The sequence below is a fragment of the Malaclemys terrapin genome, chromosome 11, assembly GCF_027887155.1.
Source record: "Malaclemys terrapin pileata isolate rMalTer1 chromosome 11, rMalTer1.hap1, whole genome shotgun sequence".
NCBI lineage: Eukaryota > Metazoa > Chordata > Testudines > Emydidae > Malaclemys > Malaclemys terrapin.
The window spans coordinates 50,184,637-50,472,994 of record NC_071515.1 but is presented as its reverse complement, the minus strand read 5'-3'; the positions used below and the strand labels follow the sequence as shown (position 1 = coordinate 50,472,994).

At 40.8% G+C, this 288,358-nt stretch overlaps 2 protein-coding genes, 1 long non-coding RNA gene and 2 other non-coding genes across 14 annotated transcripts; 2 read left to right on the top strand and 3 right to left on the bottom strand.

Annotated features, from left to right (window-relative positions):
• Positions 1-104,102: 104,102 nt before the first annotated feature.
• On the bottom strand, positions 104,103-111,419 carry NR4A2 (nuclear receptor subfamily 4 group A member 2). Of its 5 annotated transcripts, none has more exons than XM_054044853.1 (8): positions 111,203-111,419; positions 109,416-109,537; positions 108,106-108,971; positions 107,184-107,313; positions 106,659-106,822; positions 105,731-105,933; positions 105,335-105,513; positions 104,103-105,216 (listed from the first exon to the last, which is right to left on the bottom strand). In XM_054044853.1, exons 3-8 carry the CDS (start codon positions 108,967-108,969, stop codon positions 104,960-104,962), a joined length of 1,797 nt encoding a protein of 598 aa, XP_053900828.1. In that variant the 5' UTR covers positions 108,970-108,971; positions 109,416-109,537; positions 111,203-111,419; the 3' UTR covers positions 104,103-104,959. The 5 variants fall into 5 exon arrangements, with proteins under 5 accessions (XP_053900828.1, XP_053900831.1, XP_053900829.1 ...); XM_054044856.1 differs by having other exon boundaries at positions 108,106-108,793; positions 111,203-111,418; XM_054044854.1 differs by lacking the exon at positions 111,203-111,419 and having other exon boundaries at positions 109,416-109,682.
• A 4,146-nt stretch (positions 111,420-115,565) lies between these two features.
• Positions 115,566-122,049, bottom strand: LOC128845039 (uncharacterized). 2 transcript variants are annotated; one of them, XR_008446604.1, is made up of 4 exons: positions 121,584-122,049; positions 117,015-117,094; positions 116,677-116,732; positions 115,566-116,094 (listed from the first exon to the last, which is right to left on the bottom strand). It is a non-coding gene; the product is annotated as an uncharacterized LOC128845039 (long non-coding RNA). The 2 variants fall into 2 exon arrangements; XR_008446605.1 differs by lacking the exon at positions 116,677-116,732 and having other exon boundaries at positions 121,584-122,041.
• Positions 122,050-153,231: 31,182 nt separating this feature from the next.
• TRNAA-CGC (transfer RNA alanine (anticodon CGC)) lies at positions 153,232-153,303 on the top strand. Its single transcript has one exon. It is a non-coding gene; the product is annotated as a tRNA-Ala (tRNA).
• A 304-nt stretch (positions 153,304-153,607) lies between these two features.
• Positions 153,608-153,678, bottom strand: TRNAG-GCC (transfer RNA glycine (anticodon GCC)). The gene has a single exon. It is a non-coding gene; the product is annotated as a tRNA-Gly (tRNA).
• A 13,968-nt stretch (positions 153,679-167,646) lies between these two features.
• GPD2 (glycerol-3-phosphate dehydrogenase 2) lies at positions 167,647-287,280 on the top strand. Of its 5 annotated transcripts, none has more exons than XM_054044106.1 (18): positions 167,647-167,804; positions 168,399-168,503; positions 194,350-194,459; positions 207,361-207,532; positions 224,423-224,547; positions 225,511-225,608; positions 226,629-226,792; positions 251,518-251,682; positions 252,480-252,624; positions 264,491-264,684; positions 271,200-271,334; positions 271,538-271,713; positions 272,282-272,413; positions 272,875-273,033; positions 278,175-278,287; positions 278,386-278,464; positions 278,576-278,674; positions 284,193-287,280. In XM_054044106.1, exons 3-18 carry the CDS (start codon positions 194,358-194,360, stop codon positions 284,316-284,318), a joined length of 2,184 nt encoding a protein of 727 aa, XP_053900081.1. In that variant the 5' UTR covers positions 167,647-167,804; positions 168,399-168,503; positions 194,350-194,357; the 3' UTR covers positions 284,319-287,280. The 5 variants fall into 5 exon arrangements, with proteins under 5 accessions (XP_053900081.1, XP_053900082.1, XP_053900085.1 ...); XM_054044109.1 differs by lacking the exon at positions 167,647-167,804 and adding an exon at positions 167,945-167,960; XM_054044107.1 differs by lacking the exon at positions 168,399-168,503.
• Positions 287,281-288,358: the final 1,078 nt, after the last annotated feature.

The following is a 288,358-nucleotide window of genomic DNA, read 5'->3' as shown; positions in this document are numbered from 1 at the left end:
CAGTGCCATGAATTTAACAAAGTTTAGGTATTTCAGATTAGAGAGGGTCTAGGCAACTAAATTCCAAAGCCAAGAGCCCCTCATGGGGAACACAGCACTAGCAACTCTCTCCTTTAGGCCAAGAGCCTCCCCTGATCACTGGGTCTCTCAAGAACAAAGATTGATCCCAAGACATTGTAGATCAAAACCAATATCTTCAACTCTATGCAGAAACCATCAGGTAGCCAATAGAGATCACAAGGCACTGGTATCATGTGCTCACTTCAGGAAGCTCTTCTTACCAAACAACCTGCTGCATTCTGCACCATCTTGTTTTTTCAAATGGATTTAAGGTACAATGCACTGCAATAATCTAGTTTTGAAGTGTCAAAGGCATTGGGTCATAATAGCAAGGCATACGTCTTAAAGAAACAGGCACATGTCCTGGTCAGACATAGATGAAAGAAAGCCATTCTGGTCACTCCGGCTATACAATCATTTAATAGAAGTTGTATATCCAATAGTACCCAATACTGAGAACTCTAGTAACAAACAGAGTATATACACTCTTAATTACAGCAGTATCTATAATTATCGCCATGTTGTCTGGTTCCTTCCCCAATTCTACCCCTTTCACTCCTAGCACAAGTCAGAGCAACCTCAGAGTTCAAGCAGCAATGATTTAGAGCTGGGTATAAATTCCTCTCTGCTAGGGGAGTCATCAGCTGCCACTTTGACAGCCTTAAGTCATCTTTTCACCATCCTGACCAGCCCAAAAAGGAGTTCCCGTAGGACAGGATTTGGTCCTCAACGGAGCTGGTCAGGAATGTTTCAACTTGGGCGTTTTTAAGTCTGAAAACGCTAAGTCATCAAAACTGAAACTGTGAAAGGATCAGTTTTGATAAATCTCCTGTTTTGAAAATTTCAAATGTCTCATTTTGACCCTTTCTTTGGGTAGAGGGGGGTCTGTTTTTCAGGTCAAAACATATTTATTTTGAAATTCAAGTTAATTTATAAGAAAAAAGGTTTAAAAAAATCAAAAGGTCAAAATTAAAAGAAAATATTTTGAAATCTAAGTGAAACATTTTGATTGACCTGATTTGAACATTTTTTTCATATTTTCAGTTCACAAAAGTTTTTCAGATTTCCAACTTTTCACTGATTCAGGGCTAGAAAATTCTTTGAAGTCTCAAAAATTCTCATGGGATGAGAAACTATCTCCTGCTAAGCTCTAGTTATCAGCCTATTGAAAACACCATAGTCCAACCGCTCATCACTAAACCTCCCAATGGCTCCATTCATTGACTGACTAAAAGAGGAAAAAAATGGTACTCTGCAGTATCTCATAAGATGGATCTTTAAGGGCAGAAAGGCAGCTGCCCCTAACTACCCTCTGAAATTTCCTCAAGACAGGAAAATTATGCCACTGAAGGACAATTGCCTACTCCCATTAGGGTTTACAGCCAAGACAACAATATGGAAGACAGCTGAAAAATCTAACAATATCACCCTGGAGTTCCAGTCTTTATCCATCACCAGGAGAACAGCAATTACAAGAACAACCAGTGCAGTCTCTGTGCCATATCCAGCATGATAAAGGGTCAAAGAAACCTGAAGCATGCAGATACTCTGGGAACTCTCATATCATGGCCTTGTTAATAATAATCTTAACCAAAAATGGAAGATAGGTACTGGAGGATAGCTGGCCAGATTGTCACATCAAGTAATGTTTTTCAGGAGTGATGGCCACAAAAAGGCTTTATCAAATACAGCATCTTCCTAAGGAAGGCTTTGATGATCACCAACTGCAAAAGAACACAGGTCTTCCCAGCTGGCCTTTACCAACCAGGAAGGACATAGACACAAAACATGGGTTGTGACATGCTGTATTCCCAACAACTCCAATACCAGGGGGAAAAAAGTTCACTGGAAAAAAAAGTGATAATGCAACATCACGTGTGAAGTTCATAATGTGAAACTTGTTGTCAAGACAATACTACAAGGTTCTTAGACAATCCATTGAAGAAGCTCCTAAGATGCCTAAGAACTAAATCGTCTCCCAACTTGAACAACAGCTTTAACGCTGCAAAAACTTACTATCTGCTTAACTTTCCATACTGAGTAGTGCCACTGACTTCAATGGAATTACTCAACTGTTTAAAGTTAAGCACATGTGAAAGTGTGAAGTCGCCTTCCCTAACCCTTTCTCACCTTACAATATGCATACAGAAGCCTTTTGTTTATTCCATGTGTGCATTCCAGAACATTCTTTATTACTCAGACAACTTACCCATGTATGCATATGCAGGCAGCTTTCTTTAGCTGCGCACTTTATAAACAGACAGGGAAAGATCTGGGGAAAATGTACAATGTATGCACAGCAGGTGATTTTAAAAGTCTCATAACTCTGTTGAATCGAAAATAAATTTCACCAGAACACTGAAAGGCACTCAATGATGGTTATTTCATGGCAAATATCAACTTTTTACCCCATCTATTTTGGCTTAGGAGCTTTACCAAAAGAAAATGTTTGCAAGAATTTTTTTTTAAATAAAAAGGACAAATTAAAAAATACATACATTTTGGCCAAAGACCAAGAGCCTGGAAAGTTTTAGCCCTAAAGATGAAAGTTTCAACAATGTTATGAGTGACTGGAAACAGATGTTGGAATGGAAAATGGAATATTCAACCTCCATTCTAGCAATCACTGCCACTCATGCTAAATATTACCAGCAAAGTGCATTTAGAATAATGTTGTTTGCCAAATGGTATTGCCGCCTTCCTTGATTATGAAAAAACATTTTTATTACAGAGGAAAACACATGAATAAATTCCCCAGTCCTTCACCATTCTCATATGCATCTTTACAAGATGGGTTTGATCACAGCTTAAAGGTGAAAATTTTGTAGGAGCCATTTTTCAAATATCAACAGCACATCACAGACACAGAATAGACAACGTGGGGAAGAAATTCTGCTACCCCCTTCAAAGAGCTGTCCTTATATTAACAACATTCTACCATAAAATGGAGGGCTAATGGAAACAAGCCATAAGCAGTTTTAATAACACAATGTTTTAAAGTTTGCATTCAGTACAAATACAGATATTAAAAATAAAAACCTAGAAAGCCAGTAGGCTGACCAGATAGCAGTGTCAACAATTGGGACAGGAGGTGTGGGGTAATAGGTGCCTATAAGAGAAAAAAAATCAGAACTGTCCCTATAAAATCAGGACATCCGGTCACCCTAAAAGCCAGTGAGGTTTTAGCATGAAAAATATTACTTTAAACAAAAACAAAAAACCCAAGGACTCAAATGTGAAGTTACTGGAGTTGTTCCATTTCTTACAGTCTTGAATCAAAATGGATGCTGTTGTGAAGTTATATGATACTTTGCTTCTGCAGAACAAGCAGCAAGAACTAATTCAGCAATTAAGCTACAGAAGACTCCAGAGAAATGAGCTGAAGCATCCAATAAAAGAAACACAGAGCCCTGCAGGTAAGAAAAGCCCATGATAACCAGGATATCACACAATATACACATGTTCATTTTATAAAAAGCATGTATTGAACATACAAATATATATGTATATATACCAACAGCAGCTCTCTAATTAATTCTGTCTGTTAAGCATTATAGAGGGTGATTAGAGGTGTTTTTTGGAGAGCCTATGGGTAAAAATAAAAAGATAAATACCTGAGGCCTTAAAGATGGCTGGCATTTTCTATGTGGGGGAAGGGGAAAAGGGTAATCAGTTAAAGTTCTTTAGAAGCAGCTGCCTCTATTGGAGTTATATGAGCAACTTGTCAACTAAGATCAGCAGTAGAAAAAGCATATAGATGATCAGCTCTGCCCTTACCAACCATTTCAGTGCAGTCAGTGGGTTTAGTATTTAAGGTTTCAGGGGACAAGGGCATAAAGTCATTCAAGCAAAAGACGAAAAAAAGGTACATGTTAAAAGTTTACACAGCTGCAAAGAGATAAACAAGATACCCAGATATTCACTACTAAAGACACAAATTTTATTACTAGCCTAGCAGTAATGTTACATATTTCTGTGCAGGAGACCTAGAGATGAACCCTAATTTAGGCTTGCACTTCCTAAACTGGAAAGGGGTTAAGGGTGCTACAGAAACAGTGCACTTATCCCTCAAAAAGCTGCAGAGCAGGAATCTCCGATAGCAACTAGGGCTGATGGGACTCCTAAAGGGAGTGTAACACAGCTGGCCAGAGGAAAGTCATTGCGGTGTCTTTTGGAGGTAGGAATTTACAAGGAAGAAAACAACTTTTCCTAAAGGCAAATAGGTGTGATTTAGGCTTCCTAAGAGCTGGACTTAATTACCCACTTTGTAGAGCTTCACCTGAAAAGGAGCACTGGGGAACAAACTAGATTGCAATTGTGTTAGGATATGACCTAAAGGAGCCTAGCCAAAAATAAATAATTCTAAGCAGTTATTCTTTGGTTTTGGTCTAGAGCAGATTGTGATAATGCATTAGCCTCTCCCCTCTGAAAAGTGAAAAAACAATTTCGCTCTATTCAGCATGATTGGCAGCCTCTGCTTAGAAGAGGTCCAGGACCAGAGTAGTAAGGCTGATGTAGGTCAGGACTGAGATGAACTGGCAGAACTCTGGGGAACTCATGGGAATGGGGAGAAGGTGGCATTTGTAACATTAGCACTTTCATTCCTACAAGAATTTATCTAACTCACCAGAATGTACAAAGCAAAATAAAGTAATTTTCACTTCAGGCCTGCTCTTATTAAATGTGCGCACCCTCTAGTTCCACTGAAACTATAGGTATTGAGAGCATCCAGAACCTGACTTGGGCTGTGCTCTTAATCATTATCTCTAACCTACGGGGGACATTCACTCATACCCACGCCTCTGCCTTGCTAACTAAGACCCTGATCCTGCAGTTTGATCCAAATGAGTGGACCTCTGTGCCAGCAGAGAACCCCAGTGAAGTCTGTATATTGCTCAGATTACAGGATTGGGGCCTAACCTGGCTATATGCCAAAATACAATGGGGAGTGGGAATAATTCCAAAGGACTGTCAAACCATAAATATTTAATTGTCAAACGCACACAGAAATAATTACAGAAATAAATGTAATGAAGCTATTAATTTGCTTCGCATTTCAATGAAATTCTCCAAAACAAGTCATTACAGCAAACACGTTTACAACTGAAGGAGGGGTTCCTTCCTCAGGCTAAACTACCATCGACTTCATTGAGAGGTTAGCCATAGTAAGGATATTTGGATCAGGCCCAAATAACATCAATAAAACATTGTTTGTATTCGCTTACATGCAGCAAATTGCTCTTTAACCTACATATAAATGATATGAATTATTTAAATTTCTTCCCTACAAAAAGTGGGGTCTGTTTTTCTGAACTACTGCTGCTGCATATTGAAATTTTTGTTCAGATGCTTGTTGCCCAAGGCAGCTGCATCTCTCTCTTTGCTCTTGAAAAGCAGTTTAAAGAAAAGTACATTTGTTTTTCTTACTATTCAGCATGAGCAGTCTCCTTGTATTGGTATGGTTTGAAATATGTCCTCCATTTGGTAAATAAGTCTTGGGAAAACGACTGACCTTTCAAAACAATATTTATAATTTTAGAAATGTAAAACTTAACATTCTTTAGTAATCCAATATTAAAATACATTTAAGTTGATCTATTAAATGCTACGATTCAAAGTTTTTAAAAAATGTGCAATAAAAAAACATTAACAACCTGTGTGGTTTAGAAAAATTCATTTATATTGCAGTTTGCAATGTCATGATGTATTTTAAATAAAAGAGCTACAGACAAAGGTATTGATTTTAGGGACTTAACTAAATAAACAGTATGTAAATTGTGTCTTTTTCTAGAAAATTAGATCAGAACGCACATATTACACTGTCTTTTTCTAAAGGAATGACAGCTATTGAATTTGGCAGACATCGGAATTTGGTTAAAGAGTTAAAGACCTTTGATCTTTGGTTTGCAATTAAATGATACCCCTGTAAAAAGGACAGTACTATAGTAGGCCAGACAGTATTTATTAGACACACAGAAGCAACCTGGAGGCATTATTGCTTCAGGCTTTCAGCAAAACAGCTCTACGTTTTGTTGCGTTTTTTAAATGTAATGTCATGTCATAGGATGATCTAGGTCTGCATTAGGAAACACTTTGGGTGCCTTTCTTGATTTTCACAGAATCCTTTAGTGATGCTGCCTTTCCTAAGCTACAGTGGGACATCATAAGTAATAAAATAACACAACAGGGGATACTTAGGTCATTTATGTACAGTTCTCTCAAAATCTTGCTCAGGGATTATTTTGGAAAGGGAGGGGATAAAGAAGCTGAATCACAATCAAACTGAGTGCTCTGTAAACATTGGGTTACTGTAGCTCCAATTCTAATTGTTCGGATCAGCCTTTTTCTGGTTAATCTATATGGGTGTTAATACACTGGTTTTCCCCACTGTACCCAGGTGCACTGTCCCCACAGCTGTTAAAATGTGTGTTACATTTCACAGTTTACAGGTTAGGGAACAACAACAATGACCACCATTTTAAAAAAGGAAGATTTATTGATAACCTTTCTAACAAAGAAAGCATTGTTCCAAGTTCCTTATTAATTTATGCTCCTGTCTAATTATCACTTATAGCCACCAGAGGAGCTTTGATAAATGTATAATGAAAGCCATGACATAGCAAGCTCAGTGCTAATCTCAGACTATATATTTATAACAACAAAATATGCAAGTTAGGTCTAGTTTAGCTTGCTTCATTCCAGCCCACCAGATCTGATTTTTTTTATTATTATTTTTTTTTTTACTTCTTTGTTATGTCATTCTACAGACAGATCCCAGGCTGTTTCCTGTCACCCACCAGAGCAAACTGCTCAACAGAAAGCACAGTTGGACAGCCCTTAATTAGTGCTACTTGGGATAGTCAGGATGAGAGTCTGTGTCAGCATCTCACTTAGGGCCCAATTCTGCAAGGTGCTGAGTGCCTTTAGCTCCTGCTGAAGTCAATAGCAGTGGCAGGCACTCAGGATGCACTCAGCGCTTTGCATGATTGGGCCCTTTAACAGCAATAGAGCAGTGAGAACCAGATGACAATCTGAAATGCAGGACACCAGCTCTTTTTCACTTTCGTCTACAGTAATACAATGCACGCTGCACGACTGATAATGTTATGAGAAATGTTTGAAATAATGTTCTTTATGTTAAATGGACTCAAATTATTCCATTACATATTACACAGTATTTATTTCTTTAAGTTAGCACAGTGCACATTCACATCCGTACTAAAAAAATGTATTCAACAGTAAAAAAACAAAAAAAGAATGTTGAAATCACCTTTAACTAGTTAAAAATTGAGAACTAAAACATGAGAATATTTTTCAAATTCTTAAAGAAGAAGTCCTTCTTAAAAGCAAGGAAAAACATTTGAAGTATCGGATTGGAAATATAGACAAGAAATATATTACAATAGCTTTTAAAGTAAATAACCGATTATTTGACAAAGAGACAAAATTATATCCTTATTATGTTGATCTGCTATCCGAAATTTGCCAGCAAATGTTTTCTATTATGAATTATGTGAAAACATGTTGAATTTTACATTTAAACTTTTACTCTTTTAACAAACATTATGCTTTCAGTTTAAATTAGTAGGAAATGTCAGCTTATTGTATGAATCAAGTTATATCAGGCATTGTCATGCAAAATAGTACATCACTCACAAACTCCCATGAAAAACTGTGTGCCATATTATGATGATCCAAAACTAGAGTTCATGGAATTGTCCATTGCAAATGATATTCTTTGCAAATTTATTAATATCTGTGAAATGGTCATGTCTGCTCATGATTTGATTATCTGTAAGTAAAGTCAAATAGTTTGGAGAATTTTTAGCTCAAGAATTGTCTGCAAACTCATGACGATTCAATATTCATGGTGTGTGACTAGTCACTAAGTCAGATGGCTTTGCTTCTGCTTCCTGACTGGATTACCCAAAATTTTTGAAACTAAAGAACAAATGATGAATAGTGAATATCAACAGTGAATAATACATTCAAATACAAACTTTCAGAATATTAATTCGCACTAAAACAGGTTAAATTTTCAGATCCACAGACGTTTTCACAACTACCTAGTGATTATACAAGTACTTGCAAACAATGAATAGGACCACACAACAGTAAACCAAACAGGGTGCTTTATTTGTGAATCAAATTTTTCTTATAGTCCACTGGTAAACAAGGTAAGTTACTATTTAGGTGTACAGCTAGTGTAAACTGGAGATTAAGCTTGTTCCTCCACTTTTCTTTTACTCCTATACCATTAGGGCTCGATGCATCTGCTATACAAGTCAGTGGCAAAAATCCCATTTACTGCAGGATCATGTCCTTAAAATCACTGCCCTTACCCCTGTATTGGTTGTTATAGGACAGAATTTTTGGTTTGGGCTACTAAATAGCAAGATTGTTTAATCAATTCTGTAATACTTTCAAATATTGGAACACACTGTTCCCAAGTGCAAACAGATGTGTCAATGTTATATAGTACCCTGTATGTTTAAATGTAGTAAATATTCACAGCTACTATAGAAAGAGGCTGTTGTGTTTTATGCAACAGACATTTTTAGTAACTGTTTTCCTTTTCACTGCAGTTCAGAGGCATGGTGGCTTTCAAGGCTGGTGGCAGTACGGTCTTCTTTATAAGGATGAATGAAGATGAAAAGCAAGACAAATAGAAGTGAATGAGACACTGCTTTATGTGATTCATGATAGCTTGCAGTAAGCCTGCTAGCCTCCGCCTGGCTCCCTTTTCAGAGAATAATGGATAGTTACAATGTGTATAGTGACATTGTCAAACCATCACGAATTGCTGATTATAGTGCTAAATATTGATCTCTGCTTCACATGTGTCAAAATTCTTTCTTCCCTTAATTAGAACTTCCCTAAGCACCATACAAGAACAAACTGAATATATCAGATCTCTGTGAAAGGGAGTGTGATACTAGAATATAATTGTGACCTCTTGTCTTCTTCTTTTCTCTTGAGTTTTGAGATGACTTCAGCTGTCTATCCTGCCCTTCCCCGCACATGTGATAATCATACTCATTTTTCCCAATCTAACCATAGGAAGATTTTTCCAAGGCTATGCTTTTCATCATTTCAAACCACTGGGGCTGCAGTCAGATGGCAGTGAAACTTAAAGTGCCAGAAGGTGCCTTTTTCTATTTGTTTGTTTCATGGTACACTGCACCAGGCAATGACCTGTGGCAACAGTGTCACGCAAAACGGAGACAGGTTCACCCAATCAAAGGGAGGTTTAAAATTAACACAGATCCCTTCATTTCTTCATGCAGGATCAGGGAAGTGCAATTTAATGGGTGTCATAGTCCCCTGATTATCACACTGCAATCACTTTAAAAGAAATAGAAAAAATAGCTTTTGTTAGGGAGATTAGTCCATCTTACTTACATTAAAAGAGAGAGAATTTCCCCTCAGTAGTGTTACAGCCATTATTACTAATTTTATGTTACTGTTCAATTAACTCCAATATTCCTTACAGTATTTATAATATAAAATAATTAAAGTTAGTGATGTATGGTTTCAATTTACTCCACAAAGTGAGCACTTAAATCATTTATCTTAGTTTACCTGTAATGTAGTGGAGATGAAGGGGAGTGAGCAGGAAAGGGGTTGTTTTGTTTTTTCTAAGTCACAACATCATGGTACATTTGCCTTTATTTTGATGTGCTTGATTAAATCAATACTTCATTAAAAGATTTTCAGAAAATGTTAAGACTATGTCAAGCACCTGGGGGGCAGTTCCTGTACTCAGGCCAGTCTCTAATGTTATATAATAATTTCTATACTATACCATTTAATATAGCAAGTTCATGAAATGAAAGTGATGAAGACATGCAAGCCATGGAAATAAGTAGGGTAGGACATGGGAGGTTACTCCACTGGTGTAAGGCTGAGAGGAAATAGTGAATTCTCATGTCTCACCTTTCAATGAAACTTCTGGCAAGAGGTACCATAACAGGTGAATTGCTTTACCTCTTTTATCGTTGTCACCCTCAGTGGACTACGGGTCATATCCTGAAAAGTCAATGGGAATTTTAAACAAGGGCCACTGGATTTGGTTTGGACTTCCTCTGTTCTAATATTCCAAGTCTCTTAATAAATACAGGTCACTCCCAAACCACCAGAATGACTTTCATTAAGGTGATCCATAATCAATGAGATACCAATAGATAGAATATAAATATTATTTGTAGCTTTCCCAAATTGTGACATACAGGTGTAGATACCCATACGTAGGTAGGCAATTGGGATACAGAGGAACTGTCTAGAAGCACAGTCACCTGCTTAAGAAATATTAACTAAGAACAACATACATCCACTATGTCTATACATACAGTTTAAATTTGTTCCAATGTAAATGTTTGATTATAACCATATTATTACCTGATTTAAAACGTATTTCTGTCTGTTCTACAAAAACAAGCATTCACCATAATAATTCTCAGCACTTACATAGCACTTTCAATTTTCAAAGTGTTGTATAAATGTTAACTAAGTAATCTTCACTGCATTCCTAAGAGGTAGATAAGTATTATCATTCCCACCTTGCACATAGGGATGCAGATATAGGAGAGTAATTTGAGAACTAGGCCATACATTCAATCATTATGAGACCTATCAGAGATCGGATTAGAATTTGGGATATCCTAGTCCTTAACTCAGTCCAGTGTGTAAAGTTGACCCACCAGTAAAAATCAATGATTTCTAAGTAAACGTATTGAGTATAGCTGTTCATTGTGGTTATATATAAAGCTCTGCTTTGCCTAATGATCTACCTTATAAACCCATGTAGCTATTATTAATGGGGTAAATAAGATAATTTAGGCTTGACTACCTTTTACTTTACCAGTCCCGTCTCCAGGAGTTTTCAGAACTAAAACTAAATAAGGTATTAATTAGATAAGCATACTAATTCTACACTCAAATTCATGCTCATTTTTCTCGTGTCAAAAATGGCTAGCCATGATGAGGGCAACAACAGTTACATATCCATACACATGCTCTTTTACAACAAAAGTGATTGGAATTTAGACTATGAGATATAATTCTCCTTCTTTAACAATAAGGGCATTTACATACGTAAGGGCTCACTCCTACAGTCTTTCCTTTGGCAAATGATTCTCATCTACATTAACCTACCAGAAAAGTGCCAAGGGATCTTAATGTAAATGGGAATCTGGTACATGGGCGAAATTCCCATTGAAGTCAAAGTAAAGACTGTATATCTGGGCCATAAAAGTATACTAAAGAGCGTGCATTGCTTTCCATAGTGAGAAGTGTTGTACAATACATCTCCCAGGTTTTTAAAAACATTATAAAAGTATATCACCAGAAACTTAGAAAAAACTAATTATTCTTTTATCTACAGAAGATATTCAAAGTAATTCAGCAGAGGCAAATATTGTATGATCAATAAACAGGCTTCTTGTCTTTCATACTTGTGTCCTCATGAATCTTAACCAAAAGAAATAATAATAAGTGACAGATATGGTTTATAGTACTTTTAAATAAGCAAGTGAGCCTCCTAAAGCTACAAGCAACATTCTCTGGATATCAAAAATAATAACTGGTTTTGCAGCAGTGCAGCATGGAAACACAAGGGTATAAGATATACTGTACTTTAAGCTCTGTTTGATGAATCTGAGCACAGTTCCTGGGGGATAGATTACTTTAAACCATGCTCTTTTACTTTCTAATCCTGACTTGATTTGATTTGTACTTTAATACAGCTGCCTGGCAATTCAACAGCAAATAGAGACTATTTATGTAATCATATTGTAAGTAGTGGGACAAGAAGAAACTCTCTAGAACCTTTTTGGAAAATAGTTTGTTGTACTTTTTATTTATTGAACAGCAGGGCTTCGGGCTTTTCAGTGCTCATTATAATTGGTTTTCTGCTTGAACTTTCAAAAACTGTCATGTCAATACTCAAACAGAATTTTTTTGCTTACTATATGGCTGTGGGCTCTATTTTCTCATGTGCTACTTGACAAAGTTCTTGTAATATCTTAGAGGCAAGTTCTAGAGTTTTAGTTGCTATTTAAGAAACTGGAAGTCAGAGTTATTTTATCTTCTGTATTGTTCAGGTTCACCTTCCCACAGTCCTCTACGCCAATATATTGTGATTTAATATACTAAAAGGAAGTTGTCAGTTTGTTTCTTTCCAAGTCTCACCTTTCTATGAGTTGCGGTATTCCAGTGTTGAAGTTTTTGCCATTAAAATAAATATATGGCTCACTACTGAATTTATAACTTCAAGGATTTATACATTTTGGAAGTAAAATGAGTTGAATCTACAGTAAATTGTACAGAGTTCCATGTGACATCAATTAAAGGTCTATTTGCTAGTTTTAAATATTATCTTCAGGCTCCCTAAAATTTTTATTACGTAGTGTCCAAAGTTGGCTTTCTACTATCACATTCTGTCTGACAATTTCTCTAGCTGTGTTAAAGAGCAAACCAAAGCAACCTGAAATCTAGCTGCCGTTACATTTGATTCAAGTGAAATATGGCTGTATTGGTGCTACATTATCAAAATTCAATCCTGTCCTTATCCCATTTTTAGAAACATTAATATTTATGTTTCCAAAGAACTTTGCCCTGCCAAGTTCATTTTCTGACTAAAGACAGATCAGTTGTGTATTATATACTGTAGGATTCTTTGTAATAATTTTCTGTGTGGTTAGAACGGAGAGAATGGAAAATTAATATCAGAATTTAGCGTTCTGCATTGTATTTATTTTATTTTTTATCCTTCATGCTCCTACCGCCATAGAACAAACTCCATCTAAGAACTGTAGGAGAGTATCTTCCACTACATTCCATTATGTGAATATTCGTAACCTGAGGTTAAAGATGCACTGCTAAAAAGATTACATGGAGACCTTGAATAAAATGTTGATTACTTTAATACCTTAAAGACTGAGGAATATTCATATTTGCAGTATAACTACATGGTTTAGTTATGTTTTATTAACTTGGCAAACCACTGAGTATGTTCTATAATTAAAATATGAACAATTTGAAATTTTTTTTCCTTTTAATACTGATATTGTTACCTTAAAAAATCCATGAATAATAAACTGATATAAAATATCTTTTTTCTAACAGCTATAGATGATGGTTATTTTAGGATTAGTATTCTTCTGGTAAGTTTTGTGGATATAGACTTAAAACTAGTTAAACTCATATTTTCTATATATGTTGTACAGTATATATTTGTGGGATCTACTAAAGATGCAGTGCTTCACAAGACAATCTTAATTTGAATGAAAGATGATGTAAGGAAATGTATACACAATTAAGAATATGTATAATTGAAAATCAGTTTGCATGGTCAATGGTGACTAGTCATAAATATTACTGTTGTGAAAACATAGCAAGCAGCAAATTGTTAACACAGTGATAGCTTTTTATATAAGTAGTATTAACTAAGAAATGCTGGTTCTTAATGAAATGTTAGTTCTTACTAAATCCTTTATGTCATAAATGAAGCAGGGTGAAAACATATGTTGAAAACTGTTCTAAAAATCCTATTGCTGAATTTAATATTACTAATCCAAGAAAACAGACAATGAAAGATTTCTGGGGTTTTTAAGGGAAGCCTGTGTAATAAAGGTATAATTTAAACCTTAGAACTTCAGTGAACGGAAAAGAAAAAAATCATATAACAAACAGTGCTTACTTCAAACAATAATAGGGTATGGAGCATTTATAGGAATCTATTATTTACTTAAAATATTTAACTAGGATGGATGTGTATACAGATGTAATTTTGTGTGTATGCATGTTTAACCAGTTTGACACAGACTGATCCTTGAAAAACAGGCCAGGAATTTTGTAGCACAATTGTAATGACCAATAAACTCACCTAAGAACAGGAAATGCTTTAGCTAAAACCCTAGTGAAGTGTCCCTTATCTTCAAAAAGCTTCATTTTTAAACTAGTACACTTTTTATATTAAAAGATATTCAACAGAGAATTGTATCTATAGAATTCTTATTTACCTTTTCCTTTGTTTTTCATTAACCTATGTTCCTTTAAACCTGACTTATGAAAACTTAAAATTGTAATTGATGATGTTTTTTTACTCTCCTCTGTTTCCCCAACTCAACAAACTAACTGAAAATATGGGTTGCAAATCATATTAAATGTGTTAAATTATTATTTTTCTTTTAATAAACTCATTCAAAGATAGGATAGGGTCAAAAGTGGGACAGAATCATGAAAAAGTATAAATCAGCCCAAGTCATGAGACATTCACTGAAAAGAGAAGGTATATAGGTTTCTGTGGCTTTTGGTTCCCAAAACTATATCAAGGCTACTCTTTTAGTCAACTTGGAAATTTATATACTATACACTAACCCTCCTTTAATATCCCCTCTCTCTCTCTCCCTCTTTCCTCTGGGCATTTATTGCTGTTCTTTCTAGTTCAGTAACCAGTGAGCAGAAGGTTCATTAAAACTAATTGAATCGGAAACTTGTCTGCCCTGGGAAATGTTAACTCTTTGTTGTTATCTCTAGGAAATTCCTTTTGTTATGTTCCTTTGAATTAAATTATTGGACTTTAATGTAACAAATAGCACCTTGAAAAATATTTTCACTTCAGATTGTCTAGATACCAACTTTAGGAAGTCCTGTAATTCTGATTTTTACAGCAGATAGAATATTGCTATGTGAGCAAATTTTAGCACAGTTTCCACAAACAGTAAGGATGCTGTCACGTTAACGCTTGGAGTTCTTGATACCATTTATATTGGCTGGAAATAAAAAGAATGCAGTAGGCTTCCATTATAGCTCATTCTAAACTGGTAAAATAGATAATACAACTGCAGGTTAGAGAATCATTACTGGTTTAATAGAAATTACCAGGGAACAGTAAACCCCCCATTTTTATATTAAATATGACTGACTAAATGTCAAAATGAAAAGATTAAAATGATTAGTCTGAATAGTATAGTGAACCTTATGTTAACTCTCTATTTTTAATCATCATTAACAGTGCTTATAAAATAGATTTTAAAAAGGGTTTAGGACACTGTTTTGTGCAACTATTTGCAACTTGAAAATATCGATGAAATAAAACACTTGATAATAGTCACAGTGGTAGATTTTTGACAGCTTGAAAAATCAATTGAAAATAACAGGCAACCCACTGTTGCTAATAAAAGTAAATATTTATGACTGATTTGACTGAGCTTCAATACCAGTCAATCACTTTCTAAAGGATCTTTGCAATTCATTAACCTCTTTTTACTGGTCTTGTCCCTGTTGGTATTAGCCATTAAAAAGAGAATAAGGGAGGGGGGTTTGATTTTTCTGTTCTCATCATTCATAGCTTATTTGCTCATTCCCTCCATTCCCATACATTGCTGCTAAATTGATTGTCTGTTTAGTCATATGAATGATAAAGTAGCTCTGCCAGGAAGATTGAAAGCATCCATTAATTTCTGAAGTAGGTGGGTTTCCCTGATTCAGCTGCAACCTAAACTACTTCACACAGTTTCCTGGTTCATCAGTACCTAAATTCAGACCATAGTGTACTGCTAGTATAAACATCACACTTCCCTTTACAAACTTTTGTGTGTAAAAACACCAGGGAAAATAATCTTTTAAACACTTCTTGGCATCAGTGTAATATTCTTATTCTGTATAATACAGGATGCAAACACAAATATTTGCTGTTTTGATTTTATTTTTAATCACTTAAAATCTACTAGTCACACATTTTAAGTGTTTGATTTCTAAAAAATTATAATGTGTGGTAGAATATTAGAGTATCAGCACATACCCTGTTTCCCCGAAAATAAGACAGTGTCTTATATTAATTTTTGCTCCCAAAGATGCGCTAGGTCTTATTTTCAGGGGATGTCTTATTTTTCAGAAATGAAAAATGCCTTATTATCGGTGGATGCCTTATTATCGGTGGATGCCTTATTATCGGGGGGATGCCTTATATTACAACGAGAGGCAAAACTGTAAGTAGGCCTTATTTTCGGGGAAACAGGGTACACAGTTGATCCATTGAATAATGTAAAATGATGTAACGTCTGATTTATTTGGTTATTAAATCTTATGTGGAGTTGAGCGCAGTTTTTAAGATTTTTACTGATGAACTGTGGTGAAATGAAAGACAAATATTTCAAAAGGTCTGAGTTTCTTTACTCTAGTATTCTCTGCACTGTAAGAGGAACTTTATGGTGTTTTATTTGCCTTGTATATTTATTTTGTTAGTGAATAACAGGTTGAAGAAACACGCAAGACCTGTACAATACATCAGGGCATCTAAATTTAAGTCACTTCTAGGCAGCCTTATATTATATATCTTCAAAGACAAATTTTCACTTTTTAACTCTTTAATTGCCATAACTGATGCACCATCCAGGACAAGATGATGTAGGCTATGTATCCAAGCCAGTTTTTCGGCCTGATATACATGACAGTAATTCTCAAAGACTATCAGAAAATCCAAGAGTTGCTTTAACAAACTACACCTCTACCCTGATATAACACAACCCGATATAACATGAATTCGGATATAACGCGGTAAAACAGCGCTCCAGGGAGGCGGGGCTGCGTGCTCCAGCGGATCAAAGCAAGTTCAATATAACGCAGTTTCACCTATAACACGGTAAGATTTTTTTTGACTCCCGAGGACAGCGTTATATTGGGATAGAGGTGTAGCTGTAGGTCTGGAACACCGCTCTTTCCCTGGACCCACAGATTCAAATTTCCAGAGGCTATACTCCACCCTCAGTCCTTCCAGAGAGATACACAATACATCCACAATTGTAGGTGAAGTTATACCAGCAATGAATTTGACTCACAGTGTTTTAAGGGTTGCACTGTGGTATGCACTGGTGAACACATGGATCTATATCTTTTACTCTCACATAAACAGTTGTGAGAGGGGGAAAATTTACCTGCAAATTTCTATTATTTTTAGCTTCTTGCTGCTTTGCTTGGTAATCCTTTGAGGAAAATAAACTGAATGCTTTATTTAGAGGATGTTGCTTCTAGAACTCATAATGGATGGATGTCCCTGGAAAAATACAATGAAGTCCCTAGAGATCTCCTCTCCAGCACAAAGCAGCATACAATTCCATGAACTTTATTTTATTTGTAAGCTTTTCTATTATGCTTATCACAGTAGCACTTAAGCACTTCAGAAACCATGAATTTACCCTGTGAGGTAGGGAAGTGTGGAATTGATGAGCAGATAATATAAGTAAATTGCACAAAATCAAAGTCATACAGAACCCAGATCACCCAAGTTCAGTGCCTTTACTGCAATACCATTCTTTACCTCTATGCACTTTACTTTCAGCAGGTCAGAGAAGGAAATCTGCCAGAGAGAACATCTGTTAATGATTCATCCAGGCCATTTTTCCTGTTTCTACTCAGGCTTTAACTCAACCATCTTAACACATGTCAAAATCTATACACCCTTGTCTACACTAGACTTACATTAGCTAAGCCCATCTAACAACACTCCTTTAAATCCTTGTCTAGACAAAACCAGAGAGAGGCTGGAAGTGGCTAAAGTGTGGGGCCTGGGAGAGGCGGATTTATCATGAAACACAGGGCCCCCAATGACGTGGCGCCCCCAAATGCAGGACAAATCTCATCTGACAACCTGCCCCCGAGTCCCGGCCAGTGGCGCAGCAGGGCTCAGGCAGACAGATTGCCTGCATGCCATAGCTGGTGGCCCCACGCTGCTCCCGGAAGCGGCCGGCTGCTGGCACGTCTCTGCATGCCCCTGGTGGAGGGGAGGCAGCTCCGTGCGCTGCCCCCACCTCAGACAGCGCACAGAGACCTGCTGCCCCGCAAGGGATGCAGAGAGACATACCAACAGCAATGCAGCAGGGCTAAGTCGGCTCCCTGCCTGCACTGCCTGCCTCCCTCCCTCCACGCCGCTCCCGGAAGTGGCCGGCATGTCCCTGCGGCCCCTGGGGGAGAGGGGGTGTCTCTGCATGTTGCCCCCACCCCAAGCACTGACTCCGCAGCTCCCATTGGCTGGGAACTGTGGCCAATGGGAGCTGCAGGGCAGTGCCTGTGGGCAGCAGTGCACAGACACCTCCTGGGCCCCTCCATCCACCTACAAACCTGTACCAGAGGGGTGTGCTGGTCGCTTTGGGAGCCGTGCCTCCCAAAGTAGGTCTGTAATTGAGTGACCTCCCCGTCACCTCCCTAAAAGTCGCAATTCTCCAACAAAAAAACTTCAAAAACAGACTCCAACGAGAAACTGCAGAACTGGAATTAATTTGCAAATTGGACACCATTAAATTAGGCTTGAATAAAGAGTGGGAGTGGATTATCACTACAAAAGTTTTTTTTTCTCCTGCTGATAATAGCCCACCTTAATTGATTAGTCTTGTTAGAGTTGGTATGGCAACACCCATTTTTTCATTTTCTCTGTGTATACATATCTTCCTACTGTATTTTCCACTGCATGCATCCGATGAAGTGGGTTTTAGTCCACGAAAGCTTATGCCCAAATAAATGTGTTAGTCTCTAAGGTGCCACAAGTACTCGTGTTCTTTTTGCTGATACAGACTAACAGGGCTACCACTCTGAAATCTATAGCCATAGTTTTATATGGCTTTGTTCCTCTACATCCCAAAACAGTGGAGGAGAGATTACTGGAATTATGATGTAACAAAGAGTCCTGTGGCACCTTATAGACTAACAGATGTATTGGAGCATAAGCTTTCGTGGGTGAATTGTTGCTTTTTACAGATCCAGACTAACACGGTTACCCCTCTGATACTGGAATTATGATGTTACCTTATTTCATGAGTTGGCACCTAAGAGCCAAAGTCACCCCTGCTGAGTGTAAATGCATCTCCACTGAAATCAAAAGAGATATGCCAAGAGAGTTCGGTTTAATTTAGCCCTAAATTTAAAGCCCATTGTAAGACTCTAATAAAACATCACATTGAATAAGTGACAATGAGAAATTCCCTGAAATAAAAGTTTAAAATAATTAAAATTACCTGGTAGGTAGCAATTATTTTCCATTTATAAAACATGTCTCTTACTGCATCTTAGAAAGACGTACAGAAGTTTTAAGCAAAAGGGAACATGAACTTAAATAACATTCCCAAACATTCTCAACAATTACATTTAAAAAAAAAAAGTCCCATCACCCTATCAGGCAAAAATCTGTGTAACCTAATGAGCTGTGCACCATGCCCTTGAGCGTCAACTCTCAGGCTGTATCATAATAACTAGAAAGACCAATTCCAGAATGGAGGGTTCCTCCATTGAAAATGTCCTGCCAGAAGACCCCAGACATTTATATCTAGGGAATGCTAGGTGAGTACCCTCAGCTAAGGAGATAGCCCACTTTAAAGCTTTTTGTGTGTTTGAAAGTCAGCTAGTCAGGGACAAGAAACAGTACCATATGATTTACATGACAAATCACACAGCATAACAAATTTTCAGGCCAATAGTCATGATAAATGTTTCACAAGCAATACTTAGGCTGAAATGTTATAAACCACATAAGCCATTCATTGAATAATTCAGAATAAATAGTAAATGATTAATAATAAATTAATAGAAACAGAAGTTTATCTGGGGCTAATCCATGAATAGAAGAGGAAGATACATTTGTCAAATAAATGGTTCACTTCAAGTAGATCATCCAACTCTAATCAACACCTTGAATTGCTCCTGGTAGTGAATAAGGAACTAGTAGAGTCTCTGGAAGACTGGTATAGTATGCTCTCTTCAGCCTGCAGCACTAAATAATCAGATTGCCACATTCTGCACCAAATGACATTTGAGTGGTTTTCTGGCATAGCCCCATGTACAGCACATTATAATAAACCAGTCTGGAGGTGACAAAGGCATGGAGGTTTGTGGCAAGGTACACGTCTGAAAGAAATTATTATACAGTATTGTGCTAAGCATGCGTGTAAAGAGCATCCAGACCAGTGAAGAACCTGAGTTAGAGCTTCATACCTACAATGGGCTAAAATTCAATATTTTTAGTTCATGAGAAATTTTGACATTTTTAAATTTGATTTCATTATGCATTGGAACAAAACCAAATTTTTCAAAGTTTCTTGAGGACCAGAAATCCTGAAAAAAAAAATCATTTCAGAAACACCAAAACACAGAATTTCCAAAACAAAATTTGGTCCCTGGGACATAGTCAAGAATGCCAATTTCCAGCAGCTCTGCCATGCAGATTGCCCCAGGACCCCGTCTTCCCAGGCTAGCTGGCTCCCTTGGCTGCCTGACCTGAAAGCGGTCTTCCATCTACATAGTGATGCCACAATTCAAAATGGAATCCATAGCAGCCTTACTTACCTACCTACTACAGAACATAACTCTGTGGAACCCTGAACCATAACACCCTTGGTATTGATGAGCTACTGCCACCATCATCCTTGGAGATTTCTCTGAAAGTTGCCATCCAAAAGCAATCCCATCCAGTCTTCCAAGCTCCACAGACTAACAAACCTTGTGGTCAATGGTAGCTGCATAGAATCATAGAACTGGAAGGGACCTCGAGAGGTCATCTAGTCCAGTTCCCTGCACTCAAGGCAGGACTAAGTATTATCTAGACCTCCCTGACAGCTGTTTGTCCAACTTGCTTTTAAAAATCCCCAATGATGGAGATTCCACAACTTTCCTAGGCAATTTATTCCAGTGCTTAACCACTCTGAGTTAGGAAGTTTTTCCTAATGTCCAACCTAAATCGCTCTTGCTGCAATTTAAGACCATTGCTTCTTGTCCTATCCTCAGAGGTTAAGAAGAACAATTTTTCTCCCTCCTCCTTGTAACAACCTTTATGTAATTGAAAACAGTTATGTCCCCTCTCAGTCTTCTCTTCTCCAGACTAAACAAACCCAATTTTTTCAATCTTCCCTCATAGGTCATGTTTTCTAGACCTTTAATCATTTGTGTTGCTCTTCCTTGGACTTTCTACAAATTTCTCTCTCTCCTGAAATGTGGCGCCCAGAACCGGACACAATACTCCAGTTGAGGCCTAATCAGCGTGAAGTAGAGTGAAAGAATTACTTCTCATGTCTTGCTTACAGTACTCCTGCTAATACATCCCAGAATGATGTTTGCTCTTTTTTGCAACAGTGTTACACTGCTGACTCATATTTAGTTTGTGATCCACTATGATCCCCAGTCCCCTTTCCGCAGTACTCCTTCCTAGGCAGTCATTTCCCATTTTGTACGTGTGCAACTGATTGTTCCTTCCTAAGTGAAGTACTTTGCATTTGTCCTTATTGAATTTCATCCTATTTACTTCAGATCATTTCTCCAGTTTGTCCAGATCATTTTGAATTTTAATCCTGTCTTCCAAAGCACTTGCAACCCCTCTCTGCTTGGTATCATCCGCAAACTTTATAAGTATACTCTCTATGCCATTATCTAAATCATTGATGAAGATATTGAACAGAACCAGCCTCAGAATCGATCCCTGCAGGACCCCACTCGTTATGCCTTTCCAGCATGACTGTGAACCACTGATAACTATTCTCTGGGAACAATTTTCCAACCAGTTATGCACCCATCTTATAGTAGCTCCATCTAGGTTGTATTTCCCTAGTTTGTTTCTGAGAAGTTCATGCGAGACAGTATCAAAAGCCTTACTAAAGTCAAGATATACCACATCTACTGCTTCCCCCCATCCACAAGGCTTTTTACCCTGACAAAGAAAGCTAACAGGTTGGTTTGACACGATTTGTTCTTGACAAATCCATGCTGTTATTTATCTTATTATCTTCTAGGTGTTTGCAAATTGATTGCTTAATTATTTGCTCCATTATCTTTCCGGGTACAGAAGTTAAGCTGACTGGTCTGTAATTCCCCGGGGGTTATCCTTATTTCCCTTTTTATAGATGGGCACTATATTTGCCCTTTTCCAGTCTTCTGGAATGTCTCCCATCTTCCATGACTTTTCAGTGATAATAGCTAATGGCTCAGAAATCTCCTCAGTTAGCTCCTTGAGTATTCTAGGATGCATTTCATCAGGCCCTGGTGATTTGAAGACATCTAACTTGTCTAAGTAATTTTTGACTTGTTTTTTCCCCTATTTTAGACTCTGAGCTAACCTCATTTTCACTGGCATTCATTATGTTAGACATCCAATCGCCACAAACCTTCTTGGTAAAAACCGAAACAAAGAAGTTATTAAGCACCTCTCCCATTTCCACATTTTCTGTTATTGTCTTTCCCCCCTCATTAACGGGCTACTCTATCCGTGGTCTTCCTCTTGCTTCTAATGCATTTGTAGAATGTTTTCTTGTTTCCTTTTATGTCCCTAGCAAGTTTGATCTCATTTTGTGCCTTGGCTTTTCTAATTTAGTCCCTACATTCTTGTGTTATTTCTTTATATTCATCCTTCATAATTTGACTGAATTTCCATTTTTCTGTAGGACTCTTTTTTGAGTTTTAGATCATTGAAGATCTCCTGGTTAAACCAGGAGACCATCAGCAAACTCAACCACTGTAATATCGGTACTCTACCCAGGCCTAATACAAGGTTTACAAGGTTCAGGAATATCTGAAGATTCTATATCACTCCAAATTTGCTATGCCATCACCTTTTCCTTACCCTTGGTCAAAAATCAAATTTGAGACAGGGTAATAGATAGCAAGATAGTCAACACCAAGACTACTTCTGAACCAAAGGTCTAACTGCTCATTTGAAGGAATCTGACATCCTGTCCTCACCTTAAAAATTATCTGTAAATATTTGTTTTTACAGCCTTTTTCCTCTGTATGATATAGAAAAACACCTGAAAGCTTTTTTTAAGATTTATTTTGAGCTTGTTTTTACCACAGAAATATCAGGAATAGCTCGTCTGACCTTTCTCGGTTAGGCTGAAGAACTTCTAGGTCGTCTCAGGAACATTTAGGTGTGAGATCTAACATCTTAACCGAAAGGATGAGGATGGGAATTTTTAACAAACGCTTCCTTTCTGCAAACTTAACAGTTCAACTTTAGTCACTAGTTAACATGGGGTGGCCAGCCTGGGGCTCCGGAGCCACATGCAGCTCTTCAAAAGTTAATATGCAGCTCCTTGTATAGCACCGACTCTGGGGCTGGAGCTACAGGCGCCAACTTTCCAGTGTGCCAGCTCACTGCTCAACACCTGGCTCTGTCCCCACTCCACCCCTTCCCGCCCCCTCCTCCCTCCGAGCCTGCCATGCCCTCGCTCTTCTCTCCCAGAGCCTCCTGCACGCCACGAAACAGCTGATCAGGAGGTGCGGGGAGGAAGGGGGAGGCGCTGATCGGCGGGGTTGCTGGTGGGGGGGGTGGGGAGGCGCTGGGAGCTGAAAGGGGGCTGCTGACATATTACTGTGGCTCTTTGGCAATGTACATTAGTAAATTCTGGCTCCTTCTCAGGGTCAGGTTGGCCACCCCTGAGTTAACAAAGCAAAACATACGCTTTCAAAACATAACCACGTATTTCAACAGAAAATAGCAACAAAAGTACTGCATCCGTTAAATAGGCAAAATAAAAAACACTCATTAAAGTGCTCTTAACTGTATATAGTATATATGACGTTGTAATCGCTTTTCAAAAAGTATGGTATTAAGTCAGTGTGTTTTAAAAATAATATGTGTAGTATGTGGGAGATACGTTATGCAAAGTAAGAGCAGTCTTAAGCAATATACAGCAAGAAAACTTGCCCTCTTTTTATAACAGAAAAGTTAATACAAGAGAGGTGACACCAGTTGGGGCTGGGTAAGAAAATTAACAAGGGTCCAGTGCCATGAAATTAAATGTGAAGTCATTGCAACCCATACGGCATTGAAGAAGTTTGTTTCCCCTCCTCAAATATTATTCCAAGACAATGCAAGATCGGGAAAGCCCCAGACTTTTACTGCTGTTTGCATCTGGGGGACATGTACACGTGCAGATGTTATGTCAAGACAGAGTTGCTGGCATGTGGGTTCACTCTCTGGGAACGGTGTCAAAATTGCACATGGCTGAGACGCTGGGACATTAGTGAGGTAAAAACTGCCTATGCTGGTGATAACAAATATTGTGTGGTGACTGAAAAGGACCACTTCTGGTATGGACCCATGGCATGTTATTTTAATTGGCCTGTGTTCTGGTTCACATAATAAACAAAGATTTTTATATTTTGTCCCAGTTTTTTCTAATGTAATTAAAATGAAAGCAAAGTTAAAATTACAAAAGGATGCTTTAAAGTCAGAGCAATCTTATAATATGAGATTACACCCTGGTGGGCTATACCATAGAAGGTGAACTTGTACTCCCAGGTTCGTACTTTAAGCCTAATATTAATCGTAGTTCAAATCATTACAACTACTGTGGTCATGAGAATGTGTTCCTGGGTAGCAAACTTAAACAAAGCACAGAAAAATGGGGATATAATGCAAATAAAACAAATGCTAATATAAAAATGAAAAACAAAAGCAGTGGAATGTAGGCCTGGCTTGACAGAAGTAATTGTACAAGAGGAAACCCTCATTTCTTGGGAGACAGAATTAGGGAGGTAAATGGATCAACAGGCTGTAAACAGAATGTCTATACTAGAACTACGATAAGGGGGAACACCCAGAGAACCATTTACAAATGGTTAAAATAAGCCTGGAATCTAAAATGAGGTAAAGAGTAAGTCATGCATGAACACTGCATGCTGTATAGGGATTCCTACAATGTGACCAAGCCAATCCCAAAACGTGTGATGCAATGTATAGCAAATGCAAAGTCATGTGTAAATGTATGTAAAGGAGGAGGTTTGTTTTGTAACTTTGGATGTGTGGTATGCCCTACCTCACCTCCTACGCTTGAGCCTGATTAATTCAGCATAATTTTAATGTATACCAAATAAAGGAACTTGAGTTACGAGACTGGAGTCAAACTGAGTTCTTGGGGAACCCAGTGGAAGCAGTCTTGGGGGAACCCCAACAAACTGTTTTAAACAGTGACTAAAAATCCCTTTTTCCTTCAATTGCTTAACTTTCCTTTGCTTAGCTCTTTCTATGTCATCTTTACACTAGTTAACCAGTCGTCATAAACCAGGTCTGAATTTCTAATGTTAAAAAAAAAGAACAAGCAAAAATAAAGAACAAGAACTTCAAAACTTTCAGGACTTCTTTGATTATATATTATCTATATAAATTATTATAAAGAAGCAAAAAGTGCACAAGCCTGATATTTTTCACTCTATTGTTTGATTTCACAAACTACAAGGGTCCAATTCACAGGTAGTACCAGGACTCCACCATAATGTTTCTGTGGTCAATATTCAGCCAAAGCAGACACAGAGCCTTTGCCCTCCTCCCCAAGATATGGATCTGCTTCCATGACAGTCTGAATCCAAGCAATCTCTTTGGGAAAAATGTGTCACATCAGGAAACTCTGAACAGTGTCAGGCAATGGCAATCCAGATTCAGTAAGCTGTCTGCAGCTCAGCACAGTTCCAGAGGGACAGAGTTTAACAAACACTGTGGCATAATCTATACACTTTATGCCTCTGTTTGGCTTAGAACATGACTGTCACTACAGCTTTCCATCCCATATCTTTGGTCTTTTCAGGTCATCTATATACCATAGTGACCTGGAAGGACAGTGCATGAGGACAGGACATTTAGGCTCTATTTATCCCTTCCAAAAAAAGTTCTGTTGACTGCAAGTTCTTAACTTGATTTCTGTATAGATAAACACAGTACATATTGGCAGGTGTCAATGACAGATATTCAGTGTGGTAATATTTTTTCCAGCAGACTCTTTAATCAGATGGTACAATGCATAATAATGACATTTCAAAAAGTATGAAATACAATGAAAAATATAACATTAGAATAGAGGAGCGTAATTTTTGCAGAGTTCATAATTAACAACAAACATGTCTAGTCCACAAAAAAGCTGCTATAAAACACTAAACTTATTTTTTACTTTTAGGTTTATAAAATAGCATAATTAAAAATCATATACATTTTCACCTTTACTGATCAGGTGCAGAGGAGTTCCAAACAATGTGACCTATATTTGTTCAGCACCATGGAAACCATTTCACTCTATTATCCAAGCACTATTTACATAAAACCAAGGGGGGAAAGGTAAGAGAAAATAAAGTGGCACTGGCAGAAATAACAAAAATAGCATTCATAGTGGAGAGGTGGGCAGGAAACCAAGAGGACTTTAATGAAATTTACTTTCACTGAAGGTATCAGTTCATGAGTTAGCTGAATATATCAAAATGGGATTAAAAAAGACAAGTCATATCTGTGTAAAGTAAGATCTCTCTTTCTGCAATGGCACTTGTATACATTCAAATGCATTTTATCAGAGAAATGAATCTTACTTAAAAAAATAAGGCAACTTGGCCAATGAAGTGGAATGGTACAACAGGCAGCATTTTGATAATTATATTATAGCAGGTAGTCAGTCAGTTTGAAAAGGAAGATGTGCTCAACCCTGGACACAAAATGTTCTGTTTATGTGGTAAACAGAGTTCTTGATAATCATGTTAGTTAAAAAAATTAAAATTGTTTGATCAATATGAATTTTTATCTTGCTAATAGAGTTATACCTATCACTGGCAACAATTCTCTCTATAGAAAACATGGAGCATTGAAAACATTTTGTTGTTAAAATTTCTTCTTGTTATGACCTTGTCAACATTTTCTCTAAATGTTTATTCCCTTTATGGAGAAAAAAGAAAAAAAATGTCCAGGATTTCTATGTCAAAGAATTAAGAAACACAGATACACTGTGACCTTAGAATAAAAACTGAATTTAGCATAAACACTTCCCTATTTGTCAAGCTCATGCAATTGCAGAAACCACATACTCGGTAAAGAAAAAAAACCAAAACTGCCTCATCCAGTTTTTCTGCCTTGAGGCTGAATCAGATACACCTCAGTTTCAATTGTAAGCCTCTCCCAAGATGTGAACTCTTACCAGTGACATCAGCAACCTTGTTTAGGGCAAGTACATTTTCAAAGAATGAGAGTTTAAATCTAATAACATCGCAAACAATTTACAGTTTGAGTGTGGAGAATTGAATGCTTAATAGCATTTAATTAAGGATCCTTTTTTGATGCATTTTTGAGATGTGTAAGGCACTAAGCACCCTTAAATCCCATTGCAACCAAATGTAGCTTAGGGCATTCAACAATTCACAGGATTGGGCTCTTATTGATTTGACAAAAGGCAGGAAGTGCCTGTTATCTGAGGGTCTCAAAGTGCTTTTCAAAAGTGGGTATTAATTAATTCTATCTTAAAGATAGAGAAACAGAGACAGAGAGAGGTTAAAAGATTTCCCTATTTTAGTAGAAATAGGCTGAGCTGCCACAGAATTTTGGGACTAGAATTGGAATTTTGCTTTACAAAATACCTTTCAGCGAAAGGGGTTTGGCCATTCCATTGAAGGGTTGCTTCTGAAACACAATGCTTCCAAGTGCAATGTCAAAGCATAGCACACTAGCTGGATTCAAGGAGGCCAGGATTAGAGCAGTGAATAGCCACAGGAATTAGGTATTTCAATCCCAGTCCATCTCTGTGTTTTACAATTGGCCGGAAGCCATACCATCTTGTACTATGATCCCTTCTGATCTCACAAGCTAAGCAGGGTCAAGCTGTGAAATTTCTTTGACAGGAGACCTCCCATGGAACATTTACCGAATGGACACTACAGGAAGGGATATTGGAGATTCAACAGCTCGCAGTCCTCTCAATGAGTCAATAGTGAACTAATGCCCTACCTTGTGCCCAGGGGACTCAGAGAAGTTGGACATAGTATCCTTCTCAAATCCTATGCGCTGATCCATCATGGTAATTGAAATTCCCATGGCTTTTTCACAACAGCAATGTGTTTATTTGGGTGATCATATTTCCTGATCATATTTCATTCTGTGCTATCTAATTTCTCCCTTTATTTCAATTGAATATAGTGTCTATCATCTTCCTCCTCCTTTTTTTCCCCTATCATAAACTGTTGTGTAGCACTGTAGTGTCAATATGCTTAACAGTTGCCAAATCCCATCCCAAGCATAGCTATCTGTTAAATGGTGGGTAAAGTGATCCTATGCATAGCATGTATATCAATTTATTTTTAAAATGATCTGGAATCCTCCAGAATGAAAGGAACAATAGTAACTTAAATTGTTTTCAATGTACAGCAATTTGAAAATTTTACACTTAATACTTTCTATATCATAGCTATGCTTTCCTAGGTAGTGAACCAAAAAAATTACTCCAGTGAGGTATATATGCTCTAAATTCCGGTATTTGTAAATAGTATTAACAAAACCATTCAATATCCAGAAAAGAGTCAATCATTACTTACGACAGCCTTACTAGAAAAGGATTATCTAACCATGGACACTAATCACTGACAATGCACTCCAATGTGCCTCAAAAGAATTCAAGGAATTTGCATGGAAATGGGAGTTTGATCACCACACCTCCTCCCCCAGCATACCAACAGAGTAAAGGTAAATGGCATCAGCTGTGAAAACAGTTGAGAGTCTGTTACCTAAGGCCGTTTCTTCTGGGTAAGACCCCTTGTTAGCATTTTTGACACACAGGAATACCCCAGCACAGCGGTGCTAAAACAGTCCACAAAGGCACTGATCGGATGAAGGCCCAAAACCTGCTCTCAATGAGGGGAGACCTGATGCAGTCAGAAGGATGGAGATACTGCCGAGAAGAAAAACCTAACAATCGGAGAAGACAGCAACAGACTGCAGGAGTTAGGCACTCAGGTCATATGAAGTGACTATGCAAAAGTAACAAGTGATCTAAGGGAACAGGAGACACTTAAGATCCATCAGACCAGCTCTGTAGAGAGCCTACAGAGATCTTCATAGAACACAGATACAGACAACCATTCAGAGGCCAACCCCACAGGGCTGAAGGAAACTCCACAGAGATAGTTTGCTAGTCTCAGAGACAAGGAGACAAAGATAGGCCACTTCTAGTGCAGTTGCTGTTGAGGAGGACCAAACTATCTCAAAGAATGTGTAACCAGTTGAATCTGTGCCTAAAGGCAAGACTCCAACATGGCTATGCACTAGCAAACTCGGGCCAAAGGGACACAGGCTTGGGAGCTCAATGTGAATTATTTGTTTTTAATATTTACATTAAAATTTTGTAAAACAAAGATGATGCATCGTGATCAGTGGAAATGTAGAATGTAGTCAGAGAGTGAATATTCTCTGGAGCACCTGTTACTGAGGGGATACCAGGAAATCAGGGTTTGTGAGGAGTCAGACTGGAAGCAATGCAGCCACATGGACAGAACAATGCACATGGTTTAATGAAGTTCCATTTGTTCAACCTAACTTGCATTCAGCTTCACTCTGTGCTAATGAAACACAGTCAAATGTAGGAGAACTCAAAACAAAGGACAGCACTGCTGGGAATGTTTTGTTGTCCTAAACTGAAAAAAATATGCTTCTTCAAGCCCTTCAACCAGTCACACTGTGAACAAACAATCACCAAACCTTTACCTTTTCCATTTGTTTGCTGCCCCAAGCATTCATTCTTTCTGCTTATATGGCAGAGCCATCACTCTATGTAAAGATTTCTGAAGGTTCTCCACAAGGAAGATGAAAAAGAAATGTCATATTGTGAAGGAAACTACCTAGGAAGGTTACCACATACTGTACCTTTACCTTCACTCTACTTGAGAAAATGATCATGTGCCATAAAGGTGAGCAGAGAGGAGTGGACTCTCATAGGTTAATTGCAATGCCTTTTAACATACAGGGAATGGTACATGAAATCAGATTCATTCTTGACAACTTTTTTTGTTATAAAAAGGCTTCAGTGGGTATTTTTGAATCACCTCTGAATGTTCCAATCAATAGAAAAAATGAACCGCACTTTGTAAACACTGTGATCATATCAATTGGTATTGTATGTGTAATTAAATTGATTTATCAATTGTCTCCGCATATCCGTAATAGCCATCCAACTAAAATATTTTTGGGGTTTAACCAAGTCCCAAAGTCATAAACCTTCCAGCAACATGAAATCATCATCAAAAATTAAGGATACTTATGTGTGGATACGAGCATATTTCTGAAACCCTTTGCAGAGGTCTTCATAGTTGCAGGCATCATAAAACATCATTTCCATTTACTTGTTCATGGAGAATTGTCAGACACAGATTAACATAATTTGTTGGGGAAGAGTCAACATGGTTTTTATAAAGGGATATCATCCCTCAGTAAGATACTTGAATTCTTTGAGAGGGGTCAACAAGCATGTGGACAAGGGGAAACCAGTGGATATAGTGTACATAGATTTTCAGAAAGCCTTTTACAAGGTCCCTCACCAAAGGCTCTTAAGCAAAGTAAGCTGTCCTGGGATAGGAGGGAAGGTTCTCTTATGGACTGGTAACTGGTTAAAAGATAGGAAACAAAGGATAGGAATAAATGGTCAGTTTTCGGAATGGAGAGAGGGAAATAGTGGTATACTCCAGGGGTCTGTACTGGGACCAGTCCTATCCAACATATTCATAAATTATCTGGAAAAAGGGGTAAACAGTGAGGTGGCAAAATTTGCAGATGATACAAAACTACTCAAGATAGTTCAGTCCAAAGCAGACTGCGAAGAGCTACAAAGGGATCTCAGAAAACTGAGTGACTGGACAACAAAATGGCAGATGAACTTCAATGTTGATAAATGCAAAGTAATGCATATTGGAAAACAACCCCAACCATACATATAAAATGATGGGTTCTAAATTAGGAGATACCACTTGAGGAAATATCATATTGCCTCTCTATAAATCCATGGTATGCCCACATCTTGAATACTGCATGAAGACGTGGTTGCCCCATCTCAAAGGAGATGTATTGGAATTGGAAAAGGTTCAGAAAAGAGCAACAAAAAATTATTAGGGTTATGAAACAGCTTCTGTATAAGGAGAGATAAATATGATAGGGACTTTTCAGCTTGGAAAAGAGACGACTAAGGAAGGATATGATAGAGGTCTATAAAATCATGACTGATGTGGAGAAAGTAAATAAGGAAGTGTTATATACTCCTTCTCAAAACACAAGAACTAAGGGTCACCAAATGAAATTAATAGGCAGATGTAAAACAAACAAAAAGAAGTATTTCTTCACACAACGCAGTTAACCTGTGGAACTATTTGCCAGAGGATGCTGTGAAGGCCAAGACTATAACAATATTAAAAAAAAGAACTAGATAAGTTCATGGAGGATAGGTCCTTCAATGGTTATTAGCCAAGATGGACAGGGATGGTGTCCCTAGCCTGTGTTTGCCAGAAGCTGGGAATGGGCGACAGGGGATGGATCACTTGATGATTCCCTGCTCTGTTCATTCCCTCAGGGACACTCGGCAATGGCCACTGTGGAAAGACAGGATACTGGGCTAAATGGACCTTTGGTCTAACCCAGTATGGCTCTTATGTGAGGAAGAGTACAAGATTCACCTCTTCAAAATCCCTCTAAAAGCTCATATAAACAGACAAAGCAAGTATACAATTCACAGACATTATTTGATACCTATGGAGAAAAGCAGGGGAAAAGGAGAATATACATTAAAAATTCTCTTATTTTTGGTTCACAAAACCTTGGATACTTTTTGCTGCTGGTACCTTCCTGACAAAGATTCAAGCGACCAACAAACAGTGGAAAACAACAGGAATCTGAAGAAAATAATTATGTATTGCATGACTCTTGCAGAAATTGCATCAATTTCTGTTCATTACAAACAGGTGCCAGGTGACTGGCATCAGATTCTTGAAGATCAGACAGAAGAAATAGCATCACACAAAGGTATTCAAGCTAGTCTTCTCCATTCATTAGCAATCACCTACTCAAATAAGTTCAGAATATATCAAACCTTTCCAGGGAACCGAGATTTAAACTGCTGCAGAATGCACAAACTGAAAAATAGACATCCAGGTAACAGAATCTTCAATGCTCATTAAACAACTAGATTCTGACACAGGAGCTTATGGACATAAAAGAGAAAGCACATTCACAAGAACCAATCTTTTACTTTCAATACAAGATGTTTTTCTTTTTCACCTTGTCCTTCAATTGCTCTGTTCTGAGCAAGCGTTGAAAAATCAGAAGTAGAAGAATCTCTCCCCTACTCGTCTTGCCATGTGTGTCTAAAAAATGTATTAAGAGCCCAATCCTGTAGCACATGCTCAGGCAAATCACTCATTGGATTCGATGGGAGTTTCACCTGAATAGGTGTCTACTGTGTCAGATATTAAAGAGATTAATATACGGTTTGGAGAAGAATGTTAAGAACCTCACTGTTTGGAATTCATTTCCCAGGGATCTAAGATCATGTACCATAATTGCTTGAAGGTCTTTCTTCACATCAAACACAATATAGTAGTTTGCATCTGCTTGTGCTTCATGCTAAGAACAAATTCTGCTATGGTCCCCAATAAGAGAGGATTTAGAGAGGAGTGGCGAGGAGGATTTTGAAGTTATGAGTTATTGAGTTCCAGATCCTCAAAATTCCATCCATTCCTTTATTTTATTTTTATGTGGGAATTCAATGTAATTCAAAACACATTAACCCTGCAAGGTCGGAAGCTATCGTAGAGCAGGTTTTAAGGCTCTAGGTATATGTTTTACTACAAACTACATATTTTTTAACTAACTTTCACATTTCATTTAATACAGTTAGTTTACTACATCCCATTTCAGGTGGTCATTTAAGATCCAAAATGATTCTTCTATCCAGACTGGTCAGGTACCCTACTCATCTGTCAATCCTGATGCACAGAATTGATCTTTAGGTGCCCACTTTTGACCACTTCACTACTCAGCATTATTTAAAAACAAAAACCTCCTTTCATACTTTGACGGTGTGTGGGGCATAGTGATCTGCAAAGCCACTTGGAAGCTGTGAGAAGAAAAATATAATCCATTAAGAATACTATAAATTAGTTGTGGGGCACTTGCTTACACTGCATAATGTAGAAAACAGACATTCAATAATGTGACATAAAATATACTGACAGAGTTGCTCTGCATCTATCATGTATGAAATTGCTTTATTAAAAAATAGTACAGATTAAGTAGCATATAGAGACTATACATTATAATTTGCTTGAGGGCTTATGTGATATTTAACTGTTACAAAATATTATGTGCATATAGTTGTATTAAAATGGGAATCAAGGAAGATATTTCTACACATGTGATGATCTTCTTTATAGATATTAACTGCAATAGTGTGATGTGCTGCTTTCACTTACCACCTCCTGTGCTGCCACCTGCCAGCACAGAGCTTTCTCCCTGCATCTCCCCATTTGTGTACAGAGATAGCAGCAGGGGCATTGACAACCTGGAGTGATATCAAGCAACTCTCATGGGTGAATGTATCCTGTTGCTCATAGTTACAAGGCTGCAGCCTGAGGATAAGGCCTTGTCTATATAGTGTAGAGACCATAAACATTTAGATTTTATTCATTTATAGGCATTTCTATGGAAGTCATCACTTGTCAAGCACCCACGGCTGTTGCTTGTGTTCAAAGGGACTCACTATCAAACCTTCACTAAAAACTGCTAACAAATTATCTAATCTAAGCACTAAAGATGGCTCTGGGGAAAGCCCAGAGCATCTCCTGATCAGTCAGCTGGTCTCAGTTACAAGGGCAGAGTACCATGCCCTCTTTTATAGTCTTGCCCAGAAACAGTTCACAGACGCTGAGTGGAGTGGTGACGGGGGGTAGGAAAGGCGCCCGAGAGCTCCAGTGGGCACTGCTCGTTAAGGTTCCATCATCTAAGCTGCACCAGCCCTCAAAGAAGCACCCTTACTGCAAAAGAAGTCCCATTGATTTCACTGAAACTATTAGAAAGTATCAGAACCTGGCCCTGTGATACACTGTTATTCATGACATTCTTCTTATGTCTAACTTAGACACTTGCATAATTCCTTTAACATATGAACAAAGGTATTTCAATGTACTCTATTGTATTTTACAGGAAGTCAAATACATTCAGTTACAAGATTTTTATAAGTAACAGGTCTATATTTCCCAGCCACTCAAAGTGAATACAAGTAATCAAGGGCCTGATTCTGCTCCCTTCCTCATGTTGAGTAGTAATAATATAGAGGGCTGAAACCCACTCAAGTCAATGGCAATCTTTCCCCTGACTTTAATGTGTTTTGGATCGAGACCTATGTGAGTAAGGAGGGCAGAATTGAGCCCAAAACCACAAATCAATTATAATCAGTTTGTGTGTGTGATTACAGAACAGGCCCTTAATCTTAATTAACACATTATTTTTTAAAAAACAATATGTAGATTATTCACACACAGAGCTAATTGTTAGAATTAAAGCCTATCCCACAGATACTGTATTCCCATCATCAGTTGAAATACATCCACCTTTCTTCCAAATTCTAGCAAGAGAGTCAACAAATATACAAAAAGAACAGAAGTACTGGTGGCACCTTAGAGACTAACAAATTTATTTGAGCATAAGCTTTCGTGGGCTACAGCCCACTTCTTCGGATGCATAGAATGGAACATATATTGAGGAGATATATATACACATACAGAGAGCATGAAAAGGTGGGAGTTGTTTTACCAACTCTGAGAGAACAATTAAGTGAGAGGCCTCTCAGAGTTAGTAAGACAACTCCCACCTTTTCATGCTCTCTGCAGGGCCGGCTCTAGACACCAGCAAAACAAGCTGGTGCTTGCGGCGGCACATTTTTAGGGGTGGCATGGCCGGCGCCAGAATGCCGCCCCTAAAAATGTGCCCCAGCCGCCCGAGCTCACCTCCGCTGCTGCTGCCACGGCGCACGAAACAGCTGATTCGCGCGCCGCTACTCGCCCTCCCTCCCAGGCTCTCAAACCTGGGAGGGAGGGGGAGACTCCGAGTGGCCGCGGCACAGCGCCGCTTCTCCCCCTCCCTCCTAGGCTTGAGAGCCTGGGGGGAGGAGGCAGGGCTGGGGATTTGGGGAAGGGGTGGAGTTGAGGCGGGGCTGGGGGTGGGGTAATTAAATAAGGGGGGGCAGCCAAAATTGTATTTGCTTTGGGCAGCAAAAATCCTAGAGCCGGCCCTGGCTCTCTGTATGTGTATATATATCTCCTCAATATATGTTCCATTCTATGCATCCGAAGAAGTGGGCTATAGCCCACAAAAGCTTATGCTCAAATAAATTTGTTAGTCTCTAAGGTGCCACAAGTACTCCTGTTCTTTTTGCGGATACAGACTAACACGGCTGCTACTCTGAAACAAATATACAGTTCACACCAAAAGCTGAAGTTTTAGATGCTGATAAAAATCCACTAAACGTAGATTGGCAATATAATCCCAGCTATTATGATTGATTTGTTAGTTAAATCTGTGTTATAATCAATCACTTAAGAAGCCCTCCAGATAAATAGATATTTTAGTCTGGGTGGTATTTTAGATCACTAATGAAAGACCCAGAGTAATCCCCAAAGAATTATGTAGTCCTGTGCTTACACAACAGGCTTGCATACTGAATCTATTAACAAAATTTAGATATTTAAGCACTGTGTTTTGGATGTCCTGGAATAGTAATTATACCTGATATATAAAGTGTATTTAATTACAGCTAAATTGGAATCTGGATGAATTAGCTACATGTATAAAAAATTATACACATCCTTTTCTCTTTTTGAACAATTTAGCATCAGCTCTAAAGCATAAGGTTTTGTAACAAAAGATGTTACCAGTGAGAAGTTGTGAAGGAACGCCACAAGAATTAGAAAGGGTAGAGCATCAGAGATTTCTTTGGCAACTGCTCCAGGAGTTTTTGCAGATCATCATTTCCCAGATTTGATTCTAAGATCAGATCATGCTCATAGCAGAACATCTAGAACAGCCAAATCTTGTTCTGGTCAGAAGACGGAAAACTCTCCATTTTCCTTTTAAAATAAAGGCACACACACCCCACACTGAATGTACTGCCCAGGAAAGATGCCGCACTGTCAATCAGGCAGAGTGAAGTCCTAGGTTTTCCCATAGCATATGTATACTATGGACAGCACACAGTAAGCTTCTCCACACTGCCCTGCCATGTGCCCTAACTATTCCAGAGTGATAACTGCCTGCCTTTTTTTTTCTAAACACATATAGAGGTTGTCTGCATGTCCATTCCATCCTGACCGTTCTACTGAGACTGCCAACAAGTCTGCCAATTATGCTGATATTTTTGTGTAATGTGGATTCCTGTCAACTAGAATGAAACCATCATCTCCTTCCATGGAGACCACCCAGCTACTTTAATGGCAAAAACAGTGATGGACAAACTAGCCCAAGAAACCCATTAGACAAAATGCAGACCCCTTTTCTGTTAACCAATCATCTGCAAAGACTTTGCTTTTTTACTAATTTGTTCATTATTCACAATTAGACCAAACATTTATGTGAACATATTTTAGCTTGTAGGCAGTGCATAGACAATTTGTTAGTAGCACTGTGAGGTGGTCACCCATAGTGTTATTTCTGCTCCCTGATTACGTAACTCCCTCCCAAAAAGAGCTTTCAAAAGAAACACCTAACAGTTCCACTATGACTATTAATGCAAATATATATTCCTAAGTATTTATAACATGATCTTTCCACTTACGCGCTTGGGAACAAAATGTTTGATTGTATGAAAGTCTATGTATGGTGCTGTGGATGCCTTCAAAAAGAATTTGAGGGCATTAATCAAACGAATATTCACAAATAATTATTTGCAGTGTTCACCTATTATGCCCTAGAAGTTAAAAGTGCCTTATCCCACTGCCCATCTCCCAAGGAATTTCTTCACCAATCTCCCACCCTTTGTAATTTACACTGAAAGTCTTTTCTCAAACATTGCATTTTTAATACAACTAGTGTGGATGGCTTAACAAGTTATAAGCATTAGATCTGAATTACGCAGTGTTCCTGAAGCCACAAGTTGAAATACCAGCAGAGTCATCTCACTCATTCCTTCTTTTGAAATAAATTAATAGAGTTCCATGCAATTTACTATGTAGAGAAAAATTGGATGAAAATTTCAAAACAGACGTTTCATTCTACATGCATATTAAGGACTAGATTCTAAACCCACACCCCCACGAGTGCATGAGGTGTGGGGAAAGAGTGCAGGGAGCCCTCCCTCGTTGCCCCAGCCTCAGTGAGTGTGTATATATTAGCAGCAGCAGTCACCCTAAAAACCACAAAAGGGGCCACACCCAGCCACCATGCATCAGCTGTTGGACAGGACTGGCTCTGAATGGAGAGCATATAAGGTATCCTGTGAATGTCTATCACTAAAAGCATTTTTCACAGTGCTGCTGGAAGAATCCTGCCTGTTTCTCTCTCCACAATACCCCTGGAAACTGCCACTAATGCCCCTCTTTGCAGTGCAACAGTGGCTTCAAACACCACAATGTTTTCAGTGAGGGCACTTTTTGCAAGACCAAGGGTTTTGCCATGTTATCCTTTGCCACAAATGCACAGAGCACTGAGGCAATGATAGTTCTGTGCCTGGCTGCCAAATACTAAAAGAAGAGAACGACATATTTCCCTTCCCCACTTTTCAAAATTATAAACAACTGGATTAACAAAGGGGATGCTCCTGTTAAACAGATTCCAATTCTTGTAGGTCAGTTACAAATCACTGGGTCTCTTTCTAAAGCAAAGTTTCTCCACTATCACTGCAGGTTTAGAAATGCCGGGTATGGAGTGAGATTCTTATCTAATGGGACATTACTATTCAATAAATATTTATTTAATCTTAAGGTTCCTAATATAGTAACGTTTTCTTCCTTGATAAAAGGGTTTCAGACCTATGGCAGATTGATACATCATTCTTATGAGTTTCCAAACAAGGCAAATACAAACACCTGTTGAACTTTTTTTCTGGTTCCAATAGATTGTCGGGCTCTTGTACTAAAGTCAATGACAATTCAAAAACACAAAAAACACACTAGTTTCACCCATCTATGGAGCACATGCAAAAAATCAGCCATTAGAACTAAAAAGTTAGTGATGCCTCTATAGAGAAATAATATTTACATTTTTCATCATTTGATCTATACAATGACAGTTATGGTTTTTGTTTTGTTAAATCTTCCTGCTTAGAAAGACCAAATTCACACCATTTCCTACAGCAAGAAAAATATCCAATGAGGGAATAAGATGATGCACACATAAAAATACTGACCAGCCTTACTTAACTGTAACATTGCTTGAAATATTCCCCCTCCAGATTGACAATGCATTTGGCAGCAACTGGAAGAAAATATAGCATTTCCGATCCTGAAACAGTTTATGGAAATACGTTTCCAGTGAGGAACAACTTCCTCACACAAAGGTGACAAAGAACAATGGTATTGCTTTCTTGGGTCAAATTACTTGGTTTGCAAAATATCGTCTCTACACCTGACTCAGTGGTTACTTGTGTGCATAGCTACCCAAACTATGCAGCGCAATCTGCATGTAGACAGCATGCTTGGCATGAGGAAAAACCTCTGTCCACCCCAGGCATAGAAAAACTGTTCACTCACTCATCAGGGAAAACTCACAGCAGGCAGGTGATTCTAGGAACATTTTAGCTGCACTTCTCACTAACAAATACATTTGTTTACATATTGTGAAATATACAAAAGTTCCTATAGCATGTTGTGTATATTTCAAGCTCTAAAGCAGCACCCATAATATGATTATTCGCCATGGTAAGTGTGTATTTTAAACGTTAAGAAATTATATCACCTGATTTCTGCCAATGGATAGCTACAATTGTCCTGCCATCATAGCTGCACCACTGGAAATACTGACCAAAAATATTTGACTAAGAATTTAAAATGAACCTCTGGGCCTTTTGAGGTTATCCCATCCCTACTTTCTATACATGTGCTCTCTAGATCACCAGCACTCAGATACTACAGTGGTATACATAGTATAAGATTACAGATCAGATTAAAAAGACAAAATAGACTGAGCACATGCATTACAACATAGTCTAATTACAAGATATGATATTATTTGAGAAATATTATGACATGATAGCAAATTTTTTCTATAAGCTTAGATATACTTTTAGGGCCAACTTTAAAAGAGAAATATACGTGAGCCTCACTGCAAATTGTGCATGCATGTGAACAAGGTAGGTATGCCACATGGAAAAGACCCGTTAGACCATCCTGCCAATTTTTCAAATTTAGGTATCTACATTTTGCATACAAGATACGTAGATTCAAACACTGGCACATATGTAAACAATGCAGGTGCCCATACAAACTGGGTAACTGCATTTGTTTGCTCACACAATCATCTATTGTGCACATAGAACTGCATTTCTTTTGCAAGCACAATTATTAGTCAGCACCAACTCCTACATTTTTTGCAAGCTCCTAACATTTGAAAATGTGGCCCTTAGAGACTTATTGTCTAATACTTCTTTGCATATTTACTAAGGGCACATCTACACTACAAATTTAAGTCGACCTATATTAGGTCGACTTACAGCCACCACAGTAATTACTGCTGTGGTTCAAGTCCACACTACCCTCCTTCTGTCGGTGGTGTAGGTCCTCACCAGGAGTGCTTCCACCAACTTAAGAGGGGCAGTGGGAAGGGGCGAGAGCCCAAGCAGCAGCCAGGCTCCCAGCAAGAAGCGACAGGCCAAGAGCCTGGGCAGCAGCCGGGTTTTAAAAATCCCAGTTTTAATCGTTACTGAAACCCCCACATACACCTCTTAGGAAACATGACTGAGAGTCTCTCCCATGGGTTGTCAATGGCACTTTCTATAGGATTTTCATTTGTGAAGTTGAGATGCCTATTTCTGCTGCACGAGAAAAAGTTTTATGCCTGTTCTTTCACCATTACTCTAGCTCAAGTGCAGATTTTCTTTTTTTTGTTTTGTTCTTCAGTTTCCTGCTTAATTTCTTGATTGACCCAAGTTCACTCAATTTCAGTCTCACAGGTTTGTAAATATTAAGGGTCAGGTTGTGCCTCTCTGATATCTGGCCAGACAGGGGAAATAAGGGATAGTAAGGCAGGCAGACAGACAGACAGGACAGAGAGTAGGTGGAACCTTTTATTCCATCCCCTATACCCATTTGAGGCCTGGATAGCTGACCTGACACAAGGAGGGATGCAACATGCATCTTTCAATGGTTGCAGTAACTAACTACCCCTCCTAGAGCAAGATGGGAAAAGAGAAATAATTGCATCAACTCTCAGTTACAACTCCTTCCCAGGGCTGCTCTAGGGCAGTGCAGCTACACACTATCCCTTACTCTGGCTTGAGCCTAAAGACTTAACCTATCCCTAAATAAATAGAAATGAGTTTGCTTATATAAGAGGTGTATACTCAGTCTCTCATAGGTCTAACAAAAAGCCAAAACTAATTCTTCCTTTTACATAATTACTGTTCCCTGGAATACAAGCTAGTAATAAGTTTGCACAGAATAATGAATGTATTTTTTCATTCATGAAAATCAACAGTCTACCATTGCGGTACAGTGCACAATTATCTATCTTTAAAGAGCAATATGATCAGGTTCAGAAACCTCTTCACTAGACTGCAATTGAAAAAATATGTGGAATAAGCAAAAATTAAGCACTTCAACTTTTACTGCCACTGTTCTACTTCCAAAATTACAAAGAAGCAATCTCCCAAAAAGCAAGGTATGAAATGGAAAGTCTATTGAATAAAAACAGGAACACTATTTGCACAAAATCTGCTCAACTGCTGCTTGACCTCCAATATTGCAGCCTGCAAACCTCTTTGCCAATGAAACAATGTTCAAGAGAACCAATCAGGCAATTTTCTGGATGTTCCAAATGCACATATGGACCTACAATTTAAATACCACCCCTATAAATACATGTTTTTCCTTTTATCAAAAACCATGTGAAAGCTTGCCATAGCATACTGAGGGAATGGCATACTATTTCAGTCTACCTAATATTCCATTACCTTAAATACAAATAATTCTTTTAATAGCACACATTATTTGATTTGATTTCCACTTCCTCTCTAGTACATTTAGATTTTAAATGCTCTAGATTGTAACAAAAATGTTATAGTGAAAAATTAATAATGTTAATCCTAAAAACAAAAATATAGTTTTGTAATACTGCTGATGAAGGAAGCCTCTGTACTGCCTATTCTCTTCCTCCATATTCAGTAAGTACCCATGGCAACATAGAGAGAACACTTCACTCTTACCGCAGAGCTGAAAATGGGAAAATCATCTTTTAGCCGCATCAAGCTCTATACTGTCTGCCCATATGTACTAGCAGAACTTCAGAATTCAAATGAAAGATCTTTGGCTCTAAAACTACAGGCTACTATCTCTCATAAGTGAAAGACAGCTTTACTACCTCAAATAGGAGAGAAAAATGGTGTGTACATGCAGATCTACAATATTCCAGGAGAGGGCAGTATTACATATGCACAAGACCCAGAAGTTTTGAAGCAGTTCTGGAGTCTCTTACAAAATCAGGATTATCAGCTTGGTTTCCTGGAAACCATTTTTGACATAGTTTTGATTCTGAAGGAAATGTATCCTTTGCCCCAGTGAGATCGAAGTCCTGCTTCAAATTCCTCATGAAAATCAAAATCGCTTTTATCATTAAAAATTGGGCTTTCCCTTTGCTTTCTTCACAAATCTATGACTAGCTGTAGGAGGTAACTTTGCTACCCATACTCTAGCATGCCTCCTTCTTCATCACTGAGTTATCTTCAGAAAGCACAATCAGAACCACTGAAAGCTACAAATGTGTTACAATTTCTCATTTTATAGGGGGTTAGGATTCCAAGCAAAGAAAACGTTGTGGCATTTTTTCCAGTACTATCAATCTAAAATACAGTCTGCCTTTAAAGAGTCGTCATTAATATCCATACTGAAGCTAGAAGAAAAAATTCTGATAAAACATTTTTTCACTGGGATTTGCTGCTTTGTCGAAGTCAAAATGTTTTGTGGGGATGCTTCAATTTCAACGAAATTCTGACAGAAACCAGGGGAGCCTGCCAGGCAGGTTTCAAGTCCTGGCAGGCTGGCACAGAAATGAAAGTCTGGACACCAGGGCTCCATTCCCATTCACAGAGAATTTCTAAAGTTTTGGTTTTTGTTCTGAACTGGAATATTGAAATCCTATGCCAAATAGAATGACACTTCTCCTCCCAGCTCTAATCTTTACTTCAACAGATAAAGCCTTTCCACTTGCTGAGGAAAAGTCATGGAATTCCTGTGAAGAAGGGGAGTCTCTAGCTGACTTGCTGCTCTTTATTTGCAATTTTGTTCAGCGGCACAACCAATTAAGGCATTGGAGAGAAGGAATGCCATCCCAAATACTTTCCCCTGTGGTGATGTAGTGCCCCTACCTCCAAATTGTGCCTGCTCCCTTTCCCCTTCCCCACAATGAGGCATCACTAAACAAACACTTTTTAATATAGGATGGGATAAAACTGTGCTGTGAGGTCAGCCCTTGCTGGCTATCTTACCATTTTACCAACTCAGTCTTTCCTTACATTGAACAAAATTCACTCTTCCTGGTCCCCCAGTTTTTTTCCTTTGATTGTATTCAAGGTTGTATCAAAGAATTGCTTTTAGAGGCTGGCAGAGATGCATGGGACAAGGAGATACAGGTTACTGCCAGTATAATATTGGCTACACTGATGAATTCTGATGTACTACATAGTGTGTGGTCCTTCACGCACGCAAAATTACTTCCAATAAGAATAAGCATGATAAGAATTCCATTTGCTCTGAGCAAGGCCCAGCAACACATTGCGGAGAGTGACATTGTAGTAGACAATGGTAGCGCCAATGTAGATAGCAAATGCTAATGAGATGGCTGCATCACTTCAATCAGCCCTTCCACTACAATCCCACAATACTACTGCCAGGGTTGTCCCTAGGGGGGTGTGGGGTCCGAGGAAGAAGTGACGGATTCGTCTCTTCCGGGACCAACCGCACCAGCCCATCACACTGGCCCGCGGGGCCCGGAGCAGTCGCCCCAATTAGCCCTACCCCAAGGGACGGCTCTGGCTACTGCCCACCTTTACTGACAGCTTTGACACCTCATATCACTGGATCCATCACGTGCCAAACTGGCACAGAGGGCTGAGTGGTGATTGTGTGGCAGGCGAGCTTGCCCGTAATTGGGTAATTTAAATATTGTGAATTTAAGTATGATTTTTTATATTAAAATACAATGATAAATGGTTTTAAATTAAAAGGAAGACCTTATTATTTTGGGTGGGGAATTATGACCAGCCGCCTCCATTAGAAGAGGTCTAACATGAATAACCTAGGCTTCGATCGGTGATGGTGCCTCAGGGGCAGCAGAGTTCAGGATCAGATTCATTTTCAAAAGACTTGAGTTCTATTTCCCTAGCAAGTCAATCTCACAAGGGCAAACCCCAGGACAGCGTGAAGAAAAACCACAATTTTTAGTATTCTAAAGATTTGCTGCAATACAATTGCTCAAATATTTGAATATACTGGAGACATTATTTCAAAATACCTTCCTGTGAAGCGCCCAGCTGTGTGGTATTTTGATTTTTGAATACTGTTTTGTATGAATATACATATCAAACTAATTTTTAAATTACCACTTGCATCCTTTCATGATAGACACTAAAATTGTTCTGCTGAAGAAAACAAAAAGTTACCAGCTCAAACTAACTAAATGGAACAGTTCCTAAATCTGTTTCTACAATACTGAAATTTATCATTTAAAAATAAGCTTTCAACTCAACTCTCCTACCAAGAGAGAAAAGTCTATATTTGTATTTCTTGTAATGTTCTTATTAAACAATGCATATAATTAGATGACAAAATCAGGGGCTGCCCAGGAGGAATCTGTGGGACTTGGCCATTTTCAGTTTTAGTTCTTCACTGTTCCCGGCTACTGAGAGAGAGTATGAGTGGAGTGGTATGGATGCAACACGAACTTCTAGGAGGAAGAAAGCCACTCATGTTGCTCTTCAGCTGGATCTCAGATTGGTACCAATGGATTTTGGAGGGAGCTTCTTTCGTAACAAGTGCTGTTTAGCTAGAGTGCAGGGAGTCTATCCCGTACAATAATAGTCCGCTTAATTAAGGCAGTTCCGATCAAAACAGCTTACCTGTAAAAGGAGGCTTCAGTGTGACATTCTGGCCAGGAGGTCATACACATAATTGAATAAACTACAATCCTGAAAATTAGGGAAACCTACCACAATGTCTCAGACGTTGAAAATAAAGACATCAACATAAGGTTTGACTTTAAGAGAAAAATATTATGGACTATTAAAAGCATGCAGAAAGCTGTGTGCAATAATAAAGAACATTCAACTTCATGCTAAACAGTAAGGAAGTCTCAACCTTTCTAATTTTATTCAGGAACTAAATTACTAGATTTAAATGCATTATTCCTGCTGCCTTTAGACCTTGTTTTACCTCTATCATAGTCTCATAAGATTTCTTTATCGAGGTTCACGAATTGTCTTTTCAAGTCATTTTTCAAGTAAAAAAATCCATAATTCTCCAAATCTATCAAAACACTATTGTAAAAATCTCTCTCCCAATGACACGACCATATTCTAAAAATCCCCTTCATTAGCTCTCTTCTCCCAAATCAAATCCAAGTTCCTCATTCTCACTCTCAGAGTCCCTATAACCTAGCTTCCTAGCGCCCAACTCTTACCACCTTGTCTGCTCTATTCAGCTGAAGTGCCTAACCTGGAGACACTCTTTTTGCCCCATTTTACACCCACCTCTAAGCTGCCCTCCTCACAACTTATCTGCAACAGTTCATAGCTCTTCTCTAGCTTCTTAAAACCCGCTTCTTCAGGGAGGCTTATATAACCTACAGCCTCATCATTTTTTAATAAACTGTTACCCTCAAGACTCACTAGCCTCCCAAGTGACCTCAACCATATTGTCCTCTGCCTCATCCTTCCTTTTCCTATCCCTCCTTATGTTATTTCCAGCTTAACTTTGAGCACAAGCTCTTCAGGACAGAGCTGTACTATAGCTGTACTATAAAGCACTATACACACTTATGTGGCAATAATTTCCAGTAATATCAATCTAAACTGGAAACGGAAAATGGTTCTTTCCAATTTGGGATCTAAACTGGAAACAAAGGTATAGATAGGTTAAAACCTAATATTTCAAAATTGACAATCCCACTCAGGAAATTCAATAAAGTCCAAACCTGAGGTCTGAGTTCTGGCCATCTCTAGTTTGAATACACTAAAGTTAGATTGAATAAGTGCTTTAGTTTCCAAGAATGCAAGCTGAAAAAATGCACGAATTAATGTGCAATCTTTTCCATTGTAAGCCCCATGAGGTAGTCTATTGTAAAATGCAAGGCTGTTGTTATTGTTTAACAAATAATTGATAATATCATGAGAACGTTTAAATTAAACGAGGAATGGATTAGAAGAAAAATAGATGCGTGGTAACTAAAAGGCCTGTCATTCAGATATCTTCCTACCATGAAAATGTGCTCTTAATCACTAAGCCATGACTGGCTCAGATATGGCCATCCACAAAAATACTAATATCTGATTTCTGAGAATGACATCAAATTCACCCTTACCCTCCCTGGAAAGTCATTCCTGAAAATACCATCTTCTGGAACTGATACTTTCCATATATGATAGACTATCCAGAAGAGTCACAAGAGACTCAAGTCAAAGCACAGACACTCTCTGTATCTGAAGATACCAGAATCTCAACAAGATGGTTAAAGTATCTTACCATTTTAAACTTGGAGTGAGAAACAATAAAAAAATGAGATTATAGAATCTGAAAAGTTTGCATTCCTGTAAAATGTAGAATTTTAAAAAATGCTGAAAGAGAAACCCAGTGAACGTACTCTAAGGTAAAAGTGTAAGTGGCAAATGCTTAAAGTGCAAGTTGAAAATTAGAAAATACTTTTTGGAACTAAGTAGAGAAAATGTAATCATCCTGCCCATGAAAAGCAGTCAATTACAATAAATAGAGTATGAATGCATCTCAGGTGCTTTCTATGCAATACACATACTGAAGCAGAACTAGTGAATTGTTATAATTTGCATGGGAAAATTACAAATGAGACATAAAATATTCTTTTGAAATGCAAGTTATTTTTATTTTAGAATTACCATGATCAATGGTGATCCCCTGCATGCAAATTACCAACCAAGCCAATAATATATCAGGACTACTTACACTGTATGCAGTAAAGAAGAAGTAGTGTCCGTGGCTGCATTTCAGATATAACATTTACTCTGAATTCTATCTGTTATAAGTATTTATAGGAAGAGTAGATTGGCTGCAGTGGAGACCATCCAAAGTATGTAATTGCATCGCAAGCATCTGAGTACAGCAAACTGCATAATGGAGCAGGGATATTAAATACTAATTGATACAGACCGTGACCTCCTCACAACTCCTCCTGCCTTTTTGTGGATATGGCTATCACTAGTGGTGCTTGTGGCATCCTCACTCACCACTGACAGTTTTCTTGGCTAAAAATCCAACAAACAGAACTGGTGACCTCACAGGACTTTAATTTCTCCAAAATGGAGGCCACGCACTCAACATGACTACCTCAAGGAAGAAATAAATATAATGATTGTAAGTTGTTAGAATGGTAACTTTTTGCAACCTAAACAGACAAGTCAACATTCATTTTTTCCTATAATCCATAATGCATGATTCTACTGTATTTCAAGATTGTAGCTCAAACTAGCAGTTCAACAGATGAAATCCCAAAATTCAAGCTTTAGCTAACTGGGAACATGAAACTTAATTGTATCAGTCACACCCACTTAGGGTGACCAGATGTCCCGATTTTATAGGGACAGTCCCAATTTTGGGGTCTTTTTCTTATATAGGCTCCTATTACCCCCAACCCCCTGTCCCAATCTTTCACATTTGCTGTCTGGTCACCCTACACCCACTACACTCTTATGTATTGAATAGTCATTTTTTGGACCATTTTGAACAGAGAAGGTACTGCCTGTGCATTTTATGCAGTGTTCAGAAACAAAAAATCCTGAAGAATTTACCTACTCCTTACTAGTGCTAGTTGAATAATATATTGCAAATAAATATGTGTAGCAAATTTTGGCAACTTCTCCTTGAATAATTATTCACAAATGTTTTTTCATTATTAAATGAAAACTCGTCCTTACGAAGACAAAACTCCCACTGAAGTAAACCAAAGTTACCATGGCATTGACTTTAGGATTTGGCCCCATATGTGTAGATCTTTTCCACTAATGCTGATGAGAATTATCTGTGATTACTGTGAAGATGATAGAGCCCTTACTGCTCAGGAGCTTGTCAAATTTAAAGACTGTTCTGTGAGAACTGACTCAACTGCACAGCCTGCATATGCCAAGGCTGCCACTTCTGAAGTCTTCAAGTTGCCACCTTCATATCCTCAGCTCCTGTCACTACTGTATGTGCTCTGGTTATGGGTCAAGGGAATCACATTGCAGGTCTAGGACATGTGAAGCTGAGAAACATTAGTTTCTGTTTTGCAAAAACTGAATTACTGTTGGAAGACATCACTAAGTATTACCCGCTGCTGTTAACCCAATGAAATTAAAATACAATCAAGATCAGTGAATTTCAGATACATCTTATGTCTGTGACAATGCTGACCATTAAAGTTCCTTGAACGTGTTCACTTGACTTTTTGGGACATTTTCTGCATTTTCTTCTTGGAATTCTAATAATTTTTTCACTTCACCTTTTTTATATATTTTCCTATTTTCTTCATAATTACAGTACATATCATTCTCTGTCCGGTATTCACTCCATAGGACAGAACCTCAGCTGCTATAAATCAGTACAACTCCTTTGGCCCCACAAGTCTTGCTACTTTCTCCAATATTCTAAAATTTTAAACTTTAAATTAAAAAAAAAGTGAAAAAGATAATATTCCAACTTTTCCCAGTGAAAAGATCCACCACTACAAGGCAAACAAGTAGAAAATTATCCCCAAATACTAGCAGCTGCAGGAACAAATCTCACCCAACACTTTCCTCCAGATTTACTTACAACTTCAATTTTTCTCTTTTTCAGATAAGGACGTCTTGTTGTTATATTTATTGATTAATTAGTTTATTTGAATAAAATTTGTCAACCAACTTCCGACTTAAAAACTGAGATCACCCACAAGCAGTATTCTCTTTCCAGAGACAATACACCCAAAACTTATTATTGTGTTGCAACAAATCTTTGAGGCTTAATATCATTCTGGTTGTTGGATTACACTTCAACAATCACCATGTGGTACGGTCATCAGTACTTGAGTATTTTGCATGAACTTTAAACCAGCATATTCTCCCAGTTAGTATATTTATTATTTACTTGATTCATAATCTATTTCTATAGAAGTCTATAGCCTCATTCTTTGTTTGTTTTCTTCACTGAAGTTGCATATAGAAAAGAAGCTTAAAGGACATTTCATCAATAACTCCCAAATCTCTTTCTTGGTGATGAGACTTAACTATTTTTTCCATGTAACACATGTATTTTGTTTTCTGAGGAGAAGTTTCCTCTCTCTGCATATTTATTATTCTACATCTCTCTATCTTGTATTGCATCTACCATGGCTTAATTCAAGTACTTCAGATGCATACATCTTTCTGAAATGATTACATTGTTTAGGAATATTGGGTATGACTACAAATTATCTTCTCAAAACCTGATTTATATATATACATTCATCAAATATATTATAAGTGTAATTTCTACAAACAACAAAGTAACTGTTTAGTACCAACACTAGTCCCCGAAGTACCCTATTGGTAATTTTCCCCCAAGCTTAAGATTTTTCATTTATTCCTACCCTTTAGTTCCTGGCCCTTGCCCAGTTTTTGATCCAGTCTGTCAACTTTCCTCCTACTCTGCAATTCAGCACTTTAGACATTAGCTCCTGATGCAGAACTCTGTTAAATGCTATCTGAAAATCATGGTATAAGATGTTTGCTGCATCTCTACTGTCCAGTCTGGCAGTGATAGCCTCTAAGAATTCTAGGAAATGATTGGGGCATGAGCACCGTTTGCTAAAACTCATACAATAACTACTGTTCCCGCTATATCTTGCATTCATTTGATAACAGTGGATTCTAATAATGAAAAAATTAGGCGATGTTGATTTAAATGCTTTTGTTTTCTGAAGTGCTACCAGACCTCTCAGGCATTCAAGATTTTTCAGCAATTTCTGCACTTTGGGAGAATCAACTTTCATATTACACAGCCATGCGTAAAAGGGTCAGAGAGACAGACCTTTTCTATGCAAACACCCTTTGACTTAGGGTATGGTGTACTGCTCTACAGCCAGAAGGCCATGAGTTCCAAGTTCAGTTCTTCTTCTGTGCTCTTCAAAACCGTTATTGTTGATCAAGGACCTATCCCCCTATGCTAGGAGGAAGGAAAGTATCATTTCCTACACAATCCCATTTTACATATAAGTGAATGGAGAGGTTGCACAAAATCATTTCTGGCAGAACTGGGAATAGAAAGATTCTCAATTGGTTTAAATCAGCCCAGCTCCATTGAGTTCAATGGTGCTAGGCTGCCTTTCACCAGATTCTTTATATGGCCTGGTCTACACTACGGGTTTAGGTCGACTTTAGCAGCGTTAAACCGAATTAAGCCTGGACACGTCCACACAACGAGGCCCTTTCTTTCGAATTAAAGGGCCCTTTAAACCGGTTTCTTTACACCACCTCCGACGAGGGGATTAGTGATAAAACCGGCCTTTGCGGGTCGGAATTGGGGTAGTGTGGACGGAATTCGATGTTATTGGCCTCCGGGAGCTATCCCACAGTGCTTCATTGTGACCGCTCTGGACAGCGCTCTCAACTCAGATGCACTGACCAGGTAGACAGGAAAAGACCCGCGAAGGTTTGAATTTCATTTCCTGTTTGCCCAGCGTGGAGAGCACAGGTGACCACGCAGAGCTCATCAGCACAGGTAACCGTCATGGAGTCCTCCCAGGATCGCAAAAGAGCTCCAGCATGGACCGAACGGGAGGTACGAGATCTGCTCGCCATATGGGGAGATGAAGCAGTGATAGCTGAACTCCGTAGCAGTAAAAGAAATGGAAAAGTATTAGAAAAGATCTCCAAGGCCATGAAGGACCGAGTCCATAACAGGGACACACAGCAGTGCCGCGTGAAAATTAAGGAGCTAAGGCAAGCCTACCACAAAGCCAGAGAAGCAAACGGAAGGTCCGGGGCAGAGCCGCAAACTTGCCGCTACTACGCGGAGCTGCATGCGATCCTAGGGGGTGCAGCCACCACTACCCCAACCGTGTGCTATGACTCTCTCACTGGAGAAACACACAGGGAAGACGGTTCGGGGAACGAGGAAGATGACGATGGAGGTACTGTAGGTAGCTCACAGCAGCAAGGAAGCGGAGAAACCGGTTTCCCCAACAGCCAGGATATGTTTGTGACCCTGGACCTGGAACCAGTAACCCCCGAACTCACCCAAGACCCTCAGGGCACACAGGAGACCTCTGGTGAGTGTAACTTTGTAAATATTTGTAAACATTACAAAAAAAAAAGCAAGCAAGTCTGTTAACGTGTATGGGGATGGAGCGGAAATCCTCCAGGGACATCTCCAGAAAGCTCTCCTGGTTGAAATGGGGTGATTTTATTAAGGGGGACATTCAGAGGCGCCCGTTCCTGCTCTTCTGACCAGAAATGTTCCCCGCTGTTAACCACGCGGTGGGGGGGAGGGGTGAAGTGATCATCCCAGAGAATCGTGTGTGTGTGTGGGGGGGGGTGGTTTACTTGTGTTTGTGCCGCATGTTAACCGGGAAACCGCAGCCCCCTCCTTTTACATTGAAACCCCATTTTAAATGGACAACCCAATTCATCCTTGATATGGGAAATGCGCTGCTGTTTGCAACCTTTCCCGCATGTTAAGAAGGTTAAAAAAGCCAAAACACTGTGGCCTACGATGGCTGCCTGCAAGCCGAAATATGCGACCTTGTAATGAAAGAGTGTACCCATTGTTCCCTAAAATGTGTCTTTTTTAACCACCTCTCCCTTCTCCTCCACCAGCTGCAAATGTTTCTCCTTCGCAGAGGCTCGTGAACATTAGAAAGAGAAAACGTAAGACGAGGGACGAGATGTTCACGGAGCTGCAGATGTCCGCCCAGGCTGATAGAGCACAGCAGAATGCGTGGAGGCAGTCAATGACGGAGATGAGAAAAGCCCAATATGAACGAGAGGAGAGGTGGCGGGCTGAATCGCGGGAAGAACAGAGCAAGTGGCGGGCTGAAGACGATAGGTGGCGTCAGCTTGCAGACAGACGGCAAGAGGCAATGCTCCGTCTGCTGGTTTTAAGATTAAGTTGGATAAGTTTATGGAGGGAATGGTTTAATGATAAAACATAGTAGCCAAGGAAAACCAAGCAATGGTACATGAACAGCATAATGGCCAACAAGGGTCAGGCTAGAGACTCTTGCCTATATGCTAGGGGTATTACTGATCGCCATATTTGGGGTCGGGAAGGAATTTTCCTCCAGGGTAGATTGGCTGAGCCTCTGGAGGTTTTTCGCCTTCCTCCGCAGCATGGGGCAGGGATCACTAGCAGGAGGGTCTCCGCCGATTGAAGTCACTAAAACACAGGATTGGGGACTTCAACGGTAGAGTCCAGGGAAGGGTCTTGCGGCCTGCAGCATGCAGGGGGTCAGACCAGATGATCATAATGGTCCCTTCTGACCTTAATGTCTATGAGTCTATGAGTCTATGATATGCTCGAGCGTATGGTTGAGTTGCAGGAAAGGCAGCAGAAGCAGAGACCGCCGCTACAGCCCCTGTGTAACCAACAGCCCTCCTCCCCAAGTTCCATAGCCTCCTCACCCAGATGCCCAAGAACACGGTGGGGGGGCCTCCGTCCACCCAGTCACTCCACCCCAGATGATCGCCAAAGCATCAGAAGGCTGGCCTTCAATAAGAGTTAAAGTTTTAAAATGCAGTGTGTCCTTTTCCATCCCTCCTCCCCCACCCATCCCAGGCTACCTTGGCAATTATCCCCCTACCTCTGTAAGGAACTAATAAAGAATGCATGAATGTGAAAAAACAATGACTTTATTGCCTCTGCAAGGGGGAGGGGAGGGTGGGGTGGGGTGGTTGGTTTACAGGGAAGTAGAGTGAACCGGGTCGGGGGGGGGGGGGTTGGAGGGTTCATCAAGGAGAAACAAACAGAAGTTTCACACCGTACCCTGGCCAGTCACAAAACTCGTTTTCAAAGCTTCTCTGATGCGCACCGCGCCCTGCTGTGCTCCTCTAACCGCCCTGGTGTCTGGCTGCGCGTAATCAGCGGCCAGGCGAGTTGCCTCAACCTCCCACCCCGCCATAAAGGTCTCCCCCTTACTCTCACAGATATTGTGGAGCGCACAGCAAGCAGCAATAACAATAGGGATATTCTTTTCGCTGAGGTCTGAGCGAGTCAGTAAGCTGCGCCAGCGCGCTTTTAAACGTCCAAATGCACATTCCACCACCATTCGGCACTTGCTCAGCCTGTAGTTGAACAGGTCCTGACTCCTGTCCAGGCTGCCTGTGTACGGCTTCATGAGCCATGGCATTAAGGGGTAGGCTGGGTCCCCAAGGATCACGATAGGCATTTCAACATCCCCAATGGTCACTTTCTGGTCCGGGAAGAAAGTCCCTTCCTCCAGCTTTCGAAACAGAGCAGAGTTCCTGAAGACGCGAGCATCATGTACCTTTCCCGGCCATCCCACGTTGATGTTGGTGAAACGTCCCTTGTGATCCACCAGGGCTTGCAGCAGCATTGAAAAGTACCCCTTGCGGTTTACGTAGTCGGTGGCTTGGTGCCCCGGTGACAAGATAGGGATATGGGTTCCGTCTATGGCCCCGCCACAGTTTGGGAATCCCATTTCAGCAAAACCATCCACTATTGACTGCACGTTGCCCAGAGTCACTACCCTTGCTATCACCAGGTCTTTCATTGCCCTGGCAAATTGGATCACAGCAGCCCCCACCGTAGATTTGCCCACTCCAAATTGATTCCCGACTGACCGGTAGCTGTCTGGCGTTGCAAGCTTCCACAGGGCTATCGCCACTCGCTTCTCAACTGTGAGGGCTGCTCTCATCTTGGTATTCTGGCGCTTCAGGGCAGGGGAAAGCAAGTCACAAAGTTCCATGAAAGTGGCCTTACGCATGCGAAAGTTTCGCAGCCACTGGGAATCGTCCCATACCTGCAGCACGATGCGATCCCACCAGTCTGTGCTTGTTTCCCGGGCCCAGAATCGGCGTTCCACGGTATCAACCTGCCCCAGTGACACCATGATTTCCACATTGCTGGGGCCTGTGCCTTGTGAGAGGTCTATGGCCATGTCAATTTCCTCATCACTCTCGTCGCCGTGCTGCAATCGCCTCCTCGCCTGGTCCGGGTTTCACCTTGGCATGTTCTGGCTCTGCATATACTCCAGGACAATGCGCGTGGTGTTCATAGTGCTCATAATTGCCGCGGTGATCTGAGCGGGCTCCATGATCCCAGTGCTAGCTATGGCGCCTGGTCAGAAAAAAGGCGCGAAAGTAGTATCTGATGGACCAGGAGAAGGAGGGAGGGAGGGAGGGAGGGAGGGAGGGCCGAGTGACGACATGGCGTACAGGTACAGGAACAGGGAGAAACACAAACAACTGTCACACAGAATGGTCCCCCCAAAGATTAAACTGGAAACCCTGGGCTTAGCAGGCCGTTGATTTCACGAAGGGGAAGCAAATGAACACAGAACAAATCTATTTTTTACATTTTAAGGTGGCAGCCGACGCTGCAGCATGAGTGACAGCCATACCAGTACGATGATGATGGGTACCAATCATAATATACCATCATCTGCCAAAAGGCAAGGGGCTGCTGCTGTGTAGCAATGCAGCCCCACGTCTGCCAGCCCCACGTCCGCCAGCACCCAGCATCGCCCTCGGCCTCTTCTGGGTGCTTAGCAGACAATATTGGGCAATTGGCAGAAAATAGTATATTATGACTGGTAACCGTCATCATCGAGACAGTAGCATGTCTGCCCAGGTGGCCATGATTGACAGCCACTCCAGTACGACGACGACTGGTACCAGTCATAATATACCATCGCCTGGAAGGGGCTGGTGCAATGCAGCCCTATGGCTGCCAGCCCCACGGCTATCACTCATGCTACACCGTCTACCGCCAAAAGGCAGTTAGCAGCTGCTGCTGTGTAGCAATGCAGTCCCACGTCTGCCGGCACCCAGAGGACATATGGTGACAGTGAGCTCAGCTGTGCTGAGCAGGCTCCATGTTGTCTGCACAGGTAACCCAGGTAAAAAGGCGCGAATCTATTGTCTGCCGTTGCTGTGACGGGGGAGGGAGGGGTCTGACGACATGTACCCAGAACCGCCCGCGACACTGTTTTGCGTCATCCGGGCATTGGGATCTCAACCCAGAATTCAAAGAAAAGGCGCGAACCGCTTCTCGGCTCGAGCTGTGGCGCAAACGTAGTATCTGACGGCCTAGGGGAAGGAGGGAGGGGGGCCGAGTGACGACATGGCGTACAGGCACAGGGAATTAAAATAAAGAACGGTGGCTGTGCATCAGGGAGAGACACAAACAACTGTCACAGACTGGTCCCCCCCAAAGATTAAACTGAAAACCCTGGGTTTAGCAGGCCGTTGATTTGACGGAGGGAGGGGGAAGCAAATGAATACAGAGAAAATCTATTTTTTACATCTTAAGACGACGGTGCAGCGTGACTGATAGCCCTCGGCATCTTTCTGGGTGCTTGGCAGCAAATACGGGGCGGTGTATGACGATGGTCTTCAGGCCTATTGCACGAGCTGCTGCTCAGGGAAGACTCTGCTAATGTGCGATGACCCGACTTGTAATAGGCCGGCTAACAGTCATAATACACCATTTACTGCCAAAAGGCAAGCCCCACGGCTGCCAGCACCCAGATCGCCGATGAAGGCTACCAGTCTACTGCACCGTCTACCGCCAAAAGGCAGTTAGCAGCTGCTGCTGTGTAGCAATGCAGTCCCACGTCTGCCGGCACCAAGAGGACATATGGTGACGGTGAGCTCAGCTGTGCTGAGCGGGCTCCATGTTGTCTGCACAGGTAACCCAGGTAACCCAGGTAAAAAGGCGCGAATCTATTGTCTGCCGTTGCTGTGACGGGGGAGGGAGGGGCCTGACGACATGTACCCAGAACCGCCCGCGACACTGTTTTGCATCATCCGGGCATTGGGATCTCAACCCAGAATTCCAAGGGGCGGCGGAGACTGCGGGAACTGTGGGATAGCTGTGGGATAGCTACCCATAGTGCAATGCTCCGGAAGTCGACGCTAGCCTCGTACTGTGGACGCGGTCTGCCGACTAGAGCACCTAGAGCATTTTATTGTGTGGACATACACAATCGGCTGTATACAACCGATTTCAATAAAACCGGCTTCTATAAATTCGAACTAATTTCGTAGTGTAGACATACCCTAAGAGAGGCAGGCTTTAATATGACCGGCAAACCCAAGCCTTAATAACATTGCTTGTCCAAATGAATGTGCCAAATGTATGTACTTGGCTACTCTGTCTATAACCACGGCTCTAATTATCAGACAAACCTCTCTTCTAAGGAGCAGTAATAGAATCCGCAAATACTGATCCTCAATATTCTACTGCTCCCTAGCAAATAGCTGTGGACCCGCTGGCAAAGTGTGTGTCACTTTGTCAACCACTGGCTTGTCCACATAAAAGATCTCTTTTAGCTCAAGTGCTAGAGGTCTGTGCTAGGGATCTCAAGGTCCCAATCCAGCTAATAAGCAATGCAAAGGGTCCTTATACAGTAGTTGTGCATCATGGAATTTCTCTTTTTCCAGCTTTCTTCTTAAACAAATGTTTTATTTCATTCACACAGCAACGAAACATTTAACTAATAAATTCTATTTTTAACCAGTCATCTGTCAATTTTGGTGCAACAAGCAACACCACCCAGGTGTTTGACGTTTTGGTCACAGGTCACATTCTGATTGCTTTTCTCACACATTGGAAAGTTGAGAGCTATAAATGCTGCCTTCTCCCAATTCAGGTCTTTGAGAGATAAGTCAAGTTTCAAAAGGCGCATTTCCCCCTCAGATCTCTGATGCTTCTAGGTGCTGAGCTCTCAGCACTGCCATGAAGAGTACATCTCATAAGAGGAGGCTTTTAAGTTTGGATGTTTTGCGCCCTTATTAGAATAAAGCAAGAACTGACATCTCCCAGCAAGACCTTGTATGGCAGCTGGCTAGTGCTGATCATAGAACTGAGTCAGCTGAGTATGCTCAGACAGAATTCTAATAGCTGCACAGAGAAAGGCAGCGCTAAACCACACAGAGATGCAGCATCAAGATTAGTCTAAATGGAAATCACACCTAAGAAACTAAACAATCAAAATAGCAGAAATCTGTCTTTCAATGTTACAAGAGTCCTTCCAGATGAATAGAAGATATTATGGTGGCACCAGTCACAACTCCATGATTAAGGCTGAGTTCCCATTTGCACCTGAAGCAGGGATTCAATGTTGGTTCTGTATGAAGAATACAGCATATCCGCCCCAAACTTATATCACTTACTGTCTCTATGCATCCGAAGAAGTGAGGTTTTTACTCACGAAAGCCTATGCCCAAATAAATCTGTTAGTCTTTAAGGTGCCACCAGACTCCTTGTTGTTTTTGTAGATACAGACTAACACGGCTACCCCCTGATACTTTACTGTTTGGGTATATAATGAATTTGCTGAGAATTTACATGTATATGTTAGTTTAGGAGTTTAAAATTAGTTAAAAACTGGTCCTTTAAGAAATATAGTCTGTCTCAGTCTTTTCTTTGTCTCAAATGATCTTAATAAGGCAACAACAAACTATTCAAATTTCCATAAATTAGAATTTAACAAATCTTTTGCATAGGCTATATTTGAAGAAATTGGGTTATAATTAAAGTAAGTTATTAACCATTGTAGTATCTAATTACTATAATTACATCGACTACAGATGGGTCAGGTCAACAGCTCATTGCGACAGAGGCAACTCAACAAATCAACAGCCTTCCTCCATAGAAGATTTGATTGCAACAATTCTATAGATTGTAACGAATCAGTGCTACAAGAGAGACTAGATGCATGTGTAAAAATTTCTCTTTGGTAAATCACTTGAGCAATTGCTATTGCTCTTTTAAGGTTCAGTGGCTGCATACTAGCTTGGGCAGCAGTGCTTGAAAGGCTCCCCTATGGCACTGCTATCTTGACTCCACAGTGCAGCAGGGCAGCACTGCCATGCGAATTGAGACAGGAGCACAAGGTGAGGTGAGCCCTTAAACCACCGAGCCACTGGGACTCATGGTCTGGGCTCTCCCTACCCTCCTTTCACATAGCACAGGTGTCACTAATACAGCCCTTTAAACCAGTAAATCAAATTAAGTGCCAAATTCACCAGTACACTTTTGTTGCTTTGCACTGCTCTGGCAACGCAAACCATATGTAACTCAAATTAACTAGCCAGTGCACTCTGGCCTGTTTTGTGTTGCTGTGATATACCAGTGAATTTGCTCTTAAAAGTTCAAATTACTAAGAAGTAATTTAAGATTAACACTACAAATCTTCCAATCAGTAGAATATCACAATAGAATTATCTTTGGGTTTCTTGTTTCATGTTCATGTATAAAATACTTAATATAAAAAGACAAGGAAATTCCAGGACAAATAACTACTCTGAAAAGGAGTTAAGGTTGAGAGTCCGTATTAGTAATTTATGGACAAAAAATAAGGATTTATAATTATCCTAATCCCAAACATTACAAACTCAAGAAATTCAGAGTTATGGTTACACTTAAAAGAAATTGAAACATGTTACGGTACAAAAGTACATCGTTTAGGCACCCAAACAACGTTAGTTCTGCCCTATACAGATACTGAGAGAGGAAAAAATATGAAACACCTAATGTGTCTTTAAAAATCAGTTTAATCTAATCTGGGAACACAAACACTAATATGCCTTAATCATAACTACATAATCATGGCATGCAGAGCAGAGAAGTGTTGTACCAGTGGGAGGATGGTAAGAGAAAAGATGGAGAAGGAAACCCAGAGCCAGGCAAGCAGAGTTGGCTCTGTAAAAAGAAGACAGGTTTGTGGCATAGTGGGAATAGCGCAATCCTTTGACCTCTGACTGCCTGACTTGCCATATCATGCTGCATCAGGGTTCAAAGGTTAAGAATATGGTGCAAGAGGGACACACAAAACCTTAGTGTCTATGATCATTCAGTGGCTTAATCCAGCCCAGATATATATAGACACTGTTGATCAGTTGATATTGATGACAAGAACTCAGTCTCTCTGCTATCTTCAGGTAAAATAAGGAGCTTAATTATGCCCAGTTCCTTCTAATTTTGGTTATGTTTAAACATTGAATTTAAAAAAGTAATCAATTATTTTACTGATATGTTGTTACATTCCTGAGTCCTGCACAAATGTCACTTGCTGTGTTATGCAGATTTTCTACCTAAAAGTTTTCTCTGCCCATGAAGCATGTTCTATAGAAAATGTATATCCATCTTGTAAGAGTAGGGTCCATCTAACAGAGGTATTATTAATGTAATCAACAGTCCACCAAAGTGAATATAAGAAAGATAAATGGCCAACAAGAAGAAGAAATGTGAACAAACAGATTATGGTTCAAAAATGCACCTGAGATTGTAAGAGCACACCCAACACAAACACTTCTTCTTTCTGGAGACTTTTTGCATATGAGACCGTTGTAAAGATCATGTTAAAAGAGCATCTTGGCAAACATAGATTTGGATGTCTGCATACGTAGGTAAACCAGATTCAGATCACCATAGAAACATATATGGAAAAATGTGGATAATGAACTACTTCCTGTATTCTTCAAGGGCCAATGGCATATGAGCTTCTACAAGAACTTATCTGTGCCTATACAGTAGGTGCAAACAACAATCAATTTTGTCTATAGTCAGAACTGCACAGAACTGTGTACATGCCCAGGCAGTGGAGACTGTGGTAACCCACGCACTCTTGACAAAGATCATAATGATGAACAAGATGATGATAATGATGTTGACTAGAAATGTCACCAGCACTATTACATTTCAATGGTACCTGTAGAAATTTATTATTAGATTTTGTTTTACCCTTTAGATTTTTGTGATGCTATGAGGTCACAAAGAAATCCAATGTTATGTCTTGAAATAATACACAGAGTCATTAAACTAAAACAAATATAAATATTTCAAAGAGGTCATTTTAACATGTTGTGGTATCCCTGTTTATCCCTGTGGCATGGTAACAGCACCACTTGACAGCTCCACATCATACATCTTCTTAAAGTAGACATAATAAGCTTTCAAATTATGTATGATGTGTGTGTGTATGTAGACAGGGTACATTAAATCAACCAAATCGGTGATATCACCGATTAGGGCTGACAGCAAACAGAGGCTCCAATATCTCTTTACCTGTAGACTTTATGCCGTGTTGCTCCGTTGATCTTGCACTGAAATCAGTGGGCTTATACATTATTTTTTCCCTCCTTTAGCTACTAATTTCAGCTTTTTCAATCTTCTCATTTACCACATTCTTCTTACGTTGTCACTCAGCATGATGTCTGGAACTCTGTTCATACATTTCCTAACAATTACATCAAATTAAATAAAATAAATGATACAGTCGTTGATTTTTCAAATGCCTGCACAGACCACCTGATTCTTATCAGTTGACTACTGGACTGTGTGTTTCATTTTGAAGCAAGGCATGTCTGAAGTGAAAACTGGACACTTGTGCCTGCAGTGCTTGGGCCTGATTCTGATCTCACATTGGCATAAAACAGAACAAACAAAACTAAACTCAGTGGAGTAACAGTTTAAAACTGGTCAAGAAAGCAGACTCAGAACCTAATGGTTTGATAAAATGGTAACTAAAGGAAACCCGGAAAGAGGGAATTACACTTCAGGGTAAGCATTTCTATGAAAATAATGCATGGATCCCAAAGAAATAAATCAAAGTATTTTTCTGTAAGCTACCGGACTCGTATTTTATCCAAATTAATGTAGTTCATGTCCTTCTGATTTTTCTATTAGCACCTCTGAATTTTCAGTAGCACATTTTTGATTAGTCGATTACAATCAAATTTCTCCAATTTATCCTACATTTCTCAAAGTCCGCTAGTCTAAAGACTAATCCTTTTGAGCTACTACCTTTCACACAAACCCTCAGGTGTATTTCAAACATGATGATATGATTACTAGACCCTAGATATTCACCAGCTTCCATCTTATTTATCATACTCGGTTCATTTCCTAGGACTAAGGCCTGATTCATTAAAAATTATATGCCCCATTTAAGCAGGTTTTCTGCATACTTTACTCGGGAAAAAATGTTGAATGCATTTTTCCACATAAAAGTATGTCTTTTTTTATGATTTATTGACCTTTTATACCGTGCATGTAACTGGATGACTCTCAGTCACACACCTAGTGGTGCATAATTCCTGAAGAGGGCAACATTAGGTGATAAAAGGGCATTGCCAAGTCAAACTCAGAACATGCAACTGCTCAAGAGAAACTAAATATCATACTTTTTATTGGACTATTTATGGTATTTAAAAAAAATAACCATAATATTACAGATAATATTCACAAAATGTGGTGGGGGGGTGGGGAGATTTTTTTTGGAAGGGTAAAGTCCCCAGTAAGCTTCACATTCATTTCTGAAAGATCCATAGCCACATATTCCTGGGTCAAATCTGGTCCAGAAACCCAAGCCTATTGGGTCCAATGTATTTTTTGTACAGGCTCAGATTTTCTCAGTACAGTCTGTATAATTGATAGTAACATAATCTCCCTCCCATTAACCTTTTTGGAGAGCTAACTGCTGGTCATCTAGAAACTACCAGAGCGAAAACATGGTGTCTTTTCTTATAAAACTTAGGGTGGAATTTACCCCAGTGCAGGGAGCAAATACAAGGTCCTCCACACCACATAAGTCTTCCACAGAGGGCTTACGTGATGCAGGTGACTTTCCATAGCTTCTGTGCACTGTGGTGAATTTTACTGTTAATGAAGAAAATGTATCATTGTAGAACATCTTATCAACATCCATTTTATAAGACTTTTGCCTTCTTTGCTTTGCTTTCTTTTCTAAAAGAAAAAAATAGTGAAAAAATGATATTTATATGTAGACAGATGGATGGCATGAATTAGAAATATGATAATTTTTAAACAACATTTTGTTGTTGTTTTGGTATTGCAGTGGTCATTAATGTTTTATTCATTGGAAAGGATTTGAATCTTTCCATCCCAGGAAAGTTGGATTTCTAATGGACATTTCATGAATGGTTAAACTTCTGTCAACAAGAATAACTGCTGTGGATGCCTCTGACATGGTACAAAATGCTCATGCTTTTAACCTGTCAGATAACTTCAACTAAGTTATTTCTATTATTAATAATAATGTTATGCATTTGTAATGGTCACCATTAAAATGTCAATATTTTTCAACTGTCACTTGTTACTGTTATTCTGCTTATAGGGAAATAAGAGGAAGTTACTCACCTTGTGCAGTAACAACGGTTCTTCGAGATGTGTCCCCCTACGGGTACTCCACTGTATGTGTGCTTCCATCCCTGCGCTGCTAATTGGAGAATTTCGGTAGCAATGTCCATTCGGCCCACACATGCGCTGCCCCCACCCTTTGTGCCCTGCCATGTGACTAGCCAGAACACGCAGGCGAACCCCCCTCAATTCCTGCTCTACCAGAGTCCTTGACAAGAATCCCAAAGTAGAGGGGAGCACAGTGGGTCGTGAAGCACCTATAGTGACACACACCTCGAAGAACCACGAGGTGAGTAACTTCCTCTTCTTCAAGTAGTGTCCCAATGGGTCTTCACTGTTTGTGACTCCTGAGTAGTATCCCCAGTGGGAGGCTGGGGCTTTGGAGCCAAGTCTGCTATGGATGACAATACTGTGGAGCTGAAGATCGCTTCTGAAGCGGAGTCCCCGGTAATCGCATAATGTTCTATGAAGGTATGTACAGATGCCCAGGTAGCCGCTCTACAGATTTCCAAGATAGGGACATCCTTGAGGAAGATGACAGAGGAGGAAACCAACCTTAACCTTGTGGACTGTGTGCAGATTCTGGATGGAGGTTCTATGTTGTGAACCTGATACAGTTTGAGATCCATTTGGAGAGTTTTTGAGCCGATATCGCTGCGCCCTTAGACCTCTTTGCAATGGAAAGGAAAAGCATAGGAGACTTCCTAAAAGCCTTCATCCTGTCCAAGTAAAAGGCCAGGGGCTCTCCTAACATCTAGCATGTGTAGTATAACCTCCCTGTTACCACAGCGAGGCCTGGGGTAGAAAGTCAGGAAGTGAATCAGTTGGTTTATATGAAAAGATGAGGTCACCTTGAGGATGAACTTTGGGTGAGGTCTGACTGTAACTTTGTCTTGATAGAATTTTGTATATGGGGGATGTGCCATCAGTGCTGCTATTTCCCCATTCTCCTCAGCGAGTGATCTTCATTGACAGGTATGAGAGTGAACAAGTAACCATGGATTCAAGGGGTGATCTAGTTAGGCTTTTTAGTACTAGGTTTAGGGTCCATGTCGGGGTGGGATGTCTGGGTTGAGGAAAAAGGTTTACCACACCTCTGAGGAATCATTTTGTGGTTGGGTGCAAAAGCACTGAGTATCCCTCTACTTGTTGATGGAAGGCTGCTGTAGCCGCTAGGTGAACTCTGAATGGACTGAGAGACAGTCCTGATTTTTTGAGAGTTAGTATACAATCTAAGGCCGTTGGGAGAGTAGCAGATGTCAGGGAAATTTGTCTGGAATTACACCAAACCTGAAACCCGGTCCACTTTTGCAGGTAAGTATGACAGGTAGTTGATTTTCTACTGTGTAGTAACACTTCCTGTACCCTCTCAGAGCAGAATCTTTCTATGTGCTGGAACCACGAAGGAGCCAGGTCTTGAGTCGGAGTATCCACAAATTAGGATGGCGAATGCGTCCTTCATTCTGTGATAGGAAGTATAGAGTGGGTTGGAAAGAGATCAGTGGGCATGTTACCAGTTGTTGCAGGTAAGGGTACCAAGTCTGTCTCGGCCAGGGGGAGCAATCAGTATGACATTTGCTCGCTCTCTCTTTTTATTTTTAGTAGGACTTTTGATAGTAGGGGGAATGGGGGAAAGGCATAGAGAAGGTCCCTGTCCCACAGAAGGAGGAGAGCGTCCTCCAAGGAGTGTTGTCCTATGCCTGCCCTGGAGCAGAAGCATGGGCATTTCTTATTCAGGTAAGTGGCGAACAGGTCTGTGGTTGGTGTCCCCATCACCTGAATAGGTCATGAAGTACTGCTGGGTTTATCTGCCATTCGTGGTCATGAGGGATCTTGCAATGGATACTGTCCACTATCGAGTTTTGTGCTCCTGGAAGGTAGGCCGCTGATAATGTGACATTATGGGAAATGGACCAGTTCCATAGCTTTAGTGCTTCCATGCAAAGAGAGGGAAATCTGGCACCTCCCTGTCGATTTACGTACAGAGGAACCTCAGAGTTACAAACACCGGAGTAACAAATTGACCAGTCAAAAACAAACCTCATTTGGAACTGAAAGCATGCAGTCAGGCAGCAGCAGAGAGGGAAAAAAAAGAAAAAAGAAAATACAGTACAATACTGCGTTAAACAAACTACTAAAAAAATAAAGGGAAATCAGCATTTTTCTTCTGCATAGTAAAGTTTCAAAGCTGTATTAAGTCACTGTTCAATTGTAAACTTTCGAAAGAACCACCATAATGTTTTGTTCAGAATTATGAACATTTCAGAGTTATGAACAACCTCCATTACCTGAGGAGGGGGTGTCATAACTCTGAGGTTCTACTGTAGTACATACTTACTATGCTGTCTGTCATGACTCTTATGTGTGTATCCTTCATTAGTGGGAGGAAGTGGGCGCAGGCATTCCTGACCACTGAGTTCAAGAAGGTTGATGTGAAGAGACATCTACATTGATGACCACTTGCACTGTTACAAGATTGTTGAGATATGCGCCCCATCCTATGAGAGATGTGTCACTGGTGAGTAATAATGGGAAGTTTGCAAGAAAGGGATCCCCATGCAGACATTTGCTGGGTCTTTCCACCAGATCAGGGAGTGTTTGACTTTAGCATGTAGTGCTAGAGGTTTGTCTAGTCTATCTCTGTTCGGCCAGTAGACCGAGCTGAATCACATCTAGAGACATTTCATGTGAAGTCTGGCAGGAGGTATCATGGACACGCCTGCTGCCATATACCCCAGAAGTTGGAGGCAGCATTCACCTGATATGTACTGTCTCTGTGAGTATGGCTAGGGTGTGGAATCTGTACTGTTGCAGGAGTGTCTTTGTCTGTAACGAGCTGAGGTCACTCCCTATGAACTCTAAGCACTGTACAAGGGTGAACATTGATATTTTAATGTTGATCTGTAGACCCAGTTCCGTGAACAAGTCTACAGAAGTTTGGGTAACCTGCTGGGCCTCGACGAAGGAACCGGCTCTGAGGAGACAATAATTCAGGTAGAAATAAATCATGATCCCCTGTGAGCATAGATGAGCCACCACTATGGAGAGGACCTTGGAGAATACAGTCAGAGCCGATGAGAAGCAAAAGGGGAGCACTCTATTGGTAATGGTCCTGGGCCAGGGTAAATCTGAGAAATCAGCTATGGGAAGGTAGGATCAATATGTGAAAATATGCATCCTGCAGGTCAAGGGCCGAAAACCAATCTGTTCCAAAGATGGAATGATCGCTGCTAGTGTGACCATCCTGAATTTTTGAGCTTTGTTCCATTCTCTGAGGTCCAATGTGGGTCTCCAACCTCCCTTCTTCTTGAATAATGAGAGTAAAAACCTTTGCTTTGTAGATGCAGAGGTACCAGTTCTATGGCTCCTAGATGGAGGAAGTGATCTATTTCTTGTTGTAATAAACTCTTGTGAGAAGGGTTCCTGAAAAGGGATGGGGAAGGGTGTTGGGGTAGGGGGGAGGTGAAGTGGATGGAATACCCATTGTGGATGATTTCCAGGACCCATCAGGTGGATGTTATTTATTCCCAGTTGTTGTAGAATGAGACAAGGCGGTACCCAAATGGTGTTATGGGGAGTGGTCTGTCGGTGTTTCGACCAACACGTCAGAACTGATGTTTTGAGCTGGATGGTTGTGATGAGGAAGACTGGAGGCCTGATGGTTTAATGTTAAGTAAATCTGGATTTTTTTCCTTTGAGGCTCATAGTAGCGCTGAGTTGGAAAATGTGGAGTGCAGGATTTATGCTGAATTTGTGGACTACATTTTTTTTGGTCCAGGAGTATAAATTCTTAATGAATGGAGAGTGGTCTGGAGTCTTTGAGATGTCTCTCCATATGCTTAATCTTCTTGGCAAACAATTTGGTGCCTTCGAAGGGAAGGTCCTCCACAGTAGCCTGCACTTCCTTAGGGAAGCCAGATATGTTCAACCAGGACGCTCTCTGCATAAATGGAGATGGACCAGGCCACTGTGTCGGCTGCATCAAGCGCTGATTGGAGCGCTGTCTTGGCCACCAGTTGTCCCTCATTGATAATGGCCAAAAACTGTTCATGGTGTGACTTTGGGAGCTGATCAATAACAGTGTTAAGCTTGGTGTAGTTGACAGTCATACTTTGCAATTCTCAATTGCAGAGTGGAGGAGGAATAGGTCTTTCTCCTGAATAGGTCAAGGTGTTTCCAATCCCTATCACAGGAGGTGGATCTCACTTGGTGTTGGCGACCCCGGGAATTTACGATGTCCATAACAATAGAATTGGGTGGGGGGAGAAATTCCATTTCCCTAGCCAGGACATAATATTTCCTATTGGCCCACTTACCAGTAGGCATGACTGATGCCAGCGTTGACATATAAGCTTGGCCAGGTCCAGAAGGGCCTTGTTGATGGGGAGGGCTATTCTGGAGGAGGAGTGCAAGATGTCCAAGAGCTTAGATGAGTGTCTTTTAACTCCTCAAGAGGTATCTGCAGCATGTCTGCTACCCTGTTAGCCAGATCATGAAATAGCCTGAAATCATCGGCTAAGGAAGGCAGCAGGGGCATCACTGCCTCTTCTTGGGAGATTCATCTCCAAGGCAAAGTGTAAGTTAGACTTCATTTCAAAAAAGTTCCCGGCAATCATATATTTAGTCACAATACAAACAGCATATTTGCCTAACAAACTCTATTGGACACATGGTAATTTTCAATATCTCATAATTTAGCCAAATCTCGATGGATTTTCATGGGGACAGAAAAAGACATCTCTATAACACTAGAATCATCCCTTGACAAATTTGGAGATTCACTGACTACAAGGCCAGAAGGGACCATTGTGATCATCTAGTCAGATCTCCTGTATAACACAGGCCATAGAATATAATTCCTAGAGCAGATTTTTTAGAAAAACATCCAATCTTGACTTAAAATTGTCAGTGGAGGAGAATCCACCATAACTCTTTGTAAATTGTTCCAATGGTTAATCATGCTCATCATTAAAAATGTACACGTTATTTCCAGTCTGAATTTGTCTAGCTTCAACTTCCAACTATTGGATCATGTTATACCTTTGTCAGCTTTTTTGATTGAAGAGCCTATTGTTAAATATTTGTTCCTCATATAAGTACTTATAGTCTGTCACCCTTAATCTTCTCTTTATTAAACAAAATAGATTGAGCTCCTTGAGTCTATCACTATAAGGCGTGTTTTCTAATCCTTTAATCCTTCTCATGGATCTTCTCTGAACCCTCTCTGATTTATCATCATTCTTCTGAATTGTGGCTACCAGAACTGGACACAGCATTCCAGCAGCAGTCACACTAGTGCCAAATCAAAGGTAAAATAACCTCTTTACGTCTACTCAAGATTCCCATTTATGCATCCCAGGACCACATTAGCTCTTTTGGCCACCGTGTCACACTGGGAACTCATGTTCAACTGATTACCCCCCTCGACCTCAATATAATGAAGCACTAGAGTTCTTAAAAATCTAATTCAGAATTTTTTTCATAGTGGGAAGTGTTAAGCAACCTCAATATAGGGGTCAACACCACTCCTCTGGGTTATGTCACACTCAACATAAATATGTATTATTTTTCTTCTTCTCAGCATGAGGAATTACTCAGCTGGTGTAGAACTAGCATAACTAGCTCCTATACCAGCACTTAGCCTGGAATAGAGGGTACATCAGCTCATTGAGAGGGCATGGCTACAGTGCACTGTGCTCCTGCAATCCCCAGCTAGGAGACAGTCATTTGGGAGCTGCTAATGCAGTGTGGAGCAACTCCTAGGCTGCTCTAAACTATGCTATAACAAGTCTGATGATAAGGTAGCTGTACCCTGTCTCCCTTCCCCCACTTCTCTGTCACAAATAAGACCAAGAGTGCAGGTTTGCCTCTCTTGCTTTTAAGGTTTTGCCTTTAAGGAAGGAAACTGCAGTTAATACTTTGTGAGAACATCCCTGAGTAAGATTCAGCATCTAAACCATTTTATTTCACACCTGAGTAAGAAAATGGGAATAGTTCTTCTTTCCTTCTGTAAGTTTAGGGATTTGTTTTGAAGCAAACGTTGCTCACATTTCACAAACTTGAACAAAATTAATGTAGTTCACACAACTGAAATGAAGTATCTGGGATTTTCATTCTATGATGAAAAATTAGTCAACTAAGTAGTTTTGCATTTGGTTTTGGTTGTTGGGTTTTTTTGTTTTGTTTTGTTTGTTACTGATTTCAAAAATTTTCCAAATACTAAAAGTTTCAGTGTGGAGCTGTTTGTCAAGTAAGATGCCAAGATATCATCAAGCACAACATAAGAGATAATATTAATGGACTGGAATATTACCACTGTATAATGGTCTTGGTCTGTGACATTAAAAAAAAAGAAGAAATCCGTCAAAACAAAACCAAGATGTTTATTTTCAAAGCTGGAGACATGTATCCTGCAATACTCCATTAAAATGCCTGGATCTTTTAGAGTTAAATCATTCAGTTTGATGGCTGTTGTTGTAATAGACAGTTACTCACTGCATCATTACTTAGGGTGTAATAATAATAATTGGGCAGGATTTTGCAGTCTTTCCAGGTTTATAACTCCTGTGCAAATCAAGTTCCACATGCAAAAGAACTGCAGAATCGGGCCCAACAGAAAAAAAGTTCATGTATCAATGGGAAAATAAATCCCCTAAATTGCTGTATGAAATACTGTCATAAAAGTATGCCTGGTATGTGACTGAGCCAGAGGACAAATCAGTCATACAACTACATGGTATCAAGATTCTCCTTAATTAATTTTCAACTTCTCAACTTTTATTTTGAAATTTTCTTAGTTTTGATACAAAATGAAATCTAGCCAGTCATCTTGCTGGAGAACTAACTTATTTACTGATAAAAAACCAACCTGTTAGAACATCGGGTACTCAGATGTACAATATATTTTACGTTCTCTAATGGATGAGCTGATTTTCGATTGACACAGTGACATAGCAAGTCTATTCTGCAAGCCAATAAGAAAGTAGCTTATTTATAATGACAGACTGAGCAACTGTCACTGTACAGCACCACCGTCCTTCAGACAGATCATCATCTTCATCAGCCATTTGATAAAGCAGATATAAAGCAACAGGGATTGATTTTGATCTCACACAGGAACAGATGAGCACCAATTATGCTGAAAGTCAAGAGTTAGACCAGGACAATATTATTGTAAGACAGATCAGAGTGAGACCCAGCCTAACATTATGTGCATCATAGGATTTGTGTCTCACTTTGAAAAAAAAATCTCTGCTTCATCTCACTATGTATTTTGGCATTAGTGAAACAGTCATTACTTTCCTAATTATTCAGAAAACTCCACATCATTTTTATAATCTTGAAGAGAAGCTACACACACACACAAAGCATAAGAAGTTGCACATATTGCATGTGCGTGGTTACGTCATTCACCTGACCATTGTAAAACAAACAGAGCTAATAACAGTAGAGAAATAGTTAATTGCATGAATAAAAATGTATCGTGTAGAAGTGCCAGACTTAAATCTCAGCTCTGCCTGCATAGATATGGCAAGTCTCCTTTTAATGAATTGGGCTCCGGGCCCACAACTATTTATCACATTAGTTTCTCAATTGACTTTACCAAAAAAGAGAGAGAACCTTGGGTCAGCCTTTATGCACCTGCTGCTGCTAGACACCCTTACCCAACCTAAAACTAGTCATGGGACCATTGAGCACCAGTTCCCTTTCCCGAGACACAACTCAGACAAGTTACAAGGCTTCTCTAAGTTGTGCCATCTCTTAAGGATGCCCAAGGGCCTGTTATGTCCAACTGGTTCCTGGCTGCCCTAGCAGCTCATCATCCATGTCCCTCTTTTCCACACCCACATTGCCTATGGTAGAGATTGGGGGGGGAGGGGAAGAATAGAAGAGAACAGCATAGGAGCCATTATACATTTTGCCACCTGGAATTCCCCATGAGAGGAAAATCATGTAGTGGGTTAAGCAAATTTTCCAGTTGCATTGCACGGGAGGTGGGGGACAAATCTAGCCAGTGTTTTTTATTATTTAGAAGAGCATGTATCCGCAATTGTAATTGTAAGTTGTTAAAGTTAATTGTAAGTTATTCCGCAGTTGTTAACACAGGTGACTTGGTATGTTTCTGGTTCCCTGATTGGATTAATGAGCCCTTTAGAATCAGATTTCCCGAGCAGATACTCAAGATTACAAATTCAAAATGAATTTTCCATAAGTGTTCTAAAATATGTATTTAAATATGCCATTTCATCAAATATTCCTGCCAGTAAAATAATCTAGTAAAATATTCAGGAAGAATAAATACAATATAGGTGCAAACACATTCAAAATAAATTTATTTAAAAATACAAATGCATATCATCTATGTGTTTTTGCTGTACACCCCAGCTTTAGTCTTTTAACAGGCTTCTGTCTTGCTATTGTTCTATCAGGATCAGTGACCTTACCCTGGAGATCTTACAATTTTATAATCATTTCTAATCTTCCTAGCATTCCATTTGATCTACACTGTCTCTTTTGCCAAGCATTATATGCTATAAAATATCTTTCTGCAGACACAGTTTCAACCATCATCTATCTTATCAGTTACATTTGATTTTGTTCTATATTATCTTGTATACGTAGCTCAGTGGCTTGGATTTATTATATCCTTTCTTAACTGTTTGATTGTGACTAAACAACGGCAAGAAGCCACTTAGATATTTGCTTTGAATTACTTACCTTGCCTATAAGATTCTACCTCATGCTGAATATAACATCAGTCCCAGCCAAATACGGAGGACACATGGGGCTGAGACTAAGCTCTGGTGCCCAAGGCAGAGTTCTGCAAGAAGTTCCCTCTGAAGAGGAAATGACATTCTGGATAGTGTGGATGGGAGGGGGAGGGTCTGAAGACTAAAAGACGGAATAGAGTTTGGAGGGGATATATTTTGAATCCATCATATTTTGGCACCCTAGGTAGCTGCACAGTTTGCCTTATGGACTGTACAGGACCCCCAAGGATGCATATAAGGCAATCTTAATTGAAGTAGACGCTTCTGTCCAGTTTGCCTTTCTAGAGGTACAATCAGCCCTTACCAATCTACCAAAAATTTGTATTTTTAAATGAAAATTAGAAACAAGTTCTAAATCGGAAGATAAACCCCTTTTAAAAAACACAGCAGACCTAAAGAAAGGAATACTTATCAAATTACAAACACCACAGTGAAAAATCACAGTCATTCGGCTATGTGTCAAGATTCACCATATGTAGGAGATTCACAATAGAGCGATGCTCATCCCTTATTTCCTTTGACCTTTTTTCACACCTGATCTTATCTATAGCAAACATGCATGTTTTGTCGAAAAAAATTACTGGCTTTCTCCAATTACAATACTAACGCAAATAAGAGATAAAGACGATAAGGGACATCTCTGACAAGGACAAGTGACGAAGGAGGAAAAATACACTATATCTGATAGTAGAGCCACATATCTAGAAGTCATGGGGGATACCAAATAAGTTTGTACAATCAAGACAATTAATAATGTAATTATTAGACATCAGGCTCATGATTCTTTTCCTGATATAAAGACAGGTAAAGATGATTGAGGTTCCTATACTTAAGGTTTGTCTGGTAAACCTCTTTCAAGACAGACATCTCCAGGTTTATGTAAAATATTTTAGTTCTGTTTTTTTTCCTACTGATATTTTCCCCATACTTTTGTATACTGTACTAGTAAGCTGATTTTATTAAATCGCTCAACATATGAAAATTTTAATTCCAATATCCGGTACATTTATTTTTTAATTATCAAGTATAAGTTTACCAGTAGGTAAGACATTTGATGTTAAAATTACTATCCATGTCTCCACTGCACACTGAGCCCAGACGCTGACTCAGGTTTGAGCAAAGCCTGTCTTCCATTCACACACAAAATCAGTCTGACTTGGGTCCGCAGGCACTCAGGATCCAGGATGTAGGAACCTGCTAGGGAGAGTTGCTCAGGTCCAAGCTCTGTCATTTTGTAGCATGGATGCACTACACAGACTGAAACAGAAGACTGGCATAGTGCAATATAGATGTGATAGCAAGGCTGAGAGATCTGGGCCCAGGAATTGTAAACCCAAGTTTGCAATGCAATGTGGAGGCTCAAGCGCAGGCTTGGAAACACTGAGTCCACAAGCCCAGGACTACAATGCAGTGTAGACATACCCATACTGTCAAGATCCAAGAGGGTTATGAGTCAAATTCCAGACTTACATACAGAAATTGTGATCCTCATTACATTCATAGAACATGAGAGAAAATAATACCAATATCTTCTTAATATGACCAGTACATATTTAACTGTGATAATTCAACACCATTTATTGTGGTTGGAATTCATATTCAAAACATTTTCAAAACAAAAGTTCTGCTTTTTGGTTTGAAACAACTTTTCATTTGGAAAGTTAAGTTAAAAAGGTCAAAATCAAAACAAAGCATTTAAAAATTATTGGAATGAAACGTTTCAATTAACCTGATCCAAAAAATGGATTTTCAGTTTGTGAAAATGAGAGATTTAGCCTTTTTGTCCCAATTTGGGACAGGATATTTTTCAAACTCTCAAAAATGCCCTCCCAGTTCTAGAAATAGGCACTGTTTCCCTCCTTCACCAGAGTGACACTTGTGTGAAGAACAGGCTTCCAAGGAAGGTGGCATCATTGGAGGAATTAAGAAAAGGTTGGACAAACACCTGCCAGACATGGTTTAAGTATGTTTGGCCCTGCCTCAGCACATGGGGGTGGACTAGAGGATTTCTCAAGGTCACTTCTGTCATAACTATAAAGGGAAGGGTAATAGCTGTCCTGTGTACAGTACTATAAATCCCTCCTGGCCAGAGACTCCAAAATCCTTTTCCCTGTAAAGGGTTAAGAAGCTCAGGTAACCTGGCTGGCATCTGACCTAAAGGACCAATAAGGGGACAAGATACTTTCAAATCTTGGGGGGGGAAGGCTTTTGTTTGTGTTCTTTGTTTGGGAGTGTGTTCGTTCTCGGGACTGAGAGGGACCAGACATCAATCCAGGTTCTCCACATCTTTCTAAACAAGTCTCTCCTATTTCAAACTTGTAAGTAAATAGCCAGGCAAGGCGTGTTAGTTTTCCTTTGTTTTTCTCAACTTGTAAATGTACCTTTTACTAGAGTGTTTATCTTTGTTTGCTGTACTTTGAACCTGAGACTAGAGGGGAGTCCTCTGAGCTCTTTAAGTTTGATTACCATGTAAGGTTAATTTCCATACTGATTTTACAGAGATGATTTTTACCTTTTTCTTTAATTAAAAACCTTCTTTTTAAGAACCTGATTGATTTTTCCTTGTTTTAAGATCCAAGGGGTTTGGATCTTGATTCACCAGGAGTTGGTGGGAGGAAGGAGGGGAATGGTTAATTTCCCCTTGTTTTAAGATCCAAGGGGTTTGGATCTTGATTCACCAGGAGTTGGTGGGAGGAAGGAGGGGAATGGTTAATTTCCCCTTGTTTTAAGATCCAAGGGGTTTGGATCTGTTTTCACCAGGGATTTGGTGAAGGTTTTTTTCAAGGTTTCCCAGGAATGGAATCCATTGAAATGGTGGCAGCAGAACCAGAGCTAAGCTGGTAGTTAAGCTTAGAAGTTTTCATGCAGGCCCCTACATTTGTACCCTAAAGTTCAAAGTGGGGATCCAGCCTTGACAACTTCCAGTCCAACATTTCTATTATCTCTACGAGGACACGGTAGTTCAATTTCCATACCTATCCAGTCTTGTCCTCTTTGCTAAGACTGCCATCGAGTCTGCCAGTTATGAAGGTGGGTTTTGTGTTATTCACCTTACCCCGACTAGAACTGAACCAAGGCCAAACTTAACCAACTCAACAGTGGACATTAAACAGCCATCCAAAAGTAACAGATGCTGAAGGCTATATGTAGCCCATTGCCAGTTTGCTAAGCCATTCAATTTCCCTTATGTACTAAATATGAACTACTGTCATATAAAATGTGAGACAGAAAAACCAAAGGCTAAATTTCAGTTTACATACAACTATATGAATAGTGAACAAGTGTATACAGTTTTTGTAAAAATTAGATTAAAAGCTTTTTTTGTGAGCCCCCTGGATTTCCTTAAAATGTTTGATATGAAGCTTTTATCTCTGAGGTGAACTGAGCATAAAGATACAGCGACATGGAGGAGATATTTCTGAATATGTTTGAAGAAATTTCATCCATGAAGGAACCAAATTACCATGGTAATTATCATCGTCTTACTTGTAATTGTAAGAATAGCCTTACATGGTTCATACATATGAACCTTTCTTATTCTGTGTCCCTTAATCCCCCCTAGAAAGAGATTATCTTTTATAGAGTAGCAATATTAAATGTGTTCTGTCAACCAGGAAGCTATGGTTTATTTGGGTTCTTTGCAGATGGTGCCTTATTTGTGGCATAATTTTAAATGTTCCTGTTCTGCTTCAGTGCAACATTACAGAAGACTGAGAAAATGAAGGTTCTAGAAAGCCTGCAAGTCTCTCATTCACTAGTGAAGCCTGAGAACTACCTGTGTGTTGATCAGTGTTGCATTGTCAAAAGAAGAGTAACTGCAGTAACGCAGAGGTGTTCAGTGAATCAATATAATTTCAACTCATTTCAAAAATATGTAAAAACTATTTAATATGAGAAGTCCAAAACAAAGGGAGAGTCAGTATTAGTTTGTCTAAACTGTCGATTATTTAAATGTGAAGGGGGCTTTTGGTGTGAATCAACTATTTTGAACAACGATAGAGCAGCAAGTCAAGTCATGACCATGTTATCAAACTGTATCTAGGTAACAGTCTTTAGCTTTGTTGACCCATTCTGGTAGTCCATTCTTCTGAATGGCTAAATCAAATGTAGGTAGCCATATTCCTAGTCCAATTCGTTTGCAGAAAAATCAATTTTTCCAAATGGTTCTCAATCACCCAGGAGGGAAGAACTACGGACGGACAATTACTCACTTATTCAGTCTAGGAACCAAACAAATGACATGTGGAGTCTAGGTCACAAGTTCAGTTTAATTCAATCAGTGCCTGAATATTTGTTTCCTGAATGTTTGTTAACTGTTTGTATTGAGGGAGCAGGTAAATTAATTCATAAAACTGGCTTGACTTCAAAGAAGGACTTTCAGTATAATTAAGTGAAAAGAAAGACTGAAAGTCAGTCACCAGCTGGCAAAGCTCTGTGTGGAAATGAGTGACTCCTTGGCTCTCTCTGAGACAAGCAAGCAAAGCGAGACTCTGGATAAAGATCTTATGAGTGAGAGAACAGAAGTAGGATTTCCCGCATGATAGCTCTACAACCAAACATTGTAGAAAGAGATTAGAACTAAGACAGTTTTATGCAACAAAACGTAATGGGCTCGAATGCTTCACTAACATTTAGAATCTTGTTAATTTCTTACTCAATATGTTAAAGTATTCCATAGAACTTCTATTTTATAGAATATTTGCATGTAATATACTTTTAATAAACTATATTTATCACTAATTTTCTTTGCGTTTGTGTGAAAATCTTAATATGAAGTTTAAACTGAAAATGAGCACTTTCTTACACAACTTACACCTACATTTTTTGCACCTTCCAATTAATTGTGGGCAATGAAGATACTTAGTAGATACTTGTGGAAAATGAAGGAGATATATATTATTTTGCATAAAAAAATGTACCTCCATTTACCTTCTTGTTATTATCTTGGCAGACTGCATGGGAGTCAAATCAACAGAGGTTATATAGGGGAACAAGCAGGAAACAAAACAACAAGTCTGATAAGGCACCTCCTAGGAGAATACCAACAGTCATTAAGTGACCAAAGGATGAGCTGGTCATTGGGAAATACCTACCTGCCCGATGCCAGTCAGGTTCACAGGCCTACTTTTCCCAAGGCCAGAGCCTAAGATCAAAAGAATACTAAAAACTCTGCCATAGAAAGTAAAAAAGAGAAGGTGGTGAGCAAGCAGCAGCAGCTGAGAAAAAGAGGTGCTGCAGGAGAGGCATGGGGAGAGTCTGTCCGGCAGCAGTACCATGGCACTAAGGTTTTCCTAAGCTTTGATAGAGGTGATAGGCTCTAGGCAAGACCCAGGCATGTGGACCTTGGGCAGTTTTAACCCTCTCCTGTGCTTACTATGTACCTTTGGGCGAATAGACAATATGTCTGTTTGGAACAACCTGTTTTGAGTTACTTTAAATCAGCTACCTGTCACAGGCACCCAGAGGAGTGTCTTGCAGGTACTAATTAAAGTTGGGCCTATCGCATTAACATGTTTGGGAACAGGGAGAGGGTGCCACCCCGCAAGAGGCTAAGACTGGTAGAACTGCTGGTTTCCGCCCAGAGGTAAAGGCAGCGAAACCTGTCCCCTGAGGGATGCTGTTGTGAGGGACTGCAAAGGGTTATAAAGCATTGTTCATTCTAACTATGGCAGGACAGCGGACTAGGGGGAATTGTAGCAGGATAATCCAGTCTAACATGGGGTGAACTTTAAAGTGGGGAGTTCCACTTTGGGAAGGTGCAGAATAGGCCCGCTACTTGGAAAGGGCACCAAGGAAAAACTGGGGAAGAAATCACAGGTGCAGCTTGCCCCTGAGCAATCACAATACCCATCTGACTTGTGACTGAAGTTAGATATTTAAATGCATTACTACTAAGATTTGCATCTACTGTTAAATTGCAAGAACAGTAGAACCTCAGAGTTACGAACCCCTCGGGAATGGAGGTTGTCCATAACTCTTAACAAAAAGTTATGGCTGTTCTTTCAAAAGTTTACAACTGAGCATTGACTTAATACAGCTCTGAAACTTTACTATGCAGAAGAAAAATGCTGCTTTTAACCATCTTAATTTACATGAAACAAGCAGTTTCCTTATCTTGTCAAAAAAATTAATCTCCCTTTACTTTTTTTAGTAGTTTACATTTAACACAGTACTGTATTTGCCTGTTGGGGAGGGAGGGGCACTCTGCTGCTGCCTGCTTGTGTACTTCCAGTTCCAAATGAGGTGTGTGGTTGACTAGTTTGTAACTCTGGTGTTCATAACTCTGAGGTTCTACTGTACATTTTTCAGAGCACAAATTGAGTCTATTAAAGGGACACAAGACCACCGAAAATGTGGACTTTAGTCTTATCCATATATGGGTCTGCTTAAAAAACATTACAAAGTCTTACTATTTTATGCTGTATACTGTTCGGTAGAGATAGTATCTGTAAATAAATGCTATTGTATATAAAGTATTGATGACTGGATCTATTCAGAAAGCATATTGCTAAGCTAACTGGGAAAGACATTACCTAAAGAAGCAGCAGTTAAAAATAACCCTGTCTGCCACTGAAGTGGGAAAATATAATAATGAGGGAGTTCTTTTCACAGGCCACCAAATCAAAGAAACCTCATCTTGAGATAAAGGCAGCGTCAGTGATTGTACAAAAGGGGTGCGGTTTAAGTTTCCTCAGGGAGGTCAAAGTAAGCATCTGATGAAACCAGTTTTAATGGGGCCTTGGAGGAGTGGATGACTGTGAGAAAGAAATATTAAAGAAACTAGATGTTTATGCCTACAATTGAAGATGGGCATGTCTGTCATGAATTTTCTGTTTACTTGCTGCAGATAGAGGTTTCTCTGTTTCAAAAATATTAATAAATAATCATTCAGAATGCAGAAGCCTTGCTCAGTTTTTACTTATTCCATACTGCAGCAAGTTCCCAATGAAACCAATGAAAATCCTGTAAACTCCCCCTTGAAGACAGTGGGAGTTTGCCTGAGTAAGGACTAAGTATATATGTCAGAATATGGCTGAACAAATAACTACAGATGCAAATTTTCACATTTCTTACTGGCCCAGCCTTCTTCCCATTTAATTCAATAAAAGGGATTGTTGGTTTTTGTTTGTTTGTTTTTACTGATTTCAATTAAGAGGATTGAGACCTAAGCTTCGGACCAAATATAAAAACAAAATATTAAGGCATTATCTGACTAACGAGGAGAAGCGGATGTAAACACAGCAGAAACACAATAACCTTAAAAAAAAATGAAGAGTCCTTGTAGCACCTTCGAGACTAACACATCTATTTGGGCATAAGCTTTCGTGAGCTAAAACCCACTTCATCAGATGCATGGAGTGGAAAATACAGTGGCAGGTGTGTGTGTGTGTGTGTGTGTGTGTGTGTGTGTGTATTTCCTCCACATCAGGGAGGAAAAAATCACTTTTGTAGTAGTAATGAGGGTGACCCATTTCAAACAGTTGACAAGAAGGTGTGAGTAACAGTATGGGGGAAATTAGTTTTTGTAATGACCCATCCACTCCCAGTATTTATTCAGGCCTAATTTGATGGTTTCCAGTTTGCAAATTTATTCCAGTTCTGCAGTTTCTCATTGGAGTCTGGTTTTGAAGTTTTTCTGTTGAAGAATTGCCACTTTTAAGTCGGTTATTGAGTGACCAGGGAGATTGAAGTGTTCTCCTACTGGTTTTTGAATGTTATAATTCCTGAAGTCAGGTTTATGTCCATTTATTCTTTTGCATAGAGACTGTCCGGTTTGGCCAATGTACATGGCAGAGGGGCATTGCTGGCACATGATGGCATATATCACATTGGTAGATTTGCAGGTGAACGAGCCCCAATGCTGTGGCTGATGTGGTATCTCTTGAATAGATATGTGGACAGAGTTGGCACCAGGGTTTGTTGCAGGGTTTGGTTCCTGGGTTAGTGTTTTTGTTGTGTGGTGTGTAGTTGCTGGTGATTATTTGCTTCAGGTTGGGGGACTGTCTATAAGCGAGAACTGGCCTGTCTCCCAAGGTCTGAGAAAGTGAGGGATCGTCCTTCAGGATAGGTTGTAGATCCTTGATGATGCGCTGGAGAGGTTTCAGTTGGGGGTGTAGGTGACGGCTAGTGGCATTCTGTTACTTTCTTTTGGGCCTGTCTTGTAGTAGGTGACTTCTGGGTACCCCTGTGGCTCATTCATTACCCTACCTGAAATTTCCTGCACCTTGGTTGATAAAATGAACATTATACAAAATGTTTTTTTAAATAAGCTTTGGTTATTTGGAGTTTACTTTTTTGATTTTGAGCTCACAATATGCTCAGTAGATCTGTGTAACTGTTTTCCACACAAGACAACAGACTGGCAGCACCGCCTATTAAGGTTGCCTGGAAGTTCCCGGTTTGTAGTTGCTTACAACTTTGCCAAACTTTAACCATTTGGGGTGAATTTTTCCATGCTGGGTGACTGCCTCAGGCTGAATTTTTCTGGTAAATTACAGCCAAAACAGTTAGGCTGTTTCTGAGAACAAGTGTAAGGAAAAATACATAGTATTGTCTCTGTTTAAAAAAAAATCTTGATGTTTTCTTGGAAGTGTTCCGGTACTTTGGAGTAGGGTCTTCAAATTTTTCTACAGGAGTGGCCTTTACATTAGAGATGTGCCTTTTGCTGTGCCCATGAAAGTCTGTTCAAACTTAGTCAAGTTATAAGCACTTGGGGGGGAAAAAATCAAACTTTGCACATGGTCTGTGGAGACTTGCTAGAGCTTAACAGCTAAAATCTCCAAAGATTCTGTTTCAAGCCTCTCACAACTCCTACTGCAAACAGGATGGTGCATGCACCATCCCCACAGAGAGAATGAGCATGTTCAGCCCAGAGCCACTCCGACTTAGAAGGAATTTACCTGTAATGGCTGGTCCCACTGGGGAGTAGGGAAGTCAGGAGGGACAGGGCACAGGTGCCAAGAGCAGGGAGCCCATCTCTTCTATGTTCTCAATGACCTTCTTGCTGGTGCACAAGGAAGCCATCTGATTCTAATGCTGAGGGGAGGGAAAGGAATAGATTGGGATTAGGAGTCTGGCAAGACTGGGACTGGTGGGTGAGTGAGTGAGAGAAACTGGGACTGACTGGGCAAGAAGACTGGGAGCGAGGGGGGTAGAAGAGGTTGGGATTGGTTATGCAAGGAGACTGGGACTGGGAGTTATGGGAGGAGGTGGGGGCAGGCAAACAAACTTGGACAAGCAGCCAGAAGAAGGGTGCGGGGATGACATTGAGATTGGGTGAATGCCCAATAAGAGAGATGGACTGGGAGCATTTTCGGGGGAAGAGGAGAGACAAATCAGGTGAGGAGCTGGGAAAAGGGAACTAGGACTGGCTGGGAAAAGAGACTAGAACTGGAGAGGGGGCGAGAGGGACTCAAACAGTGAGCCCAGAGGAGGAGACTAGGACTAGTTGGGGCAAGGAGACTGGGATGAGAAGCCTGAGGAATGGAGACAGAGCAGGCGAGGAGAGTGGGATTGAGACAAGGAGCCAGCAGTGGAGAAAAGAGAGGTTGGAGGGATGTGCCAGGAGTAGTAAAGCTTAAGGGACAATGAGCCGAAGAATCTGTGCTCACTAGAGAACACTCCCCACAAAACATGGAATGGAACTCAAGATTCTCAAGTCTAGCCACTTCTCTGCTCTCAGCCATTGAATGTGAAACTCATTGGCAAAATACTTTTCTCATCCCCTCTAGTGGTGGTCCACATACATGATTATAACTTATCAGTATGCATACGATTTTGTCACAGTAAAATTAGGCAAAACTCACAATACAGTCATGGTAAAAATGTACAAAATCAGGGTATGGTCATGGCAACAAAAAAACTGCAACAATTTAACAATAAAATATTACAGTGTAATGCAGAGGCATTGACAAAGACCCACAGGCTGGATGGCCCCCTGAGGTGAGTCAAGGGGAGGAAGTGGCGGTCTCTCCCCGAGCCCCGCTGCCCAGGGCTGAAGCCCAACCCTGCGCCCAGATGCCCAAATTAAGAGACATCTCTTAAATTCACGGAATCCATGACCTCCATGACAAAATTGTAGCCTTAATTATCAGTTACTGTTAACTCCAGTGGCAGAAGTCTGTGCAGTGGATATAAAGATTCCATGCCTGCTGATGTCCCATGTAAGTGTCAATATGAGGTCACATGATGGAGTTTCTGTTTTTTCAGATTGTTTTTTTTAAACACCTAGGAAATTACACACACACAAAACTACATTTAAAAGAAAATTATTAAGGTTGCAAAGTCAAGCACTCAGAAGTTAGGAAATGCCAGAATTAAGGCTGCCTGTGCAACCTAGCTCTGCTCCCATGTCCCATAGACACATGTCAGAGGCAGAGAGCGTTGACTGGATTTTTAACTTGGCCAGAGGATCAGTCTCAAATACGTCTCCCCTATCCCGTGTCTTTCAATGGGGCCTTTGTTCCTCAAAGAGAACTAACAAAAGGATAAGTTGCAAAACAAGAACAGGTTTATTGACAGAGAACAGTTAACAAGATAAAAGTAAACTTATGTAAGTAACACAGAAAAGTATATTGAAGTAAAGTACTGAATAAAACACTAAGGACTCCCACAATACAACCAAATGGGGCCAAATACAAAAACGGACACTGATTGTAACGGAGGAGGGCTTGAAGCCCTAACCCAAGGCTCCCTACTCCCTACTCCCAAATTAGGCTAGGTAGAAAGAAAGATGTTGGGTATCTACCATATCCTGCAGCTTTAACCAATGGCACCGTCACGGCGGGACTGGCTCTGGTTCCAGATCTAGATGATTCGGCAGGCAGGCAGGATCTTCTGGCACAGGCTGATGGATGGTCTGTTCTTGCTCTTCTTGCAGTTCTTCTTTCCTGTGTCATTGTGGGTGGATGTATGAGAAGGAATGGCAGGCGATAGCTCGTCCTTCAGTGCAGGTATGTGCCCTCCCGACAACCCTTAGTGTGGTCCTAGGCCTACCCTTCAAGGTGAGCAACAGCACTTGCTACCTCCCAGACAGGCAGTGACTGGAGACCAAAGCCTAATATACTGCCCAGTCACTGGGCAGACTACCAGTCAGGTGACCTGCCAGTTTCCCAGCCTTAAATGAAAAAGGGCGCCAAAACACAACAGGGGGTGATGAAGGATACCTAACATGGATTCCAAGTGGTTGTTACAGTAATCTAAGATGACGTTATGGGGAAGATGGTGCTATAGGGATATTACAAAACAGGAAAATTTCTCCCTGCAGGAGGAGTCCTGGCCAAAGTGCACCACAGTACCGGTACTCTGTTTCCAAGGGATCGCAAGAAGCAGAATGTAAGTTAGAGGAGCCTCTTGGTCCAATAATACAGAATACAAAAGTATTCTAAGGCTTCCTTTGTCCTCCATCCCTTCCATTTCTGACTCAAGTGCAGGTCTGAAGAAAACTGAAAATCAAGCCAAAATTTTCAAAACAAACCTTTCAACAGTTTGGAGTTTGTAACAAAACTTGAACTTGTATTTCTATTCATACACTAAATACAGTTGTAATTAATATTCTAACTTGCAGCTAAATCCTTCAGTCCTTACTCAGCCAATGGGAGTTGTGTGTGAATAAGAGCTGATTACTCAGTTGACTTTAGCCCTTTAGGATCTATTATTTTCCATTGAAAACACCCACTAAGCTAAGCAATACTTGTGAGAGTTCTGTACAATGCCAGTGCAGCAGGCATCCTAAGATCCAGCAAGCCATATCCATGTCCCTAATGCCTTCACATATCATAATCATTTTGAAAGCTTCAACACATGTCTTCTAATGGTGTCACTCTATATAATGAGATATGCAAATTAGAATGCTATAGAGAGTCTTAATTGCATTATATCATTCAGAGTTGTAAATGTTCAGCTAGTTACTGTCCAGGTAGGGCAATCAGAAAAAGAAAAGAGAAATATTCTTTTAGCTGTCTGACCCCAAAATGAAATAGACTTCCATTACTAATAGGCATATTAATATGCTTCTCAGACACATGTAGAAACAGTGGGTAAACACAGATAGCCTCAGGAGATCATCAGCTTTTCCTTATAAATGCTTTATGAACCCTGGCTTCAGTGTTTTGGGGTCCTCGGGCCCTATTTCATATATTGTTTTTAAAGCTTATTGTAGACCCTGAGGAGAAAAACTTAGATCAAATACAGTTTGGCAGGTAAAGGGCATACTGGAAACTGCATAAGCATACCTGCTAAAGGGGGAATGTGTTCACAGGATAAGAAACCCTTTCAATGCTGTGCAGAAGGAAGTCTCCCCTGCAGAATTATTTCCTTTTGTCCCAACTATTATATCTTTCTGAAGGGCTATTGGACGCTCTATTTCAGTGGCTCTCAAACTTTTTTTAATGGTGACACCTTTCACATAGCAAATCTCTTTTTATGCATTAAAAACACTTTTTTTGTATATTAAACACCATTATAAATGCTGGAGGCAAAGCGAGGTTTGGGGTGGAGGTTGACAGCTCGCGACCCCTCATGTAATCACCTGGCGACCCCCTGAGGGGTCCCGACCCCCAGTTTGAGAACCCCTGCTGTATTTTTTTTAAACAAACAAAAGACAGCATTCATTACTACTGGTGATCCAAAGCATGATGTCACTCTATTTATACAAAGGGTCACAACCCTATGCCTCTTTGTTCTTATCCCCACTGGTGTGTTGCTACTGTGTGCATCATCAGATGCAGGAGCTGGAAACCAAGGGGAATGAGAATGAAACATCTCAGCATAAGCTGTGTAGCCATCGCCTCTCTGCCCCACACAGCAAATACAAGAGCTTTGAAACTTTTAGGTTTCCTTTCTACTTATTCATCAATCTAGATAAAACAAAAGGTATCTAAATTGTCAAGAGTGACTAGCAATTTTTTGTGCCTAACTTAAGACACCTTATACAAGTGGTTGATGCTCAGCATTTTCTGAAAATCAGGTGTCTAACATGAATCACCGTGGGCACCCAAAATCACTACTCACTTTTGAAAATTTAGGCCAATTTGATTTGTTTTCCAGAGTAGCATTTAACATTCATATAGGCACATATGTATATTAAAACAGGATAATTCTTACAAAACAAACTTTCAGAAATTCATTATATTCATAAGGACTTCCTCTAGTAATAGCCAAACTAGGAGACATACAGAGCAATAGGAAGTTAAACATATGAGATAGGGTGCTGTACTATACCATTACTTTTCACTTCTATAATGCCTTCTGTCTGAGGATCTCAAAGCTTTCCAAATATTAATTAAGCTTTTCAATACCCATTGAGGAAAGGAGGCAGTATTATTCCTTTTACCCACAGGAGGAAATCTGTTATTTAGCCACAAGACCAACCTTCTTCTCTTTATTGACACACTGTATAGTGAATCAGTAGAGGAAAAAGCTGGTGGAAACAGTCTTGAAAATAAATAGAGGCTGCAACTCCTTTAGAATACATCTTTCTATTTCCTTTGCGTAACTAAACTCCCTTCAATTGGAATAAAAAAAACTCATACCAACCTGAACAATTTAGTTATGTATGATAATCCAGAATAAAGCTAAATAATGTGACTCATATCTCCTTTCCCATTGGTGTAGAAGCTCAACAAGGCATTTGAACATTTCTGACAAGGTCTCTTACCTCCAGCAAGTACATTTGATATTCATACAGAATTTCATGGCTGCCAACACTCAAACTCATGTTACTATACTATTACCCCATCTCAAGTTTTCTGGACCATTACACTTGTGAATTTGTTCCAACTGGCCACTCACAGATTTATACCGACCACCGTGGAGACCTCCATCAGAATCAGATATATAGAAAAGGGATAAAGTCTCTGATACAGATGAGGCAGACCAACCAAGAGGGTATATTCAATATGCCAGAGACATTTGTTCAAGAATCCACCACTGAAGACCCCAAGTCTTAACAGTCTGGTTATTCAGTCTTAAGTATTTCGACCTATTTAATTCCATGGAGAGTGCTGAACGCTTCTTTTTGATGCTACACTATTAAGACAACTTCTCCTCTTGCCGTGGGAACCACACAGATCTCTCGTCACTTTTCATATTATTGTACAAGATGTTGGATGGGGATTTTTATATGGCTCTTCTTTGCTCCTTGATCCCAAAACATAGACACAGCTGGGAACATCACCAGGCACTAGTCACAAGTCAGATGATGGAGACCAAACTTCCTCATCAGTGGGACACAGACAATAGTATTTCCTCTATTACTTTTTGTCTCTGCATACTTTATGTAAAGACCAGAATGTGTTCTTCATAGACTGAAAAGACACATGCATCTTACCTAAGTCAGATGACATTCCCACTCATACCCCACACCAAATCAAAATGAGCAGAATACATTTGAGAAGGTCTGATTAAGACCCTGAGAAAACCCAAAGAAACCCTGTAAATCATGCCTAATGAGTGATTCACTGTATGTATCTTCTCTCACAACAGACAAAGTATATATTACCTTCCTCTAAAGTCAAACTGAGTTATGATCAGCACTGGATAATCATGAAAGACTCAAAATTCCTGGTCTTTCCCAGCTTTCATCTTCTCCTTCACTAAATGTAGAATACTATGATATTGTGCTCCAGTTCTAAAAAGGGAAAGTTACTTTGCTATCTGAGTCTCTAAACTTTATGATACAGCTTTAACTATAGAAAGACAATTTTGTTACTCCTTTCAGGTTGCCTGAAGTTTCCTCTCTGGTTTCCAAACAGTGGCAAACACTGTAGGGAAATGTTAAATTCAAACAAGAAAAAAACCTTCCATTTAATATAAAATTTTGATAAACTATTTTACAAAACCTAAATTTCATGCCTATGCTGCAAAGCATCATCATTTTAAGATTATTTCCTTGCATTTAGTTCTTTACATATTCTGGTTTATTTCCAAAAATATGTTTTGCTCAAGTGCAGTTACTAAAAAAACTACCTTCATTAAAGACATCTGTTCATTTTAAAATATTTTCATATGCACAAGTATTTTATGCATTTCCCCAATCAAAAAGATCACAATATATGGTTTTGTGAGAGACTGCATGTATGTTCCTTTCTTTTAAAAGAGATTGCATATTTACATTATCAGGCTTGAAAAATAATAAAAGCTATATTGAACCAGAATGGCAATCACTTTTTTCTCCAGAACTTTGCTATCATCAAATACATACATACATATATACATAAAAGGGTCAGAGAATATTCAGACTCCACAAAACAGATCAGCTATAAATTATGTCATTGCACTGCAGGTGAACAATGTAGCCTGATGCTTTGAAAGTATGACATGAACTTATGGAAGCTGCCTATTAAAACAAATCTCATCATCACTTCATGGTTTTGGTGGTATTCATTGTTGAAGATTTTACCAGCAATACACTGAGTATCAAGCATTTGTCTAAACATTGCGAAGTGGAAAATGGACAACAAAAAGAAGTTTTCAAAGATTCTCATGTGGTCAAAGGATTTTCCTGTTACCAGGGTTGAGCAGAATCACGGGTTTAAGCACAGTCTATCACTAGGGGTCTTCACCACTTACAGAGTAATCATGCTGTATTTATACAATAGTCTCTTCCCCATTCTTAGACATTTTATGGAACATGCCCTCTTTTGTTCATAAAGGTTTGGGGAGCATAACTTGAGAAAAGCTTGTAAATATATAAAGGGAAAACCAGAAGATAATAGACTAACCTCAGGAGGGGGAAAATGGAAACCTACGTTATTCTGTTGCCTAGTTTTCGGCATTGCTTAGTTTGTGCCGGGGCTTGCCAGGGCTAAGCCTCGGCACCTCAAGACTTGGCAGTTCATAGCCCCAGCACCTCTGGCTTACCGTGTCAGTTATGAAAGTGAAAATATTGTTTGAGCCCCAGCACCTCTTTCATTACAAATGAACACTGGTGTTAGGCAAATATTTGCAGTGAACCTCCAAACCCCAGAAGATTCTGAGCTCAGCTTTGAAGAAACGTCGGCTAGGCTGGAGTGAACTTGGGCCACAGTTATGGTTTTGCATTGAAATCATGGAAAAATTATAATTTCACAATAGCTTTATTATAGAACCAGGTGAAGGATGATGTTTTAAATTAATTTTTATTTTAAGATTTTAGGCTCACTTGAACCTGAAACTCAGATAGGTACAACACACTTGGATCAAAATAAAAAAAAAATTTTTGCACAAAGCCCTACAAAATAAAACAGCTGCATTTCATATAGCTCTAGTGTTGACTCACATGCTGATGATAATTTGTTCTTCCTCAGTTTTCCTCTTCCACTAGGCAAAGTAGAATATTTAAAACTGCTTTAACCTAGCACAATGTAAATGATTTTGAGCAAAATTTGATGGACTTTTTGCACATTGCTGTCTGTAAGAAATATGCTCTTTCCCTTACACTGCGTGTGCATCTACAGACAATATATGAAAATGCTAAATGGTAAATGTATTTAATATATACAAAATCTGAAATGAAACAATCCTTATTACACCATCCAAGGAACTCTGATGACTACTTACCCATTATTTAGCTAAGATCAAGTGTAGAATCTCTTTAATAATACCTGATACATCTTCTATCTAGGAGATTATATCCTGCATTTGCAGGGCATTGACTCAATAATCTAATAGGCTTTTTCCATCTCTGACTTCTATTAGCCTATGAATCATAACAAAAGGACCATTAGGCAAACCATAATTATGGAAACAGCCTTTGACACATGAGACTAACTACTGTCATGATACAGGAAAAACCCTAAAATTACAACATGGACAGGCAATTGAAAGTAAAGCTTTCACTTTACCTAGGTGTTAACTTGCTTGATTAAAATTGAGACAAAATTTCAGTCAGTCACAGCAAAGGCAAATATATTTCACACACTTTTTCCTTAATAGGTAAATGCTCCGTCTTGACTACATAGAAAATGCTGTGTTGTCACAGTAACAACCACCCAGTCACTGAGTTTCACTCCATTTTCATAGGACATTTTCCATAGCTTGTGTGTCTATACCACTAAACTTGCCCTACAGTCTAAAACCAATAATGGCAGACTGCCCTTGCTCTGTAGTGGAAAGCTGCATGTCTTATCTTCCAAATGAGATTTTTTTTTTTAAAGGAGGCAAGCATATTGCCAAGGTTTGCTATCTCAGCTATCTGTGGAGGATTCAGAAAAATAAGACGTACTCTAACAGCACTGTCTACCACATGCCACCTAAAGAAGGTCATCTGATGATTCACAGCTACCACAATCTGAAAGGATGAGTAAGAAACAAACAAAATCATACATTTTCATCTATTTATAGTAGATGTAAAACCACATATTAATGTAGCAAATTTAAAATATTGTAAATAAGACCAGCAAAATCTTAAGAATCTCCAAGCTCCCCTATGTAGAAGCTAGAAAACTCCACAAATTTGATTTGTGGAGTCCCCCCACCCCTGCCCTCATTCTCCTGTGATGGGCACAGGGTCCCCCTTCTCATGGAAGTAACAAGAGTTTCAGCCCCCTAAATCAATGGAAACCTTGCTTCCCCTCACAGTTCCCCTCCACCCCATCAGTAGCCAAACTGCAAATTCACTTGACAACCACTGCCTCTAGAATCCCCCTCCATGAAGTTCGACATCATGGAAGAGGAATTTGTGCACATGCTTAACTTTAAATTTGTGAGCAATTCCCCTGACTTCAAATGGGATTATTCACCAAGCTTAAAGTTAACCATGCACCTAAGTGTTACCAGTAGCATGACTTTAGTAAGCAGTAACTTGCACCCAACTGGCCTTTCAACACATGTCCCTCCATCTCCCAATCTGCAAAGGGTGAGTGTCACAGACCCCTAGAAGGGTCAGAAATGAGGAAGGGAGCATACTATGAAGTTTTCTTTCCCAGTCCAGATCCGTGATCCTTTTGACTCAAAGAAACTGTGGGAGCATTTATGATATTAGCAGAACACTACTTAAGGCATTCAGTGACACCAAAAGTTAAAAAAAATAAAGTACTTTCAAACAATGATTTTCTTCAGTTTTCAACAAATGTGCACAATACATTGAGCATTGCTTCAAACAGAAGTTGCTCTCATTAGCGGTTTGACTGATACATACTTTTTCCATTAATACATGCTCCCTTTTTCTCACTATCTTCCAAAAACATTTAAGCAATGGATGCTCATTAAAGACACTCTGTGTGGTTTCATCTATTTACAATGTTCCTATTTACAAGTGCTATAAAGAAAAAAAAAACATTGACACACAATATCACTTCCTTACCTTTTTAAAAAATGTAGTTTCACTTCTATTGCTTAGAAACATGAGAATCTAGCTGTAGAACTGCAAACTGGGCCAAACTAATGCATTAAATTGTTGTACAAGCTTTCCCACACAGCTGTGCCAATGCACCACAAAGCAGACTTGCAACACATCTGTTCTTCCAGTCCCAGCCCTCTGCTGAGGAGAAGCTGCCAACTGTGCCTAGCTGTGCCAAACCATGTGGCAGAGGGTTTTTTATTGTTGATGTGGACAGACGTCCAGTAGGGACTAGGGGGAAACTGACATTTATTCCTATTTGTGACTAGCAAGATTTGAAAACAGGTCTTTTTGAACATCAACAGGGGAAAATGTATACAGACAGTTTTTGCAATACTATATTCAAGGCTGTATTAACGCTTCCATTTAAAAATCCTATTGTAATGAGGTTTATAAGTTGGCAGGAAATAGTCTCCATAGTCATACATGATCCCAATCTGAAAGACTTTTTCTAATTAAAGCCCTTATACTAAAGAACATATAAAATACATTTGAAAAAAATCTATGCAGACAGACCCCTGCAGAGAGCACTATTGATTCAATAGGTATCCATGTAGGTGCCAGGGCCCATGCAAGCAAAGCTCCTTAGGTTTGGACCTTAATTGTTAAATGAATATGTCTGTTTTTCTGGTTTGGGATAATGCCTTAAAAAAAGGTATCTGCTTGTTTTCATCACTTTTTTATATTTAACTCCAAAACAAATCTGGTTTTGAAAATTCACTAAAAGTCCAATTATTCCACCTTTACTCACACTGAGTAGTGCCTTACTATAGTCTAATAGTGTTTGAAATATGCCTTTAGGGAAGCAGAGAATACTTTAACCACTGACTTTAATGGAAGCAAGCTCTAAAATATAGGGCAAGCATTGGCAGGAAATGGACTGAAGGCAGTAGAAGCAAAATTATTCTAGTATTGCAACCTTATCACACATACAATAATACTTACCCATTTTTAAGGTTACTCATTTAAGGCACAGATCTTGGCATGCCATTGAGGCCCTTTATTTATTTTACTCTTCCCCAATTGCTTTAATTAATTATTCTTCCCCAAATTCCATCTAACTTTTTGACGTCTTCTAATAATTAAATACTCAGGACAGACTACAATATTTCTGCAGGTACAGATTCCTCATATAGATAAGGACTATCACTGCCCGGGTCTGTCCCACAATGCCTTTGCACATACAACTACAAATCATATTTGCCTTTTTCCTTTTGTCGTCGTATCAAGTTACAAACACAAATTAAACTTGCTGTTCACTCTTAGCTCTGATTTAACATCACTACTTTCCATACATCTCCCTCCCACTAAATGTCTGTTTTGTGTTTATTTTTCACCAGCTAACAAAACGAGAATCAACCTTAAAAAAAAAAATCTAAATCTATTTCCTGACCATGACCTTAATCAGATCCACTGAGGCAGACCATACGGAAAACCTTACTGCATTCAGTGTGACTCCACATGGATCTGCTTACAAGAGCAAGATCCATATTCCTAACCTCTCAGTGTCCCCTTTGTATTATTTATCTGTCCTCACTGATGTTTGCAACTCCTCCCAAGTAATGTATTATCTACAAATTAAAATCAGTTTCTGTTCACCTCTTCTCTCTGAAATCATTATAAAGATGCTGATCACTGTAACACTCCATTCTACACTTCTCACAACTCGATACATTGTTGTTTATCTTACTTACCATTTTATTTATCGCTCTTCGGTTGTTTTCATTCACGTGAAAGTGCTCGTATCCTAACCTAGCCAGTTTGAATTAATCTTTGAAGTAAGATTTTGTGAGGCACTGTATCAAAAGTCCACATATATTACATCTAATGTGTTCCCTTTCATCCACTAACTTTGTAAATAATTATAAAAAATGATTGAGCTTGACTGGCAAGATTTCTTCCGTATAAAAAAAAAATCTCATATTATTTACATAACTTTCCTGAATAAATATTGCATTTTTCATACTAACTGAATACTTAGTTCACCTGCATCTAAAACATATTATAAATGTTCCCAGAAATTGCATGTATGTTTTCTGTTCACAAAGGGAATATTATTCCAGAATTAAAATTTACAAAGAAATCTGCATGACACAAACCTTTCCAGGGATACAAAAATTTCTTAACAATGACTAGATGCCTACACCGAGCCCCTTGCTTTCTGATGCTCCCTTCTTTTTGATGACCCAGAAGATATCAGCAAATTAATAGATAACCATGATCATCAGGTTAATGCTAAATAACCATGATGTCATCCTGTTTATTTTCATACCTACACCAGCACCTTCTTATGGTTATCCAACTTCATTTATGCCATTTTGCTTATACTGTTTTATTTTGTCAATCTGTTCAAAATATAAAGTTTTAGAAAAAAATGCACTCTAGAAAGCAGATATAGATATGGCTTCATCCTATTCTTGGGCTCCAGTTAAGGACAGTGGTGTATCTGTGCTCAATATTTTTTTTAACCAGGAAAATGCAATTCATTCAACATTTTTATTTTAATTCCCTAAACCCTAACTTTGGAAATTAGAACCATGTTCATTTGTAATCTTATAATAGAAGTCTCTTCAGGCATACAAACACTCCTAGTGTAACTTAAAATTACTTTCCATACAAAGGGAAAGGATACAATTTTCAAAATCGCAGAAGACACTTTGGATTCTAAGTCATTTTTTACCCTAAATCTCCAAATAATTAAGGAGATATGCTGATACTTAGAAGGAATTTTTAAACCAGTGTGCAGAATTTATAGCTTCACATTCTGATAACAAAGAGCAGAATTTGTAAGGCTACCTTCCGAACATTACTTTTCAAACTGATCCTTTAATGCATAGGTGCTGAAACTACGGGTGCTGCCACACACCCTACTTTGAAGTGGTTCCATTATATACAGCATTTGCAGTTTGGTTCAATGGCTTTCTGCACCCTCCACTATAACAACGGTTCCAGCACCCCTGCTTTAATGCCAATAGACTAATTTAGCTTGCCTGGACGCAGATGGGCAATAAATTTCACTGCAAACTGGGGGTGGACTTATGATTCCCAGACCCCAGGCCACTGAAGCTGAGCATGTCATAGTAATGATGAGTTCAGACCCCAGGGAAAGCGTACAGACCAAACTGCTCATAAAGCATCCATTCCTAGCAACTCCATGAAGTAAACCAACCCTGACATCATTTCCAGAGAAAGCTGCTCACCTGCCCTTCCACCTGGAGGTAAGGAGCTGTCATGGCAGCTGACAAGAAGTAAGTGGAGATAAAAACAGGAGAAATATGTGGGACGAAAAAAATGTCAGACCTTACAAAGTTAGGAACATTCTTAAGAGAATAACATTTAAAATAATCCTACAGAATTAGCAACATCAGGGTTAAGGGGAAAAAGTGATTAGTGGTATATTATAGTTACTAAATCACCTGCAGAACTTTCTGCCAAGTCTATCTCACAGATCTGGCACAGAGAGAAGGTTTTGCATACCATTTACGTTCATCACCGATGGAAATAAGTGTCCGCATATAGTTTTCATTCAAAACTGTTACACTTGGCAGTTACCTATGAGCCTGTTAAAATAAACACACAGCGATTACACAGCCACACACTACAGCAGATACTATACCATACAGTGTACCACGTTCTCTAACTTACATAGCCACAACTATCGTGCAGTCACAGTTATTGATTCGTTTGTGAGTGCCAGACTAAATTAGAGTTATTCTTTGGGTCTCTACCTGGAGTCCACCTCAGAAACTTCAGCTGGTGCAGAATGTGGCTGCCTGCTTACATAGTGATAGTTCTTTCATGAATGACACGTGTGCTCTGGCTTCCAGTTTGCTTCTGGGTGCAATTCCAAGTATTGGTTTTGATCTATAAAGACCTCTCGAATTTGGATGCTGTGTATTTTAGAGACTACTTCACTCCCCATGTTATAATCCAACTACAGAGAACATCTCAGTCTCTCAAGGTCACATTCCCTAGATGTGGAGGATGGAGGCAGAACATTATCAAAGGGGAACTCAACTCCACAATTTATTCTTCAACCTTCATCCAGCAAAGCCCATCTTTTTTGGCCTTTAAGACATGCTGCAAAGCTTGCCCCTTCTTGTAGGCTCTTTTTGGAGCCATTGTTTGAGAGAATTGGAAGGGGAGGCTGTTCATAGAATCACAGAATATCAGGGTTGGAAGGGACCTCAGGAGGTCATTTAGTCCAACCCCCTGCTCAAAGCAGGACCAATTCCCAACTAAATCATCCCAGCCAGGGCTTTGTCAAGCTTGACCTTAAAAACCTCTAAGGAAGGAGATTCCACCACCTCTCTAGGTAACCCAATCCCGTGCTTCACCAACGGTGAAAAATTTTTTCCTAATATCCAACCTAAACCTCCCCCACTGCAACTTGAGACCATTACTCCTTGTTCTGTCATCTGGTACCTCTTTCAAACCCCCTTTCAGGTAGTTGAAAGCAGCTATCAAATCCCCCCTCATTCTTCTCTTCTGCAGAGACTGTTCTTGATTTAAAGGAAATACTTTAACCATTAATAGAGATATTAAATCAAAGTGAGCCTAACAGTATGCCTTGCTGCCCTTCACTGGACTTGTCTATGAGAGCCCCTCCATTCTGGATATTTTACCTACGTACCTCTAGGTCCAAAATAGCACAACCCTTTAATTCAGTAACTAATGTACCACTAATCACTTTTTCCCTTAATATTTTAGGCACATCACAAGTCGCATCTCTTTGCCCAGACTTTTGTGGAGGGTGGGAGCACAAACAATGATTTTTTGCTTTGTTTGTTTTATTACTGGATTACAGCTAAATTTTGACAACGTGTAGGTCTTGAGTGGGTGACTGTATTATACTGTATTATTTTGTATGTGATTTTAAGTAATGACAGACTGTCTAAAGCTTTGGATGGGTGTGTTGTTTTAGAAAACAAAATAACATAGGGCTAGTAGATATTGAATGTTGAAAATGTATTCTATTCATTTAAGTGTAACTGAATGGACACATTATGTGACAATACTGTATTGAGAAGGTTTTGTTTGTTTTGATAAAGTACTTCCATCCGCAGGGCTGAGGTACATCTCTCACAAGCACTACAGTCAAGCATACATGCACAACCATGCCCACACTATGTTTTAAAAATTACAAGGGACTGGTTGTCAGAGGCACTGGATTCTGTTTCTTCCATGGATACTCTGTGAAGGAAATGTGAATAAAAAGCACTATATATATAGGGGAAACGTGTTATTTTATTACAATATCTTTTCTGATAAATGGGCAGATGCATAAAGGTTAAAATTACTCTCTTACATTGTTTCAAAGATCCCTTTACTCTAAAATGTACAATATAGGTTAAGTATCAAAATAAAAGGGCCAAAAATGTCACACCAATTCTTCTATCACACTCAGGATTACAGATCAACCTCCTGATCCTACACAAATTAGGTTTCATTTCTTATAAAAAGAACAAATATACACCCACACAACCACTCTAGACATAATCTCAGCATATTTGCAGCCTACTCAGCAAAGGTGTATTTGTGAGTTTGTAATCCACAATCAATCCTTTACAATCAAAAAAGTCACTTATTGGTCAGGTATGCTACCTAGCTTGTAGAAAACATTGCATTTGAGATTCAAATGCTGACAAACCCATAATTTTTGTGAGTATGATCATCCTAATGTATTTACAATAGCACTCCCTACTTTAAATTGATTTTCGGTAATAAGAACCCCATATTTATAGAGCATCTACATCAAACTTCAGATATGCATAATCCATTGCCTTCAAGTCTTTCATTGGTTCATGATAGATATGTCTTACTTTTGAAAGAAAACACAAATCACTTCTTTCCTCACAAGAACTGCTCTGCTTACAGTTATGTCATGCTCAATAGAAATAATCCCGTTATTTACATAAACATATTTTTAAAACAAAAACAAAGCTTAAATCCCATACATTTCTTTTCAGACCGAGCTCACTGTCTCCAACCCAGCCCACCACACCAACCTGGCAAAAGCTATTTTTACTTAAAGAGAGAGAGAGAGAGAGAGAGAGAGAGAGAGAAAATCAGGCAGAGAGACAAAGCAGCACACCATATACAAAATGTCAAACATGTCAAAACATTAATGAATACCAATATCTCCCACCACACCATAACCAGCTGTAAAGGTTATTTAGGGCTAACACCCCTGCCAGGACAGATTTTGCAGTTATGGATTTTATTTTTCTTATACTTAAAAATGAGCCACAGGTGTGTCAAACATGTTTTGAGGTATGCAGCCAACCCAGGGATTCCTACAACTGAGAGGGCACAGGAGGAAGTACACAGAACAGGGATCTTCAAGTTTTGACTACATCAAACATGAATTCCTACTGACTTATTTCTAACTGTACATCCTATGGCAATTATGGTAATTAAGTAAAGGATTAATAAAGCAAGCATTGCTGGTTGCATTCCAAAACTAATAAAGCTCCTGTAAAAATCTGCCTACAGTAATATATCTTTTCAATACTTCATCTTAAAAAGGCAGTCTCAGAAAATGTTGCATAACTTTCTTGTCCCTAAGTCACCAATTGTGAATTATCTCAGAATAACTGCAGACAAGTATAGTTTTATGGGACTCAGCATAATACATGCAAAGCGTACTTTTATACTACCCAGGCCCTCACAAAGCTGACGGGGGGGGGAAAGCCGGTACAAATTATTGGGGCCCAGCGGTCTGGAAGGGGACCCGAGGCCCGGCTTCCCCAACTTCCCCCCCCAGTTGGCCCTGTTTAGCCGGTCCGCCCTTGCTGGGGGGGGGGGGGGGAGGCCGAAAAAAAATTTTCACCAGGGCCCGAACCTGCTCTCGGTGGCCCTGGGCCCTCAGCAGGAGCGGAGCCAGGGTTTTTGCCCCCCTAGGCGGTAGCGCTCCTCCTCAGAGCATTTGGTAGCGGGGGTCCTTCCACTCCGCATCTTCGGGGCGCTTCGGCGGCAGGTCCCGGAGCGAGTGAAGGACCCGTCGCCGAAGCGCCCCGAAGATGCGGAGCGGAAGGACCCCTGCTGCTGAATTGCTGCCGAGGACAGCAAAATGCCACCCCCCCAATCCTGCCGCCCTAGGAGACCGCCTAGGGTCGCCTAGTGGAAGCGCCGGCCCTGGCCCTCAGATAAATGAAGCTTAAATTAAATGTTAAAGAGAAACAGAATCTATTGTAAAAGCAAACACCTGACCTAAATCCACCATATTTTTGTCAAATGCGCAAATTCTAATAAACTTCGTAAATTAATATATTTGTGTAACCCCATCATCCTTCCAAAGTAGACACAGCTAGGAGTTCCACTGTCTTTTGGAAGGAGGCAGACAAAGACAATCCACTGCCTTCACATGGAAACGCTGTATGGACTTTGCTGGAAATGGAAGTGTGGCTTTTAAAGAAAGATTAATCAAGCTAACAGCCCTGGATCTCCTTTCACTTACACATCAGGATACAGAGTTCATGACTCCTCTGAAGTCAATGAAGTGATACTAACATGAATAAGGTCAGAATCAGGCCTAAGGAGTTCAAGTGGTGGGTGCAAGAGAAAAGGAGACTTCGGGGCCAGCTCAGGCCTGGCTGGAGTTTTTTTTCCTCTACCATCATGTGACAACTTGCTCCCAGGAGAGAGAGAACTTCCATCACCGGCTATGGAGCTACAATAGCTAAGACAGTGACCTGGAAACTGGGGGTAAAAAGAGTCCAAATGTTTGCATTGCCCATAGACAGGGCCTGGTAAAGCGCATGTACAGTCACTCCTCCAATTTGCAACTTGATGCTCCGCTTGATGTTTGCGCTCTTTGAACTACACCTGCACGCGGCTGCCTGCCTCGGCCTTTCCCTGGGGCTGGAGAAACCAAACTAAGGAGCAGCCGGTCTCTCTCCCCCATTCAAGGGGCCCTTTACTCCCCAACCTCTTCCCCCCACCCGGCGTTAAAGCGGGACAGCCGCCGCCCCCGCCTACTTACACACTGTCCGCTTCCCTCCCACTGCCCTGCTGCAGAGGCACCGGGCAGCCGGTAGGCTCCCGCGCCCGGCGCTGCTGGGGGAGTCAGTCCCCTGCCTGGCTAATGCACCGGCCCGCTCGTTCTCCGGGCCCCGAGCCAGCCAAGGGACGCTCCCGACCACACCCAAGCGCCCAGGAGCCGCGAGGAAAGGCGATGGCTAATGGAGCCAGCCACAAAATGGCCGCTCTAGGCAGGCAGCGGCTTCTCTTTGCCAGACTTAAAGGGCCAGCTCCCAGCGGAGCACGTGGGCGCGGAGGGGGGTGAGCTCCCACCTCTGGACGCTGGGGCATGTGAGGGACTTGCAGGGGTCTAGCGCCGCAGCCTGGTGCTGCCTCAGGGCCCGTGGGTTTCCTTGGGCGTCAGGGGCCCACTTCCGCCCGTGTGACAACGAGCCGCGCCGGTCGGTGTGTGCCTGACACCTGCTCCCAGACCGCTGTGGGGAAGCGACCCACCGCCAGTCTCCCCGGGTGTCTGCTTCTCCCTCCCTCGCAGGACGGCCTCGTTCTTCCACCCCAGCTGCTCCCGGAGAGGCCCTTCCCAGGCAAACTCCAGGCGCCCAGTTCACTAGACGGGACCGAACATAAAGGAAATCAAAAGGCCCCAATTATGATCCTAAAAAGAGGGGGAAGGGAGGCACCTAAGGGTGCAGCCAATTCCCAGTGGTCATTGGCAGAGTGAGGCACAGAGCCATGTTCCTGGCTCCTCGTCTCCCGCTCTCAGCATGACACCCGCTCCCCGGTGATACCCCTTTTGCTGCCCCTGTGCCCAGATACCCACTGTCAGCTGGTGTCTATCCTGACATCTGTTCACAGCTCTGCTCCCCGGGCTCCATCCTCCCATTGAAGTCCGCAGGAAACTTGAATGGGAAGAGGATCACCAGACCCAGACACATGCCTGAGTTCCTTCGGATTCACTCTGCCTCCTCCAAGTCCACCCCAGGCTCAAGATCAGCGGCTGTCTCTGATCTCCCCCATTTCCAGCGGGTCAATCTCCATATCTCTCCTTCCTTCCCCCTAGGACTCGGTGCCCTCTTCTCTACCCTCCACCCCACAAGACCCCTTGCTTCTCTCTTCCCCCGTCTCTTGCTTTCTCCCATCTCTTTGCCCCCTCCGACCTCTTTCTCCCTCCTCTTTCTCAATTACCCCACGTAATCTCTCCTCCCACTGCACCTACCCGTCTGCTCTCTCCTGTCCCTTCTTTCCGCCACTCCCCGCCCCTTTCCCAGTGTCCAGTTGTCCCACTCTTTCTTTTCCTCGCCCGGCTCATCTCCCTCCCCATCTAACTCAAGTTCGGTCTCTCTCTTCTCTCTCCTTCTCCACAGCAGCCCGGAGGGTTACATTTTGCCTGTTCCTCTGTCTGACACCGCCTCACATTTTAACACCACAGCAGACTCCCCCATAATAAGCGCGAGCGCTCGGCGTTTGCCTACTAAAGATGACAGCATCCTCCATCAGCGCTAGATCCCTGTGCGAGCCCTCTGAGCTGGAAGTGGGACAGGCACTTTCCCCAGTTGCTGGAAGTAAAACAATCCTTTACCAAATATCTGTCACCCCCACAGCAGCAGAGCCCTGCAATAGCTGAGCTCGAATCACAGCACAATTTGGCTGTGCTCGCTTGTATTGTCCACAGCCTTTGTTTCTTTCTCCGATCACAGAAATAATAGTTGATGATAAAGAAGCAGTGGGGGAAATCCAATCGATTGCCATAATTTCTCCACCTTAGCATTTATATTTCTTGTTATTTATGGGGCGGGGCAATCCATTCCTTATACTTGCAAGTGTTTTGTCGTTTGATCAAATAGACAGTTTTCTCCTACTGAAAATGGGATCGCTTTTTATGTCTAACAAAAACTTTCAGCGATAGATTTAGCTGGACGTTTGGCAGATGTTTAAGGACTTGCTATCATTTCCGATATGCTTAGGACTTGACAAAAGGCGTAATACCTATTACATAAACGTGTGCGTGCATGAGTAAATGCAACCTCACTCACTTTACCCAGGTGTGTGTGCTGCACATGTCAGTTTATGGCTATCATTAAAGAAATATGCTTAAAAGACTATAATGAATTGACGTGAAGTCTCATAAGCTCTTTTACTTGCCTTATACGGCACTCTGAAAATCCTGAAAATAGGTGAGCCCGCATAACATATAGTAAATGTGCACAGAAATTATTGGTAATTGTCTGTATTTGTGTATTATTATTAAAATGCTTCGGGGATATAAACTCCAGTCTATACTAACATGTAACATTTAAATTCAAACAACTGCTCTGAAGTAACCTGAAATGGCATCCTCCCTTTAATGTGTGCATTACTCCCATTCACTTTAATGGAAGTTCCTTGTGGTACCCAGGGGAAAATAGATTCCTACACGTCTTTAGCGTCCTGTCCTTATTGCAGGGGTGTTTGAACCGTGAGTAATTGCATTTGTTTTATACTTGCTCCTAGTAGGTGGGTGCCTGTCGCCACATATACATAAAACCATCTAGTGCATATGCATGCACAAGCAGCTGCCGATTTTACAGAGTATGTGGCAATAAGCCCCATCTGTCTAAGAACAAAACTGAGACCCATATGTGTTGTAAGGACGGCATTTCAAGATGAAACCTGAATTTCCTGGCTTCTTTTATAATGACACTGATGGTTATCCCCTATATTTTCAAAATGGTGCGCCGGGTTTTAGTCCTGGGATTCCCATTAAAGTCAGTGACCTCCGGATTGTTTAAGGGTATTTACAGAGAATAAGCCTTGAGTAGAAGATGAAACTCTTCCCAAGCCTGGCAAACCAGTATCCTTTCCATTCTGTTGCAATAACCAGCCGAGTTATTGTGACATATGACAGAGCTGCTGCTGTGGAAGCAACATGACCTATAGGCATAGCTGAAACGATGCTATTTGCACAGTGACGATGTATTATAAACAACGAACAAAAAATAAATGGAGTTTCGCTCTTGGTGTGTATTCTCACGCTTCTGGAAATGTATGCGTACAGGTGTGGCACCTCCTTTCTGATGAGTACCATCCCAGAGACAGCCTGAGTTCTCCCTCCGTTCTCAATGCCTGAAAGGCTTCATTTGACTATTAAGATCTGTGATAGTGCCTGAAACATTAGTTCAGAAGGCGATGGAACATCCATAGGACAAAAGAATGAAGCGCACATGCTCACAAGTCCGGCCACACTTGCAGGCACGCTGGTACATCAACGATTTATGGGCAGACCCTACGCTCTTTAAAGTAAATGAGATGGTTGCCATTGCCTTCGATGGAAGCAAGATCGGGGTCTCTTCGAGCTAAGGCATGCGAATGGTTGATGACATGTTAAAAGATTGCCACTAAGATGTATTGCCTCATCATCTTAAACTTATTATCAGTTATGAGGGTTTGGGGGGGCTGAGGAATCACACTAGGATTTTTGTTTTCTATCTAAATGATTTGCAAAATACGATTATAGAACTAAGAACAAATCATGCACTCCGAGTAGCTACCAAAGAGTGACGTTTACAATATGCCAATAACCGCCGGTAAGTGCAAAGGTGTTGACCTGATTTCTTTAAAACTCACACACACAGAGAACCAAAAAAGTAAATTATATAATAAAAAGAAATACATCCCTGACATTATTGCACGTGGTATTATTTGTTAGGTTGTTGGATGGAGAGCACATTAGGCCTTGAGCAACTGTTAGATTTGTTGTGTATCCTTTCATTACATGCCCAGCACCCCTCTATTGACTATGACAATGGAATGGTCCATCAGAGATCAGGATCAAATAACTGCTCTGGCAAAATAGGAGTGTTTGCTGTGTAAAGAATTGGAAGCATTTCACGTGCTGAATATAGCCAGGATCTATCATTTTAGAACAATGCACACATGCAAAACAACAGATAAGATTACATCAACTAAAAGCTGCAAAATATTGTCTCTTCACCTTCTGGTTTTTGTCTCAGAATATTGTCCCCTGCTGGGGCAATATTTTGCCCCTATTGACCTCCAAAAGTGATTAGGTCTGCAGCCTCCCAGAAGAGGCTAGGCCTTGTTGCAAAGGGCTTTGGCTCAGCAGCCTCCATGCCAGAGAGGCAACAGATGAGCTCTGGATTAAGGGGTATGAGTGGATGCGAGTATGTGAACAACGAAAGGTCACTGTGAAAGAATCGCTGCATATTTGGGCTAACTGGAGATTTTTCTTTAGTTCAAAGAACTTCCCTGGGAACATGAAATCCATAACAACACAGAAAACATAGAAAGTTCTTCCCATAATTGTTAATTGTGTGCACAGAGCTATATATTATGGAGCTAAGTAATCCTCTCTTTTTAGAGGTATTTACATAAAGTGTACATGAGGTGAAGTGTTCATATGACAATGGATCTCTCTTCTCGAAAGCTACGTGTATTAGATACACAAAGAGATATAAAATAACTCCCAAGACACACTTATTGTCCGTCAATGATGTGCAGGAGGCACCTAAAAGGGAAGGCTGAGCTATTTGTGTTCAGCAACTGAGAAAATAAGTCACACAGGCACAAGTGAATTCTTCCATCACTTGTAAAAACACAAGCTCCGTCCTTGTGCCCTAGCTTTCAGACCGATGCGAGTCCGTAACTAAATATAAACGTGGTTCTTGACATAACAGCATCTTTACATTTAAAGTAACTGTAATAAGCAAAGTCACGGTAGAGGCGTGCCAGAGAATGAGAAGCGTAAAGACTTTCAGAAGAAGCGCACGAAACGGAGGAAATCAGTTTGGAGATGCTAAGAGAGACGATCAGCATCAGGAAATAAAAATAACTTTACTTCCCAAATTGATTTAACAATAGGTGTCTCCATAAATTAATAGTATTGTCCCTCTGTTGACGTGTATCCTGCATAATCTGTACATTTACCCAGAGAAACATTAATCGGTTAAAAGCATTGGGCTATATTCTGATATCATGCACATCTGGGTAAAGCCGGAGTAACTCCGTTATAAACTACACCTGGGTACATCCGAAATAACTTCATCATGAGAACAGAATTTGGCCCAACGGGGGGATAGTTTCAGCGTTTGTTTCAGTGCATTTGGGGATAAGAAGTCGAATGACCCCGATCCTAAACACTGCCCTGGAAAGTTTCGAGTATCTTTGGAGAACCTCACTGCGGCTTGGATTTCGAGGACTGCGTGAGGGTATCATAGAGACCCTGCCTTTTGATCCTTTGCCTTTTCTCTGCTTAAGGGATCGGTCAGGGCACTAACTTAAAAAAGTTTGATCCGCAGCGACAGAAGCTTCCTGCTCAAAGACTTTCAGTTCCCTGGCCCCAAACAGCTGCGGTTGGGGAGAGACACGGGGGATGAGACATTAGGAAGATTTTGCATCCCCTGTATTGCTTAAGAGTCAGAGTCTGGGAGAGCAGATTGTACCGCAGAGAGCCCCCGGTCCTTCTCCCTTTAGGGACAAACAACAGACAAGCTGGACACAGGACCTGTCTCTTCTCCGTTCTGGAGCTGGACAGTCCTCTGCCCACCTTAGCCCAAGCGCAGCCTGTGGGGTGAAGCAGAGAATCGGAGAGCCTGTATCCGAAGAGAAGACAATAAAGATCCCGGGGCATCGCTGCGGTACAGCCCCGGGGACAGGAGTTCAGTGATACCGGGGTTGTACGCTGTACAGCACATCCTAGTGCGGTATCAGCCTGATTCACTGTTAGCCTGAATAGGTAAGAAGTGAAATAACTAGATGATGATACCTGCGCAGTCTTGAGCCGCACAATGTGATGGAATAGGTTTAAACTACACACTCGCATTTCCCCTGCGTTGTCTCTCGCCTTCTCATTCCTTTGCCTCCAGTTAGTTAACTACGGGGGCTCAGCAGATTTCCTTATTTTAATAAGGTTTGTTAGCTGTGACTTGGGCTTTTACCTCCCATGCTCCTGGACTCTGAAAATAGATTGAGAATCTCTCGCTCCTCAATCCCCTTTTCTGGAAACCCGGAAAACTGGTCTTATCTCCTTTTCCCTAATCTGTCCATCCGTTTTCTTTATTATACTTTGCAAATAATATATTCAAATCAAATTGAAAATAATAGACTTCAGCATAGACTCCGGGATACATCTCCACATACATTTTCCTTCCCTAACATAAGAGACTGAAGTTATCTCAATTCCCCGCACATAATACCAAAGCTTTCATTTCATTGTAAATTTTACCACATATAATATGTTGGCGCTAATCAGTCTAATAGCCACATTTTAAATACATTATATTGTTTCACAATTTCTCAAATCCATGTTTTGTTTCTGTACCAATTTGCAGCCTGCACCGTTCAAAGCTATGAAACAAGAGATCTTTTCTCAGTCTCACACTGAAATACAAGAGGCTTGGGGTCACTATAAACAGTTAAATTAGCTTTTCTAGCTTTCATTCTTTAAACTTTAAAAGTCGCTAAATATGTGACTGCGTCATAACTTATTTATAGCAAGCCGGAGTCAAAGCAGACAATTCCTGTCTTATTTATTCAGATACTTTCTTCGAAGAGAACTCTAAGTGTTCTAAGCCAGGCTCCATTGATCCCTAAAATGAAAATATTTTCATGTAAACAATATTTAAACACATTTTTTAAAAAAATCTTCAGACTTCAGAAAACAACGTCTGTGGGATTGTCACCAGCATCTGTCCCCTTTACTTCTCTCCCCATCCCAAACAGACCCCAAGAGGTACAGTACAGGATTTCGGAAATAGAATCCATAAAAGTGCCTTGCTTTTACAAAAACAATATACACGAAGATTTAAATGACTTCTATGCCATTAAAAGTAGTTGTTGAACTCAATAGAAGGACATAGACCTCCTAAGAATAAAATCTGGACCAACCTTTCAGTTTTAAGTGTTCCTCTTGCTCCTCCTTCAGAGTTTGCAAATTCATCTCCACAAATTACTAAATAAGTGACACAGCTCATCCGTTCTCCTTTTCACTTTTTATTACTATATCGTCACAGTCAATTTTCTTTATCTGCAATGGATTTTGGTATTGGTACTTCTCGCTTAGACAGAAAGAAGACGAAATTCTATTCGTTTACATGGTTTTATTTTTGTAAACATTAAAATTGTCTTTCCTCAAAGAAAGAGTTTATCAAGAAAAAAAATTCAGCGTCTCTAACTGTCATACACCATAGAAAAAAAGGCAGTGACTTGTATAATGTGCCATACTGGAAATATACAAAGAAAAATACTACAGAATATGGCAATATTAAAAATATTACTCAAACATAAAATAATATATTAATCGACAATTTTAGACATAAAAAACAAAACAAAAAATTCAAAGTGCTCAGTAATTTCCAGGGAGTTATATATATTATAAGCACTCTGGAAACAGTCAAAAGCTGCTGCATGCAAGATTTGTTTAGCTTTAGACAACAAAATAATCAAGATATAAACTTTTTTTAATCAACATCAACAGTACATACAACACTTACAAACAAGGAATGTTGGACGGTGTTTACAAACACTATGTGCCCCTTTGTCCAAGATTTCGGTTTTGTAATACTTGTGCCCACCTATTTTACAATTGAGAAAATGTTTGAAGCTTAGATAACTACCAATCTTTATAAAATCTAACAGACTACATAGTGTCTGAAATACTATTTATAGAATATAGACATTACTGAAATAGCAAGTGCCTATAACATTATCATCCTAGAATCATCATGCTTTCCCATTTCATTGAGTTACTTAATTCTCTTTATTTGCAAACACATCTATGTTCTTTCTTTTAGAATTGGTTTTAATATTTATTCATAAATAGGCACAGAATAATTTAAAAAGCCAAACTGCATCTGATAAATTTACAAGTCTTTGCCTTCTTTAATTTCATGCCACCCACGCAACATTTAGTTTTTAGTATATATTACAGCTTTCTTTTACATCAGAAAACTTTAGTCTTTAAGAGGGTGAGACTTGTGGGTCACCTTAATACTTTGTCATCATATGAGTCTTAGCCCGGCGTTGCCAAATATGATCGTCTTTTTAATCAGAAGTCCTTCTTAATATTTTGAGCCGATAATAAAAAGCTTATACCATGGTATTTAAGTTGTCCATCATCTGAATCCTTGATGCCCCAGAGCCAAAATGCCCATTCACGTTCTGCCTTCAAGAGGTTAGCAACAGTTTTGGGGATGGGAATCTGGCACCCAAAGGTGCTGCTTTGCGCACAGGTGAATTCCCCTTCAGACAGGTCGAGTTTATTTTCTTTAAAGTTCACTTTAAGTGCATGGGAAGAGTCTTAAAAAGGTAAAGTGTCCAGAAAAAGTTTGTCGATTATTGCTGGAGGTGGCACCAAATCTTCTAGTTTCAGGTAGAAAATGCGTTGCAGCCCCTGTGTGCAAAGGGTGCGAAGTTCAGGGAGCTTCCCCAAGAGTTTGGACAAATAATTGGGGCGATTCAAACCTCCGTTATTGAAAGTCACATGGTCTTTGAGACAATTTACAATCTTGTTCTGAAGTTCTTCCACCCTCTTGGGTTCCTTTAGCCCGTGCCTCTCTGCAAAAGACAAGGATGCAGGACATCACAGGTTTGACAATGTGGATACCAGAACAGGGCAAATGGTCTGTGTAGTGATGTTGAAACACCAAACACAAGAAGGTAGAGCTGTACTGACCTGTTACCATAGCCAGGGCAGCGATGCATGAGAAGGCAGATATGTCGATGTTCATATTTTGCAAGTTGGAGGAGAATTCAACAATGGAATCAATCCATTCTCCAAAGCCACGGACACATTGCAACCTGTGCAGGACCACCCCATTGCAAAAGATAAGCTTGCCCTCCACTGGGCTGGACCTGCAATTAATACAACGGGAGGGGGGGTGAAGGCGAGAAAGAGAAAAGGGGGAAAAATAAAAGATAAGCTAAACAACTAATTACGCGAAGAGCAATAAATGGAGGATTTAAGAGGCACCTAATTACCCGGGAGTTAATAAAACGCAGATCAGTGGACCATGAAAGGATTTGATTTCATAATAATCCAGAAGTTGCCTTTTGAATTTTGGACATTTACCTGTATGCTAGCCGCAGCACAAACAGTTCCAAGAAAGCGGATTCGAAGAGGAGGTCCTGGTCTGGTTTAGAAAGGTCAGTGAAACCAGGGATTTTTTCTGCCCATCCTCGGATGATCTCCATGGAGCCGGTCAAGAGATCATAAAACTGCTGGATATGCTGAGTGTCATCTCCACTCATCTGGTAGTCAGGGTTAGCCTGGAACTGGAATTTCATTTTAAAAAGCACTTAATGAGGTTCTCTAAAATATATAACCCGTGAAATTGCTAACCCCATTTCTAGTAGGGGAGCCAGGTTTTTATAACAATTAAACCTCTCTCTGACCAGTAAGGAAATTAGATGTTCCAGGGCAATTAATTCAATTAGGGATGGCGCTATGAGGTCGTTGCTTTGAATATGTAAATTGCCATTTCTATACAGACTAAACAGAGGGTCACCCTGCATTGAGAAGCGTTCACTCTTATCTACACAACACAATTAGCAAGTTAGTATTCATGCCAGTCCCAGTGTTAGCCTCCTGGAAAGCCTGGTAACCCCTTAATAAAAATTATAGCACTGGATGTATTTTAATAACCCCCCTTTCATTAGCTCCTATATTTCCGCGCAGCTGGAATAACACACAATATTCTTGCTATGCTCCTGCCTCACTCCGAGTCCAGTTTGCCCCAGGATCACTACTCAGTGCATGGACTACCAGCACTCGGGTGTGTAGAAGCTGAAAAGCAGGTGCTCAGAGTATACAGGAGTGCGTGACAATGTCACGAGAGTCCCGAAACTCTGTGGAACAAATGGGACCGACATCTGCAGCGTGTAGTGAGTGAAGGGGGGTTGGTTATAGTCTCTCTCTCTCTCTCTCTCTCTTTCTGCATATGGGCATGTGTGTGCGTGTTTGCAGCTATGTCTGTATGTTAATATTGTCTCCAGCTTACCCTGGAATAGTCCAGGCTGCTCATAGCCGGGTTGGAGTCGACATGGGCTCTCACCAGGGCACTGATCAGACTCACCGGGGGAGAGGGGGGAGAGGGCTCCTGGGGGCTCTTCGGTTTGGATGGTAAGCGACCCCTTCGGCCTTTTAAACTGTCTGTGCGTACCACTGCGAAAGAAAAGGATGTTCAGCGTTCCTTCCCCTCACATATAACACACGAGAGTGAAACACACAGCCCCTCCCCCCTCCGCTAAAGGTACCTAGGCCTCGTGTGTATACATCGCCAAGGCTGCAAAGAGCTACACCCGAGAAGGGTAAAAAATGCTGCTTTATTTTATTTCTTATTCCAAGGGGATCCTATTTAAATAAAAATCTGTATGGCTCTCAGGGAATCAGAGATCATTCTCCCAGCTGAGGCCTGACACAAAGAAATTCTGGGGTGGGCGGAGAGGGAACAGAAAGTATGTGTGGGGGAGGGTGTATCTGAGAGGAAAGAAGAGGGTGTATCCGTGGGTCGCTGAAGACCTACCTTCTTTGACCATGCCAACTGCAAGGCACTTTTGAAACCGACAATACTGACAGCGATTTCTGCGGCGTTTGTCAACTGGGCAGTTTTTATTTGCTAAACACACGTATTTTGCGTTTTTCTGGACAGTGCGCTACACAGAGAGAAGGAAATGACAAATTATTTGTTACTTTCCATTAAATTCTGCAGCCCCCAACTGATCAAGTTAAAGTGTCTCCATGGCTGGGATTCCCCCCTCCCCTTCCTTTTTTTTTCCAGGGCATTTAACAGAAGAAAATTGATAGCGTTAACATTTGAGCTAACCTTGCAGCTCCTAGCAGTGTTTTATATGCCAAGAGAAGGAGAAGGAGACGCTCAGTAAATACAAATCCGTGGGCATTCATATTATTTACATTCCTTGGAGACCTTCTCTATTTAAAATGATAAGATTATTCAATCAGGATGGTGAAATAAAGAGATCACTTAATTTTACCATAGGGAATTCTGTTCCACTTGGTTAGCTTAGACACGGTTCTCTGTCCTAACCAATTTCAATCTGAAGGGGAAGGCAGCTTCTAGCACATGCAAATGCCTCCTGTTCAACTCCTGCACGCAACTTCTCGCCAAGGACCTGCAGCCATTTGGGGCCGGCACCAAGGACCTCAGTGTGTCTTGGCCCATTGCAGCGGGGAGTTTTGCAAAAAACGACCTCGGGCTTAGAGGAGCACAAGGCGCTGTTATTTGCAAACATTTGCTCTCCTTTCCTGCTAGCTCCTTCTGTGGTTGCGGTTCTCCCCTCCCTCCCAGTGGGATCTGCGCCTGAGCTCTTTGGCCAGGCTGTTGCTTTGCATTTGTATGGGTGAGCGCAGGAGGGGGATCCCTTTGGAGTGTGTGAATTAACTCTTTCCCCAACCCTCCCCACGCGCTCTCAGCACCTCCAGCTCACCTTGAAGAACCCTTTGCAGCCCTCACAGGTGCGCACTCCGTAGTGCTGGCAGGCCGCGTTGTCCCCGCACACTGCACAGAGGCCCTCGTTGGATGGAGATCCCCGGGAGGGAGGGGATGGCACCTGGGTGTCCAGCAGCTGGGAAGCATGGCCAATCTGTAGCCCTGGGAAGCCCATGGATGCCTGTTTGCGGATGGGATTGGGCACTGCAAATGTCTGGCCATCGACTACATGGTGGGCCCCGGATGGCTCTGGGTTCATGGGCACGTGGAGGGGCCCGTCAAATCGCATCTGGCAGCTGGACACTGGGGTTCCTGGGGGTGATTGCTTAAATGAGAATAAGGAGAGCCTGGACACTGGCGTTTTCCTCTGCTCGATCATGTGGGTGGTGGCCACGTAATTCTGGTGGAAGTTGTGGAGGGAGCCAGGGTCGTCCCACATGGGGCTGTGCTGCACCTGGAAGCCGGGGGTGGTGGGAGTCGGGGGCGACGAAGGCTTGTAGTAAACGGAGCCTGAATGAGGCATCATCTCCTCCGACTGGGGGGGGAGGTGGTTGTGTTGCTGGTAGCTGTGCATCTGAATGTCTTCCACTTTAATAGAGGACTGCTGTCCGGACAGGGGCATTTGGTACAAGCAAGGTGGCTTCACGTCGTAGCTTGTGCTGTAGTTGTCCATAAAGGTACTGAAGCTGGGGAGAGAAGTGGTGGCAGTGATTTCAGTGTTGGTGAGGTCCATGCTAAACTTGACAAACTCTGGAGTTAAGAAATCGGAGCTGTATTCTCCTGAAGAGTGGTAACTGTAGCTCTGGGAAGCTGGGCTGGCTCCTTGAGGCGATGACCCATACTGAGCCTGAACACAGGGCATGGCTGGAAATGAAACAGTGTAATATATACTCAGCCTGGTCAACTGCATACTTTCTCCCCTGCTTTGTACACCTGCTTTCTACAACACTGCGGGCCACATTAGGAAGCCGCACACACTTCTTATTGCGCAAAGAAAACGTGTTCACAGGGGAAAAAAAGAGATTACACTAAAGTACATAGAGCTCTGATGTTTGTGAATGTTTAAAGTGCATAGTGTACCCCCAAAATGTCTTTCAGTCCCCCACAAACAGACCGAATGAGCACCAGTCGCTTTATTTCTGTGTACAATGATATTTTCAGCTAGTTCATTTGTAAAGAAACACGATGAAGTGAGTTGCACAATGTGAAGTTGTTTGGAACACATCTACGCACGTGTCTTACTTATGTTACTTGGCTTTCAGTGTGAAGTTGTTTCTTTTGAATATTAAAGAAATTAAGCTCACAAACCTTCAGCCGAGTTACAGGCGTTTTCGAGGGAATTAAAGGTGGACAGTGTCGGAATTCAATGGAGGCAAAGTTTCCAAGATTTTAGAAAATCAGTGAGGACTCCAGACTGCCCAGTACGCTCTCTGAAACAGACACAATAGACTTTATGTTCAGATTTGCTAAGGATTGATTTGAAACAAATGTATCACAAAACCATGAGCTTCTCTAGGACAAAGCTTGCCTGTTTTAGTAAGAGAGATGGTGCGGCCTTTTAATAAAGAAATCAGATTTAAAATAGTTTAAGAAAAGAGCTAGTCAGAGCTAATATGAAATGTTGTCCTTATGGCATTTTGGCATATAAACTACTTCCCCCAATGAGTTATTATCGGGAAGAAAACTTACTGAAAGCAGGTTGTTATTTACATTATTATTTTTAATTATTTTGTTCTATTATTTCTACGGGGGGAATTGATTTGATTTCTAACACCTATCCCCTCCCCAAATAACATCCGAGTCCATTTATTGAAGAATAAAAGGGGGAAGGCACATTTTTGCACCTTCCCTTGAAAGTCCCTAAAATCCAAATGTGACTTTTTAACGACAGCTCTAAAAAGGGGCATAAATGACAACAAACCACGTTAAATAAGGTAACTAGACAATCAAAGAAGCCAAAGGAGTTTTAGATGAAAGAAACCTGGTTAACAGAGGTGTAAAATGCTTTTAGTGGATGCACTGACCCAGGGAAATCTTAATTAACAATAAATGAACGCCGTCGAATATATTTTCGCTTTGTTTTGTAAATATGCACAACTAAAGTTAAAAGGGGACATGTGAAATAAACAGAACTCGCAGCTCCTTTAAGCAGGAGTGACTTTAAACCCCCACCAATACTATTTGCTTCATAGTGTGACACCTTACACATGTAATACATTACCAGTTGTACAGCCACAAACTTAATATTTACCCTACCAGGTGAAACAAACCACGCTAACATCCCTAAAATCTCCAGACTTCATTGATACCACAGACAGCGACTACGCATCTTCAATCTAACTCCAATTGATCAAAATATTCACTCCTTTCTCTTCCGCGTTCTGCTAATTAACGTCTGGCATGACAGCTTGCTCTGTTGATGGTCAGTATACACTAAGTAAATAGGGTGGGGGGGCGAAGGATCACCGCCGAAAAGAATAACTACGCTAGATGAAACAAGCAGGTAGCCTTGCAAGCCCCCCCCCCCCCCCCCTAGACAAGCTTATAACACGCACACGGCAGCAATACATATCAAAGGCAACTAAGTGATAGGACACCACAGAACTCTACAGAGCTGCCTATAACACCAGCACCGCTTGCTAGCCTTGGAGATGGAGAAAGAAAAATGTTCCCAAGCAACACATACGCTGAAGAACTTTTCTCCTGCTATGTAACCGTGGAAGTTCAGGTCCCAGCTACACACGTTTACCTTAACAGCCCAACTTCGACACCCTATGTCCCCCAAACAGGTGAAAGTTACAGCAGAAAGTCAGGGGCATATTCTTGCACCAAAGTTGATTTCACGTTAGCATCTTTTACAGAACCAGATCCGAGACTCACTGAGTGATGAATTAACTGACTGACACTTTGGAAATACAGTATGGAAAAAGGTTGCATTTGAAAGCCACACACAAAATAGTTTAACGCCTCCTATTTCCATCTACCCTCCCAGCCCCCTCCACTGGAGTCCATATTGAAGATTGAGGGCATCCTGCAGATGGCTGTAAATCAACGACAAGATTAAATAGGGGAATTTTACAAAAATCAATACTCACTTGTTAGCAATGTCTTTTTCATTCATTCAACCGTCTGAACAACAGTTTCCCAAGGGCAGATCGGCGGACAAAACAACCGATGACAGAGCACTTGCTAGTTATTCTCTGTTGGGAAGTACAGTACTAGTAAAGCACAGTGCGAGCAAGCCGGACAGACTGGCCCTTCCCTCCAATGTGCCTTTGTTTATGTGGGCTCCGTATTCCACAGCCAACATGCACCTAAAGTCTCCAAGCGTCAGTGCACGTCAGTGCTGCCCGCCCAATCAGCCATCCGAGGGGCTGGATCTCTCTGCACAGTTGGCCAGTTCTTGCTTTGGTAAATTTCCGACGTGACATCACCAAGAGTGCAGATTTTAAGGTGGGAACAAGCTCCCTCGGTTCACCTTGTTACAGCTTTTCCAAAATAGGTGTAACCCCCCCCTCGCACGTACACCCCCCTAGATGTGCAAGACTGTAAACAAAGAACTAGATTCCCTCCACCCCCCACGCCGTGGCATAAACCTTAGAGGATCTCTCTGCGGCTCTCCGCACGCAGGCACACTGTATAATAACGTGTGCTGCTCTGCCTGCGTGGGGTCTGCTAAGTTGTGTGTCTATACCACAGTACGGTACGGGGATTTTTCTTGCATACGTACATACATACGGACATCGCTACTTTCATGCATTTTCTAGATACAGTTTTTTCCCCTTCTTTGTGACCCATGGAAGCATTTTCTACAGGCTAGAAATGAGGACCCCCCCTTTCCCCCCCCAAAAAAACAGCAGCGCCTGTTAGCACCAGATTCACTCTCTCCAGGCCTGTCTGATAGAATGTTTTATTACGCGGCGCAGAGCAATCGTCACCGTATAAAATCGGAGTCCGCCGGTGCCTTGAAATCATCCTTCTCTCAAAACCATACAACTTCACGCAACAAGTTGTCCAATTGTCAGGAAGGTGGTGGGGCGGTTGGTTTACATCCCACAGCACCACTTAAAAGTGCTAATTAAAGGCGTTGGAAATAAATGTTTGTTTTGGGAGGAAAGTTCCTGTCCCGCCGCGGACACCGTTTCTTTCCGTACGCGGGGAATAAAGAACCCGATTGTACGGAGTTATACGCATTATACTTTAACTTATGCAATGTAAAAGCATGGCTGTCAATACCTCTGTGCTCTACTGAGAGAAAAAGTGCAGAGCAAGGGTGACGGTGGGGGTGCCCTTTACTCAGACCAGGGTAATACTAGAAGCTGTCACACAGCCTTGTCTCTGCTTTGCATGCTAATCCACTGAAATAGGCTCGGAGTGGGCACTCCAGCTCTCAGAAAGGAAAGGAAGGCGCGCAGAAAATGCCTACTAAGAAGAGAAGTACTTGCCCGTACGTAACAGGAACAATTATAGGGACCCAGCAAGAGCCACACCTGCCCCCACCTCCCCTTCTGCCGGAGGAAAGCTGGCTCTCGACTTGAGGGTATGACCTGTGCTTCATGTTTTATCCCCTTTTCCTGCAGGGCATGGCCCCTTCGGAGACAGTCCGGGTGTCCCCGCCCAGCCCCTGCCCTGTGGGGTTTTAGTCACGCTCCAGAGAAGCACCTCATCTATCCTGGTTCCCCGGACGACTGCAGCATCTGACCTCCCTGTACGGGGGTTCAAAGCTCTATTAAGCTGACGGCCACGGTGCAGGGAAGCAGCTCCCTTTGGATGGCTTTATCCGCCTCTCATCAGCGGGAAGGAGCTTGCCCTGCTACAGCCCCTCTAGCCCTCTTTGCAGCCAGGACGCGTGCCTGCGCTGGGGGCCCCCTTCCCCTTGGCCGTCACGGGAGCTATGTTTGGCAGCGCTATAAATAGCCCCGGGCGCCCCAGGCGCGCCGAGCGAGGGGAACCTGAGGCAGCCACCTTAAGCTCTACGGCGGCGGCAGCCTGGGCTAGCCGCAGACGGGGGGGGCGGCTCATTAGCATGAACGCAGCAGCGTCAGCCGCCGCCCGCGGGCTGAAGCGAACGAAAGGGAAAAAGTGAGAGTTGGGCGGGGCGGCGCGTGACGCAAGGGGACGCCGCTATTGACGCAACCAGCCGGCTGCGCCAAAAATAGCAGCTGCTTGGCCGGCTCCCTGCTCCATTGCAGTGGCGGGAGCCGCTTATAGCCCGAGAGTGGGCGGGGCTATTTTAAGTATCCCCGGGCGGAAGCTCGCGAGCCCCCAAGGCTCGGTGCCCGCGGGCTCCCGGGTTGCCAGTGGGAGTCACTGGTTAAAAGCCACCCCAAAACGGGAAGGACCCTCGTTCAAAAGGGACTTTCTGCAAAGTTCCTTAGGGGCTGTGTGCTTGGGACCTTAGCAATCCGAGACAGGGTGTGCTACTGGCACTAGGATACTAGCTCCTCTCTTTCACCAACAGCAGTTGGTCGGATACATGATATTGCCTCACGCACCTGCCTTGTCTCTCTGATACACTGCGACAGACATGGCTACACCAGCACTGCAAGTAACTATGAAAGAAGGAGAGGTGGGGGGTTTTTAAGCAATGTGTCTGCCATTGTCAAAACTCTTATTTATTAAAAGCTCCCCTGAGCCACTGTACTTCAAAGGAGCTCACAAGTGTATCGCACCCCCTCTCCCCACTGTAGTGTTTTGTGTTAGCTCTTCTTAATGGCAGTGGCAACTGTGCAACGTTGCGAGTTCCCCATGATTTCTTGCAGGTAAGGATGATGATCTGTCTACTGGTTTTATGTAGACATATTGAATCCCTATCACTCTCATTCCTAAAATACAAGAGAAGCAAGTTTCTAAGAGGACAATTACTTTCCAGAAAGACTTGGAAGGTACTGTTTTAACCCATGCAAAAAAAATTACTGAAAGTTCTCCTCACCGCTCTGTACCAAAATTACACCTCTACTTGACATCTTTGGGTCTTCTTTTTGCCTCTGGAAGGGATATCAGTAGTTGTGACAAAATGGGCTTCAGCTACTCCTATGCTAAGTAGGAATCCTGATGTCCAACAGCCAGATGTGTTAACACACGCACACAGCGTGTGAAGAAGTTTAAACCACCACCAAAGTGGTGGAAGTACAGCAGCAGCAGTCCAATCAGAACCATCAGCCACTGCAGTTCAGGGATCCCACCAGTAGGAGGCTAGACTTCACAATCAATACAAAACTGCACCTAGACAACCTGGGCAGTGGTGGGGTAGTTGTGTTGGGCGCAGGATATTAATGATACAAGGTGGATAAAGGAGTATTATTTACTGGACCAGTTTCTGCTGGTGAGATAGACAAACATTTGAGAAGCCCCGTGTAAGTGCAAATGCTTGTCCCTCTCACCAGCAGAAGTTGGTCCAATAAACAATATTACCTCACCCACCTTGTCTCCCTAGTACAGAATGGCATATGGATCTGAAACAGCAGCATAGAAACCATCACTATAACAACTTGTGTATTGCTTCAAGCCTTTAAATAATTTCTAAATAAATTGGCATGGTGCTCTCTCTATTTTGGGACAGATTCCTAGAATCTAACTCCTCAGAAGGAAGAGGTTTTATGTCCACATAAATGCCATCTGAAGTAGTGGCTTTTTAATCACCTAACAAAATTCAAATCAGGTTTGGAAAACCAAAGACATATTTTTTAAAACAATAAAACAAGAGGATTCCTGACTGTAGAAAGTGTGTGTGTGTACACGTACGTACACCCACACCCAATTGAGCAATAGCTATAAACAGTAAAACAATGGGCTAAATGTAAGTGATTTCCCCATGCTAAAAATGACTCCAGCTGTTCAAAATGGTGTATACAGAGGAACCATGATGTGGCAGTTTGACAGGAAGTACAGTCTTTTTTTAGGCCCAAAGCCTAATGACTAACCTTATAAAGATTTTTAGTCAAATGGGAAGACTTCATACAGTTCTTAAAAAACACGGTATCTGTATTTCTAAATATTATTCCATTGCTGCCATCTTCTTGAAAAAAATACAGAGGGGAATAAAAATATGAAAATTATTGGCCTTTGTCCTTTTAAAATAAATGAAAAGTTCTACAGAGCCTAAGCAAAATTAAAACTTTGATTTTCAAAAATAGCAAATATGTTTTTAAGAAGAATAGACTGATGGCAGTGATGTTTTCACTGTGTCTTTTCTCCTCAGACCAATAACATTTCAACAATGAGGGTTGTTTTTTGTTGACACTGTGTTCCCTCCCTCCTCTAAATCCACAATTTATGCCATCTTTTAAAAAATTAAAGTAACATTTTTAGAATAATAGATCAGTGGTCTTATTGCTCTGATAACTTTGAAAATTTGACCATGAAAATAAGCAGAAGACCAGTAGTTATATGTGCATTTTTATAATAATTATATACCACTGTGTTAAAAATCTAAAAAGAAAGGCCACTCTAGGGAACTCAATTATAATATTTTATTGTATATATTTCACATAATCTGTATATACATTTAAAATACATCACAATTTAGAAATTAAACCGTAACCAGGGAACTTTTAATTAAATGGTTAATAAAGGCTTGCATGAAATAGTATTTTCCCTCATCTCAAAAACGTATGAAACACTGTATATGCATTACCCTATTGATGTCAATGGTAAAACTCTCTGTGACTTCAGTGGGATCAATGACAGGAACAGAATTTTGAAAAAAGCAAAAACTTAATTCACGGAGTAAAGTTACATAGAGTGAAAGTAAGAGCACTACCTTTTCATTAAAACCACTTTAGGAATCTGTTTTAAAAGGCAACATAACAATCACTTTAAACAGTGTAGTGATGTACCACACTTGGAGTTAGGAGCAAAGAGAGGTAGCTTGACTTTGGCAGTAGTTTCATAATAAAAATTTGTCCCATATATTGAATTCTTGAGAGAATGCGACTTCTGAGAATTGCTGTGTGTCTTCAAATTGAGTTTTCTGCTGCAATCAAGTCTGTATATTTAAAAATAAAAAAAAAAAACCACACAAATCAGTTTATTTCATTGTTTTTCACTGACAGTTTAAGAATAAGGAAAGTTGGTATTTCTGTAATATGTATGATCCAGATCTTTGGCAATTTGCATGCAATTTTCTTTTCTGCCTTGTTTTTGACTTGTTGAAAACGATTATATTCTTCTATTATGAATGTAAATAGACTAAAACTAACAAAAATTGACTTAGGAAAAAAAACATCTTTAGGATTATATGTAAATATAATCAGTTTAGAATGAACTGAACAAAAAGAACTTTACAGAGAAATATTTTAAAAGAACCCCCCCTATTTTTAATGTATACAATAGACATTCTTTCAGAGTAGCAGCCGTGTTAGTCTGTATCCGCAAAAAGAACAGGAGTACTTGTGCATTCTAACGCATCTAAAATATTAAGAGGATACTTACATACAAGTCCAAAATTACTCATAAACATGCAATCTGTATCAATCAATAATTATTCCATTATACTGTGTCTAAACTGAGAATGCTTTCAATTTAAGAGTTAAAAATATTTTTATATTACATATTGTAAATATGGCACCTGACATATGAACATGAGGCCCAAACTGCTTGCTTTACCTCAGATATCTAGTCCCACTGAAATAAAGGGAAATAATGCAAATAAGTTTCATAGCATGTGATTTAAGTTCTTAACTATAGATTTGTTGAGTAAGTCTCACTGAAACCCTGTGTTATGGTAAAGTGACCACAAGTAAAGTTAGTGAAAATTCACATGTACAACAATATTTTAAGTTTCATCTTCAGAATCTCTTTCTAAAACATGTTTGCTTTTTCTAATGATCCTTTATTTCAACAGATATCCATTAAATAGTTGAAAATTCCAACTTGAAATAAAATATAGGATTTAGTTATTCTCACCTGAAATTATAACCGGTTTACTGTAGTTCAATCTCACTTATGTTCAGCAGAATAACCTTAGACTACTTCAGTAGGCCAATCTACCATTTGAATGAAAGTCACATTGAATTACAAAACTAAAAGTATGACTAGTTTGTAATACGATGAATAGTGTATATTTCAATGGTTAGCCCACACCATAGTTTTAAGAGAAATAACATATAGCGAAGACCCTTATCATGATAAGTAATACATCTAATTATCATATCCTTAGAATAGATGTAATATAAATTTCATTGCTCACTTAAAAGTTCTAAAGTTAACAGCATAAACTTGAAGTTGAGTAATTAAGTAATCCTTATATAGACACTTATTAAAGTATTTATACATATTATCTTAAATCTACATCTATCATTTTGCCAATTAAAATTAGGACTTTAATTGCAATTAAGTAATTTAATTGCCAATTGAACAGCAAAATTGCTAAGTGACTAATTTTAATGCCTATTTTAATTACCAATCATGACTGGGGAGGGAGCTAATCAAGCAGTATCAGAGTAATAATGTGAAAAAAGGGAGAACAAACATTCAAGACTACATGCTTTAAAAAAGAACCTTACATTAAATAAATGCAAACACAATTTTATAAAATATAGTGAAATGCTGTATTTTGGTATCTAAATACAAGAACACAATTAAAACAACTGTCAATCTGATAAAGTATTAAATAGGAAGTGCACTTTTACATTATATATTTACATGATAGTCCCACTAAAACAGGATAAACTAAAAACTGTATATCAATGTGAGATTGTCTATACATGCTTGTAACTTAATAGATTGAACCGTTTTAGAAGAGGTGTACTGGTCACTTTCATTTTAAAAAGTCACTTTTTATTACTAAAGATGGGAGACAATCTCTCCACCATTATACACAAAGAAGTACTATAGTACTACTATACAAATCAGACGCACACTTTCAAATGTGGGGAGCAGCATAATGTTGATTTTCTCTAAAGTTTGTCACATATTGCTATAGCTCTTACATCAAAATGAGAAGCAAAAGTGCAAAATATTTTAATACATCAGAGAATGATAAACAGCTGTGGTTGTAATGCAATCAGAATTACGCTATAAGGAAATTAATGCATTTAGGATCCACAATATGTGATGTTTGAATTTTTTCAAATTCCCTCTCCTTTCCTTCCCCAGATGAAGTATATGCACCATTATGTAATCAATGTTCCAGTCAGTTGGCAATTTAAGAGATAAGAATGTGAATAATGAATCCTTTTTGGCATTGAAGTCCAAATTTTAGAAGGCCCATATCTAAACAAATACTTTAAAATCCAATGTTTTACCAATCACTAACAATGTGATTCCCTCCCCAGGTCATTAGAATAATGGTGACAGGTTCAAATGCAGTTCAATCCTTCTATAGGGCTAATTTTGGCAATCAGCCACATAGACCTTGACTCCACAGTCCTTACTCAGCCAAAGCTCCCCACTGACTTTAATGAGGACCTTTATCTGAGTTTAGGACTACAGGATTAAGTTAAAATTATAATGGATGTTACCTAGGACTTTAAAACAGTAATTCTGCACAAGTCATTTGTGGGAGTGGGACATGCATGAACAGAATCAGTTCATAGAGAACAAAACAAACAAACAAACAAAAACCACAGAACTAATGCCTGTAGAAGAGGTTTGCATTTTTTAAAAGTGAAAATGAGTAAAAACAAAAATCATAGAGACTCATAGCAATGTAGGTCCCCTCAAAGGGACCTTTATAATTCTGTGCAGAATTATTTGTTTGTTTTTAAAAGTTCTCAATCAGGCAGAGTTGTATAAGGAAGACAGTAGTTGTATAAGGAACACAATAACTGATTAAATCACAACACAGTGACACTTGCCCCCTATGTACTTGCCACAATATTCATCCATTGGAAATCCTGTTAAATACAAGAAGCATTAACAGAATACCATTTTTTTCTAAGCATGTTCTGATCAAAATGTTTTTTGTTTGTTTGTTTGTTTTAAGTCAAACGAGTTATTTTATGCGGTTTGATAATCTTGGCTCTACAGCATTTTTTATCCTTGCTGGCAAAATGGCAATAACTCATTGTGCCTAACATGATAAGTTATTTCATATGTGGGCAACTCAAACTTTGCCTACACATATTTAGATGGAAAGGCTTCTGTAATTATGTACTAGGAATAGGGGCTCAATTCTACTCTTTGTGCAGCCAATGGAAAAAGAATGGTGCCAGTATACTGAGAGAAAGAGTCTAGTTTTCTGTTGAGAAAAGGAAATAACTTCATGTAACAACAGAATTTTTTCACATGATACATACACACCTCCAAACATATGGTATATTAATTAAAATATGATCACATATCCTGTTTATGGTATATCTATTTTGGGGAGCATAAAACATCATTTTCTATTAGTTGACCAAATTGTTCTTACTAATGTATCAGGTTTATCCCATAATAGAAAGATATACAGTAATATTTATTATTAGTCTTACAATACCACCTAGAGGCCAGAGCTCTGTTGTTCTAAGCACTGTATAAACATATAGCAAAGAGACAGTCCCTGCCCCGAGGAACTTGCAATCTATATTGGTTACCTGTGTATAGAGTAATTTAATTTAAGATTTAAAAATATCAGTGACAGACTCAAAATGGTTATGTGACGGATTATAAATCTCTTTCCTTCTTTTATTGTATTAATTTATTTCCATCTTGAATGACATATCAGAGGGAAAGAATACAATACATTAATTAATGTAAAAGTGCCTTTGAAAAATTAACTCAGAGTTTTTCAAAGGCACTTTTACATTAATTAATGTATTGTATTCTTTCCCTCTGATATGTCATTCAAGATGGAAATAAATTAATACAATAAAAGAAGGAAAGAGATTTATAATCCGTCACATAACCATTTTGAGTCTGTCACTGATATTTTTTAATCTTAAATTATTCTATTTATACACAGGTAACCAACCATTTATAAATAAATACTCTAGAGGTTCAGGTAGGCAGGTCCTTTAGAGTCTGCTCACACTTCAAAACACTGCAACTGTGACACTAAAATAGAACACTAGAGGCTTTGTAAATTCTCTAAGGGACCAATCCAACAGCCACTGGAGGCAATAGGAGGCTTTCCATTTATTTATTTGGGGGTTGGTTTGGGACCTAAGTATTTTACATCCAAGATATATGTAACACTCAAAGTATAAGATAAACAGATGAAAGGGTACACATACCCGTTCCAGTTAGAATTGTTATCTACTTAATTTTTCTGCAAGTGCAATTCCTGCCAAAAAGTTTTAATCCATCATACTGAAGTCAAAAACTTTAGGTCATAAAAAGATAAATATGGTCCCTGATGTAAACCTGTTTGAAGTTACTGAGAAGCAACAAATTTATCAGGATCTTTTTCCCTAGTTTTTTTGGAGAATCCTAATATTTAGTTCCATAGCACCTCTCCTTTCTTCCCCATTCCTGGTCCATACTAGCACGCTGTACAAGTGTGGATAGTTTTAGATATTGGAGTGTTTATAAATAATAATGTTTTATACTTTCAAATGTTTTGAGAGATACATGTAGGCAATTTTACTGAAGACTGTGGAAGCTGTGGTTGTCCATTTTTATTGTGGACATGTTTTTATTGGGGCACGCTTCACTGTCTGAATAATTTGACAGCTGTCAAGATCCTAACATGCAAATGTTTATAGTATTTGAAATCTAGCCCCATTTGGTCACATTCTTATTATAAAAACTGTGAGTTCCATTTACTGTCTTATTGTTATATAGCATCAGGTCAAGGAATATAAATCTTACCAAGCAATTCATCTTCCTGTTCAGAGAGTCATTAAATTTCTCCCAGAACATATTTGATTGATATTCTTGGAGGTGAAAGGCTAAACGGACCATATGGCAACATGTTGCATTCCATATGTTATCTGCCCATCCGTGCTTAAGCTGCCATTAGCAACATCTGCACCCAGCAGAAATCCAGCTGTGCAGAAAACTATTGATGGAATTGTACTTGTGTAAAAAAAGCCTAGCTTAACGCCATTAAATCGAGACAGGTAGGCAGCCTGCCAGGGCGACAGAAACCTCGGTTAAGTTAAATTAGGCAAAAGCTTTATTGGAGTTTAATTTTCAACTTTAAATTCGCGGGGCTGTTTCGAGAAAAAGCAGTTACGCTTGGCTGGAAGGCCGGATCCTACCTTCGCTCCTTTACTGGGGAAGCAGGCAGGGCAGTCACGCACCCCACCCCACGATTGCTACTTTATGGGACTGCAGCTGGACTCTCTCGGAAGCCCCGCACTGGTGGAGTGGGCGTGTAGGTCAACAGAGAGTTAGGCAGCTGAAGGAGCATCGTTACACGTCCACAGCCCCGGGCAGCGCCTACGGGGGGGAAAGGGGGAGAAGCCTCCCTTTCTCGGGGGGGGGGGGGGGGCAGGGTGCTATGAGTCGAAGTTTCTGTGTGTTGCTTGCAGGACTGGTCCCCCATAAAGCGGCGCGCGCACCCCTCCCCCCGCACCTGCCTGTGACATTACCTGGCTCCTCTCTTACCTGCGCTGTCCGCCGCGCGTCCCTCCCATCCGCGCCGTGCCCCAGCCGCGCTCCCCAGGCTCAGCCCGGGCGCCACCAGAGGAGCCAGGAGGGGAGGCAGGACACTGCCAGGCGCGTCCCGGGGGCGGCGCTAGCAGCAGCGGCCGCCCCCCACTTGTCGCAGCCGGGGCCAGGAGGAGGCGAAAGCGGGGGCTGCGGCGGGGCGCTCGCTCCTCCGCGCCCCGTTCCCAGCGCCACCCAGAGCCCCACTGTCACCGCCACAAGCCCAGCGGTAGCGGACAAGAGCGTCAGCTCCCCCGTCAGCAGCGCCGCTCTCCGTGACGGCAGCGCTGCCGGATAAATAGCCCGACCCAGGCGCGGCAGGTGGGGAGATTTTCCACTGACGCCGGTGCGGAGATAGGAAACAATGGCTGGGTCAGGCGCGCTCCCCGCACGCACAGTGGGGGCCGGGCACGGAGGAGCCTCCTGCCGCTGCGGCCTGGCTCCCGGCCAGCCCGGCGCAGGGCTTCCCCCGGCGGCAGCAGGCTGGCACAGAGCTCCACCCCCAGCCTGCGCAGCTCGGGCTCTGCCCCGCCTGTGACCCCAGAGGCCTCTCTGGAGAACCCGGCATTACCCCCGTGCGACAGAAATCCCGCTCCGCCCCCACGTCTGCTCACCTCCCCTTTCCAATAGGAGACGAGCAAAGTTGCCGCAGAACTTCTCCCCCCTGGCGCTCCTTGCTCGCGGCGGCTGAGCTCGGCCGGGGAGGCCACGCGCGCTGCCGCTCCCAGCAGCGGCCCTGTGCTGCGATGTTTCGGTGAAAACACCGCAAGGGGAACTTCTAAACCCAAACCGCTTATTAAGCGAAAACCATTTCTAGGAATCCTGGGTTTTGTAAAATCTTTTCACAAGGCCGAGGTGTTGGGTCTCAGCTCCCCCCAGCAAAGTTCCTTTAATAACCACACAAGATGAGTCCTTCCCATGAAAATTCACTGGCCTCTTCTTCCTGGGGTTTCTTTACTTTGTAAAGTTTATCATGATTCATGATCAAGTAGAACTGGCATAAATGATTGTTTGAAAACAGAAGTTAGTGCATATTCAGTAATAGTTCATGCTTTGTAGAGCACTTTCCAATTCTGTGGCACGCAGAATGCTTTATAAACATTGATGAAGAAGCCTGATAACAAACCTGGGGGGTAGGCATCATCTTTGTTTTAACAGGGGGAAACTGAGGCTCAGAGAGATTAAGGTTTACATTTTCAGGAGTGCTTAAGTAACTTGCTGAATGAGGGCCTCTCTCTTTCCCCCTCTCCTTCTCACTGGGCCCTGTCTTGACAGGCAAAAAAGGATTTTTAAATTGTTAGCTCATCAAGTTAGTTTAACACACATTGAAAAGCCCAGTCAATATGCAGGCAAACAAGTCTGAAGCCCATCTAACAGCTTTAAACACTTTAGCTTGCATCTTGAGGGGTTTTTTCAATTTTATTGATCTAACAGGATTGGAAAACACACCATCAAGACCTGGCTCCTTGTGCTGGTGTTCTACTTAACACATTTGATACATTTAAATTCTAGATCACACACCTAACTTTAGTTATGAAAACTTTGCCATACTTTTCATCAAAGGTCCAAATCTACAAAAAGCAGGTACCATATCAATAAGCACTGTACTTGGAGCTCCCTTTTATAGGAGGGTTTTTCCCAGTATGGTCTCTACTGGCAGCTGGCCCTTTAAATCTGAGAAAGCTAACTAGCTGACGACTTGAGGGAGTCATTTTGCAGTTTTTCTGCTAAAGGTTACAGCTCTGTGCCTTTTAAGCTTGGTTTACACTTCAACATTATATGGCATAGCTACATCAATCAGAGGTGTGAAAAAACCACACCCCTGACCAAAATAGCTGTGTCAACAAAACCCCTAGTGTAGTCACAGCTATGCAAGAGAAGAGTGCTTCTGTTGACATAGCTAATGATGTTTGGGGAGGTGGTGTTCCCACACCAACCAAAAAAAGCCAACAACCCCAAAACTCTTCTTTTGGGCCATGTCTACACTACAAAATTATGTCAACCTAACTTATGTCGGCATATAGCCACCACAGTTATTAAATTGCTTGTGTGTGTGCCCACAGCTCCTTGTGTTGGCAGTGCGCATCCTCACCAGGAGTGCTTGTACTGATTGTATTGTCAGTGTGGGGCATTGTGGGATGGCTCCTTAAAGCCAGTAACAGTCGATGTAAGCAACACAGTGTCTACACTGACTGTCACACTGAATCAACCTAATTATATTGACCTTGACTCTATGCTGCTCGGGAAGGCGGTGTTACTTAATCAGCTTATAGAGCTTACGTTGACCTAACCCTGCAGTGTAGACCAGGCCTTAGTGTAGGCTGTGTCTATGCTAGGGGGCTATATGAGAATAGCTAGGCCAGCATAGGCTCCATCATGTAGACATACCCCTAGTATATTGCAGCTATGTTTTTTCTTAGCTTTCCCTTTGTTTCATTCCTGAGATGACACATTTTTGTATCTTGGAATATATAAGTATTTTCTAGTCATTAATATTTAAAGGGCTGTATCAGGTCAAATTTGGTTCACAATTCAGATCATATTATTTTCAGAATTATAAGAACATAAGAACAGCCATACTGGGTCAGACCAAAGGTCCATCTAGCCCAGTTATCCTGTCTGCCAACAGTGGCCAATGCCAGGTGCCCCAGAGGGAGTGAACCTAATAAGTAATGATGAAGTGATCTCTCTCCTGCCATCCATCTCTACCCTCGGACAAACAGAGGCTAGGGACATCATTCCTTACCCATCCTGGCTAATAGCCATTAATGGACTTAACCTCCATGAATTTATCCAGTTCTCTTTCAAACCCCGTTATAGTCCTAGCCTTCACAACCTCCTCAGGCAAGGAGTTCTACAAGTTGACTGTGTGCTGTGTGAAGAAGAACTTCCTTTTATTTGTTTTAAACCTGCTACCCATTAATTTCATTTGGTGGCCCCTAGTTCTTGTATTATGGGAATAAGTAAATAACTTTTCCTTATCTACTTTCTCCACATCACTCATGATTTTATATACCTCTAGCATATCCTCCCTTAGTCTCCTTTTTTCCAAGATGAAAAGTCCTAGCCTCTTTAATCTCTCCTCATCTGCGACCTGTTCCAAACCCCTAATCATTTTAGTTGCCCTTCTCTGAACCTTTTCTAGTGCTAGTATATCTTTTTCGAGATGAGGAGACCACATCTGTACGCAGTAGTCAAGATGTGGCCATACCATCAATTTATATAAGGGCAATAATATATTCTCTGTCTTATTCTCTATCCCCTTTTTAATGATTCCTAACATCCTGTTTGCTTTTTTAACCGCCTCTGCACACTGCGTGGACTTCTTCAGAGAACTATCCATGATGACTCCAAGATCTTTTTCCTGATTCGTTGTAGCTAAATTAGCCCCCATCATATTGTATGTATAATTATCTAAAAATTCAAATGAAAATAGCTTTTTCCTAGAGCCAAATCTCTCCCTGCTGTTTTTACTATACAAATGCTGCAACATTGACCTAGTGTGCCAAAGCCCCAGACTGAAAACGACTATATATAAACAAAAGTGAAACAAATTAGTCTGCTTTTATTATCTAAGTGGCATGAAATACAAAGGTAAACAATCAATTTCTTGTGAACACTAAGGCCCTGATCCTCCAAACTGCTCTCTGTGGACAGACCTCTTGCATTGTGCAGAACAAGATTGGGCCTAAATTAGGCTCTGCTCCTGCTTGACTGATGTCAGTGGAGCTCCATATGGGAAGCTCCAACTGCAGAATCAGGAGAATAGATTTTAAAAATCTTTCATTTTTAATTATATGTGGTGGAATTAGTAACACAAGTAAGGTGTTCCTTAAAAAATATATATATATGATTTATAACCTGATAGTAGTTCCCTGAATGCTTTGAAAAGACCACAATACAGAAACTATATTGTAGGAATTACTAGAGCAAGCATCATAGCTTCTTTTGTTCATTTTTGTCTTTCTGTCATCAGACAATGAAGCCAACAGGGTTGGCTCTGTAGACGAGTAACCACAAGTATTTGTCATGCACTGTACAGTACTTTTTGATCATTTAAATTTTATACTGGAAATTAGCATTCAAGGTTACAAATAAAACAACCACTTATCTCCACATAGGTAATTTACAGGGAAAATGACAATAAATGATTAGAACTGGGATTTTCCAGGATTTTGAAATGAGCTTGCTTCTTGTTGAACTTCTGAATGAATCTGAAAGTTTTATGAATTTATGTGTGAAAGCCATGGGATTGTGTATAGAAAAGCAGAAGTTTCCAACCAATTAGATCTCAGACTATATGCTAAGAACTAAATTTAAGCTGATGCTGAAACAGTAATATCTGACTATCAAGACCAACACAATCACTAAGAAGTTGGTAATTAGGGGGCTGTATGTATGTAGTTTTTGTACAATGTGCCAAGTGGCTAGCTGAGTAGATAAGCCTGGAGATAAAGGAAACTATTTACATTTAAAGGATCCACTACCCTAAGCTTTTGTTTTCAAGTTCTCTTACTGTTTCCCACCTCATTTCTCATTTTCCTGTTGATAACATTGCCAGAAGCTTTAAGTAGATAGTAAATAACTTGAACAGCAGACATCTGATTCAAATTTCTGCAGATGGTCAGAAAGCTGAATGTAGTTTATTTGAAAGTGAACATTTTCTGTTTGCCTCTATTTCTTTTATCATGATTTCCCTAGTAGCTAGTTATGAAAAAGTCATCATGTTAAACAAATTAAAATAAAATATTTCTTGAGGCTTAAACCACTCTATAAAAAAGATGAAAACTCAATGTATGATACCTACCTAGTAAACTGCTTGTTTTTGTAAACTCTCTCAGTGGCTGTACGTTTCAGGAATACTGTCCCACCAACTCCTGTTAAGAGGTTCTGGTAACATCACAGAAATGACACAAGTGATTTGTTTATTTCATCAGAACTCCAAAGTGAAATTATTAAACATGCTTAACATGTTCTTTAGGAGATACATTAATGTAATAAATAACAAAATCTGATCCCCCCCAAAAAACAACGAGGAGTCCAGTGGCACCTTAAAGACTAATAGATTTATTTGGGCATAAGCTTTCATGGGTAAAAAAGCCACCGGACTCCTCATTGTTTTTGTGGATACAGACTAACATGGCTACCCCCCTGATACTTGACACCATGCAAGGCACTGAATTTAGCCGTATGAAGTGGAAATCCATCAACTTAATGAAAAAACTTGCACAGATACAGACAGATATCATCTTCTTCTCCAAGTGCAAACAGATGGACATCATACCAAATGGACTGAAGGTAAAAAATCCATTGCAATCGACATACTACACTGACTATGGTGATAGATTGTGCCACACACTCTCAAAGAAACCGAGGAACCATCTGATCAGCATCCTGTACAGCAAACAGGAGAAGATCAAGAATGAGCTCTCAGAACCGGAGACTCTCATACAAAACCAACCTTCCACACAAACGTCCACGTGGCTGGACTTTACAAAAAACAAGACAAGACATTTACAATGCATACTTTACTTCTCTACAGAGGAAAAAGGACAGTAAACTATCTAAACTCCTACATGCCACAGGGGGCTACAACAGTGGTACCCTTAACTCACCCAACAATACTGTTAATCTATCCAACCTTACACTTAGCCTGGCAGAAGAGTCTGTCCTATCTCGAGGACTCTCTTTCTGCCCCACCACTCCCATGCACATGATACAGTTTTGCAGTGATCTAGAAGCCTACTTTCGCCATCTCTGACTCAAGGAATATTTTCAACACATCACTGAACAGCACACTGACGGATAGGAACCCTCTTACCAACACTACAAGAAGAAGAATTCTTCATGGACTTCTCCTGATTGTCGAAATGACAAACTGGACTTCTACATAGAGCGCTTCCGCAGACGTGCACAGGCTGAAATTGTGAACAAACAGCATCAGTTGCTCCATAACCTCAGCCGTACAGAACGCAACGCCATCCACAGCCTCAGAAACAACTCTGACATTATAATCAAAGGGGCTGACAAAGGAGGTGCTGTAGTCATCATGAACAGGTCGGACTATGAACAGGAGGCTGCTAGGCAACTCTCCAACACCACATTCTACAGGCCACTATCCTCCAATCCCACTGAGGAGTACCAAAAGAAACTACACCATCTGCTCAACAAACTGCCTGCTACAGCACAGGAACAAATCTACACAGACACAGCCCTAGAGCGCCGACCAGGAGTATTCTATCTGCTACCCAAGATCCATAAACCTGGAAATCTTGGACTCCCCATCGTCTCAGGCATTGGCACTCTTACAGCAGGATTATCTGGCTATTTGGACTCTATTGTCAGACCCTACACTGTCAGCACTCCTAGCTATCTTCGAGACACCACCAACTTCCTGAGGAAACTACAATGCCTTGGTGATCTTCCTGAAAACACCATCCTGGCCACCATGGATATAGAAGCTCTTTACACACGAGGATGGACTACAAGCTGTCAGGAATAGTATTTCTGATGAGGCCACGGCACACCTGGTGGCTGAGCTTTACAACTTTGTCCTCACCCACAACCATTTCAGATTTGGAGACAACTTATACCTTCAAGTCAGCGGCACTACTATGGGTACCCGCATGGCCCCACAGAATGCCAATATTTTTATGGCTGACTTAGAACAATGCTTCCTCAGCTTTTGTCCCTTAGTGCCCCTCCTCTACTTGTGCTACATTGATGACATCTTTATCATATGGACCCACAGGAAGGAGGTCCTTGAAGAATTCCACCTGGATTTCAACAATTTCCACCCCACCATCAACCTCAGCCTGGACCAGTCCACACAAGAGATCCACTTCCTGGACACTACAGTGCAAATAAGTGATGGTCACATAAACACCGCCCTATACCGGAAACCTACTGACTACTATACTTACCTACATGCCTCCAGCTTCCATCCAGGACACATCACATGATCCATTGTCTACAGCCAAGCCCAAAGATACAACTACATTTGCTCCAATTCCTCAGACAGAGACAAACACCTACAAGATCTTTATCAAGCATTCTTAAAACTAGAATACCCACGTGGGAAAGTGAGGAAACAGATTGACAGAGCAAGACAGGTACCCAGAAGTCACCTACTACAGGACAGGCCCAACAAGGACAATAACAGAACACCACTGGCCATCACGTACAGCCCCAGCTAAAACCTCTCCAACACATCATCAACAATCTACTGTATAACCTATCCTGGAAAATGATTCCTCACTCTCACAGACCTTGGGAGGCAGGCCAGTCCTCGCTTACAGACAGCCCCCCAACCTGAAGCAAATACTCACCAGCAATTACACACCACACCACAGAAACACTAACACAGGAACCAATCCCTGTAACAAACCCTGTTGCCTACTCTGTCCCCATATCTACTCTAGTGACCGTAGGTGCTGACTTCCCCTCTGCCCCGTTGGTGCTCAACCCCCCATGCCTCTGGCCCCACCCCTGCCCCACCCTCACCCCACCTCAATTCCACCCCCTTCTCCCAAGTCCCTGCCCCTGCCTCTTTACCGCCTCCTCCCCTGAGTGCGCCATGTCCCCACTCCTCCCGCTCCCTCCTGGAAAGTCCTAAGTGCCGACAAACAGTGCTGGGAGGTGGGGGGAGCTTGGCTGCCTGTGGGTGTGGAGCATCTGCTAATTTTTCCCAGTGGGTGCTGCGGGGAAAAATCGGGCTCATTCACCTGCACATCTACTAATGTGATATATGCCATCTTGTGCCAGCAATGCCCCTCTGCCATGTACATTGGCCAAACCGGACAGTCTTTATGTAAAAGAATAAATGGACAGAAATCAGCCATCAGGAATGGTAACGTACAAAAGCCAGTAGGAAAACACTTCAATCTCCCTGGACATTCAATAACAGATTTAAAAATAGCCATACTTCAACAAAAAAACTTCATAAACAGACTTCAAAGAGAAACTTCAGAGCTACAATTTATTTGCAAACTTAACACCATCAATTTGGGCTTCAATAGGGACTGGGAGTGGCTGGCTCACTACAAAAGCAATTTTCCCTCTCTTGGTATTGACACCTCCTCATCAATTATTGGGAGTGGACCACATCCACCCTGACTGAATTGGCCTTGTCATCAGTGGTTCTCCACTTGTAAGGTAACTCCCTTCTCTTCATGTGCCAGTATATTTATGCCTGTAGCTGTAATTTTCACTCCATGCATCTGAAGAAGTATTTTTTTACCCACGAAAGCTTATGCCCAAATAAATCTGTTAGTCTTTAAGGTGCCACCAGACTCTTTGTTGTTTTTGTGGATACAGCTATCCCTCTAAAATCTGATCCCTTAATTTGTCTTGTCAGCCTTCTTTCTCCTGTTCTTTTTGTATATCTTCCTATGTATTTGTGATTCCCTCCCTCATTCTTCCATTAAAAACACCTTAAATGTTTCATTTAAAAAAATCACAGATGTAAAAAGGAAATTATTCTGCTGCATAATATAAAGCTAGACAAAGTCAGACTAGAAATAAGGCATACATTTTTAACAGTAAGAGTAATTAACCATTGGAACAATTTACCAAGGGTCATGGTGCATTTTCCAACACTGACAATTTTTAAATCGAGATTGGATGTTTTTCTAAAATATATGCTCTAAGAATTATTTTGGGGAAGTTCTATGACCTGTGTTATACAGGACATCAGACTAGATGATCACAATGGTCCCTTCTGGCCTGGGAATCTAGGCATATGCTATACAAATGCACCCCTCTCCCACCCACTCCCCCAAAATCTTAAAACACCCACACATATTTATGGATTACATGTAAAATTCACAGCTTCTCATTTTAGGTATTTATAAGGTATTTAGGTACCATTACCAGGGTATCTAAATGTTTCACAATCTTTTTTTAAAAGATTAGCGCTCTATTCAAATCCTTTCTGCCCATCGGGCAGAGGGGGGGACTTGAATGTGGGTTTCCCACATCCTGGATGTTCTCTAACCAGTGGGCTAAAAATTATGGAGGCTTCTTCTTCTCTAGCTGGATTTTGAATGGGACTGGATTGGGCCCCACAGGCAAGATAGGCACTCCTGTGGGGTGTGACCTCACACACACTATGCCTGTGAGGTCATGTGATGGAGGCAGGATCCCACGGGGGGGGGGGGGAAAGGCGCACCCCATTCCAAGAAGTACCAAAATGTTTGCTATTCCAGAAATGTGTGACTGGCCACCCTATGGCCAGAGGCAGAAACTTAGGCATGGAGGGATGCTTTAAAGCAAAACTTTAGACACCAAGTGAGTTGAGGCACCTACAGGATTAGGCGACATCTAAATCCCATTGATTTCAAGAATCTTGGCCAACTGACTTGTCTAAAGTCACCAGAAATCTGCGGAGAACATGACATTGAACATAGGCCTCTTGAATCACAGGCTGCAACCCTCACCAGTGGACCATCCTTCCTTGCTGCCTCCAGAGGGTGGTGATGAAAGGATTTATAATTACTCTAGTTTGAAATATTTTTTCTGGTTCATTTAAAAAGATAATTTAGTGCTCCTGAAAGGTGCTGAATTGTGTATTTACAGACTGAACAATTTATTTCAGGAAGTTCTGCACACTTTAGAATGACCCATTGAAATATTGGGAACACTGGAATAATAACAGAATTACTCTAGATTGCCACTGATGTAACTGTTAACAATGGAATTACTAATAAAAGAATGAAGGAATTACTCCAGATAAACTAATCTAGAGCAGAATTTGCCCCTCATTTTTTCTCTCAATTTTTTGGCATTTAAGACTCTATTACAAAATTTTCAAGGGACCCAGACGAGCATGATGAAAATAAAAATATTTTTCATTTGTTTAGTGCATTTCATCCAAGGTTCTTAGTGTGTTTACATTAACTAAGACTCATAATAATCCTTTAAGATTGGTATTATTGTATTTATGGTATTTTACACTTAGGTAAACTGAGGTAGAGAGATTGTGATTTTTTTCAAGGTAGAATGGCAAACCAGTGATGGAGTTGGGATTAGAAATGACGAGTGAAAATCGGACCCCACATTCTGTTTTGTTTCTTAATTTAAAAATAACTCATTAGACTCCCTCTCTCAAACATTTTCCCTTTGAATAGATAAATTACCAGAATGATGAGTTGTTTGTCCACAGGTGAACATATGCCAGGGACTAATTACAGTGAACATCCATAGTAAATATGACAATGTGACTCCTCTTTTATACAATTTATCTATGTGTTACCTTGGGGTAGAAAATAAAGGATTTTGATTCTGTATCTGTGAAATGCCATTACATACCAAAAACCATGGATTATTTTATCCAATTCAACACAGCATTATTTATATGTCCTGAATGATTTCTCTTTCATTGATATGTATTGGCTAGAAATAAGTCTTTTCAATCATTAAGGCTTCAAGAGAAGATTTGAAAATGTAGTAGAGGTGGTTATAATTGTTAAAGACCCCCACAGGAGATGTATTGAGTATTTTATCCCATATTTTTGTAAATTGTTAAATTTAGGGGTGAGATTCCACTAGCCCTAAATGCATGGAATTCCTATTTACTTCAATGGGAGTTTTGTGTATGGAGGGCTTGCAAGAGTGGACCCAAAGTGTAATTATGATCACCCAAACACGGTTTGCTAGGTTTCTTTTTAGTTATAGCTACCTAGATTCAGTGGAAAGCTGACAAACAGGTTTTTACTGGAGTCAGCACCACAAAATCAGAATAGTTACAGAAAAGCCAGAGCTATATGTCATTTTCTATTATGCATCATCAACAAACCTGTCAGCTAAGAACCTGACATTGCATTCCTGATTCAGACAAAACTCCCACTGAAACTAATGAAAATTTTGACTGTGTAGGGAGTGCAGGTTTGGGCCCTTAAGCCCTGATGCTGCAAGCTGTTCTGTACAACTGGATCTTTATCTCTACACAGACTCCACTGGAGCTTTGCAGGGCATAGGGGTCTGCCCATGTGGAACATCTTACAGGATCAAGGCCAGGCTTAAATTCTCAAGTATTTCCTGGAGCTTCAAACTTGGGGCTTCAGCCCTGCGGGAGGTGCCGAGGCTCGGGGCTTCAGCCCCATGGAACGTGCCAGGGCTCGGGGCTTCTGCCTCGCAAAAGGCACCGGGGCTCCCGTGGGTTTGAAAATATTTACTGGCGCTCCACTCCAGACAGCTCTGGCTGAAATTACGCCCTGATCCAGGCCTTAGTTGATATCTAAAAATGTTTATGGTTGATGATAATGTACAAGCTATTTTTGATTTTCCAATACCAGGTTGTGCTTGATGAGGTGGTGGCTAGACAAATCTATTTTTGATTTGTAAATTGAGAAAGTTTCATTTGGAAATCATTAATATGGAATAAATATGAAACATTAACCTATTTTGAGAGTCACTTTTCTGACCAGAGACTTATTTTAAATTAATTTTTAGTGATAAAATAATTGGAGTAATCAATTGAGGAAGACTAGGAATGGTGCATAAATGAATTGGATTTGCATTGTATTATACTAATCATAAACTGAGACTTACAGCTGCTACACATTTGAACAGTGTAACTCATGAGCAACTAATTTCTGACAGAACTCAGTCAAAGATGTAAAGCAATTGGTAAGTATCAGACAAGAAACTCAGAGTGAATATATGAGAATTCTGAATAGCTCCAGTCATCTTTAGCCATCACTTTAGAAAGTTTGAAAATAACAGTTTGGAGGATCAGGAAATTAAAAAACTTCTGTTAGTTACAGATTTGTGACATTCTTTCTTTTACATATACATGTAAATGTAACTATCATTAGAGATAATGAAAGCTACACTTGAAAATGGTAGAGAGAATAAGCCCATTAATATGGGATGTTAATTGAAAAAGGGACTTGAATGGAGAATGGGATCTGTAATTATGAAAATAGTGATTAAAATATCATTTTGCTTTTTTTAAATGCCTGACTTGAATACAGAATATGAAGGAATTACATTTAAAACAGTTAATTATTTCCAACTCTTAGAAAAAGGGAAGATTAAACTGAAAATGATTTAGTGATCATAACATAATTTTATATTTTTTAAATTATCAATTTCAAAAAGCTGAAAATAGGTATTACTGAATACCAGTTGAAATGTATATTTGCATTTTCATTAGTGAATGTAGTTTATTTATACTGAGGCAGATTTTTGTACTGTTATGTGGGAAGTAAATACAGACTAGAGCTGGGCAAACTATATACAGCAAACATTTTGACAAAGTTAGCTTTTATGATAAGATCTACAAATTTCCTCAGAGACCTCGATTTTTACACATTATTTTTTTTTACATTCAATGAATAGTTCATGTGTACCTAGATCAGCCTACAAGCTGCTTGCATATTATGTGTTGTGACTGTTGTGTTAAGCATTCACTAGTTCTGATTCACTATTCGTGCTGTGTGATTGGTCACCTGCATCACATGATATTGTTTCTGCTCTTTGACAGAATGTCTCCACGACAACGAAGAGCTTTCAAGATGGCTAAGTGAACATTTCCACCCTAAATGCTCTCAAATTACAGCTTCATAGCAGTCTTAAGGTGTAATTCGAGTCGGACAAGTGGCACTTTTAAAATGACATAGCGGGGTGCCACACATCTTGTCTCTCAGTGAGCTACAAATCCAGGCTGCAATCACACAATGCAGTTCCTTCTGCCAATGCAAAGTCCATTGACTTCAACAGGACTCAGTTCAGGTGTAGGGAAGTTTGAATTTATGGATCCCTTTGCATGACTGGGGTCTTAATCTGCTCGGTTTATTTTTTTTAATAATTTTAGTGTATTAGATCAATAACATAATTATTTTAAAATGGACTAACATATTCCTTACAATGTTAAGGCAACAATACACAATAAAATAATAGAAGCACATTGGCTACCTCTAAGAATACCTTAAATAAGAAATATTGATTTGAGAAAGAATACTAATATTGAATAATGACATTTTGGGCTAAAGAAATTTAACACATGTATACAACTAGGGGGAAACTGCACTTTTTGTCTGTTGTATTTTAGCTAAATGGGACCTGATTCTTCAATATGAAAAATTAGATTAATAGTGAGATGAAAATTGATTCCCATTAATATTATTAGTGAAAACAAACATACTACTCTTCAGATACGAGCGCTTTAATAATAAAAGAAAAATGTATAAGGACCCAAATCAAAACTGATTTTTGTATTTATCAGATTATTCAACAGCAAAGCCAACAAAATTAGCCACTATTGATAAGATAAATAAGCACAAATATATTAATTTCTGGGTCACAACATTTCAATACAAAAATCATTAGAAAACGACATCAAAACAGCATTTTATATCAATCAAATTCTTATTAAATTAGTCCATATTATTTAACAAGAAAGCCTACAGAAATAGGCTCTTATTGACATTTTGGTAAGTAAATGCAAATATATTGCTTTCCAGATGATAGGGATTCAAACCAAAAGCAAAGCTAACTAAAAATGATTTCATTCAAATTCCAGTGAAATCAAATAAGTATCTGATCCTCATTAGAGTCATTTAGCACTTGCTCATTTAACAAGTAAAAAGATGGTCAGTCCTGTAATCCTTGCCTGGGATCATTTGCAAGTCCTTTCTGGCTCATGCATCATCACCACAATAAAATTCTGCAGGTAAAATTCTATTCTGTAACATTGCTGCAAATCTTGAGTAACTGCACCAATGTTAATGGAGTTACTTTGTATTTACATTGGTAAATTAGAACAGAATGCGGCTCTTAGACCTGGATCTACAAAAGGGACTTAGCTGTTGTGATGTTGAGTGTCATGGTCTAAACTTTTAGGTGCCCAGAAAATCACAGGAACAACGCTATGATCCATAAAGCCAAGTTAGGCACCAGGGCTCCCCAGACAATCAATAGGGAGAGATGGACACCTTAGAATGCAATGCACAAAAGCCAGGTGACCCTCTGCCTGAACTAGCCAATGGGAGACAATGATGTGCTAAATCAGGGGTTCTCAAACTGGGGGTCGGGACCCCTCAGGGGGTCACAAGTTTATTACCTGGGGGGTCACAAGCTGTCAGCCTTCACCCCAAACCACGCTTCACTTCTAGCATTTATAATGGTGTTAAATATATAAAAATGTGTTTTTAATTTAGAAGGGGGGTCGCACCCAGAGGCTTGCTGTGTGAAAGGAGTCATCAGTACAAAAGTCTGAGAACCTCTGTGCTAAATGCTTCCCCTTTCTCACAGATAGGCATCTAAATCCAGGCTGCAAGGAGGCACCAAGCTATACTAGCAATCCACAAACAGGAACCCCTCTCCTGGTTTAGCAGCCTATGTAGTTTCCTGTGGGAATGAGTTAGGTGCCTGCCTCATTCCACACAAAATGTTGTAGTACCTACCTTATAACTTTTATCCTAGTGGTTAGTGCACTTACCTGGGATGTGGTAAGTCCAAATTCAATTCCCCCTCCCTGGCAGAGGGGGAGAAAGGATTTGAACAGAGGCCTCCAGCTCTCAGGAGGGGTTAGTGTACTAGTTAGGCACCTAGGTTCCTATATAATGAATGGGGAGGAGATAGGTGCCTTAGGCTATGTCTACACAGCAAAGTAAGCCTAGGGTTAGTGGGACTTGAGTCAGCTGACCTGTGTCAGGGAACCCTGGGCTTGAGCATATACACTGCATTTTAACTCTTGGTTAATAATTTTCTAACCTGTGCTTGAACCAGGGCTCTGGTATCCACAATGCAGTGCACAGACCTGAGTCAAAGTAACCTTATCCCAAAGTGCCTAGTGCCCTCCATGTTGATACTCTAGCCCTAGGAATGTGTTGCACTGTGAGAAAACTCTGTTTCCACACTGTTTCCTAACTATGGCAGTGTTACTGATGGGACTCGTGCCCATAAGGAGCACATGACTACATAAACCACATCATTAGCCCCTTTGGTGGCTGTCTCAATAATGATTGCAGTTTGAGAAGGCTTTATAGTGAACTACCATGTAATCTGAAAATGGGCTCTCTACCTCTAGGCTGTCACACTGGCAGGAAAATGCCCATCTGCACCTGTTCTGAGGATACTTAGGACATCAGTCTCCAGGGCTGTCAAACTATTAAAATGAAACTTTGAAATTCTTTAATTTTTAAATTGGAGTGTTTTTGTCTGTTTATTTTTGTCTATTTTAAAATTTTGACATAAAATGAAGGTATCAGAGGACACCCCCCCCAGCCTGACTGCTGCTGGCTGTGGAGAGGTGAAGTGCATCTCCAGGGCTTGGGGTGCAGTGTGCTCTAGCACTACACATCGATCCCTTATCCCTGCCCCTGCCACACCCCAGGAGTCTGCAGGGAAGTCTTGGAGTAGGCTCCCACTCACTGCCCTGAGTGCACACAGCCCGGGTGCCCCTGTACACACAGCCCCAGAGAGGGCAGTGGGAGCCTGGAGCAAGGGAGTAGCAAAGCTCCTGGCTCAGCTGGCCCAGGGAATAATGAACCCCAACATCCCAGCAGCCAAGAGCCACCTTCCACCTTGCAACTTTGCTCCCTGCTCTGGGTAAGCTCCATGCAGCAGTGAGGAGGAGCCAGAGTCACCGCTGAGGGAGGAGCAGGAACAGGGAGTGGGCTCAGCCAGGTGGTAATGGTGCTTCTGGTCTGCTGTGCTGGCTGCCTGCAGTGTTGCTACTCTGCCTCCAGGAGCTGTACTGTGGGATATATACAGAGGGCTCCTGGGACCCAAGTCAAGCCAGGGCCATGTGTACACAGGAAACTCATAGGGCTCAGACCATAGGTTCCAGGTTAACATGGTCTCAGACCCTCCAGTCCTGCAGGGTCCTGGGACCCTGAATCCAAGCCCTGGCTTAGCACAATTGCAATGTGGATGCAAAGGGGAGTTGGCTTGAGCCCAGACTCAGATCCAGGCATAAATTGCTGTTTCGATATCCCCTTAGAGTGCTATCTCCAAAGCCAACATGCTAGGTGGAGTACCCCTAAAATGGGTGTGTCCTAAACCCTGCCTCTCTCATGGAGATAGGCACCTAAGTCCAGACTGCAGGGAGGTGCACATCTCTGCTAGTGAGCACCTCTGCCTGACTCGTGTGCAGGGCCCAATCCAATAGGTATGATCAGAGGCCACATAACTCCACAAAAACATCCAGGGAGAGGAAGGAGGACTTCCCTTATATTTTGTAGCTCAGTGGTCAGAACGCCAAGGCTGTAGGAGACCCCGGGTTCATGTCACCACTCTACTTGGTGAGGAGAAGGGACTTGAAGGGACCTTTCAGCTGAGTGGTCTAACCACTAGGCGTTGGAATATTGTGGCGAGCCTCTCATCAGTCTCTCCTATTGAAATTGTTCCACTAATTATTTAATAGTTGAATAATTATTAATTGGGGCAGAGAAAGAGTGAGTAACTCTCTAGCTCAGTGGTTAGGACAATCATCTGAGACATAACAGATCCATATTCAAATCCCTTCTCATAAGACAGAAGGGGAACTTGTATCTGAGCTCTCTACATGCTTGGTGAGTGTTCTGACCACTGGGCAAAAAGTCATAAGGGAAGCATGCCCTACCCCCCTATCCGCATTGTGTGGAGTTAGGTTGCCTCTGGGCATGCCTACTGGATTGGGCCCTGCATGCCAATTAGGAGGACGAGTTTCTATTTTCCCTGATTCATGGATTGCTCTGGGGCTTAGGCAGGTGACAGGCGACAGGTTAGAGTATGGCAGTTGTGCACATACCCAGAGACAGGAACGTAGGTACCTGGAGATTTCTTACTGTAAAAACTTAGCAGCTGATTGAGTTTAGGTGCCTACAGGTTAGATGGCAGCTGAGTAAGGGCTTTGTGGATCACAGAGGCACCTAAAAATGGGATTTAGGTGTGTGAGTACCTTTGTGGATCTGGGCCTTAGTTAATGATTTCATTCATGAGATGCAAATAAGAATAGAATCCAGCTTGTTCTCCCATGGATACATAGATTCTGTAGTGCTAATGGAAGGGGTTTAATACTGCAGCCCTTACTTATGTGAGTTGTACCATTGAAAAATCAGTTAAGGGCCAGGCTACTATTATTAACATGAAAGTAAGCAGATACTCTGAAAAGGGAGGAGAATCTCTTGACTCTTCTTCTTAGTATATGCACACATGCCTCAGGTGGCATGTGACCAGGATTCATCACTGAATTTGGTCCACTGGTTGTATCATTAGCTTCCCTGGCTCGGGCTGGGTACTGATGGGGAGTGCGATGTGAACACTGATCCATGCCCCCCCACCCCGTTGAGTAACAAGGAGCAATTCTGATATAGTCAACTCCTCAGAGCAAAACTGCACTTTAAAATGACACAGATTTGCAGTTCCAATCATAGGCAGTGTGGCTTCTCTAAACAATGGGCTAAACTTTACTTTCAAAAGTATTTATTAGTGGTAATTAACCCTTGTCTACAGATGAAAAGCACTGTATTTCAAAGCTCTTTACAAATGTGGGAGTGTTTCTTAGATTGCTGTCAGTGCAAACTGCATGTGTGCATCCAGTGGTTAAACGTTTTCCAATAGACTGGAAACCCTGTGGGGCAGGGACTGTATTTCTATGGTGTACAGCAACATTTTCTAGGTCTTTACATGAAAAGAATGATAATTTATGAAGGAAAATAAGCCCACTTTGGAGTAAAAATGCTTAACGTTTTTTAAATCAAAATTTAGTTTCAAAGGTGTTTGATAAGTTGTTGTAGCCGTGTTGGTCCCAGGATATTACAGAGACAAGACGGGTGAGGTAATATCTTTGACTGGACCAACATCAACTGGTGAACGAGACAAGCTTTCAAGTTTACAACAGAGAGCTCTTTCTCAGGTCTGGGAAAGGTACTCAGAGTGTCACAGCTAAATACAAGGGTGGAACAGATAAGATTGCAAGAGATGATTCAAGGTGAAATGGACAGTTCTGCTTTATTTAGCTGTGACATTCTGCCCACTTCCGACTTCACCTTGGGTCAAATTCTGCTCTCTGACACTAGTGAAAATCTGGAATATCTTCAATGAAGTCAATGGAGTCACTTTGGATTTACAAAAGAGAGTCCTGAGGCACCTTTAAGACTAACAGTTGTATTTTCGTGGGTGAATGCCCACTTTGTCGGATGCATGGATGCACAGGACACTCTGTTGCTTTTTACAGATCCAGACTAACACGGCTACCCCTCTGATATTTGGATTTACAGTAGAGTAACCGAAAGCAGAATTTGGCCCACAGTCTTTTGTGGATATAAAATCCAATCCTACTTCTATGTAATCCAGGGTAGTTTTATCATTGACTTGAAAATGTGCTAAATAAATCCCACTGTGCCATTGGAATTCCAAATCATTATGTTAAAGTTTCTAACAGGAAACCATTTACTCTTCCCCATTTAACTAAAACATTTTGTGGTCACATAATGGGTTGCTAAGAATTTACTTTAAATAATTATAGTTTCTGTGAAGAAACTGCTTAACACACTTTTAATTAACAGTGAGTAGTATATCTAATTATTGTTTCATTACACATTTGACAGTACATGCTCACAGAAAACAAGCCTGGAGCACTTTAAAAATGTTCTAGACCATGCAAAACTCTTTGATCAAAGTGACAAATAAGCATCTATTAGAATAATAACTCTGCATACTTGCTGTAATAGCAAATATACTCAAACTTGTAGCAGATAACTATTAACATCTGGAAACTCATCTTGTGTGCTTTTCAGAGGTAATTATATACCTATACTTACATGCATTATATTGAAAAAAACAGCCTTGTCTTCCAAATCCTTAGTCACACAATCCCATTGATATAAATAAGACTACTATCAGGAATTCAGATTATTTGTGAGAGTAACGGTTTGCAGGACTGGGTACAATAATGGGGCGAGTGAACGAGTGTTTAATTGAATATCAAAGAGAAAAAATGCACATGCCTATATGTATAAATGTTGATAATTTTGTAGATAGAGGGGCTAGAATGAGATAGGTATGTAGACTCTGAAGGTACACACAAAATAATTCATAGAGACACATCTACCAACTACCGACACATTCACTTTCACTTGTATCAACAAACAAAAGAATCCTACAGATTCAGAGAAAGACTCCCAAAATACCTTTAGTTGTGAGGCCTGATTTTAGTGCTATAATTAGTGTTTGTAATTATGGGCGAAATCCATATCATGTAAGTCAGGAAAATATGATGAAGTAGAGTATTTGCTGTAATATTCTATAATTAGTAAAATCCAATAACCATTCTTAATAAATAGGCATGGCATTCAAGTTGTAAATATTATGACCAACATTTGAAGAACTGTTCTAATTTTGTGTGCTTAATTTGAGACATTTTGCGCCTAATTTTCAGCAGTGCTGAGGTGGGAAGACAAAGGTTGGGAGTATGCCTCTTTTAAAGACATCTATTACTAAATTTTCTAATTTACACTCTAAGCTCATTGATACCTCCACCATCCAGTGATTTCAAAGAGTAAATGAATGTTTCTCTCCTTTATTTCTGCTTTCTTTTCCTGGATGACCTATTTTCTTTCATCCTTTTTTGTGAACTTATTGCACAGTCCTGACAGCATGTGTGGATGTTGACATGTAAAGAGGCACAGAAAGTTTACCTTCAAGGCCCATTGACATAGTCACCAAGGCATATATTAGTAGTGTCTTCTAGGAAGTAAACTTTAAACTGACTTCATAACTCTCCCTTTCTTGCCCTTATAGGAATATATTAACTGAAGTTGAAGTTCATAGTAGAAAACTATTGTCCCAAGAGTTTCTCAGTTATTAATGTGTCAGTTTATCCCACATTTTCACTGAAACTTTAATTGTGCTCCGAATATTTTTGTACACATATCCTGGTGTATCCTTTCTTTTTACAACATTTTTGCTTCATATTTTTTTCATTTTACTTTTTTTTTTTTTTTAAACATCACTAGTTCAACCTAGTAGATCAGGCAATGTAAGCTTGGAAGAATTTGGTTTTAGTTCTTCAACTTTTCAAAATTATTTATTTCCAAAGGATTTCATATGGGCCTTTTGCCTTTTGGGGGGAGCGGGGGGAGGAGGGGCTGAAAAGACTTACAGTTTTGGACTCTGTCTGTAACTCTGATTTTAAGAATGCAGAGCATATTGAGGCATCAGATTCTGTTTGAGAATGAGGAACAGCACAGATGGAAATTTCTCTGGAAGTATTTGGAATTAGACCCCTACTTGCTGTTTATGATGTGGCCATTCTCTTGTGTCACTATGATAAGCATGAGCCTTCACTTTTCATGTAGCAGTTTCATGCAGTCGGCCTCGGTCTTCACTAGTATTTGCAATAATATGTTGGTTCAGAATGAGCCAATGAATACACATGTACATTATCATCAGTTACATGGGCCAAAAAGATGATTTGTTTCAGTGCACCAAAACTTTTTCAATAGGTGACCAAAGTATGGAGGATATTTGTTTCAATAACTGAGTCCACAGCATCTCTTCCTTAAAAATAACCTACTACTTAAAAAGCAAATAAAGTAATTTTTCTCTCTCTCTCATGATGTGTGTTTTCTAAAGGGCTTCACGGGGTAGTGGGAGGAAGGAGGGGGAGAATTGCATGCTTGGACTAAGGTTCATAAAATAAGCTGATGCTTTTCAAAATGAATCATTTTCAAAACTAAACTCTAATCAGGTATTTGCCGATCCTATAAGAAGTGTCCTGTTTAATATCTATCCTAATTGGAATGCTGTGTTTGTTTCCAAATCAACTTCTGTCACGGCTTCACAAGTGGGATTATAATATAAATTAAAGGCCTGTAAAAAGCAGTGTCATTTAACTGTCTGGAAACTTCTGCTTTATAAGCTGCGTAAATCTGTATAACTACGTGAGACTCTTTGTTTTTAAGTTTTACAACAAAATTTCTATTTAATATCAAATCCAGTAATGTTAATATTCTACTTTTACTCAGATGAAGTAGAGTCGGGATTCCTTTTAATAAATGATTAGGATTTGTACCTGCTTCCTCAGGCTGAATTTGGCTCAAGGAGCCATTATTGTTTTGTGTGTTAATTTGTCAGTCAAATAATTTCTACAGGGCTATTACTTACTCATCAATCTCCAACCATGACAAAATTTGCAGTTCAGAGCGTTAATACTGTTTTTCTGTCTTTCTATTTCCATTTTTGTCACTAACTTTCATTGCTCCATATCATAGGATGGTAAATACCATATTTGTATATAACTGAATCTTAGGTGGTGTACTAGACTATTCCTATTAGGGACATTAAATATCTAGACTCTGTGTCAGTCTTTATGGCATGCAGTGTCTGAATGTGAGTTACATGAAGACTTTTTTGCATGCTCATAGACTCATAGACTCATAGACTTTAAGGTCAGAAGGGACCATTATGATCATCTGGTCTGACCCCCTGCATGCTGCAGGCCATGAAACCGTCCCTACCCCTTCCCTGGACTCTGCTGTTGAAGTCCCCAATCCTGTTTTTAGTGACTTCAATCGGCAGAGACCCTCCTGCTAGAGATCCCTGCCCCATGCTGCGGAGGAAGGCGAAAAACCTCCAGAGGCTCAGCCAATCTGCCCTGGAGGAAAATTCCTTCCCGACCCCAAATGTGGTGATCAGTAAGACCCCGAGCATATAGGCAAGAGTCTCCAGCCCGACCCCGTTAGCCATTATACTATTTACCCACCATTGCTTAGCTTTCCTTGACTACTATGTTTTACCATTAAACCATTCCCTCCATAAAAAACCAGACAGGTCTGTCGCCCCCACCGTTTCCCTCGGTAGGCCGTTCCAATATTTCACCCCTCTGACGGTCAGAAACCTTCGTCTAATTTCAAGTCTGAACTTCCCCACGGCCAGTTTGTATCCATTCGTTCTGGTATCCACGTTAGTACTAAGCTGGAATAATTCTTCTCCCTCCCTTGTATTAATCCCTCTAATATATTTAAAGATAGCAATCATATCCCCTCTCAGCCTTCGCTTTGTCAGACTAAACAACCCAAGCTCCTCTAGTCTCCTTTCGTACGACAGCTTTTCCATTCCTCTGATCATCCTAGTGGCCCTTCTCTGCACCCGTTCCAGTTTGAGTTCATCTTTTTTAAACATGGGAGACCAGAACTGCACACAGTACTCCAAATGAGGTCTCACCAGCGCCTTGTACAACGGAAGCAGGACCTCCTTATCCCTACTAGATGCTCCACCACCTCCCTCAGATGAGTAATCCAAACCAAATAAATGAGAGAAAGTAATCAAACATCAGTCATGTAAAAGGACAGTGGGGCAGATTTTCAAAATCACTTAAAGGATTTAGGAGCATAAGTCCCATTGAAAGTCAATGGGACTTATGCTCCTAAATGCTTAAGCACTTTTGAAAATCTTCCCTGGTAATATTTACTCTGACAACTGTGTTCCCTAAGTGATAAACAGAGCTGGTTTTGCTAACTGTTCATAAAACTTTCTCCGAATTTTGTAAATACATTCTGTATTTTAAAATATTTGACAAATAACACAAGCATGTAATTGGCATTCTATGGATTATTCTAAATTAGTCACCTAGGTCGTATGAATTTGTTTCTGATCCCTGATGGAAACTTTTTACAAAGAGAATGGAAATACCAAATAATATACTTTGGTACAAATTGGTGAAATGTAAAAGATTCATGAACATTTTGTGATGACCCACGTGAATATTTACAAATAAAATGTACATTATATACTTATAAATGGAAACAAATGAATTTGAGCTGTTTGTTTATTTACAAATCTGTGATGTCATTGTTCAACTGGCTCTAGCATCATGATAAATTATTATTTATTTGTTCTTGGCAATGTTTACATTATAAAAACATAAAGGAAGAAAAGATCTTCAAAGAATTTAGGGTGGGATCCACAAAGGGATTTTGGTGTTGCAACACTGTCACAGCACCTAACTTTTTAGTCACCTAGAAAATCACAAAAACACCGAGATCCAAAAGGCTGAATTAGGCTCTTATGCTCCCTATAAAATGAATGGAGAGAGAGAAAGATACCTTTGAAGGTGATCCACAAAGCCAGCATGCTAAGCAGTGAGCTACCTACCGTATTTTCCGGCGTATAAGACGACTGGGCGTATAAGACGACCCCCAACTTTTCCAGTTAAAATATAGAGTTTGGGATATACTCGCCGTATAAGACTACCCCTCTTCCAACGCACACCAAAAAAAATTAAAAAAACAGATTTGATTTCAATATGGTAATTTTAATTCAAATGCTTATGACATGCAGGTACTTAGCAGGAAAACTGTCACTTATAAACATAAGGCTGTTTGTCATCAAACATGTAAACATAAAACAGTGCAAGTGGATTAAACTTTTCCTAATTCACTCTAAAGCTGAAAGGAAGGATAAGACAATAAACCCATGGGAGCTGCCATGCTGTTTGTTTTCTAAGCTGTCAACCAAACTGGAACTGATGATGATAGGAGGAAGATAACAAACAAGAGAGAGAGAGCAAGTGCCGGGCAAGTCCCTGGCGAGTTAGCAACGCCCATCATAACTGCAAGCTACGGTATTTTTACAGGTTTTGCTGGCGTGACAGTTTCCCTTTAAAAGCCTTCAAAATCCTCCTGTTCGTCATCTGATATCATAAGTACATCAATGACATCTTGTGATACATTTGTAAGGCAGTCATCGTATGGATAGAATTCCGTATCAGATGGTGTGGTCTCAGCTTCGGCTTCCTCTTCATCTTGCCACAAGTAGTCGTCCTCCATACCATGTAATGAATTTGATATGCCACACTTCTTGAAAGACTTGATTACTGTTTCTGCATCAATATCATTCCAGGCTTTTATGACAAACTTGCACAAAACATCCAACTGTGGAGCACGCATGTTTCCTCCTTTTGTGAATGACTTTTCACCGATAACCATCCATTCATTCCACTGTTCTTGAATGCGATCTTTAAATGGCTTGTTTAGGCACACATCCAGTGGCTGTACCAACGATGTCAATCCTGCAGGAATAACTGCCGCATCTGTGTTTAGTCTTGCAAGCATTTGCTTGGTGCTGGGAGTTAAATGAGCCCTGAACATATCCCACACCAGTAGACTACATTTTTGAATAAGTCCACCTGGTCGCCTGCTCCATACATTATCAAGCCATAGCTTTACCCCTTCTTCATCCATCCAGCCTTTTTCATTCACATGTACAAAACAACCAACAGGGAACTTGAATTTCGGCATTGTTTTTCTTTTAAAAATAATCATTGGTCTTAGTTTGGCGCCATCAGCTGTGCATCCTAGTACCACTGTAAAACTGGACTTCTCATGTCCTGTTGTTTTAATTAAAATTGTTTTTTCACCTTTTTGATGGACAGTTTTATTTCCAACCATATCAAAATTCATTGGAGTTTCATCCATATTTCCAATACTACTTAACGCATAGCCATGTTTAGTGCGCTGTTGTATTACGTATCGATGGAAACTATTTACTTTGCTATCAAGATCTGCAGGTAATTTTGGGGCAATTTTCATCTTTTGCCTCAGTACCATATTATGCCTTCCCATGAATCTAGTACACCAGGATACAGTGGCCTTAAATCTGTTGCTGTGATCTGGGTTAGATTTGGCCCACTGAAGTGCAAACAAATGTATTTTATTTCGTGTCACTACATAACCGTTTTGGCGATGCTCATTCACCATGTCTGCTACATGTTTTTCGAGTTCTGGCCAATGTGGAGTGCCTCTTCTTAATGCACACTTACCCCTTGGCATACTCTTTAATGCTTTTTCATTTGCTTTCCAGTCCCGAACCATCTTTTCTGTTACTCCATATTGTCTTGCAGCAGCGCAGTTATTATGTTCCATGGCAAAGTTTACAACTTTAAGTTTGAAACTGGCTTCATATTTCTTTCTTCTTGCTGGTGGAGCCATGATGGGGTTTTGACTGTTGGACATTTGTATACTGTACTGTATGTACTGGTGCTATACTGTATGAACAGGTACAGATACTGGTGCTGTACTGTATGTGGTATCCAGTATACAACAACCAGCCAATCACGGCAAGCGATTGGCTGGTTGTTGTATACAAAGCCTGCTTGGATTGGTCAGCTCTCCCTGCCTGCCCAGCCCTCCCTGTCTCCAAGACTATCAGAGCGGTAGCGCAAACACGCCTCTTTCACCCGTCTGGCCCGCCCTTGTATCCTATTACCTCCTTCTCTGCCTCTCAGATCTCGCACATGCGCGCCTGCGCCGCTTCACTGCAGTCCTCAGGAGCGAGATCTGAGAGGCAGAGAAGGAGGTACGGTAATAGGATACAAGGGCGGGCCAGATGGGTGAAAGAGGCGTGTTTTTCTGGGCACAGCGCCGCTCTAGCTCTTTTTTCCATACCCCGGGCGTCCCGGACGCCTGCAGCTTGCTCCGCCCTTCACTTACACGTTCCCGGTGAGGCGCCCCCTCACCTCATCATAGGGCGGGGATGCGGCCGCGGCCGTTTTTGAGCTCCCCCCACCATATGCGGCGACCGCAGATTTTCCAGTCTGGCTCGGAAGTTTCAGCACCCGCCCTATAAGACGACACCCGGCGTATAAGACGACCCCCGACTTTTGAGAAGATTTTCCTGGGTTAAAAAGTAGTCTTATACGCCAGAAAATACAGTAAATTAACCAATGGGACATGCTGACGAGAAGGATGTATACTAAGACTCGTCCCTCTCACAGACTGAGGCCATGTCTACACTACAAAATTATGTTGACTTAACTTATGTTGGCATACAGTCACCATAGTTATTAAATTGCTTGTGTGTGTGCACATTTGGCTTCTTGTGTTAGTGATGTGCGTCTTCACCAGGAGCGCTTGTATTGATTGTATTGACAGTGTGGGGCATTGTGGAATGGCTCCAGTAATAGTTGATGTAAGCAACACAGTGTCTACACTGACTGTCACACTGCATCAACCCAATTACATTGGCTGTGACTCTACACCACTTGGGGAGGTGGTGTTACTAAATAGGCGTAGAGAGGCACTTATATTGGCGGGACCCAAATTTAAGTGAAGATACTTCTACACCTAGGTTGATGCAAGGCAGCTTATGTCGACCAAACCCTGTAGAGTAGACCAGATATAATGCACTTAACTCTGGGCTGCAGGGAAGTGCCTATCTCTGCTTAGTGATCCATGTACAGGAATCTGCCTCTTGGAGTCAGGTGGCTTAGTTGTGGTAATGAATTTGGTGCCTGCCTCACTCCCCATAAAACAGCCAGAGAAGACAGTGCCCATAGTATAACTTTTAGCTCTGTGGTGAGTGTACTCACCTGGGATGTGGGAAACCCAGGTTCAAGTCCCCTTCCCTAGCAGAGGAGCAGAAAGAATTTGAATAGGGTTGCCCACCACCAAAGGGTACGTCTACACTTACCTCCGGGTCCGGCGGCAGGCAATCGATGTTCTGGGATCGATTTATCGCGTCTGGTTTAGACGCGATAAATCGATCCTGGATCGATCCCGGAAGTGCTCGCCGTCGACGCCGGTACTCCAGCTCGGCGAGAGGAGTACGCGGCATCGACGGGGGAGCCTCCCTGCCGCGTCTAGGCCCGCGGTAAGTTCAGACTAAGGTACTTCGAATTCAGCTACGTTATTAACGTAGCTGAATTTGCGTACCTTAGTCCGAAGTTGGGGGTTAGTAGGGACCAGGCCTAAGGGAGAGCTGTAACCTCTGAGTTAGAGATAGTCTGGTGAGGGGCTCCCTCAAACTCTCCTCTTGAAGCTGTTCCACTGTGGATAAATAATGAAAGAGGAACTGAAGCAGAGGGACTGGACACTAGGGGTATTTCTACACAGCAAAGAAAAATCAGCTGCTGGCCCAGGACAGCTGACTCAGGCTAATGGGGCTTGGGCTGTGGTACTGTTTCACTGCTGTGTAGACTTCTGGACTCGGGATGGGAGGGTCTCAGGCCAACTGCGGGTTTTTCTTTGCTGTGTAGACATACCGTGAGCCTCCCACTTCACAGATAGGTGCTCTAACCATTTCAGAAAAGACCTCCTGAATCTTATAGAATTTTATACCCTCTGTCATTCTCATGAATGGAATATTTTAGGGCAGTGGTTCCAATAATTTCTTCCAACTGTGACCCAATATTACAACAGAAGAAAAGTTCTGGGACTCCTCCTCACATAGGGTGACCAGAAGTCCTGATTTATAGGGACAGTCCTGATATTTGGGGCTTTTTTTTATATGGGCTCCTATCACCCTCCACACCATCCCGATTTTTCACACTTGCTATCTGGTCACCTTACCCTCACATCTTAAAAGAAAGTGAGGGTGGTTGTAACTCCCTCTGGCCACTATGACTGCCATGTTGAGAACCCATATTTTAAGGGACGGAGGGTGCTGCTGGCCTTTAATAGGTACGGCATTGGAGATCATATCCCCAGGGACAACTAAGCCCTTTCTTGAACAAGTACAACATTTCTGAGGTACCAGGAATGAGTTAATCTTAACAAGAAATGCAGAGAAACTACTATATAATTGAGTGACATTGTTTTTCCCTGATGTCAGCATAGAAACCCAAACACAAAGAGGTGAATTTAGTCCTGTGAGAGAGCTGTTGAGTAAGCTGAATGTTAAGTTTGCATTGTAGTATCCAGCAAAATTTAAAAATTGTTCTGCACAGTATTTCCGGGAACCATGGGTTGCTTCCAGACATCTGGACAAGCCTGACGTGGGGGATATCTGGAACAATGATGTGATATGTATGTGGCAACATTTGGAGTTTTGCATAATGTTATGGGAACAACAACTAGGTTAGATTTCTGCTTTCTGAAGTTTTAAAAGCATTTAGTAGATGGGAATATCCGAGTTTTGTACTGAACAGACTTATAGTTATGTAAGGAAAGCAAAATATATTATATAGATCAACCTAAATCTATCTAGGTTCTCTAAGTATGGCCTAAGGGTAGTGTTTTGTTTGAGTGATTCAATTCAGTCTACTTTTATTAAGGGATGCTCTGGGAGGTATTTAAATTGGGCTGTGTCAGAAGCATGATTTCACTTTATTACAATCTGCAAACAGCCTCTTACGTTACGGATACAGACTAACACGGCTGCTACTCTGAAACCTCTTATGTTATAAGCCAAAAGGAACATTAATTAAATACTTGCTGGTACTCTAGAGATCTGCATCTGTTCTCCTCAGTGACATGGATGTACTGTGTCTTGATCTGCCTCCCAAACAGGAAGTTTTGCAATTTGACTCACAGTCCATCAAAACAGGCATTTCTTAAAGATACAAAGAGTCCTGTGGCACCTTATAGACTAACAGATGTATTGGAGCATAAGCTTTCAAGCCACAGGACTCTTTGTTGCTTTTTACAGATCCAGACTAACACGGCTACCCCTCTGATAGTTAAAGATACAGTGATACTATGCATTTATCATGCATTATTCAGACCCTGCTCCCTACAGGAAGGTGAATGAGGGGAGAATGTGGCTTCTCACCTCCCTTGACTAGATCTGATGCTCTTGGTGCTAAACACAATTATTATTTTGTGTTCTGTTAACAATCAAATTATTTATTTTGTGTTTTGTATTAATTATCAAAAGCAAATTCAGTAATTTCTAGAAGGCTGGTGGTTAGTGTCTGCAGTGTGGAAGACAATGTCAAATTATTTGTACACTATTTTCTTATAGGATGGAAAAATGATATGATAAGAGTGTCTGAAAAGAGCACCTACACCAAGAATATGAATTTCAAAGCCCCAAATACTAGAGGACTATAACAATTTTATTAAGAGGCAAAGAATCCTCATCAACTAAGGGGTTTGTGCTGGCACCAATGCGTATATACAACTCCTTATGTTAACATCTGTTATAAATGCATACAAATTGAAGGCAGTATAGCTTACATTATGATGAGATAGATATTGCTTAGATTCAAGAAATATACCTGAGTAGAAACTAAAGGACTAGTCCTTGTTCCCACTGAAGCTAATCAAAGTTTTGCTGTTGACTTCAGTGGGAGTGCTTACACAAGGGTTTGCTGGTTTTTCATTTATAATTGGAGTTTAATGGCAAGAAAGCTTATCCCATGAGAAAATACACTACTCTAAAAGACATAAATTTACTCAAGCTGATTTTTATGTTATTTCTAAGTGACATACTGAACAGATATGCTTTGTAAGATAAAACATTATAGTCCGTTGCCAGATCATGCCTACATGATAATGAGGTGTCAGTATGCTTCTCCCAGCTCAGTTTCTTCTTGCTGGAGATGTATTAATTTTCTTTGACAACAAAGATGGTTTGCTGGTTGTTTAAACAAGGCCAGGCAGACCTTCCTTCAGTAAAATAATGAAAATTATTCCAGATGCATGATGGGCAAGAAGGAAAACAGCCTTGAGTACCCAGTAATGGGAGTCGCAGATTCACTGGAAAAAAGTGAGAGAGAAAGGGAAAAAATGTCTAAAGGGAGAATAATATAAATGAAGGGATCATAACAGGTTACTGAAGCTAGGAAGAGTGAGAAGTTGGCTAACATCTTATCTTAAGTGGAAGAACAGAATATTTTTATTATAATGTTTGGAATGAATTCTTTGGAAATAACTAATAAAGTCAAAGGGATGCTGTCACTGGTGAGTGATCAGTCAGCCTCTCACTGGTCACTCATTGGTCAAGGCTCTGGACCAGAGAACCTGGAAACTCTTCAAGAGCTGCAGGATTCTTCCCTGGTCATCCCTCCCAGTGCTGTGCCTTATTCTTGGGCTGACTTTCAAGGCTGTGTGGGTAAAAGGAAGGAGCAAGTTCTTGCCATTGTGGCTGCCACAAGAAACAAATCTTCCCCAGGGGTGAGCTGGTCTCCTCTAGTGCAACATGCTCTTTGATATTGCCAGGGATTTTTCAGTAGCTAGTTTCTCAAAGGGAAACACAGGCCATTTGGTACTTAACCAGAGAGCTTTAGGCACACCTGGTCTTTAGAGGCTGAAGCCCATGTTCAGTTGCTACAATGGTGCAAGTGGTGGAGTTGCATCAGGCACAAGGTTATGATTTTGTTTTAGAACCCAAGAGTCCAGAAAGAGAAGGGTGGAGGGTACTGCCTTATGTCTGGAGATATAGTGGATTGCACCCTTAACTAGTACAGTGGATGGGACGCAGGCATCAGGGAGCCTGTGCACCCACTGCCTGGAGATGTAACCAGATTGAATGTGTGGATTACCTCCAGTGGATAGAACCAGGCGTTCAGCAATTGGGGTGTGAATGCGCTGTCTGTGCTGATGCTGCAGGGGGCTGCTAACAGTGGAGGGTGCTTGGGTCTAGCTGCATACATGTATCCTTGTTCATGCCATTGCCAGTTCGGAAGATGAGCTGCACCGCAGTGGAGAGAAGTTGCTGGGGAGAGTGGGGCTTGCTGGCTTACTGGGAGGGGCTGGACTGAACACAGGAATGGCATACTGCCTCAGACCAATGGTCCATCTAGCCCAATATCCTGTCTTCCCACAGTAGCCAGTGCCACATGCTTCAGGGGGAATGAGCAGAACAAGGCAGTTATCAAGTGATCCATCCTTGTGGTCCAATCCCAACATCTGGCAGTCAGAGGCTTTGGGACACCCAGAGTATGGGGCTGCAGCCCCGATCACTTTGTCTAATAGCCATTGATGGACTTATCCTCTATGAACTTATCTAATTATTTTTTAAACTTTTGGCCCCTGGCAAAGAGTTCCACAAGTTCATTGTGCGAGTTCACTGTGCGCTGTGTGACGAAGCACTTCCTTAGGTTTGTTTTAAAACTGCTGCCTATTCATTTCATTGGGTGACCCCTGATTCGTGTGTTATGTGAAGGGGTAAATAACACTTCCTTATTCACTTTCTCCACACCATTCACGAGTTTATAAACCTCTATCAGATCTCCCAGCCTTTTTTCTCTCTCCTGATATGGAAGGGTTTCTAGCCCACTAATCAATTTGTTGCCCAGCTCTGTACTCCCCCCCCCCCAATTCTCATATATCTAATTCGAGATGGGCAACCAGAACTGCACGCAGCATCCCAGGTCTGGGCACAGCATGGATTTATATAGTGGCATTGTCTGTGTTCTTGTCTATCCCTTTCCTAACTGGGGCCGTGGGGCAGCTGGGGGGGAGGAGGATTGGGGCAGGTGGCCCGCAGTTGTGGGGGGCTGGACTGAAGAAGGTGGCGGGGTTGTGGGGGGCTGGAGGGGCTCGCTGAGGCTGTGGGGGACAGGTGGGGACGGATTTCAGAGTCAGGAAGGGCTCCCCCCCCCGCCCCAGGGTCCGCCACTGCCCTGCTCCTAGGCAGGCTCCTGCCAGCGCCGCAGAGCTGAGCCGTCCCGGAGCAGCGGGGTCGCCGGGGCCGAGCGGGGCTCGCTGTCCCCGGGACAAACGCGCAGCTGCGGACAGAAGCGCGCGGGCGGTTTCCGCGCCTGGCCTGGGACGTTGCCGCTAGCGCTGAGGGGGGCGGGCAGGGACGCGGAGGGGCCGGGGCAGGGCGCGCCGAGCGCACTGTAGCCGCGGTCACTCAGCAGCCTAGCGGGGGAGGGGGGCCGGTGCTGGCGCAGGGCGGGCGAGGCCGTTGGAACGATGCATAGGTCTGGCGGGGCTGACGAGGACAGCTGGGGGATGTAGCTCAGTGGTAGAGCGCGCGCTTCGCATGTGTGAGGTCCCGGGTTCAATCCCCGGCATCTCCAGCCTTTTTTTTGTGTGTGTGTTTTGCACTTTTAAAATAATTGTTTCCAAGCACCGGGCTGATCCAGTGCCCCCAGCCGCCTCCGGGCTCCCGCAAACCTCCGAGCCGGCCCCCGAGCTGGTGGGTGTCCTTCCCAGCCCAGGCCAAATAATGGGAATATTGAAAATATCGTTGCAAAAGTTTCTGGTGAGGTCTGGTCGTTGGCGGTGAGGTGCAGCTGGAAAGGAGACAGCAGTGAAAACAGAGAACGGGTGGCGTCTAATTACAGTTGTAAAACTGAATTTAGTCCTGTCCAAAAGTTGAGCTGCATTGGCCGGGAATCGAACCCGGGCCTCCCGCGTGGCAGGCGAGAATTCTACCACTGAACCACCAATGCACTGCTGTGAGCAGTCTACCAAATCTGTCCTCTTAGAATGTGTCAAATGTGAATCTTCTATTTGTACTTAGGATAGGCATTTATATTTCTTACGATGGAAAAAAAATCCAATATTTTTTAAAAAGCAGACTATACTTTTTAAATCCACCTTCCCGCTAAATAACATTAGGTTTATATAAAATAGTCTCTGAGATGCAAAAATAATAAATAAATATGAAGATTTGTGTAATGTCCTGGAAATTGCCTGATACTGTGTGCAATGGAAGTAGCAAACTAGAATTATCCTTTTCATCTTATTTATCCTGAGCTTGCCTGATTTTGTTGTAGGGGACCATGACTTTAGCCTTCCAGGGCTCACATTATCCTCCAACAAAGCAATGTATCATGACTGCATTTGCAACATTCTGTCTTAATATTTTGGCATTTTGATACAATATGACGTATAGTGATATTTTAATTAAAAAGTAAGCATTATGAACTCATGAGGTATGAGTGTAATGTCATCACTTGCACTGTAATGCAGCAATGTCATGTTGTGACAAATGATATAAAGTCTTGACACCTAAGTTAGTCTTCTTGGACAGACTCTCAAGACCGGTCATGCAAAGCAAGCAAGATTTTCATGGGAAAACAAGAACACCATTATGTGAATCATATCAAGAGAAAATAAGACCTTAAAGTAAGAACAGTGTCTGCAATTATATAGCCTAGAAGGCACACAGGAATGTTTGTGCAAGTTTTTTCTGTTTGTAAAAAGAGAGTCTGCATGAAATCTGCCCCCCTAGATTATTGGAGACTTTATCCACAGAACAGGTATAGGCATTAACTTCCCCAAGAGTTAGGTAAATAATGAAAAAAATGTTATGTTTTCTTTGGAAAATAATAATGAAATGTTCCAGATAAATTATTCTAATATATTTGAAAATTATTCACTCAGATCTACATACTAAGGCAAATATATGATTTCGAAATATAGCAACATTTGTTAAAAAAATATTTGGTAAATATTAATTATCTATACTCAGCTCCCATTAATTGTAAGAATTAATCTAATAATAGGCGTTTCCTTGGAGCATCAAAAGGTAAAATACACCTCTAAGGGCCAGAACCTGCAAAAAGAAACGTGGGGGCAGAGATGTCTGTATCCATGCAACGTCCTGCTGAAATCAGCGGAGATCTGAACAGCCGCAGGCATCCCCGGGGTGGTGCTCTTTGGGATTAGGCTTTAGGTGATTAATGGGACAGGTTTTATTTATGTTGAATTGCAGTCGTCAAGAAAATGTTTTGAGTGATTTTATACAGGGGAGCTTGCCACCGGAATGCCTTACAGGTTAGCAAGCCTTGCTGGTCTTTCTCAGAGCACAAATGAAGCCTATTCGAACTCACGAGTGCTAACTTAACAGAGTTTTGAAAACTGTTTCTCTAATCAGCTAAACCACTTTGTGTATCTATTTAGGGCATCCGGCAGAGTTGGTTGAAATAGTACAGTGACCTGTGACCTCTGTAAATCAAGCGCAATTTGCAGACACTACTAATTCTTACTGCGGCTCAAATATGGGTCTAGATTAGAACATGCCTATATTAGCACCTTTAAAAACATCTTATCATAGACTCAAACTGTGCTCCTGCTCCCCTCTTTAAAAATAGTTGTAAAGAAAAGGTTCATGAAACAAGAGAATGAATTCAGATCTATGGTACTAGACAATGGTGGCCAAGAGTGACATGATGGGTCAAAACCTCAGAGTACTCTGGAGATTGATTTATGTTCTGTCGTCTACTACACCAAAGAAATGAGATTCCCTGCTGTAGTCTGCTTGGTGGTTGAGGAAAGGCATCTGAAGAACTGAAGTGAAGAATGAGCAGATGGAGAGTGATGTGCAGGGTGACCAGATGTCCCAATTTTATAGGGACAGTCCTGATATTTGGGGCTTTGTCTTATGTAGGCGCCTATTACCCCCGACCCCTGTCCTGATTTTTCACACTTGCTGTCTGGTCACCCTAGTGATGTGTAACACAATTCCAGAAGTACAGTAACACTCTGAAATAGCTATTTTACACAAAGTCCAAGTACAAGCACTTTCCTTCAAAAAAATCCAGTCTCAATTGTCTCTCATGTCATTTGCCACATTAAAACAAAGTGGATACAAATCCATAAATCGCTTAGTTATAGAGGCATTTGCTGTAGAATACAGAAGCAAATTTCATTTTTCTCCGTGCTCCTGAATTATGACTGCATGCCACATTGCTAATTTTTAATTTGTAGCATAAGAGATAAAGGACATTTCTTACTAATAGACTCCAACAGTACTTAAAGAACAGGATATGGAGTTCATTTCAATTTTTGAAATAAAGATAAACTAAATAGTCTATATTTTTGTGGCCATTTTATTTGCATTCTTTTTTTCTTAGAGCAAAAGTACACAAAAACATATCATTACTGAGATATTATGAAGATGTTTGGCTATATAAGCAAAACAAATACACGTCTATCGTAAGAATTTTCTATTGGTATGTAAATTGAAAAATCAGTTTTTATATTCCATGTTAATGGTTATTTTCATAAGCATTTGTTTTAAAATGGATTTTATTATAATGCTATTTAAATTAAGATTTTATATCTTTATACATTCTGCATGCTTAGTTTGAAAAGGCTATGACTGAAAGGGATTGATGTACGCTCCTCAACTATTTAAGAAATCATTCAGAAAAAAGGATAATTCAGTTGGAAAATGTAAAACTCATTGTTTTGTAACAAACAGAATTTTTAAAAAATGAATTATGCGTTCATGAAACATCCAAGATGGACAACCATGGAGTTGTCTATCTATAGAACAGGCTTAGTCTGTTCACAACAATACACTTCTTTTATATCCTTTCCCTTGTTTTAGCCAGACATGCTTTCTTTCCTAATGATTTAAAAATGACTTGCAAAGGAAAACAAAGACTACGTTTATATTATTTTTTCTTCTTATTGATGTGTCAGGAAGGCCCTCGAAGGTTTTTGAATTTAGATTAGATATTCAGATCTTATCTACCCTATTTTTCTGAAAGACTCTATGGACAATTGGAGAAGTAGTAGGATTATGACATTACAAGTACCACAACAGTGAAACCTGAGTAACTGAGAGGGGAAGGGAGTTTTAGTCAAGATTGTTTAATTTTTTTCTGGGTTAATTGTTATTTAATGCAGTTGAGAAGAACAATGGGTTTCTTAAAGTGTAAATCTTCTTGGCTGAGATCTGAGAAAATTCCCACTTCATTCCACTTCTCAAGTCTTTTGACAAGACCTTAAGCAAAAATAGAGAGGACAAGGGAAAAAAAGCAGAACAAATCTTTCAGACCTTTTTATACCTCAAAAGGGGATAAACCCATTTCCCTCCTCATTCCAGGACACCTTTAAAAGAACTGCGGACCTAGTTGCTCCTCTGCTGAGGCCGGCGGCTGGGCTTCCCTGGGGAATTCTACATGTGCTACTGTACAGTGGAGTCTGGAGATTTCCAAATGTTGTTCTGACTCCTTGAGATCTGGAATGTTGCTATCATCAGAATGTGATTGGGGGAAGATAACACGAGGGCCTTAGAGCCCCTGAATTCTTTTCAAGTAGGTAGGAAGGTTGCAATAGGTAACAAGATAAAGGACAAAAACCTTGTGACAGAATAGACCTGGACATTCACAGGAAACCAAAACATCCTAAATCAGCCCCCAGTTTACATCTTCACCCATGAAAAAAAATACAGAAATAATTGTACAATATATACTTCTTAACATAAACACTTCTGTTAGTAAACCAACTTGACTGTACAAAAAGAAACGATAACACTACAAACAGAGGTGATGCATGTGGGGGAGTTGAGGGGCATGCAGGGTGATGTGCCTCCCCAGATTTGCTGTTTGGCTTGTCTGAACATGGCCATACGGACCGAGCAGGCTCAGTAATCCTGTTGAAGCCGGCTGCCCTCACTCTGCCCCCCCACTATCAGCAGGCAGAGGTTGTCTCTGACTACAAACATATTTATACTGTTTGCTTAGACTCATACTCCTTCTTGAGCATTTGCTCAATAGTATTATATTGCATTAAGAATAAGACTAATTTTTTTATTATTCTTAGAAACAATATAACTATGAAACAAATGTAAAACCATGACTTTTGTAGGACTAACTTGGTTTGTACTCTGTTCCTTTTATTTAAGTAATGCACCAGATCTGAATATCACCAACTCAAATAGAAGTGTATGACTGGGCCAAAAACAGTGGACACTAATCATAAACCTGGAAAGTGATTACTTCGCTGTATTATGGATTCACGCTCTCTAGAAACTGAAAACTTGAACTACCTCCTAACTTCTTTCCCAGGAGAGCAAGTGCACATCAATTTGTGTTTAATGGGTCATAGAGTACATTGGGCATTTTAAGATAGCTATCGACATAGACAGACAGAATAAATATATATTATAGAGCCTTCAGCAAAGATTGTTTAAACAAAACAAACAAAACAATTGCTGAAATCTTTAAGGTAAGACTTACAATATCGAACAACTTGTCAATGTGGGTTAAAGTTTTAAGGCCTACCAATTTTGACAGTGTCCCTTTAAGCACAGTGAGAACATAGGGACTTGCAGGACAGGAAAAGGTCACTTGGTCACACATATCTACCTCCTTTAAGTTCATCTTAACCCCCAGTAGGCCTGTCCCAATTAATTATTTAAATATACAAAGAAAATATTTATGTAGAAAAAAAGTCTAATTAAATGTTTTGAGGAGGCTAGAGGATGGCTGGCATTGCCAAAAATATTTCTGAAAAAGAGCTGAAAAATACAATCAGCAATTTTAATATGCTATCAGTCATTTATATCTGGTAATTTTTTTGTCTCCTCAGAAACACATGTACAATATTAGCTAAACGGAAACTCCCAGATTTCCTCATTTCCCTTTATTTTCAGCTGCATAGTTCTGCAATGCAAAAGGTTACTAAACAAAAGTTGACAAGAAACATAAGATCATTTGAATGAATTTTATTTCAGTAGACAGCTATTGATTACATAGCTAGCAACCTGCATAAGCTCCTTGGGAATTTATAGGATCCTGTGAAAGCATTTGTATCTAAATATTATCCAATGCCTAAGTTAATCAATGAATTAATTGAAGAGAAAACTGATATATAATATGAAGAGGATAACTTGGACAACATGGGATTCAAATCTTGTGTTTAGTTGTTAAATGTACTGGAATGTGCACTGGCGTGTCTTTGGACAAGTTTTCTAAGATTTTTTACTAATGACTTGAACTGTTTCTGGAGAAAGTTTAGGGACAAAGTAGCAAACCTGCATGTTCGCTGGAGTTGAATCTAGTCTGTTATTGTCTCCCATATAGAAAAAACAAGTAGGCTTCTGTCGTATTATGGGGTGCAACCCAAAACCACTATGGGATTCTGCCCTGTAATCCAGGGAGCCTTAACTGCTTGGCTGCTGTGGCTCGCAACCCGGACAACAACAGCCAGCAAACCAACATGCAGTATCCTGAGTTTGTGTGTGCTCTGCAGCCCTGCTTCAGCACCCTAATCCCAGCAGCCTTCCTACAACACAACAGCCCCACCTGGTACTCACCACTCTTTGGCTACAACTTGAAGAGGTGACCCCAACACACTTCCAATGCTAGAGGGAAAGGGACTCACTGGTATCTGGTAGTTATTTGGGGAGATTTTTAGAAGCCAATCTTAGTTTTTGTTTTGTTGGGCCCATCATCTCCCACAGTCCCTTTTGAGTGCAAAGGATTGTGGGATTTAGAACACAGGACAACTATTTGCCATTTTGTTACATGCAGATTTTACAAGGTGGGGAGTGTGGGAACGGCTGATGGTGTCAAGGGGTGCTGTGGGTGAGCGCTAGGGGCACAGAGTGGTACTCCTGCAGTGTGTGTGTGTGTGTGTGGGTGGGGTGTTGTGGTGGTGGTGGAGGGGGTGGATTACTAGTCCTGAGTGAGGAGGTGGTGATGGTGCTGCTGCTGAGGTGGGCTTTTCCCTTCCCTCTCCCTGCCTGCATAATACTTGGCAATGGAGATTGGACAGCACTGCTCTAGGAAGCTGAGGTTGGTTCCCCAGCTCCTTGAAGCTGCTCAGTTTATACAGGAGCTGAGCCATGTCCAGGGCAGGGAGGAGCTACTCTCTCTGCCTTGCAGACAGGGGGGGGGAGGGGGAGAAGCAACCACAACAAGAAGGAGGAGGGTGATAGGAACAAACAGCTCCTTCCCTAATTTGGCCCTGGTTTCTGCTGGGTCCTAGAGCCCTTTGCAAATGCTGTAGCTCAGGCGTTGACTGTGCATGACTCAGCAGGACCCCAGGCAACTGCTTTTCAGGATGGTGTTCTAAGGAGAAGCTCTTTCAGGAGGAAGTGGGGGAAGAGAGACAGAGTAGCTTTAGGGACAGTAATGTCTCCCTTATTCTAATACATTTCCTTGTTAAGTATTAGATGAAAACAACGCTGTGATCCTCTATCATTATCATCACGTGAGAAGCAGAAAACTCACTTAACCTGGCAGGAATGGCTGTGTGGGCATTCACTGGACATTCAGAGCCAGATTCTGATATCAGTTGCATCAGTGTAAATTTGCAATATGTCCACTGAAATTATTGGAAGGGTGGGCGTATTTCTGTCAGGGACTGCATTGGATCGCAGCTCATGAAAGTGCCTTGGTTTCACAGGAGAGCGTGCACTGGGGAGTTTGTTGGGGCCTTTAGCTTCTGGTTGTCCAAGATGCAATTTGCATTTATACAACGCATAGAGAGACTGCCTTGTGTAACAGAGTAAGGAATGGATATTAGAGCATCTAGTAATGCTTTGACTACAACACTTTTGCATGTGACCACCCATGTTAGGTTGACAAATCTGACCATGGCAAATTCTGCCATTCAGTGTTGTGCTAGAGAGGAAGCTAGAAGAGGCCCTCATGAGCCCATTGTTAACATTCCACATCAAAATAAAGGGAAAGTTGAGGTGAGTTCCCCTGCTTCTAGAAGGGGTGCCTCTTTTCTAGATATTGATTAATAATCCCTGCCAGAAGCATCTTATCTGTAGATTGCATAAAAGTACTGCTCAAGAGCTAACTGCACAGGTCTTCACTACGGGGGAGGGGGGGTTGATTTAAGATACACAAATTCAGCTACGCTATTCGCGTATCGGAGCCGACTTACCCCGCTGTGAGGACAGAGGCAAAATCGACCTCCGCGGCTCCCCGTCGACGGCGCTTACTCCCACCTCCGCTGGTGGAGTAAGAGCGTCGATTCGGGGATCGATTGTCACGTCCCGACGAGATGCGATAATTCGATCCCCAAGAGATCGATTTCTACCCGCTGATTCAGGCGGGTAGTGTAGACCTCGCCGCAGACACCACTTATTCCCATTGCCTGCCTCCTGCAGATGGTGAAGTGCTCCCATTCTAGGTGCCTAGGCTTGGCCATTATGTTACATTGTGCATTCTGCATCAAATAATGGGGCCAATGACTACACACTTTTAAAATCTAAATCGTGACTTTTGCATTTTTTGCTGACAAAGCATGTTTTTTAACATGACAACAACAAGCCTTAGTTATGATTACAATAAATTTTTCTTTTAATGGGAAAATGAATGGATTCCCTCCTTCTCCTCAAGCACATGCACCCCTAGAATTTAAGGTTTATCACATTCTAATGAGGAACATCTTTGCAGGAACTCCCTGATAATATATTGGCGACCTGTGTCTAGTGTAAAGCTGTTCAACTGGATTTCTGAATAATCAAGTGATACTTGATACCAGCAGCCAGAGAGGGGGAAAACACATTTCTAAATGTTTAATCATAGCTGTGACTAAGTACTTTTGTTCTCTGAAGGTAGTAATTATAATAGAGCCCTCTTGAAGAAATCGCAGAGTTCAGACTCTGCGGCTATTTCCTTCACTATATGTTTCTACTTCTCTGCTGTTATTATTCAAAAATGGAATGAAAAATAGAGAAATTTCGTTGAAGAAAACAGTAGCAGTATAGACAGATTTTCTTCAAGAGTGGAACTCTTATGATTAGGGGTCCACTAAATTTGCGGCTGTGAAATTCGCTTCTTGGACCGTGAAATCTGGTCTCTCCCATGAAATTTGCTCTCCAGCCGCCTAGCTCTGAAGGCAGAGCAGAGAGCGGCGGCTGCTGCCCCAGGGGCCAGCTCTGAAGGCAATGCTGCCCTCCAGCAGCAATGAAGTAAGGATGGCAATACTATGACCCCCTAATAGGCTTGCAACCCCCTTTTGGGTCCAGGCCCCTTGTTTGAGAAATGCTGCGGAGAAATCCCATATTTGTCATGGGTTGGTCATAGCATAAATAGCAAATTTTGTGGATGTGTAATACATCTGCAAAATTTTGCTATTTATGCCATGACCAACCCGTGAAAATTGTGTGATTTCTCCGCGATTTCAGTTGAGCCCTACTTATGATATATAACTTTGGCATATAGTCAAGAATTGATAATATTTTTCTCAGTATTCCCTTGCTAATGAAAAGAAACTTCCTCAAGGATTAAGGACAAAAGGTCAACTCTTCCTTAACCCAACACCTGCTGAGTACTTAATGTTGGGCCCTCTGAAATTCTGGTCCTGGCTTACATCCCAGGCAGCAAGCTACATGAAGAATCAGGACATAATAATGTAACCTAGATATTAAATAAAACAATATACTCAAAGATATATATATATATATATATATATATATATATATATATATATATATATATATATATTAAGGCACCTAATTTTCCGTTTAACTGTGAAAAGAATCTATTTTAATACTGTTTAGGTCCTGCACTGTTTTAACTTATGAACCTGTCCTTAGCACTGCCTAAAGGATTTGACAAAAACTGGATGCTCAACAGAAGTCTTCTAATTACATTGGGCTTAGTTGTAGAGCCTTGTGCGGACACAAAATTTGTAACTGCATCTGACCAGCAAGTATGGTCCATGGATATCTGCATCTAGATATCCGCAGATATAAAGAGGATATCCGCAGATTTGCAGGGCTCTAGCTATATGGGTTGTTTAGAGAGGAGATTGCCTAATAAAAGTGATAATTTAAACAGATTTCACTAACTGTTGGATTTGCTATTTTTCAGAAGAGCAACTCAGTCCCTTTCCCTACTTTTTTCCACTCAGTCATGATTTTGTTGGTTTTGGAGGATTCATGAAACACAGAAGGTTCACAATTCAAAATGTGCTCACTTGGGAAAAATGTATGTAATTATCTTTAAGATTTATATAATGTCTTTTATTTTGAATGATCCAGAAGCAGTTGACAAACTATTTGCATGCATTCACCACCACTGAAATGCAGCAACCTTCAACCACAGTGAGAGGATAGAATTTTAGTCAAAGATACTGAGGCAAAGTCCAACTCTTACAAAAATACATTAGTGGTTTTAGTGTTCACAAGAGATGGACCAAGCTACAAACTTCAGATCCAGTTTACAACCTCTGCAAAGTTTTCATGTGTATGTTCAGTTTGGAGTTTTGTTTTTACCTATTATAATGTCATGGGGTATTTGTAAATTACGCATCAAGGTTTGGATTTTGAACCCTACTGTTTGCCTTACTTCCTTCACCTCCATGTAAAGTTCTGTGCTTTTGGTTTGGACCTAACTCGGTACATACAGAGAAGACAAGTTCCTAGTTCTTAAGTTCTCATCTGAAGGATCTTCACCCCCAAAGCAAACTGTATGGTGCCTAGTTTATTTACCCCAGAAGGGCAAAGGGCTGAGTTGGCTCTAGGGGAATTCAAACTTGATGTTCTAGGGAATTGAAAGATTCCAACTCTCACACCAATGACTTCCTCCCCCCCCCCCCTTTAAAAAGTATTGCCGTCTCTACATTTTATTTGAGATATTCAGGCTGTCAAAATTGGAAGCAAAGACTATTACTTACTTTGCAAAATTTTTGAAAGCCAACACTGAGTATGATGAAGTGTTTATTACTTTTCAGTGATATCTAGAGATGTGACAGCCACATGTTATTAGTTCAGCTTCCAATTTAGTTCATCTGGTTATATCTGAGCTAATGTTTATGTGCAACTGGAGAAGGATTGGATTCCTATGGACTTCTCAGATGGGACCTGCTGCTGACATTTAGCTGGCTGCCAGGAGACTGGAGCATGCCTCAAGGACAATATGTGTGGGCAGGAGATGGACCCTATCATTGATTTGCAGCAGTAGCTTATTTTTCTGTGCCTGGTAGATGACATGCCTTGTCCTGCACAGAAAGCATGTTGACTAGGCATGGAACAGGGAAGTACAGCAAGGAAAGTAGCTCTTGGGAAGCAGCCAAGGAGCGTGGTAAGGGGCAATCACTGCTCCCTTCACCCCAAGAAAGCAGAGGTCAGTAAAATGCATGGTCTTTTGCGGGATCCTGCCCTCTCAGATCCCAGTTCCCTTAAGCAACAGATCTAGGCAGTGCATGGACAAAGACAGGCTGACGGGGAGCTTGGGATGTATATAAATAGCCACAGAATCAGGTTGCCTCTGAGTCTACTCTGGGATTTTACGTGGGCTTCACCTAGTGAAAAGACCTCACTGCAAGATCTAAAGGTTAGCATCAGAGCTGGTTGGCATTCTGCACCGAGTGGCTTCAGTTCCTCCCAGGCACAGTGCAGGGCAGCAGCAGCCAGTTTTCAAGGGTCAGGCAGCGCTCCCTGCAAACTAGAGCCAAGTGCCTCTCCTCCTCTTACCGGGGCTTTCCCATTATATTGAGTGAATGAGATGCCTGTTAATCAGGCAACAGTGACCGGGCCCCCTTGGACTTGTGCATTTCTTAGTATCTGGAAAACCCATATATTGCAGCTGTGTACTGGTGAGATCACATGTATTGGGGGTGCTGGCTGGATGCTGCATTGGCTCCAGGGCATCCACCACCACCTCCTCCTCCCCACATTCCAACTGCCAAGTGGCCTGGACAGGCAGAGTGCTGCGAGTCTTCTGCATGATTATCATAGAAAATTCCCCCATCCAAAAGTAGAAGAGTATCTAGCACCTCCTGCAACAGGGCAGGGAGAGGCGGGCATAGGGAGGTTGCACTGTGCTCTGCTTCATAGGTGAACAGTGAATCATGGAAGCAATGGGTCAGCTGGTACTATGTTGAGTACCACTCCCATTCCCTTGCCTCCTACAATAAGGCCCTCACAGAACTGAGGAATCAGTGGAAATGCCAAAATTCCTGGAAACCAAGTTTCACCCTCTTCCTGGAGCTATTCACCTGCTCCAGGAAGTGAGGTACAATTCCTCCTGTGGAACAACAGAGGCAAAGGAGTCTGTGGGCTCAATTAAGCTCACTGACTCACAGTCATCCTCTGTCAGACTTTCATCACATTTGCTCTGCCTATGGGGACAACTCCCCTCTCCACAGTGACAAAAGGTTGGCCTGGCACTGCCTATACCACATAGGCCAACCTGTCCCTCAACATCGGTGTTAGAGGCAGAGAGAGCAAAGCAGCCACAGTGGGAGTGGGAGAAGGGGGAAAACAAATACAGCCTCCTGGTGACTGTCCTGACAGAATGAGGGGGCTACCCCAGAGCTGTTGAATATGGGAGGTTAGTCAACACCCCTAGACTGATCAACAAAGGGATCAACTATACCACAGCAATCTTGGTAAAGGTATCAACAAGGAACTCCACCCTCTCTTTTTGGCTGGAGTCTGTGAGGACTGGCAGTGCCATAATGGACTCAGCACCCACTGACTTGGTGTTGACATTTCCCTTGGCAGGCTCAGAGTCCCTGAGCAGTTTCAAAGGAGCTCAGGGACAGGCGGCTCCATCCAATGGCATCCCAGGGCCCAAGACACGGCCACCAAGCTCTGTTACCCACCAAACTGTGTTACCCACCAAACTGGGCATGACAGCCAAGAGGCTACTACTGTCAAGCACTGGGCCGGAGTCTAGGCCAGGGGCAGAATCAGGGTCAAGGATTGTGAGAGGAGGAAGCACTACAATGGAATGACTAGGGTCAGCCCAGGGCTTCAATATCCTTAAAGATTGCCTCTAAGTCCACAGAGTTCCCCCTATAAATCACTGAGGAGAATTTGACCTTGGCACCAACTGGTGGGAGTGGTGTTAAAGGCGGGGGATCTCACCCAAGGCCTCTTCCACCAAGGACTCCAAAGAAAGGAGGATGGCAACTCTGTCCCCTTCTGCTTCCTCCTCAGCCATCTCCACCTGCTGGACTGTCCTAGGGGGCAGCATTTCAGAGGCAGCTACAACATCATCTCTGAATGGTGAATGGGAGCGTTGCTGCAAACTGTAGGGAGTCACTTGTCTGAGACTCATGCTTGAGCTTTGCCTTCCACCTATTCCCTGTTGTCATCTTCCAGGCGGTGGTATTAGAATCAGCACAGATGGCTTACAAGTAAGGGAGTCAGAACAGGAGCTGACAGGGACATGGATATTCTCCTTTTGGGGTTACTCTGCCTCTCCCACTATCTCCTACCCCACTAAGAACATGTAGGGTGGCTAGTGGTGGCTGCCTGTTCAGCTGGGTTCAACAAGGTGCCATCTCCAGCATCAGAGTAGAGTCAGGCAGGGCTTCACCCTGTGCCTGAGGTGAAGGTGGGTGAGGGACTGGCTGCAAGTGTGGGGCAATGGTGGCACTGGTGTCAGTGCCCTCTCTTGACCTGGAGGGGAGGACTTGTGCTCCCCCCTTGCTGGCCCATAGGGGAGACCCTTTAGATGTGCTCAGTGCCTTGCCCAGGAGGCACTGCACCTCCCCTGATGGCAGTAAGGCTGTGAATGGCGGAGACTTGGGTCCTTGAATTCCATCAGGAGAGTGACAATAGAGGAGCTTGATTTCCCCAGGGCAGAGAGGGGGAATAGGAAGGCCACATTAAGGAGGAAGGGTGGCACTGAGGACAGCAGCACGCTCTCATGCCCATTCCCTCCAAAGGCTTGATGGGGATGCAAGTGTCTCACATGGCAATTGCCCTTCAAAAGCCACTTTGTCATACATTTTGGAGGCCACCACGATGGCTGAGGGCCCCTCCCACAATGCCCACACAGAGAATTAGATAGCCAGTAGGAACAGAAAGCTATCTGCCAGAACCTGGTCCTCCTGTCAAGGTTGAGAAAGGGGCATCAGCTGCTCTAGGCAGAGAGAAATTGGTAATATCAGTGGCTCTGGGGGATGCAGCCACATGGTCCTAGGACTGTGTACTCCTGGACTTATGGAGTGGGTGGAAAGTCTGGTGGTGGTGGTGATAGAAGCAACACCAGCCCCAGTAGATGGGGTGGCAGTGATCAAGAGGTCTTTCTGGTAGGTCCTTGCCTTTGCCCTTAGAAGAAGAGAAAGTTCTGACAGTGGAGCCTTTGTCCTTGAAGGGACGGCTGATGTCATGGAGTGAGGACAACAAACGTTGACCGGGAATTCCCTTCCCCCCTCAGCCTCATCTGGGCCACCTGGGCAGAAGCCTTATAGGGGAGCGTGGGGGCTTGCCACGGTGGTGGAAGAAAAATGGGGGCAGTTAACAAAAACGATAGCACTCCCTCCTTCCTAGACAGAGCAGAGCGAGGGGCCAAACAAAAGAACCAGGGGAGTATTAGTGACCTGCCCCCCCCCCCCCCCCGGCTGCATGGGGATGGCTAAGGGTAAGAGCTCAAGGCAAACACCGGTGGGAAGAGGGGAAACAAACGGTGAGAGGAGGCCCTGTGTTCCCAAGAAGGGGGGGGTATTCTTGGGCATATAGGAGCAGAGAGAGGGGAGAGAAGGGGCGTCAAGGCATGCGCCTTCCCTCACAAGAGGGGAGGCAGCAAATCCAAATTGCAGCAAGGGAACAAAACAGGGCAAGGTGGGGAGTGGAGGAACAGGACTAGCCACACCGGGTCCGGGGTAGGAGGTCGGGGGGAATCAGAGCGGACGCACCCGCCCGCCCTCAGCAACAGCCGCTGCCGGTGCCAGAGCAGGGACAGATCTACGCTGTTCCCCTCACGGCTCCTTCCAGCAGCAGCAGCAGGAGGAGGAGGTTACTGTTCAGTGTCTGGTTACAAGAAGACACGCCTCGTGCTGCCTGGAAGCGTGCTGAGCTAGGTGGTGGACGGGCAAGTACAGCAGGAAAAGCAGCTTCTGGGAAGCAGCAAGAAGCACGGTAAGGGAGATGCACGGATTCCTGCATCCCGGGGCAGCGGGGCACAGTGCTGCACAGGGCCTAGTGGGGAGCCTGCCCTCCCTGCTCGGGGAAGAGTCGCTTCCTTTAGGCAACAGCTCCAAGCCGTGCGCGGACAAAGACAGGCCGACGGGGGAGGTATAAATAGTCACAGAATCAGGTTGCATCTGGGCCTAGCGGGGGCTGTTAAGGGGGATGCACTAGTGCATAGGCTCCTGTGCAAGGTGTAACGGCTAGATCCTGCTGGCGCTCTAATCTGCACTCCGTGGCGTTCGCGTCTCCCGGGCACGGTGCAGGGCAACAGCAGCCTGTTAGCACGGGCTGGGCCGTGCTCCTTGCAAGCCCGGGCCCAGCGCCAAAGCTCTCATCCTCCGCCTCCTGCTCGCGCTTTGCCGTTCCATTGGGCCAAGGAGACGCCAGTTAATCCGGCGGCCCCGGCCCAACCCCCGTGGGCTTCCGCGTTTCCTGGTACCTAGGAAGCCCATGAGCCGCTGCTGAGGGTGCAGGTACTGAGGCTGCTGGCTGGAAGCTGCATTAGTCCCACTGCTGCTGCATCCACCTTCTCTTCCATCCTAGGCGGTAAAGACCTTGCTGGAAGCATCGGCTAGTATTACTGAGCAGTTCCTAGTGTTTCAGGGAGCAACAGCCTGACTAGGCTCCTTGCCAGCAAATTCCTGCTTTGTAAGTGTCTGCTATTTTTTTTTAAAGCTGCTTTGCTTTAAGTTGCCTGCATTGCTAGTAATAAAATAAAGAGGGTTACTGGGGGAGAAAAATTGAAGCATACCACCCAACTCCATTTAAATACAGTGGGCTGGCAGAGCTTTTTTGAGAGGGCACTCATGGGAACACTAGTAAGTAATCTGATAGATAATTTAATATTATATGTACATGTAAAATAATAAAACAAGGCTTGGCAGCACAACATATAATGCCAAGCAGCTGCTATCCTGACTGGGTTGCAGGTATTACTCCACATCACCTTCTTGTTATTTGGCAGAATCAAATAAGAGCACAGCTGGGGTGAAAACATTTCCTCTCTGAGTTATCATCAAAAGACATTTTTATGCATGAGGGGCCACTTCTTCAGGACTCAGTTACTAAATTTTGTGGTGTCATAACTCAGATGGATTGTATTGCCTCTTGCTTCCTAGATAAAACTGTAACGGACTTGTTGACACTTTTGTAGGCAGCAAGTGACTTTTTTTGCTTCAGCATTTAATTATGATGTAAGTTTATATTTGCAGTTGTAGATACAGTGAGGGGAAAAAAAAAAGGCACTGCAAAGTGTTGCTCAGTGGTTTTAAAAACAAACCAAGAACAGGATAATATACTTGTTATGAAATTAAGTGTAATCACTCAAAATTATATAAGCCATCCTTACGCATTAACCCATACTTGCAAAAGTTCTCATTTTTACAACCCTAATAGATTATTATAAATTTCTTGGGGATACTCATCCATTCAGATCAAACGATTAAACAGGAGTTTCACAGTGGAATGTGTTCTGTAACAAAAACTTCAGCTGTTACTACTTAAGAGTTTTTAAAATTGATGATATATAACAAACTTGTATAAGGTCCCTTGTAGCTATCTCTTTTTGCTTTATGTCATCATCCCTTTCAGTAGTTAAGTACACTTGGGATTTCTTAGTATTCTGAAGCTCTTGTTTTATATAGTGGCATTTCAGACAATTCCCTAAACATTGTGGAATCTATTTGGTTAACTTTTCTGCTAATGAAACATTCCACTATAGTTAAGGTGTTGTCTCTACTAAAAATGTCTGTTATATATTGCACTTTTTTAAAAAATTCTAATTGACAAAAAAAGTAAATGTTCTATAACAAACTAATAAACATAATGGAACATTGATTGAGTCTTGCTTTCCTATTGGATACCATACAAATCTAACTGCTAGGAAAATGGATACTGGCCACAGAATACCATATCCATGGTAACATTGCTGAACTTTTGAAAATAAAGGGAATTATTTTTAATTTGAATTTAAAAAAAAAATTCATGGAATAAAATCTTTTGAGTTGGGTATTTTTGTCTAGTTAATGACCAGGTGGATTTCCTTGAGCTTTTCTCTCTTCTAGCCAGCCACTAATTGCTAGGGAAGTGTCTGGTGTGAAGGCCATTAGTACACACCTTCAATTATGAGTTCTACCTTCCATAGAACTAAACCTATAGAAAGGCTAATACCAAAGATAAACTTGAAGCTAGCCCTGTACCCGGGCTGCTGGTAAGAAGTAGGAGCGGTCTCTGTCTTTGAACTCTCACTTTTCAGCACTGTTGGGGCAAAAATAGTTCTCTTTCTTTTCCCCTAGCAGCTGCACGTTCTCCATCCTCTGTCTTGTTTTTTTGTTGTCGAGGAACTTGCTTTCCTCTCAACCCCAGTGCCTACTTGAGCTTTCTCAAGCAGCAACAAAATGAAATTGACAAGTCTAGGCACTGCCACTGCTTCTTCTCAATATCCTCATACAATTTCACACTACTGCTATTTGAAAAAGCACTAAGTAGCAGGGCACTGGAGTTCTGTTTGTAGATTCAGACAGCACCGTTCACATTTGGAAATTCATCTTCATGACCATAAGGGGCAGATTATTTTTATATAAAATCTTAATTCTTATGGTTCCTAATTTATGAGGGAGAGTTTCCTTGTCTCCGGTGACTGAAATTGTCAAGCCCTGGATATCGCTTGTACAGATATTATTGCAGTAGTGACATTGGTCTCAGAATCATTCTACTTTGTGATTCTTACCCATACTTATCACAGATGCTATTCTTATATTCTCCCTCTTTCCCCCCTCCCCCTCTCCCCCCAACACACATATACCCATACAGACACTCTCGGGATCAAAGTTTGAGAATATTTGCTGGCGGTCTGCAGAAAGCTGGTCATATTGTGCTGGCTTTCCTTATTTCCAGCTGCTAAGTCACTTTAAAAAACAGCTAAAATATATTAAATACTTTCCTAATATTACTTTCCCATGTAAAGCTCACTGTAGTTGCTACAAGACAGTTATGTGATTATGAATGAAAGGGGGGGTGTTTGATTGCAAATGGCAGGAGAGTTTGTCCATGAGATAGTCTCTCTATTTAGATGTGGTCCATCCTAGGAAAATTCTTGAGAACATATAAGAGGTATCATTGATGCTATATATTAATTTTGTATAAGTAAAAATAATGAATGCAATAGATTTGAGATTTAAATTGTCTGAGGTCAGGAAATTCAGACTTTGACTTTCCACTGGAATTGTAACTGTTACTTTCATAGTCTCTGTGCATTTCACTGCGTCTTTGATTCCATGATCCCATGTGTGTATAGATATATAGATAGTTATATGTATAGATTCCACTTAGCTGATTTCTACTGGGGCTATATGGTTTGTCATCTTAGGCTAGTTAGGCCCATCTTCAGAGTACTGATTGGTAGTATTCTAGATAGCACTTATCAGATAAGTGAATTTAAATACCTAGGATCAATGGTTGCTGAATATGGTACCCTCCCGAGTAATAGACTCATAGACTTTAAGGTCAGAAGGGACCATTATGATCATCTAGTCTGACCTCCCGCATGATGCAGGCCACAAAAGCTGACCCCCCCCCCCCTTTCCCTTGACTCAGCTGTTGAAGCCCCAAATCCTGTGATTTAAAGACTTCAAGTCTCAGAGAATCCTCCAGCTAGCGACCTCCACCCCATGCTGCGGAGGAAAGCGAAAAACCTCCAGGGCCTCTGCCAATCTACCCTGGAGGAAGATTCCTTCCCGACCCCAAATATGGCGATCAGTAGAACCCTGAGCATGCAGGCAAGATTCTCCAGCCAGACCCTCATTGACCATTGATACTATTTACCAGCAATGGCACACTGTTGATTAATTGACTAAAATCATGTTATCCCATCAAACCATTCCCTCCATAAACTTATCTAGCTTAATCTTAAAGCCAGAGAGGTCTTTCACCCCCACTATTTCCCTCGGAAGGCTGTTCCAAAATTTCACCCATACTAACATAGCCTAACCTGATACCAGACACCTCTATGTTCTTGGGGAACCAGGGTGCAGTATCCAGCCTGACTCATGAAAGACACCCCCCCCACCCCAGCCTCTGCTTAAACCAAAACCCATCAGAAGGAAAAAAAAACTTTCACTAGCATCGTACCAAATCTGGTTAGTACAAATGGCAGGAAATGTCTCTGTGATAAAAAGATGCCAATAAAGTTAAAAGTGTATAAAACTGTAATTTGACCCATCCTATATGTATAGAACAGAGACTTGGCCAGCCACAAGAATAGAAATGAGTATGCTCTCCACCACGGAAATGAAGATGTTGAGATGGTCAAATGGTTGTACGCTCTGTGAGAGGAAACAAAATGAGTTTGTGGTGGACCTAATGTGGGCTGCCTCAACTGAAGACAAATTGAGAGAGGGGTGTTACCAGATTTTCCCATTACTTTGGGGTATGCTCATTGATTCAGGTTACTCTTCTGGGGAAGGGGCTTCTGTAATTCTATCAATGTATTGCTTGTGTCACTTGTGTTTTCATATGGAGTTCTATTTCTCCCTTCTGCAAGTCCCCTCCCAATGGAGCTATTCTGCAGGACCTCGGTTCCCTAGGGCTGGGTTTCTCCAGCCCCAGAACCGGATGAACCCCCACACATACATTAACAGAGCAAGTCTGAGCGGACCGGATCAATCAGCACTGTCAAGCTGACCCCTTATATGTCTCTGGACTCACTGGGCTGGATGAAGCAGCACTTTCAAGCTGCCTCTCCTTATATGCCCCTGGGCTCCATGGACTGGGTCAAGCAGCGCTTTCAAGCTGTTACCCTTATTTATGCATCCCAGACTCAGCACGTCCCTATCCCCACTCTCGCAACACAATTGTACTGGCAGTAACCTACTTGATGAAGAAACCCCATAGTATTTTGGGCGCTGCAGGGATCTTTAGCTTAGGTAAAAGAAGTGTTGCTGTAGAGTGAATGGGGGAAGCTAAAAACACAAAAGAGTAAAGTTCAGCAAGAGAGAGAGAAGCAACCAACTTAACCATAAAAGTTATTTATTGAATAATAGTGATAACTACACAAGGAGAGCTTAACCAACATAACATACATTATTAAAGGTTAATACCTAAGGTAGAAAGGAAAACAGAGAGAGAGAGAGAGAGAGAAAGAGAAGGGGATCTCACTGCTCCCTGGTGCTTGAACTGGTCGTGGTTCCCAGGTGATGGTTGTAGCTCAGGATCCTGAGGGCAGGAGACAGGCAAAGTCCCCAGCACGATCAGTCAGGAGAATATGGAGTCCCAGTGGAACTGATGCATAGTTTGGATCTAAGCATCAGAACCCTGACTAGAGGGTAAGTAGGGATTTTTGTAGAGAAAATACAATGGTCCAAGGGAGAACACTAGATTTGTTGATGACTCAAGGGTTTTCTTTAGGCTAGACAATAGGAGCTGATCACTCTTGGCTATGGGTGGTGTTTTCTTCCAGGGAGCTCACAATGCAACTAGGCTGCTTCAGTATTTGGGTATCAATTAAGGATTCATTACTAGAATTGGTCTGATAACTGCTGAGCTGGGTGCGTGCAGGTATAGGTTCATTAGCATCTGGAGCAGAGATTCCCATGATGCAGTGCTTCCCTGCTTTTTCTGGTCCTAGAGTTCAGTGCGGTTCTCTGTTCTCCATTCTGTATGTAAATTGAGATGTCTTCCTGTCCCATCTTTCATGCAGATGAGGCATGGGGAGTTCTCTGCTGACCATTCTGTATGCTAATGGAGATGTCTTAATTTTGTCACCCTTGTCAGAAGGGGTTTAGGTGTGTATCTCAACGCCCTTCGCTGCTCTCTGCAAGTTTTTTTTTCCTTCTGATGGGTTTTGGTTTAAGCAGAGGCTGGGGTGGGGGGGTGTCTTTCATGAGTCAGGCTGGATACTGCACCCTGGTTCCCCAAGAACATAGAGGTGTCTGGTATCAGGTTAGGCTATGTTAGTATGGGCATATCTAGCGGAGACCCGGGAGTTATATTGGTAGGATGGCTCTTGCAGTGATTGTGGATGGAAGACGACCAAGGGGAAAGCTAAAGTCTCAGAACATTGACCAGATGTTAGTCAGACCTTAGGGAGACCAATTGTATGACAGCCAGGCATACAAGCATGAGGAAGAAGGCTATAAAAGTCGCTGACTCCAAATAGGGAAATGGCAAGAAAGAGGAAGAAGACAACTTATCTGATAAATAGTATCTCAGTTACATTTTAGTTTAATTTTGTTTCACTCTTAAAAAATCTATTCTTCTCACAGAGAATGACAAATCTGAAAAGAACTATAATTTTATGTATTTATAAGTCATTTTCATGCTATTAGACCCTTGAATTCCTCAACATTATCAGATTCTTTATATAGCTATGAAGAGACTAGGCAGATCCTCAATGGGTGTAAATCAACATAATTCCACTGGCTTAAATTACCAGCTTACACTAGCAAAAGATTTGGCTCGTGGTTCATATTTTCAAAAATGGCCTCAAGTTGCATAATCCAAAATTGCATAGCCAAGTATTTTCATTATGCAGTTTTCAGTGACCAATTTTTTTTTGTGTTCAAAAGACTCATTTGTACATAAAAGTTTATTGTTGGGGCAAGAATGCTTGGCTAATTCTGCTTCTGATGTCACTGAATGTGTAGATTAACTTTAAACCACAAAAATGAATGTAATAATTTAATTTTTTAACTTGTATTACAGGAGGGTTTTTTCCCCACTGAGGTTATATTTGAAACATTGCACATTTATCACCTAATACTGCCACATTTGCCACAGTTTTCTAATGATTCAAATAATACAACATTAGCTAGCGGAATGGGAGAGCTATGTTCTCGGTTTGTTCTCCATGTATTTAAGGCTCTGTAGCAAGGTACAGTACTTACGGCACTGCCTCATGGCTTATCTGGGTATTAACTCACCACTGATCAGATGTCCCTTCCAGCAGTCGCTCAGCCCATTGTTTTAATATCACCTTCTAGGATTCTTGGTAGTAATCTTTTTTGTTACTTGTCCCTCCATCCAGGTCACTTTAGTTCTCCCCTTCAGGGGGTGGGAGGAATGGCTGTTAGTGTCTTTCTAGGCAAGCTGTCCCTTGCTGTTCCAGGCAGTTCTCTGTTCTACATCCAAGGCTGTGCCACTTCTCTATTGGCAGATAAGGGAACTCAGGGTATGTCTACACTACCCGCCAGATCGGCGGGCAGTGATCGATCCAGCAGGGATCGATTTATCACTTCTAGTCTAGACCTGATGAATCAACCCCCGAGCACTCTCCCGTCGACTCCTGTACTCCACCGCCGCGAGAGGCGCAGGCAGAGTCGACGGGGGAGTAGCAGCAGTCGAAGACACCGCGGTGAGTAGGTCTAACTTCAGTTATTCACGTAGCTGAAGTTGCGTAACTTAGATCGATTCCCTCCCTCCCCAGTGTAAAGCAGGCGTCAGACCTTCCCTCTGTTCCAGGTTCTAGCCCAGAGACCTTATGCTCTGCAACTATGATCTACTTCTAGACTTAGCTGCTACTTCTCTGAGCTCTGTTCTACTTCCTCTCCCTGTCCTCTAGCACCTCTAGGTTTACTACCTATCTGAGATTCCTCTGCTCTGTGGCTACTTCTCCAACCCTGTAATCTCTAACCAACATCCCTCCTGCTGATTATTTCCCCCTGCAAGCCTCTCTGTTCTCTGCTTCTTAGCTTTATTGAATCTCTGCCTGTTCCTGCCTAGGTAAGCTTCATCCTTAATTAAGCATTATTGATCCTTGGCTCCCCTTCAGAGGCAACCTATGCAGTTAATTGGCCCATCTAGCCTACCTTAACCCTTTCAAGACTGGCGTGGGTGAGCACTCAATCACAGGCTCTTTCTATATAGGGATTTTTTGCACCACTGTAGCTACGCAGCACCAATGTAAGATGGGGCTTGCACTCATGGAGTTTATCTACATTATTTGGTGTAACTACATAAATTTCCCAACTCTAGATAAATCCTAAAACAGTAGGTACAGTACCTGCAGTGCTACATATTCATTTGTATGAGAACATGTGAGGGGTGGGGTGTACAAATGTCATATTAGGGAGCCAGGGTTATTAGGCTAATAGAGGCCAAATCAGTCCCATGCAGTGACATTTGAAGCTGGTGTCATTCTTTGAGGGAGGAGTTAAAAAGGGAGGGCCCAGCTCAGCTGCTGCCTTAGTGGGAGGGAGAGCAGACTTTGAGCTCTTACTGTGAGCAGAGAAGGTTGGCTGTGGCTAAGAACTGGGAAGCCTGCTCTTAACAGGGCCCCTTCCAGGTAAAGGATGAGTTTTTATTTGTTCATGTGTATTGTGGATTTCAGCGTGTGGAATTTTTGTACTGGACTTTTTTTGGGTAGACTCCATGTATATTTTGGACTTTGGAAGGAGTGGAGCTGTTATGTGGCCTAGCATGGAGGGCTAGCATGGATGACCAGGAGGAAAACACAGGCAGAACAACTAATGTGCTACCCTGTTTCCCCGAAAATAAGTCATCCTCCGAAAATAAGGCCTACTTACAGTTTTGCCTCTCGTTGTAATATAAGGCATCCCCCCGATAATAAGACCTCCCCGATAATAAGGCATCCACCGATAATAAGGCATTTTTCATTTCTGAAAAATAAGACATCCCCTGAAAATAAGACCTAGCGCATCTTTGGGAGCAAAAATTAATATAAGACACTGTCTTATTTTCGGGGAAACAGGGTATGTCAAAATGGGGCATGTTTCTACATACTAATTAAGGAACAGATTGGGTGTATAGTATATTCAATGGCACAGTATATTTTTAATTGCAGTATTAGCCAAACAGAGCTATGCTATGTCTCAGTGATTTAGGGAAAAAGTAATATATTATCATAAATGTTCAGCAGTAAGGGACAATGACTGAAGATTAGTTGTTAACTTTTACTTAGTGTGTGATATCTAGGTTTAACAGTTAAGGACATAGTCAAGTGTCTATGTCCTTGTTTCTATATTTCTATGCATTCCCTTATACATTTTATCTTTGTATCAAATTAAAGCTTGGATAAGCTCCAGTTGCTGCTTCTATATTCATACATGTGTGTAAGTATAGTAGTTACTTTCGTGATTCTTGAAGTAGGCCCTCCTAATAACTTAGTGTCATCTAAACTATTATGCATTTAAGAGTAAATTCCTGTCTTTATATAATAAATATGGATGATTTAGTTGGGGATTGGCCCTGCTTTGAGCAGGGGGTTGGACTAGATGACCTCCTGAGGCCCTTCCAAACTTGATATTCTGTGATTCTATATAAAGTACTACTGTAATGGTACAGAATTCTGTGTTTTGGATTATTACTGTACAATTTCTATAGAGATGTTAAAAATGTTCCCGTTGATATAATAATGATATGCTGCATTGCTTTGTTAGCATTCTGAATTAGTGTCCTGAAAATTAATGTACTGAATGCTCCATGGAAGGCTAACCACTAATGTGTCTTCAGGATTCCATCTATCATTAATTGTTTGTTGTGTTATCATAGCACCTTGGGGCCTTGACTTATGACTAGGGCTCCTTTGTGCTACGTGTTGTACAAACACAAGACAAAAGACAGTCCCTGTCTCAAAGAGTTTACAATCTAAGTATAGGACGAGACATCAGATGCATATAGAGACTGTTGGGGGAATACAGGGAAACAATAAGACAATAGCATGATAGGCTGTGGTCTCAGCACTGCAGTCACCTAGCTGTTGTCCAGTTTTCATAGATTACAAGGCCAGAGGGGCTATTGTGATAATCTGATCTGACCTGCATAACAGACAGTAGAACTCCCCCACAATAATTCCTAGATCAGACCTTTTAGAAAAACATCCACTCTTGTTTTAAAAATTGGCATCAATGGAGAATCCACTACAATGTTTGGTAAATTATTCCAATGGTTAATTACTCTCACTGTTAAAAATTTACACCTTATTTCCAGTGTGAATTTGTCTAGCTTCAACTTCCAATTGTTGGATCATGTTATACCTTTCTCTGCTAGACTGAAGAGCCCATTATTAAGTATTTTTTCCCTGATGTAGGTACTTAAACTTTTCTTTGTTAGATTCGAGGAGCTCAATCTATTTAATTTATCACTATAAGGCATGTTTTCTAATCCTTCACTCATTCTCGTGGCTCTTCTCTGAACCCTTTCCAGTTTTTCAACTTCCCTCTTGAATAGTGGGAACCAGAACTGGATGCAGTATTGCAGCAGTGGTTGTACCAGTGCCAAATACAGAGGTAAAATAATCTCTTTAGTCCTACTTGAGATTCCTCTGTTTATGCACCCCAGGATTGCATTAGCTTTTTTGGCCACAGCATCACATTGGGAGCTCATGTTCAGCTGATTATCCACCATGGTCCCCAAATTTTTTTCAGAGTTACTGCTTCTCAGGATAGAGTCCCCTATCCTGTTTGGTCTACATTATTTGTTCCTACATGTATATATTTATATTTAGCTGTATTAAAGCACATATTGTTTGGTTGTGCCCAGTTTACTAAATGATCCAGATTGCTCTGAATCAGTGACCTGTCCTCTTCGTTATTTACCACTCTCCCAATTTGTGTCATCTGCAAACTTTATCAGTGACTTTGTTTTCTTCCAAGTAATTAATAAAAACGTTAAACAGCATAGAGCCAGGAACTGATCCCTGTGGGACACCATTGGAAACACTTGCATGATGACCATTCCCCATTTACAGTTATATGTAGAGATTATCAGTGAGTTTTTAATTCATTTAATGTGTGCCCTGTTAATTTTATATCATTAAAAAACTAGAATAAAAATGTCGTGCAGTACCAAGTCAAATGCCTAACAGAAATCTAAGTCTATTATGGCAACACTATTTCCTTTATAAACCAAACTTGTAATCTCATTAAAAAATCAAGTTTGTTTGACAGGACCTATTTTCCAAAAGCCCTTGTTGATTTGTATTGATTACATTATCCTTTTAATTCTTAATTAATCAAGTCCCATATCAGCCACTCTATTATCTTGCCTGGGATTGATGTCAGGCTGACAGGCCTATAATTAACTGGGTAATCGAATTTACCCTTTTTACAAATTGGCACAACGTTAGCTTTCTTCCAGTCTAGTGGAATTTCTCCAGTGCTCCAAGACTTCTTGAAAAGCAATGTTAATAGTCCAGTGAACTCCTCAGCCAGCTCTTTTAAAACTCTTGGATGCATGTTATCTGGACCTGCTGATTTTAAAAATGTCTGACTTTAGTATCTGCCGTTTAACATCCTTCAGAGATACTAGTCAAATGGAAAGACAGAATGAAACTATCTGTGTTTTTCCCAAATACAGAACAGAAATATTCATTGAACACTTCTGCATTTTCTGCATTATTATTGATAATTCTACCATTTCCATCGAGTAATGAACCAATACTATTGTCAGGACTTTTTGTTCCTAATCTATTTAAAAAAAACAAACCTCTTTTGTATTGTCCATAACTTTGCTGGCTGTAGATGTCGCCTTGTGTCCTTTGCTTCCCTTATCAATTTTCTACAATTCCTAGCTTCTGGATTTATACTTGTTACTATCAACTTCACCTTTTTTTCCATTAGCTATATATTTTATTTTTATAGCTGCCTTCACTCCCCCTCTAAACCAGGATCAGTTTTTAACCAATATAGCCTTCTTTCTTGATTTTGGCCTTCTGAGCAAGTAGTAACGTGTTCTTAATGATTCCCAATGATCATTCTCATTTTTCTGATTAAATTCTTCCTCTCAGTTGATTTGGCTCACAATTGTTTTCAGCTTTGTGAATTTGGCCCCTTTAACAGCACTGAGTATAAATATCACTGGTCTGGACTTTACTCTGTCTGCACATTATAAATGTGATTAAGCCATGATCTCTTGTACCTAAGTTACCATTAATTTTTTGTTCCGTAATAAGTTCCTCTTATCTGTTAGGACAAGATTTAATGTAGAATTTCTCCAAGTTAGTTGAAACAGTTTCTGAGTTAATAATGTTTAGAAATGCCAAGAATGCTTTAGTACTGGCCTCCTGAGACCTCCAGCATGTGTCACTCAAATTGAAGTCTCCCATGATCACACAGCTTTTCCCCTATGCACATATAGATAGATGTGTAAGGAGGTGGGCATCTTGTTATCTAGTGAGATTTGGTGGTCTATAGCAGACACCAACTAATACCCCATCTTGTACTTTATCTGTTAAGACATTGATCCATAAGCATTCAAGCTCATTTTCTTCTGAGTTATCAGTGACTCAGAAACAGGAAATGCCATTGTTTACATAGAGTGCTACTTTCCCTCTTTTGCCCACTTGATCCTTCCTAAATAAGTTAAAACCATTGATGTTAAGATTCCTATTGTGCAAATCATCCTACCAGGTTTCAGTAATACCCACTAGATTGAGTTTATGCTCATGAATGGACAGTTCCAATTCCTCTTGTTTGTTACCCAGCCATCACGGAAAAGGAGAGTTTTAAGGAGAACAATGAAGTGGCTTTGTGGATGTTTATAGGGACTTCCTCCCAAGCATGAGGGGCAGCATAGGAGAAAGTGCAAAGGTGCTTATTTGAAAATTTAACAATTGAGTGCAGGCACCATTGGCTGATAGGAGGCAGGAGTCAAACTTTTGATACTGAATGAGAGGTGATAGGCTGTGAAGGGCCTTGAAAGTGAAGATAAGTTCCTTATGTTTGGGATAGAGAAGAGAGCTGCTGGAGGGATGCAAAGAGAGGCATCATGTGGTCAAGTGGTGGGCTAGGAAAATGATCTTTGCAGCTGCATTTTGAAAGGATATGAGTAGGGCAAGGTTGCATTTGCCAGGGCCAGAGAAAAGGATGTTGTAGAAATGGAGATGTGACCTGATGAGAGTTTTAGATGTGCAGATGGATAGGAAAGGCCATATTTTAGAGATGTTATGCAGAAAGAATGTGTGAGAGTTATATATAGCCTGGGTTTGAGGACCTAAAGAGAGGTCTGAGTAGAAGATAATGCCTAGGTTATGGGGCTGAGTGACAGGCAGGATGGTGGTGTTGTCCATAGTGATGGGGAAAGGAGGTAGTGGGAAGGGATTGGGGGATGGGAAGATAGAGATCTGGTTTAGTCATGTTGAGCGTGAGCTGATGGCTAGACATCCATGAGGAGATGTTAGAAAGATGTGCTGAAATTTTAGTTTGGACAGAAGAAGATCGGTCTGGAATGGAGAGAGAGATCTGTGAGTTGTCAGCATATAGATGTAGTTGAATTGTTTTGTGGATGAGTTTCAGAGTAACAGCCGTGTTAGTCTGTATCCGCAAAAAGAAGAACAGGAGTACTTGTGGCACCTTAGAGACTAACAAATTTATTAGAGCATAAGCTTTCGTGGACTACAGCCCACTTCTTCGGATGCATATATGTTCCATTCTATATGCATCCGAAGAAGTGGGCTGTAGTCCACGAAAGCTTATGCTCTAATAAATTTGTTAGTCTCTAAGGTGCCACAAGTACTCCTGTTCTTCTTTTTGTGGATGAGATTACTCAGAGATAGTGTAGTGGGAGAAAAGAAGGGGACCAAGGATAGAGCCCCGTGGAATCCAGACAAAAAACGGACAGGGGGGGAGGGAGGATGAGGATCCTCCAAAGGACACGCTGAAGGAGAAATTGCTGAGGTTGGAGGAGAACCGGGAGAGGACAGAGTCACAGAAGCCAAAGGATGACAAGATTTCAAGAAGAGTATGATTGACTGTGTCGAAAGTGGCTAATGGGTAAAGGAGAATGGAGTACTGGTTTGGAGATTTGGCTAAAAAGAGGTAATTAGAGGTTTTGGAAGGAGTGGTTTTGGTTGAGTGTAAGGTGAGAAAACCAGTTTGTAGAGGATTTAGAATGGAATTGGGCGGAAGGGACTCCAAACTGCAGTTGTAGAAATGGGGTTTGAGATGAAAGAGAGATTGGGAAGTAGTTGGGGAACATCAGGTGGGTGGGTTTTTTTTGGCTTTTTGTTAAGATGGGAAAGACTAAAACATGTTTGTGTTAGGAAGGGAAGAGCCAGAGCAGAATAAGTGATTAAGGAGTTTTGCATGGCAGGCGAGGAGAATGAGTGTGAGGGAGATCAGGAGATGGGATGGGGTTCACTAGGTGGTGGAGAGGAGGAGAACAGATGAGACTTCTGTGTCTGTGATCAGGGCAAAGGAGGGGAGAGAATGGTAGGAAGGGAAGGCAAGATGAGCTGAGGTGATTAGAAGGGAGTTGGAAAATTTTAGGGGTAGAGGAGACCAAGGTAAGTCATCTTTGGGTAGATCAGTTTCCTATATGAAAATATTAGGTAAATTTTCTCTAATTTCTGCTCAAGCAACTGTTCTTTGTCATTCTGTTTTCTGCCTTCTAAAATCCATTTCATAAGTATAGTTGAAGAATCCTACTCTTTTCAATATCAGCTTAGATAGTTGGTTCCTATTTTCAAATGTAAATGTCTGCCTTGGCTGTTTCAAACCAAGGGTTTTCATGCAACTCAAACAACAATTTTCTTTTTAGTTTTATCTGGCTGGCTTGTTGTGATGTTTATTTGAATGCTCGGAGACAGGTTTCCAGAGATTCTTGTTTTCCCTCTTCCTGAGCTTTTGTCTACAGTCTCTTTTCCTTAAAAAGATAGGTCTTCTAGTTTATTAATATAGATGAGTTAGATCTTACTCATATTTTCTTATGTAACTAGTCCTTATGCAAGTGGATGTGCCATTAAAGTTGGTGGGACCATTCATGTAATATGAATGCAGGACTGGGCTCTTATGACAGTCATGCATTGTATAGCACTGAATAACTGGACACATAGTTGTTGGCTCCCCACCCCCTCTACATTTTCAGTTGTATGGGCAACAACTTAATGGAGAGTGAAAAGGTAACATGAATATTGGGAAGGGAGGGAAATAAAACAAACATTAGAGGAAAGATTGAAAAAAGTAATGGTGAGGCAGATCAGAGAAAAGGGGGAAAGAACATGCTGTTTGGGTATATACGTCTATACTTACCGCCGGGTCCGGCGGTAAGCAATCGATCTTCTGGGATCGATTTATCGCGTCTTGTCTAGATGTGATAAATCGATCCCGGATCAATCCCGGAAGTGCTCGCCGTCGACGCCGGTACTCCTGCTCCACGGTAAGTTCGAACTAAGATAGTTCGACTTCAGCTACGTGAATAACGTAGCTGAAGTTGCGTATCTTAGTTCGAAGTGGGGGGTTAGTGTGGACCAGCCCAAAGAGGAAGACTGAACACAATTCAGCAGAATAAAAGATTAGCGCAAGAAAATAAGTTATAGAAAATCTACTTAACAGTAAAAATAAATTAATATTTTGTATTCATTTTAGTGAATTTAACGTTTAAAAGAAGATAGTGTTTTAGACCAAAAAATATTAGGAACTTATAAAAAGGAGCCCAACATTGATGCGAAATAATCCTCCCCACTACTTCAGGTCTTACTCATGGGGGATGGGAAGTGAGGAGGGAAATGTTTGTAATTTTTGCCTTTAAAAAGTGTCAGGCTTTTCTTTCAAAGCTGAATGTCAAGCTGCTTCCCTCCCTAGTGTCCAAGTGCAACCCCCTTTCAATTAAAAAGGAAAAAAAGTCACTGTATGGCTCAGTTCACAACAATGAAGAGTGCACCTCAGATCTCACTTGGATCCCTGCAAATAATTGTTTTTTTCCAAAATACCAAAAGGCATTATTTCACACCAAAAAAATTATTTTCAAGTTAACTAGTTACATTTAGCTAAAGTTTTACAATAAAACAACAGAAAGGGGTGGCTTAAATATGTGTGTTGATGCCCCTAAGGTAGTCCATTCCTAATCCATTTTAACCAATTTAACTGATTTGATTTAAAAACATCACCACACAAAACACTTAGTTTTGTTTTGGTGCAGTTTCAAAATGCCCAGTGATCGTCCACCTAGAAAGTGTAGGCTAATGTTAATAACTTTTGTGAACACCTTTAATTGTAGTTTATTTAATGAGCGTCTATCCAAATAGAGTACATATACTTGCATCCTTATTTGTTTTTGCCCTGTTAGAAAATTATCTTGCTATAAGTGTTTCTATATGACTAGTGTTAGCTTCATAAACTGAGCCCGTTTGTGCTAATTAAGGGCCTGATTCCAAAAGATGTTGAACACCTGCAACTGCCACTGACTTGGATGGGAGTTGCAGGTGCTCATCAGCTTTACAGATGAGGAACTAATTTAGAAAATTGAAATCCTCCCCTGACATGCCTAAATAATTACTTATTGTGCAATTACTGAAAGGGTGGTGTCTGTTTGGCTGTGCAGATCTATGTCCAGTTTTGTAATAAACAAGACAATTTTTATATCTCTAAACTTCCTCCTACAATGTTTATTTGGCTGGAAAAAATGGCTGACGCTAAAGGGCAAATGTTAGGATCATAGTAATCAGGGTGGATTAAAAAAAAATATTTTTATTTAAATCAGATTCTTAAATTAAAATCCAATACAGCTTTATTAAAAAACTATTTAAAATTAAATTTGAAATAATGACAGCCTATGTTAAGGCCTAAACTTTTTATAATCTATTAAAATAATTTAAATTAAATGCAAAAATAATTTAATAGTACATATTTGCTGCCAAGTTTTAAAGAGAGTCAAACCACTGACCTGGTGGAAGACACTTGGTAAGCACTTGGAACTAGAGTATGAGGTGCTAAACTAGCTTTTGACAGCAATTGCAGAGAGAATATTTTTTTCACTACAGTTTATTCAACTAGTTCAGTTCACTGACTCATTCATTCAGGTTAAGAATCCCCCTCTCCCACCCCCCAAAAAGTAGGAAAGCTTGTTTTCATCATCTCATGCCTTGTTTTTATTCATAGATTGGAAGATGAAATCTACTGGTTCTAAAATCTTGAAGGACATGGTGACCAGAAATAATCAGCTCAATTTATTAACTACAGATAATAGTTCCTTTGTTTAATAAATCAGTTAGTTTTAAATGTAAAATAATGTTTTGATCAATTTTTGATAAACATTTTTTCTTATCTATTCAGCACATTTAAGGTAGTTATATTTCATAAATCAATTTAAATGCTGATTTTGTGCATTTTAATTGAATTTGAATTGCCATTCAAATCTTGACACGTCATAAATAAAATATGAATAATTATCTAGCAAATAAGGAATGCATCATTCACCATTTTCTAACATAATAAAAATGGAAACATTAGGAATCTGAAGAAATTAATGTTAAGCTATATAATTGCTTAAATAAATGTGTATAGAATATCCGGGTTGGAAGGGACCTTAGGAGGTCATCTACTCCAACCCCCTGCTCAAAGCAGGACTAATCCCCAGACAGATTTTTTTTTTTTTCCCCCCAGATCCCTAAATGGCCCCCTCAAGGATTGAACTCACAACCCTGGGTTTAACAGACCATTCCTCAAACCACTGAGCTATCCCTCCGCATCTTCTCAGTTAGCAGAAAGAAACATCAAATTTAGTGTAAAGGGTTTATTGAGTTGCAAATCAACATGTTTTAATAGCTATCAACCAATGAGAATCAACCTTTCTTTAGGAAAATAACTAAAAAGTAGAAATGTGTAAAACAATCAAAGATTTTAATCAAGGTTCCTCCTTGTTGATTTAAATTATGATTAAAATTGGTGATGTAAATAGGTTTGATTTTAAATCAATTCATCCTGATGGTAGTTTCCATGCCAGAGCAATGGTCTAACTCAATATTCTTAGCCTCTGGGGGTGGTAAGTACCACATGTTTCAGAAGGTGCAACAAACCTGCAGTGGATAGTTATAGAATCTTCTTCTTGGAGTATGCACAATGTGCCTGAGGTGGCACGTAACCAGGATTCATCACCGAATTTGATCCACTGGTTGGATCATCGGTTTGTCTTATAAAGGAAGTTGCTTCCTAACTCCAGTCAACCAGTGATTGGCTTATGTCATCATACATGAGGGTATCTAATGTTTTCACCCCTCAGCTCATAGTATGTATGATGACATAAGCCAATCACTGGTTGACTGCAGTCCCCCAGTTTGAGAAACACTGATCTAGATGAGTTAAGTACTCTCAGTGGTACACATACTCCGGTTGAGAACCACGGCTCTGGACTACCAGATACTGGCCTAACTGGCTGGAGAAAGAATGAGCTGGATTAGAACTGAGGCTGAGTTCAAGGGTAGGTCTATACTTACCTCCGGGTCCGGCGGTAAGCAATCTATCTTCTGGGTTCGATTTATTGCGTCTTGTCTAGACGTGATAAATCGATCCCGGATCGATCCCGGAAGTGCTCGCCGTCGATGCCGGTACTCCTTAGGGTTACCATATTTTGTGCCTCCAAATGGAGGACACTCCACGGGGCCCCAGCCCCGCCCACGCCCCCGCCCCAACTCCGCCCCCTCCCCAAAGTCTCCGCCCCCTCCCCTGCTTCCCGCGAACATTTAATTCGCGGGAAGCCTGAAGCAGGTAAGGGGGAGTGTGGGGGGAGGAGGCGCGGCCCAGGCTGGCCCCCCGGCAGCTCCAGCCTGGGTCAGCTCGGGCCCTGGGGTGCCGGCCCCGGCCGGCCCCCGGCGGCCCAGCGCACCCCCCGGCGGCTCGGCCCCGCGACCCCGGCCCGGCTCCCGGCCCCGCGGCCCAGCGCACCCCCCCGCGACCCCGGACCGGCTCCCGGCCCCGCGCACCCCCCAGCGGCCCGGACCGGCCCCGCGCACCCCCCGGCGGCCCGGACCGGCTCGCGGCCCCGCGCACCCCCCCCCGCGACCCCGGCCCGGCTCCCGGCCCCGCGGGCCCAGCCCGGCTCCCAGCCCCGCGCCCCCGGCTCCCCGCCCGGCCCCGCGCCCGGCCTGGCACCATGCCCCCGGCCCCGCGATCCCGGCCCGGCCCCGCACCCTCTCCCTCCCGATTTTCCCGGACATGCCCGGCTTTTGGGGATTTCCCCCCGGACGGGGATTTGAGCCCCCAAAAGCCGGACATGTCCGGGAAAATCCGGACGTATGGTAACCCTAGTACTCCTGCTCCGCGAGAGGAGTACACGGAGTCGACGGGGGAGCCCGCCTGCCGTGTCTGGACCCGCGGTAAGTTCAAACTAAAGTACTTCGACTTCAGCTACATTATTCACGTTTGACAAATGAAAAATAAAAGAATGACAACTTTCCCCTATGTATTTTGGATCTCTGCATTTTGAAGTACATATGTGCATGAAAGAGGGCGCCTCCTGACCCAAAGACACAAATTAAAATAAATCTGATACATCTTGTTTTGTTCTGAAGCTACTTGACGCAGTGCTCCTTGAAAATGAAAGCAAAACAAGAGCTTTCCATCCTCCGTTGTGTTGGCAGTGTTGTCTAATGGATAGAGTAGAGAACTTAGGAGATGTGGGTTTTGTTCCTGGCTCTGCCACTGTTCTACTCAGTGACCTTGGGCAAGCTTTCTGTGCCTCAGTTTCCCCATCTGTAAAATAGAGATAATGATACTGACCTCCTTTGTAAAATGCTTTGAGTTTAATGTATTGAAAAGCATTTTAGAAGAGAGAGGTGGTATTATTATTACTGGTAGCAGGCCACAATTTCTCATGCTGTTTCAGAAGGCTTTGTGATATCTTATACATTTTGAACCACTTGGGAAGATGCTAGGCTTATTAAATGAGATGTATACATAGCAGAGAGTGACATCTTTAATTTTTAAGTATAGTATATTAAAGAAGAATCAAAAGTGGAATTACGCTTTAGCTGGTATCTTGCACTGCTGAAAGGTTAATACATATCTTGGTTTACTTTATTTTCTGTTGGAAAAAGTTACATTATTTCACCTCCTTATTTTTGGAAGTTGAATGTTAAAAATATAAATTTGTCCTGTATGCTAAATAACTTTAATATATTTTCCCTTTTATGTTCATTTGTTTTGTTTTTTATTTCCTTGTAAATGTTAAAATATATCTGGAGCTCTAGCAGTAGCTGTAAGTTTGAATGATTGTCCCTGTGAATTTTTATTGATACTAAAATAGTTCCCTCAGCAGAATGCTTTACATTCTGCATGTTTTGCTTAACCCTTTGTGTGACAGATTGAACTATGTGTACCATAATACAAATGACTAGTCACAGGCTGGCTCTGAAGAATTTCAGTTCTCCTCCGTTATTCTTTAAGCCTGATCCAAGCCCTGTAGAAGTCAATGGAAAGACTCCCATTGACTTGGTTGGACTTTGGATCAAGATCATAGATCTTAGGGTGGTTCTGTTGTACAGGTATAATTTGCATTTGGACAAGAGATTAAGAACAAGACAATTAGTGGTGGTTTATGATTTCAAGTCTTTCATCAAAGTACAGCACTCCAGGTTCCTACTTATGCTATTAACTGTTCAAAATATTTGGGATATAGAGGAATAAACCTGTATCTGACTGCATAACTTTATGTACATTTTGCAATGTGTGCCTTGTATAGTAACTAGTTTATTGTTGTAGTCCTTTAAAATCAATACAAATAGTTTAAAAAGTTATTGACGGCACAAACAGTCTATCTCAAACTTGGAGAAGAATCAAATTTTCTCTCATAACTTGCAATAGATGTCTTTAATGTGTATGTGCTAGAAAAGTGTACAATACTTTATACATCATCTACTACACCTCTATCCCGATATAACGTGACCCGATATAACACGAATTCGGATATAATGTGGTAAAGCAGCGCTCGGGGGGAGGGGCTGCACACTCCGGTGGATCAAAGCAAGTTCGATATAACACGGTTTCACCTATAACGCGGTAAGATTTTTTTGGCTCCCAAGGACAGCGTTATATTGAGGTAGAAGTGTATCAGATGATTCTTTGCAATGCATAGTTTATTTTTCTGATTTCAATAAATGCTTGTAATTCTCATGTCATGCTTCTTGGGTCATCTGCCCTATCTGTGCCCATGATAGACCTTACTTTAGAACACTGTTTCCTGTGTCTGTGTGCCCTATATAGACCACTCTGCTTTCAGTTGGTGCTTTGTTAGGGCATTGTTACTTCCTTTGGCCGATTGCTAATGACAGGGCATCATGTTAAGATCACAGTTTGTTAAACAATTCCTCCTCCTGTTACATGCACAAGGCTTGTCTTTCTTCTCTGCTATAAAAATTGCTTCCCCCCCCCCCCTTTTCAGACACTGGGGTGATCCTGAGGTAAAAAACGTAGTGAAGATCAGTCATTTTTGTTTTACCATGAGATAAAGTTGCAGAGGTCCACTCCAGGTTGGGGGTATAAGGTTGACCTCAGTGAATATACCTCATGGTAAAACAAAAGTGCCTGGTCTTCACTGTGTCTTTTACCTCAGGAAAACTCATGCATGTTGGTTACCCCAAGTTGGGTTGTTTTTAAAAATAATTTTTAGCAGTGAAGACAAGCCCATACGGTCTATTTCAGTAGTTGGTCTTCTGGGAATAGTCTTTTCCCTGAAGTATTATATGTAAGTTGGTAATCTGCTCTGTGATTTAGGGGTGATGATACAAAAGTGTTTAATTGCCATGAAAGTAAAAGGTAGTCCTTCATTGGCAGCCTAGTTTGAGATATTAAGGTATCTTTAAGAAGCATACATACTATACAAAGCATAAATTTCTCACACCAGTAGTTCTATAGCAGTGGTTTTCAACTGTTTTTCATTTGCAGATCCCTAAAAAACTGGAGGTGTAGATCCCTCTGGAAGTCTTAGACGTAGCCTGTGTATCCCCAGAGGATCACAGGTTTAAAACCACTGTTTTATATCAAGCAAAAAATCATAATTGGACATTTCAGTGTGGTTTTACATACAATGTGTATCTGCAGCAAATAAGTTGGTCCTGTATTAGCATTTAAAATCACCCTCTTTCCAAATACATATAAGCTTTTAACTTAAGAACTAAATAGTTATGGAGCAAGTTGTCTGAAGGTGATACTAGAAATGGCTTCACAATCTTTCATATTTGGGCGTATAGTGTGTTTGCAGGACTGTTTCTTCATAAATCAGTGGTAAAATTCATTCTCTTAAATATGTGAAGATGCATTTTTTTTGTAAAAGAATAGATGAGTGAAATTTGCTTTATTGGATAGCATGTGATAGTTCTCACAAAATCTGGCTGTTCAGTGCATTAAAGATTCTGTAGTAAGGAGTTGTGTTGAGATGCCAATCCTCTAGGGCCAGCACTAGGTACTTTGGCACTCTAAGCCACTACTATCGTGGTGGCGGTGATTCTGGTGGTGGTATCAGGAAGCTGTTTCAGCTGATGGGAGAGTGTGCTTGGACCAGAGCCATACCGGTGTGGTGGTTCCCGATCTTGGTCAGTATGCTACTACTCACAAAGGAGCAGTGCTAGGGTACCCTTAAAAGGAGATGTTCCAGCTGGTAGCTAAGGTGGGGCCAAGCAGGAGCAGCCTGTTAAAAATAAATAATTATAGGTGCCATCCTATTTAGCCTACCCCTGACGGCAACCCAGTGATTCCCATAGCACCTACCCAACATATGCTTAAATCGGGAATGTTGTAAGGGCAAGAAAGAAATAATGTTTGTAGAGGAATAACAGTATGACATCTCATCCCCATAGTTTTTATATATTAATGTAGCCGTATTTGTCTGGCTATTCACTGTGACTTGTGTGTAGGTGTGTGTCTGAACAGTTAATTGAGTCTGATTTTGTTTCTTTATTTTTATGCAGCATTTTTACAGACACAAGCCGCAGAAAACTAGCATAGAAAAAAGAAAATACTGATAGAGAACTTTGATTTTTTTTTTTTCTTCATGTGTATCAGATACTTCCTGTGTAATAAGGGGAAAATTGTAGCTCTAGGCTGATGCACAAAGGATTATTTAATCCACAATGAAGAAAATGTAAAGGCCAGTTGAACAAAGCGAATAGTTAAGTTATTGCTATCAACTTAGAAAAACTAGACTTCTTTGAAAATACTGGGAAAATATTTGTTAAAATGGCCTAATAAAATGTGCTTCTTTAAAATTATGGTCCTCAAGTTTTGAAACAGCAGACAAATAATATAATGGGTAAAGTTGCCTTAGAAGCCACTGTTTTTTAAATTGATTAGCACATAGATGTGGAAATGAGCATTATGATTTTTGTCAGCATGTTCGTTAGTGTTCCAGCTCAAATTTCTCTATCTTTAATTCTGTTGAATGAAAATGGTGTGCAGTATGTCATTCAAATATGTGCACAATCTTTGTTTCAAAATGGTCTTGATAAATGACACATTTTCTTATTCTGCATGTTGCCTTCTTAAGGGGGTTCCATTTTCAGCTTACAGTTAAAAACTAATCAATATAAATCAACTTTTTAAACAGCTTTTATTCTCAATTAACTTCACAACAATTCCAATTTAAACAAACAAGGCTGTTCGGTATCTATAAACAGAGTTCACTTACATGCTAGAAGGGACATTATTATAGAAAGACCATGCATAAAGCACTATTTTCATAACTAAAACTACTGAATTCTCATGGACTAATATTCTGAAGTTTATCTTTTACATTTGTGAAAGGTTAACTCTGTTTAGATAGTCAGTATATTTAAATGTCTGACATAGGTTCTATTTCACTTCTTCTGTTTCCAAACTGCTTTTCTCTTTCTTCCATGTTATATTCTGTTGGGCTCTGTGCCAGCCGGACACGTGGCTGCGCTCCCCAGCACAACAAAACCCGGTCCCTGGCCCTGTACAGTGCTGCCGGAGCCGGGCTGCAGGGGAGAGCTGCCGGCTCAGAATGCAGGGCGGATCCGGCTCCTCTACAGCTGCTCTGGAGTCCAGCCCGGGACTTCCCTGCAGCCCTCCCAGCCACTCGCTCTGCTCTGCCGGGGGAGGGGGGAAATCCCGGACATTTTGAGTGATTTACAAATTCCCCCCGGATGCTATTTTTAGCACTAAAAGGAGGACATGTCCGGGTAAATCCGGACGAATGGTAACCCTAATCCTAAATGCAGAATGAAATGCATCATGCTATTGTTGAGGTGGGGTCAGGGAAGCAGACTGCAACTGATTTGACATGCAGTCAGTAAATAATTTGGACCAAGATATTTTTTAAAGCATCTAATGATTTTTGGGTGTCTCAGTTTTCAGGTGCCTAACTTGAGACACCTTAAAGAAGCCTGATTTTCAGTAAGTGCTTTTACAGGGACTCAACCTTTATAATAAAATCAAACATCCACAAATACGTGCACTGCAGAGGAGCCCAAACACAAGATATGAAACCCAGCCTTGTTGGTGACTTTTCTTCTGAACTGCTGAGAGTCCCATCCATATAGGCCCACCTTGGAGGGAACAGGCAAATCATTTAACTTTTTTGCTTCTAATCTTAGATTTGCAGTTTTTCTTTCCATGTTTCTTTATACTGTTGAGAGAATGTTATTCTTGTTTACAATATATATCTAGATGATGTTCATTATCATTAGAACACACACTAAGACCAACGCTTGTTTAAAAATGGCTTTCTGACCGTTAGTTCTCAGTTTAATATATCACATTGATCTATTTGAATTAGGAGGCATGGTGATTTGGAACAGAGTGACCTTATTCAACTGTCTTTAAAACATCTGTACGGTGTCCTTCTCCAATACTGTTGGAGAGACTGAAGAACCTTCGTCTAGCAGATGGCTAGAAAGGAAATAAATAATCATGTATATGGAGATGTACAGTATATTTTTATATGTCTATTCTAATCATATTTACAGGATTATACAAATCACACTCCTCTGTTGTCACTCAGGATTATTTCTGCAGGTGCTTGACAAGAAAGTTGTCATTATCAAAAGCAATAATATATACTCAGTTTAAGAGAACAGACATTGAGATCATAATATCTATAGTAGTCAGAGAAGGAAAAGACTTACTAGATTATAATATCCTGTCATTCACTATACCCTGCTGAGTTTCCTAAAAGGGCAGAAAATTGTGACTTCTTACACTGCTTTAAACTTTTACTATTCCAAATCTCACTATGGAGTCAGTTCCATTAATGTAGGTCATGGACAAAAACCACTTTCCTATCCAAACAACTTTGACTGACTTCTAGTTACTGCTCCATTCTCACTCAGTCCAGGTTTTTTCTTATGTGACTGAAGCTCTGCCTGTCCTGAGGAAAAATGGTTTAGGCTACACCTACTTAGGATTTAGAGACAGTCCTGCATTCAAACACTGTTCTCTAAGAATGTCTGACACTGAGGGTACGTCTATACTTCGCCACTGGTTCGGCGGCAAGCAATCGATCTTCTGAGATCGATCCCGGAAGTGCTTGCCATTGACGCCGGTACTCCTGCTCCGCGAGAGGAGTACACGGAGTCGATGGGGGAGCCTCTTGCCACGTGTGGACCCGCGGTAAGTACCTTTTAAGTTCGAACTAAGATACTTCGACTTCAGCTACGTTATTCACGTAGCTGAAGTTGTGTATCCTGGTTCGAACTGGGGGCTTAGTGTGGACCAGCCCATAGTCCTAGTCTTCTGCCTCAACAGTTAGGAGGTGGAGTCCTGCATTCAAATCTACCCTTCTTCACTTCTTTTTCAGCTACTGGGTCTTGTCAGTTGCCTATATCACTACCTCTCCTCTCTGCAACACCTGGTTGTTTGTTGACCATCAGTGACCCCTCTCTGCAGCATTGCTAGATATAACAAGCGTTCATTGTCTGTTGCACAAGAGGAGTAGTGGCCTATAATTCTTGGGTGGCAAACAGGAGGTGCACTCAGAATTTTCTTAAGAAGGTTACCTTCTATGTCCTCATTGAGCTGCCGTATCTCTTTCCGGAGTGAGCATAGAAGTGGAAGAGGCAGTGTGAGGAGATGGCAGCATGGGGTTCTGGAAAGCGGGGAGCTGGGTCCAAGAGCGTTCCAGGGGCTGGAGTCCCAGGAGGAAGCCACCTTCCCCATCTCCAGGTCCCCTCTCCTCCCTCTTTCTCTGCCGGAGAGTCTGGAGAGACATGAATTTGTGGTATCCTAAGGCAGAGGAGATTCGCTAGGTCCCCGGCTCTGCCTCCATGCCCTCATTTGTGCGCCGGGTGGCAGATTAGAGTGCTGTCCTGTTGGGAAAATGGGGTTGTAAAAGGAGCTGGACAATGAAAAAGGATAGCTAGTGGTGGTCTTTGCAAAAAAGAAAAAAAAAACGGCTAATTTGTTTGCAAAGAGTACTCAGTGGCTAGTTCTGGGCTGGAGTTCACCTGTCAATCATTAGTGGTGGGAAGTTTTAGTTGTGCTTAGGATGCTACGGCAAAAGCAGCTGCTCCTGCTCATAAGCACTTGCCTGCAGTTGAGATAGGCACTAGGTGTGTAAATTAGTAAGTACACTGAAATATTTCTATACACTTTTATTTTCCTCTAATACACACAATTCCCAAAGATTTTTGCTCCCATCGTCTTGCTGACTTTCTGTACTGATAATATTGCAACCAAAATAATTATATGGAATATATTGTTACCCCCAAACTTTATACTCTCAGCACCAATTCTAGTTGAAATGAGGGCTTTATTCTAGACAGTCTGAATTCTAACATGGGTGAAACATATTAATTTTACTCTTTTCTTTTTTATAGAGTAAAAAATGGCATTTCGTAAGGTAGTAAAAGGAACTGTTCTCATTGGAGGAGGTGCCATAGCAACAGTTTTTGGCCTCTCTCAGTTTTCTAAGTATAGAAACAAACACGTAAGTATTAATTACGATTTCTGTTAAAATATGAAACTTAAAATCTGCTAAAGCGTATGTTAGGTTTATATGAATAGCTTTGTTTGGATATGAATGCCAAGGGCCTCTGAGCTTGATTTGGTTGGAACTAATTTAAAGTACTGCATTAATGATGTTTCATTGCTGTAGATCTTTGAATAGTAAGAAAACATGGACATTATTCTTGTAATTGTTTTAACATTGATGTTTTAAACCTCCCATAAAAATGCTTTTGAAAACTTCCTCATCGCCTATTGAGTTAGGTGGGGTAGGTTTTTCTTCACCAATATGGGTAACAGAATAGAGTATGGCCAATATTTTCAAACTCGGGCTTGTCTACATGATCCCTGGTGCACACTAAAGGTTCCCTAGTGCGCTCTAATATAGTACTGTTTAAAACAGCACTGTGTTAAAATGAACCAGCAGGAACTACATGGACCAATTAATGTGTAACTCGTTAGTGCACTTTAGAAATGACACCCCTGTACAGCGCATTATCCCAGTGGTGTAGATGAGCCCTGAGATGGCAACGGGTAAGCAATCAGGTAAGCAATTAAGTGGTTTGATTTCCATGGGTGCTGAATATTCCCAGTTCTCTCTGACTTCAGAATGGGAGTTGTGGCTGCTAACACCTCTGAAAATCAGATCACTTACTTTGGGGACCTGGTCCAATTCCCAGTGAACTTAATAAAAAGATTTCTGTTGACTTCCATGGTTAGGTGCCTAAATGTAGGCACCCATCTTTGAAAACTTTGGTCATTATCAAAATCCAAGAGGCAGAACAGACTTTTTTCCCCTGTTAATTAAAATGTCGACAAAACAAAATCCTAGAATGGGAAAGGCTGTCCGTAAGTGTACTTTTGGACAAAACAGATACATTTAAAAAAAAAACAAAAAACAAAAAACCAATAGGGTGCTGGTTTCACTTTGTGGATTGATTCCCAGTATTGTAGGAAATGGTTTCATTTTCTCCTTTCCCAAAAGAAGGAGCAGAGCTATGGGCCTCTTCCCTCCATTCCCCAGGGAGGCTCAGGAGTAAAGCCAATATGGGAGTGCATGTGTGAACAAAGGGGTTATGGGGTGTTTGAAGTGGTCTTCAGCAGAGCGGGTGGTGACTAAGCACCAATCAGCACAGTCCACTCCCCCACTCTGCCTTCTATGCAGATAATTGTATACAGTAACTGGCTTTGTGCAGTGCTGTGGATTTATAAATATTCAGGCCTGGCCTAGGCAACTGTGCATGTAGAAATTTGCCTGGTGGGGTGGTCCTTAGTGTTGGTTGCAAGGCTGGAAGCTCCCCTTTTCAGAATCTTTGCCAGTCACCAACTTTCTGTTAACTCTGCTCAGTCTGAGTAGGTAGAGTGTGCAGCGCTCTGATCCCACTTGTTCCAGTCTGGGCTTGAAAATAGAGCATGATCCCTAGAAATCCTTTTGGATTATATCCAATTCATTTAGCAAGTGCTAAATTGGTATATTGTTTATCACAATATATGTGTAGCCAGCTGTCTTTAACCTGCTTGCAATGTAACAGCTTGCCATGGACAATTAACATCTCATCTTTTACTGTATGTTAATTTTAAATTTACTTGATTTGAATGATTTAAAATAAGATCTGGTTTTGGTTTTAATGGTCTAATTCAGGAGCAACAATGGTTGTAGACGAGCTTTCATTTAGTCCCAGGAATGCTTTGTCAATAATAATTCAGAGACTTTTCCTTGTATATTTACATGAAGGAATAGTAGCATGGGTGCAGGAAAAAGAGATTGTGCCCCATGACATGAGTAAAGTTGGAAAAAGGATAGTCCTGGATCCTTATAACTTCAGATATAGTATAACAGAAAGTGTATTGTAAAATAGTACATTTGGATCTTATGTTCAATTCAGTTGCTGCCTCTGTCTTATACTACACCGCTACCCCATATAACGTGACCCGATATAACACGAATTCGGATATAACGCGGTACAGCAGCGCTCCGGGGGCGGGCGGGGCTGTGCACTCCGGTGGATCAAAGCAAGTTCGATATAATGCGGTTTCACCTATAACGCAGTAAGATTTTTTTTTTTTGGCTCCCGAGGACAGCGTTATATTGAGGTAGAGGTATAGTTGGTGTTTATGTTCCAAAGACTCCCTGGAGTCTTTATCAGGAGTCTGCCTGAATTAGTATACTGTAACATTTTTAAGCTTAGAATTTCAAATAATAAACCAAATACATAGGATGCTAATACGTATCAGGATTGTAACCAGAGCCAGGCAAATTTTTTTTGGCAGAGAAATTTCACTGGGAAAGAAAATGGATTCCCCCCCCCAAGCTGATATATTTTAATTCTTGATTTTGAAACATGTTGTTTTCAAGTTTTGACAATAACAAACAGAACACAAATGATAGAAAACAGTCAAATTGACTAGAAAAACCAAAAGTATTTCATTCTGAGTCTACTGGGGATTCAAAACAATTTTCCTGAGTTTAAAAGAAAATTTGGTTTCTATTTAAATTGTATGATATATATTCATTCCATTTTGGAAGGAAAAACCAGACCAAAAAATCCATTATTCACTCAGCTCTAATTGTAACAGATTAATTACACATATGGATTTTTATGAAATTGATGTTCCAAAATTCAGGGAATTGCTCCCTTCTCCATCAATACTAGAAATAATATGGAAATGTATTTCCTGGGATGGATGTAAAACTTTTCGTTGAGAAGGGTGACCCTAATGGCCAAATGAAACATTGGCTTGTGACCTGATCTCTGAAGCTACTGCAAACTGTGGGATCACCCTAAAAAACTTCTCTGAAAACTTCTAGCATATATATAAGCAAGGAGTCTGGCAAGTGAACAACATACAATTTCTCATGCTTCTGTGTTGTAGTAACTTGCACATTTGTTCTGTGATGTCCTTAAAAATTACTGCCTTAAACACCCAATGGAGGGCAGCAGGTGGGACATTTCTGGAGGGATTGACCCAATGGAGAACAGTTCATTTACAGTGTTGACATATCTAAGCTGTGAGCATATCCCACAGCACAACTGTCCTCTCTTTAATAATGCCTGCCAATCAAATGTATGCTAGGGCAAAGGATCTTCCCATCTACAAGAGCCAGGAAAAGATGATGCCCCAAGACGCACACTAATTGGCTACACATTGTAGTCAGTCTGTGGCTTTTTCAAAAATGGAATTTATCAGACAGAAAACCTAAATTAATATGCATATGGATTTCCCCTTATCCCCTTAAGCATGACCTAATTTACTCTGTGGCAAGTTGTACCTCCGTGCTGTGGCAAGGTCTCTGGATTCTGTGGCACTCTGGTGTGGCAAACTAAAATGTATGCGGCAGCCAGCATCAAGTTGAACACGAGCAAATTGAAGTCTTTAATATGAAAAGAAATAACACAATCAGTACAGAAGCTCTTGTTAATTTTGATACAAAATTTAATTCATTTTACGTTGTTTCCCACATTCCAAGTGTTTCAGATTTTTGTATTGAAATCACACAACTGCACCATAGAAATTGTCAGGTGGAAGGTAGAGGCTTTGGCAGCTGGGTTGGGGAGATTTGGGGCTTTTGGAATTTGACAAGTCGTGGGAGGAAGTTTTGAATTCTTGAATGAGCACATTAGCTGCCTGTTTCTGCTAAAATGATCAGCAATGATAGTTTATTTTGGCACTTAAATTGGCATAATTAGGTTTCAGAGTCAACATGAATGAGGCAGTTAACACAGCTCAACTATGTTTACAGACTGCCTACAAACTCAGGAAGAAAATTCTTCGGTGGTTTATGTGGTGGTCATGTTTTCAAGGTTTTCTTCACAAGCATGGGCAATAGGAAAAATAATTTAACCCTCCCACCTCAAATTCTGGAGCACAATTACCCAGTTAAGAATGGTATTAGGAGTAAATTCTGTGGCTATAGTATCACGGAATACTTGTGGCCCTGGGAAAATTTCACCAAAAGCTGCTGCAAGTTGTTTTCTTCTTTTTCAAACCATCACTGTATATACATTGATTTGTGCAGCAAAAGACAAATTAATCACCTGGCTTAACTCATGGACTTGGAGCTGCTTTGTAGTAATTTCTGAATATTGGTCGCTAGGATATTTCCTGTCTGAATATATTGATTTAGTTTACTAGCAGGCTGTGAGGAACAAGAGGGAGGACACTGGCTCAAGATAAGGCACACCAAGTAAATACTTACAGGTTGTTACAGAACAGTGGAAGAGCCATTGGCTCAGAGGATACTGGCTCGACCTCCTATGCAACCTACCCAGGGCCGGCTCCAGGGTTTTGACCGCCCCAAGCAGCCAAAAAAAAAAAAAAATAAAATAAAAAGCTGTGATCACGTTCGTGATCTGCGGCGGCAATTCGGCGGGAGGTCGTTCGCTCCGAGTGGGAGTGAGGGACCGTCCGCTGAATAGCTGGACGTGCCGCCCCTCTCCGGAGCGGCTGCCCCAAGCACCTGCTTGCCAGGCTGGTGCCTAGAGCCAGCCCTGAGCCTACCAAACTTGTTTGGAGAAGCAGGGCCAAAAGCCCAGGAACTGAGAAGGATAAAGAACTTGGGCTGGATAAAAACAGAGTCAAATTTCTCTACCTTTAATTCTGTTGAATAAAAATGATGTGCAGTATATCAGTTCAAATATGTGCACAATCTTTGTTTCAAAATGGTCTTGATAAATGACACATTTTCTTATTCTGCATGTTGCCTTCTTAAGGGGGTTCCATTTTCAACTTATAGTTAAAAATTAATCAATATAAATCAACTAGCTAGGCCTGCCTGGGATACTGTCAGTGGATGGGGAGCCTATAGGTAAGATAGACATGCATGTAGACTGTTTTTTAAAAATCCTTTTGTCCCCATCTTATGTTGTTCCCTGCTATTAGAATGAAACAGTACTTTGTTTTCAGAACACTTCTGGTCATTGTATTCACCACTGGGCATAGACTCCTAAAGGGAAGAACTGCTGGTATTGAACTCAGTTGCACCCACTGGTTATGCACAGGTGATATTCTAGGTTCTGTAGCCTAGGGCCCAGTCTGAGAGTTGGAGAATTGCAGAATTCCACCCTAGGAGAGGGAGATGCATGAAGCCTGACACCTGAGGGGTGGTGGCGGGGGGGGCGGTGTACTCAGAGATCAGAATGGAGGTAGAGGTGCAGCTAACCTTGCAACTATGTTGTTGACCATCACAAATGGAACCACAGATTATCATGTGGCCTGTATTGAAGGCTTTATATTGGCCTAGATTTTCCTTCCTTGTGGCTGGCTCACTCTTTTTTTCTCATGCCTTCATGGTAACATTTCCTTCCTTTAAAGCAGTTCTTCCTGCTATTGGGATGTCTGCCATTTTGGCCAACACACTGGAGTTGCACCAGGGACCCCAGAGCTAAAAGCATGAGTTTCTACAGCTTGAGCTAAAGAGCAAGGCCCTGTATGTATGAGTTGTAAGAGACTTGCATCCTCTGTCGAGCTGGCACAGAGGTTGATGTGTAATAAACAATGACCATTACACTATAAGGGTATGTGAATCTGGATGCGGCTAATAGGATGAATATTTTGCTTTGAAAAGGAAACTGATTATTTATTTATTTATTTTAAATCTTACTCTTACCAAATGATGCCATGAGTTTGATGATGTAAACCTACCTAGAGATAATACAGGACAAATTATTATCAGAAATGTTTACTTTACGATTACTAGATCAGTTTAGAACTTCAAGATTTAATTCAGGCTGCCAAACTAAATTTGTTCTCCCAAAGACTATAATCAAAACCATTCAAGGAATGCTTCCCTGAGAAATTGTAGATATAAACTGCAATCGCTTATTTTGGTAAACACACTTGTTTTGTTGCCAAACGAATCACATTATTGCAGATGGAATCCCTGTATGCAGCTTTCCTTTAGTCTCCCATTTAATTGAAAGCAAGATAAATCACTATCAATTTCAAGTGCACCAGGCACCATGCTGTATGTACACTAATATGGTATCTGTTTAGGACTCTATACCAAAGGATCTGTTCTTTTACCTGGGTATAGCTGTGAAAATATTCAGCTGTACACACTGACTGTCCCTCTTTGAGTGCTGAGTCTTGTTTTTCTGGCAATATTATGTCCAGCTAAACATGTTGAAATTGACACAACTTTTTTGCTGAAGGGAGGGTGATAATTATCTTGGAAAAACCTGTTAAAGGTTTTTACCTTGTCTCTTGTACAGAACTAATTTAATGAGGGGGAATTTTTGAATTAAAAAAAAAATAAAACAAACTTTCATGTACTGTAGAGACATGAACATAAATAGTAGTGGATATCTAGAAATGGACACATTTCTGACTCGTTCAACTATCCATACAATTTGGTTCATCTATCATTCTGTGGCCCCATTTCAGCATATCACTTAAGTGCTTAACTTTAAGCATGTGAGTAGTCCCATTAAAAGATAAGCATATGCTTAAGTGCCTTGTTGAATTGAGGCTTCAAGTCAGAATTACAGATCAGAAGATAACTTTGTCTAGAGTGGAGGATAGCTACAAAACTGGACCCTAAATACAATAAAATTCAGGGGGTAGTAGACTTTAGCTAGAGCGAAGTGGAGCTTGCTGCTAAAATTTCAATGACACACGTCTAAGTGAGATATTCTGCACACCCAGCTCTACTTTGTGTATTAAAACAGGAAGCTTCAGTGAATCCTACTGGTTCATTAAAGGTACCGGGGAATAGCATTGTATCAGAAACTGAACCAGAGGCCAGGAATTTGTCCCCTTCCTGCTCCCCCATGGATAGATTTGGTTTTAAAGAAAATGTCATATTAAAAAAATCAAACCTGGTGAAAATTTGTTTGCACAGTTACAATTCACATTGCTTTTATTTAAAGTCTGATTTGTGTTTGACGTGTGTAGCAAGTGGTTAGCTAAAAGCAGTTTGTAATGTAAAAGCAGGGGAAATACTTTAGGTTGAGTGGGCCATTATAATTTCTCGAAATTAGGTCGTGAAAAAGGCTTATTAATTTTTACTTGACTTAGAGGAGGTATACAAATATGGTTAGTACCTCCTTAATTATAATAAATAGAAGATGAAGCAATTTTACTTTAATCTAACTACTCCATTGATTGACTCGCATAATACAGCAGCAACCTCTTTCATTCTCTTATGTATTAAGTAATTTGCATGAAACCCTACACACTATGCTCAAATTAATACTGTACATGATTACAGGACAACCTGATTGTTAATTGCCTGTGGTCTTTAAATACGCACTTCTTTCAGCAGTAGACACTAATTATTAGATCTTGTTTTCTGTTGCACCAGTAGTGACAACTGTGTAGAACATTTAAAAAAAAATTTGCAAGTCTAATAAGGGTTTAAACATGGGGAGAAAGTGATCTAATCATTTTGAGTGGAACTATCCAAGGTTCATAAACCATGGAAGGCTGTAGATCGGGCTTCCGTCTAGTCAGTAGTTCACCTTGGGGATGTCGTGTAAACCATTATTTAGTCTTGCACCCACAGGGATGTGTTGCAGAGAACTATAAGGCAAACAATAAACTATTTGTTAAAGGGACACCGAAGGTTGACATGCGTAAAGCTTAACCTATTTAAAATATCATTGTATTTTAACTGTCCTTCAGATCATGAAAATATTTTTCATGTGCCTTATTTATTTATTTATTTTTCTTTAAAAGTTTTATAGGGAGGCCTTGCTCTGAGTCATTTCTATTACTACAGAGCTGATTGGCCACTTCAGAAAACTGCACCATTTGGCTGCTTATCTCAGGGAACCCTGCTCATCAGAATTAGGGATGAAAGATGTCTCTAACAGCTATAATTCACAGGCAATAGAGCAGGAGACAATGAAGCTATTTTCTAAAATTGAGCAATTTGTGTAATTCAGTGCATTTAAAAAAGATGTGCCGTCATGTGTGGAGGTCATAGGCGTGGTCTACATGGTGAAATTGTCATGCAATTGTCACTTATAACTATAGATTATAGGGCATTGTGGAAAGGCAGATACAAAGCATCTCTGCAAGTGGGAAGGCGTGGAAAAGCAGCGTAATAGGGAAAAGCAGCGTAATAGGGAAAAGCAGCTGCTCTGCAATGGTGGTAGAAGATAGTATTTTGTAACTTAACCTAAACTCAAGTAACGTGTGCTGAGCTGTTAGAGGGTGAAGACCAATTAGATCTACTAGACTACACTCCATTGCAGGGTTGTTCCCTACTGTATGCATATACTTCAGTACATTGCCCAATCAAATGCTAAATATCTGTAGGCTTCAACCATTTCTCTTGGAAGAATATTCCATAATCTGTTAGGAAACTCTTATGATGATCAGCCTAAATTTCCTCCTGGTTCACTTTAATCAATTTCAGTACTAGCCGCACCCATTTGTATTAATCAGTTCTTTTGTCCTTGGCCTTTACACCCTGCAAAAACTTATAAGATATGTCTACGCTGCAGTCAGAGGTGTGGCTGACTTTTGATCTATCTAGCTCAAGTTACAGTTGCAGTGAAGCTGCGGCAATGTGGGTGACTGCTTGAGTACATACTTGGAATCCGGAGTGGGCCTGTACGGCCCATGCTGCCTCGGCTTCACTGCTATTGTTGCTCGAGCTAGCAAAATCAGAGATAGCTTTGGTAGGTCTACTTCTGCTGCAGTCACACTTCTGAGTGAAGTGTAGATATTACCATAGGCAGTTTTGTGACCTACGTGTTCTTCAGCAGATTGAGAAAGAAGATAGGGAGCCTCTTAATTATTTATTTGCCGCCACATAAACATAAATTTATTATAAAATCAAAGTCATGGTGTTTTACAATGTTAAAAATTAATTAAAATTGTATAAAGCCCTGTAGTGGGGGGGTAACCCCGCTCCGGTCCAGGGGGGGCTGTGGCTGGAGAAAGCAGCTTTTAGGCTGAGCTGATTGGGGGAAGTGGCTGCTGCTGGGGCCATGCCCCAAACAGACTCAGCAGGCCCTGTAAAGGCCAGGGCAGCCAGAAGCTCAGCAGTCTCTCTCTCCACTCAGAGAGAGAAGGGCCTGGCTGCAGCAAGCTAGGGATAGCGTACCTGAGTGGAGCAGGGCTGGGGAGCTCCAGCCTGGACAGCCCCAGGCTGCGGCCTAGTGGAAGGCCAAGGGGTACTGGGGGTTGCAGAGGGCAGCCCAGGGCTAGGCCAAGGCAGCAGCTCCAAACCCTGCTTGCCAGTGATGAGTGGCCTATACTGCAGTCTGTCCCAGGGAGCGGGGGCTAGTTGGTGACTGGCAGTGGCCTAGTGCTGAGGCAAGGTGGGGATAGTGGGCTTATTGGGGCCAAACCTGTCCCCATAGGACTGCTCTAACTTATGACGGCTCAAACTGCCTCTAGGGACAATTCTTCCAGCCCACGATAGCCAGAGCACGCAGCGCTGTGGCCTGGCTGAGAGAGCCGAGAGTGTGTAGAAGGGCGGAGGAGGTGGCATAGTGTTGACTAAACTGGCTTTACATCACTGGGAAAAGCATATGGCAGTTTTAAACTGGTAGTGCAAAGGGCTCTTACCTTGAATGAGGATGGAACCCTGTATCTTTAAGTGACATGTGCATCCTCTGGTGATGTAGAAATAGTAATGTTGTTCTTTCAGATTCAGCTTTGGTAGACTGAATGTCTTTGCTGCTGAATTGTGCATGTGTTTAGCTAGCTGTTTACTTAGGATGATCATTTATATAAATAGAACTTTAATGAAGTATCAGGATGAGCATGTTCAGCTGATAGGGAGGAGTGAGTTTTTGGAAGCTACTCCAGCACTGAGTCACCAAAGTTACTGTTTCTAAGTTCTGACACTTCACTTGCTGAAGAAATAAGTGTTGTCACCTCACTTATATAAACTATTCTGCATATTACTTTCCTATTTATTTCTACTATCTTTTATCCAGAGTGCAAAAAATATAGCAATTCAAATATTGGAAACTGAACAGCTTTCAGATTGCAAAATATAACATAACACAACACTTAGGCTGAAATCTGCATCCCTTTCCTGCTCCCTTTGCACTAGGTGGGAGGGCTGGAGTGGCATAAAGGGGGCCTTAAAAGCCTGGTTGTGGCAAGGGAGGATTTTCCTGGCACAGGCACTGTGGTAGGCAGCTGTAAGGTTACTTCCAGAGGACTGTCATTGCAATACTCAATGTGGGAGGGGCAGGTTGGGGTAGAGCCACATCATGCAGCGCTATAGAAATTCCAGGCAGCCCTGCAGCCTATAGGGCAACCAAAGGAGGCTGCAGTAACTTAGTTGGACTGGGGGCTTCTTCAGCTCCTGGAGCAGCCTAGGATCGGATTCGAGAGGGTACAAAGATGGCTTAAAACTAATTTAGCCCTCCTCCCTTTGGGCTGTGTGCTCTGGTCTAAGTGGTGCAGCCGGTGGCTTTCAACATTTCCACACTATTGTACCCCTTTCAGGAGTCTGATTTGTCTTGCCTACCCCCAAGTTTCACCTCACTTAAAAACTACTTGCTTACAAAATCAGATTTAAAAATACAAAAGTGTCACAGCACACGGTTACTGAAAAATTGCTTTCTCATTTTTACCATAGAATTATAAAATAAATCAAATGGAATATAAATATTGTACTTACATTTCAGTGTATAGTATATAGAGCAGTATAAACAAGTCATTGTCTGTATGAAATCTTAGTTTGTACTGACTTCGCTAGTGCTTTTTATGTAGCCTGTTGTAAAACTAGGCCAATATTGAGATGAGTTGATGTACCCACTGGAAGACTCTGCGTACCCCCTGTTGAGAATCACTGGCTTAGAGGCTTTGCACAAAATCTCACTCTTAATGTAGAAGTACTTTACAAATGTGTATGAATTGAGCCTTGCAATGTCTGTGTGAGATAAGGAAGTATTACCGCCATTTTACAGGTGAAGAAATAGAGATACTACAGAGGCCCACATTTCTAAAAGTGACCACTAATTTTGGGTACTCAGCTTGAAATAATCTTATTTCCTGGGGTGTTGGGCTTGCAAAATTGTGTTTCAGATCAGCAGGAGCTGCAGATATCAGCACCTCTGAAAATCAGTTGTCAGTTTGGACACCCAAAAATGGAGACAGCCAAGATTAGTGGATACTTCTGAATGTTGACTTTAAATGACTTGCCCAAGACCATTTGAGGTCTGTGCCGGAGCTGGGAATAGAAAACAGGTGTTCTAACTCACACTCCAGTACCTTACCCACAAAACTATCCTCCTTGCCTTCAAGCACCCAGACGTACCAATTATTTGCACATGCTTTTATTTGGTGTTTTGTCCTCAAAATCCATTTCCTACACCACAAATAATTATTCTATTACGAAAAGGATTGTCAGCCCCTTCAGAGCTTAAAAACAATAGTTTGGAGAGTGACCCACTATCCAATTGTGTGCAACATTGAAGGTTGATGGTGAACAAGAATGTGAGAGGGAAGAAAGACAGGGCTGGAATAGACGGCAGTACGAGAGAGCAAGCACGATTTCTTTTGTGGCCTTGCATCTTAATTAACTTTGGAATAATTATGATACCTGGCTACAGCCCATTGTACATAAAGTAATTAATATACTACATAGCAGAGGTGGATTACAAGCCATAATGATGGTACTCATAATATAGATTTTTGAAGTGCACAACCAATAGTAGGATTTTAGGATACCCGTAATTACAAGGGCTTTCAGACATCTGTTTAAACTGACATTAACCAAACCTCTTACCTCCAAGTAAAGTCTTTAGGAAATGGTCAATTTTTAAATTTAAAACAAAACAAAACCCCAAATAAACAAAAAACCAAAGCCTCCTGCCCATTTAGGTTCATTGACTTAGAAAGTTTGTCATTCTCTTTCACTAGGGTCATCAAGCTGAGAGATGGGTCACTATAGAAATCAGACAATGATTGTTTTAGAGAAAATTATTCTGGAATCCATTAAAAGAAAACCAGAAATGGTCTATGAATACTGTTATACTGTACCACTAAAAAGTTAGCACATTGTATGATTTGAGAAATAAAAGCAAAGTAGGTTAAGGTTTGAAAAAAAGGGGCTGTACACAGCTGATTTTCAATGATAAAAATGAGAAAACATTAGCTTTTATAACCTTTACAGTCAGTTTTTTTTATTAAACTTTTTTTTTTCTTTGGGATATGGATGGATCGTCTTCCTATCTGTTTGTACATCGCCTAGCATACTGGGGCCTTTGATCAGTACCACAATACAAATAATGCATTAATATTTTAATGTTCCATGGAAGCAACAGAAATAATATGACTACCCTCTGGTGCAAAATAATTCCTCCAATGGGTGCTGGATGCTCTGCAATGACTCTATAGCCTAGTAGATTAAGTTTGTATTTTATATGCTAAAAGTACAGAGTTCTAATCCTATTCAGGATACATCTTTATTATAAAATCTTCAATACTCCCTTCTGGTATTTGATACTGTATCTTGTTTTATTAATCCCTCAATAACTATACATTTAACTCACCTTGGCTACTCCTGCAAACTAACCCTTAACTCTTTTAATGCTGTTTGTTACCTTTTGCATTTGCTAAAATATTTTCTATTAGATTTAAAAGTGACTGAAAAAAGACACCTTTTTCTGATTAATTTCCACTAAACTATACTTATTCTATAAGGAATATCAGTGATGTGCCATCAGTGTATACAAGGCATGCCTTATGTGCTCCAGGCTGGGTTGTGCCTGCAGGATGATTCTGTTTGGCCCTTGAACATGCAAAAATAGCACCCTCTGCACAGCCTGACCTCCTATGCTCCATATGTGCAAGGTCGTGCTCTGTGAAGGATGTCATTTTGCGTACAACTGCATGTCTGACTAAAAATGTCCTTGCATGCCACTGAGGAATAGACACAAATACTTGATTTTTTTTTTTTGTCCCTGTAGGATAACTTTATGTATGTTCAAGCAGCAGAACCTGTGAACATACCAATGAAAAATCACTTTCCTACAAGAGAAGATCAGTTCCTGGCTCTACAAAACACAAGCGAATTTGATGTGCTTGTTATAGGAGGAGGAGCAACAGGATGCGGCTGTGCGTTAGATGCTGTTACAAGAGGTGAGGCATGAAAGTATGAGCATATTACAGGTAGAAAAAATCACCTACTATAAAAGTGCTTGCATGCAATTTAATATAAACTAATGAAACTGGATATTCAAAAACAAAGCTGGTTTAAAATGGGGAACCTGCTGTCTTCCCCACTGCCCTCCAAAGACTTGATTATATAACTATCTTTGGATCCCAATGTCTAGTGTGAACTTGAAGGAAACTAAGAGTCATATTTCGTTGGTACAGCTATATGGAAATAGAGGCTGGAAGAATTTGTTAATTGGGTTTATCTTTAATTTAAAATGTGAGTCATCGAGGTTTGTGCAGGAGGGCAATTTACAGGAAAGAGAGAAGGAAAAGCCATATGGCAGTCTGCAGCCAACTTCAGTAGGAAAGAAGAGGGCTGGGCATGATTTCTACATGAGCAATCAAATATGGTGTCACTCCCCTGTTTTCTGTAGGGGTGTCATGTAAAAATGGCTGGTAACCATTTTCACATGTTTGGCACATGTTAAATAGATTTTACTCTTAGCACAGATTTAGATTAGTCCATCTGGATTTTTCATTAAAACCTACCAATAGGATTCTGCTTGAAGATCCACATGGTAAGTCTCTGATGTTCTGCTCTCTTTCTTTATGGAAAGTTTTATTTTTTTGTTTTGAAATTAAGGTGAATGGACATATTTTAATACACCTCTACCCCAAAATAATGCTATCTTTGGGAACAAAAAAAATCTTACCGCGTTATAGGTGAAACAGCGTTATATCGAACTTGCTTTGATCCGCCAGAGCGCACAGCTCCCCCCTCCTCCCCCCCCCCCCCCCCCCGGAGCGCTGCATTACCGCGTTGTATCTGAATTCGTGTTGTATCGGGTCATGTTATATCAGGGTAGAGGTGTACTAGATTAATGGTCTTTCAAAATTATTATTTCTTGTTAAAATATTGGGGCAAAATTTAGCTCTGTTTAAACAAGACCAACACTTCTGAAGTGAATGGAGCCAAGTCTGCTTACGTGGGGTGAATTTGGACCTTGGATTTTAATTGATTGCTTCATTTAGGATTCAGCTGTGTTTGCTATGTTTTTAAAAAGGAAAATCTTGACTTTTTATTCAGATTTTATACAGCAAAAATGATTGAAAACTAATACATAAGTTAGCTGATCTATAAAATGTACTAATCACAACTCTGTTGCGTAAGAGATGCATGAACTTAAGTCTTTTATTGACTGCAGTCTTTCTATTGAACTTCCTTCACGTTTTATGTATATGTAGACAAGCATCTGGCTGCACTTTGGCTGTTTCTGTCCGTCATTCACTAACCTTTGAACACTAATATACACTCAAATATATTTGAGAACACAGTTAATTACAGAATAATGGCCATGCTCCGCTCTAATACAGGCTGAGCATTCCTGCAATAACCTGTTTTGAGGACTTTGCTGGGTAGTTATTGGTTAAACAGATGGCCCAAGAGGTAATTTACAGGGCTCAACTGTACCTGGGTTTGGCCACAGCATGCTTCCCATCACTCAAACTTGAGTCTTTGGTGTTTTTCTCCTTTGACATCCAGGCCTTCACTAGATCCTGGTGCTTTTTTCTTTATTTCCAAAACGTGTCCCTTGCTTTCCATCCTGTCTTGATTTTTTTCACCCTTGTAAGGTAACTTTATGTATGTTCAAGCAACAGAACCTGTGAATATACCAATGAAAAGTCACTTTCCTGAAAGAGAAGATCAGCTTGTGGCTCTACAAAACAAAAGCAACAATGTTCCCTGTTCTCATGACTTCCCATCTTGATTACTTCATCCTCTTCTCCAGTGGCCTTCCCAATAAATGAGGCCATCATGGACCCAGCGAGGTAGTCTGGCACACGCTGGCTTCTTGCACCCCCATCCCAAAAGGGCAGAGAGGTGCTATTTTGTACCAGCCAAAGGAGTGGAGTTTCTTTTCACGCATCCTGTTCCCGGCTCCCCATAGAGGAAGTACTTCCAGAGTCCCAGTGTGGCTTCAGACAATCATGAGGTACGACCAACATGATTTTCTCAGCCGGGCTGATCCAGGAAAAATGTCAAGAACAACACCAGGAGCTGTATATGGCCTTTATCACTGTGACCAAAGCCTTCAACTCTGTCAACCATGAGGCTCTGTGATAAATTTGCTTGGGCAGCCAAACTCTGACATAATTTTCTACAGAGTCTCATGGTTGATTTCCTCCATCCTGTGCAGTGGCTCTACCTCTGAGCCCTTTGTCATTTGAACTGGTGTAAAACAAGGTTGTGTACGGGCACCCACCCTTTTCTCCATTTTCTTAGCAGCTATGAAAATGTTCACCCAAAACAATCTACCGCAGGGCATTGCCATCCACTATCGGACTGATGGCAACCTCTTCAACCTTTCTCATTTCCGTGCCAGAACTAAAGTAATATCGGCAACAATTACAGAACTACAGTACGTAGATGATTGTGCTGTAGTTGCACACTCACAGAGCGATTTACAAACAGACCTTAATTTATTCTCTGAAGCTTACAAAAGCCTAGGGCTAACTCTGAACATTGGCAAAACAAAAGTTCACCAGCCAGCTCCCGGTCAATCATCAAACCCAGCAAGGAAGATCTATATTGTCAGAGAAAAACTGAAAAATAGAATAGCTTGCTTATTTTGGCAGCCATCTCTCACAGAGGGCAGACATAGACCTAGAGATTCAGCACAGAATCCGCTGTGCCAGTCTTGGCAGGTGTTCAATAATCACAACATCAGAATACACACTGGACTTTATAAGGCTTATAAAGCAGTGGTAGTCCCAACACTCCTCTATGACTGAGACTTGGGTGACCTATAGAAAACATCTGAAAAACCTGGAATGCCAGCACCAGCACTTTCTTAGGAAGATCCTCAACATAAAGTAAGAGGATTGCTGCACTAATGTCAGTTTCCTCACAGAGGCCAACCTCTTCAGTGTTGAGGTCCTGATTATCCAGCACAAGTTGAGGTGTAGTGGGCACTGTGTGCGCATGCCTGATGAATGCTTACCAAAAACAACTGCTGTACGCCCAACTCACCAAAGGAGAAAAACAGAAAGGCCAAATTAAAGACATCCTCAAGAGATGTAGCATTGACACCACATACTGGGAGACAGCAGTCCAGGATAGGGATAACAGGCGAAGACTTGTCAGAGAAGGAATGTCCACATTTGAGGAAAATCTCCTTGTCCTGGTTGCAGAAAAATGCCAAAAAAGAATGGAAGGGCAACTGTCACGCAGCAATCATGGCCCAGCCCTGACTTCCAACACCACCTGCAATGTCTGCCAATGAGCCCGCGGCTCAAGGATCGGACTCCTCGGTCACCAAAGGACCCTTAAAAAAAAAATCTGTGAAAGAGATCATCCTCGATCTCAAGGGATCGCTGCTGCCAACCCAACTCCTTGGTGGTGCAGGCTACACTGGCAGATAAAGGTTCTAAATGACTTGACCTTATGGGGAGAGAGGTGTTTTCTACAAGTCTGCAATATGTAATGTAAACTATTTCAAAAGGACAGAGCCCAATTCTAGGCCCTCATTGAGGAAGGCAAACTGATGGCTAAAACATCACTTCACGTTGCAGTGAATACAGCTGACACTGTCTAGATGGATAGCCATAGGTATACCCAGAGGTGCGTGAGTCTTGGCTGCATTCCTCGGGATTACCCCGAGACGTTCAAAACACTGCAGAGCACTTGCCTTTTCAGTGAGTAATTTGTTTAGAGACTCCGTCATCTTGTTACACTAGTCGAAGGACTCAAACGTTGAGTCCCTGGCCCCAAAAAGAGAACACCAAAAACAGGTGTATAAACCGAGACCTCCTGCCCAACTGTTCTACCACCAGCACTCATTCAAAGTACTGCACAGTCTCCAGAAGGTACAAAACCCTAGATATCCCTATATTACCACAATACAGCTACTGAATCCCATTCACTATCCAGGGATATTTTTTGATGGGATGATCAAGAATTGTGTACCCCTTTTGATGCCATCCACCACAGCCCCTTCCTCCAAACTTTGATGGCTGCCTCACCCTTTTTGCTCACAATTGAGGGGCAATCACAACAGACAAGTGGGTACTAGAAATCGTTGACTGTGGGTACTGTGTTCCTTTTCCTTCCTCTCCCCAAGTCCACTTCCCGGCTTCTCTTCAGGCACCCCTCGGAGGTCAGAGATGCATGCAGCCAGGAGCTGTTTTCTACCCCGGAGGAGGCTAGCCAGTCACAGCCTCTCTGGTCATCGGTTTGAACTCTACTGCCCTGCCCTCAGGTGACCAACTATCATCCCCACTGCATAAATTCCTTTGGCATTTTGAAAGTCCCCTTCCTGTTTGCTCAGTGATGCATGCAGTGATCTCAGCACATCTTTTCAAGTGGCCATGCCTGCTCCAAGCACCAGGCGATCCCCCGTTTGGAGCAATGCCAACCTGCTGGACCCCATCAGCATTTGGGGAGAGGAGGCTGTCCAGTCCCAGCTGCTCTCCAACCATAGGAATTATGATACATACGGACAGATTTCAAAATGCATGACAGAAAAGGGCCATGACCGGGACATATTGCAGTGCAGGGTCAAAGTGAAGGAGCTGCGGAACACCTACCACAAGGCGCGGGAGGCAAATCGCCGCTCCTGTGCTACGCCCACAAGCTGATGGTTCTACAAAGATGACTCGGAGGTCTGAGATGCATGCAGCCAGGAGCTGTTTTCTACCCCGGAGGAGGCTAGCCAGTCACAGCTGTCGGATGTTGGCGAAGCGCACATTGGAGAGGAGGCCCCTGGTAACTGGATTTGATTTTGGGAGTCGCTGAAGTGAGTTGTTGGGGGCAGGAGAATTGCAGAAAGTGGGCTTGTCTCCCACCGCATGCCTAGTCTGAGCGGCTGAACAGGCTGCTGATTGACTCCCTCACTTCACGGGAATCTCCCTCAGATCTCCAGGAAGCTCTCATGGAGATACTGGGCAATCCGCTGCTGCGGATTCTTCGGCAGAGCTGCTTTGTTTCTTGCCCCATTAACGGTAACTTTCCTGCACCACTGTGTCGTCACTTCGGGGCTGGACCATTGCTGCACGCGGACGAGCCACATAGGGGCCAGGGCAGAAGCCACAGTCTTGGAGAAAACCCCCTCTCCCCCTTGATTCCCTGCTCATGGTCAGCAGCGAGATATCTTCCATAATGATCACATCCTGTGGAAAGTGTGGGGACAGGAATGATTATCAGGCTCCCCTACAGTGCTGGCTCTCCCCAAGCGCCATATGCCCAGTGTATAGCAGGGTCCGGGAAAAGTTATTTACCTTGCGCCTGCAGTTATTCACTATTTTGGGGGTCTTGTGGCTCATATGTGCTTGCCTGGGGTCAGCCAGTTAGTGACAAGTGTATGAGTACTGGCTGTGTTTTAACGCACTGAAACAGTGTTGTCTGTGTTGCAAACAATAGTGCTTCTGTAAAATGTTGTGTTTAAACTTCACAGAGATGACCTTGGGAGCCCAGCCTCCCTCTTTGTTATTGGCAGCTGAACAGCTGCGCAGAATTAGAAAGTGGCCAAGAAGAACTAAGGAGGACTTTCTGCGTGATGTTATGATGCATTCCGCCACTGAGAAACGGGAATTGAAGGAGTGGTGGGACAGCAAGAAGAGGGACCGAAAGGAGAACGCGGCATGTCAGAATGAAACCATGGAGGTTCTTAAAGGTTATGGATTGCCAAGCAGACATGCTCCAGGCAATACTAGTTCTTCAAACTGAGCAGCTCCATGCCCGCCCTCCCCTGCAGCCTTTATCGCAAGACTTTCCCATGCTCTCTCCAGACATCGCCAACACACTCTTATCAACCTCCTGGCTCCAGTTTATACCCACGGCATTCCACTCCCCCCCTGCCCCCCATCACAATCCAGCTGTGTGGATTCCCACTACCCACTGCACTCAACACCCATCTCTCTGCAGTTTGGCCTTGCAGAAGTACCGTACCCGCTCCATTGTACTCCAAAGGAGAAGGTTGGATATGATCCCTGGACATACAAATCTTTAGCCATCCCGGGATCCCCCCCCTCCTCCTGGGACTTTCCCTTCCCCCATCCCCCTCACTGCTGATGGGTTTTTTTTGTTTGACTCTCTCCTCCGGTTGTTGTCTTTTAATAAAAGAATTGTTAGTTTGAAAGCAATCTTTATTCTATTAATTGAAAGCAAAAAGAGCCGTGCAAAGCAATATACAATTATGTTAAACCTACATATTGCATCGTCTGCACCAATCACCTCCTATCATTACAAGCACTGCATTCCCGAGCATAGCAACAAGTATTAGTGGCTTTCAGGTTCAAATTGCTACCTCAAGGCATCCCTGATCCTTATGACCCCACACTGCGCCCCTCTAATAGCCCTGGTCTCTGGCTGCTCAAACTCAGCCTCCAGGCACTGAGCCTCTGTGGTCCAGCCCTGAGTGAAGCTTTCACCCTTCCCTTCATAAATATTATGGACCATACAGCCCGCGGCTATAAGCATAGGAATATTGTCATCGGTCAGGTCCAGCTTCCCATAGAGGCAGCGCCAGTGGGCTTTTAAACTGTCAAAAGCACACTCAACAGTCATTCTGCATTTGCTCAGCCTGCGGTTGAACTGCTCCTTGCTGTTGCCAAGTTGCCCCGTGTATCGCTTCATGAGCCATGGCATTAAGCGGTAGGCGGGGGTCTCCCAGGATCACAATGGGCATTTTGACTTCCCATACAGTGATCTTCTGGTCCAGGAAGAAAGTCCCTGCTTGCAGCTTCCTGAACAGGCCAGTATTCTGAAAGATGCGTGCATCATGCACCTTTCCGGGCCACTTTGTGTTAATGTCTGTGAAACGCCCATGGTGATCCACAAGCACCTGGAGAACCATTGAGAAAAATGCTTTGTGATTAATGTACTTGGTGGCTAGGTGGTCTGGTGCCAGAATTGGCATGTGCGTGCCATCTATCACCCCTCTGCAGTTAGTGAAGCCCATTTGTGCAAAGCCATCCACAATGTCACGCACATTGTCCAGAGTCATGGTCTTTCGGAGCAGGATGCGATTAATGGCCCTGCAGACTTCTGTCAACACGAGTCCAATGGTCGACCTTCCCACTCCGAACTGATTAGTGACCGATCGGTAGCAGTATGGAGTAGCCAGCTTCCACAGTGCAATTACCACATGCTTCTCCAACGGCAGGGCAGCTCTCATTCTTGTGTCCTTGTGCCGCAGGGCTGGGGCGAGCTCATCACACAGTCCCATGAATGTGGCTTTCCTCATCCAAAAGTTCTGCAGCCACTGCTCGTCATCCCCGACGTGCATCAGGATGTGATCCCACCACTCAGTGCTTGTTTCCCGAGCCCAAAAGTGTCATTCTAGCGTGGTCAGCACCTCTGAATGACACAAGCTATCTTGTGTCGTTGCTACTATGCATGACGAGATTAATGTCGCACTCCTCTTGCCTTTGTAGCTAAAGGAATAACTCCACCGCCACTCATGACGTGTTGGTGAGAGCGAGCAGCATACTGGTCAACAGTTCAGGATCCATTCCTGCAGCCCGAAGAGGCAGTGCACGCAGTACACAAACCATTTAAAGATGGCGCCAAATGTGGACGGAAGCGCAGGGAATGCTGGGATGCAAAGCAATGCATGACGGGGCATTGGGACAGGACCCAGGATGCCCCGTGACCCCCTCCGCCTTTCCACAACTCTTGGTGGCAGAAGAGAAAGAGATGCTCTGTGGGATAGCTGCCCAGAGTGCATCACGCCGAATACCGCTGCAAGTGCCGCAAGTGTGAACACACTATTGTGCAGGCAGCTGACAGTGTGAACATACAACAGCAGTTTCCCTTCAGTGCTCTCTGAGCAGCGCTGTAATTGCCGGTGCTGTAACTCTGCCAGTGTAGACATGCCCTTAGTCTCTGTAGTCAGGAGGTCCAGTTGGCAACTTCATTCTTGCTCCATTTTCTGGCAACCTTGGGAATGTGTGTTGTCAAAGGAAAGTCCAATCTGACTCCCACCAGGACTATAGACTTCATAGGAGTGACCTTAAATTCAATCTCAGCAAGGTCTTTCTTCCCTATGGAGAGATTCCAGACCATGAAAAAATTGATAAGACATGTCACTTTCAGACCAGGAGTCACTGTCAAGGTCTGCCTTTCACTATTAGGCCACATAGCATTGTGTACTTATAACATCATTTGCCAGACTTCATCTACATTACCTACAAGCCTGGCTCTGGTCAACTTACTCATGAAAGAGAACCCCCCCCACAACACCAGAGTAAGAATTCCCACGAGGGTCATGGCTTCTCTTGCCTGGTGGACAAAGCCAGAGAAAGTATGTGTGGGAGTCCCTTTCATCACACCCTCACCCGATGCGACCATTGTTAGACACATTCCTTATTGGATGGGGAGTCCACCTGGACAACTACACCATACAAGGCACTTGGAATCTTCGGGAGGCTAGGATGCATATCAACCTACTAGATAAGAGCAGTTAATCTAGCCTGTAATGCATTCCTCTTACTTATTTGATCTCTCCATGTCCAAATAATGTCAGACAATATACAACTATTTCTTACATAAACAAGGTGGAGCAAAATCCTTCCTCTTTGCTCGGAAGCATTCAATTTTTTTAATTGGTGCATCATAAACCATGTCATGCACTTGGCTACATACCTATTAGGTGCACAGATTTCTCTAGTGGATAATCTCAGCAGACACTTCTCTATGGACCTTGAATGGGAGATACACAATTCTGTCCTTAATGAGATCTTCACACAGTGGGGAACATCTTCAAACAGAAGATTCAGTACGATGAAGCTCAGGTCATTCTCATAATATCCAACTGGCCCAGACAATTGTAGTTTCCAGATCTCCAGTGAATGTTAACCCATCCTCCCATCAGTATCTGAGCCTTTCTGGATCTGCTTACCGAGGAGAATGGTAACATCGGATATCCCAACTCATGCCCCCTTCACTTCACAAATTTGAATGGACATTTGACTTAGAACATTCATTCTCAGAAGTCGTTCAATCAAAATAGGAAAGACTCCACCAGGAAATGTTATCTGGTTAAATGGAAGCATTTCTCTAGTGAGCCCAAAGCAACCAGTTGTCTCCAGAATCTGCAGATATACACTGGTATTTTAGATTACCTCTGTCTCTAAAAACTTCAGGGCTTCCCATTAGTTCCCTGCTGGTCCATCTAGCAGCAATCAGTGCCTTCCATTCTCAGGTAGGACACTTTTTTACTAATCCAGGAACAACTGATATTCATGAAGGGCCCTTCCTTCCAGTGGTGAAGCCTACACAACAATGAGACCTCAGACTCATACTATCAGTACTTATCAGACCATACTTTGAAACGCTGGCTACGTGTTCTGTGAAAGTCACTTTTTTAATTGCCATCACATTGGCTAGAAGAGTGAGCACTCGTGGCTGATCTGCCCTACGCTATTTTTCATAAGGGGAAGGTTTCTGAGTTTTACATCAGCATATCCACTTACCAGTATTCTTCCCAAAACCTCATGCTTCCAATGAGGAGAGGAAACTTTGTTCTTTTGGATGTCAGGTGAGCGCTGGCGTTTTACTTGCAAAGGACACAACCAATTAGAAAATTACTGAATAGTTGTAGCTTTAGTGAAACCGTTGTGAGGAAAAGCATTATCTGCTCAGACACACTCAAAGTGGATCTCTGGCTGCATCATTCTGTGTTACCAGTTGGCACGTATTTCTTCCCCAGGATGGGGGATGAGAGCCCGTTCCACTAAGGCGCAAGCAACCTCAACAGCATCTCTTCAAGAGGTACCTATACTGGACATGTATTGGGCCACTACCTGGAGTTCCATCCATTCATTCATGAAGCATTACACATTAGTTCAAGCTCCTCTTCAGATGAAGCTGTTAGGCCTACAGTATTAAAAGCATCTGTATTAACTGCATTCCAGTCCTGTCTCCCCATTTCAATACTGCTTATCAATCACCCACGTCTGGAATATACATAGGGAGCCGTGCTCAGATTAAAAATGGAGGTTACTTCCTGTAGCTGGAGATTCTTTGAGATGTAGGGTCCCTATCTGCATTCCACTACCCACCCTCCTTCCTTTTTGCTTTAGATCTTATCTGTTTCCTGGTAAGAAGAGGAACTGGAGAGGTGTCATACTGTACCGGCCCCTTAAGCCTTCAGCTCTGGAGCACAAAGAAAGCAACTGCGCGGGTGTGGATCAATGACACTACTTGCTAGAAATCTTCAGTTTCAGGCACAGTGTGTGCATACGTAAGCACGTGTGGAATGGAGATAGGGACCACACATCTCGAAGGACCTCCAGTTACAGGTAAATAACCTCCATTTCTCATATGTTAGTGCCATGTACTTTGGTAACACTATACAGTAACACTATACTGCATCTTTAACTTTGAACTCCCTGAAGTGTGTGCTTCAAATCTCAGCCATAATGTTTTTCTTAGATTTGCATGCAATGTGATTGGTAGCTGCAGAATTCTGCATGGCATCTAGCACCTACCTTCAGGACTGTTGTAAGGAATACCCGATGTCTGAGGGTGCAGTTCCGCTGATGCCAGGAATGAAATCCGGCTCCAGTGAAGTGAACTCCCATTGACTTCACTGGGCCCAGGATTTCCCCCCGGTCTGTTTGAAAACATTTAGCTGAAATGTATGCTCATTTTATATAAACTTTTAAGTTTTCTACATAAAGTAAAAGCAAGTAACATAAGCATATTGATATATTGGGGAATACATTCCAATTTGTAATTAGTGTGTTATGATTTTTAATGGATTATTAAAGAAAACTAAATAGCTGGTAAACCTATGTGACTAAGGTTTTCAGTCTTGCTCTTATGTTGGTGGGCCTCTGGAAAAATTGTAATTGAAAGTGCACAAAGAATGGTTGAAGGTAATCTATATTTATCCTGTTACTACATATTCTGATCATATCAGTAGTTTTCTGAAGTGTGAAATAATCATAGGCATTTGGTTAATGAATTGTGTATTGTTGCTGTTCATTCATGGAATTTGCTCTTTTATTATGTCTGATGCTTCACTTAACAACAAATTTTGCTTTCCTTGTGTTTGATATGTTTTCACCAAATTATTCCTGATTGTATCCATTAATCTTCAGTCACATTTGACAAAAACAAATTACTCTGATCTTTTAAAGTTACCAGTAATTGGATTTTTAAGGACATAAAAGTTTTGGGGGACCAATAAATGATAAAGGGTTTTTATATTGTTCTACAAGCAATATTATAAAGCACTGCACTATCTTTAAGGTGATGCAGGGTAAAAAAATAGAGTAGTGTTAGTATTTACATTAATTTATTCTCTCCTTGTGCACGCAGTCATGTTGCTTTTCTCAACTTTGGTAAGAACCTCATTGACCCTGCTTCCTCTTTCTTTCCCCCTTGCCCACATACTTTCAAATGAGAAAAAACACTAGTGTTGGGGGAATCCACTATTCTACTTGTTGCAACAAAAGCAATCTTTCTAGGTACGTGCAATATATCTCAAAGATTTTGAGCAAAAGGCCACATTCTTGCCTTGAGGTGCTTATCTTAATTGGATTTATTTTTTGTAAACTTTTACACTTTTATGAAACCAAGTCACAATATTTAAGAGGGGTGTGTGTGTGGGGGGGAGGGCTAAGCATTTCTAGATAAGTTAATTAGTTGTTTCACACTACAATTACTAATCAAGACCTTAATTACCGTATATACTCGATCATAAGCCGGTTCATTTATAAGCCAACCCCCCCAAGATGGATAAGTAAAAATGGAAAATTTTTGTAACCTGTTCATAAGCCGATCCTATAATTCAGGGATCGGCAAACTTTGGCTCCCGGGCCATCAGGATAAGCTGGCACGGTTTGTTTTACCTCAAGCGTCCGCAGGCACGGAGGTAAACCTAAGTAAATAAAGTGTCCCGGCACGCCGGCTGCTTACCCTGACGGGCCGGGACAGCAACTGGTGGGGAAATTTTTTGGGGGGAGAAGCTGGGAGTCAGGGGAGTAACCCCTGTGACAACCCCCACATGACCCCACCCCTAGCCTGTGACTCCCACACTCTCCCCATCTCTTCCCACCGTAGCTGGGGGAGGGCCAGGGGAAGATGTCTCTGACCTGGCTGGAGCTGCTCCGGCAGGCTGGGCAGCGCAGCCGCAGCCAGCTCTGGTCGGACAGACTGGGTGGTTTGGCCGCAGCATGTTCCAATGGGCTGGGCTGGGCAGCCTGCTCTGGGGCTGGGGCCGAGCGGCACGGCTGCAGCCTGCCAGCCCTGGAGCTGCAGCTGCTTCGGAGGCTGGGGGGGAGAGCAGCGTGGCCCGAAGTGGAGAGACTCTGGCCCCACTTCTTCCCTTCTGTCTCTGCTGGCTGTGTAGCCTCTCTTTGCTCCCTCTGTTCGGGGGAGGGGCTGTGCCCCACCTCTCCCTCTCTATATCCGTTCATAAGCCAACCCCCTTCTCTGGTGCTTCCCCTTTTTACTAAAAAAAATCAGCTTATGAATGAGTATATACAGTATATTAGAGGTTTGGAAGACATTTCTGAAAAGAGAACATCTTTATTGTTAAGGTTGTTGGTGTGCGCAAAACTTTTTTTTCAATTATTGTATGTGCTAAAACTATGTAGAATAACTTTTGTAAGTTATCTATTGTAAATATGGTCCATGCCATACACAAGTCATACCCCTCTGTGAATACTACAAAACCGTTACTGCCATGGATGAATTTTCCTGGTTTAATAAAGAGCAAAGTTTTGCCAAATGGCATATATTATAAAAACATTTTCCTAAATGGGATATCCTCACGCTATATCCTTTGTCTTGAAAAACCTTAAGGATACGGTAATGATTTTTAGTACCCTTCCTACACAGCTTCCCTGGCATTCATTATTTGATTGAGCAATGTAAAGCATGTTCTTGAAAGATCTGATTAACTGTGGTTTCCTTCCCCTTGGGAAAAAAAAGTGTTTAGGCCTAATTCTAAATTGGCTAATTCCATTCCTCCTATCTAGTTTCAAATGGATACAGTATTCTTCTCTTTCTTTTTCTAAATAAACTGTGTATTATTGGAGATTCAATTGCAGAGATGTTTTCACTTTGTGCGTGGGGGTGGAGGGAAGGAACACTTGAGACACACTGTCATCCGAAACACCTGCTGGTAAAACTTTATCTTGGACTACACTGCCATATATTTCTGTAATATACACATATGCGTGTATATATACGTGTGTGTGTGTGTGTGTGTAAAAGGTGTCTCTATCTATAATTTATGCACATTTGTGTGTGTGTGTGTATATATATATATATATATACACACCCTGAATATGTCATTAGCTTGTATACATATAGTGTGTATAAAAAAAATATATATGTGCATATGACTGTGTGTATGTATATATTCAGTTTATTATATGTAAATGAATACATTGTGAATTTCCTTTATTTAGAGCTCACCTATCTCATTACAATATACAAAAATGTATTTCTAGCCTTCTTTATTTTCTTGTAAGTCTATCATGACACAGATTCACTTTATAAGACAAAGTTTTGCGGATTAACTTGCCTTTTTCTTTTCTCTTTTGTGAGAATTGTATCCTCAATATCCAGGGTGGACTCGGTGTGAAAAATTTAATCACATTGAAGCAATCCAAATGCACATGGAGTGTTTTAATTAATAGAAGAGCCACTTGGTTGTACACTACTTCAGTTGCCATAACTAAGCATAATATTAAATGGAGAGAAGATAGATTTTTATTTAATTTAACTTTATATCACAATTGTTCTTAATCTGTTTTTCTCTGACTAAAAATTGCCTATGACTTTTCATAGAAAGTTTAAACCCAGAATAGATTAGAATTACTTTGAGTTAGACAAACTGCATAAAAGCAGATACTGAATATGGGCTTGATCCCACAAGGTGCTACACCTCCTGACTCCGATCCAGCAAAAGCATTTAAGCATGTGCTGAACTTTGAGTACTCCTACTAAAGTAAAATGTAAACTGGTGGCTAAATCCTTTCCTGGATTGTAACAGACAGTTCAGCACCCTCCACATTGAGTCCCAAACTCCTTTCTTTTATCACATTTTTAGAAGAACTTATTCTTTTAGTTGATTAGTGTCAATGTATGAACACTTGCATCTGAGTTCCCTGCTCCCCCCCCACCAAGTAGTCAGTACTTTCAGTGGAAGGACCCAAGTCTCCTGATTATATTTTAGAGAACACTTACATTATTAAGGGTTGTACCAAGAATCTTAAAGCAATCTATCTCTAAGAGCTAGGAAATTGTGAGCTCTAATCCTGGCTGTTATTGATTCCTTCTTTGGTTTTGGGCATCTCTCTTCCTTAGTTGTAAAATGAGTAATAACAATAGTCGGCTTTGCAAGGATATTGAGCACATTAGTTTGTAATGTTTATTCTGCAAAAAGCCACTTTTTTATTAATAAAAAGGGGGAGGGATAGCTCAGTGGTTTGAGCATTGGCCTGCTAAACCCAGGGTTGTGAGTTCAATCCTTGAGGGGGCCACTTAAGGATCTGGGGCAAAAATCAGTACTTGGTCCGGCTAGTGAAGGGGACTGGACTCAACGACCTTTCAGGGTCCCTTCCAGTTCTATGAGATAGATATATCTCCATTTATTATTATATTATTATTATTTATATTATTAAAATAAAATGTTATGTGGTCATACAGTGACTACTGACTCTAATGACCTTTTACCAAAAAGGTTAGTAGCGATCTGGATGTCTAACCTAGTGAATGCCAGTGAAAATGAGGTAGGATTAGAGGCTAAAATAGGGGAAAAGCAAGCTAAAAATTACTTAGGCAAGTTAGATGTCCTCAAGTCACCAGAGCCTGATGAAATACATGCTAGAATACTCAAGGAGCTGACTGAGGAGATATCTGAGCCATTAACAATTATCTTTGAAAAGTCATGGAAGATGGGAGACATTCCAGAGGACTGGAAAAGGGGCAAATATAGTGCCCAGGTATAAAAAGGGAAATAAGGACAACCCGGGGAATTACAGACCAGACAGCTTAACTTCAGTACCTGGAAAGATAATGAGCAAATAATTAAGCAATCAGTTTGCAAACACCTAGAAGATATTAAGGTGATAAGTAACAGTCAGCATGGACTTGTCAAGAACAAATCATGTCGAACCAACTTAACAGCCTTTTTTGACAGGGTAACAAGCCTTGTGAATGGGAGGAAGCAGTAGACGTGGCATGTATTGACTTTAGTAAGGCTTTTGATATTGTATCACATGACCTCAAAAACAAATTAGGAAAATACAGATGTTCCCCAACTTACGCAAGCGTTCCGTTCTGGAACGCCTTGCGTAACTCAAATTTTGCATAAGTCGGAAACGTATCTCCGACCCTTACGCAACCCCCGCCCCAAAATCCACAACCCCCCGACTCCTATTTCAAGCTAACAGAACTTTTTCTGTAAGCTTGGATTTGCGTACGTTGGGTTTACATAACTCGGGGAGCGTCTGTACAACCTTCATGGAACTACTATAAGTTGGGTACATAACTGGATGGAAAACCATTTCCAGAGAGTAGTTACAGTGGTTCACCGCCAAGCTAGAAGGGTATATCAAGTCGGGTCCCGCAGGGATCAATTCTGTGTCTGATTCAGTTCAGTATCTTCATTAGTGATTTAGATAGTGGCATAGAGAATACACGTATAAAGTCTGCGGACGATACCAAGCTGAGAGGGGTTGCAAGTGCTTTGGAGGATAGGGTTAAAATTCAAAATGATCTGGTCAAACTGGAGAAATGGTCTGAAGTAAATAGGATGAAATTCAATAAGGACAAATGCAAAGTACTCCATTTAGGAAGGAACAGCCAGTTGCACACATACAGAATGGGAAATAACTGCCTAGGAAGGAGTACTGCAGAAAGAGATTTGGAGGCATAGTGGATCACAAGCTAAATATGAGGCAACAGTGTAACACTGTTGCAAAAAAGAGCAAACATCATTCTGGGATGTATTAGGAGAAGTGTTTTTAAGCAAGACACGAGAAGTAATTCTTCCACTCTACTCTATGCTGATTAGGCCTCAGCTGGAATAATGTGTCCAGTTCTGGGTGCTACATTTCAGGAAAGGTGTGGACAAATTGTAGAAAGTCCAGAGATGAGCAACAAAAATGATCAAAAGTCTAGAAAACCAGACCTCTGAGGGAAGATGGAAAAAATTGGGTTTGTTTAGTGTGGAGAAGAGAAGACTAGGGAGGAGGGGCATGATAACAGCTTTCAAGTATATAAAAGGGTGTTACAAGGAGGAAGGAGAAAAATGGTTCTCCTTAACCATGGAGAATTGGACAAGAAGCAATGGGCTTAAATTCCAGCAAGAACGATTTTAAGTTGGACATTAAGAAAAATATCCTGACTGTTAGGGTGATTAAGCACTGGAATAAATTGCCTAGGGAGGTTGTGAAATCTCCATCATTGAAGATTTTTAAGAGCAAGTTAGACAAAAACCTGTCAGGGATGGTCTAGATCATACTTAGGTCTACCATGAATGCAGGGGACTGGACTAGATGATCTCTCAAGGTCTCTTCCAGACCTATGATTCTAATTCATTCATAGGAGCCTTGCTGCCCTGCATAAAAGTCCAACTGCTTAGCCTCTATGTGCTGGAATGTCTTTTCATTGTGATGTGTCCAGATTTTAATGTGCCTCTGTTTAAGAGTTCTGTTTTGACTTTTCCCCCAGGAAGAGACTAAAATCTTTTCATTACAGTATAGACAGTGCACTGCACTTGGAATACAAATTTATCCATGTTCAGAGTAATTTTTCTTGTGATTGTCTCTACCCTAGAGAAGTGTCTTTAATGAATTACATACAAATTGTGTAATTTAAGAAGTTAATTTGGTTTTCTGGTTACACAGGACTAAAAACAGCTCTTGTAGAAAGAGATGATTTCTCATCAGGGACCAGCAGCAGGAGCACTAAATTGATCCATGGTGGAGTGAGATATCTTCAGAAGGCCATCATGAGGTTGGATTTCGAGCAGGTAATTGTTTATGCTGGCTGTTAAGCAAAAATTGCCAGTAGACTCTTTTTTTCCGCCTCCCAATTAAATCTCTGTTCTTATTTTATGGTTTTTAATACTTTCTTTTGTTGAATACCAGAGGCACTGTGCATACAGAATAGCTTGCTCAGTGAATTCTGCTAGAATATTTTGGGGACATTTCCAATGCTGTTTCTTGCTAGAGTATCATTTACAGACCATCTGAAAATAGTATCTTGTGGACTGTACATATTGAGGTGGGGGAGATTTCCTTTTGTACACGGATAAGAATTTTGTTTGTTTTAAAGGAATTTCGGGAAAGAAAATATAGTAAATGAGTGGTACATATTCATTGACAGATTTTCTGGTATTGGTGTTCCCATGCATAATATGATGGAAGATGGGACAATCTTCTACCTTTGGGAAAAACCCCAAGCTTGCCTTCTTCCTGTGAAACTTGCAATTAAACCTGTCTAAATATCTTAAAAGTGGTAGAATACTGTACAGTGGAATTGTTTGCCACACGCTTATAGGGCCTTTCGTTTTAAGGATCAGATCAGAAGTGGTTTCTTGGATGTCTTCAAAGATAGGAAGAATTTCATACCTTATTGAGTGCCATTAGCTTCTAGTAAAATGAGTACGGTTTTTAGGTCCGTTAATTAGAGCTGCTGATTATTAGACTGACCTGCCATAGGTCTAAAATGCCTAGTAGAATTTGCTCTGTACTCACAAGTTAAAGATTTTGTGTTACTGATTTGGGAAGTTCCCAATGTAATTCTTCTAACCAAGTATCATTGTGCTATTGAAAGAATAGTAAAGAATGTAATTAATAATTGTAATCTAGCACAGAGAAGGGATTCTGTGTATTTTATGGACTGATAAGCAAAACTGTTTTAACATTGAATATTTGTGATCCGTTAACAAAGAGTTAAAGGTCCTGAATTGTTTTTTTTTTTTTTTTTTTAGTACAGGATGGTAAAAGAAGCACTTCATGAGCGTGCCAACTTGCTCGAAATTGCTCCTCACTTATCTGGTCCTTTACCTATAATGCTTCCTGTTTACAAGTAAGCTCCCTGATACTCCTTCTGCTTTAATTTCTTACACCCTTGCTTTTGAGAATGAAGCTACTTCACTGGACCAGTTTTCAGAATGCCTTTTTCTTAGCTGTTAACGTGTCACAAGCTTTGTCTTTTCAGAGGTGAGAATTTGTTGCTGTACTGTAGAAGCATGAAGTTCATGTACAGCACTGTCTATTAACACCGTTTCAGTTAGCTGTCCAACAGTATTCCTCAAATTCACCCTCTTTCAATGGAGTTTTACCTTGGAAAACTTTTGCACAGTAACTTTGAAATGAATCAGTTTGTCTGGGAAGGGCAAAAGAGAAAAGTATTTTTATTTTACTTTGTCCCCTCCCAGATCTTGCTAGGGGTGGGAAGAGGTGGAGGGAGAGTGATTTCCAGGCTCCTACTTCCTAATTTTCCCTTTTACTCCCCCTGCCAATCTCTAAGGCCTTCTCACTAGAGTGACACTCACTCCTGTCACCTCCAGGGCCCATCAGTGACTTTGAGTTGTTGTGCAGTGATCAAAGGCATCGCTTTCAGAGCAAAGGAAAGTGCTTTCATCTCCAGGGTTGGGCATGCTGCTGTCCTCTGGACTGTCTTCAATATGTCCACATCTCCTAAAGTATGGTGCCCAGAACTGTACACAGCACTGATCTGTAATTCCCTAGGTCCTCTTTGTTCCCGTTTTTAAAGATCTATTTTCCCTTCTCCAGTCTTCTTGGACCTCACCCATCCTCTGAGCTCTCAAAGATAAGTGCTATGGGCATGGACAAGCGATTTGCCTCTTTTCCTTTGTTTCCTCATATATAAAATGGGGATAATATCTGAGGTGTATTGTGGATTAGTCAATGTCTACTTGTAAAATGTTTTGAAGACCAGGCCTATGTAAATGGCAAACTTTGGTGCAGAATAGAAACTAATAACCATAATAATGCTAATATTACAATATATAATGATGATTGGAGAGTTTTTTTTCCCTTTTCAGTTGAAATCTTTTTTTTTTTTTTTTTTTTTTTTTTGCAGATGGTGGCAGTTGCCATACTACTGGGTGGGAATAAAACTATATGACCTTGTAGCTGGAAGTCAGTGTCTGAAAAGCAGCTATGTGCTCAGCAAGTCAAGAGCTTTGGAACTCTTTCCAATGCTACAGAAAGACAGGCTTGTAGGAGCTATTGTCTACTATGATGGTATGTTTCTTTTCTATATTTACCTTTCTAATCCGTCTTTATGGTTGATGTATTTAAAGTAAAACAAAAGTATATGACTAATTTGATGTATTTACATACATAAATATTTTTATAGAAAGTGTCTCTTGAGGGAATCTATCTTGCATAATTTCCATTGGCTAAATTTAGATGTATGACTAAAGCAGTTTATTTGGCTCACACATCTGATTGGTTTAGTTCTGGCCTTCCTGATTTACCATCCTGAATGTAGGAGAAAGAATCTGTTCTGTCAGCCAGTAGATGCAGCAAAATGTCATAGTATCTTCTTCATGGTTTGGTGATTCCCTATAGGAAGTTCCTGTGACTTCTCCAGCCATGCATAGTTGTGTAATACTAGAGAAGCTCCTTTTGTGCTGGATCAGTGTAAAACAAATGTGGTATCTGAAGTGCTCTGTTCCAACTAACCCCCTGTAAGTCTCAAACAAATATTTCCTAATCGGATAATATGCCAAATTTTATTAGGCTTCTGAATCCTGTGTTTACTTGAGGACTAATTGTTCAGAGATGTTCTGAAGCCAAGACTCTAAAGAGAGAGTTTCCTCAGGAAAATTGTAGAATCTGTGAACATGTTTACCAAAATAGTTAATGTCAAGGTAACAAATGATATTATTGATAATCTTAAATGGCTCACTATATGGTATTTACATTTAAAAAAAAATTCACACCTGTCTTGATAATTTGACTTCCCTTTTGTGGTTCTCATTTTTTGAATTGGGTTTGGTGCATCAATCGCTTCTTGCTTGCATCACCCTCAGCTATTTAAATTATTCTTGTAAATACATTCAAATAGCACAAGCAGCTCTGGGGCTGGGGTGGTTTCCACTGGAAACCTCTATATTCAAGGGGTTATAAATCTATTGGAAAAAATACCTTAAGGCTGAAACTTGGCACAAATGTCATCTACTACACAGAATACAGTTTTGAGTGTTAATAAATATATATATATATATAATTTCAACAAAATGAGTGATTGAGTTGTAGAGAGTAGGAGAAGATTAAAGTGGTTTTTTGCAAGTCTAATATTTTTTTAAATTGAAGTTTTGTAGTTCAAAGGTCTAATGTGCACAGATTACTTGTTTGAAAAATATAAATCGAAGGGTTACGCTGCTTTTTAAAAATGGGCAAATGTGCAGTAGCAGCACTTCTGTGTTCAGATTGTTGATATTGACATTTATATTGATGGTACCAGAATGATTTGGGGGTTTTTATTTCATTTTTATAAAGTACGTCCAATGCTAAGTCCCTAGTGACATGTGCAATATTTTCAACTCGTATGGCTTTTCAAACACAAAAGCGTGGATTGTATAACCCTGGCTCAACCTGTGGAGTTTGTATTCATGCAAGTAATCTCACTGATTTCAGTAGGATTACTCAAATGAGTAAGTCCTCATCAATATGAGTCAGGGTTGCACAATCTAGCCCCAAGTTTAAAAAACAAAACGCCTTCTACGCTGCACCCAAAAAGTCACCTGCTAACTGTATTCAGGAAAGGCCCAGGAAAAGGATGTAAACAACCTTTTAAGACCTGCATGAACATAAACAACCTTTAAGACCTGTCAGACTAGTAAGAGAAGGGAATTCCTAAGCCAAGTACCCTAAATACATTCTTCTATCAGCCCCCCTGGCTTGACTATCCAGCTTCCTCTCTTCCTGTGTATTACCAGAGCAGCCTCCAAGGTAGCCAAGTGAAGCCATGTAGAGTTTTATGGATCAGTCATCACCATGAGTTGCATTTCCCAGGAGGAAGTGTTGTGATGTATTGCTTTTTGGCTGACTCTGCTATGCAGGAGGACAGCTTCATTATGCATAAGTTGTAGCTGCTTGGTGGTCTTCAAGCCACTTACATAATTCATTGCAATAACCAAGTCAAAGTTCCAAAGGCAAAGATAATTTTGGAGAGGTACAAGTCCAAAAGGTGTTGTCTCTATTGCTTTACCAACCAATGAATGAAAAATGTACGTACTTATTGTTAATTATAAAAATGTAGAGATGGAAGGGACCGTGAAGTCCTCAAGTCCAGCTCCCTCCAAATCCCTGCTGTGCTGAGGCAGGACCAAATAAACCTAGACCATCCCTAATAGGAGTTTATTTAACCTGTTAAAAATGTCTAGCGATGGGGATTCAACAAACTCTTTTGGAAGCCTATGTCAGTGCTTAACTATCTTTATAGTTGGAAAGTTTTTCCCTAATATATAACCTAAATCTCCTTTCCTGCAGATTAAGTCCATTAGTTCTTGTCCTGCCTTCAGTGAACATTGAGAACAATTGATCACTGTCCTCTTTGTAATAGCCCTTAACATAGTTGAAGACTGTTTTTACATCCCTCTGTAGTAGTCTTTTTCGCAAGACTAAACATGCTCAGGTTTTTTAACCTTTCCTCATAGGTCAGCTTTTCTAAACCTTTTATCATTTTGGTTGCTCTCCCCTGGATTCTCTACAACTTGTCCAACATCCTTCCTAAAGTGTGGTGCCCAGAATTGGACATACACCTCTACCTCGATATAACGCTGTCCTCAGGAGCCAAAAAATCTTACCGTGTTATAGGTGAAACCGCGTTATATCGAACTTGCTTTGATCCGCCGCAGTGCGCAGCCCTGGCCCCCGGAGCACTGCTTTACTATGTTATATCCGAATACATGTTATATCGGGTCGTGTTATATCAGGGTAGAGGTGTAGTACTTCAGCTGAGGCCTCACCAGTGTGGAGTAGAGTGGAACAGCTACTTCCTGTGTCTTACATACCACCTTCCTGTTATTCCCCAGAATGATATTAGCCTTTTTCACTACTGCATCACACTGACTCGTATTCAATTTGTGTTCTGCTATCCCCCTCAGGGCCTTTTCTTCAGTACTGCCATCTAAACAGCTATTCCCCATTTTGTAGTTGTGCATTTGATTTTTAGCTTCCTAAGTGAAGTGCTTTGAATTTTTCTTTAGTGAATTTCATCTTGTTGAATTTAGAACAATTCTCTAACTTGTAAAGATTGTTTTGAATTCTAATCCTACCCTCCAAAGTTCTTGCAACCCCTCTCAGCTTGGTGTCATCTACAAATTTTATAAGCTACTCTCCACTCTTATCCAAGTCATTAATGCAGTGGTCCCCAAACGGTAGGAACATTTTGGGGGGCGAGTTGTGCAGTGGGGGGCAGGGAGGGAGTGTCCCTCCAGCTCCTCTGCTGAGCAAATTGTGCAGTAATGGAGTAATAGACAGATTACATTACCGGGCGGGGGGGGGGGCATGACAGGAAAAGTTTAGGCACCACAGCATTAATGAAAATATTGAATAGAACTGGACGCAGACCTGACCCTTGCAGGGCCCTCTGGATATGCCCCCCCGTGTGACCACGAACGACTGGTAACTACTCTATGGTCTTTCAACCAGTTGAGCACCCACTTTATAGTAATTTCATCTAGAGTAGTATGTGTATGAGACTCATGCAACTGTCAGTGGCCTTACTAATATGAAGATACTGTCATCTGAGAATCCATAGGTGGTCAGGGTTCCAAAAGTACCCCTAGCCTGAGACAATCTTGGACAAACTCCCTCCACTGCGGGGGCAGGAACCACCTCTTCTATGCTTTCAAGGGCATTCCTCACTTCACTTTCATCATCCCCATTTTGTCTAAATTAATCTTCAGCAGCAGGGTATTAAGAATTTTGATGAAAAAGGACTCTAACCTCCTCACTTGATTTAATGAATGATGAGGTGTATGAGTCCAGCATGCAGGTCATAGTACAAAGACCCATAGTGCTTTTGGCACCTCAGAAACTGGTGCTGGCTTAAACTTTTCCGGAGAAGAGATTGCATTTGTTCCCTCTACGCATGAATCTGTCCATAGAAATGCTGACAGACAGGTCTGAAGCCAATCTACTTCATAGAGGAAAAAGGTTTTTTATAGCAAGAAAAATAGGATTCTGGTTCCAAGTGAAGGCAGCCAGGATGTACCAAATTGTCCACTACTTGAAATTAGACTTTGTGAAGGTGCTTTCTTTGGGAGCATGATCTCTCCATTTCACGTACGAGTCCTGTATCTCTACATCTGTCACCACATGAAACAGAAAGCCCATGCTCCACCAGATCTTCATATTGCCAACTTTATAGTGGCTTTGGTCATCTCCTCAGCCACTGAAAATGGCTATCATGGAGATGCAGAACTCCCAAGTAAAGAACTCCTTAACAGAAGGTTTCTTTCACTTGCCAAACTTCACAGCTAAGTAAGGAAGTTCCATAGTAAAATTAATAAACCTCCTAGAAATTAGTAATTTCCTTGGCTTTAACTGCCTAGGAATTACCTAGATTCCAGAATGCTAGCTTTTTTTGTTGTTTAAGGGTGCCTTGAGTTTTGCTGAAACCTCTACATCTCAGCAGATCCTAACTTTACTTGAATGTGTCTTCAAGGCATTCTGGGCTGCATCTTTGTCTAGCATGATATGTAGTTACATGTACATTAAGTTTCATGTAAACCAAACAGTATTCAAATTTTTGTAAAAAATCACGCCCAGCAAAAATTACATTGAAAAGACTGTTGTGAGTCATCCACAAATCTTAAAAGCCAGGAAATTCACAGCTCGAATTGTACTTCAACATCTAGACACAGCAGGGTGTCCACTTAACTACTTTCTAGGTGCACCCTGTCGTGCCTACATGTTAAAGGACAGTCTTATCTATGAATTTCCTTGCTTTGCATCAGACACTTAATGTTCTTTCGTTGTAGATTTTATTGGGTGATTATATAAATTGAGACCATTCTTTTTCTGTTAGTGGTAAGAGTGCTTTATGGAAAGATTTTCTTAACCCTCATGGGTAGCCTGGCAGTCTCATGATATCAAGATGTATGCAGAGCAGTCATGAAGAAACTACACATCCCTTGCAGGGATGGAAATATCACACTCAGAAGAAATATCCTGAATACTTATTTGCCAATTGTGGTGGATCTGTAATTAATTTTTTTTTACCTGAAGATAGTTTATTTCTTCCATCCAGCAGCCTGAAAGTTCATCACACAACATTTGACTACAAAGGTTTTTTCCCCTTTTTTCGAATTAAACTAGTCAACACTTATCAATAGGGACATTTGAAGAGGAAAAATAGGGATATATCTCCTAACTCAATTGAAATACATTGGGTACAGAGAGCATTTAGGAGGCATATTGTGGGAAAAATAACTAGCATAAGGATAATTAGAGCTTGTCCCTCTTGAGTGGGACCAGCTAGTATGTATATATCTCTTCATAATCAGGAGTAATACAAAACTGTGGAAAGGAGAGAAATTGAATTTTTGTTTTACCATTATCTGATTTTAAGAACTTTTTTTTTTTTTAAGATAGTCCTGCTGAGGGCGGAGGGGGGGGGGAGGGGGCACAGTTATGAGCCGTTCCATACTTAGGACGTTGAGCAAAGGTTCAGTCTAGTCTCTTTAAAATATAACCCTTCTGTTTTACATAGGATACTTGGATTTTATTTTTCACTATAGTAATTCAGAATGACTGAAAGTCATATGGATTTTTAAAAACAGTACAAATGGTTAACATTACCCTCGATTCATTGTTTGCTAAAATAAAGGTTGTGGCAGTTGATAGTGTGCATTTTCTTGTGGTGTTGAATTCAGGACTGTTATTGTCTTAACTAACTAGGGCCCTGAACCTGCAATGAGATTCACCCCAGCAGAGCCTTCCATGGATCTAATTGTAGTATCAAGGCCTAAGTCCCCAAAGCCTAATAGCAAAAATTAACCTGTCTACTTGAAATGTTGTCATGATATGGATTTTAACAATGGATACTTAGTTTTCTCTTGATGGTACAGTACTTTCCTACTTTTGCATATACATCTGCACTTAGTCTACTTGGTTTTTAATAATAAACTTTACAAAGATTTAGTTTAATGGCCCCATCCAATCAACATTGAAAAAACAAAATATCCTGTTGGGACTAAAGACTGACATCTGCATTTTTTTCCCTTTTAAAAGAAAATTATTAAAAGAATTAAAAAAAAAAAAATCCCAGTAGCCTGCAGGCTTAAGTTTTATGTTGACAAATAGATTTTTGAAAGTTTCTTTGGATGATCTGTAGCGAGAGCTGCTGTAAAAATTATTAAAAGCGCGACAGCAACTTTCAGCTTGAAAAACTAATTGGTTAGTTTTAATTCATTCTTAATAACCATTTTGCTGCTTTAAAATATGTTGAGATACTCTGCTGCTAGGTGTTTAAAAAAATAGAGCAATCTCTAATTTTTATATTAATAAATATTACTTAAAAATAATATTCTTAAAGACTGTAATTAACTGGAAACCTATTTGTAATCTATTTAAAGCTTAGTTATGACTAAGCAGTTTGGTATTTTATGGCAAAATGATAACCAGAACAATTTTAAATAATCCTTACCTATTGCGATAGAGATGCATTTACAAGACACTCACAAAGGCTAATTTAAGGTTTTCTTGCACAAATGCTACTTTAGATTCATTGCTATTTGATGCCAAAGTAAAGAACAGAAAGAGTTAATACAGTTTTTGGTGGAAAATTCTTATTTTTTTCTTGTCAAGATACAGCACAAAATCAGTTACTGCGTGATACTTTACTGATAGGCCTGATGCCTTCCCATTCAAAGAGCAACATTTGATTTGTACCCTTTCTTGCTTCTTTAAGTTGCGTTAAAGGGCCAGAAATGTTTTCAACTTTTTTCTGCATGTTTTTTATGTTAGAAATTCAGGTCTGGCCTATCCTGATTTCCCTGGACAACTGGAAATCTAGTATACCTAGAGATCTTGCATATGTACTGAGCAAGTGAAACCTGATTGACAATGACACTCTTTCTATTCAGACCATTTAAAGCTGTTTCCATTTTTAATTCCATTGCCTATGAACAGTTGGAAGGAAAAAAGCTGGCTTTTAAAGATTCTTTATCTCATCCCTTCAGTTAAGAATTCTGAAAGCTCATATTACACACTTGAACTCTCAGAGGGTATGTCTGGATTTCAAGAAAATGTTTTCTTTTAAGTGTTAACAAACACATTAACTTATGCTTTAAAAATGTAAGGTGCAATCCTGGCCCTACTGATGTTGTGGGAAAGCTCTCCTAGTTTTCAGTGGGGCCAGGATTTCACTCCAAGTGTAGATAGGGCAAGTTATATTTTAACACTTGTTAGCTGACTGAGGTGAGCCCTAGGCTCTGCCCTACAGTTCATCTTGACCAGCTAACTTGTACTCTGTCGATACTAGTTTTAAAACGTGTTAGCTAATGCATTTTTGAAAATACTTCTTGCATCCTAACCTAGACAAGCCCTGAGTCTTGGGGGGAGGGGGAGGCAAACAAGCAACACACACAACCTTTCAGTTCTTTATACATCTTAAAGAAGCGAAATGATGGCATGAACCCTTTGCAGCTCACCTTTAAGGAACTTAGCATTAGATAATGGCATTAACACTTAAGCTCAAAATAGGTTTTGGGGTGGAGAGTTTTTATAGAAAGGAGTGTCGTAAGTAGTTTTATGTTAATAATTAAATTCAGTTTCATAATGTTTCTTGCATTTTTCTCTTCCCCTCTGTCAGATTTTTTTGCATCTATACCCTTAGTCGCACCTACTGGCTGCAGTGAGTAGTGCTTAATAGCAGAGGTCTCCCCCTAGAGTTGGAGTGTTGACCCAAATCCCACAAAAGAACACTTTTAATATACCCACTGCGTAGATTATTTTCTGAGGCTAGGTCTATACTACCCGCCTGAATCGGCGGGTAGAAATCAACCTCTCGGGGATCGATTTATCGCGTCCCAATGGGACGCGACAATCGATCCCCGAATCGGCGCTCTAACTCCACCAGCGGAGGTGGTAGTAAGCGCCGCCGACAAAAAGCCCCAGAAGTCGATTTTGCCGCCATCCTCACAACGGGGTAAGTCGGCTGCAATACGTCGAATTCAGCTACGCTATTCACGTAGCTGAATTTGCGTATCTTAAATCGACTCCCCCCGGTAGTGTAGATGTACCCTGACTTGATAAAACCATTTACACAGTTATTTACTTTTTTTGCATTGGTATTTGGCTTTTATCAGAAGGGGATCAGCAGTGCTATTCCTTTTTTTTTTTTTTTTTTTAATTGCTGATCTAACGAGTAACTTATCAAACAATCATGAATATATCCTACTCTATAACTTTCTGAAATGTTGTTGCTTCAGCCCTCTTAATTACATTTTAAAATTGTTTATACAGGCAAAAATGGATGGTACATTATAAATGTTGGAAGTACCAGCAATAGCAAATCACAGACTTTACCAGGGGCTATTCTTGCTCTGTCTCAGCATCAGGAAACTATAGCATATGTTGGATGTTAGCCTGGGTGTACACAATGTGTCCTATTTATTCAAGGTTTCCTTTGAAGCCACAACTTACAAGTTTGTTTCTTAGGGGTACATGTCAGACTTCATTTAGCATTTGTTGGTATTCGGATACTCCTGAATAGCAAAAAGGCAACATTTTGGGGGAAGAATGTGGCTGCTATCTGAGCAGTGATCTGTCAGTTTCATTTATGTAGCTCAAGGAAAATTGGAAAAGAGGCACTATGGAGATGCAAAAGCTGAGAGCTCAAGATCATAGAGAGAATTATTTTAAAGCATTTTTAATGGAAGAATTAATCTTCATTTGAATTATATGTACATTATGTTGTGGGCTAGAAAAATAGGAAACATTTTAAAGCAGAGATTTAACAGTCAAGAATACTACAATTTTAAACATGCACAGAAAATGCTGGCTAATTCGAAGTGGCAGAGTTCTCTTTTAAGATGCATTTTTTCATCTCTCTGGGTGCTATAGAGTTTCTTGAGTATGTACATATTCTCCCTTCAAAGATGAACTTTTAAGTGTATAAGGAAACTTATTTCTAGGTTCTTTAGTAAGTCATGAATTTACAATGGAATAGCTGTGTTAATTACCATTTCTTATTGGAATATATTTATATACCTTAAAGACAGAAAGTAGAACTGTAGAATCTTTTGCATCACCTCATACAGTATTTTCTTGATTGTTTTTTTTTTTTTTTTGCCACATGAAAAAATGTATGATTGTCTAATGAAATTCACATTTTCACTTTGCTTTGCAAAATCTCCAGTTCAGTTAGATCCCAGGAAAGGCTCTTCATTTCATAATTTTGCATTCTCCAGAATTTTGATGCATATTTTTTTTTCCGAAGTATGTTAACTAAAATTCTAAATCTTTGGAACAAGAAGGTTGTTCAAAGAAAGGTGGAAAGGCGGCTCTTCCGGTGAGGACTGAGCATTCCTTGTTTACTGTAAACCTCATGAGAAATTCTTCCCATTAAATTAAAAAAACAATCAATGCAAAGGAGTAGAGCATTCATTAAGCTCTCAAAAACTGAATAAATGCTTTTTCTTTTTAATCTCCTATAGCTCTTTTTCCTTGTATTAGAGTATGTGCTGAATTAGGAAATGTTACAGCCTTATAGTTCATATTTCTCAAATTAATATTTTGAGAATATTAGCATATGTAATAGGGGCATTGTCCAAATTTAGGCATGGACGGTTGTAAGAATTTAAATCCTTATTCTAAATTTTTCTCTCCCTTGAAAATTAAAATGGTGTGACAATTTGTCACTAGAAAGGTTTTATGTAGATGAAGTCTATTGCTACACATCTTCATGTTAGTTGAGTTTTAACTTGAAAATGGAAGACTGTGAAAGTAGCTTCTAATGCTCAGCCCCACAGGAACTGCTAGCAAACCATTATGGGTATTTAAAAGCAGCTAGGACATGCAGAACATGTTTTGAGTGATTTTATTTAAAAGAAAATCTTACGGGTATTATATGAGAGACCTCAGAAAGAAAACCAGTTATTTGCTGTGAGGAGGATTGTAAAGGCATGATTGGATGCCTCTTGTGGAATATATAGGAAATGAAATATAAGCATTGACTTGGCTGTTTCTGTAGTTTCAATCTCAATTTTCTCTTTTATTTAAGAGTTCTTAATACTCTGATTTGGTGTAAGTAGTAGTGGGAGAGACAGAGGAATCATAAGCCTTGGTATTATGAACGATCCTTCTTATTTCTTAAATTAATGAAATCTGTAGGTTCTGTTTACTTGTAGTAGTTTTAGCACAAACCCCTTTGAATCAGATGGTATTTTATCCATCAAACAGTTTTTACTTTCAAAATGGATAAAAATCAATACCCTAAAATGACTTGTGTCTTTAACCCAGTTTTTCCTCTGTCAAAGGGTACAACTATATAAGCATACCTACAGGAGTAATAGTTTGTTCACAACAAAAGAGACTGTGCATTCCATAGCACTTCTTTTGCTGCAGGCATCGTTCCCAAAAGCATGCAGCTGATAACTGCATCTCCTGCTGTACCTGTAACAATTTAATTGTATAAGTCAGCCCAGTCAAGCATCCCCAGCTCATGACTGGGAGACATGAAATTCATTGTCATTATTGTCCCTGTCATTTTGGATCATTATATCCTGCTGCAGAATTTTCCTCACTTCAGTGCTTTTTTACCTCCAGGAACCAGGGATTATGGCTGAGGTTGGGGTGGGGGCAGGACTGTGAACTACATTTACCTCAGGGGAGCCACAGATTAAATTGGCTTTGCTCTCTGACTTGCTGGATTCATCTATTTGTATGCTGTGATTTTAAGATTGGAAATGATGAATATTCTAGCGAATTCTATGCTTTTATTTTTTTAAAAACATTCCTATAACCAAGGGATGATTTTTGTCTCTCTTAACAAGAAGTGAATGGGGATTAATTTTTCACATCTCATGTTACCTAAAAGATATAAGATTATTCTCAAGCGAAATGACATTATTTGCACATTACGCCACAAACATCTTAGTATTCCCCAGCGTGTCATGGCTTTTAGAGGAAAGACTCCAGTGAAGCATGTAATTTTGTTGTAATTTATATGTGTATATTTTATGTGAACTTAATGGTAGGCCATTAGTTAATATGTACATTGTTCCATACTGTAGATATGATAACATATATGGCTGGGGAAAATCCATTATGCCTTTTCCCACCATACTGTGTTTTTGTCTCTGAAATTTTAAAGCTGTTTGGGTATTTACTTTTTAATAAAAATGAATAAAATGAAGGCCAGTTACCTACTTGATTACACTGCCAGCTGCCTTCTAGGTTGATAGTAATGCAAACTGAGGTGCAGGAGTCTGTCTATACACTGCAACTTGCAGGATCGGGGCCTAAAACATGCCATTTGCATCAATTAAAATGGATAATGGCACATTCCCATACATACATGGAACTAGTGTTAAGTATTCATTGGCTTTTCTTGTATCAAGTGGCTGTCTCTTTGGGCCTACTCCTTTAAGGTGCTGAGCAGTCTTGACTCGGACTCCAGTGGATTTAATGGCACATGGTACCATACAGAATCAAGACAGTTAATGTTTACTCTAATTTCAAATAAAAGTAGAGTTCAGTGTCTGTTAATACATTTTCTGACCAACATTCTTTGTGCCCTTTCCTCTGCCCCTCTGTAACCCTCCCCCCCTCCCCCCGATACACATATCATGCTAATAAATGGGGTTGTGGCAGGCTCACATCCAAAGAGTGAATTTAGCACCAGCAGTGATGGTAGAAGCGAGTGGATTGAGAATCAAGGGTTCCTCGGAAGGACAGGAATGTGGTATACAAAATCCCAGTCACAGCAGTTAAAATTGGCTGAGTTCCCTGTCTCGGTTGGCAGGGGTGAACAGGACTTTTCCAGTTGAAGACCTGTGCACCTAGAATTCTATTTTTGACAAGCTTCTAGGGCATTCATCAAGATACGTTTATTTTAGGTTTGTCAATTAACTGCAGTTAACTCAAGCGATTAATGCAAAACAAATTAACTAGATTAAAAATATAGTCACGATTAAGTGCAGTTTTAATTGCACTGTTAATAATAGAATACCTATTTAAATTTTTTCCAAAAATTTTATACATTTTCAAATATATTGATTTCAGTTACAACACAGAATACAGTGTACAGTACTCATTTTATAATATTTTTATTACAAACATTTGCACTGTAAAATAAACAAAAATAGTATTTTTCAGTTCCTCATACAAGTACTGAAGTGCAGTCTCTTTATTATGAAAGTGCAACTTACAAATGTAGAATTATTTTTTTATATAACTGTTTTTTGAGTGCAGTGTAAATTTTTAGAGCCTACAAGTCCACTCAGTCCTACTTCTTGTTCAGCCAATTGCTAAGACAAACAAGTTTGTTTACATATATGGGAGATAATGCTGCATGCTTCTTACCTAGTGTCACCTGAAATTGAGAACAGGTGTTCATGGCACTGTTGTAGTTGGCATTGTAAGGTTTTTACGTGCCAGAGATGCTAAACATTTGTCTGCCCCTTCATGCTTCAACCACCATTCCAGAGGACATGCTGAATTTAAATTGGTATTCTTCTATTGTTTTACAGTGTGATTAAAACTGCGATTAATCATGACTATTTTTTAATCTTGCAATTAATTGCAATTTTAAAAATTGTTGGACAGCCCTACTTTATTTGCTAAGATGTTCTTTCTTTATCAAGTGATGTGGATACTGTAGACTTAAACAGCGAATGTTTGATCCTACTCTGGTGATTATTTTTATGTCAGTGACAGGCAGAACCTGTGAGTATTGGGCATTTTCAATCCTCATTGACTTCACTGACTGCCATTGAGAGTTGAGGGCACTCAGCGCTTTGCAGTTTGTATTTAAATGTATAAATAAGCAACTAGCTGGTCTGACAATTGGTGCTCTGTACAGACAGCAAACAAATGTGCAACAGCTCCACTGAGGGATTTTTACTTTTCTATACTAGTGATAGGGGTACCCCTATTATTTACTTAGTGACTACTATATGTTTACATTTATACTTACCTCCGGATCCGGCGGTAAGCAATCGATCTTCTGGGATCGATCCCGGAAATGCTCGCCGTCGACGCCGGTACTCCTGCTCTGCGAGAGGAGTACGCGGCGTCGACGGGGGAGCCTGCCTGCCGCGTGTGGACCCGCGGTAAGTTCGAACTAAGATACTTCGACTTCAGCTACATTATTCACGTAGCTGAAGTTGCATATCTTTGTTCGAAGTGGGGGGTTAGTGTGGACCAGCCACAGGTCACTAGTGAGTGATGTGGTCACTCCTGTCTCATGAAGAGTGACTTTACATCTGCTGTTTATTTCTGACATAGTATCTGTCTCTTTTTATACTGTTGCATCGTAACTCTAGCTCCAGTTAGTTTAGACAAGGGCACATAACAGGAAATCATTTCCTTTTATAGCCTATGAAGTGGGCAATAGTTCATAAACTGTTGACTGGTCTCCAGTTGACTTAGACAGGATTTGAAAAATAGCTACTGACCATGCACAGTTTGCCTCAAACTTGAGATGTAAAGTCGGGTACTGTCTATATCAGTCAGTCAACCTCTACACTGCATTGATACATAACAACTTGCATTGACATCACATTTCTTTCTGACACTGTAGCATAACCACAACAGATCTACAGTGACATTTTTTCATTGTGACATTTTAGCATGGTTTCCATAAACTGGCACTGACAATGTTTAGTTTCATTTTAACACTGTGCTTTTACTTACACTGACATTGTAGTAAGGTTGTTGTGACAAGCTGAAGGCTGATACAAAAGAAGTGGGAAACAACAGAATTATAAACCAACAATGAAAAATAATACTAATTCCTTCCTCTCAACCCCCTTCCTTCATTGTGCGGATAAATTCCTTGCGCTTTTGTGAAGCTTTTAGATATTCGTGCTGGGAGATCTGTAAGTACCTAAATAGATAGAAATTCTGAATTAACGCTACCATAATATGCTTTAGCTCCCTTTTGCCTGGCTGTTGCAACTTATTTATAGTACAACTGCTTTAGCTTCAGTATCTTTACTTGACAATAAAACTGGTTAGAGATACAAAAATATTTTTAGGATTTGTGTTTTTAAAAAAAAAAAAAAATCCAAAACTTTGTGGTCCTTCCTACTTTCCTATTTATTCCATGTGTTTATTACTTTGCATAAAAAATCACTGACTAACTGCGTTGTTTCCTAATTTTTTACTATGACATGTTTAACCATGTGAGCCATTTACTTAGTTTCAGCCTCCTTAATTCGCTTAATCTTTCCTTATATGAGAATAAACTTGGCCTTCTTAAATTCCTTAAGTTTTCCTCGTAGCGTACAGTGCAGATTTAAAATCTTAAATTATCCCAGGTGGCTTTTGCTATGCTCTCTCCAGAGCAATATTAAATAGGGGTGGTGATGCATCTAGTATGTGTTTGAGTGGATAGTAGTTCCCTAGCTACCAGATAGCAAAACTAAAATTCGGACACTGATAGGCACCATGAGTAATGGCATTGAAATGTCTGTGGAGGTTGCTGAGTAGCGAGAGGAAGAAATCAAGTTCTCGGGGTCTAGGGTTGAGCTAAAGAGAAGAAGCAGGGCCATATTTAAATTTGCAGCCACCATCTAGCCACAATCATTTTTAATAACTTGAGATTTTTATCAAACTTCAGAATCTGTTACATACAAAGACGAATTTGTCAGAATAGCTGGATCCGCGAACAGACCAAGTTCAAAACCGAGGATTCATCCCTTTCCTAACACTTTCTACGGGATAGTGATTAAAAACTGTTTATCTCTTTACCTGAATTCTTTGAGGTCTAAAGAATTCTTTCTTCTATTGCAAAAGATGTATATTATATCCCTCTGTGATGGGGTGGGCGTCCCCCACCAGCCGTGATAGGGTTAATGCAATTAAGTCACTTGGCATCACCTGCTAGATGGAGGGCCGGGATTAACTGAGGGCGAAGCCCAGCTGGAGAGAGGCTGGGACAGCACTACAAAGCCAGGAAACTGAGAGCAAAAAAGCTTCAGGGGAAGGAGTCTGCAGTCCCTAAGAGGAGGGAAAGAGTCAGGAACACGGAGGAAGGCCAGGGGGAGAGTAAATCCTGGGATCTTGCCCTGGAATGAGGAGTCTGGCAAGAGGCTAGGAGGGGGTGAAGTAGCCATAGGGAATAAAGTTGTAAATGCAGTCACAGTGACCTTATGGGCAAAGGAATTCCACAGGTTGACCCAATCTTTTTTGTTTAAAGATGGATGACCATGACCACAATTGCATATGGAAATCATGTAACTGTGCATGCTGGTGACCAACCATATGTCATTTGTGTGCTCAATTCTCCAGAGTTTGTATGCAATTCTGTTAAGTGTTCATGTAAATTAGATACACAGTTACACATGCATTTTGCATATGCAGCTGTGCCACCAACTTTTATAAAAATCATGCAGAGAGAGAGAGGGAGAGCATTGTCAAGATATGGTCCTTCCTAGGCTCAGAGTGACGCAGGATTCCAAGTGTGATAGCTCTCAGGTAAATGGCTTGTAATGGACTATAGTTTTCCTTGGTCTAATGGTAAAGAATCAACAAGAAGACCTAAAAATTACCCTTTTATGATTTCCATTTTTGGTACTCCCCACTCAGTTTCTTCAGCTCCACCCTGAGTTTAGTTGCCTCTTTGCTCGAATAACTGCCTCTTGCAGCTAGAACCAATCCTGATGGCAAAAGCCAGCTAGTGAGTATGTTGGCAAAAGACTTCATCTGCATGATTGCACAAGCAGCTTTTGGTGGGTGAATGGTGCTAAGTCTGCTCTTGGAGCTAGGGGCATGATTTCAAGCTCAAGGACATGTACTTGTGCTAGTGGCAGTATGTACTCGTGAGGTTCAGGTGAGTTTGTACTCAGCACCGCTAGCCCATGCCGCTGCTCTCTGCTGCCCATGCTAGCCTAGCTACACTATTTTAGTACCATAGCTTGATGAGAGCATGTCTGGGTGATCTGGGAATCATGTCTGCAGTTCCAAGTGTAGACATACCCACAGTGTGGTGATGGAGTGAAGTATTTTCCTGTCTCGGGGGCGGGGACTGGGGTGAGGAGGAGTCAACAACTTTTTTTGGCGAAAGTTTAAGATTATATTGGGCCCAAATGGTAACCTTCTGCAGAATTGCTCAGATATTGGGATTGGTGGGAGGTTGACCGTACTGAGTTTCCCATAATGCGAGAGCGGATAGGAAGGATGAGACATTGAACCCAATTCCATAGCTCCTTTGGGCCATAGGAAAGGGAATCCCTGGCCCTCTGAAGGGTTGGCCTATGCATGCTGCTTTCTGTCCCACCTATGTAGTTATTTCGTAGCTCTATAACATCTTGGGGTCAAAGGCACAGACCCATAGTGAGTGTTGCTTGAAGTAGCATTAAATTAGCTATGGATATTCTCCAGCACTGGGGGGAGGAATGTATGAGGAGGGGCTGCTTTCCCATGCAGACTCTAGCTCAGGGATTCTGCCAACAAAATTTTTGGTGACCTCAGAGTGCAGCTACCAACTCTCACCGACACTTTTTCCTAAAATACTTAATTACCATTAGGAAAAACAATTAAATATGCACAGATACACATCCAAGTCATTGTAATTTATATTTGTCAGGTTTTTTTGCAGACTCAGTAATAAAAAAATAATGCTGCCTCCCCCTTCGGGAGGTATATTTGTGACTATCACAGCGCACTTAGTAGCTACCTGGGAGGCTATGAAAAGTGATATTAACAAACATACAAGTATCACTTTTCACAGATAGCAAGTAAGTCTGCTGCGAAAAGTGATACTTGCGTGTTTGTTAATACCACTTTTCTCAGCAAGCCCCAAGACCAATTAAGCCCTGCATGGAGGAGCTGAAGGGGGAGGCAGCAGAGGCCAGAGGCAATGGTGGGTTGGATGTGGGGCTGGGGGAGGCAGCAGGGGCCAGAGGCAATGAGGGGGATGGATGCGAGGTCAGGAAGGCAGCAGGGTCTGTGTGTGTGTATACATACACACATACAGGGTCATGGGAGGCAGAGGGGGCCAGGGGCAATGGGGATTGGTGATGAGACCTACTGTTGCATGGCCAGAGCCTGGGGCTGTGTGGCTAGAGCCAGGAATCCATGCCCGGCGCCGTGACTGGAGTCAGCACTCGCTGCTTCACGGCCAGGGCCAGAGGTCAGCACCTGAGTCCAGCTCCCGCCACTGTGAGCCTGGGAACAGAGCTGTGGGTTGGCACCTGCTGCTGTGCAACTGGGGCAGAGGATCAGTGCTAGGCACTGGGGCTGCGTGGCTGGAGCCTGGGGCCAGCGCCCACCACCTATGGCTGGAAGGGGGGGACAGAGGCTGACTTAAGCTCCAGAGACGGGGGTCAGCACCTGCTATCCCATGGTTGGAGCTCGCTGCCGTGCAGCTGGGACTGGGAGTCATCGGTAACAGGCCAGCGCTTGCCACTGCGCAGCCTGAGCTCGGGTCTGGAGCCGGGGGCTAGCGCCTGCTGCCATGCAGCTGGAACCAGGGGCCAGAGGCTGAAGTCCCACAGCTGGAGGCCAGGGTCGCATGGCTGGAGCTGTGAGAGGCGGGGTTAGTACTCACTGCCCCATGGTTGGAGCCTGGGGCCGCATGGCCAGGCTCCTGAAGTCCCGCTGCTTGAGCCTGCTGTCCAAATCCCTTTCCCCCAAGATGGGTCAAAAACTCAACTTGCTCCTGCAGCGTTGTACCCCACATCTCTTCAGAGGCGGTGCTGTGTGGCGCATCCAGGAGCAACAAGGAGGGAAGGGGATGGGCTGATGCTTTGCCCCTCCCATCACTGCTCTGGAGGCTGTCGTGGCCGCATTTGAGAAACGTTGCTCTAGCTCATCCTACATTCCAAACTCTGTGGACCTCGACCCCTATCGAGCATTCATGGAGGGAGGGGAGACACTGATATAGAGGCAGAACTCTTCTTTTCTGTGTGCGCCATCTGTCTGTCTACTGTGCGCACCCCAATGGTATATGGACAGAGTATTTCTTCAATTCATGGAAGGGCCATTGCTTTTAAAGAGCAAGCTCAGTTAATTTGTTGGGAGAGCTTTTTACTATGGTACACTTTCATATTTTTGCCCCTCAGAAACTTTCAATTTGTCCTACCAAACTAAATTATCCTATTGGGCTATAAAAGAGGGATTATTTACTCACAGGCCTTGTTCTTTGAAAAATGTGTATAATTAAAATGAGTACTTTACTGCTCTCCTGAAGTAGCCTGTGGTAATGGACTAGTATGACATTTGCCCAGAATAGAATATTTTGTTAAACCTTTTAAAAAAGAAACTTATCCCACTATTAGCTAAACAGGGTTTCTTTCCATGGTCTGAAACAGGTCAGAACAAAAGCAGCAGATATCAGAACAAATGACTGACTTTGACAGCTCTAGTGTGTTCTGTGCTGAGAGCACTATTCCTGGCAATCTTAACTCCTCTAGCGTTCAAACCAGAAATTTCTACACAGAAATTCCTACTGGCTGAAGCTTAGTGCAGATGAAAATGAAACTACATGTATGTTGTGGATACTTCATGGGAGAACTTTTTTTTCCTGGGAATGGCACATACTCAAAGATCAACAGAGTCGTGGAGAATAATAACAGTACATGCTAAGGGAATGAAAACTGCATTTGTCCAAACGACAGAAAGGCCATTACAGATCAAGTGGCATTGTTAATTTTAAAATAATTTGTTGATTGACGGCTACAAAATAACTTCCCAGGCACCCCAATATGAGTGTTTAGGGTAGGAATTTTCAAAAATCAGTGTTAGCTTTATTGCTCTCATTGGAGCAAAGATAGACCAATGCTGAGTGTTTTGAAAGACCGACCCATAACATGTGACCTAAATTGCCATACCATTGAGATGCAGTTGTAATTGTAGTCGTGTGAGTCCTAGGGTATTAGAGAGACAAGGTGGGATACCACTGATCGATTACTTTGTGATAAGCAAGCCATATACTCCACTGAAACTGTACCTAATAGGATGCTGGACTTTTTGGTGAGAGCAATTAGAAACCAAATTGATTAAAAGATGTTGGCTTTTCCTGTTATCATCCTTCTGGGTGAAAGCATAGAGAGAAGATTGGAAAGAAAACTTACAATGTTTGCCAGATTGACCCACCGTTGTTTGTCGCAAGTACTTCTTACGTGGGTGTCATTCAAATCTCTTCTGAAGCAGGTCAGATTTTTGCTGACGTTTGATACCCAAAACAATGAATACTTCCAAAATAGTGGCCATAGGAAGCAACAGGACTAATGAAATAATAACCATTACAGGGCACGGTGCTAGTGGACATCTATTAAGGGCAAATGCCATAGTAATAAATTCCCACTTCACTGCCCATAGGTTAGCTGTTGTGAGTTCTTAGGCAGCTGACTCAGTTCCTTATTTGAACGAACACACTAAATTACGGTGATGGGTCTATACTATTATTTTTAAATAGTCTCCCAAATGTTATGATAAACTGAAAGATATTCAGGATTTAATGTGGGTTATCCCTGAAAGCAAAGGAAGTTGATGTTACGGTTCGCCTTAGCTTTGTACGGTACAACTCAAACTGTATTTAAAACTCTAGGCTTTGTGCTTTCTTTAACATGGTGACTCATGTCAAAACCAATGGCTTTGCACAAAAACTGTCCCAAGTAAATAATCTAGGAATAACCACGTGTTTATGAATGTCTTGCTATTTGTCACAGAGCTATTCTTGTATTTCCCAGGCATCCTCTTGATATGGCAATTGTATATGTGTCAAAAAGCACTGCATGTCATCTCTAGAGCAAATTAAACATGGAAGCTATTATCTTGAGGTTGGAAGAGCTATCAAACTTAGATGGAGAGATCAGTATTTAGCTGAAGATTGATGGAAGCAAAACAGCTGATTTTCAAAGATATAAGGAAAGAGAATTTCTAATCCGCAAAGATTAAATTATATCATTAATAAAGTTTATATGTTAAAACATACAACTAAGCAGTGTTGTGCAACTTAAACAGGTCCTTATATTGCACCATCATTTGACTTACAGTAACGGGGATCATAAAAATGTAAAAACAGATAATGTTCTTTCTGAAATAATATAATTACCAATCCTTGGCTTTAAACAGAAAAAACCCTAAACACAAACCCTTTCTGTCTGGCAGCTCCTCTTTATTTCACAAAATGTACTTTGCCCTAGTGAATGATGCTATAGTGAGCACAAGAACTGTTACTATGCCCTGTACAGAGTAGGTCTGTATAGAAAACAAAACACATGAAGCTTTTTCTTCTGGAAATCAAGAAAAGGCAGTGCCTATGAAGCATGGGGTTTTAATATAATTGCAGTGTAATTTCAATAAATTCAGTAAAGCTGATTTTTTTGACAGTTCAGCCATATGAGTATAAAAATTCCACTGGACTCTATCACGGCTCTCAGAATTACTTAATGTAAATGTACGCTACAGATGATGTAATTTAAAAAATCCCTAAGTATATGAAAACCCTGTTTACTCAAATGTTTCAAATCTGGACATTTCAAGATCTGTACCAAAAAGCAGAGCTCACCATTGATTGCTAAATTATTCAGCTAGTAAATAGCTTAATGGAGAAATTCGAACAGATAAAAAGAACATCACAGGAACAAAAGGCTTGTGTTAATGAAAGGGATAAGGAAAAGAGAGAGACTGCTTTGAATCATTGATGCTGGTCACATACCAAGCCTGTATTTTAATTGTATGTTTTATTTTTAATAATAAAAAATAATTATTCACTCCAGTACAATACAGCAGGTTCACCCAGATCAGAAGCTCAAGGCTTAATAAAGCAAATCAGTACAACGCATTTTAAAAAAAGCAAAATTGCTTTTTCCTCCCAATAAATTTGGTCCTAAATGTGCTGATTTGTCCACAAATCTTTACATTACAAAATGTGGTAGATAATAACTCTTTAAATCTGATATGAAACTTCATTTTTTTTAGTAAATATATTTAGCTGTTGGACACTACCTGCCCTGTGCACCCTAAAGCATTCAATTCAATAATCCCACCTGTTTCTATAAGAAAAAAAATGGGGACAGATGTGGCATGGTGTGACATATGCTAGAGATGGCTGTAAGCTCTTTGGGGCAGGAGCCCTGTCTTCTTGTATTTGTCTTTATAGTGCTCAGTGTTCATCTGTAGAGCTGTAGAAATAAGATGCTTACAGTTCAGGTTTCTGTGTATAAAATTTGCCTTACATGGTTTTATTTTCAAAACCAGGTGCCCAGTTCACTCAACAGGCTCATGAATATTGATTGCCTGCCTGCCTGCCTACCTGTCTATCTAGGCATTGCTATAGCTCTTTTCACTATAGTAGCTAAACACTGACTGCAAACCATCCAGAAAGAAGTTTTTGCTTTGAAATCATGCCAAATTCAGTGTAATACGATTTCAGTATGAAACACGGCAAAATTTGGCAATTTTGAGTAAGTTTTGCTGTGAGATTTTGAATTTGTTTGAACCCAGAATGCTAAGCTAGATTTGGAGGAAGGATTGAAATGACATTGAAAAGAATACAAGAAATTCAAGCCCTCTGCCAAAGTGACACTACCAAGTCATAGAGCTCCTATTAATGTACTAACCTGCTGGATTCCTGGTGCAAATTTGTCCCTGGTGTAGACCTGTTAGTCAGTGGAGTCAGACCAGTGTCTTATCTGGCCCCCAGTATACAAATTCTGATGTGGGTCAGAGAAGTTTAGCCTTACATGCACCTTGCCTAGTTCAAGCCATTGCTATTAGAACTTCCTTTTGAACAGTAAATTTCCTACCAGTTGAAAAAAGTGTCTTGTGTTAATGGTGAGATATTAACTAGGCAGTTTGAATTTTTTCCCCTAACTATTATATATGCCTAGCAACTGAGCAAGAATCAGGCATTGTAGATTGGTGTAAAGCATATTCAATACATTGTGGATACAGTGTGTATATATAAATACATAGCTCAGTGCAGCAGCAATGTATTTCCAGCCCTGTTGAATTCCTTGTAAACACATTCTTTATCTAGTCAAAGTAGTTTTCGTCAGAAAAAGATAGCTGAGAATGAAAGTTATTTTAGCAAACCCCTTGCTTATGAGAGTGAAGGGTGAGAAACTCAGACTTAGTGTAGCCTTCAGGTTATTGTATATAGTGGGCCAGATCCTGGGACTTGCTGAGTACCTGCCCAACTCTTGCACCGGTACCACCTATCAAGGTCAGTGGGACTTGTAGGTTCTGAGAAGATGCTTGGCATCGTTTAGGCTTTGGGTATAGTTTATATAGTACGCAATTAAGGTGCTTTGTTGCTTGAATGTGTTTTGTTCAGTTTTAGAAACTACACCTGCTTCTGCAGTATTCCTCCCACTGAGTGGGGTTACTGTACTTAGGCAATCAAAAAGGACTGAAATCCAGTGGAAAAAGTTGACTTTCAAGATTTAAAAAAAAATCCCGATGAAACAAATTTAACACTAGTCACAGCCTTAAATTGTGCTTTTCAATTACTGTCAAGTCCACGCCTGGGATCATCCAGGGAAAAGCAGTTCATCCCAAGCACTAGCTTCTATTGCCATATTATTGATGGGAAGGTACATCAGTGACTGGCGGAAGGGTTTTTCCCAGGGAAGACCAAGAACGTGACTAAAGAGAATTTGAAGAACTAGCTCCTCCACTTTCCTCTAATCAAATAATTAGAAATCATACTGATCAGGGTCCAGCGGTGGTGCTACCTGTACAAGACTTTAAAAATGAACAGCCATCCTTTGATCATCAAAGAGGAGCTGTTGAGCCCATTTCTTATACTGCTCAAATCTGGTCAGGAGAATTGGCTTCAGGCCTGGTGCCTTCCCTGCAAGTCTGTAGATTGATAATATCACTGTATAAAGCACGGCATAGTCTATTTGCATGCATGCTCTGTACCCTGGTAGGCTCTGCAGCTTTTATTTGCTGTGCTGTGTTTTTTTTTTTTTTTTTTTATTGGTTTCTGTTACAAGCTGACCTTTCTGCTGAATAAGTGCCTCCTGCAGAGTCAAGATCTACAACCTTCTAGGTCTCAGGCAGTCTAGAAGGCCCTTCATATTTTCTGTTTGGAGAGGCCTGAATGAATCAAGACTGATTTGTGGCCTCCAGAACAAAACACCAGAGTAAAGTGGGATGTCTCCAGAAGAGTTGAAAGCCTTTGCCACGCAATCACCTTTTAAATAACTTTCCTCCTGCTATCTTACTGGCATAGCGTTGAAACAATTGCTGCAAGGCAGGAGGCAGTTAATCCCACAGAGACTGTTTACGGCTCAGAAGTCCAATCTGAGTTATGGAGCATTCCCTCAATCTTATGGATGTCACTAGAGTGGAGGTTGCATTAGTCTCCAGTGGACCATCTCACTATCCCCCTGCATTGTGGTATGGTTTAATTATTCCTCCCCCATCTCTGATAGATAGTTGTCTAGCTTTGAGTATCTTCAGTGATAGAGAGCCCATAACATCTCCTGATGTGTTCAATTGTTTAGCGGGTCTTAAGCATATGGCTCCTTGGGCATTATTTTGGTTTTGAGTTCTTTGAGTTTTTTTTTTTTTTTTTTTTTTAATCTTTGTCATTTTACCCTTTTAGAGTTCACACACTTGGCATAACATTTGTTTAAAAAAAAATAGTTGATTGCACTGCATCGTTTCAGCTGTGTTAGTCTGAGAAGTTTGGGGGTGGGGAAGCAGAGGCCTCAAAGCCATTGATCCTATCTTTATAACTTTGCCCTTTTAGCTTGGAACAGATGACTTGCAAGGTTGCTCAGAATTGCACAGACAGAGTCAGAAGGACCGAACTTTACATAAACCATTTATACTAAATGTTTGGTGTGCTGGCAACATAAATCAACAACAATATCCATTACAAATTCATCCCTTTATCAGTATTATTTTGAGGGAACCGATCCCAACATGTGGGAATGAACCATACCTCTATAAGTCTAGCCCTTTGTAAATTAATTATTCCGGGCACACAGAGCCTGCCCCTGCAATGTAGAGTAATTCTTCCTAGCGAACATCCAGGATTTTAACTTCAGTGGCAATAATAAATAGAAAAAAGTCTCAGGTGATGCCACTATTTTAAAGTAATTAATCATCTTCCCCTCAGTGCCCCCTCACTCTCTTTTTTTTGCTTCTTTTTAACAAGGGATTTTCTGTAATAAATCTTTAATGATATATGTTAAAAGCCATTCATTAATTTAATCTTGGTCTGCCTGCTTCTTTTTTTGATGCTTTTTATGCTGAACATTATTAGTTTTGAACTGGAAAAGTACCTAAAATAAATGTCTGTTTATAGAAAACTGATGGCTTAGTGCAGGAATCTCTGAAAGATCATTTCTTGTTTTTTGAATGTCATGTAGTACATGTGCTAATAGAAATTGTTAATTAATACCGGTGGGGCTGTCAAGAGTAAACATTCTGAAGAGGCTGTATTGCTGCAGTACCAGAATTACAAGATGCCTTTCAAAAAATGACTTGTCTGTACCTAAGTTTGAGATGAATGAATGCTAATTTTGTTTCATAACACGTATCACATAGAAATCATTACTTGGACAATAATCTTGGATGTTATAAATGCCCATGTGCTAAACAAAGTTGCATTTTCTACTGTTAAAATAGCAGGTTAATGCTCTGACCTAGAAGAGACAATGTATCTTTAAATAATTCTTGTTAGACCTGACCAGCCATCATGTATATTCAATGTGACAGGGACAGATGTGACAGATCGGTTCTGACACACTTCCATACCACAAGTCAGTGGCTTGAGGTGACTCATGTCCTTCCTTTGATTCTGTCCCCTGCTGCAGGACAACACAACGATGCACGAATGAACCTTGCCATCGCCCTCACTGCTGCCAGGTATGGTGCTGCCACAGCCAATTACACTGAAGTGGTGCACTTGCTGAAGAAGACAGATCCAAAGAGCGGGAAGGAACGTGTCTGTGGCGCACGATGCAGGGATGTTCTTACAGGTATGAGGATTGCAATTTAATTCTAGGAGATATTTATAGAGTCGTGCCTAACTTTACCTAATAACTTTTATTGGTTATGGGCCTCTAACTTAAGCCACATTTCAGTGTAGGGAGAGAAATATTCGCGTTCTGCAGCCCATCATTCACTGGATAAAATCTACTGGGGAAATTATTCAGTTTTATCAGTTTTTGATTAATAGAAATGTGTTCATTAAAGAAACACAGAATTTATAGTTAAAAAAAAAAAAAAAAAAAGGATGGGGACATCTTAGATTTGGAAATAGCAAAGATGGGGTATTTCCAAAGTGCAGTGTCATGTCATTAATGTCAATCATCTTTAACTTCTGTCAGGTTTCCGTCCAAATCCTTATGCTTTGGCAGGGTAGACTAGGCTTTTACATTCAAAGCCTTCTGTCAAGCAAAGCTGACATTGTAAAATGCTGTGTTCCACATAGCAATAATACCTTTTACCAAATTCAAGGTTTGAGACACAAATGGCACCAGTTTTTCAATGATCTGTTCTTAAATACAGTTCTTAACGAAATAAAGGTGGGGGGAAAAGTCCAGCATGCTCATTTATATTTGTAAAGGCTCTTTTATGGGTATCATTCCTTGTTTTGTATTTGACATTAATTTTTAAAAAAGAAATATTTGTTGTTAATTCCAGCTGTTTGGGACCTCTAGAGTGACACAATATACTTTACAATAGGTTAAGTGAATAGATAAATTAATAGTCCAGATTGTCAGTGAACAGCGAAACAAATGGGGTACGTGATTGATGCTGTGTTCTTTCACAGGGCAGGAATTTGATGTCAAAGCCAAATGTGTTATCAATGCTACAGGACCTTTCACAGACTCTGTGCGCAAAATGGATGATCAGGAAGTATCAAACATCTGTCAGCCAAGTGCAGGCGTGCATATTGTGATGCCTGGTTATTACAGGTAACGATATTCAAAGCATAGCCCATTTGTAACAATCTCTTCTTGTGTCTATAATGAGTAAGGTGGTAGAGATACATTTGCAGCTTTTATGGTACTGCTTGAATGCACAGGATTCTGGCACTGTGCCTACTAGGAAAACAGTTTTATCCTACTCAAAAAGAACCAAATCGTGTACTACTTAATCAAGATTTACTAGGGCAAATTCCCACTGAAACTGAAGTATTGACTGCAGTTTTGGGGGGGCGGTTCGTTGTTTTTTAAGTGAATTCTAGAGCTGACTTCACTGATTTTAGGGGCAAGTAATATATAAAACCTCTTACGACATAAAGTTTTGATGATATTTGTTTGCGTCTTTCACATAGAAAATTCCACTCTTGAGTTTGTGTAGCGTTAAAGACTCTGCAGTGGCTAGAACTGCCAATAAATTGCCCTTCTAAGAGTATAGTTTTAACATGACTGGGGCCAGTTTATACAAATACAGTGTGCATTTAAAATCATAAATTAACCAGCACACTAGTAGAGTAGGAACCTTTTGGGTTTCTGGTCTGTTGCTTGTGGGGGCAAAGTGGCAATATGACAAAGTTTTTATTTGGGAAATATTGAGGAGTTGATTGGAGGGAATGGGGACAGCAAGGTAGTCCCTCTTGGGAAGGAATCATAACGAGCCCAGTGGGGGACTCTGAGGTTTAAAGGAATCCTTGTGGATCTGAGCTATATCTAGGATCAAATTCACTGCTGATGTAAATGGAATTCGTTCCATTGAAGTCAGTGGAGAGGTTCCCATTTACACCAGCAGAGAATTTGCCCTTACTTCTAATTCACCTGTGGATTTTGCTGCTGCTGTTTAGGGACACCAGTCCCATAAAACTGAGCTACTTTTTATCTGCATTGAGAATTCTCTCTCCCACTTTTGGGACTGTTGCCTCAGTGCAATGAATCCTGGAACCATCTAGAAAACAGTACTTGCATCTGAAGAAGTGAGGTTCTTACCCACGAAAGCTTAATACTTCTGTTAGAGGGTCCTGTGGCACCTTTAAGACTGTGACTTTTTAATCTAGAAAACAGTGACTGTTGGAGCTGAGATATGAGCATTTGGTACCAAGGAGTGTACTTCCAATCACTCCCAGTTCTTTTCCTACCATAGTACTTAGCAAGGCTCAGTACTGCTGCTTATTTGAATTACTTAGCAGTATGAACCTTATAAAATGAGGGTCATATTTCCCACGTATCTGAAGTCATGCACCTTATAGAAATCCACCTATTCCTTAATCAGATAACAGGGCCGGGATGAGTTTGATATTGTGCATTTCTGTATTGCCTTCCATCTGAACACTGTAAACCACTTGAGTTTGATTTGGTGAAGTTGACACACACACATTCAATGACAGATTCAGGATTAGAGCCCAGATCTCTTCACTCCAAGTTGTATGCAGTAACTACAAGGTCCTCTTTCTTTTCTCTGTGTAAGTGCATAAGTGTATGCAGAGGATGCTTTCTAATGTCATATCAGGAGCATGTGTATGAAGTCAGCTGCCTTTCTTCTTTGAGAAGAGGGCCTGGAAGCAGAAGTTTTTTTTAAATTTTTAATGTTAAGTTTTGTGTTTGGGCAAGGATACAGTCCGTTTATTACATAATAAACAGAGTGGTTTGAATCTGTGTAATTTAGAAAGTTCCTTTATTCAACTCTGTTCCTCAGCGTATGTCAGTGTGGGCATTTCTTTACCTGTAAAATAGTGTCTACCCACACATAACCCCTCCACAATACCACTGATTAGTTAAAACTACATTGATTTCACTTTAAGAAGGCCAAGGAACAGTCTCCATAAGAGAAAAATATTAATAAAATTTAATCTTAATTGTACACATAAATTAGCAGCAAGTCTCTACTATGAGTGCCAATTGAATGCTGCTTAATGGAGAAGATATGTCATTTCATTGCAACCACTTTCTTCATTGGTAACCTCCTTTATAAAAATTTTTGTGTAGTCTTGTAGTAATCAGGTAAAAGCCTTTTATGTCTAAATGTAGATAAGGTTTGATTAATTTAATGTTAACACAATGCAGTTATTTCCTAGTGGATTCTTACATTTTGATACTCTTCATTAATAGTCTCCTCTCAATAGTATTCCTCCTCTCATTAATTCTATTCTTAGTACTCATGTCCTTACACAAGTAGCTACAGTATGTCTCTCTCACACTCTCCCTTATGTACGTGTATTATATGTAAGTGTCACTGTTTTTTCTGCTGCTGTTGTCTGTGGAGATGGAGACAGGATTTAAACTACGTGTGTTGTGTGGGCCATAGCCACCTCCTGTCTCGAACTGTCTGTTTTCTTATATATTTTTAAGTTTTCTTACAAATTCTAATTATAGTTTTCTTTTTTTGTCACAGATGTCCTCCCAACCCCCCAAAAGGCCATTAGTTATTCTCAGCTCCCACCTAATACCATTTTAACTTAAATTTACCATATATTAAACCCAAGCACCACTAAACTTATTAAAATTCTTATAGTCATCATGTTTTTGTTTAATTGCATTTATACTATTTTACTCCTCTGCCTCCACTGGAAGTCTATTCCATTTATCTGTTCGTTCCACTCTATTTATAATATACTATCTTCTTAAATTATTACAGGTATTGCCTCTTGACTGAAAACCTAATCCCCCTACAGCCTGGAGAGAATAGATAGTTCTGGTTTGTCTAGTGACCTCAAATCACTAGACTTAATTTTGTAACCTTTAGCTAGTTTAATTTCTTCATATTTTAGTGGTCTTCTCTTAAGACTAAATAATTCCAGTTTTGTTGTTGTTTCTTCATATGAAAGTTTCTTCATATTTCAGTTAACATCGGTTTCATATATGCTTACTCTCCAATTTAACTGTTTTGTTCTCTGCATAAAGTAACCAAAACTCAGCACTACACTCCAGGTGTGGTCCAATCGCTGAATCAAGAATGATTTTGGGCAAGTTCTATGGCCTGTGTTGTACAGGAGATCAGATTAGATATTCACAGTTGTCCCTTCTGGCCTTGGAATGTATGAATTGCTTTATAAAGATACTGCAGGATATTCTTGGATTTAGAGGCCCTTGTTGAAACAGGGAAATATCTTAATAGCTTTTTTTACTTCAGCTGCACAGTGGATAAGGTATTTAAATATTATTTCTATTGACAAACCCAGACCCATTTCACACCCTGCTGTTCTATGCTACTGCTATTTAAACTTTACTTAATTTTTGCATTTTGTACCTAAATACATTATTTTATGCTTACACATTACATTTGATATGCCACCTGTTTGCGCATATGCTTAATCAAGATTTTCCTGTCAAACTTCAGCATTATTATTTATTTTGTTTGTATTAGGATAGTAACCACAGCTTGTTAAATACTGTCCACTCAGATAGAAAGACCCAGTTGCCGCTTTGAAGAGTAACATTTAAGAAGGCAAGCAACATAAAAGGTGTTGGCGTGGGATAAAATACATGCAGTATTTTAAACAATAAATACAAACGGTTTCCATCTGCCCCTCCACCTAGCCATCAGCTGACTGGGTTTTTTTGTAGGCATTATGGTCTTGGGAGATCTGAAGTAAGAGAAGGTGGTGTTCTGAATTGTTTTAAGAAGAATGTTCCATGCACAGAGGGAAGCTTGGCAGATTGCTGCAAGAGAAGCAGTCAAATGGGGCAGGTCAAGGCTGGTATAATTGAAAAAGTGTATTGGAGGTGGGGCATGAGATAGGAGAAGTGAATAAGCAGGTTGGAGCTGGGTTATGAAAATTCTTGATGCTTGAACTTCATGTGGTGGATAAGAGAGTATAAGGATTCAAAGAAGATTCTGCATGTCTCTAAGTCTTTCCCACTCCCTCTGTTACTCTTCGTTCTCTTCAGTTCCTGTCCATCTGCTCAATAGTGACGATAGGGCAAATGAAGTCTTTCTACCATTAGCTATATTGCACCAGCTTAATTCATCTTTAATCATGTTGTTCTGTCATTCTTCATTTGTATATCTAGTGCATCCTCCGTCTTCCTCTGTTTCTAGTTCCTTGCACTCTGATGTGTATCACCATATATGGTATCCTTTCTGGGTCCATTCTTGACTTGTATCCAAATCACTCTGTCTTTCTTGAATCTGTTACTATCATCTGCAAATGCAACAATCTAACTCATGAATTCACATTTTTAAAGAGTATTGGTTCCAGTTTCCACAAAGGATACACACCTTGTAACCCAAACTCTGTGCTAGTTAGCTTATTTCTAACCTGTTCTTTACCCATTTTAACAATCTATTACCCAAACCACATTTACAAACTTTATTCATTAATTTATCACCTGAAACTTTTTTGAAAGTTTTCTGAATATTCTGATACTGTATATTAAATCTCTAGATTCCCCTTTCTCTAAATCAATAGTTTTTTCATTTTAAAAATTAATCATTTGTCTGGATGTGATTTACCCTTCACAGATCCATATTGACTCACTCCTATTAAACTGTACTTCTCCAAATGTATCCTTAAACTGTCTATAAATATCTCAATATAGATGCTAGATATGTAAGCTTGAAGGTGTGTAATTTTCAACTTTTTCCTAAATATTGAAAACTATTTTTTTCCAATATTTTCATAATCTGTGTAGCCTTTCTCAAAATAATTAACACTTCAACTTGTGGCTGTCTAATGTTATGCATCTCCTATGGAGGTAACTCATGTCTAACCAATTCTTTGTCTAGATTAATCTTAATTAAATAGTTGCTAAACCTTGTTTTGTTTGTTTCCTTCCATCTGCATCCTCCATGGAGGTCTTTTCATGATCAGGTACAGATTCAGAAGGGAAAAAACAATTTAGTTCCTCTGTTTTCTTCAGAGTCAAGTCTTTACTTTGCCACCCCAATGAAAGCTCCTCGCTCTTCCCTGGCTCTTGTTTTGGTTTCCAGGATATTTAAAGAATCCTTCATGTGCCAATATAGCTATTTTTTCTGTTTTAGTAATTAGGTGTGGGATTTTCAAAAGAGCCTAAGGGAGTTAGGCACCAACTCTTATTCGAAGTTCTTTTAAAAAGAAATTCCTACCCTAAACTCCAACCTCTCATTTGCATTCCAGTAGCACATGGGGTACATCTATACAGCCCGTAGCAGTGAGTCTCCCAGCCCAGGTTGACAGACTTGGGCTAACAGGGCTCACACTAGTGTTCTAAAAATAGTTGTGTAAACCGTGCTTTGAAGTTGAGGCTTTGGCTGGAGCTCGGGCTCTGAAGCCCAGGGAAAGGGGTGGGCTTTCAGAACCTGAGCTCCAACCTGATCCACCACTTCGAAGTGCTGTCTACACAGCTATTTTTAGCACCAGCTCAGGTTCATCGAGCTGGGCTGGGAGGCTTGTTCCTGCAGGCTCCAAAATGTTGTATAGACATACCCATTGAGGCCCCAATTGAGAGAATCTTCCCACTCTGCTTGGCACTGTATAAACAGATAGTCCTTGGCCTGAAGAGCGTGAATCGACAAGATAGGCAAAGGGTGGGAGAAAGGAAGCTTTATGATAATTCTTGTTTTACATATGGGCACTTGAGGCACAGTTAAGACCTATCCAAGTTCACACAGGAAATTTGTGGCAGAACTGGGAACTGAACCCACATTTCCTGAGCCTTAGTTCCAACATGGCCTTAATTACAAGGTCATCCATTGTGCTTTGTTATAGAGACAATTCCACAATAAGCCGTTCCCTATCTTTATACTCACCTTTAACATATTTTTTGCCTATTTATTTAGTGGTGTTTTGCCTCCCAAATACTTCTCCCCACCTTTGTTCTTTAGCCATTTCAAGGCTGGAACCTTCAAGACTAACCTGTTTTGTTTGATTTCTAGGAGTTTCTAATGCCTGCTTCCTTTCCTCCCCATTCTCCACAACTAATTGTAGGGCATATGCAGAAACAAAAAAAGTATCTGTTCTCTCAGGACAAGCGTAGATCACCTGCTAAATATAAGCCACACCTTTTCTAAAAATTAAGCTACCTCAGAGCTAAGTCTTATATAACATTTCCAGTCCAAGGAAGCCATTTGAGTTTTATTTTAATAGCAACTGTGAATAAATGCAACTTCCATGTGTTTTCAATGCATGCAGACATAATTCCTGTTCACTTTAGTGGTATTTTCCTGTACAGATTCAGAAGGCAATCTAGCCCAGCATTGATGGAGTTAGTAGGCAAAGTGGCTTTTTATACTCAGTTTAAAAAAATAAAAAAAGCTCATGAAACTCCTGTTCCTTTGCTATAGTTTTCAGGTATATGATAAAAAAGGTACACACTTTTACCTTCATTTTAGAATCATAGAATCATAGAATATCAGAGTTGGAAGGGACCTCAAGAGGTCATCTAGTCTTAGGTTACTGTCGTATTCTCTATTCAAAAGGCTGTCCAGAAATTGTATAACCACTAGTCTAGCCAGATTTTTTTTTCTTTTTTTAGGTGTAGTCTTTGGGTGCATTCCTGCAAACACTTGCACTGGAGTAACTTTACTCACAGGAGTATTCCCATTTCTGGCTTTTTAAGATTAAAAGATCTGTTCTCAAATATATATAATAGGCACACGTACACACATTTATATTTTTAAGAGTGGGTCTAGTGGCATTATATCTGTATGTCAAACAAGATTGTGTTTCAGCTGAGAAGAGTAGCATTGATTGCTGCATGTATATGACATGGGTAAAGACATTTAATTTCATGTTGACCAACTGACCCTGAACTCTCACATATAAAACATTCTTCTTGAAACTTAGTTTGACCAACACTCGCTTGCACCTTTTTCAAACATTTATTTTTATTCACTATTTTGCCAGGCCTTTTGATTTTAATCAAATCTGATTTAAAACGATGCACCTGGAAAGTGCATATTATACAAGGTCCATACTGATCATAATGTTGTTAGATAACACTAACTAGATGCTGCTGCTAGTTAGCACTGTTACAGTTATCCAAGTTATTTTTTGCAAGCGTGCTAGCAAATGTCCAATCTTGGAAAGACATGCTATGTGATATTAGTTTTATTGTTCAAAGTTCTGGGAGCTGTGGAAGCAGTGGGACAGTTTGCTCTCTGCCTTGGTCTCTGATAAAGTCAATTCATGACACAGTTTCTCCTTGGGGAAACAGGCATTTGTGTTTGGGCTGAGTTCCTGGAAAAAGCCTGCATGCTGTTTGTGACCACCTCTGTTCCTGGACTGGTCTATGTATGTAAACAAAACAAGTTATATTTAGCATATTCCCAGAATCCACATAACTGATTTCTCCTCCCCTGGGAAGCTGATCTGTGAGGCCCGAATATCTGCTAATGATCAATGGAAGGCAACAGTGTCATTTAATAAAAAAAAAAAAAGTCTTGTCCCACGCCCCTTAAAAAATCTTGGTTGGTGTGTATTTTTATCTGAGGTTGCACTCTGCCTCCCTGTGATGATGCTCCAGATTGTCCCTATGCAGACACCTGCTACAAATTCTGTGTAATTTGCCTTTCAAATAATCTTTCACACGTTCACACACTGGTGTTAGCATTCACACCAAGAAAGCTCATTAACCCTAGTGGGCCCAGTTTGGATGGACAAGTAGAGGCTGCTGGCTGAAAATCTGGCATTCTCTGTTGCAATTTATCAAAAATATGGTTACTAGAGTAAGAGAATGAAGAGAAATGGGACAACTTACTGATTGATTGGCAGATGAACTAGTGGAAGAAAGATGGAGTGAATGGGATGAACTAATTAAGTCACTGATATAGCTTTTATAATCTATCAATTTACTGTAATGCAACCTATATTACCTCAACTCTGCTGAAATGGCATATCTTTTATATCTGCCATACTTTCTTGCGGTACTTGTATAAGACAATAGCTTTCTATGAACAATTCTTTTCATCTTTAATACAAAAATCAAAAGAAGCATTCATAACAATTAAGGGAAGAGAAAGCACAATTGTAGAAGACAGGTACACAAACAATAGGAGGTTGCATCACATTACAGGTTTAGCAAAAAGGTTTTGTTTCTGAATGCCCCATAACCAAGCTAGGGTCTTTAGCTGAAGAGCATGATGGACAAATGCTTAATAGAATTCTGTACACAGTTCTGGGCATATTTTATGTAGGGCCTGGCTCTTAATTTGTATGTAAGAGAAGTTGCATACAGCAAGGTCTCCCAGTAAGCACTAGAAGTATTTCAGCTTACAAATGCTCAGCAGATAGCAGGTGCTTCATGGGGGGGGGGGGGGGGGGGGGGAAAGGGGTCTTGTAAATGAAAGTCCAACTTTCCTTTCTCCTTTTAATAAAAATTAATGAAAAGGGCAGGGCGCTTTATCAAAGTAGTCATATGCCTATTTTTAAAATGTTACTTCTGACCAGTTACCATAGTTAGAAATCTTTTTTAGTTTGACCCTAGATATTTTGATTTTCAAATGATAAAGGTCATCCAATTTTTTAAAAAATTGGATACCTGCAAATAGTAGGTGGATCAAAATTCCTTACACACAGAGCTATTCATTTTTACTTATTTTTCCTGTCTGTGTACTGATCCTAGCATGAATTAATGAAAAATATTAATATAAAAAGTATATCAAAATTGTTCTCTGAATACTGAAATGAAATTAGTCTTTGCACTAGAATTTGGGAAATATTTTATGCTTCTGGTGTTAGCTATCCATTTTATGGAAGCTTTAAACAAAACCTTGGTCTTGACTTTCAATTAACAACTAGTAGTGACTGAATATGGATTTAAGGTATGGGAAGTGTCTAGTACTTGCAACTCTTAGGGCCTGAACCAAAGCCTATTGAAATTGATGTGAGTCTTCCCATCGACTTCAATAGTCTTTGGATCAGGGCCTTTTGTGACTTTCATGGAAATAAAAGTAAACCAGCAGCCACCCTGGTCAACCTTGCTTTAGGGTCCATAAAAGGTTTTTGTGGATTCTATATATCAAGACCATACGTTTTAAGACTCTGCTTGATGATCCCCTATCAAGGTTGAGCATTTTGAAATACTGACATTTCATCTCACTTCACCACCCCCTTAATTTATAAGCGTTCACATACAAATTCAAGCAGAAAAGTTCTAATACATGAAATTGCATCCACTTAATATCGGCAATATCAGTCAATTGAATCATAGAGATATATGAAGAAGGGGGAATAGCAGTAAGCCTGGACTTTAATTTTCATTTGATACAATAATGACCCTCTTTAATGTGAAAAATATTAAATGATATATATTCAACAACATTATAATGTAACCAAATACTTCATTTTGGAATCCTAAATTATTACCAAGTATTCTTCCTTATTCAAACTACATCTGAGTGTCCTAATATGAGTAATGCAGCACTAGCAAGGTATGTACCTCCTAGCTCAGGAGTAGGCAACCTATGGCATGCGTGCCGAAGGCGGCATGTGAGCTGATTTTCGGTGGCACTCACACTGCCCAGGTCCTGGTCACTGGTCCGGGGGGCTCTGCATTTTAATTTAATTTTAAATGAAGCTTCTTAAACATTTTAAAAACCTTATTTACTTTACATACAACAATAGTTTAGTTATATATTATAGACTTATAGAAAGAGACCTTATAAAAAGGTTAAAATGTATTACTGGCATGCGAAACCTTAAATTAGAGTGAATAAATGAAGACTTGGCACACCACTTCTGAAAAGTTGACAACCCCTGTCTAGCTAATTATGTTACACTAATATTTTGTTATGGAAGATTTTCATTAAAAATAAACTGAAATACAGTGAAAGTGGTTTCACTGTCACCTGGTTCTTGAATCAGGAAAAGGGTGGGAATGAGTGCTCATGTTTCAAAATGTCAACAGCGAAAAGTTGTTTTCAGGCAGTTTCTTTGAGTTTTGGGTCTTGAAATACAGAGCTCACCAACATATAACTGACAAACATAGATACTAAAAGAAGATAGTGCCAAAAACTTGCATTTAGCTGCTTGGTTTAAGGTGCTTACTGGGAGATTAGATTAGGCTCACAGTTGTGTAACTGGCTACTATGATAACTTCCTTAGAAGTTTTGGTCTCAAAGTACAGACAAGACTTCTAATGTTACTTTCCTTTTGTCTTACATTTTAGCTCCTTTCTTTCCTTTTCACTAATAAAATCAGTTATGTTATACTTGCAAGGAAAATATTTCTATGAATCATAGGCTCCTTACTGTAAATAAAGTAAATCTTTATAGTAAATATAAGGGAACAGTGTGCACTTTTTTGCACTTTTTATATATCCTACAAGTTCATCAACCTCGTGCTAAAATTGTAAGTAGCAAAGAAGTTATAAATACACACAAAGCAATAACTTTGTATTAAATCTGTCTCCTTGCAGACATACTGGAGCTCATTTGTATTTGTTATAATTGGAAGCTTCATTTCATGGTTCTTCCCCAACCCTTTGTTTTTCACCTTACCTTATTTGCATAGTATTTATTCATTATCCATTCTTTGCTTTAAAAATCTTACCTAAGGTATTCAGTTTGTACCACATCTCTCTCACATCACTGTTCTTAAAATTCACAATTTTTTAAATAAAAAAAAACCCTTATGGCCAAGATTTTCAGCAGTGACTCGTGCTTTTGAGGGCTCAACTTGAGAGATGCCTGGAGCCTGAATTTTTTTTTTTTAAGAGCGTGATTTCCCCACCACTCTTTTGAAAATCAAGTTCCTTGGACATAGGGTTACCATTCGTCCGGATTTACCCGGACATGTCCTCCTTTTTGTGCTAAAAATAGCGTCCGGGGGGAATTTGTAAATAACTCACAATGTCCGGGATTTCCCCCCTCCCCGGCAGAGCAGAGTGAGCGGCTGGGAGGGCTGCAGGGAAGTCCCGGGCTGGACTCAGGAGCAGCTGTAGAGGAGCCGGATCCGCCCTGCATTCTGAGCCAGCAGCTCTCCCCTGCAGCCCATCTCCGGCAGCACTGTGCAGGGCCAGGGACCGGGTTTTGTGTTGTGCTGGGGAGCGCAGCCACGTGTCCGGCTTGCACAGAGCCCAACACTCTGTTCTGAGCAGCAGGGTAAGGGGGCCAGGGGGCAGGAGAAGGGGCAGGGAGGTTCTGGAGGGGGGAGTCAAGAAACGGGGGGGGGTCGGGAGTTCAGAGGGGGGCTTTTTGAGGGGAGTGGAGAAAGTTTTGGGCAGTCAGGGTACAGGTAGGGGGTAGGGTCCTGGGGGGCAGTTGGGGGGGTCTTAGGAGGGGGCAGTCAGGGGACAAGGAGCAGGGGGATGGGGGGTTGGGAGTTCTGGGGGGGAACTGTCAAGGGGCAGGGGTGGGAAGAGGGATCGGAGCAGTCAGGGGTCAGGGAGCAGAGGGGTTTAGATGGGTTGGGAGTTCTGGAGGGGGCTGTCAGGGGGTGGGGAGTGGTTGGATGGGGCGTGGGAGTCCCAGGGGTCTGTCTGGGGTGGGGGTGTGGATAAGGGTTGGGGCAGTCAGGGGACAAGAGGCAGGGAGGCTTAGATAGGGAGTGGAGTCCTGGGGGGGCAGTTAGGGGTAGGGGTCCCAGGAGGGGGCAGTCAGGGGACAAGGAACGGGGGGAGGGTTGGGGGTTCTGGGTGGGCGGGAAGTGGGAGGGGCAGGGGCGGGGCTAGGGCAGGGCTCCTCCCGTCCTCTTTTTTGCTTGCTGAAATATGGTAACCCTACTTGAACATGACTAGTTGGAGACTTAGAAATAAAGACACACAAAGATCAAATCATTGGCCACTTAGGAAAATCTTGGCCTAAGAACATAACAAAACTTCATTTGCAGTTCTGTTTGACTAAAAACAGTGTCAGTTAATTCATTCTAGTGACGAATGATTTTGTCAATAAACTAGATACTTTATTTGATGTCAGAACTTGAAAATGAATAACCTGTCTTTATTCCAGCCCCGATAACATGGGGCTACTTGACCCAGCCACTAGTGACGGACGAGTGATTTTCTTCCTGCCGTGGGAAAAGATGACTATTGCTGGAACCACAGACACTCCAACTGAGGTCACACCTCACCCAATACCTACAGAGGAAGATATTAACTTTATTTTGACTGAAGTGCGCAACTATCTGAGTTGTGATGTTGAAGGTAAATTTAACGAGCTTTGTTTTTGACGGGAGGGGTGCTGTTGTGTCTGCAATGTCTGAAAGTGAAACTATGCTATCACTAAAGTTTTGCGTGATTTGATTTACCATGCTTTTGGTATTTTGGGACTTTGTGACATAAAGGTCATACTTACCAACATTCCAGGGTAATGCAATTACTGCTTTGTCAGATGTACCCTTCATACACTGTTGTGGTGGAAGATGTGGAACACTTGAGGGTACATCCAGCGTCAAAGCGTGAGTTTATTGACCAGCCTCAACCAACTTTTTGTCTAGAAACAGTTCTTGACTCTTCCAAAGTCTTAATTCTGGTTTGTATTTTTTTACCACTTTGTCCTTAATATTTGCCTTTTTAAAAAAAAAAAAAAATTGGCATGTATCCAATATGGTCAGTTTTCAGTTCAGGGGCGGGAGGGATTAAGAGCTAAAAGCGAATTTTTAAAAATAGAATAGTGATTGCTTGGGAGGTTCGTTTGATATAGGGCACTCAGATGGGAATGACCTGTTTGCATTCAGATTGGTGGTTTAGAGTTGAAAGGCTTCCTATCTCATTACCAAACCCTTTAGCCATCCTGTCCCCTTCACCGTTGTTTTTAAAATGATTTTGTGAAAACGTTTGCGTTAGCAGAGATATTAAAGTAAATCTGAAAAGCACTCTGCCTGCTGGGAATGTAACAGTGTCTTGTAGTTAGATTTAGGAAGCCTTCTATCCAGAGGCTGAAAACTCTAGCTTACTTGTTTATTCTTCCCTGAAATGGGTAAATTGATAGTTCTGTTTTTGTATCAAGTTAAGAAAAATGATCTATCCAAAAAATGTACCATCAAATCTCTTGAGCAGAAGTTAATCAGAATGATGTGGCGTGCCAGGCAGGTGGTTGGTTGAACTAAGCTATGGCTCAGAGTATTGAATAGGACAGAATTTTTGCAAGGTATTTCACAAAAGTAGTTTTCTGGAGTGTTTAAAGCTTTTGAAGGAAACCCACCTAGGTGCATGCTGTTTTTCACGTATGCAATTAGCAGTGTTTATAGATTGCCTGTTATTGAATTAACAACTGTGCTGGCCGTATCAACTCACTGCAGACCTGCTTTTTTGCTGCCAGAGACAGTGCCAGGGTTATCAACTTACACAGGCTTGGATGTGTTCCAACTATTTAATTATAGTGTCACACATGCTGCTTTTTCTAGTTTCTTTAGTTTATAAATGTAATATGGTATCTTATTTCTGTGATTAGCACTTCATTTTGGCGGGTTAAACATGCTGGCAGAGCAACATCGATTCTTAAATCTATTCAGTGCTCTTTTGGGATATTTTTATAGTATGTTATCGATTTTCAGTTATCAGTCATGTGAAAGCAGAATCTTAAAAACATACCCCAAAATTCTTCATCATAAAACAAATCAGTCAATTTTTTCCTTTGTAAATTTAATAAGCAACACAATTAAGTTTTATAAAAGCCTCTACTGTTCTCATGTTTTATTTAAAAAGTGAAATGATTATAGAATCTACTTGTGGTTTTGAAAATAAATAATCTAATGGTATAAACAGATATGATCTATGCTAAACCTGTGTTGAAAAGAGATTAAATTTGTTATAACTTGGCATTTTTAAATAATTTGGTATTTTATATATTATAAAAAATAATGTGGAACATCTTTTAATTACAGTAATTAAAAAAGATGCAAGGTCTACATCACAAAAAATATGGCTTTGCGGACTGATGGAAAAATTCAGGCTGCCTGTGCAGATTCCTTATACGGTTATCAATGCACTATGCAGGTGTACTTCTCTAACTGTATGTCACCTACTGCAGGCATTCATAGTGCTCCCATCCCCATGGTATGTAAGAGGAATGGACTTTGTATCTTGCACTAATTGGCCTCAATGGGTATGTCTACACTGCAATTAAAAACCCGTGGCTGGGCCTGTCAGCTGACTCGAGCTAAGGCGCTGTTTAATTGTGATGTAGACTTGGGGCTTGGGCTAGAACCCAAGCTCTGGGATCCTCCCCTTCATGGGGTCCCAGAGCCTTGGCTCCAGCCCAAGCCCAAACATCTATATTGCAGTGAAACAGCCCCTTAACCCGAGCTCTGTGAGCCTGAGGCAGCTGACACAGGTCAGCCTCAGGTGTTTAATTGCGTATAGACATACCAATAAGTCACATGGTTGAAGCAAAGTAGTAGATGGTTTTTTAGAGGCTAGGGTATGCTGTATTTAGTTATACCTCCGAGGGCTTTTTATTTTTACTATTTGATGCCTTCAGGTTTTATATCTATTATTGAAAAGTTAAAATTGGTTTTACGGGCATACTAATAACTGACAAGGAACCAAGAAATAGCATAGATAAACATCTAGCTGGTTGGCCATGTATTCTGATAGGATGGGAAAAATCAAGATAACTTTGTCTCTAACGGTGCTGAGGATGGGAAGTTTGAAATCCTCTTACAATATCTCTTGTACCTGAGAAGGACAGTTGAATATGGACCACATGGACTCTTGTTGATTATGAAATATGTAAGATGGGGCCCTTTTAATGTCATTGTATAGTAATCTGAGAACCCAAGCAATATTGGAGGTTAGTCTGGAGCACAAGTTGTTGGAGTACTGGAGCTCTGCTAATAAAAATGCATTCAACCCATAGCTGTGTGTGCACCTGGATATACTTCCACAAGATTTATTTGTCCAGATAAGAGCTTGGGATAGTAACCCAATCATTTTAGAAGAATTTTTGAAAAGTGTATTGGAAACAAAATATCAGGCATGCAGACAGAAAAAAATGATACCTAGCATGTTTAAATGCGTGAAGAGAAAATGCCCATCTGAAGTCAGAGACATGAGTGCATTGCACAGATTTAACTTACTGGTTGGTTTTCAAGCCTTTTGATTTTTCCAGTTTGAACAATGGACCTCTCTAGTTCTGGATGCCTTTTTTTCAGGTTAGAGTCTAGTGGGGTAAAATGTTTGACACTGATAATGCTGTTCTTTGATTCTCTAACCCTGCCCATTCCACTGCTCTGGAAAATCTCTCATGTATTTTAAATTACTTTCTAAGGCTGTGACTACATTTCAAACTGGAGATGTAATTTCTAGTTCAAGGAGACTGTGATAGGGTGTACTGGGCCCTTTGATTCCCCTGCTGGTGGTACCCCACCCCAAAAAAGGAGCAGTAAAGGTGGGTCCTTCAGGCCTGCCTAGAGAGGCTGTAGGGAAGCAGTCAAAGTGCAGCAGGCCCAGTTAAAAAGTAGCTACAGGGCTTGAGCAGATGAGTTCTGGCAGGGACCAGAGGAATAAGGAAGGGTGATCCTTGCTGGTGGCTGTAGCTTAAGGGAGGGCCAGAAGTCTGGTTCTGGTGACATTTGCATTCCATAAGCGATAACTTCAGCCCTGCGGTAAGGGTGAAGAGGAAGGGGCTACATGGGAAGAGGCCCAGGGAATAGCAGCAGCAGCAGCAACTATTATAGGAAGCAGCACATGACTTCTACTTATAGGGTCCCTAGGTTGGAACCCAGAGTAGTGGGTGGGCCCGGGTCCCCCCACTGGCAGGGTGGCCTGAGCCCCAAGAAGGGGATAAGGCTTGTTTAGAGGACCAAGTGAAGGGCAGGTATTGAAGTCTCCAGGAAGAAAGCCCTGGGAACATTGCTCTATATAGGGCAGACACAGACTTAAAGATAGCCCAGAAGGGGCTGAGAACTGAGCCCAAAGACAGGGCTGCAGATACGAACCAGGGCACTGTGATAGGCCCTGTTGTACCTTTGTTACCCCAGAAGGGGTTCCCTCATGTGATGAGCCACTGAAGACCTGCCTGGCAATAGCCAACAGGGAGCACCAGAAAAGGGAAGATTTCTGGTTCGCACTCTGCCAACAAGAGGTGCTCATGAGAGGTGAGTGTCCCCCATCACAATGGCATACGGATGTAGCCATTGGTGGTGCGAGGGTCTAACAATCCTGAGTACGTATTTAGGGTCTCGGATGGATGGTACTTTGGGCAGCTAACCTCTTCCCCCAACTTGCACTGCTGTGGCTACGCTCTATTTTTAGCGCACTATCTCAGTTATATCTAGAATGGGTATGTCTCCTCAAGCTGCAATTTACACTACCAGCTCTAGTGTAGACAGACCCTAAGCCAACACATAGAGTAAGGTTTTTAAGCTCCCTGTTTCATGTTAAACCTCTACTTTTGGACAACATCCTAAGACCATTTGGTTGACTTACCCTTGTGCTCCAACCATTCTTAAAGTCTTGAGAGCAGCCCTGGTGGTTGTTTGAAGAATTTGCTAAGTGTTAATTTGTGACTTGATGGAGTGAAGCTTGGATACATCAGTTGTTGGTAGTTATTAATTTTTATAGCTTCATAAGTGTGCATGAAGATGAAAAAGAGATGTCCTGTTCCAAGGAATTTAGTCTTGACTTCAGTGGGAATAGCAACAGGCCCTATCATATCAAGGGATTAAAATAAAGAAATGGGACAAGGCGAAACAGTATCATGGAAAGACTGGGGTTGTTATAAGTTCCTTTTTCAAAATGTATAATTTTAACATGTTAACCTGAGGGACAAAAGTCAGTCAAGAGGGGCAGGAGTGATGGAGGGGAGCTCTCCACTGAAAGGCTAAATGGAAAAAATTTAAAGCTTTTACTGCTGGAAGTTTTGTTTGTTTGTTTGTTTTTGAGACGTGGTAGTGCTGATTGTTCTCAGAGCAGTAACTGGGCGCCCTATATCGTCTCAGCTGTTTGTTTTTATATTATGGTCATATGATGTATAAATTCACTCAACTTCTGTCCCTGCTGGATCCAGCCTTCCTGACACCTTAGACAGAGATGGAGAAAGCGAGCTTTCATTTACCTGTTTAATCTTTCACCTTCCATGTAACAAGGCATAAAAAAAATAAAAATAAAGCTACACAGTAGTAGTGGTGTTAATTCATCTAGGGCTCAGAAAGGCCCAATGTGTTCCTTTATAATGGCCATTACATTCTCCTAATTAAACAGTTTCCTCAAGACGCGAAAATAGCAGAATGGCAATTGCATCATTTTAAATAGTGTTGATGCCAATTACAGTGTTGATTGAGACCAACTGTGCTTTTCTGGTTTAAAAAAAAAAAAAGAAAAGAAAAGAAAAGTCAGTGTTGTAGTGGCTCTCTGACTCTTTGAGGTACTCCAGAGGAAACTCTAACTCGAGGTATAGAACACAAATAGAGGGCTTAAGTGTGAGAACCTAGTGATTTCAAGGAAAAGAACATCTTTTCCTTTTTAAAAATAAAATTACTATTATCCTGACCCCCACCCTAGCAAAAAACCACCTGACCAATTCTCTCTGCCCACAGCAAACCATCACCAGCTCCACTCAACTGGTGAGAGATTTCTGGGATATGGAACCCCCCCCCATTTCATCTCTACATACATCATGAAAGTATTTTGTGGAGAAGTTCAGCCCCTGGTTACTCACATGCTGGACACTTGGTGGGGGAAGCTCTTTGTTTCTCCCTGAACCGCCACATCAGGACAAATATTTTGGTGGGGGCAGGATGAGACTTCAGGTGTTTTTCCCCCTCTCCCCCCCTTTCAAATAACAGGTGTAGGCTTGGCAGGGAAGGATTTCACCCACACTTTCCCTTTGACTTTCTATTGTGGTCTTGGTGACCTCAAGATGCTAAGATGCTAGGTAACCTTTGTGCAGAGAGCTGAAAGCATCATTAGCCTAGCTGGCCCAAAAGTAAGAAGGTTCTGAGATGTCCCTAAATATTGCAGAGTGGATCACTGTGTTAGCAGCTGAGCTATTAGGAGGATCATCCAAATAATTATTTGATTCTGGTTACCAGTTGTTACTCAGCTGTTGTTGACCAGGTGGTTTTGATGCACTAGTATGTGGACTGTTGCATATACAAGTTGCTGCTGACCAGCTTTCTATGAGATAACTAAATAATAGGTCAGTGTGAAACATACCATGCAGGCACATAGGTTGCGACAGTTAGAAATAGTTGTAAAAGGAGAGTAGTGAAAAGAAACGAGCAGGGTGTTTGTAGGGAGAAATAAAAAAAAGTGTGCTGGAATTGTAAAATCCACAGGCTATCACAAGTATCCTAATTTCCATCATATTTGAGGTTGTCTGAGCACATGACTGGGAGCCAGGAATCTTGGAATTGTAACCCGGTTCTGATACTGAATCCCTCTCTTGTCCTTGAGAAAGTCACGTCCGCTTCTCTGTTCTTCAATTTCCCCATCTTCAAAATGGGAATAATAATACTTCTTTCCCAACGGGGTTGTGAGTATTAGATAGGATTTCAATAACATTGTACAGACACTGTTTTAAGACATGAGGATGCATATACTTCTGTCCTTGCCTATCTGGCCTGTGAATTTGGGGGGAGAAATGTAAACATTATTTGTGCCAGAGTAATTTTAAGAAAATGAAATCTTTGTTTTTAATCAGAAAATAATAAGAAACTGATTAATTCTGAAGGCTTTTTTCTAATTCTGTTTGGCCATTATTTGCTTCTAAACAGTGAGAAGAGGAGATGTCTTGGCAGCATGGAGCGGCATTCGTCCTCTTGTCACAGATCCCAGCTCTAAAGACACCCAGTCAATATCTCGGAATCACGTTGTTGCTGTTAGTGACAGTGGCCTTGTTACTATAGCAGGTACTGGAAATCCATTTCAGATATCTCATATGGCTTTGTCAGGATTCCCCAGTGTATTAAGTCGAAGGTAGTGAATGTTTGTACAACAGATTTGAAGAAACAAGTGATATTATTTAGTTAGTAGTGAACAAGTGATTTACTAGTTGAAGTCCAGTGCCAATGCAACACACTTCCACTAGTTTACCAAAACAAATTGCTTGCAGGTGGGAAATGGACAACTTATCGCTCCATGGCACAAGATACCATTGATGCAGCCATCCAGGCTCACAACCTAAAGGCAGGTCCATGTAAGACGGTAGGACTTTTACTGCAGGGGGCTAAGGACTGGAGTCCTACTCTTTACATTAGGCTGGTCCAAGATTACGGACTGGAAAGTGAGGTGAGTCAACTATATTTCTACTCAGTGTTTGTATTAGTTATCAATAATATTAAAATAAATAAATAAACAAAGGCAGCACAGCCTGTGTTAAGGTCTCTCAAAGTGGCATAAGACTACACTGTTTGGTCAGGGCAGAAATAATTGTATCAGAGAGAAATCCAGTCATAAATTTTCTTTGCTAGTGGAGTACTAAAAGCCATGTGCATTTTTTATTTCAGCGTCTGCATAATCACAAAGCTATGCCCTCTGTTTTTAAACGTGTATGACAACCTAGGTCTTTGGCACCTCAAGCCCAACGAAATCTATTCTTCAGAGGTGATCACAGTAGCAGAAAGGAGCTGAAGCATCATTAGTCACTGCTACATTGATACATGCATAGTAGTGTTAGTGCTGGTCTAAGTATTCACAACGCAACTTGTTTCCTCCCACACAATCAAAATCTAATACCATCCTCAGCCTATTTATTACAGGCTATGGGAGAACTGACAAGACTAGCTTATATATATTCAGCTGTGCTTCAGAAGGTGCTGGGACGTAGTGTTCCCTAAATGTGCTCTTAATTCTATAGGTGGCTCAGCACCTTGCGTCTACATATGGTGACAAGGCTTTTGAGGTGGCCAAAATAGCCCAAGTTACTGGAAAGAGGTGGCCTATTGTTGGAAAACGCCTTGTATCTGAATTTCCTTATATTGAAGCTGAGGTATGTGAAAATGGCTAGCTTATTGTCTCTGTAATTTGTGGTGATTATTAGTCACCCTCCCTGTGAAGTAGGAGAGGGGGATGGAGACTGTATCTGGCATGTAAACATAAATTTATTTGAGTAAAACATGGAATAATTTTTTTTTCTGAACTTTTTATTAAAAGCATTTAGACACGTGAGCCCAGATGCTTTTTTATATTGTAGCAAAAAAAGGGGGGCTTGCTTCATACAAATCCCATTTTCTTCAATCACTTAAGCAAATTATGGCCTTGTGTGCACGTACACATAAGGTTCCATATCAGCTCCCTCCAGTGCTCTTGTTTACCTTACCGCCCCATTTACCAAAGCTTCATGCTATTTTTTCCCCTCATTCCCACATAGGATCAGCCTTTTCCCATGTCCAAACACTGTAGAATCTTACATTTTTCTTTTTATCTTTTTATCCAATTCTAATATCCTAGATTATGTATGGGGTAAAAGAGTATGCCTGCACTGCAGTGGATATGATTTCACGTCGCACTCGGCTGGCCTTCTTGAACGTGCAAGCCGCTGATGAAGCCCTACCAAGAATTATTGATATAATGGGGAAGGAACTTCACTGGAGTGAACAGAAGAAAAAGGTACAAAAGGCACTTTAGAACTGGAACTTTTTTAAAACTCTCTTGTAGAGCCCTGTGCAGGATTATTTTTTTAAATCCTGCTCCCGCATTGTTTCTTGCATTTTTATCCTGCTCCCTTCCACAGATCCCACAAGAGAGAGAAATTTCCTCATGCTATTAAAAAAAAAAATCAAAGAAAAAACCAAAACAACCAAAAAAAGCCCCACATGGTCGGTTAATATATATAAACATTCAGACACAATTTTTACCACTAAAAGAATAAAACAAATCTTGCTTAAGCCATATAAAAATCTACTTTAACCTCTGTTATAATAGACATAAAATCTTTCTATCCTTCACTTAAATTTAAGAATTAAAATCATTATTTTAAAAAAAAGAAAAACTTGCTTTACATTGCTGAAATTCTATTTATGACAAACTGATAAGAGATACTGTTTTCTTGCAGGTTACCACAGTCTGTTTTTTTGCCCACCCAAACCCGCCTGCAACAAAGTATGTTTAACCCACTCCCGTTATTATGGCAGTGGGTCCTGTGGGGCATGCAGAATCCCAATCCTGCTGCAGGGCTCTACTCTTGTTTTCCTTAATCAATTTCAATCTTAACAAATGCATGTCTAAACTGGTTTAATAGAACATTGCAAATGCCCTTTTCTTCCCACAAGAATGATCTTTTGGCATATGCCATTATAAAAACAAAGCTATCAAACCAGTTCCAGCTGGTCTGAATAGATCAGAATCTATAGTGCTGTGCTGCTTAACTTAAAAGTGAGAGTAAAATTGGAGGTTTCATCCTGTTCCTTAGTGGACATTTTTTTCAACATGAAATTTGGCACATCTGGCCAGTTAGTTTGCGAGACACGAAATTTGAATAGTAGGAGCGTTTCAAGTCAGGACTGCTGTTCGTTGGTAGAGCTGTGGAAGGGAAGCTTGCGTGGCATTTGCCCATTGTTTTTTCTTTGTATGCCTCTTGTCTTCCTTATCCTCTCTTATAAGGCTTCCTTTGTGAACTGATGATGAAGTTGGGCTTGATACCCCTATTGGCCTCACTAATAGTCCCAAAGTCATCTTTCTCTCTCCTTTCCCTCATCTCTGAGAAGCCATTGAAATTTAGCGATATGGGACCTGGTCCACATGGGGACCAGGTGGTGAGCATTAGGGCCGCCCAGAGGGCCCCGCGAGCCCTGGCCTAACGGCGGTCCAGGTCTTCAGCGGCAGGGGGCCCTTCAGTGCTGCCGAAGACGCGGAGTCACTGAAGGGCCCCCTGCTGCCGAAATGCTGCCGAAGACCCAGGCCGCCGCTGGGTGAGTACAAGCGCTGCAGCTCCCTCGCTTTGCCCCAGGCCCCCTGAATCCTCTGGGCGGCCCTGGTGAGCATCCTTCACTTTCATTGGAAGCTGAGTGACCAGCACCTTGCAGGATCACACACTTAATGCTGTAAAATGCGCCTGCACCATGAGGAGTAGTGCCAGGAAGAAAAGTGCAGTAATGTGGGCTGGCTCATTCACTTAGAGATAGTGCTGGATCCAAGCAGGATGCTCAGGTTTGAGCTTGATTCACTCACACCTCTTGAAGAGGGCAGGACCTGCATGCATGTTGTAGTTCTCTCCGCTCCTAAGCGAACGTAAAGCCTCCTATTACTCATTCATGATACCTTTTTTAGCCGGTTAGAAGTTGTATTAAAGTTCAGAAAGAAGCTCATTTTACTCCTGAGTGCAGTCTGCGTAAAAAAATAAAAATTCTGTGCCAAAAAATTAAAAAATCTGCGCACAATATTTTAAAATTCTGCAAGTTTTATTTGTCAATCTGTAAATGCAGAGACTCCAGCATGGCAGTGCATGAAGGTGGGAGATCACCCTGCAGCCTCTCCACCCCCCATCCTGGGGACATGGACTCAGTGGTGAGGCTGCACCCGACCCTCGCACAGCACAAGGCCTGGGCCTGCCCCAGAAACACCCTGAGGCCCTGCCCCTCTGTGCCAAGCTTACCGGGTGTGGGGCAGGCAGACTTAACCAGGCAAGATCCAAGTGTGGAGGGGCTCAGTGTGTGGGGATCCAGGTGTGGGGTGAGAGGATTGTGTGGGACAATCTGGGTGCAGGCAGCTCAGTAGATTTGGGGAGATCTGGATGCACAGAGGCTCATTGGGGGCATCCAGGTGCAGGGGCAATGGGACTCTGCAGGGGCTTCCAGGTGAAAGTGGTTGGGGCTCAGCAGGGGAGTCTGGGTGCTTGGGGAGTGGGGTTTGGTGGGGTGGGGTCTGGGTGCAGCTAATTGGGGGTCAGTGGTGTGGGTGTCTGGATGTGGGGGCTCAGGGTGGTGCAGAGGTGTGGGGCTCATCAGAATGGGAGTTTGAGTGCAGGAAGCTCAGTGTGGGGGTAGACTGGGTGCAGGGGTTTGGGTCTGGAGGCAGGGGCTCTGGGTATAGGGGGCTTCAGATGCAGGGGTTGAGATTCAGTAGGGTGGAGTTAGGGTATGGAAGACCAGGGGGTTCTGGGTGTATGGGGTGAGGCTTGGTGGGGGTGTCTGGGTATGGGAGGTCTGGATGCATGGGGGTTGGGTGGATGGGGGAACAGCTCCCCATATAGTGACCCCTTCCCCTACCCCCCGCACAGCTGAGGAGCAATGGGGGCAGAAAGCAGGAGATGATGCTGAGCTTCCTGAAGCTGGAAGAGGTTTCTGGGTGTGCGTCTGACACAGCCCCAGCCACTCCTTGCAGGAGAAGAGGAAGGCCCATCCTTTCCTGTCTCCAGTCCAGCCAGGATTAGCAGTTGATCCCGGCTCATGGTAGGAGCCACTGGCTGGGGTGTCTCCAGCTCTGCGGTGATTTACCTCTCCGCTGGCTGCTCCAGGTGCCTGAAATGATGAACCTGTGCAGCTAGGAAGTGGTGCACGACTGGTCTTGCAGCTTCCCTGTCAGAAAGTAATTTTTCTGTGGGGAAGCAAAGAAATCTGCAAGGGACATGAATTCCGCGCACACAGTGGCAAGAAGTCCCCCAGGAGTATCATTTGAATTCTCCCAGCTGGAGGACTTGTGGTGACTCTGAGCCTTTCCAGAGGGATGCATAAAAAGAGTGATGCAGTTATATCACAGATGTGTGCTAATTTGCTTGGTATGTATCCTGAAGGAGGAAGGGAAGGGTTGTCAGACTATAGCTACAGTAACCTAACTGGAAGGGGTTTGGTTAAAAATAGAGAGAGAAAAGAAATTAAATTTAAAATAAAATCATTGTGGTAAATTAGTAAGTGTTAGGATTAATATAATTCTGTCCAAAACATTAGGTTAAGAGTGCTGAGGTTGCAAAACAGTCAGAAAATGTCAACACTGAGATTGCATGGCAACCTTTCTCTGCCCCCTTGTGCATACGCATTATGATACAGTCTTTAGTTGCATGTTCACACACCATTTCTCCAACAATACAAATAACATAGTTTCTGTAAGTGTAGACTGCTGGGGTCTCTCTCCAGCCCAGGAAGGAGTGACACCATGCCCAGTTTCTGAATCAGCCCCTTTTTCTCAAGGCGTCATTTATTGGTCGTACCAACAGTCTTCAGAAAAAAAACCAAATAAACAGTTCAACGTAAATCCAATGGCTATACCAGGTCCCTTTCCCTTACCTCAGGGCTTCATTGTGGGAGCAGTCCCCCAGCTCTGGTAGCTCTTTCCCAGTCCTACAAGCCACCTGTCTGGGAGTCCCACTGCTGCCAGAGCCAACCTGCTGCTTTCAGTGCTCCTCCCTCAGTTCTTTCAGCCCTTATCAGAATCCAGTGCTTATCAGGCAAACACCTGATCCCTTGCAAATTGCCAGGCATTAATCTATTTTTAACAGGGTTCTGCCTTAGTACAGCACTCACTGGCCCCAGGACCCTTGGCCGTTACAAGGGCAGACCATCCCGTTACAGTAACTACACATGTAGCATCTTTAAATGTGATTTTTTTTTTCATTCCTATTTATATGCTCTATTTTCATTATGGTCCAGTATATCTCTATTGCTGTTTGGGGGTGAGATAGTGCAGTATATTATCAACACAGCATTCCTTAAGTATTCCAGGGGAGGAGACCATTAACTTCAAAACTAACTTAGGTCCTGATCCTGTGAAGACTTGTGTACATGCTTAACATGAAGCATATGAATAGTCCTGATAAGCTCAGTAGTTCTCCTCATATCCTTAAAGACCTGAAAAAGAGTTCTGCTCAAAAGCTTGTCTTTTTCACCCACAGAAGTTGGTCCAATAAAAGATATTATAGCCTCACCCACTTTGTCTCGCTAATATCCTGGGACCAATAGAGGTACAACAGCACTGTAAAAAACAATGGAAGATATTGACTTAATCACATGTGTAAATCTTTGCCACATATGTGCCCTGGCTATAAACTTGGGGACACACACACACATGCCCAGCAAATTTGTACTATTGATACGTGCTATCTATAATATATTGAGTAAGTAAGGTTTACTGTGAACTCTTTGTATTGGTGACTTGTATGGCATACATTGACCATAGTACTAAAGATACTACATAATGGTAATTAAGGTTGTAGAAAATAAGCTAATATACTGTATTATATATTTGAGAAATAGTATGTGATCATTTCATTTAAGGCTGTGAATTCTCATTTGACTACAATATTGAAGGGAGCTGGGCGGGTCAGAGCCAATCTCTCAGGTAAATAAGCATTTTATGGCCTTCCACACAAAATGTTAAATACCAAAAACGCCACCCCACAACTCTTAAATAAGCAAAGAATAAGATACCAATTCTTAATTAAAGACGATTTCGTGGACTTGATCTGCAAGTGCTATTTTTGCTGACATCACTGTGAGTTGCATGTGTGGATTGAGGGCATGGTATGACCCTAAAAATCTTTGTATTCCATGTCTTCAGTGTAATTATCAATTGACAATCAACACTTGAACACTTGTACATCAAAGCTAGTGATCTAGGTGAAGCATGAAATGGTTCCTTATCTTAATGATCTTGTTCACTCTTAAGCACTTTTTTGGCCATCAAATGCTGATATTCCTCTAAGGACCAGCAATTATAAGTATGTGAAAAGAGCCAATGAAATATTACGGTATAGAAGAAATTCAGCATCTAAATATTCAGTATTCTAGAACTGAGACTGTGTTTCTTTCATATTTTAGGAAGAACTTGAATCTGCTAAAAAGTTTCTGTATTATGAAATGGGCTACAAGGCAAAATCAGAGCAATTAACAGACAGCTCTGAAATCACTCTTATACCTTCAGATATTGACAGGTAAATGAAGTATAAATGGACCTCCCAGATAGTCCCTGGGAAGATATTTCTGTCAATCTTTTGTGCATACCTTTTCCATTAATAATCCTATTTTGCAGATATAAAAAGAGATTCCACATGTTTGATAAAGAAAAGAAAGGCTTTATTACCATACTGGATGTTCAAAGTGTGTTAGAGGTAACATTTCTCTTTTGATTTTTTTGAATTCTTATCTCAGTTGTGTAGTATGACATAAATCATGTTTAACTGATCCAGTTGATTTGCCTGTTGTGTTGTTGTTTTATTTAGAGCATCAGCATTCAAATTGATGAAAATACGCTTCATGAGATTTTAAATGAGGTAGATTTGAACAAAAACGGGCAGGTTGAACTCAATGAGTTTTTGCAGGTGAGTGGTTTTCTATTTTAGTTGTAATGAAAGAAACAAAAGAACCCTCATCTCCTTTTGCTCTTTATATTGGAAATTAATTATCAAAGCTAGATGTAGAGTTTGTACATATAATTTTACAAAGTTGCCATTAATTTTTTATTCATTATTGATTTTATATGAATTTATGTTCCATAAAGGTGGACAACGCTTGTATCAACGTTAAGAAATACCAACAATGTCTACACTAGTATTTGTATTGATCACAACATTTCCTATACGCTGAGTCTATCCTTGTAAGGGCAAATGCTGCAGCATGTGCTTATAATTTTTTTTTTTAGTGATGACCATTATTTGTCTGGACAAAGCAGTGGAGAGAAAGACTAAGGGGTTGTTTTCACTACTTTATTAGCTTGAAGTATAACTCAGTTTTTTTCCTAACCCAATTGACATCCAGCACACAAATCTCTAGTTTGAGTTGGGTGGTGCTTTAAGATCCAGCCAACTAGCCACATTAGTGGGTATGGTTGGCTAACAACAGCACAGTAATGCAGTGGGGATGCATCAGCTCACGTCACAGCAACTCATCAGCCTCTAATAGAATCCTTCTGTGTAGCTCAAGTGTTGCACATTGTGGTCCCTCTCTCTAGAGACTAGCTCTGAGTGAGAGTGACCACAAAGCAAAAGACTAGGCTAGCTCGAGTGTAGTAACTTGAGTGCATCAGAGTAGCAGCCGTGTTAGTCTGTATCTGCAAAAAGAACAGGAGTACTTGTGGCACCTTAGAGACTAACAAATTTATTTGAGCATAAGCTTTCGTGGACTAAAACCCACTTCATCGGATGCATGCAGTGGAAAATACATTAGGAAGATTTTATATATATATTTTTATATATACACATATACACAGAGAACATGAAACCATGGGTGTTGCCATACACACTATAACAAGAATGATCAGTTAAGGTGAGCTATTACCAGCAGGAGAGTTTAAAAAAAAAAAAAAAACTTTTTGTAGTGGTAATCAAAAAGGCCCATTTCCAGCAGTTGACAAGAAGGTGTGAGGAACCCAAGTTAACTGTGGCAGTGAAGAATTTACTGAGGCTGAAATCCTGGCCCCATTGAAATCTATAGGAATTTTGAATATTGCCTTCAGTGGGGCCAGGATTTCACCGCAAGCGTAGATTGCCTGTCCTGCATTGGCAAGGAGACATAATAGATGAGCTAGTAGGTATCATCCATCCATGACTGATAGGAGTTTTCTTTTTAAACGCAGAGTTTGTCTGCCTCTCGCTATCAGGAGGTTAAATAGTGGGCTGTCTTCTGTACTTTTTTTTTTTTTTTTAAAGTAACCCAACTAAAAGATTTGCTGTGGGGAAAGAACAAAAGACTTCATGCTCCCCTTGACTTCTGTGAGAGAGGACATAAACCAGCAGATCTGAACTGGGGGCAACACAGAAATGACTAAAGGTGGTTGCTGCAAACTCAAACCCTGTACATGCATCTCCATGTAGAACCCTACCTTTAAGGATAGGGTTAGGAGCCCATCACTTTCTGTAAGTCTCCTAGCGAACTTGAGGGGCGAAACAGAACAATACACTGCTGATCAATTCTGCAGTAGTAATTTATGTGGATTTGGTGTCCATGCTGTGGAGATTCCATCAGGGAACAGCTGCAGTTGGGTGGCACATGCTGTCAAGAGTCCTCAGAAGCTGTTTAAGGCCACGGTGCCTAGGCAATGCAAGAGGGCGAAATACCCCTTATCCCCCATAGAATTCCCAAGCAACTCTGAAACTCAAGGACAGGGCCGGCTCCAGGGGTTTGGCCGCCCCAAGCAGCCAAACAAAACAAACAAACAAACAAAAGCCGCGATCGCGATCTGCAGCGGCAGTTCGGCAAGAGGTCCTTCGCTCCAAGCAGGAGTGAGGGACCGTCCGCCGAATTGCCGCCGAACAGCTGGACGTGCCGCCCCTCTCCAAGTGGCCACCCCAAGCACCTGCTTGGTAAGCTGGTGCCTGGAGCCGGCCCTGCTCAAGGAGTTTTCCTATGCCGAAACAAACCTCCCTAGGTCCAGACAGTATATCCTGTGATTTGTAGGGGTATCCTTTTCGGTAGTGGAGGGCTGAATCCTACCCTCAGTCATGTCTGCTGCTTCCTTCAAATTAGGTGTGAGCCACCCACACATTTGAGGGCACAACTTGGCCAGCCGCTGCAGAGTTAAAACAATAGCATTTGTTCATACTTAATAGGACTATTGATTAAAAGCTTCACTGAAAAAGTATTGGGGGCAAGTAGCGGCAGGTTCAATATGTGGTGTTTGCCATCCACATTGTCCTGCTTAATTTCTGAATGATCTAAAGAGAGAAGGCATCAGAGTGCATGAAAGGGGGACATTAATATCAGTTGTCTATGCATCTTTCTGCAAATGCTTTACAAGAAAAAAAATAGGGGGCAGTAAAGATACCACTGAATTGTTTGCCTCCATCCATTTGACTCCCCTCACATGAGCAATTTTTGTTTCCAGCCAGCCAGGTCTGTTTTTGTAGTCTTTATTGGGCAGGTATTTCAAATGACTGCCAGAATCTTTCCTGAATCACGGCAATGATGAATGCCGAACATGTGATAAATTAATGCTGGGGATTTTGGTCAATGTCAGCCCTTTCTTCACTGTGTCAAGTTAAACAAACAAGATCAAGGCAAAGGAAATGGTAATTGTCTCTCTGGAGATGAGCTGTAGATAAGAGCATTCTTGAATCTAAATGCAGAAAATTTTCACAGCTTATGTCCAGCATTGCAAAAAAGGAGGATTTATTTGCCTAAAACATAGTGACCAAAAAACATTTAAAATAAAATGGAAAAAATAGTCCTATGATGACATATTAATACATTTTCTTTTTAAAAAAATCTACACATCTTTTCAGGCAATTGAGAGAGAGCCCCCCTTTTTATATAAAAGTTTCAACTGGGGAAGAAGAGATGTGACTTTGCATTTTATAAATAGAACTCTCTCTGTTTGAGTGTGGTATATTGGTTAATTGGGGTGCACTATAATTAAGAAACCGAAAACTGGCAATTAATCATGCAGTGTTTATTGTGCTCAATACTCTTTAGAGGTTGTATGTTCTGTGGTTTTAATACTTCCAAAATGTGAATGACAGCACTTTTCGCATATTTTTAAAAACTGTAATTATTGGTGGCTTCTAGTTTATCCTTTGCGTTTCAAAAATGCACTGTAAGCCACATTTTGAAACCGATTCCTTAAAAAATAAATGAAAATAAATGTTTGAAATCTAGTTACTGAGCTCATGTACCTCAAAGTTGCAATAATCAGACCTTTTGTACATTTGGGCTGAATGTCTTCTATGTATGTGGACAGCATGCAGCATATTGTGCACTACTATAAATTAAGTTTTAAAATAACAAGTAAAAAAGGTAACAAGTAATAAAATACACCTTTTGATTTTTGCCACCAAAGTAATTAAATGTGTGGAACTTATGCTCATGCTCCTTTTGTGTTTGCTTTCTGAAAACTTTCATTGGATTACGTTTCCTGGCAGAAAGTTTGTGGAAACTTATGTTTGCAAATACGTGTGGAAATTTGTATTTGAATGTGTGCCAAAGTGCTTGCTCACTTATCCAAGTGGGGAACAGAGCACTGCCATGTGATTTTTTTCTGACGAGTTGCAAACAGTCAACAATGAATGCTTTCAGAAACTGTTTGCAGTCTATCTAATGAGTTTAAAAAAAAGTTAGGAATGTTTAAATAAAGAATAATCATGAAGAAATTATGATGCTCACAGGTGTATCACAAACAGAAGCTAAATTAATTAGATACGTTGTTACAAAGTGTTTGCTCAGTTCTAGTCTAGTCTTTAAGAGAAAAGTCAGATAAGTAAAATGAGTGTTGCATGTTTTGCTACCATACTGATATCACACAAATCAATACTGGAGGAAGGAAGATAAAAAAGGATGTTTTCCTGATTTTTGTAGAGTAAGACCTGAGTAGAGGAACACATCAGCATCTGGGTCGCTAATGCATTTGTGATCACTAGTCTGTTACATCACAGACCAGTTTCTTGGCTGTGTCAATTGGCGTACTTCCACTGGCGAGAGTGGAACTATGACAATTTACACCAGCTAAGGATCTGGCAGATCTTTAACATTACTTGTGTAGATATTTGGATATTTTTTGGACAGCAAGTAGTTTTCTTGAGTACTGTTCAAGGGCCCAATGCTGCCTTCACTTACATGGACCAGAGGTAGTGAAACCATGTGAAATTATAGGTGGAGGGCACAGAAGATGGGAAAGAGCAATTAAACAGGAGGAGGAGGGACTGGATGAATTGGTCCTCCGTGGCATGCTCCCCTTGGGGCCTGGCAGATTTTTCTACTAGAAATTCTCTTGGAAGTTAATTCTCCAGGTTTCTATAGGCCCAAGTCTACCTGTGATAGTTTTGAAAAAAGGGAAGAAATCTGAAGTGAGGTGGCTACTTAGCTGCTGTTGGGAGGAAGAAATCATATTTTGTAAGTGCCAATTGCTTTTTGTATTAGAAAGTCTCTTACCAGCTGACTACATGTAATTTCAAATCCAATGCGGATCTTATCCATCGATTTTTAAAAACAAAAAGCTAAAGTCTAACACTAGAGTATGTTCATTAGGGTAGTGCTGAGAGTCCAGTTTCAAGGACTTAAATGCAAACTAGTTTTAAAAGTCTAAAGAAATTTGGATTTAGAAGAATCGTGGAAGTCTAGTACACGATCACTACAATAAGACTGCTTAGTGAGAAAGGTACATTGCAGGGGCAGTGGTAGATCAGGAACCATGTTCTCCTTTTCTATCTTTGTGACTCTTTTCAGATTTAAAAATAATTCACTCATATGATTTACCTTGCAAGCTTGGTTGTAATGAATGGCTTTAGAAAGCCATGGTGTAGGGGGGTCCACTGCACTGTTACTTTACAAATATATCACATCCGTAATTTGTACATCTCCTGCAGCCCATACACAGGCAAAACTACCACTGGCCATACTAGAAAATGTACATTTAAAGGGCGCCACAATCCAGGCCTAGAAAGAATTACCTACTATTTTGTTTAAAACATATAATAACAGCATTATTTGTTGTGTTTTAACATTTGCTACTGGTTTGGACAACATACTTCATTAACTCTGGCATTGTTTACACTGGAGATTTGTCTCAATTTCAGCCATTGGTAACCAGCTATCGGGGAAGCCGCAACCATTCCAAACCCCTGGTATAGACACAGTACATAGCTACAAACTGATTTACACCAGTGCAGTATATCCTGGTTTCAAGCAGGGGTAGGCTGCATCAATGGAAATAGCAGCTCAGAGCAATTTACCTTGTCTGCATGATGGGTTTGCTTTAGTTGCAGCTACCTTACTGGTTGGCCACCAATGGGTGGAATCCCCAGTGCAAGGAAGACTTCAGCCTTTGGGGTTAGTATCTCTTTAAGTGTTGTCCGGCAAGTAAATTTGGCTACTATCATTAATATGCTGTAAACTTTTTTTTTTTTTAAGCTCATGAGTGCTATTCAGAAAGGATATGTGTCTGGAAGCCGATTGGCTGTACTTATGAAAACTGCTGAAGAGAACCTACGTGAGAGAGTTGTTATTCCAGTAGACCGAAGTGGTGGTGGACTGTGAGTTTGAGAAGTACAAAACCTGCTTACAGCTACAAGTTTGTCTATGTGTAGCTGCCTCGTTCAGTGCTGAAAAATATTCCAATGCTTTCAAATGTCTGTTTTTGTATACCCTGACCGCCAGATACAGATCACGTAGAATAAACACACTGATACATTTATCTTTTCCTTATTTTCTTTGCTGATATTAATACTCTAAAATATGGCCTTTTGGACTGGACATGCTTTAGAGATAGACATTATTTGCAGGAATTCAGAATAGAGTCTGCAAAAGGCTTGTTCACAGACACTCCTTCTCAGAACTTTTGTTAAGCTTTTAGATAATCTTCACCCTTAAAAATAAATGGTGCACAGAGAGTGACTGCTACCTGAGATCCACATCATTAAAAGTATTCTGCATATGTGCAAGACCATATGTGTTCAAAGTGCCTGTCCACAAAAAGGAAGAGAGGAATCATTTTGGTGGGGGGAAGGGGAATGTTCACATTTAGGTTTCAGGAGGATGCCACAAAGAAATATCTTGAGCGTTGCCTAAATTAAACATCCTGATAAGGAATCGTAGTGATATTTATAGAACGTTACATAGATAGTCACTTCACTACTTCTCAATGTTGTTCTCATTCAATGGCACCAATTTTACTGCCAGACAGATTTCTGGCAATAAAAATTTGACAGCATGAGACTGGAAGAGCACAAGATTAGACAAAAAACCCAAAAGTCTCATAGATGAGTTATAATTTAGAGTTAAAAATGTATGAGTACAGCTTTCACTCCTCCTCCTATAAGTGTGAAAACCATGCTTGTCTAGCAGGTATTGGAGTCTACTATAAAGTCTCATACTGTTTGTTTTTGTACTTTTAGACAAATACTGAAAGTATGTAAAACAAGAACTTTGCCATAGTGCACTAATCCTAGCCACTTTAATATTTGCAAAATGTACACTTAAATGGGAAAGTTACTTTGCATTCCAGCAGGCCTTACTTAAAAGTCGTAAGGGCTAGTCAGCAAATTAATGCAAAGGCGAAAGATCCAATTTTTGGACCATTTATTTGAGCCATTCTCAACACATGCTCCACCTGGCTATTTACCCTGCAACTCTTCCTATTATTAAATTGGCTATGATCAGCATTAAGATCAGATGGAGGATTTCTGCCTGATCTGTGACAGGGAGGGGAAAATGAATGCATATTTTATTGGTGAGTCTCTTTCATAATACTCCTTTTGAGTATAAATACCAGTTTACATCTCAAACCAGAAGCCTTGAGTTTAAAGTGCCACTACATCTGTACACAACTAAATGCAAAATCTGATTAATTTTAATCCTGTTTTGCAAATTCCTTAACATGATACCAAGTTAATATTCTGCAAGCAGCACAGTTCTGAAAAAGTCAATTTAAAAAAAAAATCATATCCAAAGTATATAAATGCTGAGGATTTATAGTAACTATGATAATAGTGCTAACTGCAGGTGGTAGTGTGTGAATATTTTGGTCTAGCAAGTTTCCAGCTATTAAAAACTGTATCTATCTAAAAATGGAAGGAGGAAAAACCCACCCGCAATTCTTAAATGAATATGGAGCACTTAGTCTAAGCAAAATCTTGTGTGTGTGTGGAGGGGGGGGGGGACAGTCTTCTAAAAAGTCCCAGGTAAAATCCTTTTAAATGATTTTTCGTTATTAGATTTTTCCTAACATCAAGATGCTTTGTACCTTATTGTACACATTGCAGTGGGGAACCAACTTTCCTTGCCTTTGAGACCACTGAGCACTCACTAGTATGGCTCAATCTATGTGAATTAAGTCCTTGTGCACACTTGATTATATGAGGTCTATTTATGAACAAAAAGGGCCATAGGATTGTTTCTCTATTATGTTTGTGCATTGAAATATGTCAGTATACACTGGATAAAATGTATATCTGTATTTTTGAGATATAAAGCTATTTGTGTCAAATGTCCTTTCAAGGTAAAGAGTAAAGAACACAATAACAATTTTGCCACATATTCCAGAACTGGGAGGAAATCAAGGTACAATAATACAGAATTTTGTTTTGTATTTTTCAAAAAGACATTATGCTACCAATAATTTTTAAAGTGTAATGGCTACAAGTGACATATAAGAGGCTTTTTCAGGTCAGGCGAAGAAAACCACTGCATTTAACATATTTTTTATGGTTCAGTACACCTTTTAAAATAGTTCCCCTTCTACTCCCTTAAAAGTTATACTATTAAGAATGATAATTGAGGTTTCACTGTAAAGCCTAGACTGTCTACCACATACTCACTCCGTGCTGTTCTTTTGCTTTACTAATGTAAATATAACATGCAGAATGTACAGGGATTTTCAAGGCTGTGTGCCGGTCCTCTTATATTGATTTACTTTGAATTGTAGCTGCAATAAATGTCTTAGCCCTCTGCTCTTTTGGTTTTTCGTGGCACAGTAGAATGTGTATAAATACTTACTTTGTACAACATAAAAAGTTGCATATATTATTTATATATAATAGTTTAAATAGTAAAATGAAAAAATCCAGAATTATTTGATTTCATTAACACACTTTGTTTTGAAAAAAAGATTATTAGTGATTACAGTTCAGGTCAATTCAGCTGTAAAATTTCATTGTCCTGCATTGTTCTAATCTAGTATGAAACAACTACTGTTTAAATAAAAACTATAAGCCCAATAGTGTCTGTGGGGGTGAAGAATGTATACTGCATATTTTTCCATGTGGCACTTTTATGTATTGTGTTGGGTTATTGTTCTAGATTGGACTGTTAAATACTGTGTTTGAGGCTGGATTGTCACTTTTATAACTGTCTCAGTGTTTTATTGCCATTATTTATTACTTTTGATATACAGAATGAGCCGCATGCATTTATAGAGCAATAAGAGAATATATTTAATGTGCCTTGTTTTTAACTGAATAAGAACTGAAAGCATGAATCAATAAAACTGATTAAAATGGTCCACTCACGGGTATTTTGATGTTACTGGCAGTTACAGAAATAACTTTGCTTATCCTTAAACAAGTTCAGAAAAAAGGTGCAAAATAGATACTTTTTAGTAAATACTATATATAGTAAATACATGTCATTTAGTTCAGAATTCAGGGGTTTTAAACTATAAAAGTTAATACAGATTTAGCATTATCAGGTAGATTCATTTACTGCTGAAATACAGGTGAGATATTCTGAGAGTATTTTATTTTGTAATCTCACATTAAAAATACAACTAGCCAAATTCAACAGGAATTTTGTTTAATCAAATCTTTTCAAGCTCAGTCTTCCTGTGCACACGGATAAATTTTATCATAACTAAAATAAATAAAAATAAATGGAAAAGATTACATACAAGATCCGTTTTGATCATTTTACATGTCAAGTTAGTCTAGGGTTGCCAATTGTTGATAAATGTTCTGACAGAAAAATGCTATACATTTTCATTGTCAGTAAATCAGAATCGCTGTTATCAGTTTTAACACAAATTTTATAATGCCAGTATTATTTTATAGGTTTTAATTTAGTCATGTGACAGGGATATCCTATATTTTCATTTAGCCATGCTGCATGCAGATATTGTGTATAGGTTGACCAGATAGCAAGTGTAAAAAATCGGGACAGAGGGTGGGGGGTAATAGGAGCCTATATAAGAAAAAGCCCCCAAAATCGGGACTGTCCCTATAAAATCGGGACATCTGATCACCCTAATTGTGTATTTGCTGCAGGGGTGAACACCAAAGCACTGCAAAATATACAGAACTGATACCTCCAGAGTGCAATTGCAAAAGATTAAAAAATCTCTGCATTCTGCCTTGTATAAATGATTTGTCAGAAAACATTTGCCATAATACTTTCTCAAGTACTTCTCAAGTCCTAAAATTGCTTAGGGGTGTGATCCTGAGTCCCTTCCTCAGGCAAAACTCCCATTGAAATTAATAGGATTCTTGCCAGAGTAAGAACTTCAGCCCTCTCTTAGCATCAAATATATGGAGAAGGTGCAGATTTGTTGTAGATAAAACCAGTTGCAGTGAGCATAGAAATAGGAT

What these genes read in the sequence shown, in the direction of transcription:
- GPD2 (XM_054044107.1), top strand. Translation starts at nt 194,358, where the DNA reads ATGGCATTTCGTAAGGTAGTAAAAGGAACTGTTCTCATTGGAGGAGGT. An exon ending in GGAGTGAACAGAAGAAAAAG is followed by an intron (nt 273,034 to 278,174) that starts GTACAAAAGGCA and finishes TTCATATTTTAG; the next exon opens with GAAGAACTTGAATCTGCTAA. An exon ending in AACTCAATGAGTTTTTGCAG is followed by an intron (nt 278,675 to 284,192) that starts GTGAGTGGTTTT and finishes TTTTTTTTTAAG; the next exon opens with CTCATGAGTGCTATTCAGAA.
- NR4A2 (XM_054044852.1), bottom strand. Translation starts at nt 109,017, where the DNA reads ATGCAGTTGACCAGGCTGAGTATATATTACACTGTTTCATTTCCAGCC. An exon ending in GCAGCCTGGACTATTCCAGG is followed by an intron (nt 105,934 to 106,658) that starts GTAAGCTGGAGA and finishes ATGAAATTCCAG; the next exon opens with TTCCAGGCTAACCCTGACTA. An exon ending in TGCCCTGGCTATGGTAACAG is followed by an intron (nt 105,217 to 105,334) that starts GTCAGTACAGCT and finishes TGTCTTTTGCAG; the next exon opens with AGAGGCACGGGCTAAAGGAA.